The 248,441-nt window shown below is 43.4% G+C and overlaps 12 protein-coding genes and 4 long non-coding RNA genes across 31 annotated transcripts in view; 5 read left to right on the forward strand and 11 right to left on the reverse strand.

Annotated features, from left to right (window-relative positions):
* Positions 1 to 8,836, reverse strand: part of pot1 (protection of telomeres 1 homolog) — a 47,390-nt gene extending 38,554 nt beyond the window's left edge. Inside the window, exons 1-3 of one of the 5 annotated variants that reach the window (XM_037107727.1) lie at positions 8,742 to 8,765; positions 4,420 to 4,525; positions 4,123 to 4,241 (exon numbers count right to left, since the gene is read on the reverse strand). In XM_037107727.1, coding sequence (XP_036963622.1) covers positions 4,123 to 4,162 — 40 coding nt within the window. In that variant the 5' untranslated portion in view covers positions 4,163 to 4,241; positions 4,420 to 4,525; positions 8,742 to 8,765. Of the gene's footprint in view, positions 1 to 4,122; positions 4,242 to 4,419; positions 4,526 to 7,917; positions 7,949 to 8,741 lie in introns of those variants that run through there. The other 4 variants (XM_037107732.1, XM_037107730.1, XM_037107728.1 and 1 more) reach the window with 4 other exon arrangements.
* Positions 8,837 to 39,680: 30,844 nt separating this feature from the next.
* On the reverse strand, positions 39,681 to 133,130 carry grm8b (glutamate receptor, metabotropic 8b). 2 transcript variants are annotated; one of them, XM_037107980.1, is made up of 11 exons: positions 132,377 to 133,130; positions 129,478 to 130,302; positions 98,140 to 98,356; positions 77,001 to 77,136; positions 75,386 to 75,540; positions 75,162 to 75,299; positions 63,321 to 63,521; positions 53,646 to 53,785; positions 51,654 to 52,589; positions 42,337 to 42,583; positions 39,681 to 40,292 (listed from the first exon to the last, which is right to left on the reverse strand). In XM_037107980.1, the coding sequence occupies exons 2-11, from the start codon at positions 130,018 to 130,020 to the stop codon at positions 40,243 to 40,245; spliced, it is 2,763 nt and encodes a 920-aa protein (XP_036963875.1). In that variant the 5' UTR covers positions 130,021 to 130,302; positions 132,377 to 133,130; the 3' UTR covers positions 39,681 to 40,242. The 2 variants fall into 2 exon arrangements, with proteins under 2 accessions (XP_036963875.1, XP_036963874.1); XM_037107979.1 differs by lacking the exon at positions 132,377 to 133,130 and adding an exon at positions 130,568 to 130,670.
* On the forward strand, positions 91,866 to 93,555 carry LOC119024845. Its single transcript, XR_005076623.1, has 3 exons — positions 91,866 to 92,177; positions 92,312 to 92,757; positions 93,245 to 93,555. It is a non-coding gene; the product is annotated as an uncharacterized LOC119024845 (long non-coding RNA).
* A 1,320-nt stretch (positions 133,131 to 134,450) lies between the features above and the next one.
* LOC119023941 (E3 ubiquitin-protein ligase TRIM21-like) lies at positions 134,451 to 153,420 on the reverse strand. 2 transcript variants are annotated; one of them, XM_037106257.1, is made up of 2 exons: positions 153,285 to 153,420; positions 134,451 to 136,661 (listed from the first exon to the last, which is right to left on the reverse strand). In XM_037106257.1, exon 2 carries the CDS (start codon positions 136,650 to 136,652, stop codon positions 135,012 to 135,014), a length of 1,641 nt encoding a protein of 546 aa, XP_036962152.1. In that variant the 5' UTR covers positions 136,653 to 136,661; positions 153,285 to 153,420; the 3' UTR covers positions 134,451 to 135,011. The 2 variants fall into 2 exon arrangements, with proteins under 2 accessions (XP_036962152.1, XP_036962153.1); XM_037106258.1 differs by lacking the exon at positions 153,285 to 153,420 and adding an exon at positions 138,121 to 138,257 and having other exon boundaries at positions 134,451 to 136,676.
* On the forward strand, positions 139,910 to 190,579 carry LOC119023946. 5 transcript variants are annotated; one of them, XR_005076371.1, is made up of 6 exons: positions 139,910 to 140,379; positions 140,894 to 141,103; positions 175,593 to 175,735; positions 183,795 to 184,800; positions 190,117 to 190,315; positions 190,413 to 190,579. It is a non-coding gene; the product is annotated as an uncharacterized LOC119023946 (long non-coding RNA). The 5 variants fall into 5 exon arrangements; XR_005076368.1 differs by lacking the exon at positions 140,894 to 141,103 and having other exon boundaries at positions 175,538 to 175,735; XR_005076367.1 differs by lacking the exon at positions 140,894 to 141,103.
* LOC119023939 (zinc finger protein RFP-like) lies at positions 141,719 to 146,522 on the reverse strand. Its single transcript, XM_037106255.1, has 2 exons — positions 145,907 to 146,522; positions 141,719 to 143,718 (listed from the first exon to the last, which is right to left on the reverse strand). The coding sequence occupies exon 2, from the start codon at positions 143,707 to 143,709 to the stop codon at positions 142,063 to 142,065; it is 1,647 nt and encodes a 548-aa protein (XP_036962150.1). The 5' UTR covers positions 143,710 to 143,718; positions 145,907 to 146,522; the 3' UTR covers positions 141,719 to 142,062.
* On the reverse strand, positions 148,989 to 153,411 carry LOC119023937 (E3 ubiquitin-protein ligase TRIM21-like). The gene is made up of 2 exons (XM_037106253.1): positions 153,285 to 153,411; positions 148,989 to 151,029 (listed from the first exon to the last, which is right to left on the reverse strand). Exon 2 carries the CDS (start codon positions 151,018 to 151,020, stop codon positions 149,368 to 149,370), a length of 1,653 nt encoding a protein of 550 aa, XP_036962148.1. The 5' UTR covers positions 151,021 to 151,029; positions 153,285 to 153,411; the 3' UTR covers positions 148,989 to 149,367.
* On the reverse strand, positions 148,989 to 174,760 carry LOC119023935 (E3 ubiquitin-protein ligase TRIM21-like). 6 transcript variants are annotated; one of them, XM_037106248.1, is made up of 2 exons: positions 172,344 to 174,205; positions 148,989 to 149,373 (listed from the first exon to the last, which is right to left on the reverse strand). In XM_037106248.1, the coding sequence occupies exon 1, from the start codon at positions 174,010 to 174,012 to the stop codon at positions 172,351 to 172,353; it is 1,662 nt and encodes a 553-aa protein (XP_036962143.1). In that variant the 5' UTR covers positions 174,013 to 174,205; the 3' UTR covers positions 148,989 to 149,373; positions 172,344 to 172,350. The 6 variants fall into 6 exon arrangements, with proteins under 6 accessions (XP_036962143.1, XP_036962144.1, XP_036962145.1 ...); XM_037106249.1 differs by lacking the exons at positions 148,989 to 149,373; positions 172,344 to 174,205 and adding exons at positions 167,128 to 168,845; positions 174,710 to 174,758; XM_037106250.1 differs by lacking the exon at positions 148,989 to 149,373 and adding an exon at positions 167,128 to 168,641 and having other exon boundaries at positions 173,821 to 174,492.
* Positions 155,357 to 157,688, reverse strand: LOC119023942 (zinc finger protein RFP-like). Its single transcript, XM_037106259.1, has 2 exons — positions 157,660 to 157,688; positions 155,357 to 157,025 (listed from the first exon to the last, which is right to left on the reverse strand). Exon 2 carries the CDS (start codon positions 157,014 to 157,016, stop codon positions 155,382 to 155,384), a length of 1,635 nt encoding a protein of 544 aa, XP_036962154.1. The 5' UTR covers positions 157,017 to 157,025; positions 157,660 to 157,688; the 3' UTR covers positions 155,357 to 155,381.
* Positions 158,072 to 167,099, reverse strand: LOC119023938 (E3 ubiquitin-protein ligase TRIM21-like). The gene is made up of 2 exons (XM_037106254.1): positions 162,993 to 167,099; positions 158,072 to 161,876 (listed from the first exon to the last, which is right to left on the reverse strand). The coding sequence occupies exon 2, from the start codon at positions 161,865 to 161,867 to the stop codon at positions 160,221 to 160,223; it is 1,647 nt and encodes a 548-aa protein (XP_036962149.1). The 5' UTR covers positions 161,868 to 161,876; positions 162,993 to 167,099; the 3' UTR covers positions 158,072 to 160,220.
* On the forward strand, positions 177,258 to 179,359 carry LOC119023947. The gene is made up of 2 exons (XR_005076372.1): positions 177,258 to 178,704; positions 178,794 to 179,359. It is a non-coding gene; the product is annotated as an uncharacterized LOC119023947 (long non-coding RNA).
* Positions 179,470 to 182,682, reverse strand: LOC119023944 (zinc finger protein RFP-like). Its single transcript, XM_037106260.1, has 2 exons — positions 182,633 to 182,682; positions 179,470 to 181,948 (listed from the first exon to the last, which is right to left on the reverse strand). Exon 2 carries the CDS (start codon positions 181,937 to 181,939, stop codon positions 180,305 to 180,307), a length of 1,635 nt encoding a protein of 544 aa, XP_036962155.1. The 5' UTR covers positions 181,940 to 181,948; positions 182,633 to 182,682; the 3' UTR covers positions 179,470 to 180,304.
* Positions 186,306 to 190,098, reverse strand: LOC119023940 (nuclear factor 7, ovary-like). Its single transcript, XM_037106256.1, has 2 exons — positions 189,290 to 190,098; positions 186,306 to 188,607 (listed from the first exon to the last, which is right to left on the reverse strand). The coding sequence occupies exon 2, from the start codon at positions 188,596 to 188,598 to the stop codon at positions 186,955 to 186,957; it is 1,644 nt and encodes a 547-aa protein (XP_036962151.1). The 5' UTR covers positions 188,599 to 188,607; positions 189,290 to 190,098; the 3' UTR covers positions 186,306 to 186,954.
* Positions 190,580 to 191,968: 1,389 nt separating the features above from the next.
* uri1 (URI1 prefoldin like chaperone) lies at positions 191,969 to 202,923 on the forward strand. Its single transcript, XM_037106261.1, has 11 exons — positions 191,969 to 192,418; positions 194,349 to 194,383; positions 198,636 to 198,714; positions 198,984 to 199,119; positions 200,216 to 200,307; positions 200,399 to 200,462; positions 200,615 to 200,798; positions 200,892 to 201,144; positions 201,228 to 201,367; positions 201,543 to 201,783; positions 202,167 to 202,923. Exons 1-11 carry the CDS (start codon positions 192,347 to 192,349, stop codon positions 202,353 to 202,355), a joined length of 1,485 nt encoding a protein of 494 aa, XP_036962156.1. The 5' UTR covers positions 191,969 to 192,346; the 3' UTR covers positions 202,356 to 202,923.
* A 10,840-nt stretch (positions 202,924 to 213,763) lies between these two features.
* On the reverse strand, positions 213,764 to 214,812 carry LOC119023948. The gene is made up of 3 exons (XR_005076373.1): positions 214,696 to 214,812; positions 214,129 to 214,294; positions 213,764 to 214,047 (listed from the first exon to the last, which is right to left on the reverse strand). It is a non-coding gene; the product is annotated as an uncharacterized LOC119023948 (long non-coding RNA).
* Positions 214,813 to 218,740: 3,928 nt separating this feature from the next.
* On the forward strand, positions 218,741 to 235,328 carry LOC119024141 (zinc finger protein 536-like; the record flags this gene model as incomplete). The annotated part of the gene is made up of 3 exons (XM_037106634.1): positions 218,741 to 220,421; positions 226,177 to 227,097; positions 234,824 to 235,328. Coding segments are annotated over 3 exons (2,838 nt in total), but the record flags the coding sequence as incomplete, so codon positions are not given.
* Between the last annotated feature and the right edge of the window lie 13,113 nt (positions 235,329 to 248,441).

Here is a 248,441-nt window from a genome sequence, read left to right on the forward strand (position 1 = left end):
GTTTCAGAGAGAAACCCAGGAAAGTGTTGGCCGTGTTCCCAGCAGGTAGCACGTTGCTTCCTGTCAGAGCTTGTTAGTTTGATTTCCGTCAGATTTGACTGGCGAGTCCCTCGGTGGTACCTCGACGACCGAGGACGGCAGAGCGGGAACAGCCTGCGAGGCAAACGAGCTGTTCACTCGGCCGTACAGTCAACTGCTCAGTCAGGCAGAAAACCAAGCCAGGAAAAAAATAAAATCAAACAAACCTCTCTGATTTAGACCAGAGGGGAGGAGCCGCAGGCCTGAATTAGAGCACGATGAGTGATTCATTCATCAGTTCAGAGCAGCTCCGTGCAAAGGTACCACATCTGACCTACAGCTGCGACAAGTCACTCCGTCAGTCTGTTTGCCCCCAAAACATCACATACCTCATCTACACCTGCAGGTTCATTAGCCAGGACGCTGGAGCTGCACCTGACACCGAGGCTTCAAAAGCTTCAAAACACTAAAATCAGTCATTCGGTTGTCGTTGTCACACAAAGAAACAGGCGAAAAAATGAGTATAGTGCAGACAGGAAAAGTGATGGTTACCTAAAGCGAATGTCACGTGTCAGGGCGAAGTCTTTGTTCTTTGATAGGGTTAAAACGCAAGCTTCAAATATTTTGGAATAAAAAGAGGTAAAACCCAGAGAAATTCAGAAATACATTAACAGCGAGGCAGCATAAAGCAAAGTCATGTTAACACAGAAATGCTTTAAATCACACACTAAACTAAATGTCAGTTGTGTTACAACACAAACAGCTTTCCCAGGAGAAAAATTGGCCGTCGGCCCGAACAATCTGAGGAACATATTCATTTGTGACTTCACCATGGCAACACAATCCTGACAAAATCCTGTCACCTGGACCTGCTGGACCTTCTCTGAACACAGTGACCTGACCTGTGTCCTCCTGTAAATGGTCTGTTTGTCAGTTTCAAGTAAATAAATGGTGCAGACAGAGCTGAGAGTCAGAGTCCCACCCACAGAGCAGCAACATATCAGAGACCACCAGTCGGCTGTAAACAGTCGGATGATCCCCGCGGTGGGACCGCAGCTGATCCCTGCAATATGACGGCCGGGCTACCCCACCCCAAGCAGACGGCCTTCCTTCTCCTCCGAGCGCCACCAAAACCCACTGCCCAGCTGCTCCGGGACACTCATTAACTCAGAGGGTAACCGAAGTTCATCTCAACTACATCGTTCATGAGGAACAGAGCGGCTGAGAGGGACGGAGGATGGATCTCCAAACAGCACCTCACAGCTGAAACATGGGCTCAGTGCAGCACTTAGGACTCAAACCAGACACGACTGGAAGGGTTGAGGACACTCGATGGTCACACAGTCTGAGTTATTATGACCTATGTCCTTCCTGCTGAGGTGCCACTGAGCAAGACTAGTGTCCCTCCCAGGTCAGTAAGACAAAGTCCCAACTTATGATGGCCGAAAAGTTAAATCGTTCATCAATTACATTTAGAAATACTGCTGAAAACAGCTGAAAAACAGCTCAGATCCTCTCATCTTACCCTGATGCATCCATCACTCTGCAACAGGGTAAATCTGGACTCATCAGACCATATAACCTTTTTCAACTGCTCCACAGTCCAATCTTTACGCTCCCTCGCAAACTGAAGCCTTTATTCCCCCCATCAGCCTCACTGATAAGTGGTTTTCTTAAGGCTACACAGCTGCTAAGTCCCAGTCCCTTGAGTTCTCTTCGCATGGAAGCAAAAAATGCAACTGAACTTCTATAAAATCTGCAAAGAATGAATGTGTTTCTATCCACAACTGTCAGGTGAATATTAGGAGAAGGGCACATTGAGATGAATATCAAGTCAGGTGCCATTAAAAAAAAAAAGAAAAACTGCAGAAGAAGAGGGCACAACAAGGTGAGGTCATTTAAAGAGCACCAGTTAAATAGAGCATTTACGTTTGTTTAATGTGTTAATCAGATGTGCGTCATCGGTCGACACATTCACAGAGTAACCAAAGTTAATGTACAGGTAAACACAAACAGCACCAACACACAGAACGTGACTCTCCCAACATCCACTGAGAGACAAACCAAACTCCTAACTCACATATTTAATTGCCCTTTTACAATCGCCAATTTCCATAAGTACACTCATTAATTATGGACAGAGGTTAACATCAACACACACACACACACACACACACACACACACACACACAACTCCGGTCTGGCTGAAACCCGAAAGGTTCATTTTCTACAACATAAAACCTCCAGCTGCCGCGGGCGCACGCTCCAGCAGTTTCACCTATTGAATAAATAAAAAATAAAGTCACACAGCTCAGCAGGTGATTTCAGGGGTTTTTTATCAGGTCAGCAGCAGCTTGCGAGTGCAGAGCGGAGGGAGTGTGTCGAGGGAGAGCAGCAGTGCTCAAAGAGCCCCATTTATTAAAACCATTTAAAACCTCACTTCAGTACTGAGTCACAGGCTCTCTGTGGACCAGAGCAGGGAAAAGGGCCGACAGACAGACAGACAGACAGACAGACCCTGGACACAGACAATCCTGTTTAAATTGTCTAACATCTGCATTACGCTTCTCCCGGGAAAGAAGAAAAAAAAGGAAAAGGCTGCATTTCTTTAAAAAAGCCATTCGACTGCTGCTTCACCCTGCAGCTCCTCACACTCCACAACCATCGACTACAAACCTGAGACCTGGATCCAGACCTGAGTCACAGACTGCACTTCAAACCTGCTCTAAATCAATATTTTCAAATTAACAATGGATGAACTGCCAATGCATTATGTGTAAAATCTCACTACCCTAGAGCAGTCTACTCTCTTTCAGCTCCTGGTTTTGGTTTTACTTCACATTAACTGTTAACGGTTCAGTCTGAGTGTTCCCAGCAGCAGCAGCAGCAGCAGCCAGCTGTTGTGTCTCCCTTTCAAACTGGACAAAAAAACCCAGCTAACATCTGGCTTTTGTCTTCAATGTCAATGTGTTTAATCGGCATTCACTCCCGGGTCAAATGACTCGGCTCCAGTCGGCTGTGATGAAACCACAACACCCTGGTGAACATGTCATTTTTTTGGCCCTCGTCAGGCAGGAGGATTGGATGTGTGTTGAAATTCAGGCTGCCGGCTTGTTCATACTTTCAAATCTGTCTCTGCTCAAGCATCCTGAACCATCAGTCGATGTTGAGTCTGAAAGAGAGACTGAAGTAAAAGAAGAATTAATCTCCTATATATCTATAATATAATTGATTAAGACTTCTGGATGTGTCCTCATGAGGTAGATGATCTGTTTCTTTCTAATGTTCCCTGTTTTTCTGGCACATTTGTGATGATGAACGTAAGATACGAGATTAAAAAAAGAATAAAAACAACAGCAAGGTAAACTTGTCCACTGGCAATAGAAAAGCAGTCGACCCCCTTTTGTTTAATACCCGAGATTAAATAAACCTGCATAAGCAAACACATTTTTGTTTTTTTGTATAATTTTCACTCCTTTTGTGTGTTTTTCCAGCATTTTCTAACCATCTTTTTTTTAAAGACAAGAGCTTGAGAGACAGAGACTAAAGAAAAAAATATAAAAACGTAATTATTGCAAAACACTCACTGTCCAACTCATTTGCAAGTTGAACATAACCAGAAAAAGACAATCTGACAGGCAAACTCATCTATTCACAATGGGAACTGGGTCAATTGCCCATTTTGGTTGGTTTAGATTTGTTTAAAAAGAAAACTGCTAAAAGAAACAATTACATAATAGATTAGCTTGTGAAAAAAGTGCAACATCGAGGAGCTGAAGAGCTGCTGGACACCAACCCAGAGCTAAATAATACCTGACTCACATCCAAACCAATTTATAAGGTGATAATGTTTGTTTATGGTTGTTAGATGTTAGAGTGAGTCCAGTTAACATGTTGGCTGATTTTTAGCTTACTGCAGGCTGATCAGTGACGCTGTAAAACGAAGCAAAACAAAATGTTTGTTCTGTTCATGTTCTTTGATGCACAGAGGCAGAATATATTCAGCAATTCAGAAGACATGGAGGAGGCACAATGATACTATCTGCACAGTGGAGGGTGCTTTTATCTTTGCATCCTCACAAATCATCTGTCTTATCTGCTCACCCGCGGGTCGGAAACACACATCTAAAAGGCTTATTTCCATGCAGACCGGAGGAGTTTCCTCTGCAGCGGGACTCAGAGGAATCCTCCCAGAGGACAGCGAGAGATGAAGCTTCTTACACCTCATGCAGTGGAAAAGAAGAAGCTTGACACAGGCTGGATAATACAGACATCACAGCACTGTACAACATGCAGCTGTTTAATACAGCCACAGAAACATGATGACCAGAGCTGCAGCTGATTATTATTATCAATTTTTATCATTAGCAATTTGCATCTCCACTACCAGTTTTACTGTACCGGGTTGGTCTGAGTGGCGCTCAGGATGGGACGTCTCCGGAGAAAGAACAAAGTGGCCGGCACACGACAACCTCCGTCTTTCCCTCAAACAAGCTCAAAGTCATTACTTTGAAGGAAACCAAAGAGAAAGATGTTTTTAAAAGTCAGTGTGTGTTCAGCTCTCAGTAATTCTGCAGCTCCTAACTGAATCTCTGGGGTTCAGAGTTTAATTTCTCTCAAGTGTTTCTCTTCGTGCTTTCAGACATCTGCTGTATTTTTCTGTTTCATCATGTTCGCTTTTGGCTGTTTCCAGATGTCAAGTTAACATTTCCTGATGTTGCTGCTTCATAATAAAAGCTTTTAACTTGCTACAGAGCTGAGGACTTCAATCGTGGAAAATTTAGAGGAAAATAAAGATGTTTGTCACTGAATCAGCAGGACTTTATTCCTCATCAAGCATCACATGTGAATGGAAAAGCCCTGTATGAACACGTTATTGCTAAATCTGACCCAACTTGGGAAAGTAGACAACAGCTTTGTGTTTTTTTGGAACAGCTGACTCTTAAAAACTTCTCCTCAGGTTAAAGTCAGTTAAAGAATTATGACCTTTATGACAATGTAAGTTTCTCTGCTTGTGGAAGCAGATTTGGATGAGCTCCTCAAAATTGAAACGCTGAAGAGTTGCTGACTGCGGGCCCCAGAGTTACGGGCTTTATCAGTTTAATGGAGATGGTTAAAGGTTTTAATGAGCTCCTTTAGAGCTATCACATTACAGAAAAAATTAGTTCTACTATAAATTAAATCTCATTTTTGACTGAGAAGCACTCAGGGCCAAAGCTGTCAGATAAGAGGACAGAATCAGCAGGTCTGTAATTACAAGATCAGAGGAGATGACAACTTAATTAATCACAGGAGGTTTTTGTACAAAAAAAAACAATATATAACAAGCAATGTAAGATATTAAGAAAGTGTTGCTGTGGGATTAGAGGCATTAAAATGACAGGCCGTCATGGTGAGAAGGTAAAGAAAGCCTGACACACATGGAGGCCCAACGTTAACTGGCATCATAATTAATTCTCAACCTGAATTCATTCAGTAAACTTTCAAATTACGAAGCGATTAAGCGATGACTCAAAGAAGCCCGCTGTTCAAAGACCTGAAACAGCATGAGAAACTGTTAATATGCTAGGAACGTTAGTAAAACTGAATAAGTGCACTAGAATTAATAAACTGGTGTAATATCAGCATAGCGTTGTACAATACAACTGTGAAAAGGAACATTATCAACAATCAGTATTGCACCAATTACCATTGCAGCATCTAGTCTGCCAGGAAGAAGAAGAAAGCAGCAAGAACCATTACACAATATGAGAGATGAACTTTCAGATTGCTATTTCAATTAAAACTGATTAACAGCTAAGTTTAACCAACCAGTGTTCGTTATTAGGGCTGTAACCGCACATATAATTCTCAGCTGAGTGTGTACCTTAGTGTTAGAGCCACGGTTGGCGACTGAGAGGACAGAATTAGAACTAAAGACACTTTTGTTCTCTGTTTAAGGATCATTAAACATTACTTACACAGAACCAGCTACCTGCAGTCATAGCTAGCTACCTGCTGGACAGGTTCAGTCTCTTTCAGCCTCTTCAGCGTGAAACCAGTCAGAGTGTGGAATCTTTTTTTTTTTTTTTTTACTCCAACCAACAGTGATTTCAGGTGAAAAGAGTGAAATAAGTGGCAGCTTGTGACAGTAATGCAGCAGCCACCAAGGCAAAGAGGAGAAACACCAGGACGCCACAGTCAGATGAAAGTCCAAATGCCCTCAAACACTCATACAGCTGTCCGGCGGGGGGTCACCGGGGTCACGCATTGTGTGATCTATCTCACAGCGAGCGGCCGCCACTTCAAAAGCAGGAGGGAGCGCTGGCCTTTTAACTCCCACAGGCAGGTGGAGTCCGGATGAGTAAGCTCTTCAGACCTCACAGCAATGTGTCTGCAGCCTCAACCAAAAAAACGGTGACAGTAGTTCTTTGTTTTAGCAGCAGAGGCAGAAATGACTGTAAGTCCAGAGTTCATTTCCTATAATACAAAAGGTGAGTGTCTTTATTTAGATCCTCCCTGCCTGTTACTGCTGAATTCAATATGTGATGGATGGCAGAGATATAAAATATACAACGTCATAAAGACGGTTGTAACAACACCATAACTAGTAAAATATAGATTTAACTACATTAAATCACGGTCTTGGCTGATGTGAGGAACCAATTTCTTTTGTTTTATCAGGCACTTGTGTCAGTGCGTGCCTGGACAGCTGATTCAGAAGAGACATAAAAGCTATTAACAAGTCAAAAACTCATACATGAGATGAACAAGGTGTAAACACACAGATTCAACCTCCTGTACGAACAAACCACAGCTCAACAGGAAATCCTCTTCAAGACATTTTGTTTTGCTGTCACGTCTATTAAATACCCTGCAGCCTCTTTCCTTTACGAAAATAAATTAGACTGAGATGCAATTTTCGATCATGTGCTCTAAAATAAGAAAGGTGTAAAACAGCAAAATCCATTTTCTGAGTTGTTAGGCCCCACACTGTCATCCCTTCATCTGATTAACCAAGCAGCACCTCAATAAAATGTCAGCAGTAAAAGGCAGAGCTGTTTACACACACAATCACACCCCATTTAGACGGAGGAAGTGGAAGAAATAGATGGAAAATAAGCTTTTATGTGGCTCATTATGGCTGAGATGGCTCCATCTTACAGAGATGTCTTCTTCTACTCCTGCATCTCAAAACTCACCAACTGTTCGATAACATAGATAGAAACAGACAAAGGGATTTGGTATCAGGTAGAAAACTAACTCCTACTATTATTATGAGTCTTGTTGTTTTCTCTTCTATCACAACATGGACCTTCAAGTTGATTTAAGCTGATGTTTGTCACGGATACATGGGATGTTTAGGTGACACACAACTTCATGCTTCTTGCCCTGGGAAGCGGGACTGGGTTGACCCGCGTTAAAAAAAAAAAAAAATCTGCATAGATCTGCTAATTTAGGTGGAAAAGCGGTATTAGCCACCATAATATCAGTGATTGTAATTGCATGTGCCAGTGTAACTACAGACCTGTACTTTTCTGTGCACTTTTTCTACACCAAAGGAGTAAGGTAAAAAAAAATGGAGTGGTGTCAGTCAAACAGCTGCAGGTAACTCACAACCATTCATTTAAGAGCCTGGCACCTGTGTGTGTGGCAGTCAGCAGTGACATGCCACTCACCATCAGCATGTCCTGCCACTGAAACAAGTGCGCCCTCAACTACAACCAGCAGGCAACAGTAGCCGTAGATACAATGTTTCTTAAAGGGGCCTCTGCAGTTTCCAATGCCAGAATTACTACATTTTTGTTATTAGCGCTGTAATGTTACACATCAGTATCTAGTTACTGGTCCACCTGTCATCGCTCACGTCGAGCTGTTACGAACAACTACACTAACAGTTAACTAACAGTTAGCACATACCGACATGTTGATCCATATTTTTACTTCAGATATCAAGAGTTCGGCCACAGCAAGTTAACGGTAACTGTTAGTTAGCCTGCTAGCTAACTTTAGCAAACACTGCCACTGAGAGCAGCTTAGCCTCCTGTTTAGCACGAACATAATCGTCTTACAGAAGCACTGATAACAAACTATACCCTTCAAACTAATGTTATACAGTGTTGTAGTGAGCTAGCTAGTCAACAATGAAAACTGCAAGAACGCATAGCGAGCGAGATACGTCCTATTCTGTCGTTTCAGTGAACTCCGTTAAAAAATCACCAGGTTTAAGGTTGTACTGATTATTTGCAGACATACGTAGAACATAACAAACAACATTCATATGTATATGAATAAAAGAACCCTACTGGTAAATTCGGCAAACAAACAATATATGTAGACGCACGTTATTTCAGCAATATACAAACTTTCCCCTAGGGAGTCAAGCAGTAGATATAAGCATGCTTTCGGTGGCAAGGAAAACACCACTGTGGATTAGGTGTAAGCCGAATAGTAAACTGGAACTTATATATTTGTAAAATGTCTATAAAGGTACTTTAGGTGGTGTATGACTGTGGCAATAAGTAATTTAATCTCAAACATGAGGATTTTTAGATTGAGTCTCGCCACCGATCTCGTCCTGAAACACAACGGAGGTTTGAGTGGCTCAAATTGTGACTTAACAAGCTTCTATAAACCAATGAAACTAGCGTTTCAAGTACAGGTGGTAAAATAAATATCGTCAGCAGTCAACACAAGGACAGAAAATCAGCATTAGTTACTGGAAGCAAGAGAGAAAAACTTACAGCAGCAGGAGTTTAGTTTGTTTTCCCTCGCTCGGTTTCGAATTGACAGGCTGCGCGCATGCGTGTAGGGAACCCCGCGTCACTGCTGCTGCGTGCAGAAAAACTGAGTGAAAGAAATGGGGACAAAAAAATTAAGACTTTAAAACAGTCAAACAAAATAATGCAACTTTCAATAAAATACAGCTTGAGAAAATAGGAAAATACAATTTACAAAAAAATAACCAAAAATTGTAAATAAATACATATCATCAGAAGTTAAAATATAAATACTGCACTCAGTTTACTCTTCAACTAATACTTCAAACAACATCTGACTGAAAATTATTAATGTTATTTACATTTGAACTGACAATAGTGGCTATCAGAACTTAAACTGTCTAAGCTACTTAATCTACGTCTAGTTCAATTTGTCCACCACTTTTGAATCAGCAACTATTTCTGGCACTTCTTTTTCAGCTGCTACTCCAGTTTCTTTCAGTGTTTCAACTTCAGCTTGCTGTTGTAGAAAGCCATTTCCAAAGCTGTCAATATGTTAAACTACACTGAACTGGTTATGTACTGTTTTGTTTTTTTTGTTTCAGTGTGTCATTATGAAGTCAGTGTTGATTGCACAACGTAATAGCTGGAGAATAATGACAGTTTGCTTTCACTGTGCAATTTTGTACACAACTGGGCACGAAATCTCCCGGGGGAAAAAGGAGCTGACATTGAATCCAGCCAGGTTGGCAGCCTGGCACTATTTCTGCTTTCACATCCCCATCGCAGACTAAATAAATGAACACACTCACGTTTATTCATAGCAGCAGAAACTTCTGAATTTGCTACAGCAGCACCAACAATAACACCACTTGAAAACTAGGAAAACGTTAGAGGTGGAAGAGTGTTTCTCTCCGTCATGGCTCTGAATGTGACCTCTCCACAGGTTCACTCTGTGTGACAGCAGTTTTCTGTTTTGGCCGACTGACATGAGCTGAAGTCTGTCAAGGAGACGAGGTGTGATACTGACATGAGGCAGAGTGACCTGCCAGCATCCACACTCCGACTGCAGCCAGTGGAAACGGCAGCAGCCAACTGAGGACACCACACATGGTAACTCCACCTGTTTGAGATGCATTTCTGCAGCACTACATCCTGTAAGGAGTCCCAAATAAGGTGAGCTGGGCTGAGATGACATGCATCTGTGGGACACTCGCTCCCTGATCCATCCTGGCCTGTTCATCAGCTGTCACAACAGGTCATCTCATGCAGATCCAGAAAAAAAAACACACAGTGTGAAGTACTTTCATGCCACCTGACACACGCTGGTGATATGAAACTCTCATCTAGTGTGAACTTCTAAGGATACAAGTCTTGAAGTTGGTGGACTAGCATGTGATGTGTACAGAGCTCAACAGCGAGGCTCATATTGATTATGATTTCTGGAAATGATTTCCTAACCATTTTGGTTTAAACAAGTTTTATTCACAATGTCATGGAGAAATACAACACTTCCCACAATCCTAAAGCATAGCAGCGATGTCTTTGATTGCTGTTAGCATGGACATGTTAGCCTGTGAACCATGAGTTTCCTTTCTGACATGTTGCATTATTTTATTTAAGAAATGTGGAAAACTGTCTCTGCCTTTTACGGCTACAATTCATCTCTAATTTGGTTGGCTTGATTCAAGGCTTTTAACTCTTTATAAAAGGATTTTCGGAAACACCAGTGGAATTAATGAATGAATTTGGAAGCCAGAGGTCTCCACATTCACATCTGCATTCTGAATTTGATGTCAACAACATATTTCAAACTGAGACAGACTGGTAAACAGGTGAAAGTATCACGACTGGGTATGAAAGGATCCTCAGGAGGCTTCGGCTGTTCACAGCAAGGTTCACCACTTTGTGAAACACGTGACTGTATGAAGGATATTTCTACATGGGCTCGGGAACACTGAATAAAACTGTCGTAGGTAAACTCAGCTCGCATGCAGATGACTGTTTCTGTGTTTATTTACATCTCACACAGCGTGTCCGGAGTGATTATTAAGATATCTTTGCGTGGATGAGTCTGGATCAGTCAGCGTCGTTCTGTTCAGGGCAGACAGAACGACTTCCCTCTCGTCACACAGCAGCTCTGCTCTGATCGCCAGAGTCACATTCACGGTACGTTATAGATGGAAACCTCAGAAGCTTTTACAACCAGATTACTGACTGTTTAATTAAATTGAAAAATGCCAAACACTCACGGAGCCTGTGATAGAGAGCATAATTCTGCAGCTGTATTAGCAGGAGGCTCATTACTCAGCACTAATGAGTTTCCTCCAGCAGAGACGCACCACAGCAGCGAGCCCGAGGTTCTCGTCCTGCTTTATGTTTCTAATCAAACGTCCTGCTCGATGAAGAATATCACCAATAAACTACATACATGAAGCTGTCTTACAGATGGAGAACAACAACTTCCATATTGTTCCATTAGGCACTGTTGGTGCAGGGGAGAGGGGAGGGGGGCATTAGCTCCTCCTGACAGACTCTGAGCTGAGGATCATGCTGCCGCTGCCTGCCTTCAGTTAAGAAACGGAAATCTGAAGCGCCGTTGCATCTCCACCAGTAGAGGTGATTCAGAAGCAGCACAGATTTCGACCATTTTCCATCAGATTTTGTGCATCTCTTCCTTGAAGCTTTTGTTAAATTTCAGATTCATACTTTTATTTGGGGCGTCTACTTAAAAAAATGTTCACGTGTTTTGAGGTTCATGGACACATTAGTTTTCTTTTTGTATCTTTATAGACCATATTTCCATAGCGGTCATCATGCTCAGGTAGGTAAAATGTTGTTTGAGTCTTATATAGATGGGGAAACAAAGTAATTATTATCATGTCAGCACTTCCTGATTGATCAGCAGCTAAAATCTGGAGGGACATCAGGTGATATTTCAAGGTAAGTCAACATATGTGATAACCTGTTTCCACTACGGAAATAAGAAATGTGTCAAATAAATCCCAAAGCCTTGAAACTAAACACACTGGATGTAAAAAGATGGTAATGTTAAAGTAGCTTGGAAGTGATTAAAACCTCTACGCACCCACCCGCCCGCCGGCGGGCGATTGCAGATAACTGACTGTTTTCTACACTGCGCAGTGACGTAACTCGCTTCAACTTTCATCATTACGGACATACTATACGTCGTTGGAAAGGGTAGAATCTCAGCAATTCATTCATCCAGTTGATTTTGCAGAAATCATGAGCACTAAACTATAAATCATTTATATTTACCAGCATGGTAAACGTGAGATACAAGAAACGCACGGCGACTCCCTACCTTTGACGCGGCCATAAAGCCGTAATATGTGTCCGATCCTCAATTATTTATATTCCAGTTGTCCGTAAGAATCCACTGATCAAAAGCATCAAAATGGTTTTTCATAAAATTATTCCAGGTTGTGAATATCGTCCTGTAAAGTCCATTTGTTTACCGTCTACCGACTTTGTTTGTCAAATAAAATCCAGACTTCGCCGGCCGTATGTTTATTTTCTCTAGTTCCTGTATTGTGTTGTTGGGTATGCTTGTTTTCATCACTTTGCTGGCTACAAAACAAAAGTGTCCCCATCTTTTTCCGTTCAGTTTTCACCCCAGCACAGCCCGTGAAGTACATGGAGCGCTCCTTGTTTAAAGGGCCAATCGGCTTTGTCTACTGTTATTTGCCGCCTTAGTACAGGGATAGCGTTTTGGCTATCAACATGTCAATCACTCGGGCTTCTAGCCAATTATTTTACCTTTCCAACGATGGTGGGCGTGCCCAGGTCCGTTTTGTACGAGCCGAGGAATATCGCTGCGTCTGGCAGCTAGCGGGCTAACTTTGCGCAGCAGACGCACTCGCAGCGGACATTTAAATTTTAATGGACGGCAGTTTTCACAGTTTACAATGGCGAAATCCACAAAAAACACTAAATATGTCCGAGAAGAAGACCTGGAATGGATCATGGCATCATCTGATGAAACTGTAGACAGTGAGTAGGGCTCTGAGAGAGAGGAGATGTTTGCTAAGGGCCTCGAAGACATCTTAGATCGGTGAGTACCGTTATCATTGATGATGTTTGATTGATTTATTTAGCCATGAGTGAAATTTGAATGAAAGTTAGTGGGAAGGGGTTCTTATGCTTACAGTGAACAGTCCAGTATACATTAGCATTTCATAAATAACGCTAAATGTTTAGGGCCCCAGGGGCTAATTAGCCTAGCTAGCTAGCCTCAACTACTCAACCAAAGCTATGTAATCCTTGTAATTCTGTCCTATGATGTAATTCTCTTTGAGCCTCTAATTCCTTTTTATTTAGATTTTTTTTTTTTTATCAAGCTTGTAAACAAATTGAATTAGATCTTTTTCACTGACCGGACATTGGGAATATTCCCCCAATTCAATTATTCTGTTTATGTACGGTTACTTTCCTGATGTTTTTGTGTAATATGTAATATCATATATCTGTGTTTATTTATTTCCTATGTAAATAGCACCCTATTGAATTGCATTTATATATTTTTTCATTTTTCATTATATTTGGTAACATTTGTGCATTGCATTGTGTTTTGTAGGTCACAGTCTGAAGACAGTGACGTGGATTGGGAGCCTGAAAGTGAGACAGTCAGACGCCCAACCCCCTCTCCTGCTGAAGGCGGTCATCAGAAGTGCCAACGATCCTCCTCTGCATCCACCAGTGCTACCTCCCCCGCTGCGCACATACAGTATTAGTATATTGAAAGATAATAAAAGCCTTGTTTGAAATTCACTTCAGTATGTCATTTTTGTATAATGGTTACTATTCTGTAGTGTCTTGTCGCATGACAATATCTCAATATGGCCACCTAGAAGTGTGTGGAAACCCCTCCGACCACCCATCAAATGAATGTGTGAAAAAATTATGTTTTGAATCATGGAGGAAGGCTTTATAGTCACCAAAATGCTTCAGTAATGTTTCCAGTGTCACAGAAGTGAGAAAAAGCATTTGGCACAATTTGGCCATTTGGAGACGTTTTGGAGAGGTTTGTGGACGCCAGTGACACCACAAACTAAAAACTCCATAACTCCCATAAGGTTAGGCCTAGAAGTCTGAAATTTCATCCAGGTGTAGTTGACAAGATGTAGAAGGTATGTGGTATATTGCCATATGCCATACCTAAAGCACATCTGAGTTATTGTTATTCAAAAATGACCTATTTTTTTCGAAGAAAAAAAAATGTTTTAGAGCCATGTTTGAACTGATGTCATTTAGGTTGTGTGTATGGTACATGCTGGGTAAGCACATTGTCAGAAACTAGAGGTTCTCAGCTTTCAAGTGAAGTATCATACATCCATCTGGGACTTGTAGTTGTTGTGTTATAAGCTTTTCCATTTGGGTATGCTAATTAGGCGAAAATTACCAACAAAGGTGGGTGCGAAGGGGTTAAATGCTAACATCAGCTCGAGGGTTTAAAATATGTTGTTTTACCTTGACATATAGCCGATGTTCCTTCCCATGTGTTTGATTTGCAACCAGGAACACAGCAGCTAACATTATCCCAACATTCAGGCTTCCCACCCCGAGACTGACGTGAGAGGAAATATATGATACGTTCTATTCACCTGCTGTTCAAACCCTCTCATTTAGCTCCTGTCTGCCCTGATTGGCTGGCTCTCACACGCCTGAGCAGAGTCTCTCTGTTTATTAAGCACCTGGACCTGCTTCATAATCAAGAAAAAAACTTCTAACTCTCAATCTCACTTCCTACATTATTATGCAGCGTTCATAGACACAGTTGTGTGGTCGGACCGTGTCTGTGTTTCTAACGGTGCTGAACGTCGGGGTGAGAAGTCTGTCGCCTCCTCCTGGACACATCCCACTGCCTCCTGATGGCCCTCCAGAAACGTTGTGTCTTTTAGTGCCTTTAATTGTCCAAACGGAGGGTAATGGAGCAGACTGTCTTTGAGACATTTGTGGTGTTAGTCTCAGCTGTTCGAATGAAAAGTGACAGAAGAAGTTGTGAGATGAATGTAAGAGCCTGAGAGCGAAGTTCACTGAGTAAAGTGGGAACGCTTGTCTGGATTAAAGAGTCGTGACTTCTTTTATCCAATCTAATGTCATCTAGTCTAATCAGGTGTTATTGATTCTCTCGTCTAATCATCTAATCTAATCTAATCTAATCTAATCTAATCTAATCTAATCTAATCTAATCTAATCTAGTCTAATCTAATCTAATCTACTTTTGTCAGGTCTAGTTTATTCTGTAGTCTAATATAATTCAAACTATTCCAGTCGATTGTTTTGTCTAATCCGATTCAAATAATCTAATCTAGACTAATCAAGTGTTTCTGGTCGAATCAAGTCTACACTCACGCAAAACTCAACCTATCTAATCTAATCTAATCTAATCTAATCTAGTAAAATATAATCTAGTCTAATATAATCTAACATAATTTAGTCTAGTCTAATCTAAACTCATCTAAACTGATATGATCTTGTCTTTAATCTTATCTGATCGAATCCAAACTAGTCTTTTCACTTGTATTATCTAATTTAATCTCTAATCACATCTAATCCAATGTCACCCAGTCTAGTTGAGACAATTTGGTCTAATCTTAGTCCAGTAAAATCTAATGTAGTTTAATCTAGTTTTGTCTATCTAGTCTAATTCAATGGAATCTAATCCTGCTAGCTAGTCTAATCCAGTTTATTCTAATCTGATCTAGTCACATTACATCTAATCTAATCTAATACTGTATACCCCCTAATCTAATCTAAAATATTATGTCTCCAACCACCTTAATGTATTTGTTTTAATCTATTTATATATTATGATATAGTATGACCTGATGTAATCTACCCTTCAGTCTAATTTTAGATAATTTTGTCTAATCTAATCTAATCTAATCTAATCTAATCTAATCTCAGGTTGCTGAACAAAAGAAGCTACAGCACACAGGCTGTGCTGCAGGTTGAGTTGGTGTTGGTGTCGGCCAGCAGTAACAAAGATGACACAAAAATATGACTATAAATCCTGACGCCAACCTCCCAGCAGCCTCAGGGGCCAGGAGGAGGAGGAGGAGGAGGAGGAGGAGACGAGGAGGAGGAGGAGGTGATTTACTCGTCCTGTCCACCCCACAGATGAGCTCCATCATCCCTGTGAGTTTGGGGCCGGGCCCTGTGGAGCGGCGGTGTTATATGGTGTTGTTGCAGCCGGAGAGCCGAGGGCGTGGTGGCTCGTGATCCAGACCGAAACATAACCTGAGCCCTCCGCTCTGTGGTCGCAGCTGTTCATTAAACTGACAGCAGCCCCGTGTAAAAAACAGGAAAAATACTGCTCGCTCCAAGTTCATGTCAGAGAAGATTCGACCACAACCTGGATTTATCTTTTAGCAGAGTGCATGCAGAGATACAGAGTCCTCACTGATGTTTATTCATCATCATGATATGATCGTTTATGGTTGCATTGCTATGTGAGATCATGACGGGGGGTCGGGGGTCCTGATCTGATGTGATTTATTACTGGATGTTGACTCAGAGTCAGCAGCTGTATATGCTGGGTGAAGCATATAAGCTCAATGAGACTGTGTCTCCACACAGCAGCTGATCTTACTAATGTTAGCATGGCAGCAGCTCACACTGTTTCCTACAGTGCAGCATACATCTGTTACTTATCCTATTTCAGTCAACAAGTATCTAATGTGTGCTCGCTGAGAGAGCTGATAATTGCAGTGAGATATGCGGTTAAAAATAAATTCAGCATCTTTGTGCCTTGATCACATTTCTTCCTTCTTCGCTCAATGAACACCATAAGCCACTTTCTTCATCTACAACTCTCTCCTGAGCGTTCCAGAGACCTAAAACAGCTAAAACACAACAAACTCCGACCGGCTTCCAGCTTTAAGGAGGAGAGGATTAAGAGGATTAGAGAAGGTTATCGCCTTGTGCACCTATTCCCTAAAAAAAAAAAAACAGCCCGAGTGACAGTTGCAGTACAACATTTTCCACATTTTATCTCAGAAACTCTTGTTGAAAAGTTTTCCCAGCATTAAGTTCTCAGTCACGACTGACATCCATCAGTGAAATGAGTCCAGAGCAGCTGAATTGGAGGTAATTGATGGCAGAATTAACACACGAGTTAACAATGAAATTGCAAATATCATTTTTATGAAGTTAATTGCTGCGGGCGTGAGAGAGAGAGAGAGAGAGATACTTCAGCAGCGGATCATTTCCTTGATCAACGACAGTGTGATGGAGCGCGTTGGGAGCCTGATAACAGCACAACAGAGGAGCGAAGGTCCGGATCATTACAGACACCGAGCACCAGAGAAGATCTGAAATCTAATCAAGCAGGAACATTCATTCAGAAACGTTTGATGAAATGAACATTCAGCGCTGAAACAACAATCATCAGTAAGCTGCCACAAGATCTCAACAAGTTATTAATCTGATGTGCAGAAAATTAATTCAGTTTTTTCAGATATTCACTCTCCTGCAGCCTCCTTTAACACACCGACTCAGCTTTTTACTGTCCCTGTGATACACAATACTTATTATTATTTCCATAACTGAATAAACAAGCTGTTCTCAGAGGAAGATAAGGTCCCAGAACACTGGAAAGGTGAAGCTAGAAAGGTGGCAGGGTCCGCCACACATAAACAAAGTAAAATAGTTGTGTTGAACTTTGAGCCTGTTTGTCTACTCAGTCTAGAGTTTGTTTATTTAGTTTGTTTAGTCAGAAAAAAATCAGCCAGATTTTTCTCTTCTGATTAATTTTCGTCCCAAAAAACTACAAAGTGAACTTTTGAAGTTAAAATTAAAAAAAAACTCTCAAGTTTCCTGTTCTTGCAAGCAAACCTCTCCCCTCGCTGTCTAACTTGCAAAAAAGCATGACTGCAGAATCTGAGTGTTGTTGAAAAAATGTAATTTCTTATCTTATTTCTTATCTTTACACACTAAGTTATTGCAAGTTCTTATTTCTAATCCAGCAACTGTGGATTTTGGTTGAAATGTGAATCACAGGCAGATATCAGCTGCAGCTGATTAAATCAACGTCAGCGACATTAGTTGGACTCTTAAATGTCTCCAGCTGACTTACTTACAGGCAATTTAGAAAGATCATTTCATTAACTTGCATGTCTTTGGACTCTGGGAGGAAGTCGGACTACGTGGAGAAAACCCAGGCACAGGGAGTAGATAGTAAGTGTTCACAGATAAGCTCGGCACCGGCTCGGTCTCAGAACCGACCTCAGACCTTCCTGCGGTGGCTGAGTGATCCCACTGTTCTGCCCACTCTGCGAACTGTTCCAGTAACTGTGTCTCTTGTTTTCTGTCATAACGCCTCAGACTGAACACAGCGAGGATTAACAAGCAGCAGGTGTTGCTGTGAAAGACAGCCCAAACAAAACAGAAATAGAAATCTAGTGAATTCTAAGCAGAGCAGACAGTGCGGCTGCTTTAGAAGTACTGTTTCGACCCAAATAAGATGAGGACCGTCCGCAGGTGGAGAGGAGATATTTTTTTTCTTATTTCTCCCACTTTGTGTACAGAGAGCTGTTGATTCCAGTCAATTTCCACTTCATGTTCATTTCTTCAAAAGAGATTTGTCTGGCTTCCTCCCGGCCGCTGCAGGTGAGTAACTGTACATCATCAGCCGCTGCTTACAGTCAGACTGCGCTCAGCTGACCTGAGCGCTCTGAGCCGGTCTCCTGTGGCTCCCTGCTGTGTCAAAAACCTGGTCCTCAGAGAGCCATTATTCTGAGCAGCGGCCCGGCAGGAGGCCACGGGATGAAACGCGCCCGAGCTGCTGCAGGACCAGAGGTGCAGATATAACGAGGCCGAGGAGATGGATCATTATGGAGCGTGTGAAGTGTGAGTGGGTGTGTGACGGCGTGTTTGACAGCAGTGGAGTGTCATGTGGAGGCCTCCGGACAGACTGAGATTGTTAGTTAAATGTTTAGTCTCCAGAGTGCTGGCTGAGAGCTCAACAGTTCAGCTGATTATCACACAGAACCAAGTCTCCACAGTTCACCCTGTCCACACACATTTGACCGACTCTTCAAAATCTTACACATCTACAACACTGTGGGTTTGGTTGAGAGAATTAATTAATCCGTCTTTTTTTCTTTGTCGATATTTGGCGCCTGCGTTTCTCACGATGACAACTGGGAATGTTTTGCTAATAGCTGCTTCCAGAGGCAGAGATGAGGAGCAGCTACAGATGCTGTGTCTCACTTCAGGCTCTGCATCCTTCGGAGAACAACGCCGCGCAAAGTCTGTCCTGATCTGAAGGCTCCTCACAAATGCTCCTTCTTCTCCCTGTTTTTGGAGGATGCACCACTACAATCCTTCATGGCCTCACATATCCCAGGATTCTTTGCAATACCCGAAAAAGAAGAAAGAAAGAGAGAAAATGGCGACATCGCGTGGCGTAGATCGTCACTTTCGCGTGCCTGGGTGACAGAAACCATGATGTAAGGGTAAAACATCTGGTGACACAATCAGGAAATCTAGACCGTCACATTTAACAACGGCTGACGAGGTTAACAAGGTCCTTGTTGTTAAACAACCATCACTGCAGGAGAAATTCTCTGACACGTCTCAGGCAGAAATATTCACGTTTAAGCTAATGGTAATGTTTAAAAGTTTTATATATGTTACATCTAGTCATCGATGGCTCCCATGGAAGCTAAAGCAACAGATGACCAACTGAAATTAAATTAAGTTAAGTTCAATTATGGCCTCAAGCTCCATAATCACCAGATCATACGGCCTCCCTGACTGTTATTTTACCAGGCGAGAATTTCAGAACCACAGAGGTCACGATTAAAAATTCCTCCAAATAAGTCAGGACACTTCCTCCTGTTCGCTGGCCGTTGTTTTAATGTGGCTGCATATTGCAGCATAAATCAGAGTAATAACGGCGTTCTGCTACTGGAAGCTGCAGCAGCTGAGTTTAGTTTCTCTGCCTGCTTCTCATAATGACGCTCTGTGGAAACAGACGGGGTTTTGTTTGGCCAGCTCCATCATGTGCGCCATTACAGAAGCTGCAATATTTGTTTCGTTGTTTAATTAAAATTGTGTGTGTGTGACGGGGGATATCGCTCTCAGTCTGATAAGACACGATGGGCGTCAGTCGTGAATATCATGTGAAAGATGAAAGTCGTTCACCTCACGCAGGATCTCAATTATCATACTTCAACAGTGGAGCTGTGCTAAGAGAGAAGAATGGCTCATTATTGGAATTGTTCTGGAGTAAACATTTGATTAAAGACACGCTGCACTCTGCTCTGCCGCCCAATAACTTTCATTTATAAAGTGGTTTAACTTAATGGATCCGGGAGGACAGCATCGCACCGGCTGGATTTAAATAATCTCAGAAGAACATTTGTCAATCAGGACTTTAAATAACTGAGGGGAAAACTTCAGGAGAGGTTTTCTGCTACTTAACAATCCTTCATCATGAAATATTTTCCAATTACAGCCGTGCCGCTGCGCGCAAATCTGTTGTGTTTGGCATCTTGCATAATTACTACAAATGTGCCGAATCCAGAGGGAGACCCGGTCTTCTCCTCCCGCTAGATCACAGATTCAGAGTTTAAAATAGAGAGCGTGAAGATGTTTAGACACTCTGAAATCTGCTCAGTTCAGACAGTCAGCGAGTTAACATGCTCATCGCTCCACACAGTGAAACTCCTCTGGAGATGTCGAGTCGTAGCTCTGCTCATCTGAGAATGCCACCCTGGTTTCTACATGTATGAAGAACACAGACAGACTCTGTCACATCCGTTTGTGTTAAAATCAGCTGCTGTGGTCGCTTGTGAAGTTCGCAGACTTGCCATTCAAGCGCCAGTTTTTCCAGCGAGGGTTCGTTTTTCAGAGCAGACGCAGACAGGAAATGGTCGAGCTGCTGGTGTGTCAGATCTGATGTGGATACACAGTGAGGCTTTTATGAGAACCAAAAGGAACCCTAAACTGGGATTCATGTGCAAAGATAGATTAGCAAGAAGCCCCTAAAAGACCCCATAAAAGCTTCTTTTCTTTCCTGTTTTTCCTGTTATCAAAAGGAACCCAAATGCAAGACACACAAACAACTTCAAAATAAGCTTCAATAACGAAGCTGAAGTCCACAATCCAAAGTTTCTGGAGTGGAAAGTTACACATGAATCTACAAAATAAAACAGGAAATGAATAAACCAAACAAATCTAAAGAATGACAACAGCAGCGTTCTCTTGAACAACTAACAAAAAAAGGTGAAAGAACTAAATGTGATCCACGTTTCCAGAGATCCCACATTGATTTGAAAATACTTTATTCACACCCGCGATGTCCGGCGGAGTTCGTGCACATGAAAGAGACAAAGAGACGACATTCTTACGGCCTTTGTCACCTCAGTAATATGTTGTTTTTGGCCATTTCCTGAAATGACTCAAGCTGTGTCGTATAGAAAAAGCTCTGCGTCATCGGCGGCGACAGCAACAAAAAACGTTCCCCTGAGTCAGAGTGCAGAAAAAGCTCTGGTCGTTTTTCTGATGCTGTACTGAAAACCCCGACACGGACCTCTATACTGCCCTCACACCTCTCACACAAACACAACCAGAACCCAACACGGGTCATTCCAGCTCCTGCCATGTCCAGAATTTAATCTTTTTAAGTAATTCAGTCTCCCAAAACCTTGAAACTTCAACCTCGATTTGATTTTCATGTACTCACTTTGGTTTCTGAACCCACAGCGGAGCCTGGAAACCTTCAACTGAGTCAAACTTCTGTTGCAGCATTAAATCACAATTTTTATAGGAGTTGTTAAAACGGGGAAAGAGGTTTTTTTTGGAGGCTGTAGAGAGTTAGGAGAGAATTCAGCCGCGCTGCGGAGGAAACTCTGCAGGTAATCTGCAGGAGGCGTTTTATCAGCATCATACAGATGCTCATGTTTGATTTGGTGCCTTTTTACATGCTTGATTACCCTTTTACTCTCTACAGTAAACTCATATTCGGTGCCTCTGCGGTGACCCAGTCTCGTCCGCATTAATATTTCACGTCGCCTAAAAACTTTAAATGGGAGTGAGGCGTGCCAGTCTTTAATTCCAACACCTTAAATAATTGATGCCGTTGGATTCTGATGCACTGCAGAGCTTCAGCAGCGTCTCCACTGGATGGAAATTTACATCCACTTACCCACTGATCTACATTTCCCATCAGGCTTAGAGAGCGCCCGCCAAATTCGTCACTAAACAGCGAGCGAGAGCGAGACGAACGGTATCGAGTTAATTCATCGTTCAAGTGCGGCTGTTCTTTGTCAGACCGTTATATTTTCTTTTTTTTCAGCGGTGGATGTTCTTGCACTGATAACCACGGATATTAAAAAGGTATTCTGGACACGGTAGAGCTCTAATACTGCGTGTATGTTCGTTAACACCTGCACTCATAAATGTCACAATTAATTCATTAACAAGACATTTAGTAACAGCATGTTGGACGCTGAAATGAGCCGAGCAGAAGAAGAATGAGACTCCTGCAGCTGTTTCCAAAACTCTCACATTTCATCTTCCGCTTTGTTTGCCGAACACAGAGCTTCATTTCTATTATTCCAGAAATAAATCCTTGTTCCTGGAAGTTAAATCAGCCGCAGGTTTTTAAACCCAAACACTGATAATAACGGAGGGTTTTTCAGGGGACAGTCGTGGATTTGGATCTTGTGGTTTCTCCCCGTGAAGTCTGTTTATTCCTACCAAAACTTTTCTTTTTTCAGTACACAACTTCGTACTTTTCAGGTTGATTTTTTTCTTTTTTCTTAACAAGTGTTGAACTTCTGAGAAATGCTCCTAAACCTTCCTATGACGCCTTATCTCTACGTTTTAACTGCTCCTTGTTTTCTCACTACTTTAGATGTAAAATGATCGCTCACGCCGGCTTTCTTTCACTATCTCCTCATCTCTGTCAACATCAGATTGATTGTGTGCAGTACAGTTCATTTTAACTGCGTAGAGTATTTCTGACCTTTTGCACAGAAGCTTCTATCGGTCCTCTAATAAATATTATCTCTGTGAAGCTTCTTATGTTCAGTTTTCTAACTCATTCAGAGAGAAGGTGATTGAATGATCTATGGTGTGTTTAGGGCGTCCAGCTCCCTTTTGCTAGCTGAAAATGAATAATACATACATGTTACATAGCAGGAAAACATACTGCATCTATCCACCGCTGATATAAAAACAACAAGATGTTTTATTGAGGTGTGAAACCAAGATTGTGCTCCTGATATGATTTATCACGCAGCTATTGATTCGTCATTATTGGACTTGTTTCAGTTAAGTCTTTGTATTGACTCGTTGATTTGATCGTCAGTGCAATTCTGCTTCTTTTTAAAACGTTTGTGAAAATTGTCAGGGAGTAAAAATCAATGTGGAGAGTTTATCTGCCTTTGAAGCGTCTTAACAGCATGAGAATAAATCTGATAGGGTGATAACATCGGGTTGTTCTTCATACGAGACTGTGTTCCCTCCACGATCTAGAGCATATTACTCAACCCTGCTCTCTCCACACGAGTCCGCTCCCATTATGTATGTTTTGTTCCTGGAGAATGCAGTGATTCAGGTTTCTGCTTCGGCACTTGCACTCTCTTGTTTTTCTGTCTGTAAAATCATTCGAGGAGCTCCAGAGGTATTTCAACGTATCGGCAGGAAGCTGCTGTTTTTCCTCCAGCGGGGCAGAAAATGTGAAACGCTTCAGGGAGTTTCAACGGGCTCTGAACTGAGGCACAAACTCCTAAAGTGCTTTCATCACTCCAGGGACAAACAGGATTTCACAGCTTTCTGCGGCGAATCCTGTCGTCTGGGACTGAAAATGGCTTTCTGCCGCGAAATACCTGTAAAAGCTGCAATAAAAGGGAACAATGGTGGTGCTTAATACTAATGACAATCCTGATTCTAAACCACGGACAGAAAAAAAGAGTCTCTGTGAAGTTCAGATGGACAGATTTGGTCGGATGCTCAGTTTTGAATGCATTTACTTATTATTACACAGTTACAGTCTATTTACTCAGCAATAAAAATAACAAATGAGAGCTCATGTTCATATTTTAATACTAGGAGCACATTTTTTATGTTTTTAACGAGGCAATGATTATTTTTTATGTCGCTAACCCTGAAAAGGTTGAGGTGATTCAGTCAGCACGTATTTGGTGATTTTCAAACCAAACGAAAGTCTAGTTATCTGGTTAAAAGTCAGATAAAATAGGCAAAAACACACAGCTAGCTCTTTACTGTAGCTATCTTTGGCTGTAGCACCTAACATCCATTAGCAAGTAGCTCAGCAGGGAGCTAAGTGGCTCTTTTAGCTAATGTCAGTCTGACTGCACATCAACCTCGATGAGACTCCCAGTGAACGCAGCTGGACACCAAGCTGGGACTGAACACGACCTCCCAGACCGAAAAGATGCAGATTTCAAGACGGGGTGAACAGTATGGAGGCGATTTACAGCCATTCTGACCAGGGCTATAGAGCTCTGAGGTCCCGACCCTTCAGGTGGAAGTCCGTGGGACCTTATGGTAGTGAGTGGAGAGAGACAAATCATAACTACAGCTGTTGATATGGCCAGACTTATTGATGATGATTTCCACCTTCTCTGGCAACACGGCGGCCATGTTGTTTTGTGGTGATGAAAACGTAGTTCACTGAGCAGTTCAACACAAAACTTATATCATATTTTAGCATCTTAATGACAAACAGCAACTTTATCGACCTGAAAAATTGTCTTTTTATCTGACAATCACTATGTGTGTGATTCATGGCACAATTCGAACAAGATTTAAAAAATGTGTGTGCCTCTCCCCGCCGACTACTGTCCGCAGTTTTCATAATGAGGAATATATGTAACAGGATTAAGTTACAGAACAGCTGATCAGTAACTGTAACGGTACCGAACATGGTTCTGTAGTGTGAGTGGCGCAGCAGTTGTGCACTCAGTATACAGACGGGGTGTGTCCAGCTTTTGAATCTTGCGCTGGACTCAAGGACACATCTGGAGGAGACGGACAGAAACATGAACAGACACACAGACAAACACACACACACACACACACACACACACACACACACACACACACACTCTCTGAGTCACCCACAGACAATCACAGTATAATTACAGAGCTCATTATTTGCCTCTGCAGGAGGTTCAGATGGTTTCTCAGGCAAAAAGGAACATTTTTGAATCGGTGGCTGCAGCAGATGAGAGACGAGCGTGCCGGATGTTTGCCGTCGCTCAGAGTCAGCTGCGAGTACGACGGCGACACCAGGAGCAAAATCAAATCCACGAGGGTCAGAGGTCACAGCTGTGTGCAGGAGAAATTACTACACTTATGAGTTAAATGTAATGCTGTAATTTTAAACTGGGCATAAAGACACCCTGTGGGGTTGTGTTTTAACCACTAGTGGCACTATGGAGCAACATTTTTTTACGAGTGAGCTCCTTCTGATCGTGCAGGTACTCGATGATGACAATGATTCCACGCTGTTTCACTCATTTAAAAAGGTGGAATACCGTGCAGAGAAACACAGCAGAGGCAGTGAAGAAGAAGCATGAAAACAACAGATGTTTCATGAGAAAGGAAGTGGCAGTCAACTCGTTCTCCTCCTCGAGGTCACACATCGAACGACAACACTGAACGACAACACGACTGCTGTGTGTTTACAAGGAAACACATCAAGATCATATTTTACCGTACAGGAGCTGCACACAACCCGTCAGGTATTGGGAGTATTCATGCACATGAGTTACTACTGTTGTTATTAGTATATCAGTATTTGTACAGTTAATAATTTGCATCCTCAAGGAATCACTCTGGATGATTACTGCACATGTAACTCTCAGTCCAGCATCTTTAAAGTATTTTCATTCAGCTCAAAGGACACAAATAAAACACCAGAAACTAAATAGTAAAAAAAATAAAATCCTGATGATATAATTTGTTAAATGGTTAAATAAAACCATTTTTATTGACTGACAGAACAATAAAGTGTTGTTTCTTTTTGTTAGCACGTTATTAGACAAACTGGATTCCAGTTTTATTCTCCTTGAATTTGATTTTCCTGCTGTGAACCAAGTGAAACTCAACAATTTCACCTGGTTTGAATGTTGTCTGAATCATTTCGGATAATTTAGACATTCTAACGCAGGATTCATACATATTATACCTTCAACTTGCCGCAGTATGTTCTGTGCCGCTTCAGGAGGAACGACCTGAATATCCCTCCGAACTGATTCCTGTGTTTGTCTGATCAGAGCTTCGGCGTCCTTGAGAAGCTGCTGGACTTCGACCGCCCGCTCACTTCTCTGTGAAACACAGCGACGACGACTCTGACACCCCAAATTGAATTTCCAACTTCTGTCTGGCTCTGTGTTTTCCTCCATCAGGAGACTTATTGAAGTGTCACTCTGAGCGGCGCCGCTGCCCATTTATTTTTCCATTATTCCTGCTGATAAATATTTTGATGTCTCGATGTTTTGTGTCGGCGGCGTTAGTGTCACTTGAAAGTCACACAAAGAGGAAGAAAAGCTCGGCGTTTTTGTTTTATCACCTTCAAATCAAACTAATTCTCGCACTGGTGACACACACAGTCGTAGCGTTTCACATCAGGCTCCATTACATTTCTTAATTTTTGTTAAACCCAAAACTATTACAACACTGCAGGTGTGTTTACTGGATGCAAGAGAAACAAAGGTTAAAAGAAAGTCAGACGAAACCTTCAGCGCGTCTCTACAGACTTGTAGAGATGATTGTAGATGATTCCTGTTGACGAGAGGAGGACGCACTGCAAATGTTAACGTTTTTTTCCTGGATTAGAAATACACTATATTACCAAAAGTATTTGCTCACCTGCCTTTACTCATTCTATGAACTGAAGTGCCATCCCATTCCTAACTCATAGAATTCAATATGATGTCGGTCCACCTTTTGCAGCTATTACAGCTTCAACTCTTCTGGGAAGACTGTCCACAAGGTTGAGGAGAGTGTTTATAGGAATTTTTGACCATTCTTCCAAAAGCGCATTGGTGAGGTCACACACTGATGTTGGTCGAGAAGGCCTGGCTCTCAGTCTCCGCTCTAATTCATCCCAAAGGTGTTCTATCGGGTTCAGGTCAGGACTCTGTGCAGGCCAGTCAAGTTCATCCACACCAGACTCTGTCATCCACGTCTTTATGGACCTTGCTTTGTGCACTGGTGCACAGTCATGTTGGAAGCGGAAGGGGCCCGCTCCAAACTGTTCCCACAAGGTTGGGAGCATGGAATTGTCCAAAATGTTTTGGTATCCTGAAGCATTCAATGTTCCTTTCACTGGAACTAAGGGGCCAAGCCCAGCTCCTGAAAAACAACCCCATACCATAATTCCTCCTCCACCAAATTTCACAGTTGGCACAATGCAATCTGAAATGTACCGTTCTCCTGGCAACCTCCAAACCCAGACTCGTCCATCAGATTGCCAGATGGAAAAGCGTGATTCATCACTCCAGAGAACGCGTCTCCACTGCTCTAGAGGCCAGTGACGGCGTGCTTTACACCATTGCATCCGACGCCTTGCATTGCACTTGGTGATGTGTGGCTTGGCTGCAGCTGCTCGGCCATGGAAACCCATTCCATGAAGCTCTCTGCGTACTGTACTTGGGCTAATCTGAAGGTCACATGAAGTTTGTAGCTCTCTAGCAATTGACTGTGCAGAAAGTCGGCGACCTCTTTGCACTATGCGCTTCAGCATCCGCTGACCCCTCTCCGTCACTTTACGTGGCCTACCACTTCGTGGCTGAGTTGCTGTTGTTCCCAAACGCTTCCATTTTGTTATAATAGAGCTGACAGTTGACTGTGGAATATTTAGGAGCGAGGAAATTTCACGACTGGATTTGTTGCACAAGTGGCATCCTATGACAGTTCCACGCTGGAATTCACTGAGCTCCTGAGAGCAGCCCATTCTTTCACAAATGTCTTGTTTCACAGTCTGCATGCCTGAGTGCTTGAATTTATACACCTGGGGCCAGGCCAAGTGATTAGAACACCTGATTCTGATCATTTGAATGGGTGAGCGAATACTTTTGGTAATATAGTGTATATAGTAGGTGAAAATCTGAACACCTGAAAAGACATTTTATGAACTCACTTCATGTTGTCTTCAGTCAGGGTCGAGGTTGGTTGTCTGGTTTGTTGGTTGGCTTTTTGGTTCATTGTTTAGTCAGGTGATTGACTGGCTTGCTGACTGGTTAGTTGCATTATTGTTTGATTAGCTGGCTGGTTGTTCAGTGTTTTCAGCACCGAACAGCTGGTTCGCTGGTGGAACAGAACCAACAGTATCATGTCACTTTGTTCACGTTGCTGCATGTCTGTCGGACGGCGAGCTTTCCAGATCAACATGCACGAAAGATTTAATGCTCTCTGATTGGCTGATGAACAGTGTTTGCGTACGTCTGACCTCGTAATCACTTCTATTCACTGAGTTTGGACGTGCGTTTCATTCGCCGCTCTGCACCGCGGAGCCATCGGCCTTCATCCAGACACGCACCTGAATGTGCAGCAGGATGATCTTTACGCCGGATGGCATGAGAGGATTAACTTTTAAACTCTGAACTTTCAAGTGTAAATCATCACCAGTGAAGTGTAATTCCCTCCGCTGAATATTCGGCGTTGTGTTATCTGGTTCTGTGACAGTCAGCGATGGTTGTCAGGGGTAACAGAGGAGGCGAAGGCTGAGAGCTTCAACAGGAGGATCCCTTCTGACTTACTGCCGCATGTGACACAACTGTATTTACAAAGAGGTGCGTTTGATTTTTATGTACACGGACAAGACGATGGGGTTCAGTCGCTCCGTCTCAGCGTGAGGCGACGTCTGAAGACGACATGTCGGATGACGGCGGGAGACGAGTGATGAGTAACAGCCGAGCTAAAGGCTCCCGTGCAGCTCCGCGTCTCATCCGCACTGACAGATTCAGGACGGCGACATCGCAGCACAGAACGATCTGCATCAGCCAGACATGGAACAAACACAACAACAACAACAACAACAACAGCAACAACAACTGCACGGTAGTTTCAGATCAGAGAGTTCAGGTTGTGATTAAACACATTACGTAACGTGAATTTGCCAAGTACGAAAAAATGTACAGAGACTCCGTGAAAGTGATTTTGTTCATAAATAAAAAGAAGAGACATTCATTCACAGCTTCCTGCAGTCAGCACAACATCTGAGGCGTCATGTTGAGTGTTAACACACTGTGGCTTTTCATTGTGACCACACCTGTGAACTAATCACACTGCTCAATCATCCTGATAAGCCTCACCTGTCAGGTGGACGGATCATCTTGGCAAACAAACGGTGCTCTCCAACATGTCTGAGTGACAGGTCTTTTCTCTGCACAGAAACAGTTGAGATCTTTTTCACAACAGCAAACAAAAAGTGTTGCATTTGTGTTTTTTATTGGATGACAAATCTAAAAAATATCTGGTTGCAGCCGCTGACATTCGCAGACTTCCTTCCTCGCTCTTCGTCTCTCTCTGGAAGTTATACTGAGATGTTGCTGCTCATCTGACCTTGATGTATTTTCTTCTTCCTCCCCTCCTGTGAATGATTCATCTCTGTTGGTCAGATGTTCTGTAAGATTCAATCCTAAATCTTCACGCGTCTCGTGGAGCCACAGAACTGAACGTGACTGAACTTTGACATGGGACATTTTATTCCTCGTTGGGTAAAAAAAAAAAGCTTTTCTTCTTTTCTGCAAACATCAAGAATTTCACAACTGTGTTTTCTCACGTTTCTTGCCGTGTATCCATCCTTATTCTATTTCTCTTAACATCTTCGAGGCTCTTTTATTCAGTGATATGATGCATCTTTCTTGGACGATCTTTAAAGATCTTCATCTTTGTCCTCGTTGTTTGTCGGGCTCTTCTTTTCTTCTGTGTTGTTTCAAATGAACACAGAGTTTTTGGATCGTCTCCATCTCTTCATACAGAAATGCCTTCATGCAATCCCGTCACCATACGCTGAAATGTTAGCAGCCGTAGAAGCATCATCTGTTTCTTGAACTACTGAGCTGTAATGAAACTAGAACATGAAGACAAATGAGTTATCCTCAAGTAATCAAAATGTACCAGTTTAACATCCAGAGCTCGTTGTTTGTGTTCTGAAATTCAAGACAACTAATTATAATAGCCAAACTTTTCTACTGAAAAACTCTCTGACGCAGGTATTTATTGGACAGCTAACAGCTAATGTTTCAGGTAGCTGCCTGAAATATCTCACCTGTAATCACACAGTTTAGCACTGTGGATGTGAAGCTCCTCACAGCATGCTGAGGTTTCTTTAGAATTCAGAAAAAAATATTAATACTTATCTAATCAATTCAGAAACTCAGAGCAGAATTTATTTTTCTCTCAGCCGGGACATCGGCTGGGTTAATGTGTTCGCTAATGTCACTTTGTTAGCTTCAAAGCTAGTGAGTGAAACCAAGGACGTAACATTAAAACCTGGATACAGTGTCGGAGGTGGAGCTGCGCACATGAACTGCAAATTGTTTGATAAAAACACCCTGATCTTCCGTGTCGTGCGGCCCACAGAGCGTGCTCACTCGAGACCGAGCCATCTAGTTTAGCGCCCGGCTAACTTGAAAAGTATTTTTGTCCCGCAGCAATTCCAGAATTTCCAAATTTTATTGGAGCAAATGGCTCAAATTCTGACAGTCAGACGAGTCCTTACGCGTGACGCTTGTGATGCACTTGGTTACATCCCAAAACTGCAACAATGAGCGACTTGTTTCGATGCACAAACATGAGAAGACATTTTCAGAAAGCATAAATAAGAGTGTGTCTCTGTCTGTTTGATGCATCTTGTGTCTTTCTGTTTCTTTCTCTGCAGCAGTGTGTTACTCTCTTCTTCTCTTTCTCCTCCTGGTTGTTTTTCATCCTCCTGCTCTCAGCTCCGCGTTTCAATCTGAAGACTTTGTCGTCCAGTGTCTGTTCAGACAAACAGGGCTTAGACTGAGTATATTTAGCTGCTTAAGTCCTGATATAGGCCAAATCAGAATACAGAATGATCCGCTGAATGTATGTTTTTGTGTGGAGGTATATCTGCAGTGTGTCGCTGTCGTCTCGCTGGGACTCCTGTGATGTTGGATTTCTGTTCTGCCACAAAAGCATTCTTTGTTTCAATCTGTTTAGGTGTTACTCGTCACACTTATCTGTCCACAGCATGTGTTCTTCTCGGCTCCTGCCTCATTCTGAATGCATTACACCAACAAACATTCAGCCCCTGTCCAACGGTACACCTGTACGCCCAGATACACTTCACTGATTCTCTTCCGTCCCCGCTGTCCTATTTACATTCCCTCCACTGCTCATCTGCTGAGGAGAGGAAACATGCTGCTGGAGCAGCCCACAATTATTCAAGTGTTTCTGTGGGCAAGAAATAAAAGAAACGCACACGAGCCTCAGTGACGATGAATGTTGAGCAGTAAAACAATCTGCACACGTTAGCATCCTAATCATCGTCAGGTTGATCCATCACTGGGGTGTTTCCTCCTGGTGGGGTCGTTTCAGATTATTGAATGAGAATCACGTTGACTGAATCACACTCACGGAAACTGCTAAAAAGAGTATTAAGACAAAACTTAACACCCTATTTAAGATTGAACAAGCCACGTTTTCACTAAACCATAAATATGTTGAAACTTGTTTCTGCGCTCAGTGTTTTGTCAGGTTTGAAATACTCGGTAACAGTGCACTTTAGTTCAGTTGAACATCATCCAGTATCAAATAAAACACAATTAAAGATGTTAGATCTGGATTTCTAACTCTACCACATACCAGATAACTAAATACTCCCTGAGAAATTAAAGTCGGAAAAACAGCTTGTAATGTCAAAGAAAGAGTTGAAAACTGGTCTCGTCACAGCTCTGATGTTTCTGTCTGAGACCATTTTTAGGAATTTGAACAATAGATAAATGCATGTATACATGTATTTGAGGGGGGAAGTTCTGTTAAGTTTCAAACACACGATATCAGTTCTTTTTACCCACTTATCCTGATTACAGGGCTGCGGGAGGCTGGAGGTGTCAATCTTACACTCTACTTTCCTCAACAACATCCTTCTTCGACTCTCTGACTCCATTTTGACGGGTTTCAGGAACAGTTTGACCTCTGAGAGACAAATTACCTTCATTTTTATCTGCGGGATCTTGAGAAGACTTGGAGGAAGCCTCGGCTCAACTCCCTCTCAGCCTCAATCAATAACGGCAATGATGTGGAAAAGAAATGAATGTGTGTGTCCTTGTTATGTTATGAGGAAGGTTATCTTAATCAGAGGGTGCCGGGCGGCTGTGGATGAGCGTGTCGGGAGGTGAACGCAGCACTCGGAGTGAAAATCCAGCGTGATCTCTGTCGTGTTCATCATCATCTCAAGTCTCCTCTGTCAAAGCTACCATCGAAGTGAAGTTTAACGAAGTTGATTCTCGCCAGACACGTTTGGATCTAGAGAATGTGTCGCCGTCTAACAGCCTCCTCCCAGTATAAAACTTCTCCCAGATGTATTTCAAACTGATCCGCTGTCAACAAATGCTAAAAAAAAAAATCACTGCGATGAGCCTCCATCAAAATAAAAGTCAACTTGTGTTTAAAGTGCAGCTGTAACTGTCCAGATGTTGAGCTTCTTGTAAAGCGTGTCCACCAGTTTATTAGCCGGTGGGATAAAGTCGTCACTGTGACGACCAGTGGGCGGTTTCCTTGTGAGATCCTTTTCATCCAGTCCTGTTTGGTGCTGGTTTCTCACCAGTTTGAGCCACTTCACACCACCTCCCTCTCAGCTCAGACTGCAGCGTCTGCAGCAGTAAAACCCCCAAAACGGCGTGTGCAGACAGATGGCCGGGCGGTAAGCAAGAAAATAACACTAAACCCACAGCGATTAGCGCTGTCGTCGTCCTTGGTTCCTGAGCCGGTTGCTGTCTCCCATGATCCTCGGGGTGTATTTGTGAATAAACGCTCTGCCTGGGAGCGACGCCTTAATGAAGAAAAATGCAGAGTTTCCTTCGCAGCCAAAGTTAACTGTAAATAATGCACCGTATGCGTGACAGAACAGCATGTGGATCATTAATTGCAGAGCATCCAGGATGGGTCATCTGCGCCTGTAGGGGCCCCTCGGGGCCCTCGCTAATTATAGCCTTCGCCCAGGAGGGAGGTGATGAAGAGGAGGCTGCTGCAGAGAGAAAGTGTGTGTGGAGCTGACGAGTGTCTCTGTGCAGGTACAGACCAGCAGGCCTGAGGTCGTGTGTGTGTGTGAGGTGTTTTCAGCACCTGTGTATATTTTTAGCTACAACTGGAATAAAGTGTATATTTTACTGTAAATCATCTTAATTATTACGTCACGTACGCCAAGTTAGCGGCTCCGTCAGCTCACAGAGATAATGCTAGCTAGCATGTCACGGACTGAAACTGGACGGGAAAAATGAGACCTTCCTCGTCCTCTCTGGTGCCGTTACAAGGCTGTCGATGACTCAAGCTGCTGGACGGTGGAGTTTGTCGTGAAGAGCAGTCGAGGCTTCAGGGAATGTAATAAGTCTGACAGGTAATCAGGTCAGAGCCCCTTTTATACATGTGTGAAGCCTGATAGACACATCCGAGACAGTTTTAAGTTACTGTCGCTCTCCCCAGGTCGAGCATCAGATGCAGTGACATCATGTTGTTTACCTGATTAAAAACAACTGTGATAAATGGATCGCTTCATTATCATCTCCTGTCAAAATTAAGCTTGATGGATGAATAATTAAATATCCAGCAAAATGCTTCATTTCATGATGAGTTACGGACCCCAGGAAAATTGTAGGCAGGTCAAAAACTGGTTTAAATGTGTTCTTTGTTCTGTCACATCACACAGTTACATGTATTTATGATCATCGTAGCCACAATTTAATTCATTTTAAGACCAAGTACGATTAATTGAACATTTCCCACCACATCACTGACCACACTGAGCGCTTTCACGCTGATTTCTTTGACTTTCTTTCAACAACTTGTCCTGATACTTTCAGAGCTTTTTCTTGACTTTCTGTCTGACTGTTACTGCGGTGAAAACTGTGCTCCGCTGACACATTGTGAAGCCGGTCCGTCAGTCCAACAGACACCTCGGGGAACAATCTGACGTGTTTATGCTGAAGGACCCTGTCTGCAGAAAATAAGCCGCTGCACTGGAGACTCATGGATATGTATGAGTTTACATTTAGGAAAAGTCGATTTGTTAAAAACCTCGTCTCCATTGTGCCGCTTATAAATAGACGACGCCTGCGAGATGCAAACAGCAGATTTCACATGCTAATCATCCATCTGATTTACATGTTAATATCACACAGGAATCACAGTGTAACCAGCCTTTATCTCAGTATGAATGTCTTCAATCTGCAATAAATTAAACACCATGAATGCAGCGAGCGAACGAGCGAACGCCTCCTCCAACACGTGACAGGTATTGTGCTCAGAGAATTCACAAAAAACAAACAGAAGAAGACTAAATGTGGCACGAGCTGATGGTGAGACAATTGTAGTTTTATCTACTTTTTCTTTTTTTTTTTCAAACTTTGGAGGATTTGTAGTTCCTGGACAGTTTAAAGAGCAGAGCTGTAAATACTCCTGCAGTTTCATCACAGATGGCATTTTGAGTTCAGGTGAAAGAAAAAAAAAAAAATGAGAGTAAAGTTTATTGTCCACAGGCTCGGGGAATAAATCAAGAGTGTGAAAATGTGAACTCAGCCCTTTTTAGATTCACTTCTTCTCCGGCTTTATATCTTTAAAATTCTCAGTTCAGGTCTAATAAAGGTTGACAATACAAGTTAGAGATTCATCAGCACTATTTAAACATGTTTAACTGAGTCTCATGCTGACAGCTGATGAGCTAAATGAATTTAATTAGTCCACAATCAGAACTTCTCATCAGTGTTTGTCTCCTCCAGCTTTTAGGTCTAAATCTGACTTGTTTGAAGCTCAAGTTGTTTGATAATGTTTAATCAGCGTCTCCAGGCGTGCCTCCAGTTTGGAAAATCAGTTAGAGGAAGAAAAAAAAAACACATTAATCAGAAGCTGTTCTGAAAGTATTTTCCAATAAATATTAAATATGGCAACTTCTGATCAAGTCCAGTTAGTCCCACGCAGCTCCGCCCTCACCGAGCACAGATACGGACATAGACGACGTCATTGGTTGCACAATCACACCTGAGCACCAAACGAGTTCTGTCTCAGAGACGACTTAAAAATGTGCATTAAAAAAAACCTGTCAGTGTCTAAATCCTGTGTGTATAAGTGTTGAATGAATACAGTACATGTTCGGTACGTTCTGACCGCGCGCAGCCTCAGAGCGGGTCGCTCGGGGTGAGCAGTGAACCGGAGCTGACGGACCTCCTCCGAGCCACGGCCACCGAACGTGTCGCTGCAGCTCACAGACCACCTGGGACTGAACCCACCTGCAGCCAATTAAAACCTCCAAGAGTCAGAGAGAAGCTGTGACCCCCCTCCAACACACACACACACACACACACACACACACACACACACACACGTCTGCAGAGCTGTGAACCGTCGTCGCCCGAGAGGTTAAAAATAACCTTTGTTTCGTGCGTCAGAATTCTTTGGGGCCGACGAGTTGTGAAATCAGCTGATCACATGTCGGTGAGGATCCTGTGAAAACGAGAGAAAACCTCCGATAAATACTTCAGTACTGAACACGAGAGCTGTTTACAGTCTGTCGTTACATTAATATCTATTAATGAAGCGTCTGAGCAGCAGTTTTTTAAATTATCTGATGGTTCCTGCTTTCGTTAACGGTCCGGAGGTAATGGAGAAACTATCTGATGTGTTTCTTTGTGCAGCTGCTCCGTGTGTCAAACTGTAGCCGACACCAGTCGATGTTAATCACATAACAACGGCACAGATTGAAACATTTTGCCATCTCAGTATAAAAACTATAACCTTATTCTCACCGGGGGGTTAAATTGATCCGCGGCCCCTCGTTTCACTCCTCGTGTCTGAAATGCAGATTCCTGTGAAACAATGTAAACTCTCAGAGAGTAATTGGCCCGGAGGCCGGCCGACAGCAGCCGGATGAAAGTGCTTCGTAATGAGAAAAAAAACCCAAAAAAAAACCATAGTGTGTCTGTCCGTCAAAGAGCCAATTAAGCTGATGTTGCAGGATTTCCCCATCAGTGTCAGACTGGTTTACTGAAGATAAGCAGCAGAGAGGAAGACGCTGAACCTGCTGGAATCACCGTTATCAGTCAGAGAGGAGAGACGGACGTAAAGAGGTTTCCAGTTTACGTACAGACGGGACACACATGCAGATGGAGGGTAGAAAACCACATGACCGCGACGACGTGACGGCTGCATGGGTCTAAATTAAGGACAGCCATGTTGAAAACCAGCAGGAGGCGACTTCACTGGTTTCAGAGTCCACTCGTGTGTGAGCTTATGAGAAAATGATCCCACTTCTCACTTGATTTATCACCTCAGTTAACAGTTTACTAATGAGTTCATGGTCTCAGCCGCCCCCTGTTAATTCAGGATGTTGTTCCTTTTTTTAAAAAAACGACAGGAGCAGCAGCCGGGTTTAACTGAGGGCGCTGACAAGCTGCTCGGTGAGATCATATCCTCCCAAACTCGCCATCTCGTCTCATGCAGCCACAAGAAAACAAAAAAAAAAAACAAGATGGTTGAAGGCTGTGATGCTTCAAAACACATCACCGTCTAACAGCCCTCCTCCTGTGTGCACATGTTGTATTTACAGTACAATATTTTAACACAATGCAGCATTTAAAAGTGTGGGTGGACTCACAGAAACTGGCAGCCATGAACGCAGTCCTTCCAAAAATAACGTCAGTCCGACAGGACACAGAATAACAATTCTCTGCAAATGTTTACAGAGCCAGAATTCCTGACATTCGCGTCGCCTTGTTTTCTTCCTCTTTAGATCAGGAATGTAGGTGAGCGCTCTGTCTCTTCATTTAAATTCTTATTTTGGACACCTCATTGCCATGAATTTAATTTTCCTTTTGTTGATTGCTTTGGCAGTGTCCACCCTGGAGCTGATTACTTCCTGGCAGTCACGACAGCCAGTGTGTTCTGCCAGGCTGCTCGGCTGATTCTCCCTCTGTGGGAACAGATTCAGACCGGTCTGTCACATTTCTCCCTCAGGCTCAACGCTGAGAACTTGCACACTGAAGAGCTCCTGATTATTATTGATTATTGCCACTGGATGCATTTAAGGCTTTGTGACACACTTGCTGGAGGGTGTTAGAAAGGCTTCAGTCTTCGGCTGGTTCACTGTGAGCATCAGCGTTGACTCTACGTATTCTCAGTCGCACAGTCAGCGCCCGGAGACAGCATCAGAACACATCAGGTCACGTTCGGACGGCTGATGACTTCAGCTCGGCATGTGGAGGAGTTCGTGGTTTGGTCGTTTTGTTCAAGATGAGCAGACAGACGGTCATTAACGCCTGTGAAACAACGGCAGCCAAACATTTCAGATGTAATCAAAACAAAAGGCCGACAGTCTACAGCCTGATGAATGCTAACGTCAACACGCTGACTGCTGATATTTAGCAGGTTTACCATTTTCACCAAGTTAGCTCAGTGTGTTAGCATGCTGCAGTATGATAACAGGCGCTAAACTGCAGCTGAGGCTGATGGACATGTTCGCACTTTTGCAGGTGTTGAACAAGAAGTGGGGAATTCAAATGTTGAGCCAGTGAAGATGGAAGATTTGTTCACCATCTCAGTTCCAAATCATCAGCAAGTCTGAAATCTTCGGTTGATGAGATCGTACATTTGTGCAGATTTTCACAGGGAGAAAAACACGTACAACAACCGTTCTGTTATGTCCTGACATGTAGCTGATGTGTTTCATTTTCTTCCTCTCTGATTTTCTGTAATCTGTAGTTTTTCGTGTTGAGACATAATTGGCCCTCTTGTGTTTCACTGCTGTCGGGGTCAGAGGTCAACACCACATTAGTTCCATCTCACCGAGACAAACAAACCTCTGAACTCTTTCTTAACAGTGTTTTTTCAGCAGCTGCAGTTTGGTTTTTTTTAATACTGTGACTCACCAGAACTCTTCCCATCCAGCAACACACAGTGAGACCAGTAAGAGATTCTGGTACATGTTGTACAACTGCAGCTTTCATCTGCAAGTCAATCACAAGTAAATAAAGTGTAAAAGTGGCTGAAAAGCAGGAAGCTGTATTCACCAGACTGAGTGTGGATGAACAGCAGCAGGGAGACGGTACAGACGGATGTAGGACAGACGTCATCCTGCAGTTAATGGGCCGCTTTGGGACGACGACGTCAATATTTATCAGCCGCTCCTTCATCTGAAATGTGGACGGCAACAATCAGATCAACTCATTAATCCCTCTGTCTGAGACACAAGTTCCTCTCAGGGCGTCCTGGACCTTAAAATACCAGTTAATGCCCCCGTCACATCTGTCTGTTAAACATAAAGATAGTGTCAGTCTCGTCGCAAAAAGACTGAAGGTTTCTGCAAAACCACGATGTCGCAGCCTCGATCAGAGACGGACAGAGATGGAAGACGAGTGAGATTTATTTAATCAACATTGTTTGACATGAATGACGATTTGCTGTTTAATGTGAGGGCAGCATGACGGACTACTTCTTGACCCGGGTTGGTTGGTATCTTCCTGGACTCTCTGCTGGTTGGACGTTAACCAGACATCCTTATACAGAAACACCTGACATGTAATTAGTATAATTTATTCTAAAGCAACAGTATATAACATGTTGTAACTGACATGTGTAGTAACTCCTAATCCTGCAAAACTAATGATTTCGTCTGATCCCTCGTGATTTTGAGTCTGTGTGCACGTTGCAACAGATGCAGCCCAGAGTTAAAACAGTTCATCATAACAGTCACTAAGAACCGAAGACGCAGTTTGAGTGTAATGACCACAGACGTCTTGAAGACAGAAATACAAAACCTCAGAAGCTGCGGAGGACTCCAGACGAGCCGTTTCATCCTCAGCCTTTGCTTCAGAGCTGAAGATGGAGGTTCTTTTCTTTCAGCTGGCTGCGAGAGCGAGAAACGGGAGCCGCGTCGAGGGAAATAAAAGCAGGACGCCCGCAGGCTTCATCACTCAGGCTGTACCTGTCCTCCTCTTCTCTGCCAGGAGATGCAGAAATATTCATTACATGCATGAAGAGTTCTCTCTGGCAGCTCGTATTGATCCGGCCTCTCCTGTTCTACAGCACGTATCGATCACATCGACTGCCTTTTTTAAAAAAAGTCTGTAATGAGGCGCACACTGTGCTGAGTTTCCTGCCAGACTCTCAGGTTTGCATGTTAAAGGTCGAGTCCAGGAGTTCATGTTCATTTCCTGTTTGTCCTGCGGGGAGGTGAAGTGTTTGTTACTGTATCTTCTGAATAAACATGTCAAAGTCTCTCTGGTCACGTCCCACTGAACATCCTCTACTCACACAATGAAAAATATTTATTCTCGTTAAATCAGAACTCACGTTCCTACACGTCTCCTTCGCGAGGACGACTGGACGACTGCAGATGTGCAGCCGCTCCGGTGGAGTTTCAGCGACGACCATCTGCTCTGGTTACTTGCTTCATTTGGCTTCATCTCTCCAGAATGATTCGGTTTAACTGCTTTCTAATCTAAGATTCAGCAGCGGTCATGTGCACCAGCAAACATCCGTGTTGTGATTCTGCTGCAGCACGACCACCGGAGCCGATCGTGGCTCTGCGATTCAGCAGCACCACAGAAACTTCTTTTCCCCCAGAAGTTTATTTTCGACAGTCGCATCATCCTGCACAGGGCAGGTCGATCCAAACAGGAAGTCAGACGGTGGAACGAAAATAAAACTCCCTGTGCAGACTCTGAACAGCGATCTACCACAGGGGAAGATCATTTATACAGACTGAGCCACAGCACCGACTTGTGAAACATTCCTTTATTATAAATAGATCATTTGTATAAAAAACTGCATGCTTCAATTCAACCATGGCATTTAGACATTTCACAACCAAAAGCTACGTGTTCAATTAGCCGAAAAAACAGCGACGGACTCATCTCATAATGCAGGTCGACGGACGGACGACATGAGACAAGAACCAGAAATTTTCACAACCACAAGTTTTTTTTTTTTTTTTCTTAAACGTACAATTAGAATAACAACAAATATGGTTGGTCCCCACAATTTATTTTTTGTATTTCATCATTTTGAAGACTTGTTTAAATGTTTTTTTTTTCCCCAGGTTACCATCCTGCTGCGTCTCCGCGGTCTGTCGGATGGTTTTGACTTGTGATCCTTTCGGTCGAGCCGGTTCGCTGCTGTCTGTAAACATAAAAACACCACATGTGTTGCTTCAGTTCGTCAGTCGTTCAGGTTGTTCAGAGCGCCTCCGGTTGTGTCTCCAGCTTTGACGACGTCTCCTCCGAGTGCGTCAGAGCTCCAGTTAAATGTCCCGCGACGTCTTCGTGTTGAGGGCGATGTTTTTTCACATGGCGTGGTTGGTGTAGCTGACGTAGGTGTTTTTTGTCGGCGGCACTGAGGAGAGAAAAACAAACAGTGGTTCGGTAAAATGGCAACTCCACTGAACTTTAGTCAGGTTTAGTTCAGAGGTCAGAGGCTGATTTCTGATCAGTGGAAGTCATTACGAGTCACAAAGCAGATCGGCTCCGTAGCAAAACGAACATTTGAACATTCTTAAGATTCTTGACATTTCTAGCGGCACCTTCAGGACATTTTTCGCTACTTGACATTTCTAATCAAACTGTGACGCAGCAGGATTCTGCAAGACGATTTTGTGACCATGATAATCCATCTTGCCACACTATCTGCTTGCGACCAAATCATCAGAACAATCAACATCCTTTGAGGAACCACTGACAGCTGCTGGCCCGGTTGAGGTGTAGCTGGTAAGTATTCTCTTAACCACTGTGCTTGAGGACTTGGCAGACCATCTGGTGCGTCAGGTTAAGAACTTCAAGTGTAGTTTAATTACCTTGTTAGTTTATGTTCTCCTAACTGAGCTCTCTGGTTGGGCGCCTTTCAAATCACGATGTTAGATTAACCCTCTGGACTTCGTCTTTTTAAAGCATTTGTGTGTTTTAATCCCACTTAGTTGACCTGTACCTGTATCTTCCTCTCCGACTGAACGCTGCAGGACTGGAGAGGAAGCTCAGCTCTGTGAGAGGTCGGGAGAGTAGAAGCTGATGTGAGCTGCAGCTTGTTAGATTATAAGCAGATCAGTTCAGTCAGCACGTCTCTGATGAGTAAACAATCCGACGTCTCCCACTTTTTCTGCTGACGGACCGAGAAGCTGCTTTGAAGTGAAACTCGGAGCTGTAAACAGTTTGGCTTCATCAGATCTGGTCCCAGGTGACGTCTAACAAAGTCGAGTCAACTTCCCGTAACATCCTCATTACTGCAGAGAGGCTCCACTCTCACTGCGACCGGTCGTCTTACAGTATATCTTTGTTTTGTTCGGAGAGTGATTAACGGTGTTTGTGGTTCATCATCACGTGCTGCCTGGTTGTACAGGCTGGTAAGGAAGATTTATGTGGATCCAGCACAGCCTGACACAGCTTGGCCAAAGGTACATGGACACGTATTCTCATCTCATTGTTGCATCAAATCAACTAAAACACCCACGTAAGCTCCACCGACAAACATCTGACATAGAGCGGATCAATAAATCTGTGACTAGACGCCATCTTTCCAAATCAGAGGCTCTAAAAGTTTGATGATTGACGACTGAACAGGAAAACCCCTGAACTAGTCGTGTGATTGGTCTCATGTAGCCCTTTTTAACAAAAACAAACCCAAGTGCTGGTTTGTAGTTCGACCTGTTAGGATCCGCTTTGCTTTTCCACAGAACCAGCGTAGATTTCCAGCTGCTCCTGGCTGCATGACTGCTCCTCTGCTCCTCTGCTGCTTTTATTCTCCTGCTAATAAGTCAGAACATGCGACACTAGCTAGTTTTAGCTGGTCGATGGATGAAATAACTCTGGGATTTCCTGGACGTGAGCCAGTTCTTTGGCTGTCGTATCGCAAAGAACTGGTTCCAGATCTGAACCAAAACCTGAACTACACTTGGTCAGAAAGGTAACGATGTAATTTGCACATAAAAGTTTTTACTCTAGTTCTGTCACTCTTTCTCAACTGACACGGATCCAGTTCTGTTTCGTCATGTTGAGTCGTGCTTCTGAAAAACAAACTCCTGATTTTGCTGCTTCGTGATGAAAACCTTTTTACTGTTTATCACTGAATGTGCAGAGCTTTGCTTTTGGAGAAGAAGAGTATTTACACCTGCTCCTCTGCCCAGACACTCAGGACGAGTGCGTCTGTAGTTACAGACCCACCATCGACCAGGTAGCTCTGTTGTCATGGAGATGCAAATCCCTGCCGCGCCGGGCTGACGTACCGAGTGCAGCCGAGCCTGACGTGTACGGAAAAGCCCCATTAACCTGACAGAAGGTGTGACGCAGAAGAAGTCATGCAGTGTATAAAATGTAGGCTGTGTAATAACTAAAGTAAGTATACGATCTGATGAGAAGGTGGAAGGTAAGAAGCCCCTCGGCCCACTCACCGCTGGCCTCCACGCCCTCGCACAGCTCCGTCTTCACCTCGCCGTTGGGCCGCTCGGCCGCCAGCTGCGACAGCTTGCTGGTCATGGTGGCGGCGGTGACGATGGCCTTGAAGCTGCGTTTGCGTTTGGGGACGTTCTGCTCGGGGTGGAAGATGATGATGTAAACCTTCGGCATGTAGAGCATGCCCAGGGAGACGGAGGCGCTGAGGCTGAGGGAGACGGTCAGCGTGGCCGTCTGGATGTACATCTGAGGAGGTGAACAGAGGAGGGAGGAGTCACAGGGCAGCCAATGAGATTCAGGAAGACATCGTCTTTAACAATCATCACCATAACTATGAGAAACTTTTACTGTGAAGTGAAGATCTGAGATTCTCATGACTCAAGTATCCGTCATCGAATTGGATTTTTGACAGTTTTGACTGCGTGCAGATAAAACCGGAAAGATGCACTTAAATGTTAATCTGAAGGTTTGAACTCAGCAGCAATAATTCCATCAGCCTTCATTAAAGCAACAGATGGTCGACTCCGCTCGCTTCATTTGCTGGAATCAGTCTAGTGGCTCGTGTTAGCGGCTGCTCAGGCTGATACTCTGGCTCCAGACCAGCCGTCACTTCAGAGGGTTTTTTTTAGTCTCTCCAGCTGACTGGTGGAAAAGTCAAAGTGGTGAATAATATCCTTGCTGACGTGTTTCGATCAGTTTATTTAGCTTTTTTAAAAAAATATTATTATTATTATTATTACTGCTACTGCAAAAAAAAAACCTCAACACATCTCCACATTAAAAGCTGATCAGGACGGAGGGCGATCACTGTTTTGAGCTTCTGGAAGAGTTTTAATGTGAAACATCTGCAGGAAGTTAAAAGTTTCAATGTCAGAAGTTTAACAATAATCACAAAGTACTCCTAACGTGTGAAACTGTTGGAGTTTCCCTTTAAGTCTCAGCTGTACGAGTGTTTAACTGTGGGCGCTCCATCACGCGATCAGCTGGACGATCATTAACTCATAATCTGTGTCTCTTTAAACAGGATCAACAACAGGGCGGAGAAGCACCACGACTCCCTCGCTCTGCTCATCTCGGCTTGACAGATGACCCTGAACGCATCATTAGGCTCCGTGCTGCGTTTATGAGCCAGTACGAGACTATCGATTCTCTGTGTTGTTATCTCTGTCTGCGGTGTGCTGTGAAGGCCTCTCGAGTGTAACTGCGGGTCTTTACTGACAGAAGGAGGCATTTAGAAAGCTGATCCGCCGTCAGGCGCACTGTGAACCTGACAACAGGCCGGACGAGGCAGCAGTCTTCCTCACTTCGTGCTCCAGAGCTTTAAACTAAGCTCCGAATTAAAGTTATAAATCAGGCTAACTAGTCATTCATCTATTTCTTTTTAGAGTGACAACAGCAGAGTGGAAGTCTTCAGTCACAACACTGGGAACAGATTCACGTCTGATGTCTGATGGATGTGATTTATTTGAATATTGAAACTGTGACGCTCATTCTGCAACAGTGAACGTTTTATTCACATCAGTTATCAATCAATACATATAAAAAGCTGAAGCCACAGAGCCTGAATGAGACGTCCACGCGGACACTGAAGGTAAAAAGGTCGAGTGCTTCCAGTCGTGACAGGAAACATTAAAGTCCTTCACGTTCTCCGTCGTCGCCACCGTTGATCCTGATAAAAACTCGTTTTGGGGGGTGAAAACCAACCGCCTGCTGCGGCACCAAGAAACTGAGTTATTCAAGCTCGCTCCATCACACACACACACACACACACACACACACACACACACACACACACACACACACACACACACACACACAGCATGCAGAGCTCAGCCGGGCAGCACAAACCTGTTTCCTCTTCCCACCCTCCAGCATCTGTCACAACACACCTGTGCACACGTTCCCACACAAACGCCGCCCAGCCGCCGCCGCCGCTGCCCAGAGACCACCCACGTCGCCATGGCAACCACCCCCCACGTTAAGTCGATACCTGGGTTAATGGTCCTCTGACGGAGTGTCGAACCAATGGCGGCGGGAGGGGAGGAAATCCTCGACGGGGCACCGCTCAGCCACCAGGACGGGGAAAAAAAAGGAAGGAGAGGAAGGAACAGGAGGCGACAGATGGCGGGTTTTTCCCCCCGAGAGCCCAAAAAAAACAACGACGCTGGTGATTCCAGCAACGCATCAAGGAATCATTATGAAAATGTATGACAGACAGCGAAGCATAAACTCATTTGTGGGCCTGCGAGGAGAGAACAAGCTCTGAAGTGATTTATGCGGTCGCTCCGACTCAAGCTGTTACTGCACAAAAACCATCGCCACGACCGGTGTGAAGGTCAGACGAGAGTGGAGACGTGTTGGAGGAACAGCACTCTGTGGAACAAAGTCACATTAACGGAGGTCCGTTCACCCTGATCCCCATCCGAGTATCGTCCTCGGCCTGCTAACACAGTGGAGCGGAGAACGAGATGAGATGAGAATGTGTCGCGTCAGTTTTTTGTCAGTATCGTCAAATCAGCCGTTCAAAAATTGCTTTCGCCTCGAGGGGCTTTACATCCTGTAGGTGGGTTAAAGAAACGCAAACCAAGCCAGCGCTGTTTCCTCCTCCAGACGGACCTTTTTCTAAACCAGCCCAGGAACACACTTTAACAGTATCTGTGGAGAAATGTGTCTGAAATGAAAATATTTCCATTTTATGGAATGGTGCACCCCTTCAAAAGAGTTTGAGAAACTTTAAATCCTCTGAAAGAGGAAGTTTATGAAGGTTTGCGGAGGTTAATGGAGGGCTGAGTCCAGCGACCCGACAGCTCTCTGTCTCTGCGACCTGGACGCCACCTTCCCCGCCCGATCAAAGCAGCTGGTTTAGAGCTCAGGACTGTGGGAGTCTGAGCCGAGAGCAGCTGAGGCCCCGAGTGAAACTGGAGCAGCTATAATCTGAACGCCAGAAGAGACCAGGTGGAGGAACCAGACAGGCTCATACGACACCAGAATATGCAGGACAGGTTTTCATCTTTTTGGGAGATTTTCCCCAGAGAGCTCAGAAGGAAGCTGTCTGATATATTCAGATGGATCAGAAGTTTCAGTTTTTGTTGATAATTTGATTCTGCACATTGCTGTTCATCTGTGTCTCTGCTGCAAACTAAAAATAATCGGTTCTCTTCATCCAGCCTGGAGCGAACTTTCCCCTCTCACACGAGTAAAGAAAAAGAGAGAGAAAAAAAAAAAAAAACGCTGTTTAAATGACGGCTATGGATGGCGAGCAATAACACCGCGGCTGCTATCGACTTTCTCTCTACAAGTCTGAGGCTCATAACGAAGATAAGCGGCGGAGCAAAGCTAATCGCTGCTCACAGTTCTTATAAAGAGAAGCAGAATAAATCGGTCGCAGTCAGACAACATGGACAGCAGGTTTTAATGTTGTTCATCACAACAGCGTCTCAGCGAGGGAATACTGTACTGTGAACAACTGACAAACAGATCAGGACTTTCAGAAAATAATCTCATCCATACTTAATGTTTATATGAATCAAAGATTCAAAGACAGATGAGGTTTTGCCAAAATACTCTGATTACTGCGACTCTTCAGCCTGACGAACAGTCCAGAGCTGCTTCGTTTCACATCTGTGCTGGTTTGTTACACCTCAGAGACGTGTGTGAGGCTTATTTCTGTCTAATTTCAGTCCTCCCAGATAAATCCTGGCAGTGTGTTGGCTGTCGGCGCTGATAATAACACTAATAATAGCGGCGTTAGCATATTAATATGATAAAGTAGCTCATCAGCGGAGGTCAGGAGAGTTAGAGTCCCTGGAGGAGCAGCTGTGGGCGGAAGCTGCATGTTAATCTTGTCTGGGATCCTCCGGCTGGATATTGAGGCCCGGTTCATTATGTAAGGAGGCAGCGCCGCTCTCTCTCCCAGCAGCCCCGACTCCTCTCCCTCTACCTGTGAACGGGAACGCCTCCTCGGGCGTCTGGTGGTGCGTTCAGGACCCAGCACTTCTGATGTGCTTATTAGTCATTCTTTGGCTTCTCTGTGTGTCTGTTGGCCTCAGCTGGAGTCGGCACACAGTCGACTGCTGCGTCCGCTGCTGTAAATGTCAGCGAGCGAGCGACCGGCTCCAGATTCACAACCGGACCTGAAAGATCAGCTGATTAGTTCAGGGTCAACACATTAAAGATGGGGTCTAATTATCCTTGGGGCTTTTTTTAGACTGGTTAAAATTTAATTTATGCACATCAGCGTCGGGCAAGTTTTCAACAGGTCAGCTGTGGTTTGGGTCACAATCATCAGACCTTTATTTAAAGGTCAGAACAGTCTGCATGTAACAGAGAACCAGACTGTGTAGGTGTGATATCTGCCTGTAGTTGTGGCTTCTTCTTCTTCTTCTTCCTGACTGTGGGCACATGCGGCCCAGACTGGCTTTGAACGTGGTCCTAGTTATCACATCTCTGAGTGCCTTCACAAGTTCAGATCACACAGGACGGGTTTTGGTGAAAGCGGGTCTGAATCGGGCCGGATCGATGAACTGTGTTAATCAGAAAGGCGCTCTGTGTGTTGGTGACGTTTGTAGGTTTAAATCCGTCCGAGATGAATTTGACTGTGAAGCGTTTCATGCCCAGACGCTGAATATTTCACAGAGCTTCGGGTGCTCACACGCTGAATATCTCAGCCCACAAATAGACATTCGCCTTCTTAAATAACACGGCGAGAGGCTGACTGAGTGACGACGGGCGTACGACGGGTTAATATCACTGAGCGAGGTGACAGAAACGCTCTGCTGTCATCTTCATCGACTGGATGTTCAACCTTCAAGTAGAAAATGAAGATCTGCAGCGCGGACAGGGATCAATAAGCGCTCTGTTTCACAGCTGTGTTTTAATAAGCCACTTTAATGAAGAGCTTTATCTTTATTAAGTTACTCTACACTCCCACAGAGCGACAGAGGGGGAGGAGGAGGAGGAGGAGGAGGAGGAAGAGGTTTACAGCACGATCGTTCAGGCTGCTGAGAGGATGAAACGGAAACGATGACACAGGCGCTCCTTCCTGATCGGTGTGTCGTTCCCCTCGTCCTCGTGCCTCCAACACCTTTCCATCAATGTGCTATCAGTGAATGATCTCTTATTTAGCTCCATCAACCTAACATGAAGCGCCAAAACTGGTACCTGGTGGGATAATCCTACCGAAGAGGAATGAGGAGAGTACAGATCAACTTCAGTGAATAAAACTGCGTTTGCACGTGGAAGGAGGAAGACGCGGCACGTTTTGTACCAATGTCAATACGGGAGGACTTCCGGTGGCGCTACGACAAAAATGGATGTGCAAAACCAGTTCAACTCAAGTATGAAATGAGGAAGACTGCACAGAAGTCATAAGTCAAACAAAGAGAGGATGGCAACAGTGAAGAAACAACAGCAGGAGAAGCTAACCGGAGTCTGACTATAGATATAGATATTATAAAAGAAGATTTCACCGACTTTACAGACGCAGTTCTTCTCGAGCTGCAGAGTCAAAACTCAAGCACGACAGAGGCACGAAACCCAGACAGCAGACCTGGAATCAGCCTGCCTCCAGATGAACGTCACGCTGCTGGAGTGACGGAAGATAACGAGGAGATCAGTCGCTGAATTTGTGACTGATCCATTTAAAAACAACAGCTTACATTATCTGCTGATGTGCAGCTACACGACCTCGACTCAGAGATCAATAATAGTTCATTTCCTACAGTTTCATGTTAAAGAACTGATCTTTGATCTCAATGACGAGCGGCTTTACTTTACTTAGTACCAGCAATGTTAAAACGATATTCCTCTATAACTTTTATATCTACAGACTCTGCATTAACTCACGAAATTCCCTCAAAGTGCTTCTTTCATCACAGTCGCTGCGCTCCACATGCAGACGCGACGCTCTCATAAACATATTCATCACTAAAATCTGTGATGTGTGAGCCTGGAGGTGACGCTTCCTTCAGCTCCACATCAAACACACAGTTACCTCAGCGGGCCGCTTCCAGACGGAAAGAAGAAGAAAGTGAGACATTCATTAAAAAAAAATGACCACCCCCCCAACACGCCTTCCTGAAGGAGCTGCGTCTGACAGTTATCGTCACTTTCTGACAGACAAACAACAATCAGCCGCTCTGCACGCTGTCAGCTTTGAAAGAAGGGAGGGTTTGAATGTTTTTTTTCTTCAGTTCTGGTATATTTATCTCGATCGATGGCCGGATACTGGCCCAGAAGTCTCTCTGTCCACTGGACATATGGACAGATAACAATGTTGTCTGGAGTCTGAAAGACAGAACCAGGTTTTTATGCAGACGAGAAATGAAGTTTTCAAGAGGAGGACCCACAGACCTCCTGCATGACACCAGCTCCTGCTGCGCTAACTACGACCCTGTGATTTAGAATAAAATGTAAAGCAGACATTTGTCTTTGAATTGTCCACAAAGCTGGACCTGATGAGCAGAGAGCCGCCCGCTGACAGAAATACCATTTTTCACTTTCAGCCTTAAAGTCGCTGTATGTCAGAGAAATGATGATGATGAAACTCCAGGAAATGTTTTTTTTTTTTCCTCCACGGAAGATATAAAGCATCGAGGAGAGAAAGAGTTGATGGATGAATAAATGCGGAGGAGCCTGACAGAGAGACGAAGAGCTCAGGAAGTTAAAAAAAAAAAAAGTTTTCTCTGAAAAATTCACCACAGAGTCTCAAAAAGTGTGGAGCAACTGGGACGATATAACACCTCACGGAAAGAATTACGACCCCTGAATCCACATATCAACATGTGATCTGCATCTACGACAGAATCCAAAGTGCACTTCATGTTCCGGGTCGTGTTTCTCCTCCGCGGCAGCTGCAGATTTTATTTGAAGATAAACTGAACCTGGCTGAGATTCTGTGAGCGGCTGAGTGGGAGTTACAGCCGCAGAAAAGGCCAAACCGACAGTCGATCAACAGCGCTAAATGAACAGGCCGACCTCTGACCTCCCGCGGTCTGACATTTAGCTTTAAGAGAAACTCCGACATCACTTCAATCTTTCTCTAGCTTTGAATTCTGCTGGTGTGTAAACGGAGCTAAAAGTCTCCGGCAGAGAAAAAAAAAACACTCTTGCACCAGATCATCCACAGAACAGTTTGTGGTCGAACGATTTTGCTGCATGAATCAACTCGGACTCGGATTTAAATTTTAAATGTAGACTCTGACGTGCAGCGGTTTTTATCAATACCTCAGTTCTGATTATGTGAAACCTGTCACATTATTCACATGTTTACAGCAGAAAACTCTGGTCAGATTGAGCTGCAGCAGCAGCAGCAGAGTTGATGTACAACAGCGTTCTGTGAATAATGGATGAAGAAGGCCTGAGGCGGTTGTTGTGTGTCTCTCTCGCTCCACAATTAACTGTGTGGATGCTCTGAGGTCTTAAATCAAACAGTGCATCTAGAAAAATATTAAAATACATTCCGTTTTTCTGTTTAGTTATCTTGGAAGTCTAATTCTTCTGATTCCACATCTGCAGGTTGCAGTGTTTCAGAGATTTGTTGCAGGAGAATCGTCCTCTGCCTGCGGACTCGTGTTCTCTGAAGCCGCCGTCTGCTTGACGTGACGCCTCGGTCTGTTTGGGGGACGGTGATGTAATCTTCATCTGAGCGTGTCTGCGTGTTCGGTCTGAGATCTGCTGCATCAGTCTTTTTCTCTGGGTAAAAATAACTCGTGGTAAAAACTGAGACTGCTGTCGGACATTTCTAGTCCCTGTCAGATCAGAGCAAACCTGAACATGTCAGGTACTCTCCGCTTCTTCAGACGGCACCTGTTAGTGTTTTTGGGGGGTCATCGTACATGAGATTCTTACCAGCTGCTCCCAATCCATATTATTCGAGTGAACTGCTTCAAGCCTTTGTGCTGCTGTTGTCTGATTTCCCTCACACAATCTCGAACGTTTGATTTCTCGTCCAAAGTGTCGCTGTCAGCCGTGCAGAGCGTTCCCTGTTCACATCCTAAACAACCCTTCAGATCCTTAGTAACCGAACAGTAGCAACAGAAAAAGACTGATAAACTATATTTAGAGGAGATCTCAGCGAATCGCTCCACCTGTCCTCCAGATCTCCCCGCAGACACGATAATGAGCAAAATCCTCCATCTGGCAGCTCCCTTACTGCAAACTCAACCCAAAAACTGTTGTCTGAATGTGCTAAATTTAATTCTGCTCTAATTAGTTTTGTGTCGAGAGGCTGCAGAGCAGACCGGGCTGCGCCTGTGGTGATCGGAAACTAATCAATCATCAATCAGTCAGTCAGAACAGAGTGTGGCCTACAGTGAGGCCCATTTACAAGATTTACCCCCGACCCCCCCTCAGAACGGCGTTACAGCGAGCAGTGGTTATGAAATGTGACAAACCCCTCAAGACCCTCATACGTCATCAGTCAGCATCGCCGGTGTTGATGTTTCGGCCGGACATTTTCAATATGGCGTCTTCGTCTGCGGTGAAGTCCACGAGTAAAAGTGCTCTGCTACAAGACGCTAACATTAGCAGGGATTTATAGCAACCAACGCTTCAGCCCTGCGCAGATGTTACAGGAGAGGTGCCAAGTGCAGCAAATAAGTTATTACCTAAATTATATTTCAGGCCTCATATACTGTTAAACTAATCAGCAATAACAACGTTATGTTAGCGAGTTAGCTAGTTAGCTAGTTAGCTCCTGAGACATCAACAACAACACGCTCTTCCCTCTTATGTCTTACAGCTTCATGTCTGTCAGCTCAGCAGAGACGCGCCAGCAAAGAAATGGCATCCAAGCTGAAAATGTTCCCAATATTAACAGCAAAAATTCATAAAAAGTGGATATGGGTTGCTTTGATTGATGATGATGATTGATTAGCTTGTTGTCTCGGGGAAAAAAACATATCGGAGGAAATAATAAGTTTGACTCGTGACCGTTTAGAGCTCCTGTACAATCCCTGTCAAGTTGACCTTGTCTTTGATAATGAGCTCAGCATCGCATGTATCAGCTCGCCGCCTGCTGGCATTGTTGTGTCTGAGTGTGTGTTAAAGGGTGATTGAGCACCACACACACAGCGGGCGTGGTCAGTTCACAAAACCTACCAGTAACGGAGCCTCACTGGGCTCTTTTAACTGGAACGTCTATGTAAGTTTCTCAAACTCATCACGCTGTTGTTAGCGTCTTACGAAAACATGCATGTGCGTGAGTAAATGCAGATGCTGCTGACAGCGTTAATGTCTCCATTAATAAACTCTGCTGCGAGGCAGAGCGTTACATTAAACCACGCCAGTACGTTATTCATCAGAGAGGAACACTCACCCGCTCTGCCGACTGGGCCGTGCCGAAGAAGATGGGGATGAAGGCGAGCCAGATGATGCAGGTCGTGTACATAGTAAATCCAATGGGTTTGGCCTCGTTGAAGGTCTCTGGCACGCCGCGCGTCTTGATGGCGTAAACAGTGCATGTGACCATCAAGAGGATGCTGTATCCCAGCGAGCAGATGAGCGACAGGTCGGAGATGTCGCACTTGAGGACGCCGCGAGCGTTCCCAGGATCCTGCGTGCGCTGCTCACCGTAGTCCACAAAGGTGTGCGGCGGGTCGGCGGCGAACCACACGAGGACACCGAGCAGCTGGACTGAGATCAGAGAGAAGGTGATGACCAGCTGGGAGGCAGGTGAGATGAAGCGCGGCGCCGTCACCGCCTTCTTGCCCTGCTCGAAGATGCGGTGGATGCGGTTGGTCTTGGTGAGCAGGGCGGCGTTGCTGAAGCACATGCCGAGGCCCAGGAAGATTCGACGGAAGGAGCAGACGGCAACATCAGGCGCAGCGATCATGGGGAACGTGATGATGTAACACAGGAAGATGCCCGTCAGAAGCACGTAACTCATCTCCCGCCCCGAGGCGCGAACAATGGGCGTGTCGTTGTAGCGGACGAAGGTGACGATGACAAACGTGGTGGCGATGATGCCCAGAATGGAGATGAAGACGGGCAGCAGCGCCCAGGGCGAGTGCCACTCCAGCTTGATGATGGGGATGGGCTGGCAGCCCGTGCGGTTCTGATTGGGTCTCTTCTCGTAGGGGCACAGGTCGCAGGTGAACTCGCTGGCCTGGTAGTGGTATCCCTCGCAGCGCTCGCAGTGCCAGCAGCACGGGACGCCCTTCACCACCTTCTTCCTCTCGCCGGTCCGGCAGGGCAGGCTGCACACGGAGGCCGGCAGCGAGGGGTCGCCCGTGGTCCACTGCATGCCGTCCACCTGAGGAGGAACCAGGCCGGTCAACACCTTCGTCTTCAGACAGAGAAGCCGAGCGACGGCACAATCATCACACAACGACACGTCTGTTTAACCCATCGCTCTAAATCAGAGTAAATAAATCAGCAGGTAACCATGGCAACAGCACTGATGCTTCAGGCGCCGTTAACTGACGACACACACACACACACACACACACACACACACTCAGACATGGAGGTGGATTTAAACACAGCTGATTTTCTCTTTCTCTCGGTCAGTGGACAGAAAACAGTCCCAGGTGTCGACCTCAACACAATAACAGACTCCCACACAGAGACAACTAATGTGGAAATATTGCAGGAGTTTACAAAGTTAAGAGAGCCGGTTTCACTGGAGGGATCACAGAACTGCCCCCTGCTGGTCAAGATGTCTGTTCATTATTACTTTTTCTTGATTATGTTTGGAAGAATGGGAGCAAAATGTGTGTTTCAAGTAGTTTGACTCCTGATCAGCGGGGTTTTTTTTTTTTTTTTCAATAAATGAAACATTCAGTCCTGCTGATGTTTTTCTTTTGATGCAGAACAAATCTACTGCAGCACTTGAGTAGCAATAAATTATCTTTATCTTTTCTGCTTCAATTAGTCAAGAGGACCTTGAGCTGAGAAGTTCTTTTGATTGGCTGTTTCCAAAGTCGAGAGTGAACAGTTTCATAACCTGCTGCTTTTAGTTAGTTAAGAAAGACGAGGTTAAGTTTAACCGTCTAACGGTTCCCTGGAAATCTCACTTTTCGCCATTGGGCAGGGTTTAATCAAGGCACAAACGAAAGCAAGTCTCCCAGGAAGAGACACTGTTTTCTCCGGTCACTGAAGAAACCTGGAGAAGAAGGTGAAGAAGGAGGGTGATAGAAGGTGAGACGAGAGCGAGCTGACAGACATTCACCTGATGGCGATCGCTGTGGCGTTGTGTCAAATGTTACAAATGTTTCCTATGTAAAATCTGCCATGTCGATGTTTCGGTGAGTCGTTGGGGAACCAAAAAACACAAATGAATGAATGAATCAAGATTATTGCTCCTCACGTTCAGATGCAGCTGATTGGTCCAGTGTCCGATGACCTTGTACTCTGCCGCCGACCGGTTGTTGATCTGGTACTGGAAGATGTCGTAGCGTCCGGGGGCGTCGCCGTTCTCGTTAAAGGTGACCGGAGTCCCTGCACTTCCTGTGAAGACACAGACACACGGGAAGAAGACTCAGACGTTGCTCAGGTGTCTCCAGGTAACAAACCTACCTCGTCTTCTGAAGGTAAGCGCGCCGTGTGTTCGCCGCGCCACAGGCCTCACCTGAGTGATGAGACGATGCGCTCGGTGTGATCGCAGTGTTGTTTTTGTTTGAGTCTTTGGTTTCTGCCTGTGTTGTCTTTTTAAAAAAAAAACAAAGCAGCGAGCTTTTATTTCCGAGTTTTTTCTTCTCAGTCTGAATCATCTCTTCACAGTTTCCCCGCCGCCTCGTCAAAAAAAAAACCAGCCACACAAACGTCTTGTTGCCATATTGACTAAATCCCTCCTGCCAAGTTAAAATCACATGCTGTCTGACACTGTTCACACTCAGCCTGCACTTTAATAAGAAGAAGAAGAAAAGAAAAACAAATGAAAGCAGTGCGCACAAACATTTTGATCTCAGCTGTCGACCTCTGTCAGATGTTTTCAGTGTTTCTCCTGAGCGGTGATGTAAAAACTGCCGCAGCGTTGAGACCACGAGGAATATTGATACTCTGACATTTCACATATTGTCCCACATCGTGTTTTCTCATGTGTGACTCTGTTTTTAATGATTTGTAAGATTTCGTGTGGATTTGAAAAGTTAGAGGAGCAACAAACTGAAAAGTCATTATCTGCTCACCACCATGCCGAGTTTTCATCGTCAACAAAACATTTCTGGCGCTTCGCGACGCGTTACTGAATTAAACAAAGAGCTGAATTAAATTCTCCAGAAGCCCCGAGATCCCAAATTGATTTGACAAGAAGTTATTTACACTCCTGACGGGCGGTCCGGCTCGTGGACCCACTTCACACCGGACGCTTTTGAACACTTTTGGCTTAAAAAGGTGTAAATAACAATCAAATTATAAATCTTTTTGAGCTGACTGGCTTTCCAGAGACCATAAAAAATATATATTCATATATTTAGCACATCCCAACATGAAGCATGTGAAGTGCAGTATGCCAAAAATACCAGGAAGTTCTACGACATCCCGTCACTTTCCTGGCTGTTCTGACCCACAATCCTTTGCACAGGGGAAGATACGTCACATACGTCAACACAAATCGAAATCTACTTTTTTAAGCTATCTTAAAAGCTATCTTATAGGTTGAAAATTGCCTTTCCATGTCATCTGTTTCTATATTCATGGCTGTGACACAATAACGAATCACATTTTGTTGGATTATAACACGTTTTGGAGTGTTTGAGCTTCCGGATGTTCAGTTAATCCTCCTGTACTCGACGTTTTGTTTTCAGATGCAGTCGTTCAGCTGTATTGTGCTGCTGTCGTACAGTAGCGGCGCTGCATCGCTGTGTTCGTCGCTACGGGGCAAATTTAACACCGAGGAGAGCCGAGTCTCCAACATCCGCTCGGAGACGCTGAAGCAAAGACGAAGAGCAGCAGATTGGAGTTAAAGAGCAGAACAACAACAGGAAAACAACACAGATTTATATTGAAGTGCGTGGGCGCTGGTTTGATTCTATCCTGCCCCGATTTCCTTCTTCAACATGAATAAAAGCAGCACAAATCACATCAGCGTGGCTGTGAATCACCAGAGCTCGCCTCAGGTTGTAGAAACCCCCCCAACACCTCGTCCTCTCCATCCCCCCACTTCACTTCACTTCACTTCACTTCACTTCACTTCACTTCAGAGAATCCGTGTTGATACAGAATTAACATCCTCGCTCCACGTTATCTCCGCGGTGACACGAGCTGCAGCTTTCTCACAAACACAGTAGAGACGACCCGCAAACACACAAACAAACACACAATCTGCCGTCTATAAAACAGATGTTCAAGCCTCGTAAAGAACCAGACTGATGGTTTCACGTGTTTTAGCTCATTTGATTCAAACAACACATGCTTTACGTTAAGTACATGCTAATTAAGACACTGTTATTCTGAGGATTTTGATGTCTGTCCGTCCAGATTGGATGTTTTTCAAAGTGTAGGTGCAGCTCCCTCAGGGGGACAGAAGGAGGGTCTCTGAGGGAAAGACATCAGGTAAAGACGCTACGTGAGGGAGAAGAGACAGGTGTGCTACTCTGAAAACAACAGGAAGACATTAATCATAGCTGATGTTCACTGAGAATAAATGTCCATAAATTAGCTTCGAAATCAGGAAAAAGATGCTTCAGAACTTGACGGAGAATCAGTGACAGTCTGTGTGTCCGTGGGAACATGGACGAGCCACTATCCAAATTTTAATTCCACATGAATCCAAATTATATAAAAACACAAGAAGTATCCAGATTTGATGTTGTCATGAAGAAAGATTCCGTCTCTCTGTTTGGATCTGTTCAGATCCAATCTGACATTTTGGATTCATTCTCAGGAGATTCATTTAGAGAAGTTGTTGCTGTTCTCGGGTCAGTTTTGCGTAATCAATTTCTTCAAAAACAAACAATGTGTATGTTGGTGAAGGTTCTCAGTCATCCAGGTCATGGTAGGTTCTGTATCGTAGGCAACTGGACCTGTTCTCTTCGGTTCTAACTACCTGGAGGGGAGTCGCAGAGTTTTAAACCCTGTAAACTCTGGTCGACTCTGTAAGGACGCAGTTTAAACATCTCATACTGATTTTGTATAGATTGTTTTAAGTCAGAATTCTCTCACGTCGTCGTTACCTACGCTTGTTTCCACAGAGACCGTCCTCCAACACTTAAACTACTGAAGCGCTCGTTCAAGGTGATTTTATTGCAGCCATCAGTGACGTCACAGCTGCAGTTTGGAATCAAATCAGAGCAGAAAGAGACCCGACGCTCCATTAATCTACTCATTCCTTCTCAATGGATCCCACAGCAGCAGCAGCAGCAGCAGCAGCTCTTCTTCACCACGCTGACAGGAAATGTGTGGACCGGAGCTGAGCGAGGCCACGGAGTTTCACTGAACAGGTCTCCTGTATGTGTTGTTAGCGAGAGACCTTGGCGGACGGTCGGAGCTGCAGCCTGGCAGGTCGTCTATTCATCGGCGTGATAAAAACCTCTGAGCATTTTGCTCTCTGCATCCTGCAGCTTTACATCCATTCAGGCTCATTTGCCGATCGTTAAACTGTGAAGATGTTCTGTCGATCTCAACCTCGCCGAGTTTTGATCATTTCTGATTTCACACTGAATTACCTCGAAGCGTTCGCCTGTCAGTCAGTCCCGTCAGATGTCTCCATCTCGCGTCCACTTTTACAAATCTGTCATCGCCCACCAGGAATCCTGACAGGTCACGATTGCTGGTGGGGTGATTACGCATGCTGAAATTGCGGAGCAGGTTTGTGAAATTATGTTTCAGCTTTTCAAAAAGAGTGAGAGGGAGAGAAGAGACCCTGCAGACAGCCGATAACCTGAGAGTAGTTTAGTGGTTTTATTTTCAATTAAAAGTAGAAAAAGTCAGCCCAGAAGCCACGATAAAATGTTGGCTGTTCAAGTTCCCATCAAGTCAGAAATTGCAGTTTAAGGGCCTGTGTCCACGGAGGCTCTTTTTAATTGTTCCCAACGAGGAGCGAGCGGCTGCAGCAGCAGGCGGCCGCTCAGAGAAAAGACGCTTCTACAAACGCTTCCAGTCAAAAATCTCTCAGAAACTTTCTCCTGGATAATATTCTCGTTTTATTCATCTCCTAAGGATCATGTCATCCACACACACACACACACACACACACACACACACACACACACACACACACCCTCCTCGCTCTGACGTCCCGATGTCAAATAAAACTTTCATGTTCCAACAAACCGTGCGATCAGATGTGTTCGTCTCATCCATTTTGACACTTTTACGATCATTGAGTGTTTAAGAATCAGGTTTTTTACATTTAAAACAAAAGCAAAGGAAGTTCCACCACTGACGAGCAGCGATTGGTTAAATCACAGTCTGTTCTCGTCTCTGACTGGCTGACGACTGGTCGACTGAAACCACGAACTGTACTCTATGCACAGTTGTGTTTATGCACTCGTTGATGTTTCGTCTCGGGAGGGTTATATGACATGAGATCCAGCTGAAAGTGTCACAAGAAAGAGAAAGATTGTATTTTCCCCAGATGTCGAAAACTGCTCCTTTAATCCTGAAGTTCACACGGCGCGGCGACAAACCGCTGAGCTCTCTGCGGATGTTTCCTCTTCCTGCTTTGTTCAGCAGTTTATAAAAAGCTGCATATTTGAAGTGAAGTCACAGCGGGAGGAGAGCTCTTCACATATTCATCACTTCACTCACCTACAGTATCTCCCCCTCCTCCTCCCCCATCGCTGATCTGACTGTAAAGGGTTTTTCTCTTCCTGCAGCTCCACAGGGTCAGTCACGCTGCATCCCTCTTAAAAATGGCAACAACAAGCTTTTATCGCCTCTCAGTAAGCATCCACTGTCCAAATGAATCAGGGGGGATCTCCCTGAAGCCCCCTCCTCCCCCACTCCTCTCCCTCGCTCTGCTGATCGTGTTCGAGCAGGACTCTAAGATGGCTTCAGCACAGCGGACGCTAACATTAGCACAAGCGTCTCAATTAGCCTCAGCGACGCTCCTCTAAAAATAAGCGCACAGGCGAGGAGCACACGGGTGAGTTAGCGATTAGCCCCCCCGGCCGCGGCCGCCGCCGCAGCAGAGGCCCGCTTCGTGCTGGATTCTCTGCGTGTCATACACGGAATTATGGGTAACCTCGCTGCCCCGCGTTCGGTGAAGTGAAGCATAAAGAAACAGAAAGGCAGCCAGAGTTTGATTTATGTCAACGTTTGATGTATGTGAAGGTCCAGCGGAGCATGCTGTTCACAGATTCACACAGGAAAGCCCCAAACGAAGCATGACATGACCGTGTGTGTGTGTGTGCGCGTGTGTGTGCGTGTGTGTGTGTGTGTGTGTGTGTGTGTGGAGGCCTTAATAAGCTCAATCAGGCAAAAATCACACATGAGCCAAATGCTGCTGAGCCAGGATTCAGTGATGATGCACGTGTGCCGCTGCAGCGCTCGGAAGCCTGAGGAAACGATCTGAGGCTGCAGATTAACTCGTTATCATCTTCTTCAGTTCATCGCTGAGACTATATGACGAATTAAAGCCGCCGTCAGCCCGTCGTAACCCACAGACCCGTCGATTCCTCTGTAGGTGGCGAGGATTAGTTCAACTAAAGAGAAGCAGGAACATACTGGAGATGTTTGCTTCACAACTGAGCAGTTAAATGACTGAAAAATGTTCTAAAATCAAAACTTCATCATTACACAAAAAATGATCAAGGAGTGTTTAGTGTCATTTCTCTGTACATTTTCTTATATTTTTCTGACAAGAAAATAAGTCAAAACCAGAGAGAATAAATTAGAAGCTGAGAATTTCTTTATGTTGCAGTTTTCCATTTGTTTACGTTGAATTTCCTGTTGGTTAGGATTAGAAAAACATCCCAAAATATCTCTTTTGGTCGCCACAAACACCAATTTGTGGTCTGACTTTTGACACCACAAACATTTGATGGAAATGTTTCCAGGTCTCCTTAAAAAAACAATTTAAAGTCACCACAGATGAAAATGTCTCCAGGTTTCTTGAATTTTGACGGAGCTATTACAGATTAAATGTAAAGCGAAGGATTGCGCGGCTCAATAAACTTTTCGGTGTGATTTTTGAGGATCAGTCATAATCCTGAAACTGCTGCTTCTACTGAGAAGAGACTGAAAAGTTTCCACCATGTCATAAAAAAAAAAACTTGGTCCTCTCAGAGATATCAGAGCAGGAACACACGCACATTATTTTCCTGCAGAGTGAGGTTTTCTCCTCCGGGCTTCAATCTGAAAGACGACTGACTAATCTTCCTGTCTGTGACACGTTTCCTGTTTCTGCCCTTGTTTGCTTTAATTCACTGAACGAGGCAACGAACTGTTTAATGTTTAAAAACGACGGCGTGCCGCCCCGAACCAGCTTTAACCGAGCACAGATTTACTGTTTCAGGGCCCGCAGCTGAAATTCACCGCTGATTCAATGTTTAATGTCTCTCCTCCTCCTCCTCCTCCTGAAGAAATAACAGCCAGCAGCTCCTCACATCCATCAGCTGCACAGAGATGAATCCCTGAGAGCGCATCACCCACAGAATCTGCTCCATCTCCTCCTCGCTCTGTTTTATTTTTGTCCCGCATCTCTCTGTGCTGAGCAGGTAGATAGAAAAATTATTCAAATTGAATCCCTGCAGGTAGAAGGGTGGAAAGGAGGAGGAGGAGGAGGAGGAGACATATGGAGATATAAGAGAAGATCTTCTGTATGATGTATTATAATTTACAAGAGGAATCCTGGTGGAGAGGAAAGTAAAGAAACCAGAGAGGAGGAGAGGATGTTTCTTGATTTCAGACATAATTATTGAACGAAAACAGGTTTTGTTGGTTGAACGGAGGACGAGAAAGTGACGCTATGAGTGAGGAGACAAACTGTTTAAAGCATTTTGAACAGAAAAGCCTTTAACACCAGAGATGGCGGCTGTCTGACAAACATCCCAGCATCGTCTGATTTATAACAGCCGGATCAGCAAACGAATTATTGAGCAGAAAGTTGAAATTCACGACCGTTTCAGCTGATCTGACGCGGCTGCAGACGGATTTTGTGAAGCCATGGAAGAGATTTTATTCAACCGAGCACGTATGAACACGAATAAACGACTTTGTTTGGATCTGACTGCATCCGGAAGACGTTAACACTTGTTTTAAAAGTCTTTCAAACTCAGCGCCACCTGAACTTACCTGCGTGATGAGTTTTCATCACAGCCCATCGAAGTCAGAGCTGATAAAACCCCCCGTGACGATCAGCGACCTGACCTGAGTCAACTGATGTGGGAGTAAATGCTGCTTGTGCACATTTACACTGACGATAAAAGCCAGATGTTGAGTCCAACACGTCCAGATATTAACCTGTCACTGCACATCCTGGCCAGATGTTCAAATGAGTGAACTGATGCCCGTCTCCCTGTTCATTCAGATCGAGGTCTCGTCAGTCTGAAACGTTACCCAGACAGCTGCTGGGAGGCCAGAACGACCTAAAAACACGACTGATGTATGGACTGAAAAATGAAAAACAGAATCTCACTCAGCGTGTTTCTTGTTGCTTCACTGAGACTCCATCATGTTTTAGCTTTGTTTGCTTGGGGATTATTCCCTTTATTTCTTCCCTTGGTGTCTCTGTTTATCACGTGTTGGTAGTTACATTATGTGATTGTGTATCTGGTCTCTGACAAACACGCTCACCTTGAAAAAAGAAAGATGTCACAGTGAGCTTCAGCCTTCAGCATTCAGAAGAAACTGAAGAGTGCTCCAGGCACATGTGCTTTCTTTTCTTTTCATGTTAAATGACAGAAATTCTCTCTGCAGAGTCGTGAAAGGGAAAGTCAGCCTTGGTGGAAAAAAAAAAAAAAGCCTGCATTGAAAAGCCAGAGAGGGAATGTGAGCTTCATCAAAGCTTTTGTGAAAGCAGCGGTCGGCCTTGACTCAGCCGGACAGAGAAGGTTCACCTCACATGTTTGTGCACAGGACGACCGGCAGGAAGAGAAAAGCACCGAGATCATGAATCATCTTTTTTATCAGAGCCCCTATTAAATTCATACGACCAGCGGTGGGATTTGTTGGGGACGGTGCACTGACCTTTCAGCAATAACACAAGGGCTCTGCTTTGTAGTCTTTTTTACTTCCTGCCTATAATAAAAGGGAGAATCTGTCCTGTCGGCCGGGTGACGTCTGCTGCTCGTTGTCACTCTGAACCTGCATTAGAGCAAATATCTGATAAACCAAGAACTCCTGACACGTCGTCTGATGTTTACACAGCAGCGCTGATAAAACCAGCCGTCTGTGTGTGTGTTAACTCTTCCAACACTGTGATATCGTAAAGAAATTGTAGATACAGTCCCGTCTTCTGTGACACGGACTTATTATTGTTTAACAAGCTGATTACTCCACATTATTTTATCAATAAATATAATATATATTACTGTACGTAGGGTCGAACTTGTCCTCATACCTAAATGCAGGGAGTTTTACTTTAAACATGTCTTCTGATACAGTCACACGTCAGTAGTAATCATAGCATCACAATATCTATGTAATGTAACTTGATTACTTACGCTACGTTTAGGACTCGGCGCCAAACATACGCAAATAAAGACGAAAGAAAATAAATATCAATATCTGTGACTTTACCGGAACACTATTATCTTTTTTTGCATCCTGATTAAATTATTCCCTCACATGTTTTCTATCACTCTCTTACTAAATGATTCCCAAAACAACATTTGACTGTTGCTGAGCAGTTTGATTAGATTCAGGAACAAGAACTACTTGGTGTGGTTCAGGAAAGATAAGTACGTTACGTAGATGATGTAAGTTGCGTACATTCGGCGTCACACGGGACATGAACAGCGCTCTCCTGGGTGAAACCAGCCCTCCTTCTCCTTCTGCAGACTTCAGCTGACTTCCTCCTTTGCTCCCTTCTTAATTACTACCACTAGATGTCGCCTCACAATAAATGTAAATGTGGATCCTTATAAGCTGCTGGCATCAGACTACTTGAACATTTGATTCAGTAATAGCTGCTGCAGCGCAACATGAGCTAATTAAAGTGAAATCTGTGGATTTTTTGGCCAGAATATCTAAAAAATGTGAAATGTACCGTACAGCCGACTGTACGAGCCAATCAGTGCCGCTGCTTTTCACTCGTGTAGGACGTCAGTGTCGTACAGACGTGGTGAGACAAATGAGAAGAGGAAACGCAGAGCTCAGACGAACTGCAGACAAAAGTTTCTTGCTTGACTTTACTTCTCGACCTATCAGAGTTCTTCATGAAGACGTCACCATGTTCTCCAGAACTCAGCTATTAACTTTTAACTAACAGTGTCGTCAGAACTGGAAGAGATGACGAACAAAACGACCCAAAGAAGACAAAATAAGAATCATAATCCATCACAGTCCCTCATTTTCTCCTCCTCAGACTATAAATTCAAGTCCTGTATATTTTCTGCGACACAAGATCTGCAAATAACGTCTCAGTATATATGAGGAGAGTGAGATTTAATATATTCCGGAGTGTGTGTGTGTGTGTGTGTGTGTGTGTGTGTGTGTGTAATGTTTTGTGATTACTGAAGTTGTGTGAAAGCAGGCTGCAGCAGCTCCCACTGAGCTGAGGATAATGAATGTGGAAACAGGAGGAAATAAAACCCCGACGACCATATTTGGTGTTTAATAATGAGCGGATGATTCCCTGATGATGGCGTCAGCGTTCACACTTCCTGCTGACGAAGGCCTTCACCTGCCGGGAGGTCGGGCGCCGTGAGGCCGTGACGCCGAGGAAGACGATGGAGTGCAGCTAAGTGGAGCGGGCTACGGTGGCTGACGAGGCCCAACACGCTGCAGCTTAAGATGCAAGTAGACGAAACACGAGCCACTAAGACAACATCATGAGGTGCATCTCGCTGTTTGAATCGGCTGCTTTCCCAAACATTGTGTCTGAGCGTGACTGAACAGGTGCAGTAAAATAAATGAAAAACGCTACAAACGATCTTACCGTTGAAGCCGACGGCGCGGATGTGGGCCAGCAGCTCCTTCCCGTCGATGTTGGCCATGCGAGGACACAGGCCGGGGTATCCGGCACAGAGCTCGCGGTGCATGTGGTGCAGAGCGTGCGCCATGGCGTACACGGCGTCCATCACGAACTGGACCTTCCCCTCCTGCTCGTAGGTGGAGTCGCGGCCAACTTTCTCCAGCCCTGGAAGAGAAACAGCGTCAGGAGATGGAAACAGTTCTGATCGAAGGCTCCAGAACAGCTCGGGTGGATCCTGTGGCGTTACTGTAAATATTTATATGTGTGTTGTGGAGTTTAAATTCAAATTCTGACACACGGGGCATCTAATTAAGACTTAGTTGTCACAGTTATGAATCACAACTAGGAGATAATATGTTAATAAACTTAAGATCCTGACCTCATAATTATAGGATAGTTCTCTCAGTCATGATGAGATACAGATCCAGTAATTAAAAGTTAATCTCATAACTGTGAAAAGAGTCTTTGATATGTTAAGATGTGGATACGTGGAGATAAGTTCTCAGCACTGAGCTTCCATAAAAACTGCGTCTGTGTGGTTCATCCTAACTTTGATATCGTCGTGGATTTAATGACAATCTAAATTAATGATTGCACATCATCATGTTGAGGTTCTTGAACGCCTGTAAACAAACTCTTCTCATTTCCGTCTGCGCTCTCTGCGTTTCCTTTTGCTTCTGATCGTAAAGGTGTTGGAGTTTGTCCTTGCCGCCGGGCACATTGGAACTCACAAAGGATTATGGGGAATGTGAAACGAGACACATTTCCTATAACTAACCATTAACATGAAAAAAAAATAAAATACATTCGGTTCCATCTCATTAGCCGTGATTAAATGACATGAGTGCAGAAGACATTGTCATCTTTTATTAGAAAACTCTGTTAAGTCTTCAAAAAATGTTCACTGAGTAATTACCGTTATTAGAGCGGCGGCGCTCCGCGATCGCGCCGCCGGCCAGAGAGCAGCGAGGGGCGCCAAAGAGAGGAGGAGGAAACTAACTGCCGGACTGGACCCTCCATCAACAGACAAGACTTCTCTGAATTAATAGGAGCTTAGAAATGAAATCCAATTTAATTTTAATAGCAGGCGGGTAGAGGGGGATCTGTCCGAGGGGAGACATTTGCTCCGGCAGTAAAGACTGATTACACGTCTGCGTGGCGGTAATGAATGAGCCTTGAACGGCGTGCGGAGAGCGGAGGATGTCAACCAGCCGAGGCGGCGAGGAGATGTACGGCCGGGCCGCAGATGATCGCCGCTCGCTGCAGACGATGAGCGTCTCCTCAATATTTAAAGAATACATGTTTGATCCTGGAAATTCAAACTGTGGGAAGCTTCTCATCCGGTTAACAAACAAATACATGCAATTCTAACCAAGTGTGATCATCTTGTATTTAGATTAAATTCTGATCTTGTTTGGACGGATGGACTGGATCATCTCTGACTTGAATTATCGCCCAAATCTGCAGCTTCCCTCGACTTCATGGAGCTAAATAATCAGTTTTCTGCTCGTTGTTCTGGTTCACCCTCACGCCTCTCATGGTGTCGTTTTCAGTCCCAGAACAGAACAGAAAGCTGCTTTCACCACCAAACAGCAGGTAGACACAGTTAGAGACTAGCTGGTGAACATAACGGAGCATTTAGCCACTAAAGAGGAAGACATTTCCCTCGGGAGGTGGTGGAGACCAAAAACGGAGCTAAAAGAGAGAAAATATTGGACTTACAGTCATCATGTGGACACGAACACGACTCCAAACAACATCTGCTAACATCAACAACATCTTAACAGCTGATGACATGAAAAAGGACAAACTCACATCATTATTACTGTCACCTTGATGCCATACTGATAATATACCAGACTAAGAGTCAACAGTCACGATGCAGCAGCTCTGTGTTATTAAAAGTTGTCACAATCCATCTTGGGGGACACATCATGACGTCTGAACTAAATATCGTAGCCGTCCATCCAATAGTTGCAAAGATATTTCAGTCTGGATGTTTGCTGAACACTCCGTGCCCTCTTAACCTGACAGTTTTCATAATTTCCCATCATCGACAGCCAATTAGGCTGGAGCGTTTCCAAAAGCCTCAGTCTACTGAGCCGTGAGACCATTAAGAGGCTGCGTGTTCGACGAGCACAAGAGTCGGACTCAAAGTTTCTGCTGCCGGAAGGAAAATGTTGAGCAGCAGCTTGTTGATGTGCAGAAATTTGTAAATGTCAAACTGTATAATTATGTGTTTATTATTCGGTTGGTTATATTAACAATGTTACTCAACAGTAGCAGAGCCTGTAGTTTGTATTTTGTAAAGTATTGTATATTGCTTCGTTATTTAGTGTTTCATATTATATTTTATAAGTTCAGATTGTTAGTTAAGGGTTAGAAGCTTAACTCAGTGTGAGACAGTGTTTGTGTCACATGTGTGAAAACGTCTTCACACACGTCTGTTAGTTAACATACATCATGCATTTTCTTATATGGAAGGGACAGGTTGGTGTGTCACCGTGTAAAGTTAGAGTTTGGCGTATGAACTGCACGCAACATGAAAATGTAAGTTGTGTTATTTCTTTGCAGATTGATGAGACACGGTTGTTGCTGCACATCAGTTTGAACTGCGGCCTGTAGTGGCTAAAATATTTGGGTTGCTAGACAAACAGTCGTGGAGCGACTGTGAAGGAAACATTCACGGCTTCTTCATTTGCACAAAACTCGACTTGGATAAAAACATTATGAATTATCCACCAACACCAGAATCTTCATGAATGAACATGATCTGAGAGGAAGAGGAGAAGAGGCGACCTGAATGCCGTTCGCCTCTCTGTTTGCTAGCGGGCTTCGGTGACCGATGGCGATGATGATGATGATGATGAAAGTCCAGCGCTGGCTGAGACGAGGCGGCGCACTCGACAGACAGCTTCATCACGGCTGCTGGCATTTCAATTACACATCACTTAGAGGGGAAATTTAATTCCTTCTTGACAGGACGAACGTGTTTCTGTTTCCCCGTCTCTCTCTTTCTCCCTCTCTCGCAGGCACCCTTCTGTTTCAATTAGATTGGGAAATTAGATAAACGGCAAACTAATTACAGAGGTTAGCGATGACGGGACGAGTTCGGGGGTAAAGCAGCCGAACTGTTGCGTCTCACACGTCTGAATATATTTACATCAATAGAGTTTTAATAGTCGTCTCTGTTGTTTATCGGGAACGTCTGTGTCAGATTCATCAGCGAGGATTAATAATGATGTTGCCTCACAGCATCGATTCTGAATCATAAAAAACACGACCGGCACGCGTGAGAGCTGCTCAAACATTCATGAGTTCATCCGCGTCACAACCGAAGACTATTCTTTACAATAACACACCGCCTTTCTTTTTTTTTTCTGCTTATCTTCATGTTTCGAAGGCGATTTGCATAAAAAAAAAAAGGATGAAGCAGCGCGTCACATGGAAATAATGAACCCACAGCACACGAGAAAGAAAAGTGGCATCAATCATCTAAACAGTCATTCAGATGTCAACCAGCACAAGATTCCTCTCGTCTCTGACATTTTAGTTTTTATTATTCAGAGCTTAACATCTGATTTTCACTCAGGGTTTTTCTTATTAAAGAAAATTGAGTCTTAAGTGAGAGAAAGTTGTTGACCTGTGAGTACCATGGCTTCATATTCACAGCGTGGCGCGGCTCGGCTGACTTTTGCTTCAAAACTCACATTTACTTCAAATCAATCGGCGTCAGATTTCAGTAGCTACGAGCTTCTTTAGTGTAACGTTCTGGACACAGAGACGATGAGGAGACACCAGAAAGAGTCCAGATACCAGCAGGCTCGTGACTCCGGTTTGAATCCGATTGTTGGGTATTCAGAATCAACAATTCTCAATTCGAAAACCAATTATCAACTGGATTAACACAAAATCTGGCATGTTCACACTCCATTCAGACGGAGACGTTATTTTCCTCTGACTAAGTTATCGATCAGCTGCAGCTGTTTGTTTCTGCAGATCGCTAAAAAAAAACATGAAAGGCATCCACAAACACGTGACCTACTTCAGCTCCAACTCACAAAGGTAATTATTAAGTCATGAGATAAAAGAGACGCTTGTAACTGCCGACTGTTTCTTAGATAATCCGCTGCACATCCCTCGTCGTTCAGTTCCTCCTTTTTCTACTTGATTTTTTGACATTCGTGAATAGATTCAGTTTCGTAGGGGATAATAATCGAGATTGATCAACAAACAAGAAGCCCGATAGGAACAGTGAATACAGGGGTCGAGCCGAGCCGAGTCGCACCCTGCAGTGGAACTGAAGCACAAGTCAAGACCAACCTGAAGACTAACAAGTCCAGACAGGTAACTGCGAACAGAGTGAGTCCACACTTTCTGAGTCTCTCCACACTTTTCATACAGATCTCATCACTGAGAAGTGAAAAAGGAAGCTGCTGACAGCCACTTTCCCCTCTTCAAAGCTAAGTGTTGACAAAAAAAACAAAAGATTCTTGAGTACTGCTGAACACTAAACAGCTGCTCGATCTCTGACACGGCGGCAGCTTTTCCCTCAGAGATCACTGCCGCTCTCAAACAGAAGAAAACGCAGACACCCGGCCTCTGTCGACATCACTTCTGACGGCTGTAACCAAACAAACTTCAGCGCGAGGGTAAGACAGAAATGTACACGAGGCAGCACAAAGAGGCGTTCAAATGCAAATCTGCCTTTTATATCCGCTGAGTGTATTTCAAGGGAATCTGCAGCACAGAGGAATACAAAGGGAGGGAACAGTGCTGTAAAAAAAAGGTGAGAAAACAATGAGACTCTTAACTCAGCAAACACATCGTTCAACAGAGCAGGAGAACGCAATCAAATATTCATGTTTCCTGGTGAAAGTGTGTTTGTGGAGTCTCCAGGTGAAAGAAACGATCCTCAGAGTGAAAGGAGAAGTTTATTCTGGTTCCGATGGAGCAGCAACACTGCCAAAATATCTCAAGCTTCTCTTAAAGGAAGTGGAAGTGACTGAAATCACAACCGCACAAACAAACAAACAAACAAACATCCAGATGATTTCACTTCTGCCTGAAGAAAACTGTCGAGCTAAAAAATGTCACGTTTTTCCTGAAGGTGGCGCGAGAAGAAATCCCACCTGTACACGTGGACACATCGTCTAAATGACTAACTGCTCTGATTCTGATGAACTGCGTTGAGAAAATGGTTCTCCAGCACATCAGAGATAACATCTCTGGCAGCCTGGACCCTCATCAGTGTGATTTCAGTGACAGATCCACGGCCCTCCACTTCTTCACACAGAAAGGAAAACTAAACACTCTGAGCTTGAGGTCGACGCTCTAAAACAGGATGTTAAACTTCCTGACAAGCACGAGGAGCGATAGAAAGCATCCTGACTCCAGCGCTACAACATTAAAACCTCCTCTGGTTCCATCTACAGAGCATCAGAGACATCGGTGACAGGAGACGGTCTGCTGCCATCTCACAACAGATGCTGAAGTATTCGCTGCTGTACCACCGAACTACAGAGCAGCTTCATCCACGCTGCTCATCATCGACACTCCAAATTCAAAGTTTGTCTGTGTTTTGATGTTAATTCTCTCCTATGCAGCACAAGGAAGCCTCAACTAAAATTTGTTTTGCAACTACTTTTGTAAAACAGAAAATAAACTTGTGAACTTTTTTGATAAATCAATTTATGCATTCAGATCTTTTTCTTCTCCTCTTTAAATATAACACCCCACAGCAAGTAAAAAGAGGGACACAACATCATTTTTGTCAGATCATTGCGCCTGATTGCTGTAATTAGTGCCAAATGTCCAACGACACTGCTGGACAGTTTGACTGAGATCCAGACATGTTTGTGGCAACAAAACCAGGTTTTTAAGTCGAGAAATGTAAATGGACTGCATTCATAAGGCTGATTTTCAAGTCCAGTCCTTTCAGATGAGTGGACGATCACTCCTGAACCACAGGCGTCTCGAAATGTAATTTTCTCCATATATGTTCTCTGCTGAACCGTGTTTTAACACGCCTGGGCTTTAAATTAATCATAGCAGGTTTCACCTTGATTGCGTGCTTCATGAGGTAGATTTAGGTAAATCTGTTCTTCTGTTCTTTTGATTTTTTTTAGACATTTTGCTCTGCAAAACTGAAATATTCTCTCTGGAGTTAGAACATGAGAATAAATAACTCGAGAGGATTTTGTTTTCCCTCCATCGCTGCAGCCGATCAGCTGACATGCTGTAATCAGGATCTCAGCGTCTGAATCAGGTGTTCGCATGACGCACGTGTCTCCATTATCCAAACACGCCTGTCTGTCCGCGGCTGCTGCAGCCGCATGAACAAACAGGACACTAATTATAGATCAGAATCAATGAGAGGCTGACAGAGAATCCATCGGCTGGAGGCTGCTGAGATCAGGGACGACTGCGAGGCACGACGGCTCAGACCTCGACCTTCAGAGAGGAAGAGGAGCGCGACTGTGAAACTGAGACGGAAGCTTTCAGTCGGATTATTTGGCTTCCTCAGCAGCTGGAGGGGCGAGTCTGCGTCTGACTGACAGCAGCGAGACAAAGTGAAGAAACTTGTTCTGTAGCCAAGATGTCACGAGCAGACAGCGTGTGGTTGAAGGGTGAAGACCACATCATAATGTAACAGACCCAAAGTGACATTCACATGCTGCTGAGATCTTCTGTGAGTGTTTGTCTGGAGGCTCTTTCAACACGGAAAGTACAGACAGGACGGGTTTGTACACCAAATATGAGAAAATACAGAAGTGTTTTTTAAAGTGGCTCGACGTCATCAAACCACCTTTCGGAGGCAATCACATGACCAAGAAAAAAACAAAAGGTGATTTTATTTTTTATGAAATTAGCAGCTACCATCAACACAGGACAGCTAGAGGGTTTATTAATTCATTCAGTCTGTAACGAAGACGTAAAAAAAGAAGATAGAAGTGGTGCCAAGCTGCCAGCCTGACTTCATTTTTCCCGGGAGCGTAGTGAAAAGGAACGAATCTGAACAGTAACCACATTTACATCATAATCATTTACTTAATAACCTTGTGTCTTACAGTTTAAAGCTCCAGTGTGCAGGGTTTATGAGGACTGAGGGACAGAAATGGAATATAAAACTCATAATTACGTCATCGTGAGTGTTCAATCACCTGAAACTAAGAATCTTTGAGGTTTCGTCACCTTAGAATTTGTTTTTGTTTTTTGTTTTTTTACACCTACAGATGGAGAAGGACCTCTTCCACTGAGGCAGCCGTGTTACAGTTACAGTAGCCCAGAATGGACAAACAGATCACTGACACTTTTGCATTGTTAGCAGCTACAGTGTGGGAGTGTGAGGCGAGGTGTGCTCAGTTGGTTGCAATCTGCAACAACACAGATCGACGCCACCAAATGCTGCACGCTGGACCTTTGAGATGGAAGTTAAGGAGCATCTGTTGAGTAATTTGTACATTTTAAGGGTGTTTAAACCTTAATAAACCAATCCATGGATCCAGAAAGGGAAAATCTATCAAATGCCAGAATACTGAGTAATTAAACATGACGCAAAATCTCAACCTTAATTACACCTTAACAAATCGTTAATGGGTTTTTCAAAGGTTTCAAATGAGCGTTTAAATTAAGTGGAAACTCGTTAACCTCGTTTTTTTAATCAAGGGCTTTTAGAGGATTCAGTTTGTCAATGTTAATGGACAAATATAGGGAACCTTAGTGAGCAAACAACTTGATTTAGTGTTTTAAGGATATTTTTAAAGGAGTATTGATTCTTAGCGTCTCAGTCGTGAGGAGGTGATTATAATGATCGCGTGTGAAAGGACGGAGAAAATTTTTTTTTTTCTTATTTATTCTCATCTGAGCGTTCAGGATGGGGGAACAGCTGGTGGTGGAGGCTGGAGGTGCAGGTGCAGGTGGAGGTGGCGGTTCGGGGGGTATAATTACAGTATTGGTGGCTTTTAACAGGCAACATACTCTATCTGGCAGGAAACGAGGTACTCAGAAGCGGCAGCGGTGGCGGCTGTAAACGTGGCGGAGCGTGCAGGCGATGGATCGTCACCCTCAGACCTCGGGCCGCCGTGAACATGGATATTTAATTATCCTAATTAATTACAATTAATGAGTGGGGTCTCCGGTGCCCTCTGGAGGGATCGCACTGAGCGCGCTCTAATCTCCGTCAGCTGGCGAGACGCTCCTGAGGCTTCTTCTTCTTCTCTGCTGGAGGGTTCGAGGCCTCGCAGCTGCAGACAAACAAGAATCCTACCAGATGTTTATGACACACACACTCACACACAAACGTGTAAGATGATTCTCTCCACTGACGTCCCAGCGTTTATATTTACAGGAAGCTACGAGCGGTTATGATTAATGGACACAAAAACAGACGCTCTCAAGATTATTAATGATCTTTATATAACTAATGTGCACCAGCAGACATGTTTTTAACTACACATACCAACAAAATGACACCTAAACTATGTTTTCATGAACATGATGAGGAACCATTTACTACTGACGTATCTGGCAAGTTGTAAAATGAGCTTAGCTGGAACCTGATTGCCAGAATAAATAGAACTGAACGTTTCCTTATGTTGCAACTTTGTTTTGGTTGAATTTTCAATCTCTCTCTTGTCACAATGATGGACTGATGCTCTGGTTAAGTTTCATTTGTGGTTTGCAGAAATGTAAATCACCATCCTGGTCACTGGGCTGGCTGTTAGCTCGGCTATTTTAAATGGTTTTAAATAAAAGGGTTTATCTGTTTTTCTGCAGCAGCAAGTAACTTCCTGAAGTGTCTGCTGGTTGATGACTGTTCAGAGTCATCACACGGTACAGAACACAACCCGTCGTCAGCCTGTAGATGGATATAACGAACGCTGGACAGAGCCAGACAAGCTGTTTCCCTCTTTTGAGCTAAGCTAAGCTAATTTATACATCTCTTTTATCCAACTCCGTGTTACAAAGCAAAAAAAACAATCTCTCCCAAAATGTAGGAATAAAATTCCTGAAATGAGTGTGTCTGAGGTGACGCGTGTTCTTGAGCTGCACCTGTGTCAGGTAACACACGGAGGCTTTTGCATCTTTATAATCTTTATGTAAATAAAAAGAGATGTCACGCATGAAAATGGATTTTGCCAAGAGGGCGATCCATGACAGCTGCAGCCTTCAGCAGTCTGAGCGAACATCTCTACATCTCTGAAAGACACAAACATCTGTCTCTGCGCACACACACACACACACACACACACACACACACACAGGCAGATGGACGCTGACCTGCTGACTCAGCTGTTGGTCTGTTTGTGTGATGACTCTGCTGCAGCTCAGAAACTCAATCTGGAGCTTCTAACACAATCAGTTGGAGAGCTGCGTCCGGACAGCAGCCGTCCGCCGGGCTCAGGTAAAAGACTCGCAGCAGCGATTCTCAAAGCGCTGACGCCGGCGTTCTGTTGTTTCACTCCTGTCTGCACGACTCGCCCGTGTTTAGCCAACACCTTCGGCAAATCCCATTTCGCGTGTCGGACATGTTTGTAAAGGATTTGGCCCTCAGTGGCCCCCTGTTCTACAGAGAGAGTCCCCCTGAATCAGAGGGGGATTACATCGCGCTGCAGGGCCTCTGCAGTCAGCACAGAGAGACTCAGCAGAGGAGAGCTGGATGTGATCGGAGACCAGAAGAAGAACTCATTTATCATTCAGATTCGACAGCTTTTAATTTGCATCCGCCGGCAGGTTGAAGGCCTGAATCTGCTTCGACTTTAAACAAGGTTACAAGTAGAGGACGCCACTTTTTGTTCAGATGCAGAAACAAGAATCGGAGCTCTCAGGAGGTCCAGGGTCCCTTTTTCAATACATTAGAAAGTCTGAAAGAAACAGACAGTACAGAGTTTTACACTGATTGTACCTGTCCACCTGTCCACCTGTCCACCTGCCCACCTGCCCACCTGTCCACCTGCCCACCTGCCCACCTGTCCACTGAGGTACGGCAACACAACTTGGACAAACCAAACACAGAACTGCATTACACTGTAATACAGGAACCCACAATTATAACAAAGACAATCCGTTTGTGTTTTCCTGACGTAGCAGAGACATTTTTTGAATTCATATTTTTATATGAGGACATTTTGAATATTTGTCGGGCTGTTTATCATTATTATGGCCGTAGCTGAGCAGAGATAGAAGAAAGAGACAGCAGAACTACTTAAATACTGATCATGTTACACAGTAATCTACCAGGAATGCGATCTGTCACGTGCAGTCTGACGAAGATGGAGTGCCGTTCAGCGTTTGTTTTTTCATGCCAGGCGACGTTCTGCCCGGCTGGACGGGCTTCATCTAAATGAATAAAGAGGCGGGACGATTCGATGTGGCGCTGAAGTCCGTCCGAACACAATATCAGGACCAGCTCATGCCAAGCTGGACTGGAAAGGTGATCCTGTCCCCCTTCACTAATCCAATAACTAAAGAAAACTAGTTTATGTTGACACATCTGATGTGTTTTCAAGGCTCAGACCGCCTGGCTGTCGAAACTGTCAGACTGGTACATGTGCCTTGGCAACAGTCAGCTCCAGCTGGGTAAAATGGGCAGAACTAGAGCACTTCTGGTCACTTGGAGCGCTCTCGTCAAATGTGGACTTTGTCTTTGACGTCACTACGAATCAAATCCAATTGCTGGTCTTTCTTGTTTTCCTGTTTTCTGTTGACACGTAGCTTTTAGTTTTTTACAACCTAAACATGTCTTGACGGTAAAACAATCAAAATAGCGTCATCGAGTGGATGTCGGATTAATTACTGACAGTCAGAGACGGTCTGAGTCGCGGGGGTCGACAGCTCAGGCACCAAAATGATTATCCGGCGTGTTAATTGGTAGTCGCCAGTCAGAAATCCAGTTCATGAATATAAATGGAGAGTTGGAGTGTCCCGAAGAGACAAGAGACCCTGTTAACCCTCCAACATCGAGGAGTTCCTGGACCGCCGAGGTAAAATAACACAGCGGTCTCTCAGGTTCTCTGGATTCCCACAGTGGTTACAGGATTATATGACCTCTCCTGTTATTTGTGGTTGATGTCACACTCATTTATTTTTCTGTCTTAACCGAGCGGCTGAATTTGCTGAAATCAGGCTGTTATCACGTCCGACCATGGCAGAAAGAGGCAGAGGAAAGAAAGAGGACATAGAGAAGGAAGTAGAGAGGGAAAGGAGGAGTGGAGGAAGGAAGGAAGGGGTAGAGGAAGGAAAGAAGGAGATAGAGGAGGAAGAGGAAGGAAAGACAAGTTGGAGAAGGAAAGAATGACATAGAGGAAAGTAGAACGAGATAAAGAAGGAAAGGAAGAGGAAGGAAAGAGGAAGTAGAGGAAAGAAAGGGGAGGTAGAGGCAAAAAGAAAGTTTTGGAGAAGGGAAGGAGGAGATAGAGGAAGGAACGAAGGAGATAAAGAAGGAAAGGAAGAGGGAGAGAAGGAAAGAGATAAAAAAGGAAAGGAGGAGGAAAAGGAAGTAAAGATGGAGTTACAGAAGGAGAGGAGGTGGTGGAGGAAGGAAAGAAGGAGATAAAGAAGGAAAGGAAGAGGAAGGAAGGAGGAAGTAGAGGAAAGAAAGGGGAGAGAGAGGCAGAAAGAAGGTTTAGAGAAGGGAAGGAGGAGGTAGAGGAAGGAATGAAGGAGATAAAGAGGAAAGGAAGAGGGAGAGAAGGAAAAGAGGAAATAGGAGACAGGGAAGTTCAGGTAAATGGAGCAAAAGAAATGCAAATGATAAAAAGAAAAGAGGAGACAGGTAAGACCTTTGACCTCCGTGTTTCCTACCTGTACATTTCTTGGGGCTGCCCGGTCTCTTGCCGTGCATCCCCAGCTTGCAGACGAAGTTCTCCTCCCAGAACTCGGCGAACCAGACGTTCCTGCGGTTGTTGGAGAGCGATCGGCTCTTGAAGTATCGGTCAAACGCTGCGGAAAGAGGAAGAAGAAGATCGTCACACTGTCGATCTACTTGTGAAATGACGTGCTGTTCTGGGATCTGTTTCCTGCCTCACCGTCCACCGACGCCCTCTTGGGGAGGATGGTGATGGCGCCCTCGGCCACTCGCTCCTGCTGGACCACCGGGGAGATCTTGGAGCCCCAGCTGTCAGAGCCCACCCACAGGAAGTGACCTGTCAGGTTGTTGCGTTTTGCCGCATCTAGGATTCGCCTGTCAGAGTCGGGACCGCAAATGAGAGAGAGCGGAGGATCAGTTGCTGCTGTTCAGTTCATCTTCATGAGTCTGCAGCCATGTGTGGAGCAGAACCAGAGATGGCGCCCAGAGAACAGAGAACTCAATTAGGTCATAAGTGCTGCAGCGTTGGCCCGATGGCAGCACAAGATGAAAAGTCTGAGGATCATCAAAGTGACTCCACATCATCCCGAGGAGAGAAAATGAACCGAACTAATGGAAATCGAATCAAATCAGACGAACGAAACGTCTGCACAAAAACCACAAGTGTAAATCTGATCCGCCGTGTTGTTATTGTACATTAATATCCTCATTAAATGAGTTCAAACATGAGCAATGAGCCATCTGGTCCTTTACATTCTCATCCTATCTGTTCTGTGTGTGTGTGTGTGTGTGTGTGTGTGTGTGTGTGTGTGTGTGTGTGTGTGTGTGTGTGAGAGTGTGTTTGTGTGTGTGTGTGTGTGTGAGGTCTCAGGGTGAGTGATTTCCCTCTGTGCGTGATTCAGAGCTGCAGATTAACATCAGCTGTTACACTGATATCAAGTGTGTGTGTGTGTGTGTGTGTGCGTGTGCATGTGTGTGCGTGTGTGTGTGTGTGTGTGCGTGTGTGTGTGCTTAGTTCACTCAGATAATTGGCAGCTTGTTATCTTAATCTGCACTCAACACTTGGTGGACGTACTGATTAAATACATTTGGAACATACAGAAACAGAATGTGTGCGTTCGTGTGTGTGTGTGTGTGTGTGTGTGTGTGTGTGTGTGTGTGTGTGTGTGTGTGTTGTGTTTGCAGACTTGTTCCAGATGAACTGCAGGGACGTGGGTGTTGGTACTTTGTGTTCGCCACAGTAACCTTCAGAAGACGATCAACTCATTATTCACAGTTTGTTTTTTCTGACACGGGGAACAAAAAGGCTGAACATCTGTCTCTGAGCTAAATGCTAACATAAGCTACAAGGTCATTCACTCCTCATTATACAACACAGGGCTGCATGTTGGGATGGAAGATCGTGAGCTCCTTCATGCTACGTAGCTTACAGAACACATATACAGTTATTTATAAGCGTGTAGCGCATGAAGCGAATGTTAGCAGCAGCAATAAGATGGGGAGGAAAATGTGGTCGGCATCTTCATATCGAAGGTTCCACGTCATGTGAAAAACGTCCATCAGCTTAGATTGTGTGAACAGCACAAGTTTCAGCAATGTAGCCTAAAAGAATGCAAGTTAAAATAGCGAAAATGCAGCGTAACGTGGAGGAGCTGCGTCTCCTGCTGCATCTTCACACAACACACAGAACATGCTCACAATGAACAGAATAAACTGATAAATAAAAGTTTGGTAATAAACTAAAAAGAGTTTGGAAGTGATGGACTAACATGGACTTAATGTAAGATCTTGCTGACTAACTTTACAAAATAAAATAAATTTGTTTGTTTTTTTACCGGATGTCGTCCTCGTTTGCGAACATGATGACGGCGCGGGCGTTGGGCGTCTCCAGCAGACGCAGGACGATCTTGTCGAACTCTCCTGGTCTCGGCTCCCGAGGAATCTTCAGAGACTGAGCGATACAAACCCCACCTGAGAGAGAGAGAGACAGAGAGAGAGATCTGAATGCAAGCCTGATCCCAATGCATTATGGGTGAAGGGACGCCATCTTGGCTCGCATATCCTGCGTCTCTTTGGAGCGTCTGTTGTGCAAATCCTCCTTGGTAGGAGCCAAACAGCTGTTTTTATTCAGCAGCAAACACATCTGCTTCTATCCGTAAATCTTTTAATGAACGCGCTTCATCTTATCCATCGGTATGATTTTCTCTGTGAGCGTCATTACACTTTTAATTATCTCCGCTGTTGTCTTCTTCTTATCTTCACTCCGTCGCACTGAAGTTTCACCACAGGGATCATTAAACTTTCATCCGAGTCACTGAAACAAAGGTCGGAGGGGTTTATTAATTCTGCAAGACACCAAATACTGTCAAATTATTACCAGCATCCCTCTAATGATGCTGCAGGAGTGAGACGGCTTCATGCAGCATTTACTGCACATTTTGGACGCTTGAGAAAACAGCTTCATCAGTCTGACGTCTATTTTATACTGAACAAATGAAGAAAAAGAAAAGAAATGGACTTGGAGTAGAGTTTACTTAATCTTCTCCTGAAGACATGTCAGTTTGATTTGCTTTATTCTGTCTTGTCAGGCTTACAGGCAGCTGAGGAGGACGATGAGGACGTGAAGGAAGAAGGTGGCGAAGAGGAGGAGCAGAGAGTGAATGTAAGAGATGAAGAAAGAAGAGGAAGGTTTTGAAGCTGATGAAAGATGTGGACGAGGAGGAGGATAAAACTAATTCTTGGTTTCAACTGCAGAGACTACTCAGTCCTTCTACTCCGAGCTGTAAAAAGCATTTTGACAAGATATTGACGGGTGAAGCTGTTGGAGGACGCTGATTATTGAAGTTGTAAAAAGCAGGTTTGATTTTTCAAGTCGTTAGAAAGCTGTCAGAGAAAGAACCGAAAGATAATCAGGAAAAGGTTTGATCCCATTTTCATTCACGCCCTTTAATGTTACGACAATTAGTGCGTTTCCCTTCAAAGTTCTGCAATAAAAGTCGATGTTTTTCTCTTTTTCTCCTCTTCATCACACCATTAAACTCTGCTTCCTCCTCGCCAAATAACTCCTGCTGCTGGAAACACACTCGAGGTTTGAGATATTGTTCCTGCAGCGTTGCCCCCGGGGCAGATAAACGAGAGCAGCGGTGGAGTTCTAAGATGAACTTTGCGTCTCTGAAGTACAGTGGAGGCTGCGGAGGCACCAAACCTCAGACTGTAAGCTGTTCCAACTTAATTGGCTCTTTCATTTAAAAACATGGAGCGACTCGGGGAAATCTCGAGGGGGGGAAAGAAACAAGAATCACAGCTGAAAATACTCTCGTCTGGTTGGTCTGACCTCGATTGTGTAAACAGCAGAGCCATCCACGAGGTTTTCTGAGGAGACAGAACTGGAACTGAAGACTTTAAAGATTCCTGCAACTCAGAAATGAATCAGAGTATTTCTACGGGAGACTGAAGGCGCCTCTGGTCTGACTTTCCATGGGAGATCTCAGCTCTCAGGTAGTTAAAGGTGTTTCTGTTGTTTGTCAAGAGGAGAAAGATTCATTCACTGATCGACTGAAGGATGTGCATCAGACATTTTCATTCTTCAGTATCACTTTCTCTTAATCACAAAGTTAACTACTGAAAGGTGAAGCACTCGTCTCCCAAAGATAAGGTCACTTTATTTCATATACTTCTTTCCAGGAAGCTTCAGAGGAAATTATTAAGAAATCAGCCTACGGACCTGTAGAATAAAGTGTTATAGTCACTGCTGTAAGAAAAAAAAAAATACTCAAATATCACAGAAATGTCACAGAGTTGGAGTTTTATTTCAGTCCGAGTAACAGGAGCTGTGTGCGCTCAGCTCTTGTCTGTTCAGGCTGATCTCTGAGGCTTCGGGGGGGGAAAGGACGGCGATAAAAACATTAAAGACCCTGCTGCCATTATCATCATCACACTGTCCACGGCGAGCTGAGAGGCCGCCGCAGTCTCTCCCTCAAGACACGGCTTCATTCAGACGCTTTCAGAGGAAAATTGATTCCATTCTGAGCTCATTTCTACATTTGCCCGGGACCACCAGGCCATCAGATTGGAGCTGCAGCATCTCTCTTATCCAGACCTCTTTTTTTTAAAAACGAGGGTTTGGGATTATAGGTTTGAAGGTCGGGCTGCTGAGAGCTGACAGCAGTATCGTCTCACATCTCAGAGGATTTTCTTTTTTGTAACATAGTGCTTCAGTCAACGTAATCCTAATTTTACTGACACTTGAGGGTCATTAGTTTAGAAAATTACCCCTCAGCGAGTTTCAGTGAGAGGCGAGAGAGATGTTGGTGTGATTTTGGTGAAGTAACCAATTAAAAACGCCTCTGACTCACCTCCCAGCTGCAGGAAATTATTCAGAACATTATCATCATTTTAATCCAGCACCAACAGCGAAGACAGATGTGCCTCTGAAAGTAAAAGACTTAATGCTAAAAGAGATTAATGCAAACAAAGCACACAAAAATGCTCCCATCATCACCATAATCTGCCCTCTGTTACCATATTGTTGTGCTGTCAGACTGAAAACACGACTGCCACAAAAAAACTGAGAGGTCTGTAAGATTTGACTTGCAGGACGTCTGTTGAAAGAAGGAGATCTATGAGTTTGAGGGCTTATCACACACCAAATTACAGGACAGATGGACGGATGAGTGACCCAAACAGCAGCAGAGGACCAGGAGAGAAGTGACAGGTGTGTTTACCTGCAGAACTACAGCCTGGAAACAGACATTTCTAAAGCTACTGTGTGAGTCTTTCACGGGCAGTTCGACAGTGAAACACTGAAGTCTTGCTGTCAGTTTCTGGTGTAAACTTGCAGATTCTCGATTCCCTTTCAAAATGTCTGAACACTTTCGTCTGACAGCGGTTGAGTTATTTCACTCTAAACCAAAGCGACTGACGCACCGACATCCATAGATAACGACAAAAAAGCTTCACAGCACTTTCGCATCCATCGCTAACTCTCCAAATAAATTCTGAGGTCTGTTGACTTCTGATCCTCTGGTTTGAACAGCTGTTTTTTTTCCATTTGCAGCTGAATGACTCTGTCTGCCTCTCCCGCCTCACCTCATTGTTCTCTGTGTTTTCCAGCTTTCCTTGATGTTTAAACTGCGGCGATCCGTCCGTCCCTGCGTAGTTCCCGATAACTGCTCCGCGGCTCAGATTTTAATTTGAAAAGTCTCGGTGCTGCTGCAGCAGGAAAGGAGACGCAGTTCTCATTTGTATGCAAATACGAGGCGCAGAATACAGAGTGTGAGATAATGTTCACCTCACTGTGAGCAGCTAATATTTAAACCTGACATGTTTAGATGAGGACGATAACGCACGGCAACATGATGTATTAACACGAGTTTTAATGAAACTACTGCAGAGACAAAGTGCTGGATGACCTGCGGTGACACATTCTGGATCCTGAAAAAAGTGTTTTCATACAGTTTCTCTTTATCTTTGAATTGAATATTCTGATTCATCCTAAAATAAAATGTTGGCACTGTCTGCAAACCACGGACACGTTAAATATCTAAGTTTCTACAGTACAGGTACGGTGATGTAGTGCAGATGACTTCTACATGAAGCTGACTGTCTCGTTTGGAGGAGGAGAAGTTGGAGGATGGCTCGACAGATGGCTGAGAAGCAGCACAGTCCTGATCCAGACCGCTCTGACATCATCATTAGCAGCCATTTCTTTCTGGAAACAAACGTGGTTGTAACTCACGATCACAACAACTGAAAAGATTGTAAAGATTTAGCAAATGTTTGGTTAGCAGAATCCTGCAATGCCAACATGTAGGTTACAGCCACATTCACGCAAAATCAACTCATTTCCCATCAACTTCCACAACTTATTTGCAAGATGGGAGAAGAAAATCCACACCTGAGTGGTCGACTCCTGACACGGACTACAAACCTGAGTGTGACTCACATCCTGCACAGGCCACGTTAAAGGGTAAGAAAGGTGTTAATAACTAAAGCGTGTTTACAGGTCTTGCGATATACTACGGTATATGTGAAGAAGTTGTATAAACCTTTAATCTGATAAATTGCCATTAAGTGATTTCACTCAGATGTTAAAATGCATCGTGGGTAATGTAGGCACCAGGTGTTGAAAGGCAGTTTGAGTCATCGTGGACAGTTTAAGAACAAATTATAGAAAATCGATACAGCAGAACCAGAGACGTCACTTTTTTATTCCATGTCTTTTTTTTCCCCCTTTTCAAGACCTGGAACCTATGTTACCCACAATGCACCTTAACGACTAAGTGACATCACTGGAGACATTTTTATCACATTGCGTTCAGCGTCCTCTGGACCAACGATAGATATTTTTCCACTTGTGCAGTAGACGTTAAACACCAGATACTCGGATTATACACAGATTAAAGTGCCCAGCTGTTTTTCTTGTGAATGTTTAGTGAATTACAAAACGTCAGCTGACTTTCCATCATCGCGGCAGAAGGCAGATAGTTACTACATTTACTTTAATACTGTTTGAACTTTTCCTTTAACGATCACGGGGACAGGATTCAGCTGGAGGCCATGAAAAACGCTGCGCGTTGTAAATCACACTCGTTGTTGTGAATATTTTTTTTGGGGGGGAACAACAATAACACTACAAACCCTCCGTGAGGCTATTAGATGTTTTTTTTATGAAGGCAGCCTGGATACAAATCTGACCTTTAGCTCCCATTACAGCGCGTCCAGTGAGCGTGCATGTTCTAAACCTCATTCAGCGTCATGTTTTCATCTGTCGCTTATACGCAGGCCTCCAGTTAGACTGTGTGTCGGTGTGAAAGCCCTCATGGTTATTAGGTTTGTAAAAACAGAGCACCTGCAGAGCCGATATAAGGCGATTCTACAAAAGCCCAGATTATGTTCTATTATACTACATCACTGTATGAAGGAAGCCGGGGAGGGGCGGCCCTCTGAGACCGCTGCAGATAAATGTGGGAATAATAAAGATGGACGCACACGATGTGATTTTAATGAGGTTTTATATCTGGTGGATTTTTTTTTTCTAATAGAGGAAAAAAAACCTCAAACGTGTTTTTTTTTTTTTTACTCCTGCTGTGCTCGAATTCACCAATTTAACTTTGGGTGACAATGTGGGGAAATAATCACTTAACAGACTCGGCGTGAAAGTTGTCATCTACAATTTACACTTCAACGTGCACCACTGTCACACACACACACACACACACACACACACACACACACACACACACACACACACACACACACACACAGGCAGATGTGATAATGTGGGAATGTGCTCTCATTCCCTGGGAAACAGATAAGGAAATCCCTGCTGCTTCTAACAGGATGAGGATTTACTTTAAGCTCTGCTGGGAACTTCTGGGCTGTAAGCTCCTGCCTCCGAACTGAAGGAGTTAAATCAATGAAACAGCTCGAGATTTATACGTCTTTTAAAAAAAGAGAGAAAAGGGGAAATCATCACCTGGAGCCCGTCAATCAGCATCTCTGTATAAGTAACTGAAGTTAAACTGTTATTGTAGATGAAGTTGGTTTTTAATTCTACAGGGAAGTTTTTCTCTTCTTTTATTCGGACTTCTCTGCTTCCGGCCTCTTTTACAGAATGAAATGAAAACACAGTGAGAACTTTTTGCAGATGTGTGAAGCAGATGGGTTTCCTCAAAGAGATATGCATGTAATGATGATCAGTGACTCGAGGGGCAGAAGTATAAGTGCTTGGGATTGTGGGAAAATATCACAAAAGACACATAAAGTTTTGAAAAATCTGCACTAAAAGAAAATCTCTAAAACACAGAGTGGGTGTGAACACAGTCCAGCTGTCAGGATGTAATATTCAACCTTTCTGCAAACAAAAGATACCAAACACGTTCACATTGTGATTATTAGCTGACATTCACAACAGCACAGAATCAGAATCAGATGAACGAGTTATCGAGACACGTCCATCCGTCTTTGTAGCGTCCAAACCGAGCGTGTTTTTTTTTTGTCATGTCCGTCCGACATGGATCCCAGATGATGGTGGTCAAAACAGGCATTTCAAGACAACTTGTTTTTGTGCTTAAACCTAAAAAGAACATTAGCACAGAGAAAAAGAGAAATAGAAATATTAAACCTAAAAGAACGTAAATTCAGTTTTAACTCATCTGTGGTTTTGCAGAAGCTTTGCTCACATTTATTCTGGTGAATGGGATAAATAAAAACCTTCAGCTACTTTTCTTTTCTCCAATGTACAGTCTGACGGAAACACGAAACCTAATACACGTGTGTTCTCGCAGCAAGACGAAGTTGTTTACTAGAATAACGCCCAAATTTGCTGTCGCGAGCAAGAAAACTGGATTTCTTTCCAGCGGAAGCGTTTGTCTTTCACGCACAAACACAAACTGTAAATCAGCGTCGCCTCGATGAGGTGGAATCAACTGGAGCGTATCGGAGGGACAAACGACCAACAAGAGGAAATAATACAATTTCACTTTGACTTTCAATTTAGTCTCACAGACCGAAGCCGCAGAACTCAAAGGCGGACCAAATAAACACGGTCAGGACATTCAAAGGCACGCAGGACTAATGGAATTATGGGTAATAACAGATATCATTAAAGCTAGCCTCGGGCGAAAGCCTTTACACTGACCTTTCAATTAACAGTTCACCATGGCAGCGAGTGTTCACCCCCCTCCCGTCTTCTACATACTGAGTCAGAGTGACAGATAAGAACAGGACGTATGTGCCCACTCGCCTCTTTCATTCCTTCGCCTTTGAGCAGCTGAATGCCGGACCATGAAAGGTTTCCTGGGTAACACATGCGCGGCCTCGACTTGAAAGCCAGTCGAAACAGGAGAAGCAGTGTGCACACGAAGCTCTCCGTCCACCTGAGAGGGAGAAAACTCCCCCAAACTTCAAAGCTCCTTCCGGGTGTCTTTAAGATTCTCGGTGAGTCGTCTCTGACTTCACTTTCAGGAGTCGCAGAGTTAAACTTTCACATGGAAACAGACAGACATTCATTTACACACTGATCCGATTAATGATTCTGAATCGGTTGTTTGGAAAAAAGGTCACAATTAAAACCTGAAGTGTTTTCTGCCTTCTCAGACAGGAAAAAGGTGATAAAAGACCCCGACAGAATCTTTAATCCTCCACCTCTGTCGGCTTCTCGCTTGGTTACCTTGCGACGCCGCTGGATTTGATCTCTAGGACGAATCTGGCAGCTAAAGACGAGCAAGAGAAGCGACTGTTTGTTTCAGAGCGGCCATGGCGGCTCCTCGAGAGGTTAGCGTAGCTGCTAATGCATCTGAAGAGAAAGAAGAGCAAAGAACGACACTGGAGGCTTTTCTGTCTCCTCCCGCCTGGCTTCAGTAGGAGTTTGATTTATTTACCAGCTTGTCTCCGCTGGACGGCAGAGCTCTCCCAACAGTTTGTATCTGACTGGTGACAACAAACCATCTGGCATCTTGTGTTTCAGTTAGGTAGTAAAATGGAAATGCTCGGCTGCCGGTCGAGCTTCTTTCGGACAGATTTTAAAAGAGTAGAGTTGCTGTTTGTAAAAAAGCATCTCCGCTCTCATCAAACACAAGCGTGACAGTTGTGTTGTTTTCAAGTAGCGTTAGACTGACGATATGTGCTGCAGACTGACGGTATGTCAAACACTGGATGAACTCAGCTGTCCTGTCTAGTAAAGTCGGGTCGGTGTCAGGGTGGACGGGACGAACAACCGTTCCACCGAGCAGACAACATTTACTGCACAACAACACGAGAGCTGTCGATTTACCCGTTTAAACTGATGTTCAAAAGTCGAAATGACGACACTTGGCTCTGTCGACTTTACCCTCTTATTATTCAGCTGCGGATCAGATATCATCAGACCCGCAAGAGATGGTACCAGAACTTCACACCGCTCTAAAAATATCCACACAGGAGGGACACAGAGTCGGAATTGAGCCACTTTCAGCTGCAGTGTGAAAGGTCTTCTTTTTAGTCAGACTCTGGGCTCGTCTGTTGAAGGGAGCTGAAATTCTGGCTCGGACCCAGTGACCCACATATGAAACTGCTTACAGTGTTCTAAGTCCCCTGAACAGTGCCAGAGGCAGGCTGGGCTGCCAGAGTTTCACTAAAATGAGCACCGTGTTCTTAAAATGCAAACGAGGATGACAGAAGCGTATTTCACCTGCTGTGGAGATTTAGTGGAGCAGTTCAAAGAGAGAGAAACTTTTAACTTTCAACTCTGACAATCAAAGTTCAAGCAGCTGAAAACTAACACAGCCCAGATGTTCACTGGTATTCCTGTGAAACTGTGTCATGTAATGGTCACTGATTGGACGTTTTTCAGCCACGTTCCTGGTGACAGAACCAGATCAGCCAGAACACGATCTCTTTACGAACCAAAACAAAGTGACTGTTGTGCTCCGACACAACAATCTGACATCAAGTCACGGTTCGAGTCACCTGCGGATGTTTCAAACCATTTCTGTGCTGTGAAAAGTGTTTCCTCAGGAGACCTGCGGACATTTCCATCCGTTGTTGTGGCGAACATCTCCACTTGCCATCCGCGTTACCAAAACAGGAATTTTAAGCCAATCCATGATGTTTTCCAAACCCTTACCAAGTGGTGTTTGTGCCTTAACCAAAGCTGAGCACACGTGCAGCGTTGTGACAAGACAATGTAACCAAAGTTGCAACTTAAAGAAAAGTTCAGTTTGAACTTAACTGTGTTTTCTTTTGCAGAAAACATACCTGCGATTATGTCATTTTTAATCAAGAATAAGTCCGATAAGAAGTTGCAGATGGTCCTGGCGAAGATGTTGTGGAACAAAATATGGACAAATTGTGCTAAATTTAGCGACAGAGTCTCGGGGCTTCCCCTTTCTTTTCCCATCTTTCTCCTCCTGCACTGATTCCCTTTGCTGGACCGCGATCAAAGTGATTTCTTTCACCGCCAATTCAAAAGGCTCAGTCGGATGCCAACAAGGGTAAAACCAGTGCCAACGCTGTGAGACACACAGCAGAAACCAGTGTCACAGACGCTGACTGACGGCCCTGACACGGACTGTCCAAAACCAGAGGAATGTAAAGACGCAACGTAAAGGAACATGAAGCTTTAACATGTCTGTGATTCAACTCTGCCAGGTGAACTGAAGTACCTGTGTGTGCTGTAGATCTCTCTGCATGAGCTTTGTCATTAATGTCGAGCTTGCAAAAGCATGAAAGGACTCATCATTTTTAAACCGAGCCAAAGTTAAACTAACACAGACATTTAATTTAGCACAAGGAGCATCTGAAGAAGTGCAAACTCTGCTCGTATGAAGTATTCATCAGAGAAAGTGAGGCAGCAAAGTTTTCTCCCACCATTAAAGTCCACTTTGCTTCAGGTTTCAGTTTCACCTAAAAAAAAAACTCTAATGAGCTCATTTAGAGCATCATTATATGAGTAGTGAAGCAAATGAGGAGGTGAGGAGGACGGTGCCGGTCCATATGGCTGCTGGCTCCGGTTCTGTCTCCCAGCCTGCCTCAACATCTGTCTAACCTGCCGACAAACTGGAGGAAATGGGACGAATAAGAAGAAAAACCATCAGACCCGGAGCTGGTTCCTGGCGTGTGTCGGTGCCAAGGTGCTGTGGGAGGCGTTCAATGACCGCGGGAAACACACACACGCAAACACACACACACACACACACTCTAAAATTAAATGATGCAGAGGGGGAAGCGCCGCGTGTTCAGAATGGACTGGGTTCACTTTTTGTTTCTGCTCAAACAAACAAATTCTGACTGCAAAGAGCAAACAGAAGCAAACGCATCATGAAACTTACAGCTATTAGCACCTTTAAGACGTTTCTTTCTTTGGTGAATCCAGCGAGCGCCAAACTCGAGTCTAACAGCCGGCGGGAAAGAGAAAAAAAGGAAGGTAATGATCGATGACACACCCTCGCCCGCCAAACTACGCACTCCAACAGTTCGGCTTGTTTTCATCCTTTATTACTATAATAGCTTGCAGGTGGAGGAGAAAGGCTGAAGCATGTGTGAGCGTTTTGCAAATAAAATCACAAAAGGAAGCAAACGGGAGGGACTCATTTCAGACTCGGCTCAACTGTAGCTGCACGTACAGGTTATCAGACCAACTTCCTGAAAGTGGAGGCTCGACCAGTAACACCAGTTAAACACCAGTTCAACACCACAAGCTCAGACGTAAAGCCTCGTCGTGCTCCCACCCGGTGCACCATCTGTCCGTCTACTCTGACTCGAGGATGAACTGATTAACGAAGATGAAAAATCACTGACCTCACGAAACACATCTCTTAATCATTGCTCATCGATTTAACACAACTGTCTATCTGTCTGACATCTTGATATTCTGCAAAAAAAAAAAAAAAAATGCTCTCGCCATTACTCAGCGCCATCGCTCAGGAACGGACTCTTCACTGCTACAACTAACTCTAGTTTTCTCGATCCCTTGAACACAACACGTCAGCTACAATCTCTATAAAACTCATGAATGCCGTTTTGTTCATTAAGGTAAACTCATTATTATTCGGCAAAGTAAGGTAGTAAGTGTTGGCCGTGATGGATTTTCTGTCTGCTGCAGTTTCAGCTGACTTTTCATGACGTGTAGTGAAACCAGTCGTTGCATGAAAGCAGAGAATCAATCTACAATCTGACGGTTTGAGCAACAACAGCTGAAAACACAGATACGCTCCTCTCATCGTCGGGGTGAGGTCAGGTTGAGGTCAAGCACGTAATTCCTGCGCCACACTCCTTCATGTGAGATGATGAGCTCTGATTTCTGCGTCTTTCATCGTATTCAGAGGCTTCTGGCTTTGTTTGAAGCCTGCAGCGTCACAGCTGTAACACTCGTTTCGGATACCGCTGCCGCTGGATGGAGCGTCAGCGGCGGCGTGGGGCGGGTCCGTCCTCTCGCGGTGGGAGAGGGTGATGAAATCCACAGAAACAAGCTCGTGACTGCGACTCAGTCGGGACCTTTTGTGAAACTTCTCAAGGTTACTCTGTGTGTCTGTCACAGGAGGTGAACATCATTAATCTCTGTTCGGTTGAAACACAAGGAGAAACTGTCCGCTGATGGAGCAAAGTCCTTTCTTTTGACACGCGACGTGTTGAAACAAGAAGTCGTTGATCATAATTCGTGACACTGACACAACTGTTTTAAAGACAGCTGATCCATGTTGATGACGGGAAACACACGACACAGCGGCTCACATCGACCCGTGACCTCACACGTCAGAAGATATTGTGTTTTGATGCACGTCCCTATAAAACTATATCTGTCAGGAGGTCATGTTGAACTGTAGAGCTGCTGACAGACGTGGAGAGAGAAAGAAAGTTCATTGTCATCATTGTTAACGAGCTCCAGATAATTGGAAGCTGAACTTTCTATGTCTCTCTTGTCCTAATGGTTTGCTTCTACTCTCCTTAGGGTTTTGGCACAAAAAACACTCAGTTAGCGTGAAGAAAACGTTTAAAACATCAGGAAAAAATACCTGTTTTACTCGCCATGATCTCAGATGAATATGGTTCAACTTTCTGTGAAAAATAGCCAGATTTTGTCGCCACCGAAACAGATAGAAATGTTCTCAAGTGTCCTTATAAACATCCGGTGGTGTGACTCCAGTTGCAGCCGCCTTGAAGCCTCGTTGGCTGTGATAATGACGCCACCACCTCCCAATGTGATAGTGAGCTTATTAGAATACAATAACAATATGATACGCCACATCGTTGGTTTGCAGAAACATGAACTCGTAACATTACATCCTGGAGACTTGGCTGCACGTAATGTATCATCCCTGAATCGTAACGAAGCCCGTGTACGTAGATTCATACGGATCGTCTTATAACGGAGAATAAATCTATATTGTTCTCATTTCTGTTTGTGTGCTTTTGTCCTTTCTAGGGTTTTTTATTTTTGTGGCATTTGTGATAAAAGGTCAGAAGACAAACCTCCTGAATGAACACTGTCCTCTGAGTGGAGGCGTCGCTCACCTGCGCCTCACCTCGCCGTGTTCGACCAGCCGCCACTAATGGGCGGCGAGTGTTTTATTTGTTCAAGGAAAGGTGAGCTGCTGACTACCAATGAGGCGCTTTGCTCCGGTAGCTTTTCCTCGAGGGAGGAAAAGCGAAGGAAACCCTCACCATGAATTATTCATCCTCTGCATGCAGAGCAGGAGGAGAAAAATGCTTCTCTCCAGGAAAAAAAACGATTGGAAATAAATAAATAACAGATGATGAGAAAATTTGCGAAAGTCACAATAATGGAGGACCAGAGCGGGGAGAAAAAAAAAAAAAAAGACTTCCTCCTCGAGCCGACAGAAGTAAACGGCAAAAAAAGAAAATCACCGACTTAACAGCGACAAGCGAGGTGAGACGGAATTTGTCTTATATGAGCGGAAAGAGAGAAAAAGAAATAGGAAAAGATGGAGAGAGGATGAGGAAGTGAGAGAAAGAAGAGAAAGAAAAGCAGATTATCTCCTGCAGGCTTTCACACTTCTGAGGAAGAGGAAGAAAGACGCGAGAGAGGGTTTTTTTTTTTTCCACGGCGACTGATCCGACAGAACGTCAGCGGAAAATACAACGCCATCACATCCTGCGTTTAATCTGCTGCACACACACACACACACACACACACACACACACACACACACACACACACACACACAGTACTGTATTTGATTTGTTTGAATGAGAGGACTATCTGCTGCAGAGTTTTCAAAGAAGAAGAAGAAGAAAGTGCTTCTTCCTGCGACACTGAGTCTTTATTAGAACATCAAACGTTCCGTCGGAGTCGCAGCAGGTAAATAAAGTCCGTCAGCTTTCCTCGGTGCCGCTGCTGTTTACTGAGACACGACTGAAGCTCCTGAGTTTCCCGTCGACGTCTGCCGCGTTTTTTTTCTTATCGCAAACAAGTTATGATTTTACATCCAAACTTTAGTTTACCAAAAACTAATGGAGGAATATCAAGTATCACAGCGTTGTTATGAAAGTGTTGTTTTGGTCTTTATCTTTGTTATCGAGCTGTAGAAACGCGGCCTTCACTCTAAATCTTCATCACTTACCCAGTGAGGATGAAACGTATAAGAGCAGACATGAAGGTGTTACTCCATGAAATACAACAAAGAAAACTAGGAACAGTTTTTACAAACCTTAAGATCGACAGAGAAGACAGCCGACAAAATCAGGGACAGACACTTCAGTGTGCATTTCACTTGCAATGACAATTAAATTTAATGACAATAATGATCTGGAGCTCAGACTTTCAACAGGTTATCTTGATAATACCTTGAGATGACCTGAAAAAGGTCTTCGTACTGAAAACATTGCTGTCAGTAAACTTAATAGTGGACAGAGTGCAGGAGTGTTTTTCCTGAGGTACTGACTGGACAACAACCGTCTCTGGAGGTTACTTGTTGAACAACTTTTGAGCCGCAAAGGCTGGAAAATCCAAAAATAAGCTGTCAAAATGTAATAATTCTCAATAATTCATCAGCAGCTCAGTCACAAGGGTCCAATGTTTACAGTTCACGTTTCTGCAAAACCACAGATACATCCAAGGTCGACATTCAGCAAATGTGGCGTATCAGGTTCACGTTAAATGCTTATTGGCTCACTTTCAAATCAGGAGGCGGCAGGAATGTAAGTGGTGTTTCGACAGCCAACACGGACACACCAGAGGATATTAACGGACACCTGGGGGACATTTCCAGCTTTCAGCTCTCTACGGTAAATCCGACCTCAACATCCATGATTGTGGCGAACAAACAAGGTATTTAAAGCCAAACTGTGATGTTTTCTCAAATCCTAACCAAGTGAAGCCTGAACCAGAAAAGAGCATCAGCAACAAGAGAAAAATATAAAATTCAACTTTAACAAACCAAAAGTTTCAGCATTCAGTTTTAACTCATCTGTGGTTCGGCACAAACTCAGAGTACTTCAGATCTGAACAACAGTGCCACTTATTTGTGAACTCGCCAGTTGCCAAGAACCCAAAATACAAGAAAAATGCCAGTAGAAAAGTTATAAATGCATCATTTTTCCACTAACTATCCAGACATCCTTCTCCTCTGCAACACTTTCGAGGCGTTACGATGCAATTAATTATCCCTCCAGTGTTTTCTGGGTCCGGCCTGAGTTCTCCTGCTCACATCCACTTCATCTGGCTCCTTTCAGTTTATTTCACTCAAAGTACTTGTTGGTTTTATTCTCACTTGTTTCTGTGTTGCTGAAAATATTAATAACTCACAGTTTTTCACTTTTTGTCGAGAGACATAAATGAGATACAGTGTGAAGCTGCACTTCAGCACTTTACAACATGTTGTCTCAACACGGTTTTTAAATCAAGTTATGCTGCTATTGATGAAACATGTTCGGACTCCAGAGGCTAAAATCTGAATATCAAAAACTGCTACATGATTCTTTTTTTGCTCCTAATAAAAGTGAAAAGTAAAGTCTACATTCATTTCTCTCAGAGTAGAAAACACCAGCCTGCTTTCTCAGAAAGTTTACTGTCTTCTCGTTATGTTTAGTCGTCCTGGGAGAACAGACGGGTGTTAAGTCTTTCTTTGTCCCTTACATTCGTTCATGAATGACGTCTCTTGTTGACGGTTGTATAACCGATGACGTCATCAATGTAATTCCTTTATTGTTCTGCGGTTCTCGTGTTTCCAGGTCTTAAACTTTTGAACTTCTCAGAAAGCTCCTCCAGCCAGAGGCGGCTCTGAACCGTTCGGCCTCAAGACGACAACAAAAGAAACTGAAGCTAAGACAAGACGCCACTGCAGCTTTTTAAACCAAAACCCGTTCGCAGGTTTTCCAAAATGAACATATAATCAACAGCTGCAGAGCAGAACGTGAGATTCAGAGGCGGCGTTACGTTCTGATGTGGAGTCGGCCCGGAGCTCACGCCGAGAGAGCAGGAAGGTTCTGGTTCTCCCGGCCAGGAGGATCTCGACTCTGTGACTCATTTGCAGCAGGTGTGAGGACGTTTTCCATAGAATCATTTACACCAGGTGAGAGTTGAAGGTCTGGTCCAGCAGAGCGACTGCAGGTCTGTCGGCGTCGCAGGAACAATGACACAAATAACGACGATTCTCTCTCTCTCTCTCTCTCTTTTTCTTTCTGTCACGCTGCTTCCTTCCAACAGTTCCTTCACATTCTCTTCCTCCTGGTTCAGAAGAGAAACCTGCATGTTGAGTCTGCACAGTGTGAGACTTTTATAGACAGAAAAAGACTTCAGTGAGAGTTTTCCCAGCTGACAGCGGGTCCCTGAACGTATCCTGAAGCCATTTTCTTCCTCCGGCGTGGTTCCTGCTGTTCTCTTCAGGATGTTTTTTTTTTTTTTTCTACAAAGTGAAAAGGTGAAAACAAAGATTTCCCTCAGATGAAGAGAATTAACTTCTTGAATGGGAACTGTGTGCTGCACCACAAACCGCCACCCCTGGATCCATCTTCTATACGTACAGATTACACGAGCTGCCATTAGAGGAAGGAGTTGTGAGCTAGAGAAGTCGAGGAAAGAATATTTTTACATTTCACAGGATTACCCAGAAGGTTTCCAGATTCACAAGGAATCATTTCCAGCCTGTTTTTGTAAGTATCATTTTTAGTACATTAGATTCTTTAAAATAGAGAGATAACTGTTAGCTACGTTAGCTAGCCACATGCTAACGCTCACCATAGTTTGACTCTCTGTCCACTAAAGATCCAGATGTAAGTGTGAAAGTTGCACTTTGTTTATTCAGTCACTAGTTTTAGACATTTTGACACAAAGACGTTCATTTTCATTCAGTTTCTACTTCCAAGAATCGGTTTGATCCCTGAAAAACTCAAAACGGTCGACTGTGACTTTGATATATCGATATATCAGGATTATTTTAATCCCTGATACAAAATCAACCCCAAAAAATGCAAAACATACGTAGATTTGTACAGAGATTCATGCTCCCCAGAGGATGAAACCTAATGACTTGGACTTTCTCCACCAAGTTCACATTTTTTGTTGTTGCGTGAAACGTCTCCACACATTTGTGTTGTAACAATAATCACACCTGTGGCTCCGCTTGGCTCTTTCCGACAGGTAAACACAGGACCAGGGCCTCCGAGCACGAGTCACACGGGCTCCAAAATTATAAAAGCTCGTCTCTGCAAACTAAATGAGAGGTCAAGATGTGAAGCGTTTTGCGGTGGCGGAGCTGTGTGATCATGGTTCTCTGTCACCTGCCTGTGTTCATTATAACAAACCCAACATAAAGCAGCTGAAAGCGTCACTATCGGTGTTTGAGGTGGCGGCGGTGACTCAGCGCGAGCCTGCAGGAGGTCGATGCCTCCTGGAGTTCAGACCTCGGAGGAAAAACCCTGCAGCTGACGGCAGAGAGAATTCAAAAGACTTCAAAGGCAAACGGACAGAAAGGATATTTAATCTATGGTTGATAGGATTATCCAGCCGAGGAAATGATTATTTAAAGACATTTTGATATTTCCCTCATAATGCAGCTGAAGTGGGATGGGGGGGGGGGAGTCAGGTCTTTCTGCAGCGATATTATGTAAATGCTCCTTTAATCAGTGCCAGCTTCTCTCTGCCAAAGGGGTCACCGACTCTGCTCTCTGGGAAACTCTGCTGTCATCTGCCAGCTGGAACGGCACAGAGCGGCTCAGCACGGCTCAGCCTGGTGGGAAGAGCCACCTACGAGTCAACCCACCTGGGCTCATTACAGAAACAAACCAGGAGGAAAACCTAACTGCAGCTCGGAGACGGGCAGGAAGCGAGCCGCCGCGGAGCTTTGGACCAGGTGTCAACGATTGATTATGAGCTGGGTCGACCCTCTGGAGCAGCTGATTGTCATCTGGAGGATGAAAAAAAAGGGGGGGGGAACAAAATGACGCTCTGCTGGAGAGAATCAGGACGTGGGAGGATTTAATGATGTCTGTATTTAGAAACTTCAATGACAAATGACAAAAAAACACCTAATAAATCAGATACTAATCATGACGAACGCTTCAGGTTTTGTCCAGTAAACATGCTCGAATGTTTATAATAAGCAACATTTCTGCATTAAAGGTGCAATATGTAAAAATTGCCACCTGTTCATGCAACCTGATTGACTGCTGTTAGCTCAGTTAGCCACGTAGCTTATTGACGCCCTCCCTCTTTTCTTTTATTGCAGTCCTCTTCCAGTCGAGTGGACAACCGTTTGTCGAGGTAAAACGACCTCCCAGCATCCTATGGGACCTCGCTGTGACATCAGAGGGGCTCGGTCCACATGTCAGCTGTCTCGGAGCTCCGCCCCCCTGCAGGTTAACACGCACCTTAACCTGCTGACGAGCTCGACTCAGAGGGGCGGTTACAACATTTCTATCCATCTGTCCCCGAGCCGCTCGGCTGGCAGCAGCTGTCGTCACGGAGGCAGCGATCCTGAACCGTGTTGCAGTCGTCACGTCTCTGCGGGCCTCAGGTGACGAACATCAGCAACATCTGTTCACTTCTCAGCAGCTGGATCATCACACTTACACAGGTGACGTCATCAGAGGATGCTGGGAGGTACCGCGGAGGTGTAGTCTCTCCTCCACCTCTTCTGTCTCTTCTACATCCTTCTTCATCTACTACATCACATTTCTTGACTAATTCTTTAATCTCAATCTTCCGTCTTCCACCTCCTTCCGTTCCTTCTCCTCTTCCTCTTGTTCTTTCACTGGACAGGAACGCTATGAAAATGTAAAGCTGTCAGATAAAAAGTAGTGGAGTAAAAACTTCATGTTCTCTTTTGAGATGCGATGGAGTAGAAGTCCAAATTTGCGTGAAAAGGAAAGCGGCAGTACTTAAATATAAACTCGAAGGCTGTTTTAATCCTATCAGGCCATATTGTGTTTTAATTGTTATCCCCATAGCAACCATGTTACCAGTCTGTCGTCCTGTGTGATAGAGAGGGAGGGTTGAAGTGAACAGAAGGTTTTCAGATCTCTGTTTGATGTACGTTAGTGGAAAAATATGAAAATAACTGAGATTTTTTTTTTTCCTTCATGCTGATTCATGTTGTCTTCACTTTGTAAAATCTGCAGCCAGAGAAAAACCAGTTTGGTGGAATCGCTTCTGTAGCTACAGCTGCTACATGCACATCTGCTAAAACCCTTTAAAAGGAGCAATTTGTTGGATATGGTCAGAATTTTTTGGTCACGTTTGCAGGAGTGGAAAATAAATCTTCGGTTCAAGACTACGATGTGAAAAATACTCCAGCTCCAGTCAGTAAATCACCTCCGGTAGCTAGCTACAGCCAAGGAGAGCTAGCAAAGGGCTGAACCCTATTTTTGGAGTTACCTTTGGATTCTGTTGATAGGTTTCTTAAAAAATTAGACCTTGAAGGTGCAAACAGATCCGATACATCCAGAAAGATGAGCAGAAACAATCAGACCTCCTTCTGCAGACGGACACTCAGCAGAGCTGTGCAGTCCGCGACTGATCAAGACCCATACAAGCAGAACCACAGATGTTCTTTTAAATCATGCATTCTTCTTCTTCTTCACAGTCTGGCACCTACGTTACCCATGATGCACCTTGACTGACGACAGTCTGGTTGGGGAAATGGTTATGCTAGTATAGGCGACTCCACACCACCACATTATTTTCTCCAGCCACAGCTCACACAGCTCGATCTGGAGACACTGAAGTTAAAGGTGTACGCCCCGACACCTGTCAGCACACTTTGATGTCTAACAATCATGTTCTTCAAACAGCTGCAGTGGGAAAACAGTTATGAGGCTAATTATTACAGTTTCACAAAGAGGCTGTTTCACACCGGGAGCTTAAACACAGATTCTTAAAAAGTCGCCCTAATGAGTCGGTTTATGTCGGGTCGAGATGAAGTCTGAGTTAATATGATCACAACAACTGCATATTCAGTGACGACGTGCTTCCCTAAAATCTGCTCATTAGAAGCTAATCAGCTATCAGCTCTAATCAATACGTCCTGTGATCACGGTGACTGTGCAGTCTGTGGTTCCTGCAGCAGCTGAGAGCAGCTTCATACCATCAGACCTCTCTCCTATTGATATAAATACATATTCGGGCTGCTAATGAAGCCATTCCCTTGTGCAGCAGCGTGTGTGTGTGTGTGTGTGTGTGTGTGTGTGTGTGTGTGTGTGTGTGTGTGTGTGTGTGCAGAGACAGCAGCGGCAGCAGAGATGAAAGCCCATTGATCCCACAGAGGAGCCACAGATGCTCCGTGCACAGCGCCTCGTTATTAATCTGAAGCCTTTAAACGCCTCGATCGCAGCCATTCTTCATGATTACTGCTGCTGCCGCCATTTACACACAGATTACAGCAGTGTTTCGCAGGCACAGGTAAATATGCAGGTATTACAGCAGCTCACGGTGACGGAGCGAGCGAGCGGGGCGGGCGGGAGAGGAAACATCTGATTTTATTACCCATGTTGTTGTGTGTGTGTGTGTGTGTGTGTGTTTCGTAACGCTGTGAGATGTAAGTCGTGCTGCAGAAGCTGGTGTGGAAACGTGAGCTGCAGCAACGAGGCTCATTAGAGCTCCGACATACAGTATATAATCAATACACCGATACATCCTGATACACTCTGCGTTACTGAAACAAAACTCCTGACATCTCAGCTGTGTTTGACACAGGAGCCCAAACCGATACCGGATTTTTCACCTGCAAGAAATAACACAAAGTCCCAACGTACAAGGAAGCTAAGACCCGGAGGATTAAAGGGATAGTTCAGGTCTTTTGATGTGGGGTTGTTTGAGATACTGATCACCAGTCGGTGTGTCATCTGCAGTAGATGATCGTCAGCTTCCACTCTGTGTGGAGAAACATTGGAGAGTATTTTAGCCACCTAACAGAAGCCTCGAACAGCCTTTTCCTTTGGCACTACATTCCCTCAAACTCACAACGTCTGTATTCCTACACAGAAGCGGAATGTAGAGCCAAAAGAAAAGGCTGTTAGACGGCAACGTTCAAAACATATTTTAGGTGGCTAAAATACGTCTTGCTGGTGTTATAGCTTCAGCATTACAACTCTCTGTTTCTGAACAGTCATCTACTGCAGTTAACTACATCGTACAGCCCCTGGTGCGTCTATAGTAGCAGACTGCAGCGATGTTGGAGGGACAGTCAACAGAAACTCTCATAAATATGGTAAAATACGTCTCCCCGTCCTAATCATGAAGATTACACCTCCTGCCGTCCATCACATCTGATGAAAGCACCAGGTTCAAATCCCGCCGGAGTGTCTGGCTTCACAGCGCCTTCTTGGCTTCTTGGTTGCTGTGAAGAGAAGCCGCAGCAGTATATTCTCACACACTCACACTTGTAGCCGAAGCCATAACTGATGGAAAAGATAATGTCCACAAAACCCAAACACAGCACGCTCCTCTCGGCTGAAATGTGTTTAGTTGAATGTTTTTTTTCTTATGATCGTCACTTAAAGCCTCGTCACACAAGTGAGAGAAGAAAAACAGCTTCTAACCCAGAACTGTACTGACACACACACACACACACACACACACACACACACACACACACACACACACACACACACACACACACACACACACTCGGTGCTGAACTCCAACATGTAACGCTCGGGATGTCCAACACGTCTCGTAGAATCTAATTAATGTCCGAGCTCGTCTCGCTGCGATAACATTTCAATCAGGGAGAGTCGGGTCTGATTACCACACATCGACCAGCCGAGGAGAAAACATGGCCGACTCCTGCTGTAATTACATCAAGAGTCAATTACACGACCTCCCCCTCGTCAACGCACAGCGAGCAGGATGTACAGCGAGCGTTACAACCGACAGCACAGAAACCACAGAGGCTGCTCATCCTGCAGCGCTCTGCAGAGTTATTATCACAGGCGGAGATGCTCGCAGGGTTTAATTTGATCGCCAGAGTAAAACAAACTCTCAACACAACATCGCAAAGTTTTGGAAGCAAACATCCAGCTCTCGAGGTCTCCTACCTGACTCTCTGGAGATCTGGACGAAGGCCTCGACGCCGCTCTCCCCGTAGTTGCCCTCGGAGGCGAGCGTGGAGACGTAGTTCCATCCCATCGCGGTGACGATGTCCAGCATGGCCTGAGCCTGGTAGGAGTCCGGAGGAACCACGCGGGAGAAGAAGTCGTAGCGCGTGTTGTCGCTGAGCTCCGGAGCCGTCGAGGCGTAGCTGATCTGAGGGATCTGTGGAGACACGGAGGGGTTAATGTTAGACAGCAGCTGCACTGTTTACTGTCTTAGTTCAGTAAAAGAGAAACTTTATATCCAAGTATAAAGTACTAAGCTAAAACTACAAATTTCTCCTTCAGGTGTAAATGCATTCATGTAATAAAAGAGCCAACAAACGTATTTTCCATGTCGCACTATTCCTTTAATCACACGCTGGACGATCACAGTGATGTGGTCGCCACAATCAGATGAACAAGTGTCAGTGAACATTTGGCAGGTTCACTTCATAGAACACGATTGGATCAGAACTTTTTTTGTGCATTTTAAACGTCTGAAGTTTTTTCACGCAGCTTCTAACTGGACGCAGGAAGCTGGAAACCAACCGGAGCAGCTGGTTTGTTGAAATGCGTCCAGTGAGATGATTAAAGTTGTTCGTGTCACTCCGAAGACATCCTGCAGTTTATTTGTTGAGATTTAAACAGATCGAGCTTGAACCTTAAATCCTGACCTTCCTCGGCTTCCTGTTGTTGTTCAGCTTCCTGTCAGAGTTGAGCTCTGCTGGGTGAATTAGGGAGGCGGGCCGGGTCATAGATCCAGCAGTGGACACGCCGACAGGCCCGTCGGGGCTGGATAATGGTCCTTTAGAGAAGGATTGAAGGGCTGATTGATTTCACTTCAGTCAGAGGCCGGCGTGTTTGGACTGAGCGCCGCCGGACGCCTCATCAGGATTCACAGCGGACGAGGGAAGAAGACAGACAGCCGAGGGCCTGACAGCAATACAAATGTCACTCAGCCCGACTCGCCCGGCGACAGGCGGCAAATTAAAGGCCTGTACTGTAAATACAGATCTGTCTGAGAGCTGACGCTATCGCAGGGCTGCAGGTAGAACCATCAGACGGCCGCTGAAGTTTATTTCTTCCAGGACTGAGCACAAAGAAACAGCTCCGCGGTTCTGAAGCTCCACTGAGTTTTCTACATTTTGCAGACTTGAGTGGATGTTTACTATTAATCTGATGCTGCTTTACAGATTACTTCAGAAAAATCACGTTTTTCTACTCGACACGAGTCTGAATTAACTGACAGAACACGTTCATGTGATTCTTCACCCACAGGATGAAACACAAACATGTTTTCTGGACTTGGATTGTTTCAGGCACAAAAACAATGTTTGTAATTTAAATAATGAGCACGTAGTTAAAGTTCTGATTACATTTGAAGGAATTGGTAAGAAGCTCGGTGTAAACAGGCCGATCTCTGAGGACTTTCACTTCACTAGTCTCATTCTTGTTGAGGGGAGATAAACTGTTTACAAAATGTCAATATGAACTGAGAGGAAACTGTTTGTATTCACACTAATGTGAATATTCTTAGTTGCTGTTATTTTCTTTTATTGCTCTGTATAATTTAAAAGGCAGCTGACAAAACATAATTAACGCTGAAAGGGTCGGTGTAATAAACCTCAGCCTGCACCTGGTTGGTCCTGTTGTTTGTTTGTTTGATTTGTTTTTCTGAAGCTAGAAAGCATTACGTTCAATGATCTGTCTGTCTGACAGCGTATTTGTGTTGTTATAAGTTAGAAAATTACACTAAAACTAAACTAACCCACACTGATTGTTTCAGACAGAAAATCTTATTTGGCGACGGATTAAAGCTACAAAAAGACGAGGTGGAATAATCAGTCAGTTCATGAGAGTGTCGTGATAATGACTGAAATCATTTCTGTAATTAATGAAACAGCATGAAAGCAGCCAGACGCTGCTGCTGTGTGACGGCTCGGATCACAACTCATGGTGAACACACACGTTCACACAGGGAAGTGTTAAATAACTGCAGCTGCTGGGGAACAAATCGGACCTTCCATTAGCATTAATGATGCATTGTGGGTCGAATAAACAGCAGCATCGGTTTTTGATGCTCAGTCAGCTGCAGCTCCATTAAAACACATCAGCTCCTGTTATTATCAGCCCGCCTGTCTTAAAGCATCCGCACGGCTGATTCTCAGGGAATCATTCCATTTAATGTAAACGACACGTCGGCGCCGACCTCTTCCTGAACAACATCACAGCCTGTGTTTTTTTACATCCTGTGATTTGAGCATCTGGATTGAACATGTACGTTATGGTATGATTAATGCAGTCTGACCTCAGCTGATTGGAAACACTCCAAATCAAGGCGACCAATGAGACGTCTGCCCCGCGGTGCCTCACATCGAATAATCATGGTGGGGAAACAAAAAAAAACAACGACATAATGATTCGAGCTTTGTGGGTACAAAAATTGACATCATATTACAGCAGTAATGGTTGTGAAATGAGCGGTTTGCTGTAGACGCACAGAGTTACAAATGTGTTATTAAATAAATTGCAGAGAGACTCTCAGGCAGAAATCAAACATGTGCCCTGCTGGTGGCTTCTGAAGGAATCCCTGCCACGACTGGAGGACTGCAATTTTAATTAGCAGCCTAATTGGACACCCTGCCGATCGACTCGCAGCACATTCACATCTCCATCCTCACAATGGTGCAATCAGCAGCTCAGAAAACACTGCTGTGGGTCTGCAGAGTGCTGCTTTCACTTTCACCACGCCAGCGTTACTGTAAGGACATTTTTAAAAAAGGACAGAAGCTTAAAACACCTGAACAGACCTGAAGCTGCGGACGTTTATCTTCAGCTCTCTGAGAAAACAATAAAGGATTTGATAAAAAACTCGATAATATCCATTAAATTCTGGTTTCAAAAGCACATTTTAGGGGGAAGTTGTTGAAATGAGCAGAATGCAGATTATCGAGTGCAGGCAAGCACGCAGAAAACACAAATTCATCAACCTATCTACGAAAAAATAACTAAAATACACTCAAGACCAGAGTGTATTGAGAGTAGGTCCGGTCTCGGCCAAGACTTCAAGGGGTCGAGACCAAGTCAAGATCGAGACCCAGCGCTCCTTCAACTGATCCAAAAGATCCACATCAAGACAAGTAAACAGCTCTTTATTCACCACTTTGCCATATTTGTGTGTATGTATGAGTGAACCAAGAGAAATGTTGATAAAATGATGAAAAGCATCGAGAGGTGAATTATACGAAAACATTTTTTTTTCCCGATCGACCCAACAGAAGTATCAGGTTTTCTGCACGACTCTTCATTGAAGTCCAGAGTCCTTTTTGTCCGAGACAAGATGGAGTAAAGAACGCGATCGATACCGAGATGAGAGCGAGACCTTGTAGAAGTGGTCTTGAGATCCAGACTCAGCTCGAGTACCACAACACTTGACAACACAAAACAACTAAATACAGCGAAGTGCAACAGAAACTTTCAGAGGATTCAGATTTTACAGGACATTCTTAAAGTTGATTAACATTTAACTTGATTTCTCCACTTGAGATGTAAAGCTGGAGGTGTGTCTGCAGGTGGGAGGAGACTGAAGAGGCTGAAGGTCTCGCTAAGATAAAAACAGCTGCAGCGATCCGGACCTGGACCCGCCGTGAAGCACCAGCGGCTGCTGATGGACTCGTCACCTCCCGGCAGGCGAGCGGCGCTGATAGATGGTGTCCTGACAGCGTTCATTAACCCCTCCCCCGACACCGGACCTTTACTTTGAGCCCCAGCGAGCTGCATCAGACGCGGCCTCACACCGAGGACGGGTTCCTGCGAGTGGACACGTTCACACCTCTTCACCTCGGAGCAGGTTTGCCGTTTTCTCTGCCGTCTCAGGGTGTTTTCCCCGTGACAGTGATTGATGCTCGTCATCCTCGCGACAGCCTCAAGCTTTCTGCCCGACTGCACGACGCAAGAGGAAATCCATCTGAGGTGACAGCGCACGTCCATCACGGTTCACTCCGCACTCTGATTGTTTTATTTAAAGTTAAGCTCTATTTACTGTCATCCGTCTCTTTCCCGGACAAATAAACAGCTTCGCCCTCCAGGTAAAATCCTACATGACTCCTGCTGTCGCTGCTCTGTTGCTCTTAATGTTTCTCTCTCGCTGGGATCAAATTGAATTCGGGGAGAAGTCAGAGTGACTCACTGCAGCGCCGGATCGCCTCGAATGCAAAGGACAAAACTCAGAACTCAGTTTCCTTTTTTAAATAAACATCTAACTGCCTCAAATAAGGACGACGTGCTGTTTACGCCCTCTGGCTCCTCTAATGTCCCAATAATTCTCTAAGAGGAGTTTATTCTGCAGGCCGTCACCTCACCTCTATTCACTTCCACCTTTAAAGATCAGGATGACATTTTTTTTTACCAACATTAACATTCGGGAGAGTTTCAGCCTTTATGAGGCACCAGGATGATGGAGGTCAGCGGCGTTAAATAAAAGACGACCTTCTGGCAAAAGATTTCTTGATTTGTTTCTGTTCTGACCGCGACTCAACGCCAAAGAGCGTCCATGTTCTCACCACAGGAACTCTGATCACAGCCACAGACGCAGTCCGAGGTCGACTTCTGCAGCAAACGTGACATATCACGTTCACGTTAAAGCTTATTTGCCGGTTTTCCGCTTCAGGATGTGCAGCGGGTGGAGGCAGCGATATTACAGCAGTTCATACACCTGCCATCCCAGTTTCCATCCGTGTTCGTGGTCATCAAAACAGGTTATTTTAAGACGAGAGAAAGAGGGACAAACCAACACTAAGATATGAAATTCATGGATATTACGAGATTAAATAACAAGGTTTTAACATCAATCCAGTGATATATCGCAGGCAACTTGACTTGTCTTTAGCTTTAACACCATATTTTCTCACTCTGACTCTGGAAACTCTCCTGATCGGTTGTCACAACCTTCATTCAACAGCTGAGGAAACAAAGGATCGTGTGCGAAGCCCTTTAGATGAAATCAGCTCCTCAGAGGCGTCTGATAGGAAACCAGACGGGGAGTGAAAACACTCTCCTGTGTAACGAGCCCGACATCAGACGAGGTCACGTGTCTCTGGTGGCGTTCGGTCTTTTTGAAGCTCAGCGGAGGAAAGAAGGTGAACTGCAGTTCAGCGTGTGATTAGAACAGAAACAGATCCTCCGTCAGCATCAGAGGAGAGCAAATAAACTTCTGTTGGTTTATTTTTTATTTTTCTTGGAGCGACTCAGTGAACGAAAAGACTGCAGGCATCTCTGAACTGTTTCAGACGACAGAGTAACACAATAAAGTGTCTGCAGATAATTGAGTTCACACAACCGGAGAGACAACAAGTGTACAGTGAGGTGAAACAGTGAGAAACCAAGGCGGAGTTTAAAACAAATTCATATTTTAAATAGTTATAACTCCACTGTGTGCAGTTCAGGCTGAAGGTTCCAACATCGAAGCGTCCACTTCGACCTCTGACATGATCGTGTCTGTTGCATAAACGCAGTTTTTCCTTTGCAATAAAAACTTAAATCAGCCATTTTCCATCAAACTTTCAAAACAAATCCACCCCGACAGATTCTGAATATGAGCAATCTTCGGGCTCTTCACTGGAATCTAAAATAGTTTTGGACACTTTGGACAAACTGTGTGGGTTTCTTTAAAAGATATTGAACAGTATTATGCTTTCCAACTGATTAAAGTGCTTTCTCCATCGCTTTTCTTTGGTTCTCCAAGTCTGAAATAAATATCAGAACAAATGTTCTGGTATTCTTTTCTCCTAAAAATAACCCGTCCTCACTGCGGCATTATTCATCTGAGCAGCAAAACCAGCCGACAGCCAGAAATCGATTGACTGAACTGCCCTCCTGCTGACTCTCAGAGCTCCGTCCAGGCCCGTCTCAGACCCGATCGAGCCTGAGGACACCGTCTGATGTGTGCGACATGCTGCTGACTCTGCGGTCACAGCCAGCTGGCTTTTTAGCCTCTAAAAACCAGCAGACACCGGCCTTCACCTCCTGTCAGCACAGAGGAACTGGCGCCGCCACTAACCGCCTCGCCTCAGCTGTCCGGTCGGGTCCAGCCCGTCCGCCGAGGACACAAACAAACAACAGACAACCGTCCCCTGAACGTCTCACACGCAGGTTCTCCGTTTAGATTCTGTCCTCGTCCCGCTGAAGACGCCGAGCATTCATCTCATCTCTGCCCCGGGGGGATTATGTAAAGTGCTCGGCTTTAAGGACGGTCCTTCAGTTCAGAAACATTTTCTCCACTCGTGTTCAGCAAATCAGCTCAGTGGAGCGCAGAGAGGAGCTGCTGCATTATGGATATACAGTCCGATACGGGAGCGTGTGTGTGGGTGTGAGAGGAGACAGAATGTATTTTATTTGTGAACAGCTGGATTGTAGGTTTCTCCTCCCTGCGTTCACACCTTCAGCCTGTTTGGATGGAAGGAGAATTTAGTTCTCTGGAGATGTTTGATCTACAGCTGTGCAAACCCAAAAACACGGACTTCATCTGAAACAGACCAAAACATGAAGTGAGAGGATTTAATTTTCAGCAGGATTTCATGTTAGCACTCAACTGTGAACCACAGATACGTCCAAGGGTGACGTGTAGTTAATCACGACGACGTTATGCTCTTTTTAGTTGACGTTCACACCTGCAGGTGGAGGTGACGGTGGTGGAGTTCGTACAGAATACAGCCGCCAAGCGAACAACCGCAGCTCGACTCACAACACTCGATATGTTTCAGTCCCGTCAGCGTCTCTCTCTATATATTTAAGTTCCTTGGTTAGAGTTTTAAAAAGGCTATAAAGAGTAAATAAAAATAATAAATCTCTTTTTTCTGAGTGTTTTTTTCTTAATCAGTGTTTTATCTTCACAGCTGTTCCTCCTTAAAATGGAAAACTGTCGAACTTGACGACACTATTCAGACTTCGTACCATTTCCAGCATCCATGTACCAGCTGGGCAGCTGTGGTCATTTATTATCTTGTCTCCATCTTTCTGTTCTCTTCCATCTTAAAATGGTGTTTGTCGTGACCAGATAACGTCAGTCTGATCCATTTAACGGTTGAAGTGGAGACTGTTTTGCTCTCGTAGTCAGTTTTTCCTCGCAGCGTGTCGAGTCGACGGGGAATAACAGAGACAGTCTGTCAGCGTCTGACAGCAGAGAGAAGCTCCAGCAGCCTTTTTCTGCATAGTAAGTATATTTTTACATATTATTTATTTGGGCTGTCCCACTTTAACACACACACAGGACTGAAATACTGACTGACCCACTTGCTGCTGTGAAGCCTTAAACACTCTCGCTCAGACGACTCTGATGATCAGATAACAGACTGACTGCTGTGGATCCGACCCGTGAGCTGCGTGTTCTGCTGTTGTACCAGAACACTGGTTTTACACAACTTCCTGTCAGTGTACGGGTTATATCTGCACAGAGTCCAGTCAGAGAAACACCGACTCTTCAGCCCAGTTCAGAACAAATATTCAAGATGACATGAAACTGTTTCAGGGGAAAGTTGCAGCGGTGTGAGCTTGTCGGCTCGGGCGGGCTGATGGGGTCGCCTGCAATCCGGCTTGTCAATACTCGTCAATATGAGCTTCAGAAATGCTCATATTGATATAAAGGTTTTGTCAGTGTGGACCTGCTACACATGGTTTCATCAGTCATTTTAACAGAAACCAGAGGAACTGAAGAATAATTCCTCAGATTTGCTGTCACGGCAAAGTGACGGAAAACCTTTGACGCGATCGTGAAGTCAGTTTCTCAGTAACTTATATTCCTTTCGTGCTTAAGAATCTAAACATAAACATCAAAAAGGCTTTAAATCCAAGTTGTGAATATAGTGAAGTCCATCACTCACTGGCTGTCTGTCAAACACAAACAGAAGTAGAGAGATCTTCTCCTCCTCCTGCCTGGTGTTGTTGGGTTTGTTGCTGCCTGCAGCATGAAAGAGTCTCCAAGTTTGTCCGGCTCAGTTTTTCTTGTTTGACGCCGAGCCTGCTGACTCTTCCTGGTCAGACGGAGCTCAGCTTCTGAATGCAAAACATAAGGAAACTGACTGACAGGTAAAAGGTTGTATCATCAAGGTAGAACCAGATTACATCGAGGTTCCACATTAGTCGAAGGGAAAGTTAACAATTCCAGATGAAAGTGGAGAAAAACGCTTGAAGAAGGCAAAGAGAGCCGCTGCAACACAAAACAAGGAAGAATTTGTGCAGGTGTGTTGATGTAGAGAGAGAAACAGGCAGGAAGATATCTAAAACACCAGCGTTACGTCTCCACGCTGACTGCATCACGCTGTTTAATTATGTCATGGCGACATCTTTACATCACGCTGAGGAGCTCGTCTTTCATCTTGTTTGGTATTGATTTATCTTCCCGGTTTGAGCAGATTGATCAGCTGGATGGGGGGAAGATGAAGTATCCGTCCTCCAGCCCAGCTGAGTCAGCGTGGAGGAACAAACAGGATTAGAAACAAACGCTGAAGTTCTGCAGAGAATAATTTGCTCCGGTCTCTGCGTCCCAGCCGTCTCGCTTCTTAGAGAGGGAGACAGTTTTTCAGACGAGCCTGCAGGTACGAAGTACACAAGTTTTATTTCTTTGACAGATGGATGCACAAAAACCTTCAGTAGGGCCCTAATTGGAAACATGCTGAGGCTCAAACATATTAGCATATGAAAGGATCAGCTGTCAGCGCTTGAGGTGAAAACATCGTGAAAACACTGCTGAACCGCTCCAGCAGCTCTCCGGCTCCGGTACGATCGCCGAACCGCCTGAATGAGACGTTGTTGGTGTTTCTATCAGTTCACCTCGACATGAGACGGGAATGTACCAAACATTTATCTTCATCCCTACAACTCGTTAGCTGCAGCGTTAGCGTCACCCTGACAATTTTAATTTATGACCACGGGAAGCAGCCGCCTGCCTGCGAGCTCTCTTTCTCTCTTTTCTCTGTCTCCTGAAATCTGTCCATCCTGCTGATTGAAATCTCTCCCTCTGTCAGGCCGGATCATTTCTCTGCTGGAATGATTATCTGGAGCTGCTGCTGCTGCTTCGCCTCGTCTAAAAAGGGAAATAAGTTATTAATTTGGACTTTTCCTCTTTTTTGGGGGGGAAAAAAAGTCTTCCATGATAATTGTTGCTATTTAAAGAAGCATTACAGCAGCTCTGCATGGTTAACCTCACTCAGCGGTGGAATTTAACCACGTACATTTGCTGAAGAACTATAATTATGAACAGAACGTTACCTGAGTATTTCCATTATCTGTTACTTTCTAATTCTACTCAACAACATTTAGTACTTTTTAATTCCACAAGATTTATTTGATAGGTTTAATTATCAGTCTCTTCTTGCAGATTACATGTTGCATCAGGGCCAAAGTACATGTTGTTGTTTGAATCAGCTAATGTTGCTAATGCTAACTACCTAACGTTAATGTGAAACATGATTTGTCTGCATAAAAATGTTCGATCAATAAGACGTTTTATAGATTTTATATCAGAGGTCTTTTTAGACTTTTCCTCCAGTATCATTCAGATGACTTGTGGGTACGTTTTTACACCAATGACCTCATTTTCTGACGCCCTGAACAGTCTCGAACAGTTTATCTCAGCCAGGCCTTCATTTGAATCAGCCTCACAATAAATCAATATCAGCATCAGCCCCAAAACACTGAGTATCAATCATCAACTAATATTAGTTTACAGCAGATATATCAGTATCAGTATTTATGTTCGTCAATAAATAACAAACAATTGCTGCGAGGTTTGAGCTCGTTTCACAGCTGTAACATCCTCGGATCAATTTGTCCTGAATAAAAAAATACTTTTCATAATAAATTATAACTTGACTTAATTTTTCACTGTTTTCTTACATTTTACAGGCAAATCAGTCAAATTAGAAGTTGGGGAAATGATAGATGGATTAATTTATTGGACATTAATAGATAGTTGCAGCCCTAAACTGTCATCATCATCATCATCATCATCATCATCATCATCATGGGTGGTGAACTCTTCTTCCTCGTTAGCATTTTACTTTCCTGCCGTGTTCAGCTCCATATCTTCAGCAGCGGGGTACGGCTCGGTCTCCCGAGGAAACAGGAAGTTCCTCTGAGAGCTCGGCTCAATACAGCTAATTACTGACCATTCTTTAAATGACAATAGGCTCCAACCACAGGCACATTTAATTGTGGGGTTCTTCGGAGGGGGGGGCGACTGTGAGGAAAGAGCAGAAGCTCATTATGTGTGGGAGAGCGCAGCATTTCAGCAGGTTCGGAGGATTTTCAGAGAAAGAAAATTAGCACCTTTTATAGGGAAACAAGGAAATGTTAAGTGCAGCTGTTAGGTGATTTACATTTTAAACTAAAATAAGAACTGGTAGGAAAAAACTCCTGAAACTCTCAGACTCTATTTAAAACTGATGCATTTTATATTTCAACCTTCATTCAGTGGATAAAGATACTGACGTTCTGATCTCGTGATCATGTTGCCCATTTATTTCCACATTTCCCTAATAGTTTTATTAAAGACAAGACATTTTAAGAATTTAAAAGTGAACGCCTCTAGAGCTGCTAAGTATCAGAGAGAAAATCCATCATGAGTTCAGAGACAGAAGAGCCAAAACCCACAGCAACAAAAAGATGAGCACAGACGAACACTGATTCCTCGTGACTTGAAACTGGAGGAGAATCGTCAGATTCGTCAGTGAACCTCGACTCGATTCATATTCTCTGATTCGAGTGAAACCGTCTCACGTTTACTGGAGAAAATATCAGCTGGTGTTCCCTCTGCAGGGTTTCTGCGCCATCACAAACTGTACGTGGTGCTAAAACACAAACTGATAACCGGCAGCTCGATCAATTAACAGCTCCAGAGAGCGATGAAGGAGGACACGTAGAGTACCGAGGTGATTTATGGAGTTTCCTGGTCGACAGATATCGGTAGCTTTCACGCTAAAGTGAGAGCTAAATGCTGCTAAATGCAGTTAACGGTCCTTGTTGACTCAGACCTCAGCTGCCAGGCGCCAAACCAGGCAAGAAACCCCACATCAGAGCTGTCAAACTGACTTCTGTCTTCTCTCCAACTGTGTTCACTGGGAGCTGCCCGTCCAACGGAAGTCAACACTGGAGAAAGTCCAACATCTACGTCCATTTCTGACAGTCAGCTGTAACGATCTGCATTAAGATTAGCATGATGTTACGTTAGCGTAGCGACTGCATTTGCAAAACGTCACCATCTTAAAATTCAGCTGTGACCAGATTTTTTTCCTCTTGTCGACTATTTCTTTATTTTTATTCTAACACATTCTGATTTCATTTCTTCCACATATCCGACTCTCAGCGTGACATGGTGGTCCAACACTACACCAGATTTTAAACTTCACGGTTATCTTCCAGCCTGTGCTGGTCCATAACGACATACTGAGTCCCTGTTAGACGAGCCTCTGTTTTCCTGCAGTTGGTCTTCATTCCATCCAACATCCCACCGCCTCCTGGGAAGCAGTTTAACAGGATTTATGGGATACTTTCTGTTCTGCTGATATTTTTTGGCCAGCCTGATGGTTTTCTAAATCTGGGCCTCGCCTCCACAAGGGTTCTTTGAAGTGGGCTCTCCACCCTCCATCATTTTGTAATTATCAGGGAGGGGTTTTGATGGCCAAACAGCAAGTGATGCTGCCCTGCAGCAAATCCTGCCAGATAGGAGTGGAAGGACAGGAAGTGAGAAGAGGGAAACACATCGGTTCTGTTCATCGTGCGACGGGATCGCAGAGTCCGTTTTGCCTTTGAAGTCATTATGAAATTCATCCTGAGGAGTCAGACGTGCCGTGATCGTTCATCAGCTGAGGGACTCGAGAGACGGGAGGGTTTCACACATCCAGGCTTCAGAGGCTGATCTGCAACATCTCTGCTGATCCGCATGGAGAAAGATGACGGTAAGCACGATCACCAACACCGGCTCTCTTACCAGTTTAATTAAAAGGTTTTAAAGGTTTTGAGACATCAGAAAGTTGTCGCCTGTCTGTTTATTTCTCTGCTACTGTCTTTAAAATACTCCCAACAAGTTGGATCTGAACACAGGCAGACCTTCAACATATGATCCCAGTTTAGGCACCAGAACTGCTTGGTTATGTTTAGGAGAACGTTGTGGCCAAGCTACGTGGGCCATCCGGCGAGTTCGCCAAACAAAACACACGCAGCTGACGCCTGAATCTAACTGTGCAGTCACGACACACATCTTGGAAATTAAGGAAATGTATCTGGTTTTATGGATTTTGCTCTTTGAACGGACTCTTTTTTCTTCCTCAGCACTTCTTTCTGTGAATAATCTGTGTGCATAAAGTTAATGTAAATAAGAAAATAAGGAACTACGGTGAGTGACGAGCACCTGGATTTTTCCTTACATACATTGTTAAATATGTCTCAGGGATGTTGTTATCTAAGTTGAACTTGGACCATGTAAGACTGTCTGAGGTGGACTCATTGTTTTTCCAGCTAATAGGGGCACTTACAGGTCACCTGCAGGCTGATATTGGCATTTGCAAATTCATGCAAGAAAAAATAATAATCCAGTGTGTTCAAACTTCTAAAGATTCATACCAGAAGCACTCAGGGAGTTTTTTGACAGCTTGAGGTAAAAATTCAGCTTATAACCTTTAAAAAGAGCCCAAAACCAAACTGTTCTGCAAACGGTTCAACAGCAGATTTGGATTTACTTCAGGGGGGGAAACTGAAGACATAAAGTCGTTAATGTTCCGCTGACGCTTTATTTCTCATATAACGAGCGCTTTTGTTTTCTTGTTTTACATCCCCACTGAGCCCACCTGTGTGACCTCCCACTGTGCTGGTTTTAAAGGATGTTTGAGTTGAACACGACTCACAGCTTCACACCTCTTATAGAACAAACAGAAAGAGGAAAAAAAAAAAAAAGCTAAAGTGGAATATTATACAAGAGGAAGCTGTCGAATGGCTGCACATGTTTTCATCGCATGGAGGCATGACTGTGGTGGGCTGAGGGAGCTGCAGCACCCCGAAAAATCACACATGATCAAACATTTCTTTGCCGTTTATCCCACACCGGCATCTCTGACCGTTAGAAGTACATAATGTAACTGTAATCCCTGCCGCTGAGCAGGAACACTGTACAACAGGATGTGTGATTTGGTTATAGCTCCTGATTACACAGTAAAACAGATCTGCTAACCTGAGGTGGCTCTTAATCGTAGGTTTCGTCTGATTATTCGTTTAATAGTCGTCGTCTAACTGACTCCCCGAAGAGAGGAAGAGAGCTCGTATGGGTGAGGGAGTGGGAGAGAGAGAGAGAGAGAGAGCGTGGGAATACAAAAACCTTATTTAATCCTGCAGCCTGATGTTACTCAGCGTACTTCTCAGGTTTCTGCCAACAGGTAAAAACAGAGCGACAGCACTGGTTCAAAGTGCGCTGGTTTACACTTCCTCGCTGCAAACTGGATCACATACCGGAGGCTCGGTTTGACTTCATCGTCTCTTTCTCAGTTTTCATGCAAATGATCTTGGGGCCGCTGCTCGTGCTGCGATGATGTGGGAGTACTTCAAGAAAGCGCGATATGTCTGAAAATGTAGAGGTTGCAAATGTCATCGTAAATATATCTTTTAGTGCTCATGAATAACTAACCTTGCACTAGGTTTGCTGTGGTAGTCGATGTTCCAGCTGTAACACTGCGGTCGGGCTTACACCGATTAAACTACCTGCCCATCGCGCCCAACGACGTCTTAAAGAAACTACAGATGCCACATTTACAAACCGCAGCAGAGTCGCAGCACAACAGGAGCCACGTTTAACTTTTAGGGTGGAGAGAGTTTGGAGAGCCGACTGACAAGATGACGGCAGAGGATTTGTTTTCAAAGCTGCAAGTAAAAAGCACCTTGTGTGGAGTTTTACCTGACAGAGAGGTTGGTGGTTATTTTCACTCAGTCATGAAACACGTTTATCTGAATGTAGTTTCTTTAAGTCTGTACTCCACTTATTGTTACTTCCTGTTCATTGTGTGACTGGCACTCTATTTTTTTTGCGTCTGACTCATTTGTAACAGGGAAGACGATATTAAGGTCTCCGATGAGCGAACCTGATCTGAGTCAGTCTGCAGGTTTTTTTTGCTGAGAACATGAAAATGTTTTTATCCCGGAGAACAAACTGAAATGCCATTGAAATGCCAGCGCTCTGCTCTTTGTGTTTCGGCTCGTCGCTGAAGGAAAACGGCGGCTCGTCCTCGTCTCGGCGGCTCCTCCTAATGATGCGTTTTAAATGAGCGCCGGCGGAGCGCAGGTCGGAGGTCGGCTTTAAGGAAAAGGACACGAAGCGCTGCGAGATCCCTGCAGACTGTTAGTGTGATCGAGGGAGTGACATCATGTACAGGTAACGTGTTTTAGCAACTTGACTGTTACTTACAGAAGCATCATACAGAAGCTGAGTGTTCGGCTTCAACACCAGGCTCATTTTATATCAACTTACTCTGCAGTCACAGGAAAAGCTGCTCTCTGATTGGACGACACGTCCTCGTATCAAAACGACTGAAAAAGTTCGACTGCCAATGAAAAAAACACCGACGTACTGCAGGTGGAAGCAGCCACATCAACAACTGCAAGGAGATGCAGAGGAGGAGAAATTCCCCAGACTCCCTTTGAAAATTGCTCAGTTTTGTGAGTTGTTGAGTTTGGAGAGACTTCATTAACTTTGTGAAGCACTTGTATGAAAAATTCTCAATTATTTGTGGCTTCTTGTAAATTCGGCGTATAATATAGAATAAATTCTTTACAGCATCGCGTCCATTTGTCCAAATGGTATATGTGTATTTTTGCATTGAGAGCAGGGAAGTGAGATCCGATCACAGGTGGTCACTAGAGAAGCAAATGTCGAAATCACTAAATACACATGTTAATATCAAGGACAGACTCATAGTTCAAGAAACATTTCATAGAGGAGAGTCGAGTGTGTTTAATGCAGATCTGCAGACTCCAGTCTGCACTACAGTTCACGTTATAGATGTAACGATCAAAGACAGGTTTTAAATCCTTTAGATGTTTCTGTTCATATTCTCTCTCTCTCTCTCTTTCTCTGCAGCAGCCTTTATTATAAATTGATGGTTTTAATAATGTCTTGTTTTATGCTGCAGCCCTCTCAGCACCCCATCGTTCCTGCGTCCATGAGGAGAGAGACGTTAACGCCGTCAACACGCCATCTTCTCGTGCCACGATCCGTTGTAGATGTGATTCTGGTGTGAGGAAATGATCGTGTGGCGTGAGATCATGTGAAAAGTGATAATTGGGTGAGTCTCACAGTCGATGCGAGTTGGCAGCCCGGTCGCAAACTGTAATCCTGATAATAATCCCCATTCGTACAAAATGTGTAATCATCCGTTTTATGTATTTTTTCGGCGACTTCAAGGGACGACAGTTACTTTTTGTGGGTATCCTAATGAACGAAACACTGCTCCATGCACACTGTTACTCCCCAGTCACATCAGGACAAAATGATGCCATATACTCGCTGAAGCCCTGGAAATATTGTATGTCCTGTTAACATTACCCAAGGCATGATGGGAGTTGTAGTTCCAACACTGAATGCCTCATTAACCCCAAACCCTACTCCTACTCCAAAACTTGGAACTATTCCTTTAAACCCTGGAGGAAAGGTCAGAGAAACAACAGCTTGGTAACACCTGACACCTGACCGCCAGGTTATCGATCCTCCCGACGCTTCCTGTCTGTGATCTGATATAAACGGTGGTCTATTGTTGCACGTGGACTGAATGTGAATGTGAACCGTTGGTTGCGTCTCCCTCTGTGTGACAGCGACAGTGTGATGACAGGCAGCAGGTTTTCAGCTGATCTGCAGTCAGGCGGCAGGATCGCCCCGAGGAGGGGGGAGGGATGGAGGGATGACGGGGGAGGAGGGAGTGTCAGGGTTACTGGACCAATCCGCAGCAGGCAGCTGTCAGGACCAATGAGCATCAGGGCTGAGGGAGAGCAGCGGAGGATGATGGGACAGAGAACAGATCTGACTGAGACTGAGACCGTCGAAGAAAAAAACATTTTTAACACCGTTCAGCTTCAGCCAACTGAAGAAATGTCTTCGCTCGAACAAAACCTGAGCTCAGACTACAAAACCAACAGCCGATCGATTGAATATCAGACATCCTGCAGGTTGCAGCCTGAAACAGATGATTCACCTCGACTTCACCATGTTATTACGAGTGGGGATGTTTGTGGAAACCAACAGAGGAGTGACTGTTATTACCCTCTGCTGGTTAAAACCTCCAGCTGACAGAGTTCAAACCTGTTGTCAGCTGCTGGGTCTGGTTTAGAAACGTCTGTTTCAGTCCACATTAACGTCTTCCAATTCCTGTCACAAGAAACATCCAAATTACAAAGACCTTTTCTACAGATGACAACGAAAAGTACCAGCAATCGCTTCTTCTTTCATGAGTTGGAGTTATAATAAAGTTGTTGCAGTTTTTTAAGATCGTAAATATTTGGCGTGTTGAGATGCAAAGTTTTTACAGCCACACTTTGTATTTTGGTGAAGCTTCAAGGTAATATGGTTGGTGATGTCTTTTTTATTTTGCATGACTGGAGATATAGTTTATAACCTCTGAAGGAATACAGAACTTTTACTCAACTTCTGCAGTTCCTCTTGGATTTACTTGACTTTTTCCTTCCTCTCCACGTGATTTTGGAGGCAGTGGATCACCTTTCTGTACTTTGTTCTCCAGATTAAACGAGTTTAAGGGAATATTTTTGCAGACTCTGTTAAACCTGTGAAACCAGCAGTCGCCGTCCACCAGGCGGTCCAGTTTTACTCTGCTGAACTCGACATGGCGGCTGAGCGACGGCTCAGGGCCTGCAGACGCCTGTCAGCGAGCATCACGTCCGGCGGCAAGCGGGGAGCGCCGTCCTCCCACAGCTTAACCCCAAAATGTCACGGCGACGCTCGGCTGCCGCAGAGAGACGTGAAGAGACGATCTGAGGAGCCGGTTGACGATAATCTGGAAGAACAACATTAGCGACGACATGCTGTGACATCATCGTCCCGAGGCTCGAAAGGAGAAACGACGCAACACGTTTTGATTTTGACCCGGTGTCCTGTGACCATCAGCAGCCTGCAGCAGGAAACATCAGGACTCGTGTGTGTAACCGCTCAGTCCAGAACACACACGGAGCCCGACCGGTGCTGCGTTCAAGACCAACGAAATCCAGACTTATAAATCGGAAACCTGAAACTGGACGCAGCTTCTGTGCACAACAGGCCGTAAAACAGCAACTTATTGAACTCGTAGGTGAAAACACAAACTTTACAGGAACTGGACCGCACAGTCACGGGTCTCTCTCATCCGCTCTCGGTTAAAATCAGCCCTCTGGACAGAGCCACTGCAGTGAATAAACACATCTGCCTGGATAAATGTGGTTTTGTTGGATGTTGATAAGGACACACAAGAACAAATAGGAAGAAAGTCTGGATAGTCAGGAATAACCGGAACAGGAACAGGAACAGGAAAAGTCCACCATGACAGACCGATAAATCCTGAAACATCCACAGTCGCATTTAAAACTCTGGGATTAAAATAAAAAAGTCTGGTATGAGATTGAAGAATCCAATTTAATCCAATAATACAAAGCTACAGTCTTATAATCAGAGTGAGTTTCATCCCACCATGAAAAGAAAATAAATTCATTAACATTAATGTATAAACGTTTAAATAGACACCTGAGATCCAGAATCATCAGAATAAAATCTGTGTGAACGAACAGAGCAGCTCACAGTCTCCGTCTGCAGAGAGATAATCGTACTTGCTCAAGTAATTTAAGGAGAAAACAAAAACAGAATAAATAGCAGGAGTCTGACGCGTGGAGAGAAAATGAGGGTGGGGGGGGATTCGGTGATTAAGCCGTCACTGAAGGACTCGTCCAGGTAATAGCGTCCTCCGCACAGCAAGACAAACCATTTAGCTGAAAGCCGGAGGCACAACAGGGCGAGCGGTGATTTGTTTGTCTGCTCGGAAAAATGCTGTTAAAAGGTTTTTGTCTCCGTTGTTGAATTACTTTGTCTTTTCTTTCCCTGAAGCATTTGAATAAAATAAATAAATAAATAAATAAAAGGTCCAGACATGGAAAAAAGGTCTGTTTAACAGCCACCAGAGCTCCTGTCACAGTCCGGGCAGTGACGTCCGGTGGGGGGGCGGCTCGGTCCAGGTTTAAGATTTAACAAGCTGAGGAGTTTTTGTTTGGTGAAGACACACGAATCCCAACGTCCTGTAGAGAGATTCAAACATGCAGCCGTTCACTTTCAGATTTAAAATGTTAATCTGCTGCTGTCAGGCTGTCATCAGCTCTTTTTCCTCTTTCTGTCCTCAAGCCAAAAATAAATAAAAAGTACGTATATAGGAGTCTGATTCTTCTCCCAGAAAACCAGCAGGGACCCTGAAGTCTCATCATCCAAAACCAAATCATCAGGAGTCCCGAATTAATAATAACTGCTGAAAAGTGTCAACGTGTCCGTCATCGACACACACACAGAGAGATTAGAAGTTAGTCTGTCAGCAGATACGTCAGGTAACAAGAGTGAGAGGCGTCAGACATGTTGGTCACACTGACAAACACCGCTACAAGCTAAATGCTAAGCTAGGTTAGGTTGAGGAAAATGTTGTGGTGTTTAGAAATCATTAAGACAATTACAAAGTCCGCCGACTTTCACTTGCAGAATTCATCGAGGACTAACGGACAGATGGTTTGGCAGGATTTGGAGAATCTCGTCTGTTCATTTATCTTCAGAATCCTGTAACGATGTCGCCACGCGACTCTGCTGCTCGAGTCCTAACAAGGACCACGAAAAAAAAAAAAAAGTAGATCACATCTCTCCAGTTTTCAGATCTTTAACAGCGGCTTCCTGTTGCCAGATTACATTTCTGATCTTGCTGCGTTACGTTTTGACCCGTCCAGACCTCTGAGGTCGTCCGGTTCTGGTCCCTGGAGTCAGAACTGACCGTGGAGAAGCAGCGTTCAGTTATTATGAACCACACATCCTGAACAAACTCCCAGAAAACTGAATCTCAAAGCCATGTTGATGTCGACTGAGTGGTTGAGTCAGGAGCAGTGGTGGAATGTAACTAAGTACATTTACTCAAGTACTTTTCACTGCATTAATTATTCAACAGCTGTACTCGCTAGTTACCTTTCAGATCAATATTTCATATGTACAACATTTTATCTGGCAGCTCAAAAAATCAGTAATTAATAGATTTCCCCTCTTAGATCAGAATCAGTGTCACATGTCTGTCGGTTTCTAATCAGTCAAGTTTAAATTAAATAATTTATCAATCAAAAACATAAAATATTCTCTGGTTTCAGTTTCTCCAAGGTGAGAATCTGTTGATTTGCTTCATCTTTATATCATGATAAAACCTCTGGATCGACATGTCCTGATATCTCCTGACATAACAATTAATCAGCTAATCTAAAAACTAAATCAGCAGAACAACACAGCTCAGCTCAGCACTCTGATTCGGCTAAATGCTGGATAAAAAAAAAAAAAAAAGGCCTCTCTCGCAGCAGCTGGAGCCGCTGACACAGTCAGAGACCTGACGGCTGAGCAGCAGAGAGGAAAAGACGAGTGTGGGAGTGAGGAGGAAACACAAATGAAGCATGAAGCGTGGACAGACACCGAAGAAGAAGCAGAAGATGGCTCCTCTGCTTACGAGCGAGCCGCCCGAGACGACAGCTCCTCCTCCGACCGACTCATTCATGCAAAAAACGATTTCCATCTGCAGCCAAATAAATGTCAGGTTTCCGTCTGCGCTCGTCAGCGTCGCCTCGCGCCGTGACTCAACGCACCGCACGTCACCGACGAATTTCACAACATGTCAGCGAGGGACGAGAGCCGGAGCCTCGGGCTGACCCGGAAAAAGATCATGGAAGGAAACACAGGAGGGCAGGCAACCAACCAGCAACAAAAACTGCTGACTGAGAGCCTCTGAGCAAGGCATCACACCTCCAGAGGCTTCATCTGAACGAGCTGTTAAAAAAAGACCAAAACACTTCATCTGATAAAATACTCTTTCTGAGCCCGACTGATACAGATGATATTGTTGGTCAAAAACTGCGTATCAGCTTGAGTGGGTCAAAGGTTCTTAAATTCAATTTCCTGCATTTATAAAAGCAGATATTCTTCATCCTAATAACTCATTTTGTTATGATTAAAGTGTGGTATCATATTTCCCATCCATCCAAAAAAAAAAATCTTTAATAACACATGAACCGTCCGGGTGCTTAACGACAGATTCGTCTGAAGGGATTATCATCCGTCCTCTGGGGGTCCGACCGGCACCAGACAACACTTAGCCACTTCGCTAACACGGCTACAAAACTGGAACGCCGTGAGAATGATGGAGAACAAAAACACCTCGGGCGGTCCTTTATCGAATCAAACAGTGACAAAGCTGAGTTGTTTCATCGTGTCTTTATCCCGCAGAACAGACACGCAGTGACTGACGGGACCGACTGCAGGAACAACTCCACTGACTGTAAACACAGCAGCTCTGTGAGGCGGGCCGAGATGGATCGCTCGCTGGTGATGAATGAGCTGCGGTAGGTTGACATTCACAAGGACAAGAGACAAAGCATGTCCAAGTCCCACAGGAGGAGGAAGAGGAGGAGGAAGAGGAAGAGGAGAGTTCATTTAGATTCTCCCGTGAAATTAAGACGAGGACGAGAGAGACGAGGAGCTGGAGAGGTCATGTGACGCACATATATGGCATCTATTACAGCATGTTCTGCATTTATTAGGAGCAAGAAATCAACAGAGGCGTCAAAAGTTCAGATACTCTTTACTCCAGCTCAGTAACAGAGTTCAGGCTCTGACATGGACTCAGAGTATCAGAGTAAAAAGTCTCCCTCTGAAGGACATTTGTGGTCATTTGTGTCCCAGCTGTTCCTGAACGCACCACAAAGACAGTTGATTGTTGAGTCTCATTCCCAGGACGTCAAACAGACACATGTTGGGTTGGTAAAGCGTCCCGAGCAGCAACAAAGAGAGAAAATCAGAAACTCTCTGCAGATACGAGACACTAACACGTCTTTCCTCCACATTCCAGCCTCCCTCTCTGTCTGTTTACGGCTTCTTACGTCTTTGTCTCGGCTGAAATCAGTCTGGTGACGTTGGGAAGGCGGCGTGCGATAACGGCAAATAAAAGGAGGAGAGAGAATGTGTGAAACAGAAAGCGGTGGCAGCCGGTGGCATCACACACAGGTGGAACCACAGGTGAGAGGTCGATGACCGGTGGTAGGAAGACTGTCTGAACTTCCTCCCACGAGGCCAAAGCAGATCAGAGGTCATCGTCTCTGCCTCGAGGCTGCTGTGACTCACAGCGGAGGGTTTCTCCTCCTTGAGCGAGTCCTGAACCAAATCCAAAATAACAGTCTGAGGAGACGGAAGACGGGTCGTTGCATAAGCGAGCGCCTGCAGGGCTCCCGTCCAATAAATCCACCAGAGCTGAGAGGACTGTTACTGAAGCTTGGATTCACCGCAGCCGGCCGGGCGGCGAGATCTGCAAGACGCCAATGCAACCCGAAGAAAACAAGCCGCTGAGGGCGCAGAAGGAGCACGAGGGGCGGCTGGTGCTGCCGTCCGGCTCAGACGGTAAAACAAACTGAGAGACGCTTACAGCCGAGCAGAGAGAGGAGATGTGATGCCTCCGTCCTCCGCCAGCTTCTGTTTGTCTGATTCTTCATTAATGGTCAGAATTTAACAGATATTTCTTTTGTTTATGAACAAACATGAATCACTACAGAGTCGATGCGCGGTGCTGCTAATATACGACAGACTAACATTAAGGAGCACAGCAGCTCATCTTTAACTCCTATACTGACTTTTATTTTCATTTGATTTTAACATCCTTCTCTGTTGTAGTTGGACCTCTTTGGACCGGTCCTGACCGCTGTGAAGACGTGTCCGGGCCTTCATCAGACAGCCAGCACCACACTTGCAAAACAAGGCGGCGTTGCTCCGTTTTCACACAGCGACGACGTCGTCGTGGATAAACCTCCTAAATCTCAGCCTGAGGAAGAATCACCAGGACCAAACACGGACCGGCTCCACCAACAAAACCTCCGTTTGCAGGACATTCCCTGCAACAATCAGACCAATCAAAAGGCAGATTCTGACTGAAGGGTTAGTCAATAACTTCCTCCCTGGATCCACCTTTAGCTCCTCACTGCTCCAGGTCCTCGGGGGAGCATCTCCTCTTCTGTGATGCATTTCAGGGAACATCCTCGATTGATGGCTGACTTCCATTGATTTCCACCAGGAGGAAGAATAATTATCAGAAGCACCAAGAGTGTCGGAGTCCGACACCAGAGACCGACAGCCAACACGGGCTTCTTTTAAAGGAGCAGTATGTTGGTTTGTGGAAGATGCAGTTTCATACCATTTTACTTTGTTAGTATGTGGCGGACCCTGCCACCGTTCTAGCTTCAAACTGCATGTTTAGTCACGCGGCGTTTCTCAGACACTCGACCGACCGACACCGACTCTGGCGGCTCCTGACAGGATGAACGGAACTCGCCGGCTGTCTGCTGAGGGATTTTCAAACCGGACCAACAAGGAGAACTTTGCTCTTATATTAAAGCAACACAATGAGACTTTAAAAAATGAAATCTCAATCCCAGGTCATCAAATACTGATGGTTTCAGACCCGAGCTGGACTGTTCTGGACCAAACCAAACAGACTTCATTGCTAATCAGAGATTAAAGACAGTTAATTAATTGAGTTTATCAAAAGAAAATGGACTTTTTAGTTAGTTGTTAACTTCTCCAATGTGAAAATGTGACATTTGATCTGTTTTATATGGTTGTAAACTGAATGTTCTGGAGTTTTGGACTGTTGGTACTGATGGTCTCTCAGCTGTGATATATTCAGACCTTTACAGTCTCGGAGAAAAGGCGCTCCGCTCGCTCTCAGTTCATCTCGTCCTCACACACTTTACTTCTGTGTTTTCGAATAAAAAAAAGGTCGTCATTCCGCCACCGGATGAGAAATACGATCTATGTGGGAATAAAAAGCCCCGAGTGGAGCAGGAGATAATACTCTGCGGAGTGAACGGGCCGCCGGCGTGACCTCTGCAAATCATCATCAGCTGAGCCGGTGGTAAAGGTCACGGGTCAGACGGTTTCATTACCAGCAGACTCCTTCATCACAGAGGAGAACGTGGATTCATATTCGCACACTTTATATTCTTTTTATCACACGCGAGACATTATTACAGTCTTTATTAAGTTTCACATGTTGCGGTTTCAAAGTGACACTTTGGTGTTTGTCCTGAAATGACACCTGCCACCACAGACGAGACCGAACAGGAAGTGACTGCGTGTTTAACGTCTCTCTCTTTTCAAAGGTAATCCTCCAGCGTACCTTCATGGGGTGGACAAAATAAAAGGAACTGCCTACATCTGGGTTTTCTACGACCTTTTGCAGTTTGACAGTTTGTTCCTGAACTCAGCACGTCGAGCCTGCTGCTCTGTTTCACAACCGCTGACGGAGCAGAAACAAGATTACAGGCCTGAAGGGTTCAATTAATTATGTCTTAATAACGTTTATACCACAGTCGTGGAAAACACTGAAGTGTGATTGGATGGCAGGCGTCCACAGATCCATCATCTCCACACTCACACTTCATTGTCGTCGCTCTGATAGCGTCGTGTCGTGCTCCCTTATTTGCTTAAAACGGATGTCGAGGCTACTTCGTACAAATCAGAGGCATCAGTATGTGACTCAAAATCATGTTGATGTTACAGTGAACAGTGTCTCCGTCACTTGTTTCCTCACTTCAGTCAGTTTGGATCACAGCGTTACACACATCTTACAAGTTCTCAACACAACGCAACCAGTTGTATTTATGGTCAGCACATTACGTCTGACAACAGACCTGGGATCTGTGTTTACCACAGTGGTGTTCAACTCAGACAACAAGATACCACTTTCTGCATAATTTGGCTTAAAAAACCAACTTGTTTAAACTAAAACAGAGACAGATTCAGCTTATTAAAAAGGTTAAACAGGTTTCAGAGAGCTGTTTCCTTAAAGCAACATGATGTAACTCCAGAGAAAGACAGCTGATCCATCCATCCATCCATCCATGAGTCGGGTCTTAGTTGTCCTGAGTCAAGTTTCTCATCGTCTGAGACACATCAGTCAGTTCTCTCCCTGAGTCTCGGGTGTGAACGAAGTCTCAAGTCATTTATGGCAGATCTGAGTGGAGCAGCACTAAATCTGTGGGTCAGCGGGGGAACTGGAAGATATTTACATTTACTAATCAGAGCATTGATGATAATCACTCAGAATCAGCAGGGAGGATGTGTAGTAACAGCTGATTAACGTTACTGTTTGCACGCCGTCTCTCTGTTTGTGCACAGCTGCGATGTTAAAGCTGTAACGAGGACGGAGAGATCAAGTAAAAACTACAAGAGCGCTGACAAACCAAACCAGGCGACATGTTCTGGTTCTGGTCCGTCTGTCTGATCGGACGCCTCCAGACTGTTTCTGCACTGTGGGACGGCGTCGCACACTCACACCTCAGAGACACACACACCTCTCAAACACACTTCTTGTGAGGTTTACAGTGTTAATATTTAGTCTCTTAAAAAGCTTAAATCAAACGGCGTCTTAGTTCCTGATTCCTGCACAACAGACTTCTTCCTTTTTTAAATCAGATTCAAAATGCCTGCAAAACAGACTTTAGAGTGATTTTTCAGGAACTTCAGTGTGAAATAAAAGAAGAACAGGATATAAAACATTTAATATTATATAATATTTAATTAATAGTGACAAAGTATGTGCTGGATCCTATCAAATAGGTGCCGGTCTGATTCTGGGCGGTCCTGTTCTGGCAGGATCCAACACAAATTAAGTCTCAAGTTATTTTATATTCCATTTCCATCGTGTTATTAAACGTATTAAACAGAGATTTTCATGTTCAAGTATTTCTACAACACAATAAAACAGTATAATACGATATTACTGTATGTATTACAGATTAACACACATGTCTGTTTAAGAGAATAGATGACTAAAATCTGGATGGATGACAAATTTAGGCCATCAAAATGAGCATAGAAGCAAAAAGCTTTATTAACACTGACAAAAAAAAACAAAAAAACAATGAGGACGACGGCTCCAGACAGCTTAACGAGGTCGTTATTATCAGACGCACTAATGAATTGCCGCTACAGTGTGCAAATTCCCCTCGATTAAATTCTATTATCCACCCTCTCCTCCATTTCTTTTCTTTTTTTCTTCCTTCAGAGAGAAATTACATTTGTTAGCCAACAATAGAGCCATCAGGTAATTGAGACGGATCAGCAGGCCGACGCCTCCAGCTTGTGTTCATTGTCAAAAGAATGTGGAGCCGTTTCGCCCTCGTTCATTTCGGACGTTAACAAAGATGTGATGAGGCGACTGATTGGACAACGGAGCTGCTGATCAGCCCAAAATGTTCAGGACACTCTGTAGGTTAATGAGACACACTGATTGGGGTGTTTCAAGTGTCGGGTCGGTTAGGACGAGTCCAAGTCAGGAAGAAAGTCATTCAAGTCAAGTGTCGGGTCAAGTCGTCTGTGGAAAAGTCCGTCTCATGTCTCAACAAAGTCTCTTGGACAAAGACTGAAAGTCACTGAATCAAGTCTGAAGTCACCGCAGAGAAGTGACATCATTTCAAACCAGTCAAAGTCAAGTTTCAATGTCTTCTGGTTTCTGTTAAATGAAACGATTTAATCTAACTGATCCAACCACAGACGTGCATCCGTACTGACACAAGTTCATGCCTGACGAGTTTAAACGAGTTGCCAGACGGATCTTAATTAGAGGTGGTGATGGATTACCCCACTGATAACTGTAATAACAGTGTCACGAATCCTATTAGAAACATGTTAGATGGCTCAGTTATGGCTTAAAGTAATATATGTATCATTGCAACACGTTATGTTTGTCTTGCTTTGCATCCAACACTGGATTTAACACTTTTATTCAGTATCAATCGTTAAATGGTCCATTATTTTCTCATTGAACTAAATTAGAAATTGTCTTGAAATTCATGTTCATTTTCAGGTTCATACTTTTATTTTGAGCATCCGCTAGAAGATGTATTTAAAAGTGCAACATGTCAAAAATTGTCCACCTGTTATATCAGATTTAACTGCTGCCATCTTTAGCCGCCATTCGCTAGTTAGCTCAATTAGCCATGCAGCCAGTGGTCACACGGCACTGAGGAAGTGTCAGTGTTGACACATGGGTCAGTGCTAGCTGGTTAGCATGCTAAACGTGCTTTCCAACACAATATATAGAAGTCATAGCATCACAGCTGTGATTCCCTCAGGTGAGTGTATAGTTTCACAACCTCACCAAAGTCCTGACAGCTCATTTGAAGGCACAGGCCGTTTACGTATGGGCCCTTTAAAGAGGCTGTAATCAATATATTGCGATCGTCTCTGGTCGTCACTCACAGGCTCAGTCGAGCTGCAGGGTTTGAGGGTTTGTCACTCCATCAGCTCCGACTGTTTCTTCTCTGGCACATTTACAGTTTGGCGAAGTTGAGACGTAGTCCGGGAGCGTGATGTCCCCGGCAATGTCACAGATGATACTGACTGACAGCGATGCTTTTCTTCTTCTGTGGTTTGAGGCTGTCGTTCTGTTCGAGGCCTCTCCTCCTCCTCCTCCTCCTCCCTCCAACAGTCCATATGAAACGATGTAGGAAGGTTCCCTCTGTTTTCATCCCTCCCTCTGTTATTTTCTCACCTCTTTCATTTCTTATTTTGTGTTTTTGTTTTTTTTTTTGTTTTTCTGGCCGAGACGGCAGCGAGCTCACGAACAGAGACTCGGTGGTTCTGTCTCTCCCACGCAGAGATGGAAATATAACGCAGCAGCGTGAGCGACAGTCGCAGCGGAGCGTCCGCCTGAAAACAATGCCGGTCTCAGACTGCGTAATACTGTGTGATATGGATGTGCAAACATTATGTAAATGTGCTGAGAGAACATCACAGTTTCAGATGGAGTATCTCACCTCTGACACTCTCTGGGAAGCCTCGGACCAGAGTTTTACTAACAACAAAACTTCTCTGAAACAAGACAGGACAGATTCAGGAGATTTCTCTGCTCACGACTCTTAAAAACTCTCACTGTTCTCGAAGTTAAAGCACGCTGTGACCGAGCGATCACCTGCTGAGCTGAATAACACAGATCCTGTCACATCTCATCTTGTCATCACTGTAGTTACTGGATGATGTAACGATTACCTCAGTAAGTAAATGACCTTTGCAGCGTCATGTTTTTCCCTGAAGGTTAACTTTTCCAAAACTATGCTGCAATTTGTTCTGACATTAGCGTGGGCAGGATTTATTCAAGGCGGGATGTCACCAGGAGAACCTGACAGCTGTTTTAAATTGTTGAAAAGTGGATGAATCCTCAGAAGAAAAAAAAAAACGGCTGTGAATTCGCTGTCTGAGCCGTCACTGTCAAAGTCGCTTCTCCATCTTTGAGTCACGAGGGTTTAAAAAAAAAAATCTAGCAAATGTATTCAAAGGATGTGTCATGTTGAGACTCGTCTTCATAGTGGGATCAGGAGCTAAAATATCTGGTGTTATTGAAACCTAGTGCTAATTCCAGAAACAGTAGCAGGAGTCAATATTCATATTTATAATCATCGGTTCATATCTGATAAATCACAAGTGTAAACCAGACGTTTATAATGTTGACGTCACGTTAGCGTTAGACAGACAAAATGTGAAGCTATCCATTAACAATCAAGGATAGTTTAACTGTATTTTCTACTTTTAGTTAAAGGACCAGTGTGTAGGATTTTGTGGCCTCTAGTGGTGAAGTTGGAGACTACAATAAATACCTCTTATACACCTCAACAGGGAACAGTAGATCATACACGTCAACAGAATACATCCAGAGGACTGAACTTGTTTTAATCAAGGGGAGTTTTAAAGGAGTGAGAGTTGCACATGTGCAGAACTGATCAGGAAGCCGACAGACATGGATGCCACAATCTTTTTAATAACTTCAGTTCCTTCTTCAAACAGCAACTCAAGTGACTTTAACGTCACGGCATCGCACCCGAAAACGAGAGTAAATTAGCACGTTCACCTGACCCGGGTGTTACATTTACATCACAGCCAAGCCAGAGGTGATAAACACTCTCAGGTGACATCAGTCAGGAATGGTTACAGGTGCAATGAAGCTCACTTTCATGGCATGAAATGTTCAACAACCTCCAAACTGAACTGAACATTTAGTATCACTTTGTTCTCTGAGTATCGTTGCGTCCACAAATAAGGCAAAGACTTTATGTTACGGTGAGCGACTGTTGGCACTAGTTGTCAACAGCGTTTTGCCCGACTGAGCATGTAGAAAGCTGCCGATTCCAGCTCTCCTGATGGCGGTTTGTAATACCAAACATGCAGCGCAAGGAAAAACACTTCAGACAAAGAGAGCTGCCTCGAACAGAGGACTGCGAAAGGGACAGGAAGTTAGCGAAAACCAAGAGTACAACAACTTTAACGGGTACAATCACAGCCCTGAGTCGTCCACGAAAACAGACTACTGCCACCTGGTGGTATGAAGTCTTATTGCGTCTCATAAAGACTCAGAACATACAAGCGAGTCAGCTGTAGTTGTCGTTGGACACAGCCGACGTGGACATGACATGTCACAACCGCCGTCCTCACGCCGCTGCCTGTTCTTTGCTGCGTCTGGGCCGTTACTCATTATGTGAAGGATCTGAAAACTGTCCCAAACCCCGCTGGACCGGGTCGCTTATCCTTTTCAGCCCCGCTCGAGTCTGCAGTGAGAATATTCTCTCTCTGTGATGAAGTGGTGCAGTTGTGAAACAGGGCCTAATGAGTTCACTTAATGAGATGTTTGTATTACGTTACCTTAACTGACACCATGTTGCAGACACACACACAAAAAAAACACACTCTTGCAGTCATCTGTGTTATCTGTCCAAGTCTCGACAGCAGCTGGAGGATCCGACGGCGCTGGTCCGGGTGAGGAAACCTCTGCATCAGCAAAATCTGGCTCTCCTCCCCCTCCTCCCCCTCCTCCCCCCTCCTCCTCTCACCCAGAGGCTTCTCCAGCTAATTTTAGATAAGTGATGTTGTTGGGCCTTTCTGTCCTCATTAAGCTGGCCGGGCTCTAACACACACACATGATTCATACAGCTCATCACTAATTTAACGCAGAGGAATTTGTTTGCCGCCGCTGTGCGCAGCAACACGCCGCCTCCAGATACGTTTCGTCTGCACGCACCAAAAGACGACGACGAGCCGACGGCCGGGATCAACGAGAAACAAACCGTCTGACAACTTTATCTGTGCTGCATCCAGCTCAGAGGGACGGTGAAGCTCATGAAGAACTGAAGACTGTGAACATGTTTCCTCCACCAGTGAGGGAAATCATTTTAGGGCTGATAGTCAGAACCGTCAAGTCAAACCCTCAGAGGACCCGTGACTAAAAAACCATGTAGAGGAAAAACAGACACTGACTCACATGAAGGAGCAAAAGACAATTTCGAATGAGGTGTTTTTGAAGTACTGGTGTTGAGATTTGTAAGAAATATTGTACCTTATGTGGACTGTTACTGACATTTTCATGGCTTGTTCTGTATCTCAGAACATTTCTGAAGCTGGACACGACACTTTTCTACTAATGACAGCAGGAAGACGGTTTACGTTCAGCATCACTGCCAAAAAAAAAAACCTGCTCACCTCTTCTGTTTGACTTTTGAACCCACTGAACACAAGATGTATCCAGGCTGTGAAAAACATGCAGAGGTCTGCTCAAACTGATTAAATGCTTTATGTTGACATGTGTCTCCTGCACATCATGCCCGACTGTCTTTTCTGGGTTAATGCTGCCGCTCTGCTGCCGGGGGAATTAAGGATGTTGTCGTGAAAAAACAAAGACGTGAGACAATCACACGGGGAGGAGTCAGATTCTGTGTGTCGAAGATGAAGCTGCAGACACAATCAATAAAATGAAATAGTCCGGCTGTAACACATCAGCCCTGCCAGAGACAACGCCCTGAGAAAACAGACCACCACACCTGCTCTGCCAAGGTTTTCTCCACCTTAACTGCTTGAATAAATCTTGCCATGTGACCATTTTTACAAAAGGTTTTCCTTCCTTTTTTTTAAGCTTCGGAGAGCCTCGACTGTCCTGCTCATCTGTCAGGTTCAATACACTCATTTTACAGCTGCTGAGATGTGAAATCTTTGGACTCTGCTGGCCCAACAACCGTTGGCTCAACAAAAGAGACACAATGTATTTTTGCAGGCTAACAGCTGTTTCTCTGACGGTTTGTCATCCGCCGTGGCAGCAGCAGCAGCAAACGAAAGACAGAGCTGCAGGGACAGTCGTATTTTTGGAGGCTAACCCGGAAGTTAGGATCGCCCCGGCTCCCTCTGCAAGCCTGGAGAGGGATTTTTAAATTGGATTTAGGAAAAGTAGCCCCGTGGCAAAGAGAGTTTATGATACTGACACATTTTGTTCAGCGAGATAATCTTCACAGACGAACACCACTTTCATGATTTTTGAGGGCTTATTTAAATCACTGGAGGTCAACGTCAGCACCACAAAGATCCCATTTACACGTCACAAAACACACTTTAAGTAGAGCTGGAATAGTTTGCAGATACAGACTTGTAACGATGGACTAGTGAATATGAGTCTCCCTGCTCAACCTCTGTGGTTAGCAGCCACATTTGTTAAGAAACGCTTTACAATCCAAATGAGAAGGATTAACTGCCGTATTTTATGTCGTAAATCGAAACGTCAAAGTATCTTTACCCTGTGTTAACCATAAACCTTACTTCAGGCATTTAAAGCTGCTTTAAGTGTAATTTTCTTATTAAAATTAGTATTAAATAGCTCTATATTCCAACAGTCCTCACTGTTGCAGAGGGTTTGGAGGTAACACCATGTCCCTCCTCCTCCTGCTCATGCAATAAAAGAGAAAATAACATTTCTGGCTTCCCCGCCCATTTCATCCAATCAGGACAGAGAATTTCACACACATAGAGAGGAGGGAGGGGATTGCTAACTGCAAAAAAGTGACATCAATGTCTACAGGAGACTTTGGGACAAGGAACTGCAAACATGCTAACTGATCTCCAGGTTTTAGGACCAAGGACCAAAGTTTAGTCACATCGAGCTGCAGTTCAGCAGAGATCACAGAGTTCAAACGAAAGCCGCCTCTTACCTTGAACAGTCTCAGGATATTCGCCACCATGATGGACACGGAGCTGGCCGACGCCCCGATGACGCCCACCACTTTATCCGGCTTGGCGAAGATGGGCGGGTCTCCATTAGCACAGCGGACATCAGAGCCGTCCCTCTCGATGAGAGCCTGGACGAAGGTGAGCGACTGCTCCAGGGCGTAGGTGTCGCGGGAACACGTGTCCAGGATACGCGCCCCAAGCGTCACGTTGGGCAGCAGGTCCGGGTCCTTGTTAATGAGGTCGATGGCGAACAGCATGGCCTCCAGACGGTGGATTCCCTTCTCTTTCTTTAGTTCGCCACAGGGAACGCCTCTCTCGCCGCGAGCGTGCACAGGGAACAAGCCGCCCAGGATGATGTCACCATCCAGCCGGATGGAGTGAGCGAACTCCTGCTGGGGCTGCTGGGAGTCCGTCAGCATGGTGGGCTTCTGGGAGGCGGCACCCAGCAACCAGATACTCTTCAGCATCAGCAAAGACAGGAAGCAGTGGCCAGTGATGCTCGGGGGCTTTGAAACTCTCGCCATTTTGTTGTGAGTTGAGCCGCAGGGAAAGGGGGCGGTGATACGATCGCACAATCAACAGGCAGGTGGCAGCAGCGGTGGTGTGGCGAGGACGGGACGAGCCAGAACATGGAGTCTCCCGCCACCCAGGGCAGGGTCAACCACGGCGGGGAGTCCCACCTACGAACACTGACCCCGAGGACTTCCTGCAGTTCAGGTTCCTGTGTCGGACATAGCTGTCTGGGGCAGCGTAGGAGGCGGAGCTTCACAGTCTCAGCAGCTCCAGCTTCACATTCTTCCAGAAACCTGTTGGAGATTCAAACGGAGGAACAATCTTATTAAACTTGTAGATGTCTGAGAAATAAAAACATTTCAGAGTCCTGCAGGTGTGAGGATGAGGTCGAAGGTGTATCTCCAACACTCTTACTTCACCTGATATCACGTCTTGTCTACCCAAACTTTGGTTTGTTGTCACGCTACTGAATATGTTTTTGCTGAACTACAGGTCATATCTTCTGCCTGTTTCATTCATAACTTGTGGTGCAACAATCAGTTTTTTAATCTGTGGTACCTGTTTCTGCTTCCTGGTTTCATGTTCGAGTCCTCCACCAAAACAAAATCTGCACAATTAGCCAAGATGGCCTCTGAAATGCCCTACAAGCAGGAAGTGGAACGGACCAACTGTCTACATTCAGTAGGGGGGTCCATCACCTGGAATACCTGCTACATCTGATTGGTTTGGACGTCTCATGTTGGGTCTTTTGATTGTATCGATAGAAACAAAGTGTAATAAAAGTGCCAAGAAGCCTTCGTGCATGTTCTTTGATGAATCCACTCATTTGTTTTAAACAACATCACATATCAGTCACAATATGATGTGAGTGATATTCATTCATTACTTTAAATTATATCATCATTATGTTTTTGGGGATACAAATGTTGCTCACTTTGGTCCAGAATGAAACATCTCGACTTCTGTTTGATGAACATTCATGATTCCAGAGGATTAATACTGATGACTGATGGTCCCTGTTTTTCCTTTTCTTGTGGAATATCTCAACATCCAGGTAAATAACACAAATCAAACCTTGTCTCTCTTTCAATGGGGCGAGGAATAAAATGAAGACAGTTGATAATAATAGTTATTATGTAACGTGAGGTTTGGTTGGTGGCGATTGGACGACTCTTGATATGAAGAGACTTTTTCTTCTTGCACGAATTAAGAACGTTAAATCTGGACACATCTGTGGAAGCTGATATCTACAAAAGCAGCCCAGGTACGATAATACCTGGATCTTCTATGTTGTGGGGCCTATAACCAACCTCTGGCTTAGTGCATGATTTACTTGAATGGGGATAAAATAAAAATGTTGTGACACTCAACAAAATGTATCCAGTGTTTTACAGACCATCTTTCACAATGTTTAATACCACAGTGCATCACATATACAAAATAATTCTGCAAAAGTTGGTTTCAAAACTTCACAACCGCTTCGAACTGACTCGCTCGACTATCACAACTTGAGCCATTCGGTCCAGTAAAATTCAGAAACTCTTCAAGCGCTGAAAGACTTAATTATTTTATCCCTGTTCACGTCGGCAAGGCACAAAACCTTCGCCTCCATGGCTGTGTTAAGGTTTAAACATAACATCCTCTGAACCAACCAATCAGGAGCTAACAGGAAACCAGAGAGGCAGATTCAACAGGTCAGTGTAACTAGCTTGTAAATATAAATAAACAGTTAGCTGTGAACGCTTTGTATATATATATTTTGAGCAAAAACTCAAACCTATGAATGAACTTAACTTCAAAAATATACCAATTAGATTTACACCTGAAGCTTCTGGTTATATTTAGGGGAGCTGTGCAAAACGTGAGAATATGATCTATCTGCAAAACTTTCCAAAAATTCCCAAATCTCCCTCTCTCTCTCTCTCTCTCTCGCTCTCTCTCTCTCTCTCTCTCTCTCTCTCTCTCTCTCTCTCTCTCTCTCTCTCTCTCTCTCTCTCTCTCTCTCTCTCTCCCTCTCTCTCTCTCTCTCTCTCTCTCTCTCTCTCTCTCTCTCTCTCTCTCTCTCTCAGGCCAATTACAGTAAATGACGTTAAAGACGCGCACTCCAAATCTAAGAGGCAAAATGCGCGCAAGACATGCATAGTAATGTGCGCAACACCTGCGCGCACACATGGACGCTCCTCAGAGGTGCGAACACAGACTGACGTTTGGTTTGATTACACACACACACACACACACACACACACACACACACACACACACACACACACACACACACACACACACGATGTGAATGGTGATAAAGATTGAATCTGCATGCAGCGGTCTGTAAACCTGTTGTAGATTGGGAGTGTTGTGTTCAGGTACCTTCTCTCTCCGCAGCAGGAGCAGGTGTTTCCTCTGTGTCACAGGTCACACAGATGTTTTCTGTCTCCAGCTGTTCGTCACATCACACAAACATTTTCCTCTAAATTCCTCCGCGGGGACTCGATCCTGCGCCGCGTCAGCATCCATCAACCAAAAAGAATTGAAAGAAAATCCAAATCCACTTTTTTTTTTTTGTCACAGAGCGCAGAGTTGCTCCTGGTCCCGACAGACGGAGAAGCGGTAAATTCCTTTGAGCAGCAGCTCTCAGATGCTCCGGATCACCTGCGGGTGTCGGTTCGACTCCCCGCCGCCCAGAGCCCGGGTCCCTGTCCTCCCACAGGCACAGTGCTCGCTCTCAGATCAGTGTGTCTGGCTGCTCACCACAGTAAAAGAAAAGACGCGCTCACATCAGGGTGGAGTGCTTACAGAGGACCGGAGTCACTGACGCGCTCTGCTCCCGCTCCTCGCAGCTCTCCAAAGTGCGCGGTGCGACGCGGCGCGGCGCGGCTGTCCTGCGTCACAGGGAACACGGGAGGCTCCGGGGCTCATCACACCGGGCTGATGGGAGTCTGAGGGTCTCATCAAGTTCCCCCCGGGCGCAGAGCCGAGCTCGGGTCTGATCCTGGTCCCGGTGGATGGGGAGAGGGCACCCTGAGAGGAGGAGGAGGAGGAGCGCGTGTGCGGCTCGTGCGGCCACAGATGAAGTTAATGAGCTTCATCATCACGCAGCCTGTTGGAGAAGCTGCCGAGAGGCGCAGCAGCAGAGGTGGAGGCAGGACGCCACCCAGCGGACAAACACCGCAACTGCACACAGACACCTGCTGCGGTTCTTCATGGCTGCGTCACACACATCGGCTTTATATTGATCTGCGTCACTGTGAACAGGCTGATCGATTGATGCTTAAACATGCAGTGATGGAATTAAAGTACATTTACTCAAGTGATGTGCTTAAGGTAGAAAATGTGAACTTTATGTCCATTTTCTGCTTCAGTACTTTATCTGCTTATTTTATTTTTTACTCCACTAGATTTATTTGTTAACTTTAAATCAATGTGTTGAAGATCCGACTCAATAATCATCCAGGTTGATAAGCAATCGAAAAATGGCGTAATGCAGAATTGATTTTTATCTGCACTTTTGATGTTTAACTGTGATATCAGGTATGTTCTGACTTCTGCATAGGAGAAAGGAAAAAAACACACAATTTAGACAAACTCATAATGCTGGAAATTCAGAGATAAGGATAAAGTAAGGTGGTATGAAGACGCCTTCAGTCACAGCACTTTCCTTTTATTCCATGTTGACCCCAGAACATCAGCTGATGTTGATCCTGGAAAGATCTCTGCCAGCACAGAACAACAACAGATAAAACCTCACTATTTGCAAGATTGCAGTGCTGGTGTCTTCATGTGTCCATCATGTAAAGATTTGTCTCTTTTGGAAACAACATCTGTGTGTCACTATATCCCATCATGATATCCCATCACACTTGCGTGAGAAACACAGGTAAACACAAACGTTCCTTCGGTCAAACTCTTCTACAAACTGATATACACAAATACAAAATGATGTGACGTAAGTGATAAGACTGTGTGGATGCATGTTGACATTCAAATTTTACATTTAGTAGACGTTCTTGTCCAAAGCAGCTTGCAGTAATTCATACACTGGTGGTGGTGGTTCCCATGCAAGGTGCCAACCAGCTCATCAGGAGCAGACTGGGGTTCAGTATCTTGCCCAACAACTTTTTGACTTGCACACCAGGGGAATCGATCTAACAACCTTCCAATAACAACACACTGGCTCCACCCCTGAGGATGGATAAGCTGTAAAAGTAGTCACCATTGCTGATGAACATCTGTCAGACGTGACTCAGGCAGAAATGCTCACAGACGAGGTCGTCTTTTAAAGTTTCATTCAGTTCAGTCACCTTCACCAGCGTCCTTCTGCACTCTGGTGACCAAATGAAACAGACCACAGCTTGAGTTAGACTGTGGATTTCTCTGGGTTTATCATTGATGGAATAAAAAGGGATAATGTAAGTACACAACTCAACAAAATATATCACAATGGTCTTGTTGTTATGAGTCATTTTAATGCAGAAATGTTTTTATTATATCTCTCAGGACAGTCGTTCTACTGATCAAGCTGAATATTTCACATCACGTATCTGTTTACCTGCTGTCTGAAACAATGCACCATTCAACCGATACATTCACACACAAATCACCATTTTCATATTTCATATTTTACTACCTGAAAACCATATTTTTTTCTTCATTTTACGAGCACTCGCACTCTCTCTAATGATATTCTGCTGAGCTGGACTGTTTTCTCATCTAACACAGTTCATAGTCACGTTGAAACAACGAAACTGAAATGAATATGACACTTTATATACACGACCAAAAATTAGTTTGGGACATTTTAGTGTTTCACTTGATTGTTTAAAACATTTTGAAATAGGCACTGGGACATTTAAGGATTCAACAAATGCTTCGTAGTTTGGAGTACAGAGAGTCAGTGCGACAGTCAATGTAACATCAAACAACAACACAAGAAAAATTTAAAAATGTATAAATCAGAATCGGATCATCAATAAGGCACACCCGTTAATATCATATTATCGTTGCTCTACTCAGTGTGACTGACGGGAGTGATGATCAGCGGGGCAGAGTTTTTACCGTCCTGATTACTAGAGGGACTGAAGAACGGGTAGAGTCTCTCAGTGAAGCAGCAGCCAGTGATGGAGTAGAAAAGAGTGACAGCATTAACGTCAAAAAAGGAGACCAGACCCTCCTCATAATCCACAAACACCCCCACCTTCTCAGGCTGAGTCCTCAGAGGAATACGGTTTCCAGGCCCACCATTAGCTTTGTGTTCACTGGCATCCTTCCACCATATCGTCCAGAAACCATAAAAAGGAATCGGTCGGACTTTTGCCTTCCTGTCGATCGACTCTCTGACCACTCCAAATAGCCAGTCAGTCTTTCCTTTAACTTGAACCTCATAATAAAACTTTCCTGAATTGAAACTCTGCTTTGCTAAGACAGAAGTACTTAAAGAGAATCTCTCTGGGTTGTCTGGGAGATTCTGCTTTACATCAACATGTTTTACTTGTTTCCCATCATCAGACAGGATGAGTTCAGGATATGCTGTGTTGGGATCGAGTGTCACATCCACTGCATACTGCTGGACCCTCTTCAGCTCGACCTCAAACAGCCTCTTCATGTGTTTACCGAGTATGTCCTCCACCAAAAACACAGCTCTCGCCACAGACCCGTCACATGATGGACGGACGCTGACTCCTGTCCAGTCCTTGGTGGGTGGAGCAGTGTTCAGTGATGGGAAGCTTTGGAGGAGGTGGAGGTGGTCTTCAGACTGTGAGAGCTGCTCCACCTCAGAGCTTCTCTTCTCCAGCTCAGAGATTTCCTGTTCCAGCTCTTTGATGAAGCCTTCAGCCTGTTTCTCTGTCTCTCTCTGCTTCTTTCTGATGGTGTCGATGAGCTTGGTCAGGCTGCTCTCAATCGATTTCTTCAGAGCTCTGAAGACCTGAACACCTTCGGCTTCCTCTCTGTTTGCATCTTTCTTACTGAGCTGCACTGAGCGCTTCATCTCCTCAATCTTCAGTCGTCTCTTCTGGATCATCTGCTGAATTTCAGCGTCTCTCTTCCCCAGCTCGGCCTTCTTTTCTTCATATTCTTCTTTCAGAGGAACAACATCATGTGTCTTGTGATCTAAAACAGTGCAGAGCATGCAGACACACATCTGGTCGGTCTTACAGAACAGCTCCAGCAGTTTATCGTGCTTCGTACACATCCTGTCTTCCAGGTTCTCCACAGGGTCGATCAGCTGATGCCTTTTCAGCTGTTTAGCTGTCAGATGAGGCTCCAGGTGAGTCTCACAGTAGGAGGCCAGACACACCAGGCAGGACTTCAGGGCCTTCAGTTTGGTTGCAGTGCAGTCGTCACAGGGAACTTCTCCTGGTTTGGAAACTTGTTGCTCTGAGCTGCTGCTGCTGGCTTTCTGTTGAGCTGACTGTCTGAACTGAGCAGCCATCTCAGAGATGAATGTGTTGACCCGCAGTTCAGGTCTGGTGTTGAAAACGTCCTTACAGTTGGGACACTGACACGGGACATTAATATTCCAGTGTTGAGTGATGCAGGTTTTACAGAAGTTGTGTCCACATGGTATGGTGACTGGATTATTGAACACATCCAGACAGATGGAGCACAGAAACTGATCTTCAGTCAGCAGACAGCTGGCAGCAGACATGTTGACAGTCTGAGGAGAACAAAACTGGGGAAAAACAAACAAAAATGCAATTAGATATATTATATTTGACTAAAAAACTATGATAAGTGGAATATAAAAAAGTCACCCTTAGTTATTATCTTGGACCCAACTGATGTACAAATATTCTTAGAGAATGGCTCCACTCAAATAACTCAGGACACCTTTGGACGAAGATGGTTTCTGAATGTATGAGTTTGTATAACGGTCGCTTAGCAAGTGACAAGCTGAAGTGAGAACAGGCTGTGACGGAGCGCGTCTTCTCATGCTGTCACAAACGTGAGCTCTCCCTCCACAGAGCTGTACCACTGTAGATACAATCACTGGATGGCAACTCTGCACAAGACCCATCAAAAGACTTACGCATTAAAATCCTAAAAGACGCAGTAAACTCACAGTCGACAGGGAGCATTGTATTTTTCTCCCTGCTAATGCTAATGAGTCCTGCATGTGTTTGGCTGAGATTCATGATGTTTTGAACAGTGAATTGCAGTTTAATGTAACAGTAATAGTTTACAGATAGATAGAAACGTATGAAAGCCCAAAAGCTTAGTGTTTATCTAAAGTCAGCTTCAGAAAGTCAAACCTGTGAGAAAAGTTTTTTCTAGATATTCGATAAAAAGTCACAATTAGGAGGAGTAGAAATTAAATTATTTGGGGAATGTCGACTTTTTATGTTATAACCATGACTTTTTAATTGAATAACTAAAACTTATCTTTCAATTGTGACTTTTTAACCTCTTAATTATGGCTTTTACCTCATACTTTTCAAAATGTTCTCTCATATCTGTAACTTTTAACTAAAAACTACGATATTTCTAATAAAATCTCATATTTTCAACCATTCCTCTAATAATTACAACTTTTTTTTAATCAAATAACTAGAACTTATCTCCTAATTATTACCTTTTATCTCATAATCATAACCAACCAAATAACATTGCGAGCCTTGTGGTTCTTGAATTTAAACCATTCCAGAAACACAATGTCACCCCTCCATTACTGTAAAAACACACAGCGAATAATAATATTCCTGTTGTTTAGATCAACCATAGAGATAATATAGTTTTACAGTAGCCCTAACATTTTGAATTCCAGATCATTACTGACTTTAACAGATTAATCTTTAGCTAGTATTTATCTTTATCATCTGTTTTACTGGAGCATTTGAGGCAGTAAAGCTAAAGATGAATCACTTTCTGTATCCAAAGAGCTTTAGTGTGATAATAGAGGGCTGGAAGTATTTAATTATTATTGTGTGACTGTTAAAAAAGTGACTTTTCCAGCCTGATGTCGAAACAGAGAATCAGACACGATCAGTGTGGAGAAGGAAAAAGATGGAGGCTGCTCTGGGCGGTGGGACAGTTGGTGACTTCAGCCTTCAGTGTCTGAGTAGAACTGATGTTCACAGGTAAGACGAATTGTTTGGAAACTATGTGCTGTCACTCACCTGAGAATCTGCTGTTTCACTGACAAACACTGGACGTTTTCTCTCTGTACAGACACACTTGTCTGGACTGCAGCTCTGTCATGTCCGTCCACAGCAGAATTATCCCGCCATTATTATTTCGCCTCGCAGTTCTAAACGAAACGCACGAACACGGACATTGTTGTTAGCTAACAGAGGTCGTAACAGAGCTGAACAGAACCGAACCGAGCCGAACCGAGCCGAGCCGGGGAGACCGCGACACTGTTGTGTTTTGCTTCCGGAATAGTGATGGAGGTTGTTGTTGTTTTTTCACTCCAAAACTTTATTAACACTAGATAAAGCGACGAAGACACGCCCCTTTTCCGGTTTGACCCCCGGAAGCTTATTTCTGAAAAATAAAAATAATATATATACATATATATTTTTTATCCCGCTTGAATTGTGTCACGAGTCATACATGTGATATTTGTCTATTTAAAATATAATTTTCCACGTCAATAAAGTCTCAGTTTGTCAAAAGACTAATTAAATACAAGGCTGTGAAAATGCCTATTTATTAAGAACTAGTGCAGTGCCCATAGAAAACATGTATTCCTATAGAAATGTGGGAGGTTAAGATGCTTTTTCATGGATGGCCAAACGAGGCTGTGTTTGAAGGTGGGACGTCAGGGATATTTAGGTTTGTTGTGAAATACGATGTTCCAGGGTATAATTGGCTGTTTTTGACTACTTTTGATTTTACCATTATAATTCACCTTAAAAACTATTCATCTTTACCTTGTTGGTGTCATTATTTTCAGCACAACCTCACATGTGTGACTGTATAGTTATTTTATTATATATTATCATATCAATCAGAGTGTCACTGTGACACATCAAACAAAAACATCGACAGAGAGAAATGCTTCATCAGATTCTGAAAAAAAAACAAATATAATCAGTAAATATACATTTATTACATTTAATGATGTGAATTTTTCTGTAGAAAATCAAATGTTTGTTTTCACGCCCATTATATTTTAAAGTTATGTTCTTGCTCATCACCCCAACACACACTGCATACACCAACAGGTAAACTGTGGTGGGTGACTTGGACGTTTTAAATGCATTCTGGTGTCACAGTGCACTCGTCCTTGCAATTGTATCTGGCATTTCTGATATTTCCCACAACCAGTAAATGCGGCATCAGCAGCCAATGAGCATCCAACTAAGAAGGGGGCTGAGACCACAGATGGTTTAAATTCATCTTCTGAAACCAAACGTGTTCATCAGGACCTCTCTGTCATCCAGCAGACATCTGGAACCTGCAATGTTCTGTCTTGAAAATAAAAAAAACATGTAAAAGTATTAAAGGAGAGAGAAACAGACTTTGATTATTATTTTTTTTATAAATTTTATGCTACTTTACCTTTGTTAAAAACAGACATAAAACACAACACATAAGCACAAACAAGTCAAATAAGAACACCACTACTCCAGAACATTGTTAGTCGGGTTGATAGCATATGAAAACACGTATGTGGACAATTAATCATGTAGCTTATTAATATAGCGCCCTGCTAATTTGTTTTATATGGGTTTGTTATATTTATTTCAGTTGGTAAACTGTTCTGATGTGGGCCTATAAATGTATTGCTGCTGTTAATATTTGAGTGGTTCATGTGGAGAGTGAAACAGAAATGTCTTATGTTTTGAAAGGCCTTTGAACACCTCAGGCTTCTGTTGTTTGGGTTCTCATTTGTTTGGGCAGCTGTCAATCATTTTCTCTATTGTTGGGGATTAACCTGTCGGATTGTTAGAGGGGCGGGACTAGAGGGAAAGCCCGGGAAACGAGGAGCGACAGAACCCAGAGAGAAGCGGAAAGATGCTAAGTCCGAACAAACTGTCGAATAAGTTTATGAAACAGTTTTATTTACTGTTATCAATCGGGAGTTTATACGAGTGTTTGCTCATGTTGTTAAGAGTGTAACCGAGCGTGTTTTAGAAGTGAGGGCTCGTTACTGCCGCTAACTGAAGGCAAGGATGGGAATGTTTGCTAGCAGTTAGCATCGCCAGTTACTAATCAGGAGAAGCAGCGGACGAGGTTGGACATTGGACGTTACCAGGAGCTGGTTCAGGACGGAGGACAGAACCGAGCCTCGGAACGGGTCTCCGGTCACGTCGCTGCCTCTGGGAAGAGGCTTTGGAGTAAATTGCTGGATCGCTTTTCCTGGTTCTGGTGTGAGTATCCTGACTTGCAAGGTGGATTTCTATATGAGCTCCAGGATGCCTCCATTACAGGTACCAACAGAAACACTACATAAACCCAGAGTGTTACTATATTGAAGGTTTCTGATATTAGTGTATTTCTGTCATGTGGTGATTCAAAACAAAGTAAAAAGATGAGAGCTACAAGGTTTAGATATTAAAATTGTTTATTTTTTACTAAATTCTTGTCATGTTTTTCATGCTGATGGTATTTATATTAAATAAGAACTATAGTTACAGTTAAAGTAAACTGCATGGGAAAATGAATGTTCAATAACAGTATAGTTGCAATTATTAAACTAACCAGACCTCTCTGCAATTTAGCCAGAGTGATTTTCAATGTGTGTTAATTATTATAAAACATCCCAAATTATACATTTTAGTAGCTCTCACCAGTTCGCTCCCATGCAGTCTGAGACATAAACGAGGTATTCATGAAAATCATAGAACACATTTGATTGAGAGGGCGAAATCAGGAAGTGGGAGAACTTTCTCCAAGCTAATTTGTTTGTGTTTTGCTTGCTGGCCGACCTGAACACGGTTCAAGAAACAGAATTTCATTAGGCTTCTATCAAAGAAATCACAAGAGAGGTGCCATGATACCAGTCCATATGCTGCAGTGCGTTGGGAGCTTTGTTGCAGTAATATTTGCGTCTGAGACGCTGCGCCCACCTGAGCTCCACACCTTCTGGATCAACCAACTTGATCAGTTGTCATATTGTGCCTTGTGACACAACATATCCTCTCTGAGTTGCAGGTAGGTGTAACCAGCGACATCCTTTCATTTGTACATTACCAGCAGTTTCAGTTTGCACGAATGCAGCCACCTCTTCCATGCTTGTGTGGTTTTTCCTTATGAACAAACGCAGTTTCTCTTCTCTTCAAAGTCCTAATACTGACAACTACACTGTGTTTATGACAAATTTCTGGAGGCAGTCATATTCAATGTTGGATGTCTTCTCAACTGGTTGACTTTCATTTTAAAATGGCAACTTAAATCTTGAACTGCATAATGAAAATAATATAACTTGCAGACATTTTTTTTCTCACCCTTTGCCCTAATACTCTTCTGTATGCTTCAGCATCAGACTGTAGTTCTTAATTAAGAGCAGGTCCTCATGTGGACACAGGCTGCAGTTTGATATGAACTCCACTAGAGGGCGTCCTCACATCTCACTTATTCTCTACAAACCAGTTGGACAGGTTGAGTTCACATCAGCTGCTCAAACCTTCAATAACACAACAACATCTTACACTACAACCTCTCTCACATGTGATCTGATCTGGGAACAGCTAATGGTGTTTTTAATCACATGATTTGGTCGTCATCAGAAGCATCAGCTGCAGAAAACAGTAAAAATCACATTTCTGATTAAGGTAAGAAGAAAAAATCTTTATTTTACTTTTCATCATTTTAAAAACAAAATGAATGAAAATTAAATTAAATTTGTCTTATCCATGAAATGTTCTTCAGCACTTTGTGCCAGTGTGCAACACTTCTTATATAAACAGTGATCAGAACATAAAAAGGTTTGAATTTGGCGCCCACATATTTAAGGAATAGAAAACTTTGATTTTTAACAGTTCTTAAGAAAAATAAAGAACATTACACCATATTCTGAAAAAACAACAACATAAAAACCAAATATAATCAGTAAACATACATTTATTATATTAAATGTTGTGAATCTTTCTGTAGACAATCAAATGTTTGTTCTACCCAGTATGATTTACAGGAGAGATGATCAGAGGTGCAGAGTTTTTACCACCACCATTATTACAGGGACAGAAGTACGGGTAGAGTTTCTGAGTGAAGCAGCAGCCAGTAAAGGAGTAGATAAGAGCTGCAGCATCAACGTCATAAAAGGAGACCAGACCCTCCTCATAATCCACAAACACCCCCACCTTCTCAGGCCGATGCTTCAGAGAGAGACGGACTGGAGGGAGAGTCCAAGCTTTGTACTCATTTTTATTCCTCAAACATATCGACCATTGACCATTCTGAGGAGTCGGATTGATGCTTCCCTTCCTGTTGATCGACTCTCTGGCCACTCCTAAATCCCAGTTAGTCTTCTCTTTAACTTGAACCTCATAATAAAACCTTCCTGAAGAGAAACTCTGTTTTGCTAATACACAGCGAGAAGTATCAAATCTCTCTGGGTTGTCTGGGAGATTCTTCTTTACATCATTATCATGAACTTGTTTTCCATCATCAGACAGGATGAGTTTGGGATGTGCTGTATCAGGATCAAGTGTCACATCCACTGCATACTGCTGGACCCTCTTCAGCTTGACCTCAAGCAGCTTCTTCATCTGTTTACTGAGCGTCTCCTCCAGCTGATTCACAGCTCTCACCACAGTCCCCTCATATGAAGGTGGACGGATGCTGACTCCTGTCCAGTCCTTGGTGGGTGGAGCAGTGTTCAGTGAGGGGAAGCTTTGGAAGAATTCGAACAGGTTCTCTTTAGAGCTTGAGAGCATCTTCATCTCAGAGCTTCTCTTCTCCAGCTCAGAGATTTCCTGTTCCAGCTCTTTGATGGAGCCTTCAGCCTGTTTCTCTGTCTCTCTCTGCTTCTCTTTGATGGTGTCCATGAGCTCGGCCTGGCTTCTCTCAACAGACTCCTTCAGAGCTCTGAAGACCTGAACACCAGCTGCTATCTCTCTGTCTGCATCTTTCTTACTGAGCTGCACTGAGCGCTTCATCTCCTCAATCTTCAGTCGTCTCTTCTGGATCATCTGCTGAATTTCAGCGTCTCTCTTCCCCAGCTCGGCCTTCTTTCCGTCATATTCGTCTTTCAGAGGAACAACAGAATGTCCCTGGTGGTCTGAATAGGTGCAGAGCATGCAGACACACATCTGGTCGGTCTTACAGAACAGCTCCAGCAGTTTATCGTGCTTCGTACACATCCTGTCTTCCAGGTTCTCCACAGGGTCGATCAGCTGATGTCTTTTCAGCTGTTTAGCTGTCAGATGAGGCTCCAGGTGAGTCTCACAGTAGGAGACCAGACACACCAGGCAGGACTTCAGGGCCTTCAGTTTGGTTCCAGTGCAGACGTCACAGGGAACTTGTCCTGGTTTGGAAACTTGTTGCTCTGAGCTGCTGCTGCTGGCTTTCTGTTGAGCTGACTGTCTGAACTGAGCAGCTATCTCAGAGATGAACGTGTTGACCTGCAACTTCGTTCTTGTGTAGAAAACCTCTTTACAGTTTGGACACTGACACGGGACGTTGTCACTCCAGTGTTTAGTGATGCAGGTTTTACAGAAGTTGTGTCCACATGGTGTGCTGACTGGATCAGTGAACACATCCAGACAGATGGAGCACAGAAACTGATTTTCAGTCAGCAGACAGTTGGCAGCAAACATGTTTACACTCTGAGGATGAAATGTGAGAAAAAGAAAACTAATTAGATATCTCTTGATCAAATGTTTCAAAAGTTTGTGCAACTCAAATTAGCGCTGCGATTGCCAATGAGTTTGCATCTGAATGTGTAAGTTTGATGCTCAGTTATTATTATTAAAACATGAGGAAACTTTAACCTCCACGTGCTCATGGAACAAAAGTAGATAAAATTAAGAGAAGCTAAAGACAGAAAATATAGAAACAGAGAGAAGCAGGAGAAGGAGGTGATGTTTTTGTGGATGTTAATATTGATGTTAATGCAGTCAAACTCACTTTCACAGGTTGTTTTATGCTCAAGTTTCAATTCAAGTGTAAGGACACAAACCAAATCTCCTCATCCACTATTTTGCTAGCATTGCAGTGATCATATGTTGTTTATTTAATAACAGTTTAATAACTCATTTGTCATTGGCTGAAATAGTTCTTTAATCATTTATATTTGAACCCTGAGTGGAACTTTCTGTCTGTGTAGAGCTCAGGTTTTGTGTTAATACAGATTTCTGAAACACAGAGAATATTTTCAGCAGGACAAAGTCACACAGCATGTAGCTGCAGACACATTAAAGAAGCAAGGACAGGGTTATAAGTTCAAGGTTTCTGACTACTTAGAGGAGCTGGTGGTTTTCTTATTTATTTAGGTGTGCATTTATTGTATTTATGGGTTGTGGGTAGTGCCCTTGGTGGGGAGGGGAACTCTGACCTGCAATCTGCTGCATAGGAGGTGGATTTAGTATATTGATAATATTGTTTGTTGTGTTTTCTTTTCACATATTATGTTGTTTGGTGTAAGATCAATGACAGTTGGTTTGGTTTGGTTTGCAGCTAGAGAACCACTGCTTTTGTTAAAAGTTTTTTCGTTGTTTGTTGTTGTGGTTTGAGTATTATTTATTTTGTATTTGTTTCCACATGTTCTGTAACGGCCTGTGTCCAGACGTGGGACCCAATCTGTTACTTTTGGCTAAATAAATGAATTATATTGGTCATTATACACTGTCCAGTGTTAACTGCTTAAAAGTGTGTTGGAGCCGGTGGTTTGTGGCAACACGGTGCTACAGTTCTTACATAAAATGTGGGTTTTTTCATCTATGCTGATTTCAAACAAAGTCCAAGAAAGCTGCCCAGTGTGGTTCATCACAGCAATCAAAAAGTCTTTGATGGACAGCAAATTCCAAACCCAAAGATTAGGGTAAATTGCAAGTTATAGATGTACGAAAAACTGCACCCCTAGAAAACCTTCATACATTTGTCACCACGGTGACTCTGGTCACTCTGATTAGATGGATGACACACACAGATACACACACTCAGGTTAATGTTTTATCATTTAAGACAGGCACATTGTGCATGTTTGTTGTTTAACTAATTGTCAAACATTTTCCTGTAATTTTATGTAAATTATGAACTACTTCTGACCTCCTGCTGAAGGTTTCCACCTTGATGTGTATAACATTCTTACGTATTATCCCAAAATTTTCTTTGAGAAAACTCTACTGATGTTAGGATCCACACCACTGACACTGTTCTTATTTTAGCCATCAGTGTTAAGTTTTTTCGAAGTGGAGCATAGAAAGATGCTTTAGTGTTGGCACATGCACAATAAACCTAAATAGATGTGTATTTTGTAGTGTGGTCTCAGTTTTTATCTATACAATTATTGTTACAATTGACCCCAGGTTGTGTTACAACTTACCCTGGTAGTGGGATAGGCTGTAACAATGGCAGTCCTTGTATTTGACATCAAAAACTAAATTCTGTTATATACAGTAGTTGAAGAAGTTAAGAACATTGCTGTTTTTAATAGACAAATGATGGTATCTGAGTGCCCTACCACAAACATTCTGCAAGTTATAGGAGCTGAGACAAAAAGTGTTAAAACTATCTCTGGTCTCCCCTACTGTTTAACAGCTACATAAGTTGAAAACAGCAATTTTGTACCATTTATACACAATATAATACACTCCGATAATGTCGGACACTGTTTATCTGGTGTCTTTGTTATGGTTGGATTGAGCTGCTGTGCTTTACAGTAAAGGTATGTGGTTTAACAAACTCAATAAATGTCAGGTATCAAGCATGATGTTTTAATAGCATCAGATACTGTTTATAACTCAATTCAACCAAATATTTCTGCAGTTTGTCTTTGTGTTGCTTTGTACTCACCAATGTTTGTCAGAGATTCTGCTGTCTTGTTGAGACACTTTCCTGCAGAGAAAAACACAGAGACTCTTCTTGACTGCAGCTGTGCTGTCACTCAAATTTTCACGGTCATTTGAGGACATGTGACATTGAGGCTTCTTCTCTTTCAGTGTTGCTCCTCCTCTCAGTGCTGCTCTGTGAGCTCTAAATGGTAAATAGATATAGCTTGGCACTAGGATGAGTTTTTATTTTAGTTTCTTATTATTTTTTACAATGGAAGTTTACAGCAGCCAGTATATTTATTTGCTACTTCCATTTTCCATGCATGATTTTGAGAATCTTACGTGCAGACATTTAAAGTCTAGGTCAGGGGTCAGCAACCTTTACTATCAGAGGAGCTATTTTGCCCCCATTCCCTCACCATAAAAATCTGTCTGTAGTCACAAAACATATTTGTGTCTTATAATGAAGGTAATGCAACCTAGAAAGTCTAAATTAGCCTATTGAGATTATTAACAGGCCCAAATGAGCATTCATTTATATTTTCACATCATATGGCAACTTTCGCAGTGTGCTACTTATGCTTACAGTAGACCATTAAATGGAGCTACTGTCTTGAACAAGGCAGGTTCTCAACAAAACAAGCCACCAAAAGAATCAAACCAAAGAAGCACAAGATAGCAAGTGAGTGCAGAAAATTTCAGACATGGTGAGAAAATGAATATTTCTTGAGGGAAGTCAAGGGAAGGTGTGTCTGTTTGATTTGCAATGAAACTGTTGCAGTTGCAAGATAATGTACGACCACACCATGAAACCAAACATCAGACCTAAACGTTCGACACTGGTGCCGGGAGGGAACAGAATCCCAAACAAATGGCAGCTAGCCTGCTAGCTCAACAACAGTATTTTTTCTGTGCTAACAAAACACAAGAACATGGTATAATAGCCAGTTACGATGTAGCTCAACTCGTTGCCAGACATGGGAAACCTTTCTCAGATAATGACTCCATAAAATAGTACCTCACGAAAGTTGCAGGAATAATGTGGCCGGAGACAAGGCAGGAACTTTAGCATGTCCAGAAACACAGTTGTGCAGTGAATCGAACACTTGTCAGCTAACGTAAAACATCAAATGTCAGATAAGGCTTATTTTTTTACTTGTACGCGATTGCATGTGATGAGTCCAAAGGGCACAACATTTCAACCATTCCTACATTAGATAGGATCAACTCTGGCAGATTGTTTGAAAACACAACATGAAAGAAATATCAAGTGTTTTTTTTCTTATAGTGATACACAAGAATGAAAAACAGATTGTGTGTGAGCTGCAAAACTATCATTGAACAATCGTATCTACAGTTAGAGGACAAAAGAGATAAAAAAGATTAAAGTAAAATACCATTTATTTAGAACATTTCATAGGCTGAAACTGAACAATGATTGGTGGAACATTCAGAGAATCACCATGAATTCTGTTGTTATGCTGCCATCACTCCGGGTTGACTTTGAAACTTTCAATAAATTATTGTTGAAAGGACTCAATGTTGATGTTTTTTTGCTTTCCAGTACCTTCGGGTGGACCTGTGTATATAAAAGAAAATTTAGGTTAAAAAATGAATTTGCCTCATGTCTTGTTTTTGATGAAGATTATTGATTTCTCATGCGTTATTAACTGATTTGGTTTTAACTCAGTCTTGAAGAAATATTTAGTCAGGTCATTTTATCAGTGTAGGTCAGTGTACTCCCACCAACACTCCAGTGTTCAGCTCACTGATGAGTCTGCTATTTCACTTTTCTGCTGCTTTCCAAACTGTTCAGCATCTTTTCTCTATGTGACAGGTAAAAAGGTGAGGACCCAAATACAAAACACCAGGGAGGCAGGCAGGTTTAAGAACAAAAGTCAAGCTTTTTTCCACTAAAAGTTGATTAAACCAAAAACTAAGAATCCAAAAACAACCAAGAGGCCTAAAACCTGAAAATACAAAGTAGAAACACAAATGCTAAAACAAAGTATCAACCAAGAGGAGCAAAGTACAACTCAGGACAAAACAAGAGGAACAAAAACAACAGAAACGTGACACGGGAGGATAGTAGAAGACACGTGAATGGGTTCAGAGGAAATACAGGACAAACAGACAAAGACATCAGGATGCTTGTAATATTAGATAAAATTAAAGTGGTTTTAAATTACAAGTTTACTCAACAACAGTGAGATGAGTTTATATCTTGTTTAATGTAAAATGGGAATCTGTAAACATCAAATCAAGATGTCAGACAGATGTAGTAGAGTAAAAACTACAATATTTCCTCTCACAGTGTTGGAAAAGTAAAATAGCCTCTAGAAACAGAAACGTACAACAAGTTAAGTGTTGTGCTTTTGAAGTAAATGTACTTAATTACCTCCTGTCTGTGACTGTAACATTTCAGTGTGTATCTGTTCCAAACACTTTAGAGTCTGTGATCCATCACAGCAACGGATCCCTCTGCACTTCACTGCTGTTCTCCAAAGTGTTGAACAGCTTTTCTCTGTCTGAAACATTCTGATTATATTTATCATGGCAACTGCAAATCAGTTGCTTGTAGTGCAGATGAGAGCTAGTCAAACACAGTATTTCTTTTATAGAAGTACTTTATTGCTTGCAAGCAAGATTCCCAGGTCAGCAGCGCATAGATGATGACTGAAGAGAGCCAGTCTCTCCTCATCCTTTATAATAGCAGCAACCAATTCACACATTTGCAGCAGTCACAAGGTTACATGTGATTTCACTTAAAATAGCTTTCTACCATCTCCACGTCCAAATTTTGTTTAAAATAAACTTAACATACACATACAGTCCATAGTTTGTGTCATACAGCAACCATTGTCAGAACACATATACACAGAAAAGGTTAAACGAACACCCATCAGGATGAACTCCTTAACCAAGTTTATATTTAGGTTAGTTTTAACAACATTTGTCAAATTTCATATGAAAGAATAACATATCAAAATGATATAAATGATTTGTGCCCTCCCCAAAATCATTACCCTATAACCATCATGGCAAAAATGTACAGGCACAAAAGAAATGCCATTAAATCACCGTGCATCAATTTTTTGTTCTGCTTTTTTTTTTTTTTTTTTTTTTCCATAAATCACTTAAACAACTTCAGACCTACTCTAAATTCAAACTCAAAAGGCCAAGGTGTAGGGCCACGGACATGGCCGCCGTGGCCGCTGTGAAATTCCTAGCTTGTGACTGTCAAAAATACAAGAATTTTATGCATCAACCTACAATGGGAAAATGGTTGAATCTGGTGAAATACAGTAAAAATGTCAAATGTCAAAAGCAGTTCTCATAAAAATAAAGTTCCTTACACCATATCAACCAGACTGATACTGTGACACATAAAAAAAAAAGATAAAAAAACGGGAAAAATATGCTTCATCAGAATCTGATGAAACAACAATATACAAACCAAATACCAAAATTTTCTGTAGAAAATCAAATGTTTGTTCTACTCAGTGTGGCTGTGGAGATGATCAGAGGAGCAGAGTTTTTACCACCATCATTAGGACATGGACCAAAGAGTGGGTAGAGTTTCTGAGTGAAGCAGCAGCCAGTAAAGGAGTAGATAAGAGCTGCAGCATCAACGTCATAAAAGGAGACCAGACCCTCCTCATAATCCACAAACACCCCCACCTTCTCAGGCCGACGCTTCAGAGAGAGACGGACTGCAGGGCCAGCACAAGCATAGTACTCATTTTCATTCCTCAACCATATCGTCCAATAACTATTCTGAGGAGATGCTGTGATTTGTCCCTTCCTGTTGATCGACTCTCTGGCCACTCCTAAATCCCAGTCAGTCTTGTCTTTAACTTGAACCTCATAATAAAATCTTCCTGAAGAGAAACTCTGCTTTGCTAAGACATTAGCACATTTATCAAATCTCTCTGGGTTATCAGGGAGATTTTTCTCTACATCACCATGTTTAACTTGTTTTCCAGCATCAGACAGGATGAGTTCAGGATGTGCTGTATCAGGATCGAGTGTCACATCCACTGCATACTGCTGGACCCTCTTCAGCTCGGCCTCCAGCAGCTTCCTCATCTGTTTACTGAGCGTCTCCTCCAGCTGATTCACAGCTCTCACCACAGTCCCCTCATATGAAGGTGGACGGACGCTGACTCCTGTCCAGTCCTTGGTGGGTGGAGCAGTATTCACTGATGGGGAGCTCTGGAAGGTGATGAGGCTCTCTTTAGAACCTGAGAGCTTCTTCACCTCAGAGCTTCTCTTCTCCAGCTCAGAGATTTCCTGTTCCAGCTCTTTGATGAAGCCTTCAGCCTGTTTCTCTGTCTCTCTCTGCTTCTCTTTGATGGTGTCCATGAGCTCGGCCTGGCTTCTCTCAACAGACTCCTTCAGAGCTCTGAAGACCTGAACACCAGCTGCTATCTCTCTGTCTGCATCTTTCTTACTGAGCTGCACTGAGCTCTTCATCTCCTCAATCTTCAGTCGTCTCTTCTGGATCATCTGCTGAATTTCAGCATCTGTCTTCCCCAGCTCGGCCTTCTTTCCTTCATATTCTTCTTTCAGTGAAACAACATCATGTGTCTTGTGGTCTGAAATACTGCAGAGCATGCAGACACACATCTGGTCGGTCTTACAGAACAGCTCCAGCAGTTTATCGTGCTTCATACACATCCTGCATTCCATGTTCTCCACAGGGTCCATCAGCTGATGTCTTTTCAGGCCTGACATCGTCAGATGAGGCTCCAGGTGAGTCTCACAGTAGGAGGCCAGACACACCATGCAGGACTTCAGGGCCTTCAGTTTGGTTCCAGTGCAGACGTCACAGGGAACTTGTCCTGGTTTGGAAACTTGTTGCTCTGAGCTGCTGCTGCTGGCTTTCTGTTGAGCTGACTGTCTGAACTGAGCAGCCATCTCAGAGATGAAAGTATTTATCTGCAGCTTTGGTCTGGTGTCAAAACCCTCTTTACAGTTGGGACACTGACACGGGACATTTTTATCCCAGTGTTTAGTGATGCAGATTTTACAGAAGTTGTGTCCACATGGTATGGTGACTGGATCAGTGAACACATCCAGACAGATGGAGCACAGAAACTGATCTTCAGTCAGCAGACAGCTGGCAGCAGACATGTTGACAGCCTGGTGATGGAAAGGGAAAAAAAGAAAACTGTAATTAGATATTTCTTGATTAAGTGTTCATAAACTATTTCTTCTGTACTATAAGTTGGCTACTGTTAAGTTCTGTTGTTGTTCTCCACCCAACCGAGGTACGAAGTCACTCAGACGTTGGTGAAACTCATGTAAGTGCTGTGACAATGAGTTTTCGGTCTGCATGTTAACGCTTGAGGCTCACTGTCACTATTAAAACATGAGCAAACTTTAGCCTTTAACAGGCAAAGCCAGCCTGTGTTTGAACGGATGTTTTCCTGAGATTGCAAAACCATTGCTGGTATGCCTCAGGCACAAGCTCATACATATGGAGAATAGCACTCTTGACTCTGTCATAACTCAGGCTGTCCTCCAGCGACAGAAATGAACAAGCTTCCTGAGCCTTGCTGGTTAGCTTACACTGTAGTAAAATGGCCCACACATCCCTTGGCCAGTGTAAAGCAACTGCAAGACGTTCGAACGCACTGAAACAAGACTACCGGACACTGCCATGAGAGCTGACCGTTGCCGTCTGCAGCTCCAGCTGGTGCATCTTAATAGCAGTCTCTGCCTCCACCTCCAATCTTTTGAGCTCCAACTCCCTCTGGAGCTTAAACTCTCGTTCCTCCCTCCTCTCCTGCTGGTCTAATTGCAAACAAGCTATCCGGAGCTTTTACCCAGTATCTAACTTTGAACTACAAGACAACTCGACTGAGTGGTTCAAATCGAGGCAACAGAAACGGCCTAACCAGGAATAGGGTCCATCGGCCACCGCCAGCCAACACGATAACACTGATGTCTGATGCCACACACAATTATTACCCGTACAGCGATGCGAAAACCAACTCCTCAGATCCTAGGGGCCTATCATAACTTTACCTGCTTATCTTCTAGAGCGTGCGTGGCTCGAGGCAACTTGAAAACCTTCCATCAGCGGCCAAGGCCGTGAAACACCTTCCTCCAATAGGGAACATTTTGCCCGCCTAGGATTGCCCCGAAAATAAAAAAGGCAATGGAAAGGCTTATTAACAACCAAGATGGACACTCACCTATTGTCATCCACAATAGCAATGGCTAAACACTGGCACACTGGACGATCAGTACTCACCACAGCAGCTACCGCAGACGCATAACTTTCACTAGTTTTTCAGGCTTCTTTAACAATCCCCGACAAGCCCCCAAAGACTCAAGTGTGGCACTCCACACACTGGCAAGGAGGAGGGGGGAGTATGAAGGTGGCACCCGAATAGAACAAACATACACAACACAAACACTCCCACAGCACTGCGGCTGTGACAGTCTGCTAAAGACATAAAATAAACAGAGAATCAGGATGAGGAGGTGGTGATGTTGTGGATGTTAATATTGATGTAGATGCAGTCAAACTCACACTTCAACATTGTTGAAGCCTTGAAGTGATTTTTATTGATTTCAGTTTCAGTTCAAGTGTAAGAACACAAACCAAATCTCCTCATCCACTATTTTGTTTGCATTACAATGATCATAACGAATACAAGATCGTTTATGTCATAACTTAATTACTCTATCATTTTTTGAAATAGTTTTTCAATTATATATAGTTGTATTTGAGCCCTAAGTGGAACTTTCTGTCTTTTTGGAGGTCAGGTTTTGTGTTAATACAGATTTCTGAAACACAGTGAATATTATCAGCAGTACAAAGGCACACAGCATGTAGCTGCAGACACACTAATGTACCAAGGACAGGGTTATAAATCCAAGGCTTCTTAATTAAGTGTTTAACAGCTATGTAAGTTGTAAAAGAGTGACTTTGTTCCTTTATCAGCAATAAAATGCACTGTTGGATAATTCAAAGGTCATCTAAGCTAGGCTAGTTAGCCTTTAGCATACTAGTTTATCTGTGTTTGTGTGTCGTTGTTATGGTTGGATTTAGCTGCGGCCCTTTACAGTAAATGTGTGCGGTATAACAAACTGAAGTACTAAGATGTTACAGTATCCAGACTGATGTGTCAATTTCCAGTCAAAGTGGGTAAATCAGCTGAGGCCAAAGCTAGCTGTGACTGTTTTCTATCTAACTTCATCCAGAGTTCAGTCACTGTGGTTTGATTTCGACCTGTTTTGTTATTCTGACAAACTGAGCATGTTGAAAATGGTACATTTTGATGGCGTAAAAAATGGTAATAAAGGTATAACAAAGTCAGATACTGGTTTTAACTCAATTCAACCAAATGTTTCTGCAGTTTGTCTTTGTGTGGTCGTGTACTCACCAGTGTTTGTCAGAGATTCTGCTGTTTTGTTGAAGAAAACCAGATGGATTCAGTCGAAGTTTTCTTCAGAGAGAAACACAGAGACTCATCTCGACTGCAGCTCTACTTCAGTATCAGGAAATGCTTCTATATTTTTTTTATCTCTCAGCTGCTCCTCCTCTCAGTGCAGCGCTATGATTTTATTGCTGTATTGTAAAATGTCTTGACATAGATTTGAAACAAGTTGAGATTTTAATCTTAGTTTATTGCTCTTTTTTCTACAATGGAGGGTATACAGCAGCCAAAAACAACCAGTAGGCATCAATCCAAAAAGTGCAAAGTGAAACACAAAAAGCTAAAGCTAAGTATCAACCAAGAGGAGCAACGTACAACTCAGGAAAATCAAGACGAGCAAAAGCAACACAAACATGACACAGGAAGCTAGATGAAGAGAAGGCAAGTATCAAATATCTCTGGGTTTTTTGCAAAATTCTTCTTTACATCACCATGGTTATAGCTCAGTGAACTACATCGTCTCTCTCAACACACGTCAGCCACACTGAAATTGCCTCCAACTTTGTACAGTTTCGGCACTAAAAGAGATGAAAATCACAATAAATCTGATCATATTGACCACAGACATATACAGAGACGCCGTATTGATTGTACTGGCCTGTTACCAAGATATGTTAGTGTGTCTGCCATATTGGATGTGGCAGGTTTGTCCTGTAAACAAATACAAGGGAAAACTGTTGGTTTTCTGAATAAGAAGCACAAACATTTACAATGAACTGATGTTGTTTTTAGATTCAATGATTTATATTCATGTAAGTTCTAATAATGACATCAGTAAGACAAAAAAAACCTCTGCAAATCAAAATGAGACACTGCAACTGGTGGAGAGTCTGCTTTCTCTTCTTTTAGCAGTGAAGTGAAACACTGCATGACAGAATATTATATACACTTATTTTACTGTGTAAATTTGCAGGAGGGTGATAATTGATTGATGACAATTATGTTTGCCAAGTTAAAAGGTAACTCTCCGATTCTAGAAAGTCTCAATTTTTTGGAATTCAAGTATCATCTAGTTTTGTGTTAAAGTGCTCAGTGAACTACATCGTCTCACTTAACACACATCACCAACAACCAGATGGCCGTCAACTCGTTACGGCAAAATTATAAAAAGATGAAAATCACAATAAATCTGATCATATTGACAACTGTAGTTACGTGTCTTAACTACAGTTACAGTCTTATATTTAATTTGTTTAATGACAGACTACTTTCCTAAGTTGATGAAATATCTTTTATTTTGACAAGCATCATATTTGTAATTCACATCAAAATTCAGAGGGGATGTAAATAGTATTTGTTCATCTCCATTCACTACCATACAAAGTTTTTTTCTGAAAAAACAAGCCCCACGAGGCAAAAAGAAAGGGATCGGACTTCCTTTATTTTAGAAGTATTCATTACATTTTGCTCCTCTGTTGTCTAACATAAAGTGGCGCAGTAAATACTTAAAATAACAAGGAACTTAAAAAAGAAGTGAGGGTCGTCATCATTGAATCTCACTTAAGGGCCACAACACTAACAGCCAACATGAAGAAACCCAGAAGAGTCCAGAAAAAGATAAAAACCCACTTCAGACAGTCGGTTACTGAATCAAACACATAACAGATGTGATCCAACTGATCCCTCTGCACTTCACTGCTGCTCTCCAAAGTGTTGAGCAGCTTTTTTCATCAGCTGAAAACAATGAAAACATTTTTTGATGAAGGCACAAAAAATCTTTTTCATCATTTTTTAAACAAAATAAGAGAAAATAAAACTACATTTGTCTTATACATAAAATGTTTTTGCAATTTGTTAGCAAGTAAAAATAGTTAATTAAACGAAAATGCTGATTATTTTTTGAATACTTTGTTTCTGATGATTTAACGGAAAAAATAAAGTTCATTACATCATATCAATGAGAGTGTCACTGTGACACATTCAACAAAAACACTGACAGAGAAAGATGCTTCATCAGATTCTGAAAAAACAAATATAATCAATAAACATACATTTATTACATGAAATGATGTGAATCTTTCTGTAGAAAATCAAATGTTTGTTCTACTCAGTGTGATTGCCAGTAGAGATGATCAGAGGTGCAGAGTTTTCACCACCATCATTAGTACATGGACAGAAGTATGGGTAGAGTTTCTGAGTGAAGCAGCAGCCAGTAAAGGAGTAGATAAGAGCTGCAGCATCAACGTCATGAAAGGAGACCAGACCCTCCTCATAATCCACAAACACCCCCACCTTCTCAGGCTGATGCTTCAGAGAGAGACAGACTGGAGGGTCAGCAAGAGCTTGGTACTCATTTTCATTCCTCAACCATATCGTCCAGTGACCATTCTGAGGAGACAGTTTGATGTTTCCCTTCCTGTTGATCGACTCTCTGGCCACTCCTAAAGTCCACTTAGTCTTCTCTTTAACTTGAACCTCATAATAAAATCTTCCTGAAGAGAAACTCTGCTTTGCTAATACACAGCGAGAAGTATCAAATCTCTCTGGGTTGTCTGGGAGATTCTTCTTTACATCGTTGTCATGAACTTGTTTTCCATCATCAGACAGGATGAGTTTGGGATGTGCTGTATCAGGATCAAGTGTCACATCCACTGCATACTGCTGGACCCTCTTCAGCTCGACCTTCTTCATCTGTTTACCGAGCGTCTCCTCCAGCTGATTCACAGCTCTCACCACAGTCCCCTCATATGAAGGTGGACGGACGCTGACTCCTGTCCAGTCCTTGGTGGGTGGAGCAGTGTTCAGTGATGGGAAGCTTTGGAGGAGGTGGAGGTGGTCTTCAGACTGTGAGATCTTCTTCACCTCAGAGCTTCTCTTCTCCAGCTCAGAGATTTCCTGTTCCAGCTCTTTGATGAAGCCTTCAGCCTGTTTCTCTGTCTCTCTCTGCTTCTCTTTGATGGTGTCCATGAGCTCGGCCTGGCTTCTCTCAACAGACTCCTTCAGAGCTCTGAAGACCTGAACACCAGCTGCTATCTCTCTGTCTGCATCTTTCTTACTGAGCTCCACTGAGCGCTTCATCTCCTCAATCTTCAGTCGTCTCTTCTGGATCATCTGCTGAATTTCAGCGTCTCTCTTCCCCAGCTCGGCCTTCTTTCCTTCATATTCTTCTTTCAGAGGAACAACATCATGTGTCTTGTGGTCTGAATAGGTGCAAAGCATGCAGACACACGTCTGGTCGGTCTTACAGAACAGCTCCGGCAGTTTATCGTGCTTCGTACACATCCTGTCTTCCAGGTTCTCCACAGGGTCGATCAGCTGATGTCTTTTCAGCTGTTTAGCTGTCAGATGAGGCTCCAGGTGAGTCTCACAGTAGGAGGCCAGACACACCAGGCAGGACTTCAGGGCCTTCAGTTTGGTTCCAGTGCAGACGTCACAGGGAACTTCTCCTGGTTTGGAAACTTGTTGCTCTGAGCTGCTGCTGCTGGCTTTCTGTTGAGCTGACTGTCTGAACTGAGCAGCCATCTCAGAGATGAACGTGTTGACCTGCAGCTCAGGTCTGGTGTTGAAAGTCTTTTTACAGTTGGGACACTGACACGGGACATTGTCACTCCAGTGTTTAGTGATGCAGGTTTTACAGAAGTTGTGTCCACATGGTATGGTGACTGGATCAGTGAACACATCCAGACAGATGGAGCACAGAAACTGATCTTCAGTCAGCAGACAGCTGGCAGCAGACATGTTGACAGTCTGAGGATGAAAAGTGAGAAAAAGAAAACTAATTAGAAATCTCCTGATTAATTGTTCAATAAACAATTATTCTTGGAATATGAGGAGTCATAATGAGCTCTGTTGGATAAAAATGTGCCCTGGATACACCTCTCAGTGGTATGTCATGTCTGCCCTGCTGGAAAAACCAGCAGGGTGTGTAGAGCTCAGGTTTTGTATACAAAAGTTCAGAACAGGAACAGTTAAGCTGAAATGACAGAATTATGAGTTTGAAGTTTCTTACTTAAGTGTTAACAGCTGTACAGGTTGTAAAACCACCATTTTGTTAAATAACATGAGACACTGTGCTCTGAGCTCGGCTAGTTAGCTTTTAGCAGACTAGTTTATCTGTGTTTGTGTTTGTTATGGTTGGATTGAGCTGCTGTGCTTTACAGTAAAGGTATGTGGTTTAACAAACTCAATTAATATCAGGTATCAAGCTCGATGATTTAATATCATGAGACAGATCAGTCAAAGTGGGTAAATTAGCTGAAGCTAAAGCTAGCTGTGACTATGTCCTATCTAACTTTATCCAGAGTTCAGTCACTGTGGTTTGATTCGGACCAGTTTTGTATTTCTGACAAAATGTACATGTTGAAATTGTCTGTGTACTCACCAGTGTTTGTCAGAGATTCTGCTGTTGTGTTGAGAAAGTTTTCTTCAGAGAGAAACACAGAGACTCGTTTGGACTGCAGCTCTGCTGTCACTCAAACTTTCACTTTCATTTTGGGGGACATGGGACTTGTAGTTTTTTCTCTCTCAGCTGCTTCTCCTCTCAGTGCAGCTCTGTGGGTTTATTGCCTCACTGTGAAATAATGTTGACACATGTGAGACAAGATGAGATTTTAATTTTAGTTTATTCCACTTTTTTCTACAATTGATGTATACAGCAGCCAACAGAACATAGAATTACAAAAAGACAGCATAATAAAAGAGGTGAGTGGAAGATATTCAAGAACATACTGAGAAATCTCTAACTCTCACTTTTTAGGGGAGAAAAAAGTGAAGAAAAACTGGTGACTGGTGATAGTCATTCATGAAGAGGGCTGCTGTGGATTTATTGCAGTGTGTTAATCGTGTGTCTGTGTCAGTGTTTATTCTTGTTATTTTTACTGTGAATATTGTAGCTGAGATCAGGTCCTTTCATTGTAAACTATGAAGTCCTGCCTGTCGCTGTCTTCTTCATTTTTATTTTTTTTTATTGTTGGAGGATTTTACAGGTGAAAACTTGAAACTCACTTTCGAGGCTCAAGTTGAGTCAAGTCTTGGTGGAGTTCAGTCTGGAGTCCTCTTGTTTTTACGTCACTGCCACGTGTGTGTTAAAAGGTGAAAACATCTCAGACTGGTCAGAGAGTCAGCTGCTTACATATTAGTCATAGATAATCTGTGTTGGAAAGGCTGGCAGTGACACCTAGTGGACAAAAGAGGAGTTGCACACAAACAGTGTTTTCTCACTCAGTCACTGCAGCAACAGAAGAGGAGTGGGTGGTGCATGGACAGTTTCTTGTTTATTGTGTGTTCATGAAGACATTGTGCTGAAGTTTTCCTCATTGACAACATTTTCTGTTTGTGGTGCAGTTTATTGCACCATGTTACTGATCATTGTTTGTGGTTGATCGTCACGATGCAGCAGCTGATCAGCAGACCCACTTTGTGAGCCTCGTGTTGGAGCCAGTTTGTGTCGATCATCAGCTGCACGAGTGACATTTTTCTGCTATAATTTAGCTTCTGAGGTGCTTTAAAGTTCATATTTTGAGCTTTGTGATCATGAGTCGACATTAAACTGAATGTTTATTGACTCATGTATCACCCTAACATTGAAATAACATAGCTAAGATTGTCATTGACTAATTCGTCATGGTCATAATGTTACATTTTGTGTTAAAAAGGTGAGGACCCAAATACAAAACACCAGGGAGGGAGGCAGGATTAAGAACAAAAGGTGAACTTTATTTCACAACAAGCTGAGTAAACCAAAAACCAAGAATCCAAAAACAACCAAGAGGCGTCAATCTCAAAAATACAAAGTAGAAACACAAAAAGCTAAAACAAAGTATCAACCAAGAGGAGCAAAGTACAATTCAGGAGAAAACATGAGGAACAAAAATGACAGAAACATGACACGGGAAGATAGTAGAAGACACGAGAAGGGATTCAGAGGAAACACAGGATGAACTGACAAAGACATCAGGGAGCACACAGACTATATACACACAGTGCTGACTGACAAACAAGACACAGCTGAACACAGAAGAAGGGCAGGAAGTTCACACAGAGGGAGGAACTGAAGAGCAACACACAACACTATCGGGCAAAACTTCAAAATAAAACAGGAAATCACAGAAACAGAATCATGATACCAAAAAGTTCATTTGACAACTTTTACTTCTGATCAGAATTTCCAGAATCCTCAAAGACTCTTCTAACCATCTGGATGAAGAAATATTCTGTCTGCTGATCTGGTTAAAAAACACCTCAAAACTGAAAATGTTATCATCAGATACAAGATATCAGTACATAATGAAAGATATTTGTCATATTTTGCACAAAACAACACGCTGATATTTTGACTTTAAAAAACATCAAGGACATGTGTAATTTGTGGTTACAAGGAAGAAACTGAGTTACAAAATGAGACAAAGGTTATTAAGTTAAAATCATCTGAAATCACAATCACAAATATCACAAACACTTAGTAACTCATTTAAGTAATGAGTAATCTAATGCATTAATATTTCCAAACCAGTGATCAGATTAAAATTACTTCTGCAAGTCACTATGTGTTAATATTATTTTCTTCATTTTCCTCAGTACAAATATGTATTTTTGCTTTCTTATTGCGTGTCGGACAGCGATGTCACGTACACGACAAATCACGTTTTTCAGCATGAGGACAGCTCACATTTAACACACGCAGCAACACAAACACAAACAACAATGGAGGGAGAACAGAGATGTGCATTTTCTTGCTGGAAATACAGTCATTATTTTGAGTTTGTGTCAGCGAAAGATGAGAATATAAAGGTTGCTGAGGGGGACCTGCCGAATGGAACTTGTAATCTAACTTTGTTACTTTTAAAAATAAGTAATCAGTAAAGTAGCTAAATTACTTTTTAAAGGAGTAATCAGTCATCAGATTACTTTTTCAAGGTAACTGTGGCAACACTGTTTATTACATTAAATGATGTGGATCTTTCTGTGACTGACAGGAGAGATGATCAGAGGAGCAGAGTTTTCACCACCATCATTATTAGATGGACCAAAGTATGGGTAGAGTTTCTGAGTGAAGCAGCAGCCAGTAAAGGAGTAGATAAGAGCTGCAGCACCAACGTCATAAAAGGAGACCAGACCCTCCTCATAATCCACAAACACCCCCACCTTCTCAGGCTGATGCTTCAGAGAGAGACGGACTGCAGGGCCAGCAAGAGCTTTGTACTCATTTTCATTCCTCAAACACATCGTCCAGTAACCATTCTGAGGAGACAGTTTGATTTTTCCCTTCCTGTTGATCGACTCTCTGGCCACTCCTAAATCCCACTCAGTCTTCTCTTTAACTTGAACCTCATAATAAAATCTTCCTGAAGAGAAACTCCGCTTCGCTAAGACATAAACACATTTATCAAATCTCTCTGGGTTGTCTGGGAGATTCTTCTTTACATCACCACAATTAACTTGTTTCCCATCATCAGACAGGATGAGAGCAGGATGTGCTGTATCAGGATCGAGTGTCACATCCACTGCATACTGCTGGACCCTCTTCAGCTCGACCTTCTTCATCTGTTTACTGAGCGTCTCCTCCAGCTGATTCACAGCTCTCACCACAGTCCCCTCATATGAAGGTGGACGGACGCTGACTCCTGTCCAGTCCTTGGTGGGTGGAGCAGTGTTCAGTGATGGGAAGCTTTGGAGGAGGTGGAGGTGGTCTTCAGACTGTGAGAGCTGCTCCACCTCAGAGCTTCTCTTCTCCAGCTCAGAGATTTCCTGTTCCAGCTCTTTGATGAAGCCTTCAGCCTGTTTCTCTGTCTCTCTCTGCTTCTCTTTGATGGTGTCCATGAGCTCGGCCTGCCTTCTCTCAACAGACTCCTTCAGAGCTCTGAAGACCTGAACACCAGCTGCTATCTCTCTGTCTGCATCTTTCTTACTGAGCTGCACTGAGCGCTTCATCTCCTCAATCTTCAGTCGTCTCTTCTGGATCATCTGCTGAATTTCAGTGTCTCTCTTCCCCAGCTTGGCCCTCTTTCCTTCATATTCCTCTTTTAGAGGAACAACATCATGTGTCTTGTGGTTTGAAATACTGCAGAGCATGCAGACACACATCTGGTCGGTCTTACAGAACAGCTCCAGCAGTTTATCGTGCTTCATACACATCCTGTCTTCCAGGTTCTCCACAGGGTCGATCAGCTGATGTCTTTTCAGGCCTGATATTATCAGATGAGGCACCAGATGAGTCTCACAGTAGGAGGCCAGACACACCAGGCAGGACTTCATGGCCTTCAGTTTGGTTGCAGTGCAGTCATCACAGGGAACTTCTCCTGGTTTGGAAACTTGTTGCTCTGAGCTGCTGCTGCTGGCTTTCTGTTGAGCTGACTGTCTGAACTGAGCAGCCATCTCAGAGATGAACGCGTTGACCTCCAGTTCAGGTCTGGTGTTGAAAGCCTGTTGACAGTTGGGACACTGACACTTTTCATTTCTATCCCAGTGTTTAGTGATGCAGGTTTTACAGAAGTTGTGTCCACATGGTGTGCTGACTGGATCAGCGAACACATCCAGACAGATGGAGCACAGAAACTGATCTTCAGTCAGCTGACAGCTGGCAGCAGACATGTTGACAGTCTGAGGATGAATAGTGAAAAAAATAAAACGGTAATTAGATATCTCTTGATTACGTTTTTCATAAACTATTTCTCCTGTACTATAGGGTGGGTAATGTTAAGTCATGTTGTTGTACTCCACCGAACTGAACAGTTTGTGCAACTCAAATTAGTGCAGCGATTGTCAGTGAGCTTGTGGTGTATATGTGAACACTTGAGGCTCAGTGTTATTATTAAACCACGAATGAGATTTAACCTCCACATGTTTACGGAGCAAAAGTAGATATATTAAGACAAGATAAAGACAGAAAATACAGAAACAGAAAGAAGCAGAGGAGGTGGTGTTATTGTGGATGTTAATATTGATGTTAATGCAGTCAAACTTACTTCAACATTGTTGAAACCTGGACTGATTTTTAATTTTTTTTTGTTTGATGAAATTTCAATTCAAGAGTAAGAACACAAACCAGATCTCCTCATCGATTATTTTGTTTACATTACAGTCCTCATATTGGATATCAACTTAATTGCTCAATTATCATTTGTCACAATAGTTTTTAAATTATTTATAGTTATATCTGAGCCCTGAGTGGAACTTCCTGTCTGTGTAGAACTTAGGTTTTGTGTTAATACAGATTTCTGAAATACAGTGAATATGATCAGCTGTACAAAGTCACACAGCATGTAGCCGCAGACACATTACAGTAGCCAGGACAGGTTTATAAGTTTAAGGTTTCATACCTAACATGTATAACAACTTAATATGTTGTAAAAGATTGACTTTATTCCTTTATCAGCAATAAAATATACTGTTGTAGAATCCAAAGGTCATCTAACGTAGGCTAGTTAGCCTTTAGCAGACTAGTTTATCTGTGTTTGTGTTTGTTATGGTTGGATTGAGCTGCTGTGCTTTACAGTAAAGGTATGTGGTTTAACAAACTCAATTAATATCAGGTATGAAGCTTGATGTTTTGATATCAGGAGACAGATCAGTCAAAGTGGGTAAATTAGCTGAAGCTAAAGCTAGCTGTGACTGTGTCCTATCTAACTTTATCCAGAGTTCAGTCACTGTGGTTTGATTTCAAACTGTTTTGTAGTTCTGACAAAATGTACATGTTGAAATTGTCTGTGTACTCACCAGAGTTTGTCAGAGATTCTGCTGTTGCGTTGAGAAAGTTTTCTTCAGAGAGAAACACAGAGACTTGTCTGGACTGCAGCTCTGCTGTTTATCTGATGAAAGTTTAGTTTCATTTAATGAATGTGGTTTTAAAGCTGTTGTGTTTTTTCCAGTGTTGCTCCGCCTCTTTCTGCTCTGCAGGTGAGGTTTTGTTGCCTTTCAGGTTTAACTTGATTACTAGAGCCCGTCCGATTTATTTGTGGGCCGATATTATCGGCCAATATTAAGCATTTTCCAAACTATCGGTATCGACATTTGTAACGGCAGATAAATGAATATTTAAAAAAATGTAACAAAAATGGATGAAACACCCTTAAACCATGTTATGTGTATTGGCATTGCATAGTTTGTCCACCAGAGGGCACATGTTCATGGTAAGTGGGCAACTGTCATGAGAAATACATTAAATACATTCTCTCTTAAACATTTTGATATATAGCCTTTTCTGTCACTGGTGCATTGTGCCTTAAAATGATATGTATTTCTGGATAACACTTATAAAACATATATGATGTTTTTCTATTTAAAAACTGTCTATTTCATGTGGAATGTGGTGTAAATGTGTTGAGGGCTAAGCTATGTTTTAGCCAACTTGACCATGTTTGACTGAGTTTTGGTGGGTAAATGGTGTTTTTGTCCTTTCTAGATAAGTAAGATCTTCTGTTACCCAGGACATGTCCTCTGTTATCCAGATTGGACATTTTAATGAAAATACCTTATTTATCAGTATTTGTCACTTTTTTAAGCATTGAGTTAATATTGTTATATAATATTAGGGGTGTGCACTGGCAGTGCCCTCACAATTCCATTTGATTACAATTCACCAGGTAACGATTTGATTCAGTTCGATTCTACGATGCATTGTGATGCATCAAAATTCTGCTGCACACAAGGCAAATTTTTCATCAGTCATGAGGCAATACAAGCAGTCAGATATTGAACAACAGATTTTATTGGCTGCTGTGTGTATGTGTGTATTATCACTCTCCTGTATCTTTGACGTAAACATCATTAAATAAAATAATATTGTATGGTACAGGGTATTGGATATGGCATTTTCAAACCTGAAAAAGAAAACATAAATCACTGCTTTAGAACCATTTAAAATTAAATAGAGCAATAACAGCCAACTTTTTTCCAGCAGTGACCATAAGTGTTTTTTTACACACAGTAAAATAGCTGCCCTAAGACAGGGCACTTCCTGAACTCCTGTGCAAACATTAATCAGTAATCACAGTCACACTATTGTAACAACAACCACCCAGGCACCCAGCAATAAAAATATTCAGTACAACACACAGTGACCACTTATTACTGTATAGTAAAGTAGTAAAGTCAATTATTCTCAACAAAACAGCAGCTGAGCAGCTTTAAGACAATGACAATTATACACCTGAGATGAGAATCCTATCTGGCAATCACATCAGCTGCATACAAAAAAATATCAAGATGTGAAATACATTGTAATGTAAACCAAAAATAAAGTGTGTAGGCTTAGCCTGCTACCAAATTTGTGCAAACAACTTCTTCCGTCTGAGTTCAACACCACCATCATCAACAATCCGTTTCAGTGTGAGAAAATATATTGTTTGACCAGTTTGACCACAGAATAGGGTAGATCCTTCACTATGAAACATGCCACCAGTCGTGTGTGGCAACGATGACACTAGTGACTGGTCAATTCTTGGCTGGGATGTGTCGACTTTTTGTGTTGCTGTTGTTGAAGCCAACTCAGGATGCCAACGATCAACATGGTTCGTGAAGTAAGTTGTATTGCCGACATGCTTGATGTTAGTGTGGTAGGTTTTACACACCGTGTAAGTCTTGTCTAGTTTCCCATTGAATTTGTAAAATCCGAAATGTGTCCAGGTGTCCGCTTTCCAAGCTTTGGGTGCGTTTTTAATTACCCGTCTATCGCGGTCATCTCCCTCCGCCTCAGCGATCTCGATTCTTTAGTGTTGTTGTTATGCTAGCTAGTACTGCCGCTTAGCATGTAGCTACAGGCTGCGCATGTCATTGCAACGTTGCTCTGGAAATGCCCCCGGAAGTAATTTACACTTCACAACTTTATTGTCCACTCGAGGCCAGAAAATAATCAGTGACATAATTGATTATTGTGCGTTGCCGCATCAATGCTGAATCGTGCATGCCCTGCATTGCGATGCATCTGTACAGCCTATGTGAGCCAGGAATCTGGCAGCCTCAGATTTAAAAATAAATCCAACCTTAAATCAAAACACAAAGACCTCTACGAGAAGGCACAAAAAGATGCACAGCTTCAAGTTCCAACCACATCTTTGACACAGCCAACCCTCAAACAAGTGCTAGAGAAAACCACAAAATGAACTCTAAATGATCCAAGAACTGAAGAAATGGACAAACTCCTGATGGTGATGATAGCCACTCACATCATCCTGCCTTTTGCAGTTGTTGAGGCTGCAGGATTCAAAAGGGTTATGGCCAAGGCAAAGTCCAGATACCCATTAAAAACAGACAGTTTTCCATACAAAGAAGATGGATGAGATTTATACAGGAGTCGTCAGCAAAATAAAGAAACTGCTGTTAGTTGAAAATGCAGGAAAAAAAACATTTCTTTTACCACTGACTGTTGGTCAGGTTCAAATGAAGCACTAATGGGACATGCCTGGAGGTGTTCCTGTCATGTCCTGCCGGGAGGAGCCCCTAAGGAAGACCCAGGACACACTGGAGTGACTATGTTGCTCGGCTGGCCTGGGAACGCCTTGGGATCCTTCTGGAGGAGCTGGAGGAAGTGTCCGGGGAGAGGGAAGTCTGGATGACCCTGCTCAGGCAGCTGCCCCCGCAACCCGGCCCCGGATAACGCGGAAGAAGATGGATGGATGGATGTTGGTTAGGTTCAAATGAAGCACTAATGAGCTTGACTGCTCATTTCATTGACAAGGATTGGAAAAAAGGTCCAACTTGTCCTAAATGTTAAATCCTTGTCACAGTCCCACACAGGACAGTACATTGGATTGAGGAATTGGAAATTGATGAGGAGCAGATCATGCTTGTGCTCAGGGACAGTGGGGCAAATATGGTGAAAGGCATGCACCTTGTTGAGATGCCAGACCTGAGCTGCAGTGCTCACATACTGCACCTGGTTACAAATGATGGCCTCAGTTTCCAGAGAGTGGTGGTGGACATTCTGGCAAAGATCAAGAAAACTGCTACACACTTCGACTGTCATAACTCTAGAGTCATGTCCTGGTGTTATGCTCTGATTATGGTTTGTTTTTTTTTGTCTTATATTCTCCTGTCTTGGTATCATGTCTTTGTATCATGTCTTGTTATGTCTTATGTTTTGTTTTTCCATGTCTTGTGTGATGTTTTGTTTTTTCCATGCCCTCTTGTGTCTCTTGTCCTTTAAGTCTTTCCTGTGATCTGCCCTCTGTCGCCCTCTGTCTGTCAGCCTTGTTCCCTCCTGGTCTGCTCCTCTGTGCTCCTCCCCTTCATTCACATCTGGCTTCCTCCCTCCTCGCTCTCCTCACCTGTTCCTCGTCATGTCATTAGTGTCTTTGTATTTAGTCTGTGTGTTTCCTTCACTCCTTGTCCGGTCGTTGTCTTGGTTTGTCTTTGGTTGGTCATGCTCCTGGTCATGCTCCTGTTCCCTGTTTGGTATGTTTTGGATTTTTTTTTGCATTTTTTTCCCCATGTTTGATTTGAACTTTGTATTTTTGCTTTGCTACTTTTTCGTTTGTCCCCATTTGTCTGCTTTTGGTTTTTGTAATCAGCTTTTGTTAAATAAAAGCTTGCCTTTTTTTTCCCCTGATCTTGTCTCCTGTGTAACTGCGTTTGAGTCCACCTCCCCTTCCATAGTCTTTCCTTTAAACCCCTTAACCTGACATCAACCACTCTGTTATGGCTCAGCAACACCTGTCTAAAATTCAGGAGGAGCTAGGTGTCCCACAGCATTCTATCATACAGGCAGTACTGATGAGGTGGAACTCTACACTACACATGTTGATGAGGATGGTCGAACAAAAAGGAGCCATCACTGCATATGCTAGCGACCATGGACATTTCTCATGTCTATCAGCAGAGGAGTGGTCAATTGCATCGAACCTGGCAAACAAACCAAATATAATCAGTAAACATACATTTAATACATCAAATAATGTGAATCTTTCTGTAGAAAATCAAATGTTTGTTCTACTCAGTGTGGCTGACAGGAGAGATGATCAGAGGTGCAGAGTTTTTACCACCATCATTAACACATGGACCAAAGTACGGGTAGAGTTTCTGAGTGAAGCAGCAGCCAGTAAAGGAGTAGATAAGAGCTGCAGCATCAACGTCATAAAAGGAGACCAGACCCTCCTCATAATCCACAAACACCCCCACCTTCTCAGGCTGATGCTTCAGAGAGAGACGGACTGAAGGGCCAGCATGAGCTCTGTACTCATTTTCATTCCTTAAACATATCGTCCAGTAACCATCCTGAGGATTCAGTGTGATGTCTCCCTTCCTGTTGATCGACTCTGTGGCCACTCCTAAAGTCCACATAATCTTCTCTTTAACTTGAACCTCATAATAAAATCTTCCTGAAGAGAAACTCTGCTTTGATAAAACACAGATAGAAGGATTACATCTCTCTGGGTTGTCTGGGAGATTCTTCTTTACATCACCATGTTTAACTTGTTTTCCATCATCAGACAGGATGAGGTTGGGTTGTGCTGTATCAGGATCGAGTGTCACATCCACTGCATACTGCTGGACCCTCTTCAGCTCGGCCTCCTTCATCTGTTTACTGAGCGTCTCCTCCAGCTGATTCACAGCTCTCCTCACAGTTCCCTCATACGAAGGTGGACGGACGCTGACTCCTGTCCAGTCCTTGGTGGGTGGAGCAGTGTTCAGTGATGGGAAGCTTTGGAGGAGGTGGAGGTGGTCTTCAGACTGTGAGAGCTTCTTCACCTCAGAGCTTCTCTTCTCCAGCTCAGAGATTTCCTGTTCCAGCCCTTTGATGAAGCCTTCAGCCTGTTTCTCTGTCTCTCTCTGCTTCTCTTTGATGGTGTCCATGAGCTCGGCCTGGCTTCTCTCAACAGACTCCTTCAGAGCTCTGAAGACCTGAACACCAGCTGCTATCTCTCTGTCTGCATCTTTCTTACTGAGCTCCACTGAGCGCTTCATCTCCTCAGTCTTCAGTCGTCTCTTCTGGATCATCTTCTGAATTTCAGCATCTCTCTTCCCCAGCTCGGCCTTCTTTCCTTCACATTCTTCTTTCAGAGGAACAACATCATGTGTCTTGTGGTCTGAAATACTGCAGAGCATGCAGACACACATCTGGTCGGTCTTACAGAACAGCTCCAGCAGTTTATCGTGCTTCGTACACATCCTGTCTTCCAGGTTCTCCACAGGGTCGATCAGCTGATGTCTTTTCAGGCCTGACTTTGTCAGATGAGGCTCCAGGTGAGTCTCACAGTAGGAGGCCAGACACACCAGGCAGGACTTCAGGGCCTTCAGTTTGGTTCCAGTGCAGACGTCACAGGGAACTTCTCCTGGTTTGGAAACTTGTTGCTCTGAGCTGCTGCTGCTGGCTTTCTGTTGAGCTGACTGTCTGAACTGAGCAGCCATCTCAGAGATGAACGTGTTGACCTGCAGCGTCAATCTGGTGTTGAAAGTCTTTTTACAGTTGGGACACTGACAAGAGACATTTTTATCCCAGTGTTTAGTGATGCAGGTTTGACAGAAGTTGTGTCCACATGGTGTGCTGACTGGATCAGTGAACACATCCAGACAGATGGAGCACAGAAACTGATCTTCAGTCAGCAGAGAGCTGGCAGCAGACATTTTGATAGTCTGAGGATGAAAAGTGAGAAAAAAACTGTAATTATATCCCTGCTGGAAAAACCAGCATAGACCAGCATAGCTGGTGACCAGTGAGGTGTCGGCACAGTTACACATTCTGAGCTATAATTTAACGGTGACAGGATGCTTGTGCTTAGGCAAGTGTGGGAATGTGACAATGTTCAGGTTCATGTGTCCACGTGCCATTAATCAGCCCTGTGGTGTGCGCCAGAGATTAGCTAAAGGAAGGGGCCCACATACAGAGGTCTGAACTGAGATCAGCCCTCACGCCAGTAGTTTCAAAGCTGACTCAACACATACATTTCCATCTAAGTATAGAGAGACCATCTGGTCCACTTTAAATGACATCAGCAGATTCAAGTAACACACACAAGAGTTATTACAAAGGGGGTGTGAGGCAGACCAATCCTTTTCTTCCATTGCATAGACAGATCCTCAATCCACCAAAGTGACCAATTAGAAGAAGGAGGTAGGTACGGGCCAATGGACTCTAAAAAGGCTCGCACACCAGAGAAAGGGGTGGTGGTAATTTGTAGATTTCCTAAGATAGAAGGTTCGAGAGGATTTCTGATAAAGCAGAGGGCAAAGCATTGAGCATAATTTTGTCATAGATTTGAGAGCACCCGAGTTGGAGGCTTGAGATCTGTTTCAACACAGATTGGGTGGAATCTTTAGAAGATCATTCCACCCAGCCTTGCCTCCGCAGAAATCTTTTATCATCAAACTACACGCCAACACCTTTGATGACGACAGCCCAGAATATACACCAGCAAGACCAGCATATGTTGAGTTTTGACCAATGCTGGTGCTAGTATGCTGGTCACCAGCATGGGCTGTGTCAACAACTTGTTTCATATTGCAGAGTATGTGGAGGAATGAAGTTGGCTGTGAAAGTGGTTTATATTATTTATATTATTGAACACAAGCTTCAAACCTGCAAGATTTTGGGGTCATTTGAGGGCACCCGAAACAAACTGTACAAAATATACAAAAATATAAATGCAAGACTTTGTTTGTTGCGTCCGTTTTGGTCACAAGTTGAAGTCTCTCACAGTTTTATGATGTTTTTATCTTGTATGTACACAAAATAATTATTTCTTTCACATTTTGAGCACACATTTGTTAAAATCCAATAAGATAAGCCATCCACCTGACAGGTGTGGCAAATCAAGATGCTGATTGAACTCTAGTGGAATATAAGGCGAATCATAAAAACGTCTGTCTGGTAAATATGTGTCCTGGATACACCTCTGAGTGGAACTTCCTGTCTAAGTACAGCTCAGATTTTGTGTTACAGGTAATCCCGGTTTCTGAAACGCAGTAGATATTATCAGCTGTACAAAGACACAGAGCAGTAAACTGAAAGGACAGGGTTATAAGTTCAAGGTTTCTTACTGAAGTGTTTAACAGCCATACGAGTTGTAAAACAGCAATTTTGTGTCTTTTGGAAGCAATAAAATACACTGTCAGATAACATGAGACACTGTGCTCTGAGCTCAGCTAGTTAGCCTTTAGCAGACTAGTTTATCTGTGTCTGTGTTTGTTATGGTTGGATTGAGCTGCTGTGCTTTACAGTAAAGGTATGTGGTTTAACAAACTCAATATCAGGTATCAAGCTTGATGTTTTAATATCAGGAGACAGATCAGTCAAAGTGGGTAAATTAGCTGAAGCTAAAGCTAGCTGTGACTGTGTCCTATCTAACTTTATCCAGAGTTCAGTCACTGTGGTTTGATTTCAACCTGTTTTGTTGTTCTGACAAAATGTACATGTTGAAATTGTCCGTGTACTCACCAGTGTTTGTCAGAGATTCTGCTGTTGTGTTGAGAAAGTTTTCTTCAGAGAGAAACACAGAGACTCGTCTGGACTGCAGCTCTGCTGTCACTCAAACTTTCACTTTCATTTGAAGAAATATGACTTATGAAGTTATGAAGTTCTTTTCTCTGTCAGCTGCTCCTCCTCTCAGTGCAGCTCTGTGGTTTTATTGGCTCACTGTGAATTAACCTTGACACAGATTTGAAACAAGTTGACATGTGACTTTTAGTTTATTCCTCTTTTTTCTTTACTAAGTAAAGTAATGCTGGTGTTCATGTGTAGAGACCTTGGTGATACTACGAGGAAAGTTTCATGTTGTGTGTTGAGCCCTCTTAGTGTTTTAGAAATACAGATTTTGATGCTAGCATGCCAGTGCCCTGTGCACTCCATTGAAAATTAGCTTGCCCGAAAACGAAACTACAGTAAATCTTAAAAGTGCCTCTTTTGTCGTAATTATGCTTTTACACAAAGGTTTGACTCCTATTCAATCACAAATAAAGCCTCGGTTGATTTTTGGTGAGAGTTTCACTTTAAGAACATTTTTTTTCAAAAATTATTCTCGATTACTTTTTACTGAACCAGACTATAGTTGTTGTCCTGATCTTGACCAAAGTGATAAGAAGAAATACAGGTTGCTGAAATTTGAAAATGCTGGAAAGCTTTAAAGTTTAGAGTTTTTTTCAATTCTTTAAATGTTTGTTTTTTCTTTTTTTCAAAAGAACAAACCTTTTGTTCTGTTATCAAATAATATCAATATTAATATACAAGCGCATTTCTGAAAGAAAAAAAAAATGTTTGGAGAACTCAGAGAGAATAAGTCAGAAAGATAATTCATAGTTTTCGTTCCGTTCGTCCTGCTGGAGGACATAAAGTTAGCGGCACAACCAGGACACAATACAGAGCAGCAACACAGTTGTTTTGGGTGACTGTGATGAGTGATGAGTGCGATGTTCTGTGCTGTTGTGAAGAATGTATATTGACGGCTGTGGTAGCACAGTGGGTAGAGCAGTTGGTTGTCACACAGGTGACGGGGGATCAAATCCTGGAGGGGTACACATTGGTATTTCTTTTTTTAGTTTTTTTCAGTCACCAGCTGCCACTGATTTGGACAGTTTTAGTTCACATCAGCTGCTCAAACCTTCAATAGCACATCATCATCTCACACTACAACCTCTCTCACATGTGATCTGATCTGAGAACAGCTGATGGTGTTTTCAATCACATGATGTGGTCGTCATTAGAAACATAAACAGCTGAAAACAATGATAAACACATTTCTGATTAAGGCAGAAAAAAATCTTTATTTCACTTTTCTTCATTTAAAAAACAAGAGAACACTAAATTACATTTGTCTTATCCATAAATGTTTTACAGCACTTTGTGCCAGGATGCAACACTTCTTATATTTGGCACCCAACTGTTAAAAGGAACAGAAAAAGATGATTATTTTTTGAACACTTTGTTTCTGATGATTTAACAGTTCTTAGAAAAATAAAGTACATTTCATCATATCAATCAGAGCGATACTGTGACACATTAAACAAAAACATCGACAAAAAAGGGATAAAAAATGGTTCATCAGAATCTGAACAAACAACTATGTACAAACCAAATATGATCAGTAAATATACATTCATTACATTAAATGATGTTAATCTTTCTGTAGAAAATCAAATGTTTGTTCTACTCAGTGTGACTGACAGGAGAGATGATCAGAGGAGCAGAGTTTTTACCACCATCATTAGGACATGGACTGAAGTATGGGTAGAGTTTCTGAGTGAAGCAGCAGCCAGTAAAGGAGTAGATAAGAGCTGCAGCATCAACGTCATAAAAGGAGACCAGACCCTCCTCATAATCCACAAACACCCCCACCTTCTCAGGCTGATGCTTCAGAGAGAGACGGACTGCAGGGCCAGCACAAGCAAAGTACTCATTTTTATTCCTCAAACATATCGTCCATTGACCATTCTGAGGAGATGCTGTGATTTTTCCCTTCCTGTTGATCGACTCTCTGGCCACTCCTAAATCCCACTTAGTCTTCTCTTTAACTTGAACCTCATAATAAAATCTTCCTGAAGAGAAACTCTGCTTTGCTAACACACAGGTACAAGTATCAAATCTCTCTGTGTTGTCTGGGAGATTCTTCTTTACATCACTATCATGAACTTGTTTTCCATCATCAGACAGGATGAGGTACGGATGTGCTGTATCAGGATCGAGTGTCACATCCACTGCATACTGCTGGACCCTCTTCAGCTCGGCCTCAAGCAGCTTCTTCATCTGTTTACTGAGCGTCTCCTCCAGCTGATTCACAGCTCTCACCACAGTCCCCTCATATGAAGGTGGACGGATGCTGACTCCTGTCCAGTTCTTGGTGGGTGGAGCAGTGTTCAGTGATGGGAAGCTTTGGAGGAGGTGGAGGTGGTCTTCAGACTGTGAGAGCTGCTCCACCTCAGAGCTTCTCTTCTCCACCTCAGAGCTTCTCTTCTCCAGCTCAGAGATTTCCTGTTCCAGCTCTTTGATGAAGCCTTCAGCCTGTTTCTCTGTCTCTCTCTGCTTCTCTTTGATGGTGTCCATGAGCTCGGCCTGGCTTCTCTCAACAGACTCCTTCAGAGCTCTGAAGACCTGAACACCAGCTGCTATCTCTCTGTCTGCATCTTTCTTACTGAGCTGCACTGAGCGCTTCATCTCCTCAATCTTCAGTCGTCTCTTCTGGATCATCTGCTGAATTTCAGCGTCTCTCTTCCCCAGCTCGGCCTTCTTTCCTTCATATTCTTCTTTCAGAGGAACAACAGAATGTCCCTGGTGGTCTAAAACAGTGCAGAGCATGCAGACATACATCTGGTCGGTCTTACAGAACAGCTCCAGCAGTTTATCGTGCTTCGTACACATCCTGTCTTCCAGGTTCTCCACAGGGTCAATCAGCTGATGTCTTTTCAGGCCTGACATTGTCAGATGAGGCTCCAGGTGAGTCTCACAGTAGGAGGCCAGACACACCAGGCAGGACTTCAGGGCCTTCAGTTTGGTTCCAGTGCAGACGTCACAGGGAACTTCTCCTGGTTTGGAAACTTGTTGCTCTGAGCTGCTGCTGCTGGCTTTCTGTTGAGCTGACTGTCTGAACTGAGCAGCCATCTCAGAGATGAACGTGTTGACCTGCAGCTTCGGTCTTGTGAAGAAAGTCTTTTTACAGTTGGGACACTGACACGGGACATTTTTATTTTTATTAGTGATGCAGGTTTTACAGGAGTTGTGTCCAAATGGTGTGCTGACTGGATCAGTGAACACATCCAGACAGATGGAGCACAGAAACTGATCTTCAGTCAGCAGACAGCTGGCAGCAGACATGTTGACAGTCTGATGATGGAAAGTGAGGAAAAGAAAACTGTAATTAGAAATCTCTTGATTAAATGTTCATTAACCTACTACTAGTGGAATATAAGGAGAGTCACGACAAGCTCTGACAGGTAAAGATGTGTCCTGGATTCACCTCTGAGTGGAACTTCCTGTCTGAGTACAGTTCAGGTTTTGTGTTACAGGTAATAGCAGTTTCTGAAACACAGTAAATATTATCAGCTGTACAAAGACACAGAGCAGAAACAGTAAAGTTGAAAAGACATTGTTAAAAGTTCAAAGGGTCCTATTTAAGTGTTTAACAGTTATATAAGTTGTAAAACCGCCATTTTGTGCCCCATAAAGGCAATAAAATACACTGTCAGATAACATGAGACACTGTGCTCTGAGCTAGGCTAGTTAGCCTTTAGCAGACTAGTTCATCTGTGTTTGTGTTTGTTATGGTTGGATTGAGCTGCTGTGCTTTACAGTAAAGGTATGTGGTTTAACAAACTCAATTAATATCAGGTATCAAGCTTGATGTTTTAATATCAGGAGACAGATCAGTCAAAGTGGGTAAATTAGCTGAAGCTAAAGCTAGCTGTGACTGTGTCCTATCTAACTTTATCCAGAGTTCAGTCACTGTGGTTTGATTTCAACCTGTTTTGTAGTTCTGACAAAATGTGCATGTTGAAATTGTCTGTGTACTCACCAGTGTTTGTCAGAGATTCTGCTGTTGTGTTGAGAAAGTTTTCTTCAGAGAGAAACACAGAGACTCGTCTGGACTGCAGCTCTGCTGTCACTCAAACTTTCACTTTTGAGAAAATGTGATGTTCCGGTTTTTTCTCCCTGTTGCTCCTCCTCTCAGTGCAGCTTTGTGGTTTTATTGGCTCATTGTGAAATAACCTCGACACAGATCTGAAACAAGGTGACATTTGACTTTTAGTTTATTCCTCTTTTTTTCTACAGTGGAAGTTTACAGCAGCCAATAGAACATATAATTACAAATAGACAACATAAGAAAAGAACTCCTTAATGAAAATATAATTGTGTATTTTTTACAAAGCTCCTTCATTAGAGAGAGAAGTCGATCTTAATTGATTTCCACAAATGTAAAAATCCAGTGTGTCTAAGAAAACACAGGATTAATAATTATCACTTTTACTCCACTAGAGGGCGTCCTTACTGTGAAATCTAACTTTACAAGTACTCTGATGTCAGTGACAAGTTTTTGTGTTTTGCACTTTTTATCTCATTCTAAAACCAGCAACTTGTACTTACTTAATGTATTCAGAATGTATACTGTCTACTTGATCCAGACTATAGTTGTTGTCCTTGTGTTGACTCAAGAGATGAGAAGAAATACAGGTTGCTGAAATTTGAAAATGTTGATTTTTCAAATCAACAAGTCTTTTGGCCTTGTTCTGGCTTTATATTGTTCTGGCTCCATAAATGTGTTAATGTAGTTTGATGTGTGTTTTATTACAAGACAAAACACGCTCAGGTCAAATAATAACATCTTCACATATTTCCTTTCAAGAAATTCCTGCTCACAGAATTTGTGCCATGACAGACGGTTTATCTCCAAACTGCAGTGAGGTGTGCAAAATGTCTCCAGATGATTCCAGCTCAGCTCCTCCAGTCACTGACCTTTGACCTTCCTGCTAACATCTTAGCTTGTTAGCTCATCTTTCTTTCACGCCCATCACATCTTAACGTAACGTCCTTACACCAACAGGTAAGCTGTGACGGGTGATTTGGACGTTTCAAATGTATTCTGGTGTCACTGCGCACTAGCCCTTGTAATTTTAACGGGGAATTCCTGATTTTTCCGACAGCAAGTGAATGCAGCATCAGCAGCCAATGAGCATCCGACAAAGAAGGTGGCTGGGACCACGTGCAATGTTCTGTCTTCATGACTTTGAATTTTTTTTTTGTATCTTATTCTACTTTATATTTATTGTAAAAACAGACATAAAACACAATACATAAACACAAACTAGTCAAATAAGACAACCACTACTCCAGACCATGGCAGGTTGATGGCATATGAAACAAAGCACATAACAGGACAATTAATCATGTAGCTTATTAATGTAGCGCCCTGCTAATTTGTTTATATAGTTTTGTTATATTTATTTCAGTTGGTAAAGTGTTCTGATGTGGGCCTTTAAATGTGTTGCTGCTGTTAACATTTGTATGGTTAATGTGACCAGTGAAACAGAAATGTCTTATGTTTTGAAAAGCCTTTGAACGCCTCAAGTTTCTCTGAATTGGGTTCTCATTTGTTTGGGCAGCTGTCAATCATTTTCTCTGTTGTTGGAGATTAACCTGTCGGATTGTTAGAGGGGCGGGACCAGAGGGAAAGCCCATAACTTAATGAAAGAGTTTTATTTACTGTTATCAACCAGGAGTTTATACATAAGTAAATATAAGTGTTTGCTCATGTTGTTAAGAGTGTAACCGAGCGTGTTTTAGAAGTGAGGGCTCGTTACTGCCGCTAACTGAAGACGAGGATGGGAATGTTTGCTAGCAGTTAGCATCGCCTGTTACTAATCAGGAGAAGCAGCGGAGGAGGTTGGACATTGGACGTTACCAGGAGCTGGTTCAGGACGGAGGAGTTGTGGACTGGACCGAGCCTCTGGGCAGGTCTCTGGTCAGGTCGCTGCCTCTGGGAAGAGGTTCTGGAGGAAATTGCTGGATCGCTTTTCCTGGTTCTGGTGTGAGTATCCTGACCTGCAGGTTCAAGGTGGATTTCTATATGAGCTCCAGGATGCCTCCATCACAGGTACCAACAGAAACACCACATAAACCCAGAGTGTTACTATATTGAAGGTTTCTGATATTAGTGTATTTCTGTTATGACGTGATTCAAAACAAAGTAAAATGAGAGGAGCCACAAGGTTTCAACATTAAAACTGTTTAATTTTGTCTGAAGGTGTTTTTCATGCTGATGTTTATATTAAATAAGAACTATAGTTACAGTTAAAGTAAACTGCATGGGAAAATGAATGTTCAATAACAGTATAGTTGCAATTATTCAACTAACCAGACCTCTCTGCAGTTTTATAGTCATTTTCAATGTGTGTTAATGATTGTAAAACATCCCAAATTATACATTTTATTAGCTCTCACCAGTTCACTCTCATTCAGTTTGATACATGAAAAGAGGTATTCATTAAAATCATAGAACAGATTTGAGTGACAGAGCGACATCAGGAGGTGGGAGAACTTTCTCCAAGCTAATTTCAGTTTGCAGGCCGACCTGAACACGGTTCAGGAAGCAGAATTTAATTAGGTTTCTATCCAAGAAATCACCAGAAAAGTGCCATCATACGAGTCCATATGCTGCAGCGTGTTGGGAGCTTTGTTGCAGTAATATTTGCGTCTGAGACACTGCACCCACCTGAGCTCCACACCTTCTGGATCAATCAACTCGATCAGTTGTCGTATTGTGTCTTGTGACACAACATATCCTCTCTGAGTTGCACGTAGGTGTAACCATCCATATCCTTGCATTTGTCCATTACCAGCAGTTTCAGTTTGCATGAATGCAGCCACCTCTTCCATGCTTGTTTGGTTTTTCCTTCTGAACAAAGACAGTTTTCAGCACAATCTCTTCAAAGTCCTAATACTGACAACTACACTGTGTTTATGAGCTGGAAGACACATTTGTCGAGGCAGTCATATTCACTGTTTGATGTCGTCTCAAATGGTTGACTTTGATCTTAAAATGTCAACTTTCGTCTTGAAGTGCATAATGAAAGTAATAAAACTTCCCCCTGACATGTTTCTCTCACCCTTTGCCCTAATACTCTTCTGTATGCTTCAGCATCAGACTGTAGTTCTTAAAAGGGATATTCCGGTGTAAATTTAATCCATAGTCTCACACCTTGACACCGAGTACGACCCCCCCTCGAGAGATAAAGTTTGCGGACCGCTAGCTTACGTAGTTTTAGCATCCTCAGAAACGACCGCACAACAACAATACACTGCTGTAAATGGATCCAAGTATAAATCGCCATCAAAAAGCCACTAAACTTACACCGGAATATCCCTTTAAGAGCAGGTCCTCATGTGAGCACAGGCTGCAGTTTGGTATGAACTCCACTAGAGGGCGTCATCACATCTCACTTATTCTCTACAAACCATTTGGACCAGAGGAGGCTCGTCCATAGAGGCAGAGGAGGGGTTGTTTTTTTTTAAGAGTAACTGGTTGAAATAAATCATTACCAAATCTCAATATCATATATAAAATCTTATATATATATATTATATCATTAAGAAAGTTTCTTCTTTGGAAGAAAATCCACTTAAAACGGTTGAGCAGCTTCAGCTGCAGCCGGAGGAGACAGAGCAGTCTGTGGGAGGAGCAGGGAGCAGGAAGGTGGCGGCTAGAGGAGGACGGAGGGCTTCTGTCCTCCGGGGGAGGATCTCCTTCCATTCACTCAATGCATTTAGGATTTTTTTCATGCTGGTCTATGATTGGCTAAGACACATGAAATGACACGCTAAGGGAGGACGTCCTCCCTTACCAATCAGCAACCAGAATACAAGATTGACAGCAGGTTGGTCAAATAACAGTTCCCAAATTTCATTCTCACATTTATACAACCGTAAACAAAAAATACTTGTATGTATTTTACAGCTTTCACTGCCAGCCATGCTCGGACAAGAAATATGGAGTTTTCAGCGATATTGGAATCGGTTTCAAAGGAAATACAAGCACATTTCTGAAAGGAAAAAAAAATGGTTTGGAGAACTCAGAGAGAATAAGTCAGAAAGATAATTCATAGTTTTTGTTTCGTTCGTCCTGCTGGAGGACATAAAGTCAGCTGCACGACCGGGACACAATACAGAGCAGCAACACAGTTGTTTTGTGTGATTGTGATGAGTGATGAGTGCGATGTTCTGTGCTGTTGTGAAGGATGTATATTGACGGCTGTGGTAGCACAGTGGGTAGAGCAGTTGGTTGTCACACAGGTGACTGGGGATCAAATCCTGGAGGGGTACACATTGGTACAAGATTGATTGAAAATGATCTTTAAGATTGACAAACATCATATGTGTGATTCATGACACAATTCAGGCAGGATCAATATATTATTTGTCTCTCTCATTTACTACCATACAAAGTTCTTCTGGTTTAAGGTTCCATGGGGTCTGAGGGAAGAGGCGAACAGAATGCTGAAGACGTGCTTTAAAAAATTATGTTTCAAGGTCAAGAAATTCACAATTTGTCATAATTGTAGTAAAATATCATGCAGTTTTGTGTGAAAGCGCTCAGTGAACTTCATCATCTCACTCAACACACGTCACCAACAGCAACATGGCCGCCAACTCAGCACAGCAAAATTATAAAAAGATGAAAATCACAATAAATGTGTCGTTATTGAGAACTGTAGTTATGTGTCTTAACTAGTTACAGTCTTATATTTGATTAGTTTAATGACAGACTGCAATTTTCCCAAGTTGATCAAATATATTTTAATTTGACAAACATCATATTTGTAATTCACATCAAAATTCAGAGGGGATGTAAATAGTATTTGTTTTTCTCCGTTCACTACCATACAAAGTTGTTTCTGAAGAAAAAAAAAAGTCCCATGAAGCAAAAAGAAAGAGGTCGGACTTCAGCTTCCTTTATTTTAGAAGTATTCATTAAATGTTGCTTCTCTGTTGTCTAACATAAAGTGGTGCAGTAATGACTTAAAATAACAAGGAACTTAAAAAAGAAGTGAGGGTCGTCATCATTGAATCTCAGTTTAGGGCCACAACACCAACACACAACATGAAGAAACCCAGAAGAGTCCAGAAAAAGATAAAAACCCACTTCAGACAGTCGGTTACTGAATCAAACACATAACAGATGTGATCCAACTGATCCCTCTGCACTTCACTGCTGCTCTCCAAAGTGTTGAGCAGCTTTTTTCATCAGCTGAAAACAATGAAAACATTTTTTGATGAAGGCACAAAAAATCTTTTTCATCATTTTTTAAACAAAATAAGAGAAATTAAAACTACATTTGTCTTGTACATAAAATGTTTTTGCAATTTGTTAGCAAGTAAAAATGGTTAAGGAAACGAAAATGCTGATTATTTTTTGAATACTTTGTTTCTGATGATTTAAAAGAAAAAATAAAGTTCATTACATCATATCAATGAGAGTGTCACTGTGACACATTCAACAAAAACACTGACAGAGAAAGATGCTTCATCAGATTCTGAAAAAACAAATATAATCAATAAACATACATTTATTACATGAAATGATGTGAATCTTTCTGTAGAAAATCAAATGTTTGTTCTACTCAGTGTGACTGACAGGAGAGATGATCAGAGGAGCAGAGTTTTCACCACCATCATTAGGACATGGACCAAAGAGTGGGTAGAGTTTCTGAGTGAAGCAGCAGCCAGTAAAGGAGTAGATAAGAGCTGCAGCATCAACGTCATAAAAGGAGACCAGACCCTCCTCATAATCCACAAACACCCCCACCTTCTCAGGCTGATGCTTCAGAGAGAGACGGACTGAAGGGTCATCAAGAGCTTCGTACTCATTTTTATTCCTCAAACATATCGTCCAGTAACCATCCTGAGGAGATGCTGTGATGTTTCCCTTCCTGTTGATCGACTCTCTGGCCACTCCTAAATCCCAGTTAGTCTTCTCTTTAACTTGAACCTCATAATGAAATCTTCCTGAAGAGAAACTCTGCTTAGCTAAGACACAAACACATTTATCAAATCTCTCTGGGTTGTCTGGGAGATTCTTCTTTACATCACCACAGTGAACTTGTTTTCCATCATCAGACAGGATGAGAGCAGGATGTGCTGTATCAGGATCGAGTGTCACATCCACTGCATACTGCTGGACCCTCTTCAGCTCGGCCTTCTTCATCTGTTTACTGAGCGTCTCCTCCAGCTGATTCACAGCTCTCACCACAGTCTCCTCATATGAAGGTGGACGGATGCTGACTCCTGTCCAGTTCTTGGTGGGTGGAGCAGTGTTCAGTGATGGGAAGCTTTGGAGGAGGTGGAGGTGGTCTTCAGACTGTGAGAGCTGCTCCACCTCAGAGCTTCTCTTCTCCAGCTCAGAGATTTCCTGTTCCAGCTCTTTGATGAAGCCTTCAGCCTGTTTCTCTGTCTCTCTCTGCTTCTCTTTGATGGTGTCCATGAGCTCGGCCTGGCTTCTCTCAACAGACTCCTTCAGAGCTCTGAAGACCTGAACACCAGCTGCTATCTCTCTGTCTGCATCTTTCTTACTGAGCTCCACTGAGCGCTTCATCTCCTCAATCTTCAGTCGTCTCTTCTGGATCATCTGCTGAATTTCAGCGTCTCTCTTCCCCAGCTCGGCCTTCTTTCCTTCATATTCTTCTTTCAGAGGAACAACATCATGTGTCTTGTGGTCTGAAATACTGCAGAGCATGCAGACACACATCTGGTCGGTCTTACAGAACAGCTCCAGCAGTTTATCGTGCTTCGTACACATCCTGTCTTCCAGGTTCTCCACAGGGTCGATCAGCTGATGCCTTTTCAGCTGTTTAGCTGTCAGATGAGGCTCCAGGTGAGTCTCACAGTAGGAGGCCAGACACACCAGGCAGGACTTCAGGGCCTTCAGTTTGGTTCCAGTGCAGACGTCACAGGGAACTTCTCCTGGTTTGGAAACTTGTTGCTCTGAGCTGCTGCTGCTGGCTTTCTGTTGAGCTGACTGTCTGAACTGAGCAGCCATCTCAGAGATCAACGTGTTGACCTGTAGTTCAGGTCTGATGTTGAAAGTTTTTTTACAGTTGGGACACTGACACTTGACATTTCTATCCCAGTGTTTAGTGATGCAGGTTTTACAGAAGTTGTGTCCAAATGGTATGGTGACTGGATCAGTGAACACATCCAGACAGATGGAGCACAGAAACTGATCTTCAGTCAGCAGACAGCTGGCAGCAGACATGTTGACAGTCTGAAGAGGAAACGTGAGGAAAAGAAACTGTAATTAGAAATCTCTTGATTAAATGTTCATTAACCTACTAGTGGAATATAAGGAGAGTCACGACAAGCTCTGACAGGTAAAGATGTGTCCTGGATACACCTCTGAGTGGAACTTCCTGTCTGAGGACAGTTCAGGTTTTGTGTTACAGGTAATAACAGTTTCTGAAACACAGTAAATATTATCAGCTGTACAAAGACACAGAGCAGAAACAGTTAAGTTGAAAGGACAGAGTTACACATTCAAGGCTTCTTACTTAAGTGTTCAACAGCTATATAAGTTGTAAAACAGCCATTTTTTGCCTTTTTAGAGGCAATAAAATACACTGTCAGATAACATGAGACACTGTGCTCTGAGCTAGGCTAGTTAGCCTTTAGCAGACTAGTTCATCTGTGTTTGTCCTGTTATGGTTGGATTGAGCTGCTGTGCTTTACAGTAAAGGTATGTGGTTTAACAAACTCAATTAATATCAGGTATCAAGCTTGATGTTTTAATATCAGGAGACAGATCAGTCAAAGTGGGTAAATTAGCTGAAGCTAAAGCTAGCTGTGACTGTGTCCTGTCTAACTTTATCCAGAGTTCAGTCACTGTGGTTTGATTTCAACCTGTTTTGTAGTTCTGACAAAATGTGCATGTTGAAATTGTCTGTGTACTCACCAGTGTTTGTCAGAGATTCTGCTGTTGTGTTGAGAAAGTTTTCTTCAGAGAGAAACACAGAGACTCGTCTGGACTGCAGCTCTGCTGTCACTCAGACTTTCACTTTCATTTTTGAGGAAATGTGACCTGAAGTTTTTTCTCTCTCAGCTGCTCCTCCTCTCAGTGCAGCTCTGTGGTTTTATTGGCTCATTGTGAAATAATCTCGACACAGATCTGAAACAAGGTGACTTTTGAGTTTTAGTTCATTCCTCTTTTTTTTCTACAGTGGAAGTTTACAGCAGCCAATAGAACATATAATTACAAATAGACAACATAAGAAAAGAACTCCTTAATGAAAATATAATTGTGTATTTTATACAAAGCTCCTTCATTAGAGAGAGAAGTCGACCTTAATTGATTTCCACAAATGGAAAAATCCACAGTGTGTCTGAGAAAACACAGGATTAATAATTATCCCTTTTACTCCACTAGAGGGCGTCCTTACTGTGAAATCTAACTTTACAAGTACTCTGATGTCCGTGACAAGTTTTTGTATTTTGCACTTTTTATCTCATTGTAAAACCAGCAAATTGTACTTACTTAATGTATTCAGAATGTATACTGTCTACTTGATCCAGACTATAGTTGTTGTCCTTGTGTTGACTCAAGAGATGAGAAGAAATACAGGTTGCTGAAATTTGAAAAAGTTGATTTTTCAAATCAACAAATCTTTTGGCCTTGTTCTGGCTTTATATTGTTCTGGCTCCATAAATGTGTTAATGTAGTTTGATGTGTGTTTTATTACAAGACAAAACACGCACAGGTCAAATAATAACATCTTCACATATTTCCTTTCAAGAAATTCCTGCTCACAGAATTTGTGCCATGACAGACGGTTTATCTCCAAATTGCAGTGAGGTGTGCAAAATGTCTCCAGATGATTCCAGCTCAGCTCCTCCAGTCACTGACCTTTGACCTTCCTGCTAACATCTTAGCTTGTTAGCTCATCTATCTTTCACGACCATCACATCTTAACTTAACGTTCTTTCTTATCACACCAACACACGCCGCATACACCAACAGGTAAAGTGTGACGGGTGATTTGGATGTTTCAAATGTATTCTGGTGTCACTGCACACTAGCCCTTGTAATTTTAACGGGGAATTCCTGATTTTTCTGACAGCAAGTGAATGCAGCATCAGCAGCCAATGAGCATCCGACAAAGAAGGTGACTGAGACCACTGACGGATTAAATTCATCTTCTGAAACCAAACTTGTTCATCAGGACCTCTCTGTCATCCAGCAGACAACTGGAACGTGCAATGTTCTGTCTTCATGACTTTGAATTTTTTTTTTGTATCTTATTCTACTTTATATTTATTGTAAAAACAGACATAAAACACAATACATAAACACAAACTAGTCAAATAAGACAACCACTACTCCAGACCATGGCAGGTTGATGGCATATGAAACAAAGCACATAACAGGACAATTAATCATGTAGCATATTAATGTAGCGCCCTGCTAATTTGTTTATATAGTTTTGTTATATTTATTTCAGTTGGTAAAGTGTTCTGATGTGGGCCTTTAAATGTGTTGCTGCTGTTAACATTTGTATGGTTAATGTGACCAGTGAAACAGAAATGTCTTATGTTTTGAAAAGCCTTTGAACGCCTCAAGTTTCTCTGAATTGGGTTCTCATTTGTTTGGGCAGCTGTCAATCATTTTCTCTGTTGTTGGAGATTAACCTGTCGGATTGTTAGAGGGGCGGGACCAGAGGGAAAGCCCATAACTTAATGAAAGAGTTTTATTTACTGTTATCAACCAGGAGTTTATACGAGTGTTTGCTCATGTTGTTAAGAGTGTAACCGAGCGTGTTTTAGAAGTGAGGACTCGTTACTGCCGCTAACTGAAGACAAGGATGGGAATGTTTGCTAGCGGTTAGCATCGCCAGTTGCTAATCAGGAGACAGCAGAGGAGGAGGTTGGACATTGGACATTTCCAGGCGCTGGTTCAGGACGGAGGAGTTGTGGACTGGACCGAGCCTCTGGGCGGGTCTCTGGTCAGGTCGCTGCCTCTGGGAAGAGGTTCTGGAGTAGATTGCTGGATCACTTTTCCTGGTTCTGGTGTGAGTATCCTGACCTGCAGGTTCAAGGTGGATTTCTATATGGATGCCTCCATCACAGGTACCAACAGAAACACTACATAAACCCAGAGTGTTACTATATTGAAGGTTTCTGATATTAGTGTATTACTGTTATGACGTGATTCAAAACAAAGTTAAATAAGAGGAGCCACAAGGTTTCAACATTAAAACTGTCTAACTTTGCTAAATTGTTGTTGAAGGTGTTTTTCATGCTGATGTTTATATTGAATAAGAACTATAGTTACAGTTAAAGTAAACTGCATGGGAAAGTGAATGTTCAATAACAGAATAGTTGAAATTAATAAACAAACCAGACCTCTCTGCAGTTTTATAGTCATTTTCAATGTGTGTTAATTATTGTAAAACATCCCAAATTATACATTTTATTAGCTCTCACCAGTTCGCTCTCATTCAGTCTGATACATGAAAAGAGGTATTCATTAAAATCATAGAACAGATTTGAGTGACAGAGCGACATCAGGAGGTGGGAGAACTTTCTCCAAGCTAATTTCAGTTTGCAGGCCGACCTGAACACGGTTCAGGAAGCAGAATTTAATTAGGCTTCTATCCAAGAAATCACCAGAAAAGTGCCATCATACGAGTCCATATGCTGCAGCGTGTTGGGAGCTTTGTTGCAGTAATGTCTGCGTCTGAGACACTGCGCCCACCTGAGCTCCACACCTTCTGGATCAATCAACTTGATCAGTTGTCATATTGTGTCTTGTGACACAACATATCCTCTCTGAGTTGCACGTAGGTGTAACCATCCATATACTTGCATTTGTCCATTACCAGCAGTTTCAGTTTGCATGAATGCAGCCACCTCTTCCATGCTTGTTTGATTTTTCCTTCTGAAGAAACTTGAATTTCCTCCGGGATCAATAAAGTATCTATCTATCTATCTATCTATCTATCTATCTATCTATCTATCTATCTATCTATCTATCTATCTATCTATCTATCTATCACAGTTTTCAGCACGATCTCTTCAAAGTCCTGATACTGACAACTACACTGTGTTTGTCGAGGCAGTCATATTACATGTTTGATGTTGTCTCAAATGGTTGACTTTAATCTTAAAATGTCAACTTTCGTCTTGAAGTGCATAATGAAAGTAATAAAACTTCATCCTTTTTTCTCACCCCTTGCCCTAATACTCCTCTGTCTGCTTCATCATCAGACTGTAGTTCTTTATTAAGAGCAGGTCCTCATGAACTCCACTTATTCTCTACAAATCAGCTGGGCAGGTTTAGTTCACATCATCTCACACTGCAACCTCTCTCACATGTGATCTGATCTGAGAACAGCTGATGGTGTTTTAATTATTATGACTGAGGCAGAAAAAAAAAATATTTTCCTTTTCATCATATTCATTTGTCTTATCCATAAAATGTGCTTCAGCACTTTGTGCCAGTGTGCAACTGTTCTCATATAAACATAAATAATCAATCACAGTGATAATGTGACACATTAAACAATACACTGATGGAAAAAAGTAAAAAATGCCTCATCAGAATCTGAAAAAACAACAATGTGCAAAGCAAATGTAATCAATAAATATGCATTTATTATATTTCCATAATTTCCGGAGTATACGCCGCTACTTTTTTCCAACACTTTGAACACTGTGGCCTATCATATGATGTGGCGTATCTATAGATTTTTAAGGGCTAACAGTCCCCAGGAAGCGCAAGAGCAAGACAGACAAATGGAAGAGATAATGCGTCGAGGAAGACGCTAGTTTGTGTTTTGAACAGTCATTTTGTGCATCATGCACACACCCTCATTATGGAAAACACACGAAAAAATGCATATGATGCAGCTTTCAAGTTAAAGTCAATCGTTCTGGCGGTCAAAGAAGGAAATAGAGCTGCTGCACGTAAGCTTGGCATCAATGAATCGATGGCAAGACGTTGGAGATGGCAGCGTGAAGAGCTGACTCAATGCAAAAAGACGACAAAAGCTTTCAGAGGTAATTAAAGCAATTGGCCCGAAATTGAAAACGTTCTTGAAGTCTGGGTGAACACACAGAGAGCAGACTTGGACACCTGCGGCTTATAGTCAGGTGCCGATATATGTACACATTTTTTTTCACTTAAAAATGAGCTGTTGAGGCTTATATTCAGGTCCACTCTATAGTCCGGAATTTACAGTAAATGATGTGAATCATTCTGTAGAAAATCAAATGTTAGTTCTACTCAGTGGTATTGACAGGAGAGATGATCAGAGGAGCAGAGTTTTCACCACCATCATTAGTACATGGACTGAAGTATGGGTAGAGTTTCTGAGTGAAGCAGCAGCCAGTAAAGGAGTAGATAAGAGCTGCAGCATCAACGTCATAAAAGGAGACCAGACCCTCCTCATAATCCACAAACACCCCCACCTTCTCAGGCTGATGCTTCAGAGAGAGACGGACTCCAGGGCCAGCAAGAGCTTTGTACTCATTTTTATTCCTCAACCATATCGTCCAGTAACCTTTCTGAGGAGTCAGTTTAATGTCTCCCTTCCTGTTGATCGACTGTCGGCCCACCCCAACTTCCCACTTGGTTTTTCCTTTAACTTGAACCTCATAATAAAATCTTCCTGAAGAGAAACTTTGCTGTGCTAAGACATTCACACAGGAGTCAAATCTCTCTGGATTGTCTGGGAGATTCAGCTTTATACCACCATGTTTTACTTGTTTTCCATCGTCAGACACAATTAGTTCAGGATGTGCTGTATCAGGATCAAGTGTCACATCCACTGCATACTGCTGGACCCTCTTCAGCTCGGCCTCAAGCAGCTTCTTCATCTGTTTACTGAGCGTCTCCTCCAGCTGATTCACAGCTCTCCTCACAGTTCCCTCATACGAAGGTGGACGGACGCTGACTCCTGTCCAGTCCTTGGTGGGTGGAGCAGTGTTCAGTGATGGGAAGCTTTGGAGGAGGTGGAGGTGGTCTTCAGACTGTGAGAGCTGCTCCACCTCAGAGCTTCTCTTCTCCAGCTCAGAGATTTCCTGTTCCAGCTCTTTGATGAAGCCTTCAGCCTGTTTCTCTGTCTCTCTCTGCTTCTCTTTGATGGTGTCCATGAGCTCGGCCTGGCTTCTCTCAACAGACTCCTTCAGAGCTCTGAAGACCTGAACACCAGCTGCTATCTCTCTGTCTGCATCTTTCTTACTGAGCTGCACTGAGCGCTTCATCTCCTCAATCTTCAGTCGTCTCTTCTGGATCATCTGCTGAATTTCAGCATCTCTCTTCCCCAGCTCGGCCTTCTTTCCTTCATATTCTTCTTTCAGAGGAACAACATCATGTGTCTTGTGGTCTAAAACAGTGCAGATCATGCAGACACACATCTGGTCGGTCTTACAGAACAGCTCCAGCAGTTTATCGTGCTTCGTACACATCCTGTCTTCCAGGTTCTCCACAGGATCCATCAGCTGATGTCTTTTCAGGCCTGACTTTGTCAGATGAGGCTCCAGGTGAGTCTCACAGTAGGAGGCCAGACACACCAGGCAGGACTTCAGGGCCTTCAGTTTGGTTCCAGTGCAGACGTCACAGGGAACTTCTCCTGGTTTGGAAACTTGTTGCTCTGAGCTGCTGCTGCTGGCTTTCTGTTGAGCTGACTGTCTGAACTGAGCAGCCATCTCAGAGATGAACGTGTTGACCTGCAGCTCAGGTCTGATGTTGAAAGTCTTTTTACAGTTGGGACACTGACACAGGACATTTTTATCCCAGTGTATAGTGATGCAGGTTTTACAGAAGTTGTGTCCACATGGTATGGTGACTGGATCAGTGAACACATCCAGACAGATGGAGCACAGAAACTCATCTTCAGTCAGCAGACAGCTGGCAGCAGACATGTTGACAGTCTGATGATGGAAAGTGAGGAAAAGACAACTGTGATTAGAAATCTCTTGATTAAATGTTCATTAACCTACTACTAGTGGAATATAAGGAGAGTCACGACAAGCTCTGACAGGTAAAGATGTGTCCTGGATACACCTCTGAGTGGAACTTCCTGTCTGAGTACAGTTCAGGTTTTGTGTTACAGGTAATAGCAGTTTCTGAAACACAGTAAATATTATCAGCTGTACAAAGACACAGAGCAGAAACAGTAAAGTTGAAAGGACAGAGTTACAAGTTCAAATATTTAAGTGTTTAACAGCTATATAAGTTGTAAAACCACCATTTTGTGCCTCATAAAGGCAATAAAATACACTGTCAGATAACATGAGACACTGTGCTCTGAGCTAGGCTAGTTAGCCTTTAGCAGACTAGTTTATCTGTATTTGTGTTTGTTATGGTTGGATTGAGCTGCTGTGCTTTACAGTAAAGGTATGTGGTTTAACAAACTCAATTAATATCAGGTATCAAGCTTGATGTTTTAATATCAGGAGACAGATCAGTCAAAGTGGGTAAATTAGCTGAAGCTAAAGCTAGCTGTGACTGTGTCCTGTCTAACTTTATCCAGAGTTCAGTCACTGTGGTTTGATTTCAACCTGTTTTGTAGTTCTGACAAAATGTGCATGTTGTAATTGTCTGTGTACTCACCAGTGTTTGTCAGAGATTCTGCTGTTGTGTTGAGAAAGTTTTCTTCAGAGAGAAACACAGAGACTCGTCTGGACTGCAGCTCTGCTGTCACTCAAACTTTCACTTTCATTTTTGAGAAAATGTGACGTTCCAGTTTTTTCTCCCTGTTGCTCCTCTCAGTGAAGCTCTGTCAGTTTTAGTGACTCGCTGTGAAACTTGTTGACAAAACTTTGGAACAAGTTTTTACTTTTGTGTTTCTTGGTCTTTTCTCAGCAGTGGAAGTTTACAGCAGCCAATAGAACATATAATTACAAATAGACAACATAAGAAAAGAACTCCTTAATGAAAATATAATTGTGTATTTTTTACAAAGCTCCTTCATTAGAGAGAGAAGTCGAACTTAATTGATTTCCACAAATGGAAAAATCCACAGTGTGTCTAAGAAAACACAGGATTAATAATTATCACTTTTACTCCACTAGAGGGCGTCCTTACTGTGAAATCTAACTTTACAAGTACTCTGATGTCAGTGACAAGTTTTTGTATTTTGCACTTTTTATCTCATTGTAAAACCAGCAAATTGTACTTACTTAATGTATTCAGAATGTATACTGTCTACTTGATCCAGACTATAGTTGTTGTCCTTGTGTTGACTCAAGAGATGAGAAGAAATACAGGTTGCTGAAATTTGAAAAAGTTGATTTTTCAAATCAACAAGTCTTTTGGCCTTGTTCTGGCTTTATATTGTTCTGGCTCCATAAATGTGTTAATGTAGTTTGATGTATGTTTTACTACAAGACAAAACACGCTCAGGTCAAATAATAACATCTTCACATATTTCCTTTCAGGAAATTACTGCTCACAGAATTTGTGCCATGACAGACGGTTTATCTCCAAACTGCAGTGAGGTGTGCAAAATGTCTCCAGATGATTCCAGCTCAGCTCCTCCAGTCACTGACCTTTGACCTTCCTGCTAACATCTTAGCTTGTTAGCTCATCTTTCTTTCACGCCCATCACATCTTAACGTAACGTCCTTACACCACCAGGTAAACTGTGACGCGTGATTTGGATGTTTTAAAGGTATTCTGGTTTAACACTACACTTCTTGTAATTGTAACTGACATAATCTGACATTTCCCACAGCAATTGAATGCAGCATCAGCAGCCAATGAGCAGCTGACAAAGAAGGGGGCGGGACCGCTGACGGATTAAATTCATCTTCTGGAACTTGTTTCATCAGAACCTCTCAGCCTGTGAACCCACCAACACCATCAGAACCGACACCTCTGTGTGGCTGTACAGTGTGTGTGTGTGTGTGTGTGTGTGTGTGTGTGTGTCCGTAGCTGCACAAACATCGTAGTTACACACATTATCGTAACACACACACACACACACACACACACACACACACACACACACACACACACACACACACACACAGTGTCACGCGCTCAGGAGACGTGCTGCTGCCTTGCTAACGGACAGATGACCGGAAGTGGTGTCGGTGTGTCGGTCAGTGCAGCAGAACCTCAGACAGCTGAAAACGAAGGTTGTTTACATTTGTGCCATCGTCCACATTTACCCAGAGTACACCGGGAGACATGGAGGAAGAGCTGCGTCAAGCGGTGCGTCATGCGGCGGACAACCGGAACGTGCAATGTTCTGTCTTCAAAATAAAAGCATGTAAAAGTGTTAAAGAAGAGAGAAACAGACTTTGTGAAATTAATTTGATTTCTCACCTGTTAAATTTAGGCTGATGACCTTCCTGTTTGCTTTTCACTGGAGCGATTTTAAGGCTTTGAACTGCACTCTAACCTCTTCTGTTTTAGTGTACACGCCTCTTTCTTCACTTGTTTTATTGTTTTGTTTCTTGATGTCTTCCTGCTTGTTTTTAATTGCATTTTTTAAATGTCTTTTAATGTAATTGTGTGCCCCTATAAAACACTTTGACTTGCCTTGTGTCTTCATTGTGGGGAAGCAAATAATCTTGCCTTGAATTTTTATCCAGTGTTTTCAGGGTTTGTTTATAAAATATATGTTTTTGTTATATTTTCTTATCATACGGTCGGTCTGAGATACCCACATGTCATGTATCTGTGTGTGATGTGCATATGGCAGAATTGACAAAAAAAAAATCTTGTTAGCACTTTATTACTGAATGGTTTTGGGCTAAAATATATTTCTGATCTTGTAGTTATAGTACGAACCATCCAGACGTCTGAGGTCCTCAGGTTCAGGTCTGCATTCAGTCCCTGGAGTCAAAACTAAACATGGAAAAGCTGCGTTCAGTTAATATGTGCCACATTTCTTCTTTAGCTGTCTCCTTTCTTATTTTCTTATTTCTTAACTTGATTCAATCATTTGTTTCTTTTATGTCCTCCCATTTGGTTTTAATGTCTTTTTAATTTAATATGCCCTCATAAAACCCTTTGAGTTGCCTTGTGTCTGAGTTGTGCAATACAAGTAAACTTGCCTTGAATTTTTATCCAGTGTTTTCAGGGTTTGTTTATAGTTTATAAATGTATATTTTGCATTATATTTGCTTATAACACAGTAGGTCTGCCACATCTCATAACCGCATCTCTTATATCTGTATGTCTTGTGCAGATGGCAGAATCGACAAAAAAAATAAAAAAATTGTTAGCGCTTCATCACACACACAAAAAAGGTCTTTTATTTTGAATATCTCGACCGGATGTTCCGGTGTCACCCGTGCTGTCTTGACGTGGGACGGAGGCGCATGTCGCAGCGAGAGTGACCAGGAATATCTGCTCGTCTTGGGAATACTAAAACACCGAAAACCTCGCGGATTTTTCTGGATACGTCATGCAGAAATCCTGAAATGATTGTGTGAGATGGTATCACTTCCGACAGTGAGGAGAACTACCGCCGCCTCATTGATGAATACGACCGGAACGGGTCTCAGGAATAGCTGCTGCTGCATTCATAAACACTTCTTTAGGACTCACAACAACCCCTGAGGCTTTGAATCTTTCTGATTTAGGGGTCACAGCACGACACGTATCCCCCCTCCAACACCACCTACACCTCCCCTGGCGTGCACGTGGGGGTTGACTATGGCCGAAAGAGGTAACGTGAATGTGGAGCATGTGGACGGAGTTGTCAGGCTCCGCCAGGAGCACGAGAAGGTAATTTTTAATTTATTATTTGAACAAGTTGTCGGTTGGCTGGTAACTTCCGTGGAGGTGTGTGTGACCTCCCCACAGGTCAGATAACACACCTGTGTGCGCTCACTGGACTCACCTGTGTGTGTTTCTGTTGAGCAGGATGTGAGTTTGTTGTGTTGTCCATTTTTCCAGAAGCTTCCTCCCCCCCCCCCACACACACACACCCCCTCCTCACATGTTCTTATGTCGCCTGGAGGTGTTTTTAGTTTCGTTTGTCTTCTCGCTGTCATTGCAGATTATTTATCTTCCATTTTGTGGATTAGCTATCATGCTAAATAATCCCTGCAGGAAGTAACTCGCATGATACAACAAGTTTACAGCAACACAATCTGAGGAGTGTGTGTCTGTTGTTGGTGTTTTTTTTTCTCCCAGCAGATCATCTTCCTGCCCAACAGACAACAATGTGTGTGTGTGTGTGTGTGTGTGTGTGTGTGTGTGTGTGTGTGTGTCACCATATATCACAGTGAAGAGCTGTTTGTGCAAAATGTCCTCCTGCTCCACTTGTGTGAAGTTTTGTCAGCTGTGTTTTTGTCTTCCTCTCTTGCCTCTGTGATCCGGTTATTTCTCTTCCTGCCTCTCTGCGTGTGTCGATTCCTTAAAGAGGTCATATGATGCACATTTCCAGGTTCGTGCTTTTATTTGGGGGTCTTACTAGAACAGGTTTACATACTTTAAGTACAGAAAACACCTTATTTTTCTCAGATGGTTCTTTGCTGCAGCGTCCCCTTTACACACTGTGCCTCGAACGCACCGTTTTAGCTACAGAGTGAAACATCTGTCTCTGTTGGATCTTCGAGAGCTGCCGAGCGAGGTAGTGTGATCCAAAATAACGCTGCTACAGCTGGTAACCGTGGCTGCGGTACAGCTGTGTATGTTTTATAGTGAGTATATATTTATGGTCCGTCAGCAGACTGTGATGGAGAGAAATTACTTAAGTTAAAACGTTGTTTTTGAAACGTTCCTGCTCCAGTCTTGGTTGCGAAGGTGGTTCGTTTCACTCTTTCAGGGTTTTGTTATCAGCCGCAGACACAAACACGTGGACGCCGTATCGGCTGTACCGTCCCGTTGCCGTGATACGTTAGTGTGTCCGCCATGTTGGATGTGGAAGTTCCGCCCTGTAAACAAACACTAGTAGACGCGAAAACTTTGGGTTTTCTGAATAAGAAGCACAAACGTTTACATTTAACTGATTTTGGTTAATCAGGTTTTGTATTTAATGATTTGTAGTTCGAATAATGACGTCACTGAGACAAAAAATTAACAAAGTCTGCAAATCAAAATAAGACGCTGCACTGTGCAGTCAGTCTGCTTTTCTCTTCTTCTAGCAGTGAAGTGAAACACTGCATAACAGGAAATGATAGACACTAATATTATTGTATACAACAACTTGCAGAAGGTAACTATTATAAATATGCACAATATATAATTAACCGTTAATACCAAACACAACAACCTGCTTGTCCAATATGGCGGCGACGTCAACGTGCGATCCAGCGTCTACGTCTACGTGTCTTTGTCTGTAGCGTGTCACTACCTTGCTCGCCATGACCCGTCCTGCTCTGCCTCTGATTGGCTGCATCCTGCCCATCAGGTATTGCTCATGTGCAGCTCTCGTCAAAGATTGAACAGAGGCGAGATGTCTCACTCCGTTGCCAAAACTGAGCGTTCAAGGCACAGTGTGAAGAGGGACGCCTCAGCAGCGCTCCTTACGAGGAAAATAATGTGTTTTTTGAAAATCAAAGTATGTAAACATGTTCTATCATGACCCCCGAATAAAAGTACAAACCTGAACAGTAGCATCACGTGGCCTCTTTAAATGTTAAGCACAAGGCTGCATAGGTTGCACAGATTTTCATTGTGATTCATTTTGAAATAATCTGTCCTGAAACAGGTGGTGAAAGACTGTGAAAGTCGGATTCAGCACTGGTAAGTATCAAAGAGAGTCTCACGCATTACTTCAGCAGTTGCATTGTGCAGTTTATTGCTTTGCACCATCAGTTATCTTGATGTCACACAGAGCGGCAGGCTCCAGCAGGTCAGTACGTGTTCTGATGTGAGATTATTTTCCCTTGGAGAGACAGAAAACATATTACACGTTGTGTATGTCGTAAGAGGTCATTCAGAAACGTTAAATAATTTACTTTTAGTTGAATGTTAAAGGCCGAGTCGCTTCAAAGACTTTTATGGCCGTGCACTTGCTTCTCTCTGTGTGATACTCATCTTTGAATACAACTGATTTGGAATAGAAATGAAACGGTCAGTCATCATCAGTTCTTAATTCATCAGTGAAGTTTGTATTTACTAGAGACACAGTTGGTTTAGCGCCACGTTAGAACTGCATTAATGATGTTATAATGACAGCCGCCACGAGTTTGGCTTCCCCGCAATTAATCAAGCGGGATTTTACTCCGTGTTGAGGCTCTGCGTTTGAGAGTGCCAGCTCTGGTCAAAATCAACAAATTAGACACTCTACGACCAATCAGAGGCGTTTGTTTCAAGTGCGCCGTAATTAGCCTGTTTATTCCTGAATCGGAAAAAAAAATGCAGTTGCGAGGAGCAATTTCAGCGCACAGACAACCGTGAAGGCCTTTCACACCCACACATGAGCTGTCAGTCATTCTGTCTGATTGTCTTTAGTTGATCTGAGGGTTCGTAAGTCAAAGTCAAAGAAAGACGTCTGTCTCAGGTTAACGTCGCTGCAGCTGGGTGGTGTCAAACTAAATGCACCTTTCTTTTGTCACGGTTGAAAAAAGGCGTTCCAAGTAACATTAACGATGGTTCTGTTGTATTCAAGAGTCCCAGCAGGTCGTGGCAGCGCGACAGTCTGCCAGCAGGAACAGTATCAGCAGCGATGGGCGGATGAAGCCTTATGAAGCTTTCAGGCTTTTTTTTGTTTGTTTTTTTGTTCGCTTGTGCCAAAAAAAGATTTAAAGCGTCGAACAAACACGGTGACGTCTGTGAAACTTCTGACAACAACCAGCTCACCTCGCTGAAAGTTAAAGAGTCCCTCCACACAAACAGTGTAATGAAACCTCTTGGAGGAAGACAAGTTGATCGTTAAGTCTCATACCCAAGTTGTCGAATGCTGATTCTTGTGACTGGTGTTGGACCCGGACGATCTGGAGACAAGTCTTAATGACCAACCATCTGTCTGCAGGGAGTTACATTTTGTTGCTTTAAGGCATAAAGTGCAACTCTGTTGTGTGTCTGACTTGATTTATTGCAGCAAAAAGTTAAGATCCTTAAAACGGCTCCTACGTCTTCTCCCTCCATTCTGCGTCCACTGGAGGCTTCATGTTTCCACATCACGCTTGTGTTTGGCTTCCAAACTATTCATGATGTCACAAATTATAGTCTTGGATCCAGATTTTCAACATGCACAAGAGAAATTTACACTTTCGGCAACAAAAACAGCCTTCTAGTGTTAAACTCTGCCTGTACGTCATTCTGCACAACGTAGCTCAAAAATATAAAGTCCAGGAAGTTCACAATTTATTGCATCTGTACAGTTTTATACAGAAGTGCTGCATTAAATACACAGTCGTGGTCGAAAGTTTGCATACATACATTTGTAAAGAAAATGTATCTCATGGCAGTTTTCAGTCCCAGTGATTTCTACAGTTCTCATTTTCAACAAATTTAGTTGAACTTCTCCGATTCTGTCAAGGCGAGAGATTAAAAACTCAGCCAGAGGACGACCAGAAACTTGTGGATGGCTACCAAAGTCGTGTGTGATGTACAAGTGTATTCATTCATTCAACCTGAAGCCTCGAAAAAATCTTTTTCACTGATGTCGAAAAACACAATAGGCGCAAAAATGTGATAACAAACAGACACAATCACAGATAAGAAGCAACGTGTCAAAACAAAGATGCATAAAAGATAAATGGCGTGTAAACTTCTGACTGTAGACGTTCAGTATGTTAAATAAAATAAAGCGTCTGAAATACGTCTGCTGACACGAAGCGTTAGCTCCCCTCGAGAGCCGCTGCAGGCTCGTGACTCCAAACCTCATTGTTGATATTTATGCGATATAGTTAACGAGTCACGATGTGATGTAACTGGAGAACGATACATTAAATTACCCTTTAATCTTATTACATTATTACTTCGCACTCGAACGTACGTGTAATGTAATTATGTCGACACGTTTTTAAATCACGCTCGTCTCTTCTTATCCTGCTAATGTGCCAACTGCAGCGCTTCAGCAGTAAAAAACGTTCAAAAACGTAGTGAAACATAATTCAAACTGAGGAATAATCAGGCAGAACGACTGAAAACACCCGCGTGGTGCTCCAGTAAACCGAGTGGTGACTTCTGTGCTAAACTCTGTGATATTGTTCTGGCTTGTTTTTGTGAATCTGAGCGTTGTAAAGCCAGATTATTGTTCGTGTGGGTCCAAAGGTCCAGCAGTACCACCTCCCGTCTACGAGCGCTGCAGCAAGCCTGCAGTGTGTAACTACAGGCAGAGCTCACGTGGTTATAAAAGACAAAAGTGGTTGTAAAATGTTATTTTGCATGACAGAAGATTTGAGATACTCTCTGCTGTCAGTTTATTTAAAGCTTATACAAATCAACAAGCTTGTTGAAACGCATGAATCAAATTCAAAACTTCTTCCAGCTCCTGTAGCATTGTAACATCATGTTCAAGTATTTCCCCCTTTAACTGAAAATTACCTGAAAATATGATGAGTTATTTTTAGGGTCAGAGGTTTTAACAAGAAACAAGATTATTCCAGCAAATCTCATCAGAAAACCAGTGAGGAAAGTCTATGAGATGAAGTCAGAAATAAACGATGTCGTATCTTTGATTATTTTGCAAAAAGATTGGTGCAACTTCCTCGATTGTTAAATTTAAAAACATACAAACTGATGTTGTGACCTTTACCGGGAAAGTAGACGATCTCAGAACATTAAAAAAAAGCATGTTGAGTAGAAAAAACTATTATTCCTGTTGATTACAGGTAAAGATGTATTTATTTACTGAGTCTATAAAACTATAGGTCATAATTCCCCCCCAAAAAAATTGGGATCATCCAAAGAAATAATGGAGCACAGAGAAAAATCTTCACAGAGCTTTTTAACTTGGTGACGATCGGACTTCTCCTCAGTTTATCCGTCACACTGAGTCAAACTCTCCCAGGCCTAAAGATCTTCGTATGTTTTCGCTCTGGTGTGTGTTTCTAATAAACATCGTATATTATCTAAGTTTTAGCAGTGAGGGAAAATGTGTTTATTACAGTCGGTTGTACTTGTTAACGTCAGTCCAGCAGAAAGTCTGTAAACATTTCTCTGTCCTCAGAGATTTCCAGTCAGAGGAAGCTGAGACGTTGATTCTTGTTTGTCCGGATCTCTTTTAGCATCTGGGAGTTTTGTCTCTTCGACAGTAATTAATGCTCCTTTAGTTTACTTTTGCATAAGCTAAGTAATGTCATCCATCAGATTATGGTTTCAAACTACTCCCAGTTCATTCTGTAATGCAGGAAACAGCAGCCGCTCGCTCTTCTTTTTCTCCTCACTAGTTACAGGTTTGTCCTGCAGAAACATGGAGACCAAAGATAAACAGCTCATTCTACAGTAAAGACATTTTCAGAAGACCCTATAAAAACATTCAGACCTGCACCAAAGTTTTCATAACAGAAAATGAGCTGTCAGTGAAGACTGCTGTGATATACACAAGTGTATTCATCTGTTCAACCTTTATTTCAATCTCGAAAATAGGTGAAATATTAATAACAAACAGAAACAATGAACACAAAAAAGGATGGGAACATAAAAATGTTAACAGATTAGAAGCAACATGACAAAACACAAATTAAACTGAGATGCATAAAAGATAAACGTACGTAAACTTCTGACTGTAGATGTTATTGTTCAATATGTTCAATAAAATAAGTAAAATGTCACTAGTGACAAGTTTGTCTGTTCTGGGCTCCTGTAGAAACGTGACGTCCAGATATAAACGGCTCATTGAAAACCACCAGCACCTACTTAAAAACCTACTTCTGAAAATTATATTGCATTTCTGCCAGGTCTGTTCTTCTAGTTGCCTCTACATATTACACACTGCACCTTTAATATCCCAAAATAAAGCAGACAGACAGATTTGGACGACAGTGGCTTCAGAGGAGATCTGTGTCTGTTGGCCTAACGTCAGTGTGAACGGATGCTTTTGCAGGAAGAAGGTGTCAGGAGACTATGAAGCCCTGAACGACCGCCTCGAGACGCTGCCAGAGCAGCTGTCTTATGACATCATGGTGAGTGTCGTCCTTGTTTACAATCCACAGAAGACAAAACACACTGGTGTTCAACTTGTGCATCAGGGTTAAGATTTAAAATAAATCCCTGTTGCAAACGGAGTCACGAGCTGGGTTGATATTCTTAACTCTGCAGGAACCGATCCTGAAGATTTATAGTTTTACTGGTGTGACTAAAAGTTTTGTTTCTCCTTTTCTCTCTTCTCTCTTTCTGCTTTCACGTCCACATTCTGTCACCTGCGTCGTCTCGACCGCTGGGCTGTGAACAGGTGCCGTTCGGCCCTCTGGCCTTCATGCCCGGTAAGCTGGTGCACACCAACGAGGTCACGGCGCTGCTCGGTGACAACTGGTTCGCCAAGTGCTCCGCCAAGCAGGCGCAGAAGATTGTCAGCCACAGGATGAAATGTGAGTCTGTTTTCTGTCCTCTCTGGGATAAAAAAAAAAAAAAATGACAGCATTGTGTCATTTTAATGAGCTCACTCAACACTTCTCTCGTTCGTCCAGCAGAGGGCGCCGCTGCATCAGCCTTCCTCAACACTGGAGACTAACTTCCTCCTCAGCCTGATCCATTATTTGTTGTGAGATGTGCGGATAAACTTTTGAGCTGTTTTATCTGTTCAGTGAACTGTGACGCTGCTACTAATAACAGTCGGAGCGTTCACGATTCTCGACACACGCGGGTCGCTTTGTTTCACACGAGGTGAAAGAAGGCACGTGAGGGTGTGGATCTGGTTTATTACCGTCGTGGGTTCGTATGTTGCAGGTCGTGTTGTGAAATCCTTAGAATATAAAATATTTGCTCCAACGTGTGTTTTGCGCGGTCGTACTTACACACTGCGTTTTGCCCTCGCTGCTCATTCCGGGTCTGAAAATCTCATATCGAGTCAAATGGGCCCAAGTAACGATCTCTGATGTGAACATTATTAGAGTGTTTAGTGAAGCAGAAATGTGCTGCCACAGCCCATCCGCAGCCGTCTGGCCTCCCCCCTCCTCCCCCCTCCTCCCATCTCCTGACCCGGCCCACCCCGCTATTACAGAGCTAAGTGCTGTAATACAAACATAGCTAGCTGAAATGTGTCAGACAGCGGCTGAGTTGTCAGGCCTTCTGTGTTTGACCTTTCCTCACTTCCAGTTGATGCACTGACTGGAGGGGCTCCCGATCGCCATGGAAACAAGGGCCCTCTGCTGCTATTAGTAAAAGGGCTTAATTGTTGTCAAGATTTAATGATCCGGAGTAGTATTCAGGGCAGAAGATATTATGAACTGTTTGTGTCATCATTTTTCAATTTTTTCCCCCCAACTTGTTCAGGATTTTAACTCTTTCAGCAGCCGGCTGTCGCCGTTTATATTCTCCTTAAAACCCTCGTTAGCCAGCAGCCAGGTTTTTTTTTTTTTTTTTCTTGCTCGATGGGTTTCTTTTGTCAGTCTGCCTCCGACTGTCTGAATGAAATTAACGTTTTCATGATGATGTGTCTGTTTTGTTTTTTTTCTCTCTCTGCAGATGTGAAGAAGGAACTGGATGATCTGTCAAAGACGATGAAGAACTTTGAAGCCAGAGTTAGCCTGGCGAAGAACCTGGAGAGCATGTCGGCCGTACGCTGCTTCACCACAAGTCGCCTCACACATAACGATGTTGCGTAACACATAAATGGGGACACACGTATTGACTCTGTTTCTTTTTTAGGGCAAAGGAGATTATGTTGACATAAGAGAAGATGCCGGAAACAGTGACGCTGCTCTCACCAAAGGTACCTCTGTCAGCCTTTTTCTGCCCTCGTTTTACTCGCACATCTTTCCTTTTGAGGAAGCAAAGAAACTCTTTAACCTGTTCTTTAATTTGATGTCATGTCAGATAAAGAAAAGGTCAGTCATTTCTCTCCCATCGTGTCTGCTTTGACAGGAAAGCAAAGAATAGCACACAAACCAAATTCTAAGCCCAAGTTGGATGCCGTGCTGGATTTAAAAGACGAGGAGGAGGAGGAGAATGATGAAGGGCGCAGGAGAAGCGTCTTGACCGAGGAGGAGTTGTGGGCTCGATTGGATGAACTGGAGAAACTGGAGGAGCTGCAGGACGAGCAGGACCGGTAGATGAACGCGCTCTCGTCTTCGTAGCCTTCAGAATTGGCTACAAATCAGTTTGTGACGTCTGTAAAAATGAAATGTTTGTCCTCCTCCAGGTTATCTGACAACGCAGAGATGAACGGTGAAGACACGTCATCCTCTTCTGAGGAGGAGGAGGAGAAAGAGAAGGAGGGCCAGACCGAGCCTCGGGTCAACGGACTGAGTCTGAAGCCCAGCTGGAGCTCAGCGCCGCACGGTAACACGCCGCCGAGCGTCGACAGGAACGAGGATGAAGACGACGATGACGAGGAGGAGGAAGGCGACTGTTTGCCGACCATCTTTTTCTCTCACACAGTCGAACCCAAGAAGGTCAGACTGATGAATGACTCTGAACATCTTTTACAGATTTGCATTTTAATTTCTGTTCTGATGACTTTTTTTTTTTGCTGCAGGTGAGAATAAACACTGGAAAAAACACAATGCTGAAGTTCAGCGAAAGGAAAGAACAGAAGGAACACTCGAAGAGGAAAAAGAAAAACGGACACTCGCATCACGAACTCCACAAAATCACAACACCCGCCGACATTTACAGGTAAAAGACAAAAACTGTGAGGCCAGATTATTGAATCAGACAACTCAAGATGGAAATTTCAGTTGTAGCTCCTGAATTTATTGGGTGTTTAGGAGTTCAGGAGCTTCACAGAGGAAAGACGCAGCGAATACTTCTGTACCTTGTAAACAGTGTCGAGGTCGGTTTCCTTTGTCAGGCTGTTTGTGGATGTGAAGAACGGCGAGCCCATCCCGAGGAAATCCATCCTGAAGTCGCGCAGCCGAGAGAACAGCGTGTGCAGCGACACGAGCGAGAGCAGCGCCGCCGACTTCGACGAGCGGCGGATGATCGGACGCAGCTTCAGCCACGACGAGGCGACGCACAGCGACACCAGCGACGGCATCACAGAGGAAGACAGTCCCACGGCGGTCCCACTGCACCCCAGCAGCAGATTTGAGGTAAAAATTTAAAAAAAAAACAAACGAGAAAACGACATCTCCGTCTAGTTTCCTTTTTATGGTCTTTTATCTCAATTACAGCGCGGAAGAAAACTGTAATATATCTTTATTATGAAACAGCTTATGAAAACTACACATGTGAGCCTCAGATCCCCTTAATGAGAACATAACAGAACTCCCACAGAAACCTCTTTAAGTTAAAGCGGAAGCTGCGTGTGGTCCAACAGTCATTAACTGTCAGTCACACGAGGCCGTACGAACACGTAGACGCGTCATTAAAACAGATCAACTCTTCTTCATTTAGCTTCAGCCTGTAATGTCGGGCCGGTCTGAGCGAACGTGAAAGTGATCAGTCGCGGTGTTTCTCTCTGTCTCCTCTGAAGGCTTTCTCAGGCACGGTGGTAGAAAAGGACCCGATGCCTTTAGTGGTTCCACATCTGACCATCGCTCCGCCGGCCCTGCCGACCATCCTGGAGAGGAAACAGGAGGAGGTGGCGCCCGACGCCCCTCCAACCCAGGAGCCCCCGAAAAGGGTGTCGAAGTTTAAAGCTGCCAGGTTGCAGCAGAAGTGACTGATTTTTTTTTTTTCACAGTAACTTGTTGTTTTGTTTTTTTCAACAAAAAAAAAGCCTTTGTTTCTTTTCTACGCCTGCTGAACGGGACACGCAGCAGAACTTCCTTCCTCTCCTGGTTTCTTTCACTTTTCAACCGTTCAGGGTTTGTGTTGTTGAGTCGGACTGTCCGATGAGAAGAAGCACAGCAGCGATGTTAACGAATAACGACTGTAAGTTTTTAACACTGATAAACGCTCATCTGCTCCTAACAATATGAACCGCGCTTGACTACTTTCCCGTCTTCTTCTCCCGGGCCTGTTCGACCCGATCGCTGTCCGTCTCTTGTCGGCTCCTCTGTTGATTCGTGCTTCTTGCTGTTGGAGCTTCTGGGCTTCGCCACTTGTGATGAGTTGCCTTGTTTTGTTTCTACTGATCATTAAACACAATCAGGTGCCCGTTAGTGCTCGTTGAACCTTCCCTCGACCTGCCTAATGAATGTATGTATTCCTTCGTCACGAGCTTTATGTAAAGACAAAAAAAGAATATTGATGGAAACTAAAAGGAAAATAAAAGATTTTGGCTAAAAGTCTCGTTCCTTTAATATCTTGTTGACTGATGTTCTGCCTCTAGTCACAACAGAAGTGTGTTGCGGTTACACACCATGACTGTGAAGCGATGGTGTGTAATCGCAGCTCATCGTTGCCCCCTGAAACCTCGAGGAAACGTAGGTTTTTAAACCGCAGGCTGAGCTGACAACGCTCGTTTATGAATCTCTGTCGCTCCTCGGGAGTTTTCCCGTTGTGCGGTTTCAAACGTGAGGAGCTGAAGCAAAAGCAGCATCTCTGCGTACCGCCGCCGAACTTTGTCAGAGAGCAACAACATTTAATCAAACGCTGCAAAGCAAACTGAACACAAAATGCCTTTTTTTTCCCCCCCGTTAGTGAACGGACAATCAAAGTGCAGTCCTGATGTGAGAGAGGAGATTTCAAAGGCAATCACTGTGGCAACAAATCAAATTAAGCGCCGGCCCAAAAGCCAAATTTAAAGTCTGATCTAGAGGTCTGCAGCCGGTGGTTTCCGTCAGTGAGCTGTAGAAAAGTGCGCTGGATATAAAACAGCTGCACAGCTGTGAGATCTGACGTGTGGATGTCGGGAATCGCCGTGACATCACTGACTGTAACGCTTGAAGCTCGTAGTTCTGATTTAATTAACGGATTCTTTACATTTTTAAGAGAAATTACAAGGAAAAGTCTCCCACAGTCAGAACTGTGACACACACACTGACAGTACAAGTTGGAAGTAAAGTACATCCACATTAGCAACTCAGCAAAACTTAATATATGATATATATATTCATATATTCATATATTCACCGATGTGTTCGTGTGTTCGAGCCACTTCCCAACAATCACGTGACGAATCTTAAGGTTCGTGAGATTGTTAACTGTGAAAGAAAAGAAGAAGAAACACATTTATCATCTGTCACATTTTGGATAATTTAACTTCCAACAAATTATATTAAATTATAAGAAAGAGGGGAAACAAGGAAACCAAAAAATCCTGGTGTGGTTGAACACTGAGCACATTTTGTTTTGGATGTTGCCACCAACCAAAAAAAGTTTATAACTGTCAGACATAATCTTCAACAATGTGTTTGGGTTTTTTAAAAATGTTTTTTCAGCAGCTTATATGTGCTTCATACGTTTGTCTTCATCTGAAAGTGAGTTCAGCTGTCAGATAAACGTGGTGGGGTTAAAAATTCCTGCATGTTTCTCCTCAGAAACCTGTTGGAACACGTGAAAAGAGGTGAAGATGGAAATAAAAATACATACATTTGACTCATATTTAGTGGAAAATGTCACCTTACACTTAATTCTATATGATTTCAGTTCAATTATTTTTCAAAGTGTTTATTTTTTTCCAGGGTTGGAGTTACGTTTTTATTTGTCTCCTCTTCCCGCTGACAGTTTCGTCTGCGGTCTGCGAATGTTTGGAGTTTCTTACAATAATCATTTTCAGCCCCGTGATTAATACGTTTAGCAGAAGAAGGGATTTGTTTTTCTCTCCTTCCATGTAACTGAGACAGACGATCACATTGTTTGATGTAGTTTAAGATTTTTTTTTTTCTTCTTTTTCTTTAGTGGGGCAACTCTCTCACACACACACACACACACACACACACACACACACACACACACACACACACACACACACACACACACACACACAAGCAGCTTTAATTAAAGCTGCGGCTTGTGAGTTGAAAGGCTATCACTCCCCTTTTAGTTAAATGGTGGGAGTGCAGGTCTCTGATAAGAAGCTTTTAAACAGGTCCTGAGGTGACTCTGCACCCTCCTCCTCCTCCTCCTCCTCCTTCATCAGGATTATTTCTCCAATATGAAAATCCAGGTAGCATGAGACAGATTAGGCGATGCTTAACATGCTAGTGTTGTGTTGGTGAGACACGGATCAATGGACTTATGTAGGTTAAGCTGTGAAGGTATATACGCCGGAACACAGTAGAACTACATCACAGAGAGATCTAACATACAAACTATGTAAGAGGTCCAAACACACACACACACACTCACACACTAGATCTACATTTCAGGGATTAAAGGGGATTTTAAGAGTTGTGTGATGAAGGAATCAAGCAGGTATTGTTTTCCAGACAGGTGCTCGGGCCTGAGAGGAGGAGAGGAAGAGTTGCACTCGGCTCCAAACGTCAGAGGGACGGATTAAACATCAGCAGCCGTCCACGTATCTGCTCCACCGCTTATTTTGCACATCTCGTACCTACATCATTTACACTCACAGCCTAAAACGGGAGCTGTTTTTTCTTTCTTTTCTTTTTTTTAATTTTTTTTCTCCCATTCCTCGCTCGCTCCACTAATGAACCTCGGGTGGAATCACAGGAAAAAAAAAGGACGAATGTTCAGGTGATCCACAGTGATATCACAAGTCTGCAGCTTCATGACACTTGGATTCTCACATCCTCCTCAAAACGACACTCCACAAACTGATTAAAACTTTAATGCTGGTTTTTTTTTTGGGGGGGGAGATATCTAATATATTCATCAAAAACCCCTTTTTGAGTTTCATTAATAGAGCTGAAACAACTGATGGTTAAAACATATAAAACATGATGAATTTTGTCTTTGCGTGAGAGTTAGTTACATCTCTGTGGTCTTGTTCATATAAAACATGAAGTCTGAAGAAATCCTGGGAACTTCAGATGTTTTTTACTATTTCCTGACCAAACAATCCACTGATTAATTGAGAGAGCCAAGTTAAAAATAATGCAATCCAACAGACTGCTGTACGGAAGCCCTGCAGGGCAATAAGATGGCTTTTTTTTGTTTGTTTTTTTTTCTGGCGCCACTTTTTGTAAAATCTTCATTTAATTTTTTTCTATTATTTTTATTCTTCCATATCGAGCCGAGTGAAAAACATTTGAAAGCAAAATATTTGCATTCATGTTTTTTTTTTACACATGAAAAAACATTTTGCAACTTAAAAAAATATTTGTAAAAAAAAAAAAAAGTATGTTTGTGAGTGAAAAAATACAGTTTTTCATGTGTTGAAATGAGTAAAAAAAATATGAATTTTCACCTATTTGAGGGGGAAAAAAATTCCACTCAGCTCGACACATGAAAAAAAAAATTCGCTCTGTTTCAGAGATGTAAACAAATATTTTAGAACTTGCCCCTCAACTTTGACAGATCTGATAAGTATTGAAGATTTACTTTATTATTTTATTCATTTGATGCTTTTGGGATTTTTTTGCCTTTTCTTTATTATGTTTGAAGCATTTTTGTGCATGTAAAAAGCTGCAGAGTGAAGACAAATGGAGTTACTGTCTCATGAAACTCTGTGTGAAACACCTGGTTTGGAGTCGAGCTTCTACTTCAGTAACTTATGTGCATCACTATGTAACAAGTGTTACATGAACTCATACATTCATATATTTATTATAAAACATATTCACTCCGGTCAGTCATACAGTGTTAACCAGTGTAGTGCTGTTATTTTAGATCACACTACCTCGCTCGGCATGAACCTCCCTACTCTGCCTCTGATTGGCTACATCCTGCACATTATGTCATGCGCTTGTCTCTCCCCGAAGATCAAACAGAGGCGAGATGTCTCACTCTGCAGCCAAAACACAGCGAAAAAAAGATGCTGCAGCGGTGAACCACATGAGGAAAACATGATGTGTTTTTTATTTAATTTATTTTTTTTATTGAAGTATGTTAACCTGTTCAAGCATGAAGCTGACAATTAGCATAACGTCACCTCTTTAACTCTATCAGGAGGCGGAGCTTTCCATTTTGAGTAGATGATGATCTGTTCTGATCTACATCCCTCCATATTTAAAGAAATCATAATGTCAGTAAATTGAACAACCAACCATCTTCTTTCAGTGTTGCTCATTAAAAGAGATTCAGGTAAATCTGAGTGTGAAAATATTTGACTTTTACAAGTTTAACCCTCTGGACACGAGATGTCCCGTCATTAACATGTATATCTGCGCTGGAGGCTTGAAGTTTCTACATCACACTCGTGTGTAGGCTGAATGTCGGACTGGGACTTCCAAATGATTTGTTATGTCACAAATCCTGCTGGTCAAGAGGTCTTATTATGTTAATTTCAGGATCATATTTTTTATTTGGGGGTCTAAGTAGAATAGATTTACATACTACTACTAAAAATAAAATTAAAAAACACATTATTTGCAGGTAGTGTGATCTAAAATAACGCAGCTACAGCAGCCTGTATGTCTGCTGACTGACTGGAGTGTTTATATTTCATGATAAAAATATAAAAATGTATATTCACGCAACGCCTGTTACATAGTGACTCACTTAAGTAACGGAAGTAAAGACTCGACTCCAGACCAGGCGTGTCAGGCAGAGCGGCGGCAGTAACTCTCTTTGTCGTGGACTTTGGGCTTTTTCACTCTACAGACATTTTACATGCACAAAAATGCCTCATAACACACAAAAAAAGGCAAAAAACCCCCCCAGAAACCTCCTTAAGCAGGTGAATGTGGAAAAACAGCAAAACTCTGCACACACATCATCCTGGAGCAGGAAGAAGAAGAAGAAGAAGAAGAAGAAGAAGAAGAAGAAGAAGAAGAAGAAGAAGAACACATGTTTGACCAGAGGGGGGCTTTAAATCATGCTATGACTAGGTGTGCTGCTTGATAATAAACTGCAACAGATGGGGTGCTTTTACATCCACTGCACACAAAAAAACAAAAAGTAAGCACCTGCTGCAACATCTGAATGCAACTGCACACAACAGCAGCCAAACTAAGGACCTGTTGCTGTGCCGGTGTCCTTTATGTCATTCTCCTCTTTTGATTTCTAGACTTTTGAGTGTGTCTGAGAATTTCTCTGAGAGCAAAAAGTTTGGAAAGAACTTCACTTCAGTTGTGTGAAGTACAACTCAAGGTCCTGCCTGCTTTCTCCAAGAGAGAGAGAGAGAGAGAGAGAGAGAACCCCTCCACAGTGAAGGTCAGGAGGGTGGTGGAAATGTGATGTTACAAGCATCTAATTAAGCTTCCATAATAAAGCCATTTAACTACCAAAAATGCAGCATCATCGAGGTTTAGTCGCCCTGAAAGGAACGCAGACAAACAGTTTGGGCACATGAAGGAAGATGCAGGCGTGTGATCGCCGCCAGCGTCTAAATCTGCGTGTATGTATGTTGTGTTTAAAACGACGGCACGTTTAAATATCATCACACCGGGAGTCGGGAGTCAGTTTATAACGGATATTAAAGTGTTACTCCGGCAGATAAACGTGGCAGAAGAGCACAGAACGCTTCCCAAACGCATCGATTGACGAGGTCTGCGTCCTGAAGACGGCAGTGCTCATTTTTACGCACGGTGCCAAATCTGTTACACTTACACACCAGCGGCCAGACGAGGGAGACATACGGCTTCGGGACATGTCGAAGTATCCCGAGTACATTTTTTTTCCCCCTTCATAAGATTTCATTACCTCTTTCTTCATCTGGGAAATACTACAGAGCGAAAAGCGCGCTGCTGTCTGCGTCCGGCGAGAGCGTAAAAACCCCAAATCTCACCTCCTGAAAACAAACAAACAAACAAACAAAACAGGTGAAGAGGTTGTTTGGTTTGTATTCAGGAGAGGAAGCGACAGTTCAGGAGGAAATCTGGGTCCGACTGTGCGCGCTGCATTGGGCGTCTGTGATAAAGCGTGTGAAGCGTTCAGTCCGTCAGTCAGCAGTCAGTCATCCAGCTCAACATCAGTCCGCTGCCCAACTCCAGCTGTCAGCCCCGGACGACCTCCGCCGATCGGCCAGGTAAGACAGACAACACCGCTCCGTGCTGAAGCTCTTTTCTTTTTCTTGTTTTTTTTTTTTTTTTTGGTGCTCAAGTCATTTGTGAGAAGTTTTGTGACGAGCCGGATTGTGACAGACTGTGTTGGTGCCTGTTGGCTTCTGTTGGTCGGGGGTGAAAAAGAAAGTAAAGGCGAGATTCAAGAGGAAACCGAGAAGTCTTTCAGTGTGTGTTTTAAAAATACGACCGTCAATCACATGTAATATGAAGCCATAACGTTTGTCTTTAATATCATATTAATACATTATAAAAAAAACAAACAAAAAAATACATGAAGTTCCGGCTGAACCAGACTCCATGCAAAATTTGGGCTATTTAAGAAGTTGTTTGTTTGTGGCTGAGAATAATGATGCAAGGTGTGTGTGTGTGTGTGCGCGTGACAATGTGCAGGTGATTAAACACACTTACACTTCACACACACACACACACACACACACACACACACACACACACACACACACACACACACACAGATTTATTTATTTCTTTTTGTTAAAGTTGCACCTTTAACAGCTGTAACATCCTCTGAACAGGCTGCGCTTTGGATATTGTCACCTTTATTTGTTACTGTCACCTGTACAGAGTGGCACAGCTACTTTCAAAGCCACCCTCACCCCTCTGCCTCCCCCTCACCCTCACCCCTCCGCCCCCTTCCTCCTGTTTCCAAATGCTCTCCTTTGAAGCGATGATGCCCCATCTGTCATATGTGAGCAAAGAGAGACCATGCTCTGCTCTTCTCAATTACTGAATTCTCCTCATGCCAGCTCCGGTGGGACAGGAGGAGGAGCAGGTGGGTGGCAGTCAGTGCGATCAATCAACATGAAATATTCAGCTTTGAATATACACATCATTTACTGCTGCTGCTGCTGCTGCTGCTGCTGCTGCTGCCCTTGTTAGAAAACACCCCAACCCACCAAAAAAAAAAAAAAGAAGGTGGAGTGTTTGTCTGACCGGGTCCATGTGTGTGCTGATACACACTTCCTGAAAAATTCTTGTTGTTTGTTTGTGGGGGGGGGGACACCATCTTGTAAACCCCCCCCCCCTTTTTTTTTATGGAGGCTGGAGGGGCGTTTGAAATGATCACCAGGACTGGGAGGAAATGAGAGGAAGAGAGGGACGGTGCTTGGATGAAACTGTATTAAATGTAGCGCCACGGCCGGTTTCTCATTATGCTGCAGTAAATTCATGCAGCTTACATGACAAAGCCCCGCTTGGCAACTTTCTCCTCAGCCCCCCCACAACCTCCCACCAGCCCCCCGATAGAGGCACTTGTTTGAACACCAGGCACATGATTTGAATATCTGTAATCCACGCTGAAATCAACAGGCCAGATGAACTTTTTGGCACCCTCTCACCCAACACATTGAGAAGGATTTTCTCCCTCCACCTCCCCCCCCTTAACTAAAAAAAAAAAAAAAAATTAAATAAATAATAAATGCCTCAGCTAACTGAGTCTTAAGCTTAAAATCACTCCAAGGAAAAGAAAACAGCAACAACAAAAAGAGGTAAAAGTTATTTGTCTTTCCCCTCCAACTTTGAAATCTCATCAGACGAAAAAAAACAACCCAAACCTTCTCCAGTCATTCAAACTCTTCAGGAAACTTTTAATCTCCACAGTTTTTCTCGCCTTATTGCGATAATAATATCTCTGTGATGTTGCCTCGTGAAATTTGCCCGAGTACCATGGCCCTAAGTATTTGAGCTATGAGGCAACACAGTGAAAAGCATAGCCCCCTCGTATGAGAACACAACAGTGAATAATTAATAACCTTGCTCCCAATTCCAGGAAAACAATAGCATATTGTAGGAACTCTGCGCTAATTTAACTAGAGGAGGAAAAAAAAAAAAAAAAAAAAAACAGTCGACAACTTCGACAAAAGCTGGAATGCAGCGCCATTGTTTTAAAGCACGACTGCATGAGTTCTGGTCTAGTTGTTCCTGCAGCCGCGCTTGTGTGCACGGCCCTGCTGCATGCGTGTACACGGTGCATGCTGCATGATATTGTAGTGTAATGTTGTTTGCCTTTGAGATTAATCAGAAACCATTAAATACCCCTCTCTCTCTCTCTCTCTCTCTCTCTCTCACCTGCTGGCAGTGTGCGAGGTGGAAGTGCACATGCAGGAAGCTATTTTCCACAGGCCTCCTCTCCTGGCTGTCAGCTCCCATTAAGGGGGAAGGTGTCATATCTGTAACACAGCTGAGTGCAGATGGCAGAGTGGAGGGGATGGCTCACCGATTTAAACAATGATTAATGAACAGAGATGGAAAACAAATTACATTGGACTATTGGAGGCAGGGAATTGTTTTTATGAAAATGTTAATTGTGTCTGCCAGGCTGATACCAGGAGTGGGGGAAGGGTGGAGTGAGGGCAAGGCAGCGAGGCAAACATGGGGCTACTGATAGGACGTCTACTACTCCCCTGGCTCAGATTATTGGCGTGTCTCAGCATGCGATGTTTAGTGCCGTACCTTGGCTTTAAGACCTCTAATGTGCCATAACTCTCAAGGTTTGGCTTTTTATGATGAACCCCATGAAGAATTGTCGCCCACCACTGCACCAATTAGCGTTATCTCTAATAATAAGTGGTTGTAAGTGACGAGAGAAGGCGCCCTGTTCTAGTTGTAATTATTGCAGGCGGGTGCAGCTGCACTACTTAGGGAGATGATGATAATTATTTTTCTTTTTTTTTTTTTCTTTTTTTCATTGCGGGTTGATTATTTAAGAGCATCATACACTCATCAGAGTAATCAGGAGAGAGTGATTAGTGAAAATCCACGAGGCTAACAGCTGCCACATTAAACACTTGCCTCTGTTGCCAACACACGGAGTCAGACGAGCCCTTTTCCACAGGACAGAGACGAACGCAAGCACTTCACCTTCAACTCCAGGACCACATGTGTTTGTTAGAGAGTCGAGGCTCAGGGCGCACAGAGAATTAGCGTCAACACCGGCGCTCCTGTGAAAAGGCGTGTTTGCAGTGCACCAAGGTCAGTCTTCAGTGCTTTAGACTCACACAGCTCTGAAGAGAGAGGCGAAGTTTGATATGGCATTTTTTTTTTTTTTGGTAAGTGTGGGAAAAAGAGATAGTAGCTGCAGTGACCTTGCGCTGCGGCTCCTCCTGAACCGTCGTACCCGTAACGCCAAAAAAAGCAAGCGAAACGTTGAGTGCTCTCTCTGTGAACGAGGTGATCTGACACCCAGCCTGACACGTAATCCACAAAAAAAAACAAAAAAACAAAAAAACAGCGCCTCAATTGGCGCTCGTGTGCCACGGCCATGTCCGGCGTTCACGCTGCGTCGCTCGCCGCCGTGGAAGGCCCGCTAAACTAAGGGCTAATTCTCTTAGCCCAGATGTTGCCTGAGCACAGTCCTGGGATCCCACTGGGTTGATGAGCTCAATCAGTGAAATGATGAAAAGATGATTTTGTCCCTGTAATTACAGTGTGTAAACTACTTAGCTAGGATTGCAAAGGAAGTCATTTTCTAATTACGCTGGTACCCCGTTGTCTAATGGTGGATGTTTTGTTGTTTTAGAGAGCGCAGGAGAGAGAGAGAGAGTGTGAGAGGAAGAGTGTGTGTGTGTGAGAGGAACTTCATGAGGGGTCTGTGCTCTGCTGCTGCTGCGGCGGAAAAAAAAGACCATCACAAGGGCAAGATGGCTGCCAAATGAGAGTTCATTGAATTATCAGCCCAGTTAATGTGCCTTGGATTATGCTCTTTGTTTGTCAGTTTTTTCCTGTAGATGCCATAGCTTAATGAGATACTGTAAGTGGCATTACCAGACTCCTGCTGTGATTTTGTGATGACTCGTTTAATGACTTTTTTGTTTTTAGTGCCTCCGAGTGCTTTAGCTGCCGAAAGTAGACACAGTTTGTTTTGTTTTTTTTTTTCTCCTCATTTTTTACTTTGCAGGCGAATATGAGCACGAGGACGAAATCACCCCTCGTGTCTTTAAACGATATATTGCGACGAGCGTCCCCTGCTGTCCCCCCACGCGCCGGAGGAAAGTTGCGCTTCTCAAGAAAAAGCAAAAACGCGTCGGTATGTTGCGGACTGAAGAAGCTCCATTCTTTTGAAGGTCTGTGTGAGTTCTGTTGGAGCTGGCCGCCGTCCTGCCGGGCCCAACCATCTGATGCAGCCTACACCATGTGGATATGCTTCTCTCGTGCAAGGCATCCCCTACGCACCCCACACTGTTAACACACCCCATCGTACGCCAAAGCTTTGTTTGTGTCCAGAAAGAACAGGTGGTCTGTGCAAACAAGAGCAACTGTTTACACATTAGTGATTTAAAATACATTCTATATGCACATGTCTGCGTGTGTGTGTGTGTGTGTCAAAGTGGGTGTCTCTGCATGATGAGACTGAGTTGAGGAGACGTGTTTATATTTCCTCACGATTCTTTTTGAAGGCATCACAAGAAGCTCATGAATGCCAAGTTTAACTGCGACACGCAGGGGCAGTGCTGATGCGATAACGATCCTCCAGAAACATTTAGTCGGCTCCACTTCTCTGCCCGCTCTGCGTCAACGTGACTCTTGAACATTTTGACAAAGAAGGGAGGATTTGAGATTTTCCAGAGAGAAACTCCCCTACAGGTACAAACACAGCTGGTCACCGCGGAGCAAAACCTGCTGTTTACAGTCTGACTTGCAGCTCAGATACCCTGTAGCTTTCAGTACGCTGCCAGAGGAACTTTACCCCCCCTCCCTCCTCCTCCTCCTCCTCCCCCCTCTGTTGCATTCAATGCCACTAATCTGCAATACTGAACGAGACAAACAAAATGAATCGAATGCCTCCTCTCGCTGAACGCGTGGAATAGCTGACTGCACATCGCGGCTGCGCCACATGCACGCCAGATTTATTTTTGCAGGGCACGAGCCAGATTTCTGATAGTTGTTAAAGGAGTGGCATAGATTTACTGCAGCCACAACAAATGTGTATGTATTCCTTTATGAGTTCTTTAGCTATTACTCACAAGGAGCTAGTTTGTCAGTGCTGTGTGTGCTCTTTCTGTGCTCTGTGCTCCCCGCAGTAATGAATGGTGCTGGTTAGACTATTCTGTCTCCGTCAGGCTTTTGGGGGGCCTACAGAGGAGCTCCTATAGGGTTTCATTAATCTGGCTGTCAGAAAGTATATGGGTGCTATCTTTTGTACAGGTCATGGTGGGCAGCTGTGTTACCACTGCCCTCTTCCTTCCACTGCCTCTTCATCTCCTGACAGGGCGGTCCACAGGACGGCCGGCCGGCTGATTGGGTGGGTGGGTGCGTGGGCGGTGTGAGACGCAGGGGGCACAGTGCGTGGCACGGGGCTTTTTACTGTTTGCACATAAGCCCGCTCTGTAATAATGAATGAAACCGTTGTTATCTGCGCGCTGGGACGCAATGGAATTCCAGGAATGTTCAAAGTCATGATCTCACGTTATGTTATTTTGATGTAGGCAGAGCCGCATTTCACAGAACGTGGGACCTCGGCTGCATCGTCACACGCCGTCGTAATGTGTCACTGAACGTGTGTTTCAGGACGATATCACGGCGGATCACGTGCTGCAGGAGCGAACGACGGGTTTTATTAGCGCGTGCCAGCCTGCGCGAAGAGAGGAATCAGAATGAAAAAACACAAAGTTAAATAATCTAACAACCTTTCAGTCGTCTGCTCCACCTCCGTGCTGATGGTGAAGGAACGTAGTCTGTAAAACATTTCTGGAGCTTCACAACCAAAAACAGTTTCAACATTCTCCTACATGACTGAAGTGAACCGGAACAACTGAAAGAAAACATAATGCAGGTCGTCCGGTGTGATCCAAGTCTCCAGAAGCTTTCAGCTTAGCGGCTACAGTGAAGATTTCTGCTTTAAACAGGTTGTGAATAAAGTCTTTTCCAAAGATTTGGGGGTTTTCTGGAGACTTGAATTACACCGTATGGAGCCATTTTTGTATTTTTTATTTTTTGCAACACTTCTTTTCTCTGTGGACTACAAAGCTTCACCTGATTTTCGGGCTGGATTTTCCCTTTTGGGTCAAATTATCCTTTCAGGCGAATCCAGTGTGTGTGTTGAGTGTTTCAGGACTCTGTTGACCCGTTCTGAGGAAGATTGATACTCTCAAATCTAAAACTGAAACGTTTGATTAGTCGTGATGAGCGATTAATTGGTCTGAGAGTAATTCATTCAGAAAAAAATGTATTCCACATTTTTTAAACTTCAGCTTCTTAGATGTGAATATTTCTTTACTTTGGGTTTTGGACAAAACACAACGTCATCTCTGGGAAAAACCAGACAAGCGATCAATCAACTGAGAATGAAAACAATGAAAATGATGCATAAAATACACAAGAAAGATATAAAATTTATACATATTATGTTATAGAATATTACCATCTTATCACCATCCTTTCTGCCTCTGCTGGCTCATAGATAATCTTTATTTTGGGTGACAGTAGATGGGTTGCTGTGACTGTTGGTTAGAGGCTCATTTCGATGTTTGTGCGGTGCGTTCATAGCTTTCAGCTCAACCATCCACATAAATTATGAATGCTTTGTAACCGCTGTTAAAAAGAAATATGAAATATGCACTTCTGATCTATAAATTTCAGCCAAGCGTTTCATTCCACTGTCACCTCTTTATGGATTTACAATATTGTCCATCCATCCTATCTGTCAATATGCCGCAACTACAGAAAACTGGAAAGATTACACTTCCACCCTCATGCAGATTAGATACTAAAACACAGAATCTCCAGGCTGACTGCGGCAAAAAAAAAATATAAACGTAACGATGTTTGATATCGTCAGATCTGAAATCATCCAGAATGCACAGCTCCCATGGCTGGTTTAATTGTGTATGTGTCACATTTTTTCCCCAACCCTTTTTTTTTTTTTTTTTTATTGCCTGCGCTAAATCACACCTGCTCCTTGTTCGTCTGAGCGCGGCCACACCTAAGAGGCGAAACTGTGACACGATGCTTAATAACAATCAGGCTCTCTCTCTCAATCTGCACCAAAAGAGCCTAATCCACTCCGACAGAGAAAACACCTGATGGCCCCGCATCCTGTTCCCATCTCCGCCGATTCCATCATAACCTGTGCACACACACACACACACACACACACACACTCGACACACACTCGACACACACACACACACGCTCACACACATAAGCGTTGACGGCTTTATGCCTCCTCGGTATGCTTAGTTAATCAGAGGAATACCACTTTAGCGAATATGAAGTGGATCTAGTGTATGCTAATACCATTCGCTCACTTTCTCCCTGTCAGATATGATTAGGTCAGGTCCGTATCCGTACATTGATCTGAGCTCGGAGCAGACGCGCGCCTCACGCTGCTTTATCTGTGTGGGTTTGTCTGCAACATTTTCACGACTGACTGAGGACGGCTGTGGGCTGTAGGCAGCAGCAGGAGGCGCAGACTCCTTGTCCGACATTTTATTAAAGAAGGCCTTCGGTTGGAACTTGGTATGACGGCGTTTCGTTAAACTGTCACGAAATCTGATCGACAGGACTGCTGTGCGTGGACGCGAATTCTGTCTATGTTTCGAGACTCTCGGGGCGACGAGCTATCGTGTCCTCCGCTGAACAAACGCTACGTTTAGGAGATGCGCTGGAGTCACAGGGAGGTCAGGAGGGATGCTGGGTGTACAACGTACAGACGTCCTGTGGTCAGGATTCGGCAACAGAAGACGTTGTGGTTGAAGCTGCTGTAAGCGTAGTTATGATGTTATCTAACTTCCTGCCCACTCAGAAGTCCCCTCCCTCCTCTCCACGTCACCACTCCTACACGACTCCTTCCTTTTGGTTTTGGTTTTTTGGAGCAGCTCTCTTTCCTTCAAATGTTTTTTTTTTCACCTGCCATGTTTTGTAGAATAAACTGTCAGCGGGAGAGCTGGAATTGGTGCAGATCCTGTTCACGTTCACAATCAGACAGAAACGCCTCTTTACGGGTTCTCTGTTCTGATTGGATAAAGCGGGCAGGGATACTCTTTGACTGCATGACTGGGGGGGTAGGACAGACACACTCTCTAACGGGGATTACTGTTTGAGCTATTTAACACTCATTTAATAAGAAAATTAACCTGCCAGATGGCTTGAGGTTTGGCAAAGATCGTGTCAGTTTGTGATACAGTCACAAAATGTAATCTGTAGGACTGATTTTGTAACACGAGACGCAGTTGTATGTTAAGAAAAATCAGTTTATTAAATACTGATGACATTAAACTCAGTGATTTGTGTACATGAAGAGGTTTTTATTTAAGTTTAGTTTGATTTAGTTTATTTGTGTTTAGACATCAATTTGAAGTGAGACACGTGTGCAGGTGAGGCAGAAAACTGTGACCGACTCCAACTTGTCAGACCTACACTAATGTCTATAAATGAGGAATTAAAATAAATGCAAAATAAAACAGAAAAGTTGCATGAGTGCTTTCATGATTTTGGCATTTGCTCTCTTTGTAGGCGGCCGTGTTTCGTGTGCGTTGCTTCCAGGTAACTAGATGTGACGAGCAGTTAAGAGAGTTGATTCATAAAGGGAAATGCAGACACACACCGTCATACAATAGCCAAAGTTATTTTGATAAGATGCTGCAGACGCAAAGGGCATTTGAAGTTGATCAATCATTATTGATTGGGCGCAGCCTTCAGACTGGATACACTGTGCAGTGTTACACATGCGAGGCTTCAGTACGGCGACGACAATAATAGTTCAAGTGACCGTAATCCTGGAATAAAGCGGGCGAGAGAAAGGAGGGAACATCCTCTGTTGTCTGCTCCCTGTTCTGGCACGAATGCTAAAGAATTAGGAAATATGAAGTGGATCTGCTGACATAATCATATAATTTGCTCACTTTTTCCCCCTGTCAGATATGATTAGGTAAGTGCCATATGGTTACATTGATTTGCGATGTAGCGCTCGGAACAGGCTCGCACTAGCCTCGGCTGCCAGCTCTTTATCTGCGTGTTGTTGTGTACATCATTTTCATGACTGACTGAGGTTGCAGTCCAGGATGATGTAAGCCTGTGTTAATTCAGTGTGGACAGTGCCGGCTTTGTTCTGTGCCCTTTGGTGCTGCACTGGAGCTGCGCAGGGCTCGCTTATGTGACCTCTACCATTGTAGCACGATGTGAATTTGAAGCTTTGTTTTGCTGCTACGGTGGAATCAAACAAAAAAAAAAAAAAAGAAAAGAAAAGCTGGGGCGTGAGAAGAGAAGTGAGGCATATTTTCAAGTGTTCCCATTTTGATATTCTGTCTTTAACTCGAGTTTGCATGTTTGCATCATCAAGTTGTTTATTTTTCCTGAGCACTCCTGTGACATAATTATCCCGGTAAAGTTTTATTCAAATATGCAATAAGACCTGCAGAAAAAAAAACAAAAAACAAACTCTTAACTCTCCCACTTTAATCTTTTTTTTTTTTTCCCTTTTGAAAGCAGTTCATGATTTGTGAAATGCAGAGGAAGGCCTGAGTTGAAGCAGACAGTCTTTGATGTCTCTGCTGCTTTAGTGTTGTGTGTCAGTACAAAACGAGATCAAGACAAAGATTCTCACCTTAGCCTTTTACTAAAGATGAGATATTTGTTGAGGAAGCCTTTGTGGTTTCGACTTAATCAGCATTTTCTTAGTCTCCAACAATAATCTCAAACCACAGGCATACTTTACACAGGATGAGGAGAGTCAGAACATACTTTGCTCTATTTCCTGACCTATTTGTGGTGCAACACTGGCATTATACAGCAGTTGCAAAAGTACAGATTTAATTCAGTGACATCTCATAACCCCGCTGACATTTAACCTACGTGTTCGTGGACTTTTCAGTCTGGTGGTGAATGTGTTCAGGTTCAGGGTTGATTTTGGTCTTGGCAGAATTTGAATGCATTTAATGTTTCTTTTTGTTTTCTCTTTAGGTCTGCGCTACAACAGAGAGACGCTTCATCTGAACAGCATGAATCCACATCCTGTTTCATGTGAATAAGTGCAAACCGTCAGCATTACAGCTAACTGATAACCTTCTGACTGTCCCACATAGACTCCCCTGACCACCATACTGTAGCACCAGCCCAGTCCCCGAGAAAGGACAGCTTCATTACCCCGTCCAGCGATCCAATTAGGAGCCAGATGGCGCTTCTGGCCAATCAAATCATGGATGCGAGGATCCTCAGCAGTATGAACGGGAGAGCAGAGCTTTCCCAGTTCTTGAGAGTCACCAATCAGAGCATCGTCTCCCAGGTAAATTCCACCCAGGATGACAGCCGCAAGAACAGGAAGTACCCGTGCCCGCTGTGTGGGAAGCGCTTCCGCTTCAACAGCATTCTGTCCCTTCACATGCGCACGCACACCGGCGAGAAGCCCTTCAAGTGCCCGTACTGTGACCACAGGGCGGCGCAGAAGGGCAACCTGAAGATACACCTCCGCACTCACAAGCAGGGCATTCTGGGTAAAGGCCGTGGGCGCATTAGGGAGGAGAACAGGTTGCTTCATGAGCTTGAGGAAAGGGCGATACTGAGGGACAGGCAGACGCGAGGTGGTCATGTTCAAACATCCAATATGAACCAACTTCAGAAGCCCCTTCTGTCACAGACTGTCCCGACTCAGCCCTCATTCTTAACCAGCTCTGGTGCTCCGGAGAGCCAGCCGCACGCCTCCACCTCTCCGAAGGCGACCGCCATCCCCGATGATCCCATCCAGCAACAACCCAACAGCTTCCGCTGCTCATTCTGTAAAGGAAAGTTCAGAAAGAGGCAGGAGCTCGAGCGCCACATCAGGATCCTTCATAAACCCTACAAATGCACCTTGTGCGAGTTTGCCGCCTCACAAGAGGAGGAGCTGATCGGCCACGTCGAGACGACACATATAACTGCTGACACAGGCTCAGGACAGAGGCCCGCGATGGGGGCTGGTGACAAGAGGAAGCCCGTCGGTGAATTCCCCTGCGAGGTGTGTGGCCAGACCTTCAGCCAGGCGTGGTTCCTGAAAGGTCACATGAGGAAACACAAGGACTCGTTTGAGCACTGCTGTCAGATCTGTGGCCGTCGATTCAAAGAACCCTGGTTTCTCAAGAACCACATGAAGGTCCACCTCAATAAGCTGGCAGCTAAGCCTACCAGTAATCTCCCCACTGAGCACAACGCCTCCATGGGTAACCTGACGCAAGAGCATCAGAGCAACCTCTACTCGCAGTACATCTCCCGCATTCACAACCGCTTCCTCGCGGCCGAGAGAGCCGACCATCAAGATTATAACCAGATACTGGCCACCGCGGGCGTTGACATGAAGGTTAGGGAGATGTTAGGGAGGATGATTTCCTCAGGTCCAGGCCCGCTGACAGATGCAGAAAGCTCTTCTTTGCTGGGTTTGAATCATCTTCACCCTCCTATGAGCTCCACTAGCATGGAATACCTGCACAAAGTCATCTCCAACAGAGAAACGCTCAACAGCAGCAGCAGCAGCTACTCTGGCTGGCAAGTCATGACTCCAGGGCTGCCTGTCGAGCAGCAAATGTTCAGTCCTAAAGACCAGCAGCAGTGCTCCTCCTATCTATCTGAGAGATGTCTCCCTGTGGACGATGGGAAAGTGTGTCTGGGTGATCCAGACACCAAGGCCATCAGCAGGCCCGGCAGCCCAGGCAGCGTGAGTAATCATGGGCCAACGGAGATCGTCACAGAGATGGGGAACTCCCGACCACAATCATCCTCTCCAGCTGCAGGTAATTCAGTCGAGTCAGTTTTTCTGAAGATGCTTTAATGATTTTAGCAGTTAAGTCGGTCGAGCTGTAAAATATCTTTTGTGAATGACACGGATCCAGTGTTCATAGAATATCTCGGCCGCTGGATAAACAAGCTTTTCTCAGAGGAAAATAAGGACATTTCAACTTTAATGTCTGATTTAAAGTCTTAAAGACAGGAGGACGGAGATACTGATCAATGATAATTGATGAGTTAGATCGGCTATTGAATTAATCACCAACTATTTTGATAATACCAGAGTCACTTGAAATTCTCAGATTCCAGCTTCTTAAAATTCAATGTCATCTGGTTTCTTTGCTCCGTTTCATGACAGTAAACTAAAAATCTTTGTGGTCGTAGATGAAACGAGACATTTTTCCCCATTTTCCTACATTTTTAAAGACCAAACAACAAATTTAGACTAATCAAAAGAAATAATAAGCAGATTAATCGACAGTGAAAATAGTCATTAGTTGCATTTTAGGACTACTGTGCTTAAAAAAAAAAAAATAATAATAATAATCTGCCTCTTGCGAGCCCTCCAACACTAAGGAAGTCTCCCACTGAATCAAGAGCCTCTTTAATATTTTGTCTTTGCAGGATTACATGTTTATGGTCTCAGAAGGGATTCAGGCAGTACAATAATAGCCTCAGACTATCACAACAAAGGATCCGATGTATGCATCTCACATCTTTATCTTTTCTATATGTTCCTCCCCCTTTTTTTCCCCAAATATATAATAGCCGTATGTGACAACTGCGGCCTGCGTCTCCCTCTGGCTTCGTGTAGGTGGACATGAAGTGCAGGGTCAGCCACACAACCACAGATATTACTGTTCATGCACGAGGACTTTGTCTTCCTTTTAAAGATAATGGCATCATGTTGAATTGTAGGGATAATTAGTACCCTCTATTTTTTATCCGTCACATCCCCACCCCTTGCCTACGGGGGCACAAGATGTTAATGCATGCCATCTGGTGTTTTTAATGATTTGATATATACCACCCAGTGATTTTTATGATTTGATCTACCACCTGGTATTTTTTATTGATAGTCTTCTGTTCCACCTGGTGATTTGGATGATTCGGCTCTCTGGGTAAATGCCTTTCTTGTCATGGCATCCTGCTAACATGTTATCATGAGCCTAAATTACTGCTATAACGGCGTTGGTAAGAGACGAGGAAATAATCCAAACTTTTGTTCCGTTTCTTTCGTTTGGCTTACGCGACCGCGGTTATTCTCTCCGGTTGGAGTGCTGCTGTTATGTACATCTAAGTCCGACGCGCTCGTGTGGGATTTGATCCAGCATCCTCTTAAATGTTGGCCGCATAGCAGAGATAAATGGATCAGGTCTAATCTCATTAGATGTTTTGTTTCCACATTGTGCACACATACTGGTATCTGCATATTTACATGTAAATTCTGGCAGTTTACGGCCAAATCCCCTCTCTGGTTGCTCTTTAAGAAACATATTCAAGCTCTATTGTTTTTCACTTTCCCTCCTCTCCCCTATCACCAAGACCATACGGTGTCACTTCCAGAAAACATTTATGATCGCTGGCTAGCTGAGGATTTGAGTGCACACAGTTCTGGGATGGCACATTCAGTATCAGACTCTAATTTCAGTCAATATTAAGCATGGAAACTAATTCATTGTAAAGGTCAGGCGTCATTGCTTTAGTCAATGATGGATCCGGCAGGCTCTCTCTCTCTCCCCCTCTCCTCCTCTCCTCTCTGTTCTTAGTCTTGTGTAATGGTAGACTCACTCTGGGGGCTTAGCACCGCATTGTTTAGCTCTGACAATATATCCCAGAGACCTCTGCAGCTGCTCCCTGCGCTCACAATGACAGATTAATTAACAGAATCACACGCTGCTGGCCCTGGCTCAACACACAGGTCTGCTGCGGGACAGATAGGTAAATCCTACACATATGGAGAACACGCACCACTTGATGAGGGTTTAATAACAGGGATAAGTTTTTTCGGAGGTGGGGGGTTGTAACTGATCAAGTCTGTCTGTCTCGACGGTCGGACGTGGAGGCAGGAGAGAGCGAGAGAGAGCGAGTGTTTTCTAATTCAGGAGAGCGGAGATGCTGAGGAAGAATTACCACTGCCAGATGTTCAGCTTGAGGAACATTGATTAGTCCAGAATTACTGGCTGCATTATTCATAGTCAGCCTATGGTGGTCATGAAGTTATTGATGTTCTCAATATGGATAGCAAATATAGTACAGTCATGGCTGTCAGAGTGAGAGACGGCTCCTTTTACCCGATGCGTCCAGATACAGTGCTGGATTTAGATTTTTAACTACAAACAGGCAGCGTCTTCAATTAGACGCCGGCGCTTTGATTTCAATAGAAGAGCGCGCGTGAGGAATTACTTCTCTCAACATCTCGTCAGGGCAGATTTGAAAAATGCACTTTGACTTTAATTATAATCTGAGATTAAGAAAACTGACGACTCCTCTCAAAATGATCAACTAATGAAGGGTGCACGCTTCGGGCCTCTGACCTACATTGGACCAGTGAGATCGCAGCTCGGAATAAAAAGCACGCCGAACAAACATAAAATGCTCTGACAGTTATTAATTAGTCCCATTCAAAACTCTTAACCTCAAGGTCAATGAGCAGACGCCATGTAATGATGTTGTCCCCACATGTGTTTTTCTGCCTCTCGCTCGTCTTTTACAGTAAAAGCTAAGAGAGCCTGAAAACGATAAACGTCTGTGGAAAACTGTGAATGGTAACATGAGCATGAGGTTTACACAGAGTCACAGATAAAGACTATCACTTTTCATCCGACCGTTCCGGTTACATCAGTCTATTCTTCGTGATTGCTGACAGTAAAAGCATCTTTTTTAACCGAACAGGTCCTTATCTAACTCGCTCCTGTGTCGGGCTTAAACAAATTCCGCTCTTATTCAGAGATCAGAGCCCGTCTGACTGGTTTGTCTACACTGATTACCTGTTGGCTTTTCCGTCTCCCTCTCACTTCTGTCTTTTAATCCTCTTTTTAATTATTATTGCAGATATGAGGCTCAAATTAAGCTCAAAATGCTTGTTTTCCTAGCATGCAGATAAAAAGATTTACCCAGGGAGTTCTGAACACCTGCCTTGAAATATTGTTCCACCGTCTCCTGAATGCCATTTGGCTTAATTGACTTGGAAACGTCCCAAATGCGTCATTGACTATGTGGTCTAATTAATATTAATAATATATGCTATTATAAACATCAAAGAACATCTGGTGCCCCTGTTTTTCTCACCAGTCTTGTGTGTGACTCTCTCTCTCTCTCTCTCTCGCTCGCTCTCACTCTGTTTCATCTTAAACCAAACCAGCCACCACGTATCTCTGCTTTTGCATTTCAGGTGCCTGATTGCTTATATAGAAAAACAGCCAAACCTCCCTCCTCCTCCTCCTCCTCCTCCTCCTCCTCCTCCTCCTCCTCCTCCTCCTCCTCCCGACAGTATACAGAGTTTGATATCTACAATATAACTGCCAGATGCCTATGTAAGCATAGTATGTGAGGCTGTGATTGCATTGACGGTGATGTATGGTTGTAAATCTTAAAGCCTATTTCCATATGAAATGAATCACTTGTCCAAGCCCAGCTGCACGCCTTTCTCCACAGACACGGCTCACTTGAGGCATTTATTTACTTATTTATTTATTTATTTATTTACCTACCTATCCCCCCCGTCACCCCTCCTCTGCCTCTCACATCCAGTAAGGGCGGATAACTCGTACGCATCACTTCATTAGATGCTGTGTGTTAGGTGAGAGAGGCTGGGGTTTGTAATGATGCAGTAATTGGAGTTTTGGTTGATAAATCTAAGCTCTAAAATTACTCCCCTCACATAATGTGGAGCCTCGGCAGTGTAAGTAAATCTTAAACTGATTAAGTTAGCATGAACCAGGCAATCACAAAGATGGCACCCGTCCAAAAAAAGAAGAGAGAAACAGGCAGAGGCTTTTTTTCGAGTCTTTTGTGTTGTTTTTTTACCGCTTTCTGGTGTAGGCTGGCAAATGGGTTTAGGAAGAAAGAAAAAAAAAAGGGGGGGGGGGGTCCACGCTGAGAGATGAGGTCAGATATACGTGTTTTCTGCATTTGGAAGGCTGGCCGGTAATGTCATCGTAATTTAAGCCACAGAATAATTGAGATATATAGCGTGTCTGAAAGAGTTCCATTAAGCAGTTTAGATTTTTTTTTTTTTTTTTTTTGTTGGTCTGTTACTGGAGACGAGGGTGTGGCACTGTTGAAGTGTCTTTCCCGCTCTTGCACGCCCTCGCACATCACATCCCCCCCGCGATGTACGTTAAATCAAACATACTGTACACACAAACACGTACATACAGCGCTGAACGCAGGTGGCTGTCTTCAGATCAAGGACGACCCACCCCCATCCTTTTTTTTTTTTTTTTTTTTGCCTTTTCAGCAGCGAGTTTTCAATTTCATTAGGTTCAGCTCTGTTTGATTAATATACAGGTGCTATTTTACGGTTTAGTACGTCTGAAATAGTAAAAAACAGTCGTCCTTTTACTGCCATTCAGCTCGCAAAGGCGGTTTTTCTATTAAAGTTGGAAACAAAGTAAAGTAACAAAGTACAGATCATTAGATTTAGATTTACCTCGGAGAATTACCTCAGGGTCAGATCTCGGGGTGTATGAAATTGATATTTCTCTGGCGGGGATGAATCACTGTTGTAACTCAGATATTAGTCCATTAAAGAAGAACAATAAGGCATCAATATGCATAGAATTAAATTAATGGTGGTGGGTTTATCTCTCTATCCCAGACGCATCCCTAAAAGACACAGTATAATGTATGACCTGACCTTCAAATGCCAGGAGAGTGTTGGGCAATAAACTGCCAATATTTGTGGCTTAATGGCGTCGGATGACTTTTACTGTAATTGGAATGGCAGCGAAACAGCTGGGCTGTTTAAAGACAGTGCAAGGCTGAGGTCTCAGACAATCACTAACTCAAAATGGTCACAGGGAGAGTGTGTTTAACCCTGGAGGGAGTCTCTGTGATGGCTGTAAGGATTAAGCTGTAGGTAAACAGAGGGAAGAAGGCATTTAAATTACCTTTAATTAAAAGTTACGGTGAGTGGGATCAAATCTTGTTTCCAGATGGATATTTTTCACCGGCTAAAAGGAGAAAAATTACCCTTTGTCATTCTCCACAATAATACACTTTGTACTTTTTGAATTATGGCTCCAGCGCACCATTTTTCAAGTATGAAGCAAAAATAAACTCAGCCACGGCGCACGGTGCGGTTAATCAGAACCGCTCACATGTTGGACTTCGTTATATCTGACTGGGAAACCCACTTACTGGTTTTGATGGAATGAGGTTCTTGTCTGCGACATCTGCCTCGTTCTAGTTGCTTTAAATTTCACTGTTTATTATTTCTGGAAGAATCTTGTTTGGTGTTAACATCTTTGGGTGTATTTATTGCACATGGTGGTGGCGTCCATACTGTAAAATGATGGATCACTGGAGCTGAAAGCTGATTACAAGCTTGATTTACTGCAGGGCAGCGCTTAAATCATTCAACTCAGCCTGGTGTGGGATTGCAACATTTTTCATGTTTAGACAACGCTTGTTGGTACATACTTCTCTCAGAAAGAAAAAAAAATGGAAAAAAAAAGCTCAGCATGCCTCATATACACATAGTTTCCTAATTTGATCTGGATTGTATTATGTTTTTGCTGTTATTGTCTGTGTTAGGTGAGAAAGTCTACAGGTGTCCACTCTCCAGCGACTACACCGCAGCGCAGACGGCCTCCCTCGGCTTCCATCTGGATCGCTACCACTTCCCCCACTGGCAAAACAGCAGGGATCTTTCTTCTCCACTGCAGCCCACCAGCAGCAGCAGCAGCTCCAGCCCCAACCCCAAGCTCAGACCTCGATCCAGGGAAGACTGGAGCCCAGCTGCAGGTCACTACCTCGGCCTGGAGAGCCACGGCGAAAACGCCCTGCTCATCAACAAGCAGCCCGACCTCGCTGACAAAGACGCAGGTGCGGACGCCTCCTTATCTGCTCAAACCAGGAAGTCCCAGTATGAGCCTTTAGATTTGTCTGTCAGGCCGGAGTCTGTCATGTCTCATTCAGCCGTGTCTCCTGCTGCACTGGTGCAGATGTCTGCCGTTTTTAGTAATGGACTCTCCTCCTCCATTGCCCGCCGGCTACAAAGTTACTCTAATGCTGCAGCTGAACTCAGTGTGAAACCCGCATATCAGTGTGACCTTTTGGTGCAGGGAACAAAAGAAGAGATGAACACACAGAATGCGGGCTCCACGGGGCTCGACGGCGAAGGTGAATTTGAGAAATCTGAGCGAGGGAGGGAGGAGGAACACGACGACGCTGCCAAGTGGAAGATGCCGAAAAATAACGTCCTCAAGCCGGAGGAGCTGGGACAGGCTGAGTTTGAGACGAAGCAAGACAAGCCGGGAGCTTGGGGTCGAGCTGTGGCTGGATCTCCCATCTCCTCTCTGGAGAACTTGACTCCGGGACAGGCCGAGCAGCTCCAGCACCAGGGCGGCCTGCTCTCCTTCCTCAGATCCCAGGGGAACCTGAGCAGCACACCTGGCGGCGCACACACAGACGGTCTGAACGGCGGCGGGGACGCGGACAAAGATGTTGCATCGGGTGAGCATCAGCTTATACATCATATATGCTACATGCAGCTGTCACTGTAACCAGGACGTTGCCTTCACATCTGAAAGTCTCTAGTGCCACCTTGTGGACAAAAATGGTCCTTTCCCTTTTTTCCTCATCTTGTTATCTCCTTTTAGATGCTTTTTACCAGCCCATCTGAATGTGATAGACCACTGCAGATGGCAGTATTACAATCATACAATTGGTTGACTAAATTCTAAATATAACCGGCTGGCTGGCACTCTGTACACTTTGGAACAATACGTGACAATGTCACCCACAAGGATGCTGCTGTAGAAATCCCCCAAAAAAAGTTTTTTTCTGTCAGTATCTCAGCCCTCATCACCTGACAGCGGAAGTGTGAGGAGCGAGCGTGAGTGTGTGAATAAATCATGCCAATTACAAACAACACACTTCTCTTATAGCGCTTTTCTCTCGCCAGATCTTGTCTCTGATCTCAAATAAGGACTAAAGAAGACACAGGTGCGTGGCACTGATTACCCCTACACTTTAAAGGATGATATAATCTCCTCGTGTGATAGGTTACAAATCGCCCAAGCCAACGGAGCCCACTGATGGAGAGGCTTAAGCTCTTGTGCTGGTGTGATATGCTTGCTGAGTGCAGATTTAATAATGCTGTCTCTCAGGAGAGGGAATCCAACAGCTGGGGTCTTTGATATGCATGTATTATGAGTGCAACATGATACACCTTCCCTCTGATCCCCCTCTTATTCAGAAACTCAATATGTTCATGTGAAAGACAGGAAAGTGCCTGTCAACTCCATTAGGGATTAACATCTGTTCCTTTTCTTTATGATTCTAACAGCAAGATGTAGTTTTCCATTTGATGGTACAGATGGTGATTATAATACGCCGAAAAGCAGCGCTCCTCTTCAGCTCCTGTCTCAGCCGTCACACTGTACATGTTTCCTTCTGTGTGTAATCAGTGGTGAAATGTAACTAAGTACATTCACCAGAGTACAGTGCTTACGTTACAATTAGACGTACTAGAAATGTTTTTTTTTTGTTAATATTTAGCAAACAAGTCATCGGTCATTTCATGGATCAAGCTTCACAAAATGTGAAGATTTTTTTTTAGCATTTCCTTTTAATTATTTACATAATTTTAATATATTCTTTATCACTGTGAGGCTCAGCAGGTTCACGCTGGACTCCAGCTAATCGTGACGGCATTTCAGAAGTTTCACAAACCAAACAATCGATCAATTAATACAAAAAAATAATCACCAGATAAATTCATGATGAAAATAATCATCAATATCAGCAGTCCTACATCAATAGCTTCCAGTCTAATCAATAATATAATGTACGATATAATAACAGTCTCGCTTTACTTTTAACTGTATTAATATATGTGTATATTTTAATAGATTTGGGGCTGTTAGCTCTGAAACATAATGAAAGAAACTTCCAAAATACACATTTTGGCGTTTATTTTAGTTCAGATATCTGTTCTGGTAATGTATACAGATTAGTGAATATTCAATTAAGCAGACTTATTTACATATTTAAACATTTTATACCAGAAATGTTGTTATACAAAAAAATATTCCTGTAATGTAAGAAATCAACTGTTGATGTTTTGTTCTCCTCCAAATATTTTAGCTCATTCAGCCGCAGCACCGCCTGTAGAACACTTCCTGTACTTTTACTTCAATTACATTTTGATTACATGACTTTTACTCATAACTGAGTAGTTTTACTGTGTGTTCTGAGTACTTTCACCTGAGTATTCAACACTACACGCAGCCTGTAACACCAGAGAGACAGAGATTCGGACCAGCCTGCAGCTTTTAAGCTCATATTCTAAATCCCATTAAAAATGTAACAACATTTAAACATCAATAAACCTCTTTTTACTTTAAATTCAGTATAATTCTCTAACTGTCGCTTGTGTTTTGCTGCAATCGGATCAATGCAGCGTCCGCTGCTGCTGGGAGTTATTTAGAGCCTCCCTCGCCTTTTGTTCGCTGGAGATTGATCCTCCATATTTTTTTTTTCTCTCTCTCTCTCTCTGTCTCTCTCCCAGAGGAAGTAGATGTCAAAGACACAATAAACACCTGTCAGTCAAACTGGACACTGAGACGGGTAACTGACATTGAGAGTCCATCGAGTGTCCTCTAAAACTGAACTAAGCAGGTGGCCCGGCAGCCTGTCCTGTCTGCAGTGCTGACCAGGTGGCTTTGTCATGGGGCTGTCTCCTGTTGCCCCCATCCTCTCCATACTGTATGGCACGTCGAGTGGCATGGTGACATATTGCCGGGCAGTTTGGACATGGAGTGATGTGTTTGTGATGACAGTTCAGGTCGGCTCCAATGTGCCAGCAGTGGTAATTGGCCAGATGGTGACCTCTGGTTGAACCTGTCTGCATGCTCATTAGTCTCACTGAGCCCTCCCTTGTGTTTTAAACAGAAACTCTCCTCGCTGCACTGCTCAGACTGAACCACTAGATGGCAACATTTACCACTCTAACAGTCGAGTTGCTGTGAGGCTTCTAAATATTTCTCTGGCAGGTATTATGGCATGCTTTCATATTTTACAGGCACAATTTGGACAACTATTTTTATTTATTTATTTATTTATTTTTTTGGGAGTGTGGCGCCATGAATGCCTTTGGGTTGAGACTCATTATCCAACTTAAAAACCAGTTAACCAGTTTACTAAAAACCAGCTGTCTCTTCTGCGACATCAGATCAGGCCTCTCAGACGCCTGAGAACAAGTGAATATGAGAAGATCGATAAAGAAAGGATTAAGAATGAAAGAGCAACAGAGGACGGAGGGAAATAAAAGGGCCTGATTTGAAAGGTTGAAAGGGGTGAGTCATTATCTCATTGTCTGACCTCTGCGTACCCTCCGCGGAGAGGGTGACAGAGAGCGAGAGAAAAAGGAGAGAGAAAAGGAGCGAGAAAGATCACCATAGATGGAGATAGATGGAGCGACAGGGAGGTGAAAGAGGAGCGGTAGTGCGGCTGTCTCCATGAGCAGATGTCGTTTGAGGGCAGCAAGAGGGCAGCGCGGCCTGCCTTTGTGCCGCGCTTCTCCCCATAGAGATAATGAAGGGTGGAGCACTGGGAAGGATGTGCAGTCATCACTCACTGTCTGTGCACCATCAGAGCTCAGCCCTGTGTCATCCGTCACCATTCAGCTCCTCTGGCCCCCGTCGGCCCCGCCACTGTCATCATGGTCATTATCTCGGACTGTGACACACAACACACTCTCACCGCACACACACACACACACACACACACACACACACACACTCACACAGAGGAAAACATGCGCTGCAGGTGCAAACACACATATATGTGGACAACGTTATGCAAATATGCTGACAGGGAAGTGCACGGTTTGAAATCAGGTGGATAGGAACATAAAACTTTCCTTGATACCTAATTCTCTACATCTGATTTACGTCGAGCAAAAGAAGCCAACATTAAAAACTATTAAATGTTGGCTAAATACAACACTCTAGTGCAGAATGGAAGTCCAAAATGAGCAAAATTGTCATTTAATTTTGTCTGTAAATGTTCAGAGAAAACAGAAAGATGAAATCCAACCTGACCGAAAGTACTGAGTACAGTACACAGTATAAAATTGTACTTATCTGTAAAAAGGAATTTGACGTTCTGCAGAAATAGCCCTACATATCGTTTTATTTTCCAGCTTCGAGTTAAATGTATGTAATGTACGTTAAAGATACTAATGTCATATCTGTCCTCTAACCATGTAGCTAGGCTAAAGCCAGGTAAAGGATAGCTTAGCTAGCATGAAGAGAGGAAACAGGAAGACACTTGGCATTGTCTGAAAGTAAAACAAATCCCGGCACTTCTAAAACGTTACAGTAAACACGATACGTCTCTTTTGTGAAAGGTGTTGTTTGACGACACATTGAGGTGTAACACAGTCGGCTGACGTACTCGACTCTCTCCTGGCAGGTGAAGCGATTACGCTAAAAGTCTCGAGTGGACGAGAAACACAGAGATATTTCTGCTGTCATGTTCAGCCACAGCTGTAACATTAAAAGATATATATTTAAACATGATGTTCTGGCCTTTCTGATGTTTCACCTGTGTTTGTTTTAGCTATTTACTGTGTTGGGGGTGAATTCAGGGACCCAACAGGTAAATTAAGTCTGCAAGTGTTTAATTAATGTTATATTAAAGCCTCAAACATGTATTTTAGATGAAGGACACATTTTAAGAGACAGAATTAGATTGTATGTAAACTAGTGTGTGACCCACAGAGAACATGGTGACTGGTTTCACAGACTGGCCTCCTGGTTCACCTCTGACCTGGCATGCCTGCTGTAGTCGTGAGCACACACACAGTTTCTCATGCAGCCAGTAAATAACTGTATTATTAAATAAAGTGGTTTGGCTAATCTTGCTAAACTGTTAGCTTCTTCACAACCCGATCACCTGACCGCCTGTGACTCCTGCCACGTCTGACACTGTCGTTTGCGATGTTGTCGCGTTCCCAGATTTCAGCGATCACTTCGGCGCGTACAGATGAAAATGACGGCCATAATTACGTAAGACCCCGACTTGTAATAAACCCCCGAATTATCCTTTAATACGGTCCAATGTCAGTGTTACAGAGTCAAAGTCAGTAATCACTCATTCGGCTGTTCTGTCTTCACTCTTTGTCTCAACACCACACAATCCCACCCCTCTCATTTCCTGTCCAGTCTATTTGTGCATCTGTGTATCTGTACACGCATACAAGTGCGTGCATGAGTGTGTGTGTGTGTGTGTGTGTGTGTGTGTCTGTGTGTGTGTGGCATGTCTGAAGCTGTGGCTGCAGCAGCCTATGAATGGAGGATCATGTGGTGAAGAGATGGATGGCTCGGAGCCCACTGCTGTCTCCTCTAATTGTAAAATATTAGTTACATTAGACTCTGGCTTGTGATTAATGGAACTTATTTGGAGGTTGCCCTCTCTTGGACCTCCCCTCTCCTCTGATGGGAGGGAAGAAAAAGAACAGCAGACCCGGGGAGACGAGGAGGGGAGAGAGAGGGGAAAAGGCGATAGAGGCTGAGGGGGGGGGGAAGACAAGCAGGGCAACACGCGACTGATGTAGACGGCGACCTTTTGGCTTATTATTAACTGACTTTATGAAAGTGTAATGGGCTACAGGATCTCTCGCAACCTCTGAGTGCATTTACAAGAGTTTTTAACACGATTGAGGGAAATCTGCCCAGTCTCCCTCGAGTCACAGCGGATGTGTAAGATCTGGAGAGCGGGATGATGGTTTTTTCCCAGGCAACTTTTACATACGTCAAAGTTTTAACAGTTTAAAATAGGAGATTTTTTTAAAAATTTTTTGGCTGTCCGACCACCTATTTCCTGTTTTTCTACTTCCACTGATTGAGGCTTGGAGTAGTTGAAGTGAGGAAGTGAGACAGGTGGAGTTTAACACGCACCACAAACTGCTTCGTACCTGGATTTTGACAAAGCTTTTCTTTTACTATTGTTCCTCTCAGACAGCTCCCCCTCCCTCGCTCACTGAGACTATTCTCTCTCTCTCTCTCTCACACACACACACACACACACACACACACACACACACACAATACCCTCTGTGCCATCCTGATGATATTCAGATGTGTCAGGCCTCATCCTCTCCCTGACTGGTGTGTGAATGTCGATGTGTGTCCTTTACGGCCATCAGGTTATTATACACCAACAGATGGAGCATTACCTTTTATTGCTCACACCTTCTGTGAGTTTTCCCACTTTCCCCCCGAAAAAACACCTTTTTTATGTAGATGTGAAAGCGAGTGTTCAGCTGCCTACAGCTGTCTCGACTCTGATGAGGAGCAAATAGAGAGGAAGAGGCGAGGGCGGGGTGAAAAGGCTGAGGCAGCCCTCAGTTTTTGGGAAGTGATGTCAAATGACATCAGCACATAATGGTTTACTGTAACCATGAATCACAGAAAAACACATTGAAGTGTTAGACAGGGGGGGAAGAGACAGTCATTATATGAGGTAACATCTCAAAAATAGCACCGCAGTGAACAAGGACACATGGCTGTCGAGGTAGACAGGTAAATGAGTCACACTTTTGGTTTTGATCTTAGCAACACCTTCAGGCTTTGGTGTCATACTGATTTTTATTGAGGTCAGATAAACTTCTGGAAGCTATTAACGGTATGCCGTGTTGTTAGTGTCTTAAAGGTACACCGTGTGCTGTGTCATGAAGGTTCACATTATTTGCAGTGGAGTTATGTAGCGGGCGCTAAAGAGGGGGACAGACAGGAAGTTTTGGCATGCCTCGCCTCCCAGCTGCAGACGTCTGTCATTCCTCAACTCAACACTTGTGTGTGTGTTTATTTGTGTGTGTGTCTGTGTGTGTCTGTGTGTGTGTGTGTGCACGGCTGTGTTCGTGTCATAGGCAGGAAATGTTTTACAATGAATCAGAACTTGCTGGACTTTTTATAAAAAAAACCTGTTAGCTCATGAGGTGTCACAGTGTTCTGGTAAAGTTTAGACTGTAAGAAAGTGCAGCTTGTTATTATGAGGCCACATTAGTGTCACAGTTTATGGTGGTACACTCTCCTACAAAACCATAACAAAGAGGAAACATGATTTAACATTACGGAAACATCAGTGCATGAGAACGGTTTCACTTCTAACTTGACGACGGATGAGCTACAATACTGGAGAAAGAAAGTATTAGTAGCAAATCCTTTTTTTCATGAGAAATAACCTGTGTTCTGTGAAACATTTAGTGAAGAGTCAGAATCAGTATCACTTCTTACAGCAGTTTTCACTATTCACAGTGTAAGTATAAACTTGTATTGTTATAACAAGAAACTTGTTTTGCTATATTAATATGCAGTTTATCTTGTTATAATCAGGGGTTTAAATCACAAGTATCATCACAATACGATGTCACGTCACAAAATCTGCCACGATACGATTTCTATTCGATTGATCACGGGGCCTGCGATCAATACGAGATGATATCATAGATCCACTTAACACAATCAGTTGCATTTATATCAACTCACAAGAAGCAACTAAAATATAATTTGATAATTGTATTACTGAACTCTTCAGTGGCTCCAGACACGGTTTAGAAAGGAGTTGTGTATTAGTGGAAAACAGTGACACAGATGTGGGAATTTCAAAATAAAGGCGTATCTTAGCAATGGCGGGGATATGAATCTATGTTTTCACTTTGCATCGATGCTTCTGGATCATTGAATCTATACATCGATCCAGATCAATACATCGTTACACCTCTAGTTATATGACCTGATGACTTGTTGTTATAATGTTTCACCATATAACATGATGCTGATCTAACATACGACGTGATAATATCTTGTTATAGTGTGAAAAGTTTTCTGTTTTAACAATAAGAGATCAAGTCATAATGTCAAACTTTATGATAAATGAGATACTGTAATGACAAGAAAAGATTCCTGTTATAACGTGACAAGTTTGTATTTCATAATGACATGAAGACACTTGCCAGAACAACAAAATGTTCATGTTTTAACACAATACTGAACTTTTTTTTATATTATTATTGTAAACCAGAGCTGATCATTGATTTATCTTTAAAAGGAAATGCATTGTGACATTTAGTCTTCACCAGCTGGTCATTTCAGACCCTGCAGAGGTGAAACTACTTACTCTCGGTATTAAATCTGTTTCTTCCGTCTGCACTCTTTCTTTCTTTCACCAGCTCGGAAGCCATTCCAGTGCAGGTACTGCCCCTATAGCGCCTCCCAGAAGGGCAACCTGAAGACCCACGTCCTCTGTGTCCACCGCAAACCCTTCGACAACAGCCTCTACCCCGACCGCCGCCTCCGACGCTCGCACACGCCCCAGCGGCCCTCCAGATTGCCTCAGAGCATCACCGGGGACAGTCGCGCGTCAGGAAGAGACCAGATTGGCATGACATCACTCTGTGGGACTTGACGTTGTCGTGGCAACAGCAGACACAGACAGTTATGATTATTGTTTTAGCTTCACCTCGCAGAGGGGGTTAGGATGATTGAGATTGTTGAGAGAGAGAAAGAGAGGAAGAAGAAGAAGAAAAAAAAAAACAAGTTAACAACCAACCTTGATGTACATTCCAGTGTTTACTTGAAGAGCCACAGTACGTATTTATCTGTAGCAAAAAGAAGCTGCCTATAATAATAATAATAATAATAATAAAGTCCGTCGTGATGTGAACGTGTAGCGAGGCTGTTTAGTGCCGTTCATTTTGTCAAGAGTGTCCAAACGATTCACTTGTGTTTACACGCATCTATCAGCTCAACACTTGTCTGATAGGGAGAATGTACCGTGCCTGCCCAAAGCACTTGTTCTTTCATCCAGTAAATATCCTGTGTTACATTTTTTTTTTTTTTTTTTGTAAATATCGCTCGATTTCCCTTCCAGTCCAGAAGTCTTGTCTATCTGTCAGGATACGGTGCCAGATGTTCGGGCTTTAATCGCGGCAGATGTAATGAAGTAGAATGTTGCACATCGGAGCTTCCATTTGTTCTGGATTCCACTCCAGGGAGAAAGCCTCTCTCACATATAATTATTGCCCATTAACTCCTATGCTTCATGCCCTCGTGCTGGAACAATGCTCAATTAAGGGGAACCAAGGAAATGGAAAAACTGCAGAGATTCATTGATAGTACATTCAAATCCTTTCTGTTTTTTTTTTGTTTTTTTTTACCCTTTCTGTTTTTTTGTAAATTGAGTGGAACTACCCATGTGTGTGTATACCAGATCTGCCCACTAGTGTAAAAAAAAAGAAGAGGTCCACAATCAACGTGGATATTGTACGCTGCCGCTGCCGTGTATGGTAATTTTAGGATGATCTGAGCTGCCTCGGCCTCCCGTGCCAAAAGTCTGCGTGTACACCCAGAGATCACCTTGGGCAGCTGTGTGCCTGTTCAGCCGGGGCCTTGTAGCCACAGCGATGTGACTTTGACTGACAGTCGGCCTGACAACTCCATTCATGCGCCACCTGCTAGCTGTCAATCAGGGCGGCCATCCTGGGGCTATTGACGGAGCTGTCAGCCTGTGTGAGATGTGTCTGTCAAAGCCCACCCACTCTGCCACTCCGTCTCCCTGCCTGGGCAGTCTGACATTCGTTTACTGTCCCCTTTCCACCCGTCCCTTCGCTTGCATCTCTTTCTTTTCACTCTCTGTCTGTCCGTCTCCTTCCTGTTTTCCTTCAGAGACACGGCAGCCCCTTAATCCCCGATCCAATCACAGATTCTTTGGGTACACATTTGTCATCCTCAGACCCTCAGGTTTTTGTAATGGAGTGCTTCACAAACGCTTCTGCAGGTGACTCAGGCCTGATATACATGTGGTTTATTTTTTTTTTGCTCCTTGTATTTGTTTGTCCCCCCGTCAGCGCTGAATGCCACCGTCACCAATCCTTTTTTGTTTGTTTCTCTCTTCCTCCTTCTCCTCCTCTGTTCACTCACCCTTCATCTCTCTACCTGACAGGTGACAAGGTCTGGGCCTCCAGCTGACTGGCTAATCGGAGGCCTGTCATACCTGTCAATAGTTTCTCAGAGCCATGCCAAGCCAGATCAGGCCAGACCAGACCATCTTGTGGGTTGACCAAGGGCACAAAGTTTTTTTTTTTTTCTTTTTTAGTTTTTTCCTCCAAAAAAAAACCAAAAAAAAAAAAACTTGCAGCTTTGTGGAAATGCAGTCACTTGTACCCCTCCAACAGCCCTCTGGATATGGATCATCCCTAAGGCCTCATCCTGTCAAATCCCCTAATTAAGCCAGTTTCCCTTAAAGCAGGGCCCCTTAATTAATGCTGGGGAAGTTTGTTAATTACTACTAATGGTGATGAATGTTTTAGTTAACGTCTCACAACCATAGTCAATGTCATACTCTGGCTTTTTGCTGCTCATCTCAACCCCGTTTGAATTTTTTTGTGTCATTTCCTGTGTTGTTTTTTTTTTTTTTTTTTTCCACGTTTGAACTCGAGGACCGATTGTGAATCCTAAAAAAAAGAAAAATAGCATGATATCAAGTTCTGTCGCGCCTTCACAGCCTGATCGGCTTGACAGACAAGCGAAACACGCAGATGCCAAATTCCTGTATTTTATCCACCTAAGCTTTAGCTCACCTTGACCTTTTGCTGAGAATGACATCCTGTTTACCTGCAGTAAATCAATCCTCATTCTCTGACACCTATAAATAACCCTTCTCTGGAGAAAACGCCAGACACGCCATCTCACTTGGCTGTCAGCGTGGGTGTTTATCTAACAACCTCAGATCAGGTCATTTTTAATTGATGTTAAGTGAAAGTTAACTTCTGAAACACGCTAATTGGCTCTAAACATACCCAACCAAGCTTTTTCTACTTTTAGCTCTTTGTTTATCTTTTTCTCTACATCACAAAAAAATTAACACATTTCCTTTTCTTTTCTTTTCATCGTTATCCTCCACATCATTATGGCTATTTACAGTTGCTTATCTGCAGTCCATGTTTGAGGTCTCTTTTTCAGCCTCATCGAGAGAGGCGGGCCATGTTCGGCTAATCAGCTTGAATAAGTAAAGGAAACAGTTTGACAGGCCAGGTAATGAGAAGTAATGAATCACTAATCACAGTCTCTTACAACCCTTGGAGCACAGATGAAAAATTAAAGGTAATTAGCTTGCACAGTTGTGAAAACAATATTTAAGACTGTTGGCATCACATGGCACAGACTTAACAGATTTTCTCTGCCGACAACATACATCAGCGCGGCGCTGAAGTCCTAATATCAAGCTGTTATTTGAAAAGCTTTCTCGATGTAATTTTAGTGACTGATCTGATCAGGGTATACAAGTCTCCCCCTTTTTTTTTTCGTCTCGCAGGCAATCTTGCCAAAACGCGAGCATGAAAAATGTTTCACTTACATTTTCCCCCCTTAGGATTTTCTCTACTCGCAGAAAAGAAAGAAACATGCCAGCAACATGCTGCCGAGACTCCGCTTTGGTAAAAGCAACACCGAGGAACGGCCGAGTGCGAGACAATATTCATCCTCTACTCCAGACACACCACACACACACACACACACCACACACATTTATAGGGAGTGTAAGGTAATTCAGAGACATGTGGTCAGAGCTGCAGACCCTCTGCAGCTCGCCGCGGTTCCTGTGCTTGACAGCAGAGTGAGGGATGCTTTGACAGAGCCCGTGTTTGACAAGTCTGCGTGAGACTCAAAGTACAGGATCCAGACATGGGCTGTCAGTCAAAGCCGGCACATCTCCCAGCTGAGACGTGCCAGTTTAGTCACAGTTACAAAGGAACTAATATGCGTTAACTGGAGCAAGGCACACATATGGGCCTGGTAGAGCCCTGTGTCCCGAGGCTGGGATTGAACGGATGCCAAAGAACATAAGCCCAAGATATAAAAAGAATTACAAGGGGACAAATAAAACATGGGGATTATGTCAGTGTGAGAAATGGAGGCGCTGTAATTCTGCATGTGTGCCGGCTTGCCTCTCCCGTTTCAGCATCCAGGGCCTGTGGGGTGCAGCCCTGCAGTCCTGCACCTGTGCACCGAGGATCCTGGAGCTTTAGAGACAGAATGGAAGAGGAGGAGGCTGCTGTACTGTATGTGTCAGGGAGGGAGAGGAGGAAGAGGAGGAGGAAGAGGAGGAGGGAGGGCTGGAAGAGAAAAGTGGGACAGGACAGACTGATTGGGGGTGCTGGAGACAGCAATCAGGCCCCAGAATGCTGTATCTGCCAAATCAGATGCCAGCACCCATGTTTTAAGTTTTAGGCGCACATGCAGGAGAGTAAACCCCCCCCGTCCTCCCGTCCCCGCCTCATATCGCACAATACACATGTTCTGTTAAATACCAGTGACAGGAAGTGACTAGATTTAAGCCCACAGCTACTCCCCTGCTCAGCCGCTCGTGTCGTGTTATCACCCAAAGTTCATTTGAGTTTCAAGCCTCTTCTCTCTCTCTCTCCCCCTCTCTCTCTCTCTCTTTCCGCTCAAAAGACCTGTCTCGCATAACAAACAATTGCACCAAACTCCATTAAAATCACTTCATGGGGATGTGATAGTGCCTCAAGTTAAAGGCTGTAATTGAAAAGCATTTGACAAACCACGCACTGCAAAGCGACAATAGACAAGCTGTGATTCTCACTTGAGTTATTCAGTGGAAATGATTATCATCATTTCATTCGGCGCCCTACACAACTTGCTTGAATAGCACGTCTGTAAAACAGTGATTCTCGGATTTGTTCATGCTAACGATCTTCAGATGGATCGACACCCAGATAATGATTTTCTTTTCCACCACACGAGTCAGTATATAATGGCCACTGGAACCTATACGCACTGTCCCTGGAGAAATAAAAGCAAAAGTGATACACTTTTGGGGTCTTTTATTAATCTTTTTTTTTTTTTCCTGATCTGATGACACCTCAGCAGAAACTCCCTGAATGCCACTTTGACAACTTACTGTTCTCCAACCGGCACTGAAGCGCGGTGTAACCAGTCAAACCCTAAGAAGTGGAAAGTCTCCCTGGGAAGATGCTCCCGTCCATTGATTTGAAGTGACAGCCACATCCTTGACAAACACACCTGTCATTGTTCAAGTCACATCACATTTTCAGTTTCATAGACAGAAGACAGTAGAGGTGTGCAGCTGTATGCGAGTGTGTGTGTGTGTGTTGATGCACATGTGAGCATGAGTGCCCATAAGAAAGTTTCTTCATCCCTCTCTTTTATATATATTTTTTTTTTTTTTGGGAGGGGGGGGGGCAGATAAATACATCCACTCTGCTCCAGCTGTTGTACAGGAACGCGGCCAGATAGATTCTTTCATTGGCTTCCTCAGCCGATGTTTATGAAACAAGACATCTGGTGCGTTTATTTTCAAACACGCGTCAGAAATGGATTTAATGTGCCAGAACCTGCTGACCATCACTCCGTGTGTGTATAAGTTAGTGTCGCCGAGCTGGTCGGAGAATCACCTCTCTGTGCATGCATCTGCAGTGGCGGTGGTGGTGGTGGTGGCAAGTTTTGGGGGAGGAGGGGCAGCTTATGGGGACTGAGGGAGGGGGAGGGTGATGAGCTGCTGCAATAATAAGCAGATTTTAATGATTTACTATAAATCAGCAGCCGAGGCCTCTGCTTGGGGAGACTGAGGGGGATGACAGCTCCTGACTCACACACCTCGCAAATGCCTTGCTGATGATGTGTGTGCGCTTCAGATCATCAATCACCGAGCGCATACACACACACACACATTAACACACACACACACACACACACACGGGGAGATGTCGCACTTTTACAAAAACATGCTTTCAACACACGTACGCAGGTGCACCAGCCCACACACACACACACACACACACACACATGTTCGGCCACACACATGTTTCTTGTCTCTAATGTCTCCTCTGCTGTGGCAGGGGACAAATCAATCACGGGTACAGAAGTTCAAGGGGGTAAGAGATTGTCTGGTCCGTTTTTCCCTATGCTATTGATCCCATTTTACTGGCATCATCGCCAAGCTGTCTCACAAACCCCGGGATGGCGATGGATTGAAAGTGGATGATTGAGAGAGGAGGTAGGGTGACATTCACTGTAATCTCAGCCCCCCCTCCCCTCACTCCCTCCCTCCACACCCACACCCTCACCCCTTCCCCGCCCTCCTCCTCCTCCCCCTCCTCCTCCAAACACGCAGACGAATCCAATGACATTGAAAGTTAGCATTGTACTGGGGGTTCTTTGGAGCAGATAGAATCAGAGCCATCAGCTTAAATCTGGCAGTGAAGGAAACACACTTGGCAGAGATTAACAGTGGTGGGGCTTTTTTTTCTTTTTTTTTTTTTGTTTTGTTTTCCTGTCTCTTCGCATTCCTTTGCCGGCCGTCATACAGTACATCTTGAGTGTCTGAAGGTGTTGTGCTGTTTCGCTGAATTTGATGAAAAAGACACTGGAGAGAACACCTCCTGACAGCGCCTCCCAAAGTGTGTGGGAGACGCACAAAGAGTGACACGCAGCAATTCTCGAAAAAAATTCAAATTGGGGCTCGCATGAAAAATATCTATGCATGCTCAATTTCCTCGTAAGTACTGGCAAGGTTTCCTTATCTCTTTTGGATAAACAAATGAGAGGGGAATTTTCCAGGGAATGATTGAGAGTCATCTGGTTTCTGAGAGCTATTGAAGGGAAACCCAAGATAAACACAGATTTTCCGAGAGATAATCGCTTCTGATGAACCCTGAGGATGATTTATAGCGCTGACTTCCAGTGAAGCGTTGATTCCCACTGGTCAAACAATACAGTGAGATTATTATATTCCTGTTTGGAAGAAATAACACACATATCTCAATATTTCAACTTTTATATCCTTGCTGAAGTCCTTCCAAAGAGTTATGATTGTATTCACAGTAAGTAATCCAACTGTCTATCATATTTATAGGAGCTGTTTGCTTGAGCGTCGTCAGAAAGTGTTGTTAATTAAAATCAGCTATCAAATTACACCTAAGATGTAGCTCGGATCATTCAGCGCAAAGTTTCACAATGTAAACCCATAATGCCAATATAGCTGGAATTATTTACCTCCAGAATCACAATGCAAACTTCCCAGTGATGATGAAGCTCAAATCACTCACCGCACTATTAGTATCAGTATATCACCGTCAGGCTGTTTATCACATTATATCTACATTATGATGATGCACAAGTTTAATTACACGTAGATGGATGCTTCATTCATCTCTCCTGCTGCTGACGTCTTGATTAAAAATGTTTAAAGGATTATCTATGGGACTCCTATTTGTGTCCTTGTGTTTGTCTTTTCAACTTTCATCCACTCGCCTGATTTATTCCCCTTGTCTATAAATAAGTAGACAGGGTCCATGTGATGGATTAGTCTGTTGACATTGTACCAACTGCAGGTAAACAATTACTATTCATGCTTCATCGTCGCAGAATCTATACCAGGATACTGCCACTTAGCAAGGGGCAAAAGGTTAGGTTGCAAGCTATTGTTCTGCATTTGGTCAAATGTCGTTCATTTCAAAATCAGCTCCAATAACAGAAAATTACACGTTTCAGGATGTCGTAAGGATTCGGCTGACATTATGCAGAGGTGATGGCAATTCATGCGAACAACACAAACTGGAATTGAATGGATCAGATGAGCGCTGTAATCAACAGCAGGCCTGTTTTGATAAATCAGTGTCTGTGCAGTATCCTTTTACGTTGTGAAACACACACTAGTTTACGACCGCATCCAGCCCCTCCCCACACGTCATTCATTGTTTATTCAGAACCCAGTGTTGCTCCAACCCTCGGCCCCTGTGGGCTGGATCAGTCTGCGGTCATTATGCTGATATGAGCAGTGAGTCACTGGGAAAAGAAAAAAGGGGGTTACATCTGTGCATGTGTGTGTGTGTGATACTACATGTAGTAGGCCTACATCTGTCAGAGTGTGATTACAGTGCGAGGAGTTTATGAAACAGCCTCTGTATCAACAATTATTCATGTCCCTTAGGCCACAGAGTGAAAGGCCTTTCTCAGGCTCGACTGTGGAAAAGAGGATTAGGCAGAATACTATGAAGATGTGTGGCAGAGGAAAACATGTCGTACACTAACAGCATTCAAACGCCATTCAGCCCGTCTTTGCTCTGAAAGATGATTTGTTTGCTCAATCAGACTCGACTACATTTCTTTTGTTTTCTTTTGTTTTAGCTGTAAAAATGAAAATGAAAAAGGGAATTGTTCATAGTGAGGATGACAAAGACAAAGTCACGAGTCAGAGATCAGGACCATATTTGGTCATATTTTGACGCCGACTGTTGTTGGTCTGTCAAGCAAACGAGATAAAACCAGTCTGAACTGACATGCTCACATATGGTTGTCCCTAAAAGTCCAACTCTCACAGTTTTGATCATTGTTTCAGTGTGAACATGGTGACATCGCATCTACAAAAGTTTTTAACAACCTAATCACTAGAATTAATGTTGGCAATGTATGTTTCTGCAAACCACAGATACTGTATGTTGCAACTTTACATTGTTTTAGGTTACATTGTTGGTGACAACAGTTCAAGACTGTGTTTTAACATTCTTAAGTGTGAAACCATTGTGAAGCCAGATGTTCCGGTTAGGTTTAGGGACAAAAACCAGTTGGTTAAAATACTTGTTTTGGTCGGCACAGACACAGCTGGAAATTGAAGACATCCACTGGTGTCACACTTACAAAAGTTGAAATGATGCCAGTGGTATCGCACTTAAAAATGAAAAAATGCAGTCTCGAACTTCAGTCAGTAAGCAAACAAGTAACATGAATGTGTGAACCTGCTCCTAAAGGGAATCTGATAACATCCTCATTAAACTTGTGATTTACACACCCCAGTATCTCACCCAGTAACTACAGCTGTAAGATAAAGTGAAGTGACACAAACAGAACAATAATAGCCAATGATTATTTCTTTGAGTGAACTATAGTTAAAGTCAAATAAGGTATATAGCAGCATACAAATGAAATATTTAAATAAAGCACAATATGGCATACCTTTAACGTAATTACTATACATTCCTCTTCATAGTTCGATGTTATTTGTTAAACCAATAACAATGGAATTATAAATGAAATAAACAATGAATAGTTGTATTAGTATTTACCTGGAATTGTCCTTGTACTATTTTAACTGAAGCATCAGAAAGCGTATACTTTAACAAGATGATGATCTTTTTCTTCCAACCTCGAACCAAAACAACATCACATAGTCTCATTAACGCCGATCAGCACACGTCAGAACCCACAGCGAGCAGAAACTAAATGCTAACAACAACGGGTCACATGACAGTGAAGCACTGACGCGGGTTAAGGCAGGTGTTATTATGCAGACACCTTAACCGACAGTGACAACAACAGGCTGCGGTTTGGACTGATGGAGGGACAAAGCTGTGGCCCGTGGTTCATCGGCGGAGACATTACTGGGCCATCTCTGTCTGAGGCGGCGTGATGCCTTGTCACCTGACACCGGGCCGCTCTGACAGGCTGTTGCACCTCAGCCGAAGTGTTCTGAAGACCTCGTGTACACACACCATCAGTTTCTCTTACTCATGTTGTCAAGGACTTGTCTCATGTACAGTGTGTCTCTGTGGATGTGTGTGTGTGTGTGTGTGTGTGTGTGTTTGATAGACAATTACACTATCATGACATTATTGAGCCCTAATTTAGAATATGTGGATATATGATTACTTACATGACACATATCATGTAAACAAGTCAGGAATTTATCTTATTTCTGATGAGAAATACTTCATAATACTATACAGTGAACATATATACTAACTTTGTGGTGATTTGATTGGTGATTTTTATGAACAGTAAAGTTGTTGTGTAAGATTGAGCCATGTTGTCAATTGCTTTTTATAATTTGTCCACGTCTGTGTAGCTCAATTGGGAATCTGCTGATATTAGAAAAAGTTACATAAATCTGAGTGTGTATTACATGTATTGATACATTAGTGTAATATCTTAAAATAAAATGATTGAGGCCTGTAAAATCTGTCCTAAAATTAATCCAGATACGTTGCACGGCACAGTAGGCTACATAGTTAAAACCCAGCATTTATGGTGTCCACTAACAGCAAAGTCTTGTGGGAACAGCTGCAAATTCAATACACCCTCATATCTGTCCATTAAATATGACATCAGCAGACTGTTAGCTTAGCTTAGCTTAGTTTTCTCAATCCCAGGAACATAGAATAAACAGGTAGCCTGTCCAAAGGTAAAAAAAAGGCTCATAAATTAACAAATTATTCTTGTTTGGTTCATTTGTTCCAGTGTTAACATGACAAATTGTGGTTTCACAGGTTATGTGTTGTTTTCCAGGACTCAGCCTGCTAATGACACCAGGCAGCTAACAGGACCAGGCGCCAGGAGAGCCATAACTTCACTTTCAATGTTCAACGACAAATAAAATCTGCATGTGTAGATTCTTAAAAATCTTCAAAAAAAAAACTCTTAAAAATGTAAGTGACTTTTCCCAAAATAAGCATAATAATATGAAGGTTTTCAATGGGCTGAAATCATCTTTTGGAGGACAGAAGCGCAATGTGTGTCATCATACAACCGTCACCTCTGACGTTACAGACTTTTTTATTCAAAATGCTTTAAGTAGTTTGTCTCCTCTTTCAGAACGTCTCAGACTTTTCTTCCTCTCTTTACACAGAGCTCTGTGTCTTTTAGCTGTAGCCTTACACTGCGCTTCACAGACAGATATGAGAGTGGTATTGATTTTCTTATCTAACTCCCACCAAGAAAGAGAATAATTGTATTTCCCAAAATGTGGAACGATCCCTTTTAAATGGCTGAAACAAAATTCACTGTGTGTAAAACCTTGATGTGACTCTTCGGGTCACAGTCAACCAATTAGGCTGCTGTTATAAAGCTCCTTTCTTCACTGTACAATAGGTGCACAACTTGTTTGCTTGAACGCCGACTGTCTGGGTAACATGAAAGGTCAGGAAAAGGATCTGTGGGACAGCTGCTCATGTTGTAAATATTGACTGAAGTGTGGTAGACCAGAGGGAAAACATGCAAATTGTTAAAGTGAGCCGTAACCCCTTTAAGTGCCGTGTTTGCCTTAAACATTAACCTGTAACCGCCTGCATTATGTGTAGAGTTTGGTGCTTCCAGGTATTGTACATCTGTTTCCTCTTCTCATGAAAGATGGATGACAAGATTGACTGTATATGTATTGTTTCATTTTATGAGCTTATGAGTTCTCGGCGTGTTTTCATTGGTAGTACAGTACGGTGCGGTATGTATCGACACATGTCTGTGTGGACAACACATTGTCCAGTAAATCTCAGGAGGGATTAGTTTCGTGTCCCCTCCCCTTCCTCCTCCTCCTCCTCCTCCTAACCCTCAGGAATGGAAGACATTTCTTGTGAGAACAAACCTTTAATTGTCTGCCCTGTCGACATGTAAGGGAAGTGATGCGTTATATTATATCATCACTCTCCCTGACGTCCCCTGAATGACCCCAGAATCAACGATTCAGCTAAAAGGGGCCTATTGTTGCTCACATTTTAATCTTAACCTCTCAGTCATGTGAGGAAATATGTCTGTGACTTTAAAAAAAAATAATAAATCACTTCCTGTGTCTGTTTAATTGACACCACAGATATCTGATCAGGACTGACACAGGCTCCACTAGCAGCCTCCTCCTAAGGGCCGCGGTCGATGGGGAACATCCACCATCCTGGTCGAGCCTTAAACTGTTACTGCTCTATATCTTTTGTTCTTCCCTCTTTGCGGCGGCACCAGAGGGGGACAACTGAAGAGGGACTGCAGCTGAGTGGCAACACTGACTGAATTACCCTTCACCCCATGAGGGTGCAAGTTTGGGTCAGTTACTATTGACAGGCTTCTGCCGAGCTCCAGAGTAGCTGGAGGGAAGAAGGGAGGTATTGTTGTCTCTTCTCTGCTGCTATTATTGGACAAAATGTTACTGCAGTTAGACAAAACACACAGAACGACAACTCAGAGCCAAAGAAAGTAAAGTGAGCATACAAATTTCCCCAAACACAATGTGTGCATTAGCCTATTCTCTAGTGGCGGTGGGGGGCACACATTCTTTTCAGTGACTGACAACTAAATAAGCTGTGGAATTACAACGCTATTTCTCCCTTTGAACATGTTGCCGTCCACTGGCTGGGCCCCTATTGGATAGCTAATTAGGCAAAGAAAGTAAAGTGCGAAATCCTGTACCGCTGAAAGGTTTGAGAGGGGGGGGGAACGGCAATGCATTCTCCGACAAGCGACTGTTTGGTGGACCTTATTGATTCGGAGGCAGAGGCAGAGATCAATGAAAAGAAACAGACTGAGACAAAGAGTGGCATTTAAGGGTGGAAAAAGCTGACATTTTCTCCATCACTGTCACAGCCGCAGCCATAAAGCAGCGGCAAATATTAAAACATTTCTCATCTGCGCGGGAGTATTGGCAGCAGAAATTGTTTTCTCCGCGGTGTGATACTCAGGCTGAACTCCCAGTAGAATCCCCGGGGACTGCAGATTGGTGCCTGTGACATATCGGCACCAGCATTTACACACACCTGCCACTCATTCCCAAACAGCCCAGGAGCGGGGCTGTAGAGGGCAGATAGCAGCCGAGGAGGCTGCCGGTTGGACTGCTGTCAAGGTGGGTAGGTGTGGTGGAATTCATCACTGATAACGCGCTTATGTTTGCAGGCCGCATGGAGTGCTTCTATTAGTCAGCAATGCCCTCGACGCTGCATGCCGGTTATGCATATGTAATGAGCGTGTGTGTTTATGTGTGAATGACGTCTCTTATCTGTGTCTATGTGCACTTCATGCGGCACCATTAGTGCGCTGCACAGGCATGTGTGTGAGATGTAATGAATGTTTGTGCGTGCGCTATAACCACATTGTGTGTAATTATATGAGCGTGTGTCCTGTCCTTCGAGTGCACTCCCCGAGTCTTGAACTCTGAGTGACACGGGTACCGCAGGGTCATTTGTCTATTTGCGGGATAAATGATATTATGCTACACTAAGAGAATTACAAAGAGGATGTCCCTTGGAGTCACCAGGCTCAGCCATCAGTCATAGTTAACTTTGTGCGTCTCCGAGCCCCTCTATCTGTACTCATCCACTGGTCTGGAACGGGTGTTAAATGGATCCTCGACCACATCCTGTCATTATGAGCTTATTATTTGAGCCTATGACTGAGAGAGGAGGAGACGGAGAATAAGCTAGAGGGTAATTAAGAGAAAGAGATTGTCGAAGGAATGCGGCACATCCTCCTGCACCTCCTCTGTTTGCAGAATCACACACACTCACACACCTAGCTCATCATCTCACTTTCATCTTTTCCTCCTCCGTGGCTCCCATTCCTCACCTGTCGTGCTCTTTCTTTCCTAAACCTGCTCTCCCTTTCCCCGGCTAGCAACTTTTTCCTTCCCCTCCCTCGCTCCTTTTCACTCCCTCCTTCGCGCTCCCTTGGCGGTATTTGATAGCAGTAAAGCAGGAAGCAGGAGAGCAAACAGCAGGTGAACCCACTCTAATACTCAGCTGTGCCATCTGCTGCGGTCACATGACTGAGCTGCAAACCCGCTCTAACGCCATGATGCCCCATCATACCTGACATATCGATCAATCACGACCAAAGAGCAGAGGAGAGAGGGAGAGAGTCGGAATGGAAGAAACCACGGCTACATCAAACACTGTATGTATACTGCCAGTATATTACCTTGTTTTGGCTTGTGTTTTTGGCCTGTCATCTAGACAAGCTGCAATAATTAAAACGGATCGTATCTGCAGTGGAAATCTGGTC

Source organism: Acanthopagrus latus, chromosome 8, assembly GCF_904848185.1.
Source record: "Acanthopagrus latus isolate v.2019 chromosome 8, fAcaLat1.1, whole genome shotgun sequence".
Classification (NCBI taxonomy): domain Eukaryota; kingdom Metazoa; phylum Chordata; class Actinopteri; order Spariformes; family Sparidae; genus Acanthopagrus; species Acanthopagrus latus.

Coding starts and splice junctions, on each gene's coding strand:
- grm8b (XM_037107980.1), bottom strand. CDS start 130,020: ATGGCGAGAGTTTCAAAGCCCCCGAGCATCACTGGCCACTGCTTCCTG. Junction 53,786..63,320: donor CCGCGCCGTCGGCTTCAACG/GTAAGATCGTTT, acceptor GTGTCTTCACAG/GAAGTGCAGGGACTCCGGTC. Junction 40,293..42,336: donor CGAGGGCGTGGAGGCCAGCG/GTGAGTGGGCCG, acceptor TTCTCTCCTCAG/TGCCGCCGACAAAAAACACC.
- LOC119023940 (XM_037106256.1), bottom strand. CDS start 188,598: ATGTCTGCTGCCAGCTGTCTGCTGACTGAAGATGAGTTTCTGTGCTCC.
- LOC119023937 (XM_037106253.1), bottom strand. CDS start 151,020: ATGTCTGCTGCCAGCTGTCTGCTGACTGAAGATCAGTTTCTGTGCTCC.
- LOC119023939 (XM_037106255.1), bottom strand. CDS start 143,709: ATGTTTGCTGCCAACTGTCTGCTGACTGAAAATCAGTTTCTGTGCTCC.
- LOC119023942 (XM_037106259.1), bottom strand. CDS start 157,016: ATGTCTGCTGCCAGCTGTCTGCTGACTGAAGATCAGTTTCTGTGCTCC.
- LOC119023935 (XM_037106248.1), bottom strand. CDS start 174,012: ATGTCTGCTGCCAGCTGTCTGCTGACTGAAGATCAGTTTCTGTGCTCC.
- LOC119023941 (XM_037106257.1), bottom strand. CDS start 136,652: ATGTCTGCTGCCAGCTGTCTGCTGACTGAAGATCAGTTTCTGTGCTCC.
- uri1 (XM_037106261.1), top strand. CDS start 192,347: ATGGCCGAAAGAGGTAACGTGAATGTGGAGCATGTGGACGGAGTTGTC. Junction 194,384..198,635: donor GAAAGTCGGATTCAGCACTG/GTAAGTATCAAA, acceptor ATGCTTTTGCAG/GAAGAAGGTGTCAGGAGACT. Junction 200,799..200,891: donor CTGCAGGACGAGCAGGACCG/GTAGATGAACGC, acceptor GTCCTCCTCCAG/GTTATCTGACAACGCAGAGA.
- LOC119023944 (XM_037106260.1), bottom strand. CDS start 181,939: ATGTCTGCTGCCAGCTGTCTGCTGACTGAAGATCAGTTTCTGTGCTCC.
- LOC119023938 (XM_037106254.1), bottom strand. CDS start 161,867: ATGTCTGCTGCCAGCTGTCAGCTGACTGAAGATCAGTTTCTGTGCTCC.